Source organism: Archocentrus centrarchus, chromosome 3 (assembly GCF_007364275.1).
Source record: "Archocentrus centrarchus isolate MPI-CPG fArcCen1 chromosome 3, fArcCen1, whole genome shotgun sequence".
NCBI lineage: Eukaryota > Metazoa > Chordata > Actinopteri > Cichliformes > Cichlidae > Archocentrus > Archocentrus centrarchus.
In genome coordinates, this window is record NC_044348.1 from 7263211 (window position 1) to 7533535 (window position 270325).

General features: G+C 40.6%; 19 protein-coding genes and 1 pseudogene across 27 annotated transcripts; 11 read left to right on the forward strand and 9 right to left on the reverse strand.

Annotated features, from left to right (window-relative positions):
* Positions 1–29794: 29794 nt before the first annotated feature.
* On the reverse strand, positions 29795–32712 carry LOC115801196 (SUN domain-containing protein 5-like). Of its 2 annotated transcripts, XM_030758950.1 has the most exons (8): positions 32492–32712; positions 31919–32009; positions 31500–31776; positions 31157–31373; positions 30935–31062; positions 30646–30819; positions 30437–30526; positions 29795–30232 (listed from the first exon to the last, which is right to left on the reverse strand). In XM_030758950.1, exons 2-8 carry the CDS (start codon positions 32005–32007, stop codon positions 30110–30112), a joined length of 1098 nt encoding a protein of 365 aa, XP_030614810.1. In that variant the 5' UTR covers positions 32008–32009; positions 32492–32712; the 3' UTR covers positions 29795–30109. The 2 variants fall into 2 exon arrangements, with proteins under 2 accessions (XP_030614810.1, XP_030614803.1); XM_030758943.1 differs by lacking the exon at positions 32492–32712 and having other exon boundaries at positions 31919–32233.
* A 37307-nt stretch (positions 32713–70019) lies between these two features.
* Positions 70020–87990, reverse strand: LOC115775130 (mothers against decapentaplegic homolog 6-like). Its single transcript, XM_030722644.1, has 4 exons — positions 86450–87990; positions 84861–84914; positions 84312–84389; positions 70020–70945 (listed from the first exon to the last, which is right to left on the reverse strand). The coding sequence occupies exons 1-4, from the start codon at positions 87189–87191 to the stop codon at positions 70305–70307; spliced, it is 1515 nt and encodes a 504-aa protein (XP_030578504.1). The 5' UTR covers positions 87192–87990; the 3' UTR covers positions 70020–70304.
* Positions 87991–104260: 16270 nt separating this feature from the next.
* Positions 104261–110188, reverse strand: tmem208 (transmembrane protein 208). The gene is given in 8 exon segments (XM_030722911.1): positions 104261–104757; positions 104759–104872; positions 104973–105057; positions 106688–106793; positions 106796–106823; positions 106932–106991; positions 107613–107708; positions 109970–110188. Coding segments are annotated over 8 exon segments (519 nt in total). The 5' UTR covers positions 109976–110188; the 3' UTR covers positions 104261–104733.
* A 2092-nt stretch (positions 110189–112280) lies between these two features.
* Positions 112281–113672, forward strand: LOC115777151 (erythrocyte band 7 integral membrane protein pseudogene; annotated as a pseudogene).
* A 5914-nt stretch (positions 113673–119586) lies between these two features.
* slc39a1 (solute carrier family 39 member 1) lies at positions 119587–125625 on the forward strand. Its single transcript, XM_030724077.1, has 4 exons — positions 119587–119822; positions 121369–121499; positions 121829–122137; positions 123481–125625. The coding sequence occupies exons 1-4, from the start codon at positions 119708–119710 to the stop codon at positions 123832–123834; spliced, it is 909 nt and encodes a 302-aa protein (XP_030579937.1). The 5' UTR covers positions 119587–119707; the 3' UTR covers positions 123835–125625.
* A 12970-nt stretch (positions 125626–138595) lies between these two features.
* LOC115778188 (uncharacterized) lies at positions 138596–140428 on the forward strand. Its single transcript, XM_030726246.1, has 5 exons — positions 138596–138685; positions 139168–139258; positions 139401–139701; positions 139828–140074; positions 140412–140428. Exons 2-5 carry the CDS (start codon positions 139170–139172, stop codon positions 140426–140428), a joined length of 654 nt encoding a protein of 217 aa, XP_030582106.1. The 5' UTR covers positions 138596–138685; positions 139168–139169.
* A 29-nt stretch (positions 140429–140457) lies between these two features.
* Positions 140458–141367, forward strand: LOC115800433 (SUN domain-containing protein 3-like). The gene is made up of 3 exons (XM_030757793.1): positions 140458–140585; positions 140706–140795; positions 141000–141367. The coding sequence occupies exons 1-3, from the start codon at positions 140571–140573 to the stop codon at positions 141120–141122; spliced, it is 228 nt and encodes a 75-aa protein (XP_030613653.1). The 5' UTR covers positions 140458–140570; the 3' UTR covers positions 141123–141367.
* A 9815-nt stretch (positions 141368–151182) lies between these two features.
* LOC115778077 (uncharacterized) lies at positions 151183–153617 on the reverse strand. Its single transcript, XM_030726093.1, has 4 exons — positions 153396–153617; positions 153037–153141; positions 152420–152627; positions 151183–152277 (listed from the first exon to the last, which is right to left on the reverse strand). Exons 1-4 carry the CDS (start codon positions 153566–153568, stop codon positions 151813–151815), a joined length of 951 nt encoding a protein of 316 aa, XP_030581953.1. The 5' UTR covers positions 153569–153617; the 3' UTR covers positions 151183–151812.
* Positions 153618–153939: 322 nt separating this feature from the next.
* On the forward strand, positions 153940–157166 carry LOC115778272 (uncharacterized). Its single transcript, XM_030726330.1, has 5 exons — positions 153940–154077; positions 154545–154666; positions 155205–155348; positions 156037–156183; positions 156422–157166. Exons 2-5 carry the CDS (start codon positions 154549–154551, stop codon positions 156742–156744), a joined length of 732 nt encoding a protein of 243 aa, XP_030582190.1. The 5' UTR covers positions 153940–154077; positions 154545–154548; the 3' UTR covers positions 156745–157166.
* Positions 157167–159264: 2098 nt separating this feature from the next.
* On the forward strand, positions 159265–161335 carry LOC115777922 (serine/threonine-protein kinase pim-1-like). The gene is made up of 7 exons (XM_030725945.1): positions 159265–159439; positions 159555–159649; positions 160075–160122; positions 160284–160493; positions 160599–160779; positions 160955–161128; positions 161216–161335. Exons 1-7 carry the CDS (start codon positions 159277–159279, stop codon positions 161305–161307), a joined length of 963 nt encoding a protein of 320 aa, XP_030581805.1. The 5' UTR covers positions 159265–159276; the 3' UTR covers positions 161308–161335.
* A 7696-nt stretch (positions 161336–169031) lies between these two features.
* LOC115773864 (retinaldehyde-binding protein 1-like) lies at positions 169032–173130 on the forward strand. Its single transcript, XM_030720787.1, has 8 exons — positions 169032–169093; positions 169671–169709; positions 170130–170258; positions 170442–170646; positions 171636–171814; positions 171905–172063; positions 172161–172271; positions 172361–173130. The coding sequence occupies exons 2-8, from the start codon at positions 169701–169703 to the stop codon at positions 172505–172507; spliced, it is 939 nt and encodes a 312-aa protein (XP_030576647.1). The 5' UTR covers positions 169032–169093; positions 169671–169700; the 3' UTR covers positions 172508–173130.
* A 2274-nt stretch (positions 173131–175404) lies between these two features.
* On the reverse strand, positions 175405–194889 carry LOC115778149 (monoacylglycerol lipase ABHD2). Of its 2 annotated transcripts, none has more exons than XM_030726201.1 (11): positions 194453–194889; positions 193427–193505; positions 192591–192806; positions 189993–190168; positions 187455–187622; positions 186770–186953; positions 185009–185101; positions 184226–184327; positions 183982–184051; positions 183795–183879; positions 175405–179355 (listed from the first exon to the last, which is right to left on the reverse strand). In XM_030726201.1, the coding sequence occupies exons 3-11, from the start codon at positions 192797–192799 to the stop codon at positions 179147–179149; spliced, it is 1296 nt and encodes a 431-aa protein (XP_030582061.1). In that variant the 5' UTR covers positions 192800–192806; positions 193427–193505; positions 194453–194889; the 3' UTR covers positions 175405–179146. The 2 variants fall into 2 exon arrangements, with proteins under 2 accessions (XP_030582061.1, XP_030582062.1); XM_030726202.1 differs by lacking the exon at positions 194453–194889 and adding an exon at positions 194077–194188.
* Positions 194677–207874, forward strand: LOC115778148 (EGF-like repeat and discoidin I-like domain-containing protein 3). 4 transcript variants are annotated; one of them, XM_030726200.1, is made up of 10 exons: positions 194677–194707; positions 200403–200528; positions 200612–200743; positions 204294–204407; positions 204608–204789; positions 204871–205026; positions 205449–205593; positions 206265–206467; positions 206562–206717; positions 207207–207870. In XM_030726200.1, exons 1-10 carry the CDS (start codon positions 194692–194694, stop codon positions 207348–207350), a joined length of 1374 nt encoding a protein of 457 aa, XP_030582060.1. In that variant the 5' UTR covers positions 194677–194691; the 3' UTR covers positions 207351–207870. The 4 variants fall into 4 exon arrangements, with proteins under 4 accessions (XP_030582060.1, XP_030582059.1, XP_030582058.1 ...); XM_030726199.1 differs by lacking the exon at positions 194677–194707 and adding an exon at positions 196879–196929; XM_030726198.1 differs by lacking the exon at positions 194677–194707 and adding an exon at positions 197762–198315 and having other exon boundaries at positions 206283–206467; positions 207207–207874.
* Positions 207875–211482: 3608 nt separating this feature from the next.
* On the forward strand, positions 211483–213688 carry LOC115778150 (hyaluronan and proteoglycan link protein 3-like). The gene is made up of 5 exons (XM_030726203.1): positions 211483–211618; positions 211706–211928; positions 212020–212165; positions 212549–212851; positions 213309–213688. Exons 1-5 carry the CDS (start codon positions 211483–211485, stop codon positions 213593–213595), a joined length of 1095 nt encoding a protein of 364 aa, XP_030582063.1. The 3' UTR covers positions 213596–213688.
* Positions 213689–214606: 918 nt separating this feature from the next.
* On the reverse strand, positions 214607–217835 carry LOC115778281 (uncharacterized). The gene is made up of 4 exons (XM_030726341.1): positions 217604–217835; positions 216976–217153; positions 216691–216905; positions 214607–215797 (listed from the first exon to the last, which is right to left on the reverse strand). The coding sequence occupies exons 1-4, from the start codon at positions 217625–217627 to the stop codon at positions 215474–215476; spliced, it is 741 nt and encodes a 246-aa protein (XP_030582201.1). The 5' UTR covers positions 217628–217835; the 3' UTR covers positions 214607–215473.
* Positions 217836–222786: 4951 nt separating this feature from the next.
* On the forward strand, positions 222787–224947 carry mibp2 (muscle-specific beta 1 integrin binding protein 2). 2 transcript variants are annotated; one of them, XM_030720566.1, is made up of 8 exons: positions 222787–223042; positions 223446–223536; positions 223738–223786; positions 224058–224247; positions 224329–224400; positions 224492–224598; positions 224699–224789; positions 224880–224947. In XM_030720566.1, the coding sequence occupies exons 1-7, from the start codon at positions 223017–223019 to the stop codon at positions 224782–224784; spliced, it is 621 nt and encodes a 206-aa protein (XP_030576426.1). In that variant the 5' UTR covers positions 222787–223016; the 3' UTR covers positions 224785–224789; positions 224880–224947. The 2 variants fall into 2 exon arrangements, with proteins under 2 accessions (XP_030576426.1, XP_030576433.1); XM_030720573.1 differs by lacking the exon at positions 223738–223786.
* An 11079-nt stretch (positions 224948–236026) lies between these two features.
* bloc1s6 (biogenesis of lysosomal organelles complex-1, subunit 6, pallidin) lies at positions 236027–241327 on the reverse strand. Its single transcript, XM_030723054.1, has 6 exons — positions 241123–241327; positions 240828–240926; positions 239228–239387; positions 237650–237737; positions 237459–237545; positions 236027–237381 (listed from the first exon to the last, which is right to left on the reverse strand). The coding sequence occupies exons 2-6, from the start codon at positions 240889–240891 to the stop codon at positions 237262–237264; spliced, it is 519 nt and encodes a 172-aa protein (XP_030578914.1). The 5' UTR covers positions 240892–240926; positions 241123–241327; the 3' UTR covers positions 236027–237261.
* slc30a4 (solute carrier family 30 member 4) lies at positions 240847–252013 on the forward strand. 2 transcript variants are annotated; one of them, XM_030723046.1, is made up of 8 exons: positions 240847–240999; positions 241735–242262; positions 242722–242868; positions 245840–245993; positions 246245–246452; positions 246860–246965; positions 247084–247218; positions 250794–252013. In XM_030723046.1, the coding sequence occupies exons 2-8, from the start codon at positions 241866–241868 to the stop codon at positions 250946–250948; spliced, it is 1302 nt and encodes a 433-aa protein (XP_030578906.1). In that variant the 5' UTR covers positions 240847–240999; positions 241735–241865; the 3' UTR covers positions 250949–252013. The 2 variants fall into 2 exon arrangements, with proteins under 2 accessions (XP_030578906.1, XP_030578898.1); XM_030723038.1 differs by lacking the exon at positions 240847–240999 and adding an exon at positions 241271–241411.
* Positions 252014–256857: 4844 nt separating this feature from the next.
* On the reverse strand, positions 256858–258227 carry coxfa4l3 (cytochrome c oxidase associated subunit FA4L3). The gene is made up of 4 exons (XM_030758352.1): positions 258048–258227; positions 257875–257963; positions 257671–257731; positions 256858–257370 (listed from the first exon to the last, which is right to left on the reverse strand). Exons 1-4 carry the CDS (start codon positions 258084–258086, stop codon positions 257302–257304), a joined length of 258 nt encoding a protein of 85 aa, XP_030614212.1. The 5' UTR covers positions 258087–258227; the 3' UTR covers positions 256858–257301.
* A 203-nt stretch (positions 258228–258430) lies between these two features.
* Positions 258431–267407, reverse strand: afg2b (AFG2 AAA ATPase homolog B). 2 transcript variants are annotated; one of them, XM_030758318.1, is made up of 11 exons: positions 267271–267407; positions 266497–267115; positions 266214–266399; positions 265785–266069; positions 264038–264223; positions 263608–263766; positions 263264–263473; positions 262938–263165; positions 259046–259180; positions 258807–258932; positions 258587–258724 (listed from the first exon to the last, which is right to left on the reverse strand). In XM_030758318.1, exons 2-11 carry the CDS (start codon positions 267088–267090, stop codon positions 258587–258589), a joined length of 2247 nt encoding a protein of 748 aa, XP_030614178.1. In that variant the 5' UTR covers positions 267091–267115; positions 267271–267407. The 2 variants fall into 2 exon arrangements, with proteins under 2 accessions (XP_030614187.1, XP_030614178.1); XM_030758327.1 differs by lacking the exon at positions 267271–267407 and having other exon boundaries at positions 258431–258724; positions 266497–267090.
* Between the last annotated feature and the right edge of the window lie 2918 nt (positions 267408–270325).

The window sequence follows — 270325 nt, forward strand, 5'->3', positions numbered from 1 at the left end:
GTCTTATGCTATAAGCAGTAATGGCAAAACCAGAATGGAGGATACGGTTCTGACAGTCCCATTCAGCCTCCCCCAGCCAAGAGGCTGCCGAGCCTGGCCTCGTATTGGAGAAAATCTCGCTGAGATCCAGGACCAGGGAAGGCTCGCCCTGTCGTGGAACGGTCCAGGGAGAGGGGAGACTCAGCAGAGCAGGTGTCCAGCACGGACCCAGATCTTCTTAGATCTTCTGGAAACGCAGAAGGAACCATCTCGACCAGAACACGTTGTGGGCCGAGGACGCCACCTGGACTGGGACCTAGTCGTTTGAGGGGCCTTCACGACCTGATGACATCACATACGTGGCTCCTGGGAGCTGCTTCCCCAGTCAGTGGGAGTTCTGATGACAACAGATAGCCAGTGCCTCCTAACATTCGTGGCACGAGGCACACCGGGAACAACGCTAACTAGGGGGGGATCTGAGAGGTCCCCCAGTTCAGGAGTGCTTAATGCATCTTCAAGCAACCTAGTCTGTGAAACAAGTCAGCTAAAGAATAAAGCAGCAGAGCTTGACAGTGACACTGATTTTGTCACCAGGAAGTTGGTTACGGCCAGCAAGCCAGTGAGATGCAGAAGCTCACGGCTGAGAATTGAAAGCTCAAGATCATCAATGATTTGCTTAGAGCAATGAAGGGGGGGACGCTGATGCTGACAGTGTTATGAAATTTGTCTTTCACTGAATATGCCTTAGTCAATGCTGCAGTTGTATTTTCTATATATGTACTATATCTCAAGTGTCTTATATTTTGAGCCCATAAGTAAAGGTGCCTCTGACCTGCGTGGTGTGCCCTGCAAGTGAGGATGCATGTTGGTAAGATCAGTTTGTTTGTTTGGTGAAAGCTGGATTGAGATTTATTCTAGCATCCAGAGTTGACGAGCACACCATGTGAGTGAGAAGATTTAGGTTTGAAGCTTGCGAATAATGATATTAATAAAAACAGCTCACACAGTGTTTTAATGTTCACCTTGTTTGACAAATATTTACTCTTGTTTTGATAAAAATACTTTGTGTTGATACCAGCAGGCATCAAAGGGGGGAATGTGGTGTATTTTTATCATTTTGACATCAGTATTTACTATTTTTATATGATGTATTGTTACATATATTAATCACACACACTGGATTAATGGTCACATTATATATTATTTGTCACCTATAGTGTCCCTCACACACACTGGAACACTGCATGCTTTAGGTGAGTGGAAAGGACTGAGGTCTGCTCTGCCAGGGCCTTGGGTTTTTTTCCACTAGTAGAACTGCACTCATTCATATTTAGAGGCTCACCTTTGTACACAGTGCACTTTTGACACAGCATTGCCAGTGTGGAGGTCGAGTAGCGGGGAGTGTGTGTCTCGAAAAGGGGGGTTGAAGTCCCCCCTGAGCTACTGTAATAATGTAAGGGAGTAAATTTGTGTATTGAGATAAGACCGCCCTAAAAGTGTTTCAAGTTAGTCTTGGACAGTCTTGGAGCCATTGCATGAGGATCAAACTCATAGTGGATTGGGAGCATCCTTCTATGCCCACTGGTCCTGATAACAGCAGGGGGAGGTGTGAGTTTGGGCGATAAAAGGCAGTGGTAAAGTTGGGAGGGAGCGCACTTTTTTGCTCTTCCTCTCTCCCCTTTGCAGCGGCTCCAAGGCACTCAGTCTCAGGAGGGCTTTTTGCTTTCTTGTGCTTTGTTTAACTTTGTGCTTCAATAAATCCTGGAAACGAAACCTGCTCATCTCCAGTGAGTTTTTGTAAAGTGTGAAGTTACTGTCAAGGTGCACTGGTTTCCATTGGTCTCACCTCCGCCTGGTAAGAGGGGCAGAGGGAGAGAGCCGCACCACGACCCAACAGAGTCATTGCTAGAAAATATCCAAAATGGTGTCCCAAAAATTTAGGCTCAAATAATAATGATAGATAATAATAATAGATTGAACTTGTATTTTAAAGTATCCAAATTTGTAATTATCCACTTTAAAGTATACCTAAGAGTTTACTGTTTAAACTGTTCACTTCATCTGTGTGTGCATGTCATCACAAGTACTATGTAACCGCTAAAAACACTGGAGGTGTTATGGGCTTGTTACTAAAGGTATAAGGCAATAGTTGTTATTACAGAATATATTTTCTTTTGTCTAAGTAGGAAGATAACAGTTGTTAGCTGTAACAATAAGACTCCATTGTGTCAGGATCGTGTGGTTCCCAGTGCTTTCCAACAACCTATTTTTATCCCTGTTAGCCATTAAAAAGGTGAATGTTAAAAACACTTTAAAAAATAAATGAAATGCATCACAATATGAGAATGAATGTGTTCTATTTGTCTGTGTGATCTCTCAGCTCCTAGATGGTTAAAACAGACAGAAGTCATCCCTGTTCATCTTTTTCCACTCGGGAAACATCAGTTTCTGCTGCTGTGTTTTCACACAGGGTGGGAGATGTATATCCTCACTGACCGTCTCTATCAGCCACTGAATGTATAAACCAGTCTTTAAAAAAGATTGAACTCATTGTTCTCTCAAAACCAACTGGCAGCACCTTAAATCAAACTGACAGCTCTGAACATTCACCGTGATTCTGTTGTATATTGTGATTATTGGAAAATGGACACAAGACCTCCAAGCATGGGCACAGATTCACTCAGCAGCTGTTTAAAGTCATCATCAGAACACAGACTTCTTATGGTGCTTTGCACATTGTTTGTGCCTCATTGTCTTTGAAAAAGCAAGAGCAAACAAAACAAATGCAGCAAATGCACTTTTATCTCCAAGTTTGTCAAATCCCTGCTCATTAAATGCTCTTCTGTCAGATGCTGCCTGAGAGGACTGTGGATGTCTATTTGTCCTGTTCCAATAAACCCAAATTCCAGGAACTCCGTCTTTAGATCTGTAACAAATCCTGTCTCATGGCACTGTATACTGTAAGGTAAAAACCCTGCAGCTTTAATCTAGGACAGTACCAGTTACCTTAGCTGCAGGTACCTAGTGACTGTTGAGGCCTCAAATTAAGTGACATTATGTTGAGCATTTCTTCCCCTGTCTTGCCAACACGTTACTGTTACACCAAACTCCAACCTCACTGTGGCCTGTGGTCCATTCTGTGCAATAACAGCAAAAACACTAAAGACAAAGCTCAACAGCATGGGAAATAACATGAGCGAATGGGGCTTTAGAGAGGGGAACAGATAACATTTGTTTACATGTGTATTGTTTTAAATATGGCTACACATGACTGTCAAGGCTACTGACCTTAACAGGTGGAAACAATTTAACAAAACTCATATCAAGAAAGTTTGAGCCAATTTGTTTTTATTTATTATTTTCTATAGTCCAATTTGGGGCCAAGTTATGTAGTGTTTGGCCGAGGTTAATAAGAATAACAATAACAATAACAGTGAAAAGAATATAAAGAAAAATAACTAACTGTCAGAACGACCCCCTATGAGCAGCACTTGGCGACAGTGGAAAGGAAAAACTCCCTTTTAACAGGAAGAAACCTGCAGCAGAACCAGGCTCGGGGAGGGGCAGTCATCTGGTTGGGGTGAATAAAAAGAAACATTCAGTGCAGTTACCAGTCATCTGCCGTGACTGGTAACTATAAAGTAATTAATTGAACAAAAGTAAATAAACAAAAAAAGAAATAAGCAAATAAAGAAAATAAAGGCAGATCAAAGTCCAGGTATCTTGGCAAGTGTTTAAGGTTTGAGTTGAGCTTGAGTCTGCAGCCAGGGGTGCTGCTGAATCTGCTCTAAGGTGGCCCGCTGTTGTGGGTTTCGAGCTAAACACTGCTTCAAAAAGTTCTGGCAGTCTGATTAGAGAGAGGACAGAAAACAAAGCAAAGATCAGGAGGGAACCTGCAGCAATCTTTTGGAACTTGTAAGCAAAATGTTTATACAGTGTCAGCACCAAAACACAGAGATTCTACCAATGTCTCACCTTTGGGTAGGACTTTGTTGAAAGGTCTTTTCCTGTGAATGAAACTAGAGAAACTAGAATGCACTCCATTCAGCATTTCATATAGCAGCGTGCCCAGCTGCCAGACTGTGGTGGGGATAGCCTCATACTTTCCACGTGTGAAAAACTCAGGAGGAGCGTACGCTGAGGTTCCTGCAATGCACAGACAGAAAGGAAGGATGAGGAACAACGTCAGACTGAAATCAAAATCATCACTCTGCAGAGCAATGGCTGAATGAAGAGCAGAAGCCAGATGTCATACCAGAGAAGATGGATTGGGGCTCTTCCTGTACCCAGCAGCCACATCCAAAATCTATGATTATGGGGGGTTCCCATAATACACTGTTTCTTTTCATTCACCTTATTTACTTTGTTTATACTCCGCTCTGCATTTACTGCTTGGTTACTGTGTTATTCAAAGATTCAGATGTTAGCAGCCTGTAAGTGCTGTGCTACACCTGCAGTGCAGAAGAACATCAGTCAGCAGGTCCAGACAGTGAGATGGACTCATCTCCTCTGTTAGGGCTGGATCAGGTGACCCTGAACACCCCCACCTCCCCTAGTTACACTACTATAGGCTAAGAATAAGCAAAAACCAGCATAGTACTAGAGAGCAGGGTACCGAGGCGGCCACACGAGGCGCATCTTGAAAGAATTATGAAGATCATATTACAAAATTGATTTTATATTGCACCTGTTTATTGCACTAAATAAACAGCAAACCTATCTGAAATGAGGTATACTGTACAGTGATAGTGAACACAGTAGACCACTTCTATTTGTGGGAGCAGTGCTGGTTAAAAAGTCTATGTTCAGACTTATGTTCTCTGCCTTTGTGTTCATTATATGTGGAATAAACGTGTTTTAAACGTGCATGCACTGAATGGACAGGACACCATTTCTTTCTGTCTTGAATGGCCCTTTAAATGAATGAACATGTGGCTCTCAGCCAATGGCTGCTTAAAATCACACACACAGAAAAGGGAGAGAGAGAGACGAGCGAAGGAAATGCAGGAGTACACTGTGGACTGTTAAGCCAGCTTTTATCATCGGTCAGTGAAAGTGCTCGACAAGGACTCTTTTCCAAAACCTGAATGGTGGTGAGGTTGGTGAGTTTGAGTGAAAAACTCAACCGAAGACTGACGTTAGCCGAGTGAGCTGCTAATCCAGTGGCTAGTGCTTTCGCCTGTGCCATGCTAAGAAGCTAGCAACCCGCGAACTCAATTAGCAGAGCCTGCGTGAAGCTGTGAGCGGACGACGAGGACAGAGAGCCGACGGAGCCGGTCAGCGCTGTGTGTGAGGACTGTGCCTGCATCGTCTGCTGCGTTTCCCCTCTTCTTCCAGGCGAATCGCCTCTTCTCATCTTATTCTCCGGCCGTCCTTGACTGTGTGAGTGGTTAACTCCATCAGCAAAAGGTACCGCTTTTTATTTTGCCCTTGAGGTGAAACGGCCATTTGTTTAAGGCTACAGCGTTCCCGAGCAGCGTTCAGGCCTGCAACGATTGGACCTGAGTATCATTTTATTTTGTTTTATTGCCGGCTGTAGGTTAATTATTGGGGCCCATAGGAGATATTTAAGTTTGACGTTTTAGTTAATGTTGAATGCATTTATTGGTTCAAAAGAAACTGAACAGAATATGTAAATAATTCCTTCTATTTTACTAAGTAAATGTTCTATATGTTTTTCAATTAATGGGTGTGTTTATTGACTGTTCTGATATTATAAGTGTATTAGTCAATGCGGGTTTAAAGGGACATTTATTTAAATTTGTTAGAGAAACCCCAGGTTCTGTAAATACTTAAAAGAACTCAGGTTAGCCACCTCTCATTATAGCTGTACGCACTAGAGAAGCGCTACATAAATTGGAGGCACAGCTGGGATTTGGATTATTGTGTGGGTTTCTTGTTTTTTGTGTATTTATCTTGTGAAAAGTATTCTGTTGAAACCGTAAATGGTGAAAAGTTTTTCTCTTTAACATGGGAACTCGAGATGAGTTGGTATTAGAGTTAAAGGGTTGGTGCCAAGGGGAGTCAGTAGATGAGGCTCATGCAGTCCTGGTGCTCATGCAAGAAGATGTAACTGCAGCAGTTATTGAGGAGACTATGCAAACAGTAAAGAGTCTGGGATGTGTTCGTGTCAGAGGCCGAACATTAAGTTTACGGCAAAACAGATTTCTTGTCTTGTGTGAATGCAAGGAGGCCGTAAAGAGAGACATGGTTCCCTTTGAGGTGTTCCCCATTGATGGGGGAGGGCCGTGGTCTGTGGTCACAGTCGATGAAGGTCTTCGAGCTAGTGCACAAGGTCAGGGGTCATCTGAACCACAGCAGGATAAAGATAAGCCTGTAGATGAACAGTGCACATTATTCCCAGAGGGAGATACTGTTGCTAAGTCAACAGAAGCTATTTTGCGAGCTGTGAGCGAGATACTTGACAAGAGCAAGTCTTCAAGTGAGCATGGAAGCTATCGCCGCTTACGAACCTTTTCGGGGTTGTTGCCCACCCCGGCTGGAGAGGAGCAGTTTGACCACTGGTTGAGCCAAGCACGACTCATGGTGGAAGAGTGTGATTGCTCTCTCAAAGAGAAAAGACGGCGACTGATGGAGAGTCTTAGGGGCCCGGCGCTTGAGATTGTCCAGGCAGCACGCGCTGGCAATCCTGACGTTAGCCCTGAAACCTGCTTAGAGGCCCTTGAACATGCTTTTTGAATAGCAGAAACAGGCGAGGAGTTGTATTTTGCTTTTCGGTTGTTGCAGCAACAACCAACTGAGAGGCTCTCTGACTTCCTTAGACGTCTAGAACAGTCGTTAAACCGGGTCGTGCAGAGAGGTGGTCTTCTTCCGGGTTGTGCTGACAGAGTAAGGCTAGATCAGTTGTTGCGTGGTGCTACTGCTTCTGACCTGATGCCGATTAATCTTCGGCTTAGGGAGAGAAAAGATAAGCCACCCTCTTTTCTCCAACTGTTAAAGGAGATTCGTACAGAGGAAGAATATGAGGCCTCAAGAAAAAAGCTTCATCCTGTTGTGCAAAGTGCATATGTAAAGCAGGAAGTTGTTGACAAGCAGACTGAAATTCAGAATTTGAAGTCTGAGATGAAGGAGCTCAGGTCCTTAGTGGCTGCTGCTGTGTCTAAGCCAGTTCAAGACACACTAGCTAGCACTGATCAGACTCCCCATAATGCTGTAGCCAGTGGGGGCAGTCCTGACAGTGAGATAACTGCATTGAAAAAACTGTTAAAGCGCTTGCAGCAGAAGTTCACAAAGAATGTGTCTGAACCACAAGCAGCTGTTTCATCCGTAAAGACATCAAAGCTAGCCGCTAGCTCTCCACAGAGATCACTCAAAGTCTCAGAGGAAAATTTTTGTTATCGGTGTGGAGAAAATGGACATTTCGCAGGGAAATGTCAAAATCCGGAAAATCGGGCTAAAGTTATCAAGAGATTAATTCAAGCCCTGAAGTTGTCTAAGACCAACAAATCATCTGGTGATGCCCCTGCTAGCACAATGAACTGTTCAGTTGAGAATAGTACTGCAGACATGCCAGAAAATGTGAGCATTCCAGATGGGCTGGTGGGGCCGCCTAGCCTGGTCCCACTGAAAGTTAATGGGCAGCCCTGTACTGCTTTATTGGATAGTGGCTCCCAGGTGACAATCATTTTTGAACACTGGTACCAGAAATACTTGTCTGATATCCGCATTCAGCCAGTATCTGGTCTATCCTTGTGGGGCCTAAGTGAGTCAGGTGTTAGCTACCCATACACTGGATATGTGGTAGTCGACCTTGAGTATCCAGCTGAGGTGCTAGGAACTGTTCAGACAGTAACTGTCCTTGCCCTCATATGCCCTAGTCCAAGAGCTGATGACAATACCTCTGTTATTGTAGGTACTAATGCTAGCCATGTCAGACGCTTGGTGAACCAATGCAAGGACAATGGTGTTGATGTCACACGGGCACTGGGCCTTCGTGTTTGTGTCAGTGAAGGCCAACCTGTACTCAAAGGTGTTACTGTTCCCGTCCAGGATGATGACGAGGCTGGTCGTGTCCGATGGATGGGTCCAGGCCCTTTGACTTTACCACCACACGGTGATGCACCAGTTGTGTGCAAAGTGGAACTGAAGAAGCTGGTTCAGCAGGAAATCCTCATGATGGATTCCTCACCAGCAGTCACTCTACCTGCTGACGTGTTCATCCTTCCCATGGTAATGCCCAGTGGGGCATTAGATGCTAATAGGTTCAAAGTCCTAGTCAGAAATGAGTCTACAAGAGAGATTTCTATACCTGTGGGAACAGTGATTGGCAGTGTGTTTCACACTGATTCTGTTTCTACCATTCCACCGAAAGAGACAGCTCCCTCCAACTTTGATGTGGGCAAAATAAACTTTGGAGACTCTCCCATCTCCGAAAAATGGAAGAAACGGCTGCGTCAGAAACTAGCCCAGAAGTCTCATGTCTTCTCAATGAATGAGTGGGATGTGGGGTTAGCAAAAGGGGTGGAGCACAGAATTCGGCTGTCGGATTCCAGGCCTTTCCGTCAACGATCACGTCGATTGGCGCCAGCCGACATTGAAGATGTGAGACGACACTTACAAGAGCTGCTACAAGCAGGGATCATAAAAGAGTCAAGAAGTCCCTATGCCTCCCCGATAGTTGTTGTTCGGAAGAAAAATGGCACTGTCAGGATGTGCATAGATTACCGACTATTGAATAGCCGAACAGTACCAGATCAGTACACCACCCCATGCATTGAGGACGCACTGAATGCCTTGACAGGGAGTCAGTGGTTCTCTGTGCTTGATCTGCGTTCAGGCTACTACCAGATTGCCATGTCTGAAGAAGACAAAGAGAAGACGGCATTCATTTGTCCGTTAGGCTTTTTCCAGTTTGAGAGGATGCCACAAGGCATCACAGGAGCTCCAGCAACCTTTCAGAGGTTAATGGAGAAGGCCGTTGGAGACATGAACCTCTTGCAAGTGCTAGTGTACCTTGACGATCTGATTGTTTTCGGAAAGACTCTTGAAGAGCACGAAGAGAGACTGCTCAAGGTCATAGATCGTCTTGGGGAGGTAGGACTCAAACTTTCAGTCGACAAGTGTCAGATCTGTCTGCCCAGAGTCAAGTACCTGGGGCACATAGTGTCTGCTGATGGTGTTGCTCCAGATCCAGACAAGATAGAGGCTGTTACCACATGGCCTATGCCAACAAACCTAAAGACACTGCAATCGTTCTTAGGGTTTTGCGGCTATTACAGAAGATTCATCCAGAACTATTCTGCAATCGTTCGACCGTTGACCGAGCTCACCAAGGGTTATGCTCCTACCCAAACGGGAAAGAAGCAAGCCCCTGATGTCAACAAAGTCTACTTGAAAGAGTCAGAGCCCTTTGGAGACAGAAGGGACAAAGCATGCACAGATGCGTTCCACCAGATTATCCATTGCCTGACCCATGCACCTGTCTTGGCATTTGCCAACCCACAAAAGCCATACACTCTGCATGTTGACGCAAGCTTTAAGGGTCTTGGTGCAGTACTTTACCAAGAGTACCCTGAAGGCCTGTGGCCAGTTGCTTTTGCAAGCAGAAAGCTGAGCACAGCTGAGAGAAATTATCCCATACACCAACTGGAATTCTTGTCTCTCAAGTGGGCAGTAGTCGACAAGTTCCACGACTACTTGTATGGGGTGAGATTCACAGTACGTACCGATAACAACTCGCTTACGTACGTGTTGTCAACAGCCAGGCTTAACGCGGTATGGCATCGCTGGCTAGCTGCCCTGTCGACGTATGAGTTTGACATCCAGTATCGTCCAGGTCGACACACCATCGACGCCGACCTGTTGTCACGGAACACCCCAGATGTGGATGACAACGGTTGGGTGACTATACTGCAGTCTGGTGTCAAGACTATTTGTCAACAAGTCTGTGTACCAGCAGCTGCTCATTCGACACCTGTATATGTCACGCAGCTAGGGGCATCTGCACAGTGTGTTCCTGACCTGTATGCATATCCAATGCATATGAACTTGAAATCGCTTGAGCTCATGTCAAAGCAGAGTCTCAAGAAAGCTCAAGAAGGAGATGAAGCCATTGGACCAGCAATCCAAGCTGTCAAGCATGGACAGTGGCCTGATGAAGTGTCAAAGAATCTAGAATTATTGAGATTGAAAAGAGAAATAGGGAAGCTTTCCATGAAAGATGGATTGTTGTACCGTTACAGTAAGAAACCATCTGGAGAAATGGTCAGTCAGCTTGTCCTTCCAAGGGAGTTTCGACCGAGAGTCATGCGAGCTATGCATGATGATCTGGGACACCTTGGGCAGGAGAGAACTATTGACCTTCTCCGTAGCCGATTCTTTTGGCCAAAGATGTCAATGGACGTGGAAGAGTATATCAGGAACTGTGGAGAGTGTGTTGCTCATAAGACCCCTCCACAGAAAGCTGCTCCATTGCACCAGATTGTCAGCCATGGGCCGATGGATCTAGTGTGCATGGACTTCCTTTCCATGGAGCCTGACTCCAAGGGCATAGCTAATGTCTTGGTAGTCACAGATCATTTTACAAGGTATGCTCAGGCTTTCCCAACTAAAAGCCAGAAAGCCCAAGTAGTGGCTAAGACCCTGATGGAGAAATATTTTGTTCATTATAGGCTGCCATCAAGGATCCATTCCGATCAAGGGAGGGATTTTGAGAGCAGATTGATCCAGGAACTACTGCATCTGATGGGGATACGCAAGTCACGGACTACTCCCTATCACCCGCAAGGAGACCCGCAGCCAGAAAGGTTTAACAGAACATTGATCTCCATGCTTAGCACGCTGGGTCGTGAGAAGAAACATAGCTGGAGCCAGCATGTTCCCTACTTGGTCCATGCGTACAATAGCACAAAGTGTGACGCTACAGGGTACTCACCCTACCATCTAATGTTTGGTAGGGAGGCAAGACTTCCTGTTGATCTATGTTTTAGAACATCCCCAGATGGCATAGAGGATGCATGCCACACCGGATATGTCACTAAGCTGAAAGAAGATCTGAAACAAGCCTACAAGTTAGCCTCGGAGGCTTCAGACAAAAGGCACCAGAGAAACAAACGGTTGTATGACCAGCGAGTTACCTTTCAGTCCCTCGAGATTGGTGACAGAGTTCTGCTCCGAAATTTGGGTCTAAGAGGAAAGCATAAGCTGGAAAGTAAGTGGAATACTGAACCTTACGTTGTCACTGGAAAGCTACCGAACCTACCTGTGTTCAAGATCAAACGGGAGGATGGAAAGCCAGGGACAAAGACTATCCATAGGGACCACCTTCTACCTATTGGACAGTTTGTGAGAATGCCACTCACCAAACAGATTGAGGATCCACCTGCCAGGCCCAGGACCAGAGCATTCACTCAAAAGAAAAACCAAAGAGACCAAAGTCCAGAGACTCAAGAGTTACAGGAGTTCTCTGACTCGTCTTCTGATGTGGAGTATTTTGTCACTCACCGGGCTATGCCAAAAGACCTTGCCCGTAGAGTGTTGAATACTGCCAGGTCAGTAGACATAGATGATGAAGCTGTACCAGAAAATGATCATGAATCTGAACCAGATCATGACGCTGACTCAGAGTATGATAACAACATGAGAATTAAACCTATTGATGGGCAAGACTCAGATATAGACAATGATGATCACAACTCTGAACCCGAACCTAAGGATGAAAGGAGTAAAGGATGTGAAAGAGGAAAAGCTCCAGAACATGTCAGTGAGAATGGATTAGAGTCTGGAGAAGAATCTGTAGTTGAGGTCTGGGAAGAGAGACTGAGAACCAGAGCTGAACCCAGACCAAAAAGAACTATTAAGCCTACCATTAGACTCACCTATGATGAGCCTGGTAGATCCAGTGACAAGCCCTTGACCATAGTCCACAGGGGAATTGTTATTAAAATAGGAACACCCTAGAGGTACTAGGTGTTGTGCTTATATGACTCCTTAGTTTGGTGTCTGGTGAGGACACACAGACATTTCAAAAGGGGGAGGGTGTAACCCTGTTAAAATCTGTTCCTGTAATATATGTTGAAATAAATAAGTTCATAGTTCGTAAATGGGATTTGTTAAAATTCATTAAACAGCAAATGAGGTTTGATGTTTAAAATTGTTTAAGAAAGAAAAAGACAAAAGTTGTATATTTTATTTCTGTAACCTTTTGTAATCACATCTCAGGTCAATGGACAGGAAATGAGGTAAGGGGGAACGTGAGAGATACGTGGGAAAAAGAGCGAGAGAAAAGGGAGAGAGAGAGACGAGCGAAGGAAATGCAGGAGTACACTGTGGACTGTTAAGCCAGCTTTTATCATCGTTCAGTGAAAGTGCTCGACAAGGACTCTTTTCCAAAACCTGAATGGTGGTGAGGTCGGTGAGTTTGAGTGAAAAACTCAACCGAAGACTGACGTTAGCCGAGTGAGCTGCTAATCCAGTGGCTAGTGCTTTCGCCTGTGCCATGCTAAGAAGCTAGCAACCCGCGAACTCAATTAGCAGAGCCTGCGTGAAGCTGTGAGCGGACGACGAGGACAGAGAACCGACGGAGCCGGTCAGCGCTGTGTGTGAGGACTGTGCCTGCATCGTCTGCTGCGTTTCCCCTCTTCTTCCAGGCGAATCGCCTCTTCTCATCTTATTCTCCGGCCGTCCTTGACTGTGTGAGTGGTTAACTCCATCAGCAAAAGGTACCACTTTTTATTTTGCCTTTGAGGTGAAACGGCCATTTGTTTAAGGCTACAGCATTCCCGAGCAGCGTTCAGGCCTGCAACGATTGGACCTGAGTATCATTTTATTTTGTTTTATTGCCGGCTGTAGGTTAATTATTGGGGCCCATAGGAGATATTTAAGTTTGACGTTTTAGTTAATGTTGAATGCATTTATTGGTTCAAAAGAAACTGAACAGAATATGTAAATAATTCCTTCTATTTTACTAAGTAAATGTTCTATATATTTTTCAATTAATGGGTGTGTTTATTGACTGTTCTGATATTATAAGTGTATTAGTCAATGCGGGTTTAAAGGGACATTTATTTAAATTTGTTAGAGAAACCCCAGGTTCTGTAAATACTTAAAAGAACTCAGGTTAGCCACCTCTCATTATAGCTGTACGCACTAGAGAGGCGCTACAAGAGGAAGTCGGGCAAAACAAGCTGCTAATTTTGTGCTCCTACCTCAATTTACATTATGTATGACAATAAAGGTATTCCATTCTATTCTAGCAGTTTGTGCCATCTGTATGTAGTGATGTTCTCCCAGCATAATGGTGTTGTGTTGAGAGGAACACCTGACACACACATAACCACATACACAATCTCAGAGAGCAGTGAGCTGCGTCTATGCTCACTGACATCCTGGAAGTTCTTTCAGGAACAGGAACCTCAAGGAAAATCTCAACTTGTTCTATAAGACACCTCACAGGTAACAAATTTAAGAGTTTCCTGCAGTGAACTTCCTGTTTCTGTTTCACAGACAACAAATAAAGCTTTGACTCTGGACATGTGATAAGAACACTGTGCTTTTTATGAAACCTTCACTTCTGCTGCTGATTGGAAACACACCAAAGGCAACTGTGTGAATACTGTGTTTCACTTCATACAGATCATGTTGTGTTTGTTGTCCTCTCAGTCTGTCAGGTGGAGGTGGTGGAGGGGGCGGAGTCTGTCCACCTGCCCTTTAAAACTACAGGAAACCTGCCTGAACATGCTAAAGTGATGTGGTGGCGCGAGGAACCTGAATACATGACAGCACACTCGTATCAGAACGGCTCTGACCAACCTGAAGAACAGCACCAGTTTTACAGAGACCGAACAGAGATGAATGAAGACCTGCTGAGAACTGGAGACCTCAGTCTGACCCTGAAATACCCCACAGAGAGAGACAGTGGGAGATACATCTGTGGAGTACCAATTAATGATCACATTTCAGTGAGAGAGAAAACAATAGTCCTCACAGTCAAAGGTTGGTTTGATTGGGTTGTGTTTGTGTGTGTGTGTGTGTGTGTGTCTCTGACTGTCTTGTGTCTCCTCTGCAGGGAGAGCTCAGGTCCAGGATCAAACAGGGATCATCAGGAACAGAAGCAGCTCCACTGATCCGACTCCTCTGATGGCTGATCAATCAGTTTGATTTGTTTGTTCTTTGATTCACGCCGTGTTTCTGTACTTTTACACATAAAAACTGACTTCATCACCACACTCTGATGACGACAGAGAAATGCGTTACAGGAAGCGGTTCTTCCTTCCTGTCCTCACAGCTCAGAATCAAACTGTAACTATACTGTAACTGTAACTGCACCTACAAATGTAAATGAAGATGTTTCTGATCTCAGCTAAGAGTCCAAGCAGCATGTCCACATTTGCACAGTGTGGATTCAAACCAGCTTTGTTTCACTGCCAAACGGCTGAATCCTGACAATAAAGCTAACATGCTGTGGGGTTGAATCAGTGAGCTTCCACAGTAGACGGATATATTTTTGGAAGCACAGCTCTGTTCTGATTGTTATTTTGATGAAATCAAAATGCACTCGACTGGACCTCAAACCTTCATCCTTATACTGCCTGTGACTGTCAGAGAACTTCTGCAGAGTGTGTTTGGGTCCCTTCTCATTCACATTCATGGCTTAAAGGAGAGCCAACAGTCATCAGGGTTCCTGCACCATTGGAAACTCTCAGTTCATGCTTTGAAACACCTCAACATACAAATGAAGACCAAACAGGCTCAGAATGATGTGTTCTATATTTAACAGCCATAGCTCCAAGCTGACTGTACAGCTGTGGCAGGCAGAGCAGAGGACCCGAACGCAGGGGTCAAGAGGCGAGAGCTAAACTCAAATTTAAGCTTTATTAGCAGGAAGGCCATAAACTAGTGATTTTTTTTTTTTTTTTGTGGAAGCCGCACACGATTGGTTGTGTCTACACAGAGCAACAGGGTGGGGGGCAGAGACACACCACACAGTGAGTCCACACAGATCAAACACAGAGGGAGCATCACCTGCAACGTTTGCTCAGAGACCGGAAAGACCAAGAAGAAGTTGCACTTCACATAGAGGCTACATGCAGGAATGGTGAGGAAAAGGAATTCATTTTACACATTTTTTAACTACAATCTGAGGAGCCATTTGGGAGCCGAAAGAGCTGGTTCTCTGAAAAGAGCTGAACTTCCCATCATTAACATAAACAGAGCTGGTCAGGTGCCAGCAGCCAAAAACTAAACTCTCTGGAAACTTGAACTGAATTTAGATCTGAGCATGAGCTACAACATGAACATGAACACTGAGCTGAACATAAGGACACACTGCTGGGAAACTAATGACAACATAAACAACAACGAGGACGTGACAAAGACAAAAAGCAGACAATAAATACACCAGGGCAAATGAGGGGAGAGACAACAGGTGGGATCACAGCTGAACATAATCACATTAAAGACACAAGGGAAGTAAAACAGAAGACAACACACAGGGACAGAAGACTGTCAAAATAAAACAGGAAGCAGGACGAGGAAACAAGGACTTGTGGCTTTTGTATTTGTGTTGTGGCTTTTGTATTTGACCTGACACCTCTGGGCCACCGTAGTAACGCAATTTGATTATTAAAAATCCTCGACACAAAGTTGTTGCTTTGATGTTTCGTTTCAACTCTGCAGCTCAGGTGTCTCCGTGTAAGCGGAGCATTTCCTCCACATTAGTTCTCATCGCTGTAACAGATTTCCGTCATTTGGAAAAGAGCAAAAAAAAAAAACAAAAAGGACCCTTTAACACGAGTGGATCGCTGAGATGTTTTTCCACACCCCCACTTCTCTGTGCTATGAGTGCGCATGTTTGAATGTGCCCGTATTGTGCAGAGGATGTCAGCTGTTATTTTTTCTTTACGTCAGCTGTAGCCCCCAGAACAGACCTACTGTATAACCACAGTGTACTGGGGAAAGGGGGGGGCTGCCATTAGCACTAGCAATCTTTCGGTGCCCCCCCTCCACCTCCTTCAGTACAGAGGGGATCCGTCAGAATGTTTTTATCAACCACCTGATCAGCAACATGAAGCAAAGAGAACTTTGTAGCTGCTCCATCCACCCTGTTTGTTTCACACAGAGAAACATCTGCAGTACGGAAGTTAAAATATGCTGATGAATTGTTAAAATGAAAAATTATTTCTTATCCAATTACTTGATTAATTGATGGAGTAATCAATTGAATACTTGATTACTAAAATAATTGATAGTTGCAGCCCTACTTGTATTCAGAAAGCCATAGTCAAACATTAGTTTTCAGCACCAGTAGAGCTATGAGAGGCCTTCAAGAATAAAATAACTACAGTTCCCAGCAAGATGATGTCACTTCCTATTGTTGCATTAAAAACGTGATAGTTTATGCTCACAACATGGTGGCTGATATTCAAATGTAGGAAATGCTTTTAGCAGCTGAGGAATCTGGATTATGTTTTTGTTGTGTATGTTTTTTATGTGATTTCTGCAAACACAGTGGAAGGAAACGGCTCTCTGGGACACATTAAATGCTTGATATATAAATGTAACTTTTCTGGATTATATGCAAAAATTATCATTCTATCGATCTAATAAGGCCTGATTTAGAGTTCTTTAGAGGTCCTTTGTGCATAACTGAAAATCCTCTCTGAACCAAACCTGACATGCACCTCAAGAAATGTAACTACACGTCCAAAAAAACTGATGATGATGATACTTTATTGATCCCACAATGGGGAAATTACAGTTAACAGAACACCCATCCAAGAAGACAAACAGAACAAACATTACTGATTACTGCTTTCCAGTTACATCTTAGGCCCCATCACTCAATTAATAAGTTGGAGCGGTATTTAGCGGTTAGCATTAGCGTACTAATTAGCATTAGCGTACTAATTAGCATTAGCGTTAGCGCTGGGGTGAGAAATATTTCTTTTTTTTTTTTTTTTTTTTTTTTTTTTGCCTGTCATGTCTGGCAGATCTTGCAAACAGAACTGTGATCTGAATGCATTGTTGTGCCAAACATATTTGCTATTTCAAGATGAGCTCTATAGGTTCTCTATAGGCTCCTCTTGTTACTGTGTAATCCTTTATTTTATTTGAATTATTTTTAACATGCTATTTATCAAATTGTGCCAGAAATGACAGGCTTAAGAAATAGAAAAGAGAAGAGAAAGAAAAGAGAAAGGGAAAGAGGAAGAAGAAGAAAGGGAAAAAAAAGGAGAGAAAATAGAAAAAAGAAACAGGAAAGAGTGCAAGTAAGTAAACCAAATAGTTAGCCACTTGTTAAACTTAAGATATTGACAATATCTGCAAAATTAAAGATTGTGTGGGGAAAAAATAAATAAATAAATAAAAATAAAAGAAGAATAGTTATACAAACCAACCATTTTGTGTCATTATGTGGGTATATGTGTTTGTGTCATGAAATGTACTTACCAATGAAGGCAGAAAGCCGCAGCCCCGCCCATCAGAACCCAGAGGCAGGCAAAGAGAATCCCAGGAAGCCCAGGCCACCAGCAGCCCATCAAGACCTACGAAGACCCGCGGCCACTCATTCCAAAGACAACCGTACACCCCTCCCAGCAGACGGAGGACGGAGGTCTCAGATGGAGTCCCAGCAGCCAAGGAGCAAGGGCACCAGAGCATTCGAGGCAACGAGAAGCCAGCCCCCCCCAGCGGCCAGCCCCCCGCACGGCCGGCAGCAGGGCCCCAGGGCCCCCGGCACCCAAGGGCCGCCCGAGCCCCCACAGGGCCCCCCCCCACGCCGAAGAAGCCAACGCAGCCCCGCGCCGCAGCCCCGAGGGGAGCAGGTCACCACCCACATCAGAACATCCGGCCCCACCCAGGAACCAGGAGGTACCCACACCCCAGGGGGGCAGGGGGGGAGAGGCAACCAGCAAGGAGCGGTCAGGAGGCAAGCCACCGGCCCAGACCCAGGTCCAGCCAAACATACAACCACACGCACACCGGCAAGCACACCCATGTACACATTTATACACAAACACACTCTCCCACACACATATAAACATAGATACACCATATTCACTCGCCCACCCATACTCACGAAGACTGTGACAAATACAAAGACACACATTCATCCATAGCTACCCACTCTCTGAAGATGGGAGCGGAAACCACCCCAGGGCCAACAGTGACCCCAAGATGCCGCCAGCCCGGTCCCCAAGGAACCACCCGACCCCGAACCCGGGCGAGGCATAAGAAATCGGGGTGTGAGATGGCCCACCCCCCCCCCTCCCCCCGCCCAACTTATAAGTGTATGTGTTTATGTTGTGAATGAATGAGTTGTATAGGGTGCAGTTAAAATTGAGGGGGCAGTTGTGCCACCAGCACCAACTGCTGGACGTCAGTGCTCGCCCACACTGCCCCCCCAAAAACCCTCCATGTCTAAAATGCAAATAAAATTTGGGGACAGACAGAAATGAGGATCTGAATGGGGCCACCTCAGCGGCCGCCCCTCATCAACCTCTGTGTAACATGCCTGCCCCAAAGGTCCTATATGTATCGTGTAGTATGTGTGCATGTGTTGTGAATTATAATGTCTATAGTGCAATTAAAAAGGAGATGCAAGTGGCCGCGTGACTCTGCACGCAGCCTCTCAACCCTACACCCTACGTGTGTGTGTGTGTGTGTGTGTGTGGGTGGGGGGGTGGGGGTGGGGGGGTAACCAACAGCCAACCACCCCCACTAAGTAATGGAGCTGATCAGTGGGAACCAAAGAGAGTCAAATTCCTCCAATTGATCTTTAGATGAAGCAGACATTCTCTCTAAACTAACATAATCTATTAATAAATTTCTGTACTGAGTAATACATAGTTTATTTTTTGACTTCCAATTCATAAGGATAGTTTTCTTAGCGATGCACAAGGTGGTGAGAACTATGTGTGACATATTTGACTCCATCACTAATTCACTGATGTCACCTAAGATGCATAGTCTGGGGGAAGTTGGGACGCGACAGCTAAACCATGTGGATAGGTCTTTACATATCCTTTGCCAAAATCTCTGAACAGGTACACAAGACCACAGAGCATGTAGATAATTCTCCTCTGAATTGCTTGTACAGTGGGTGCTTATGTTTGAATGTGTAAGGCCCATTTGGAACATCCTTTGTCCAGTATAGTGTGTTCTATGGAGAATTTTATATTGTAAAAGTTGTACTTGGGGTCTTTTAGTCATTTTGAAGATATTTAAACATATTTCTGTCCATAAATTTTGATCTAGGTTAACAGAAAGATCACGCTCCCATTTTGCAATTGGGAGGGAAACTGAATCATCAGTTTTCAGTAATAATTTATACAATTTTGACAACAATTTTGGGGTATAGAGGTTAAGAAATTCTGTTACCCATGTAGGTATTTCTAGATTCAACTGATTAAGGTTAAATCTTCCCTGTAAAATGGACTTAAGTTGTTGATATTCCAGAAATCTACCGTTGCCAATTCTATATTTTGACATAAGTTCTTGGAATGTAATAAGGTTTCCATCTTGGATAATATGTTCTAAAGTATTTACACTCTTATCACGCCATAACGGAAAATTCAGCATTTTCTTTTTCTGACAAATATCTGGATTGTTCCAAATCGGTGTTAGCTTACAGGGGATAAGTGGAGATTTAGTTATTTTCAGAAATTCCCACCAAGCTGTCAGAGAAGTATTTATACTAAGGCTTTTATAGCAGTTATGATGTTTAATGCTGGAACTAATGAAAGGTAGATCTGAGATTTTTATTTTTCCACAAAACTCCTGTTCTAGATCCAGCCATGGGTTGTCTAATGAATTGGATTTGATCCACTTTGAAATATACTGCAACCTATTGCTTAAGAAATAGTAATAAAAGTTTGGTAATTCCAGACCTCCACTTTGTTTTGGCTTTTGTAAAGTTTTTAAGCTTATTCTTGATGGTTTGTTTTTCCATAAAAATTTTGAGATGTTTGAATCTAGTGACTTGAACCAAGGAATAGAGGGTTTATTAGGGATCAGTGAAAATAGATAATTAATTTTTGGTAAGACCATCATTTTAATGGCAGCAACTCTCCCCATGAGTGATATAGGTAAACTATTCCAACGTGTGAGATCATCCTCTATTGTTTTTAATAAGGGGATATGATTTAATCTTACCAAGTCTGAGAGCCTGGCGGAAAAATTTATGCCTAAATATCTAATATTTCCTGACTTTAGTGGGGCCCTAGGGGTTCTATGGAAATTACAATTCAGAGGCAAAACTGTTGATTTACTCCAATTGATAGAGTAATCGGATATAGATGAGAACTTATCTATCAGTGTGATAGTCTTCAAGAGAGAAGCTTGTGAATTCCCCAGGAAAAGTAATACATCATCAGCATAAAGGCTAATTTTATGGTTCATATTTTCAGTTTGAATCCCTTTAATATTTACATTTTGACGGATTGCTGCCGCTAGTGGCTCAATGAAAATTACAAAAAGAGAGGGAGAGAGTGGGCAGCCCTGCCTAGTGCCCCTCTGCAGACTGAAGCTTTGGGAAATGAGATCATTTGTCCTAACACGTGCATTTGGGGAGCTGTGTAGTGTTCTGATCCAGTTTATAAAGGATGAACCGAATCCAAATTTTTGTAGAACTGCTAGTAAGAATTTCCAATTTACCCGATCAAATGCCTTTTCTGCATCTAAAGACACGACTGTCGTCTCTAATTTGTTAATAGAACAATAGTCTATTATATTTATCAGTCGACGTGTATTATTGGCTGAGTGCCGAACCTTGATAAAACCTGTTTGATCTGGATGTACAATAAATGGAGTAATACTTTCTAATCTTTTGGCAAGGGCTTTGCAAATTATTTTAAGATCTACATTAATGAGAGAGATTGGCCTGTAGCTGGATGGGAGTGTGGGGTCTTTGCCTGGTTTAAGAAGCAGGCTAATGTTAGCAGAGTTTAGGGTTGGAGATAAGATGTGATCACTCTGAATCTGAGTTACCATTCTGAAAAAAATGGGAGCTAGCTCTGACCAAAATTCTTTATAAAACTCGGCTGGAAAACCGTCTGGACCTGGGGCTTTATTATTTGGGAGGTGCTGTACTGCTTCACTAAGTTCAGATAATGAAAGAGGTAAATCCAGAGCTGCAGCTTGATCGTCATCTAGTTTTGGTAGAATTATATTGTTAAGAAATTCTTCCATTTCAGTATCAGATGGGTTAATCTGTGGTGAGTATAAAGCTTCATAAAAGTCTTTAAAAGAGTTATTTATTTGTTGTGGGTCATGAGTAATGTTACCAGTTGAATCTTTAATAGAATAAATAGCTGTTTTTTCTTTATTTAGTTTTAATTGGTTGGCCAGGAATTTTCCAGATTTGTTTCCATGCTCGAAGTTTTCCAAACGCAGCCTCTGCAACATAAATTGTGTCCTTTTATCAGTTATTTCATTTAACTCCAGTTTCAGTTTCCTCAGGTTGTTAATTATATGTTCTTGTGGTGAAGCAGCATAGGCAGTTTCTAAAGATTTAATTTTCTGTTCTAATTCTAACACAAGTGTTTTTTCTTTATTTTTCATATGCGAGCAGTAAGATATTATTTTGCCCCGCATTACTGCCTTTCCTGCTTCCCAAAGAACACATGGTGATATTTCCGGAAGATCATTATTTTCTAAATATGCTGACCACTCCTTTTTGAAATAATTAATGAAATCTTGTTCTTTAAGTAATGATGTATTAAATCTCCAGTTCCTGGTTTGTGGTGTAACTTTTTTCTGTGTCAGAGAGAGAGACACCGGTGCATGATCACTGATCGTGATAGGATGAATCTGTGTGTCTGTAATGTCCATCATCATGGAGCTGCTAACTAGAAAGTAGTCTATGCGGGAGTGGGAGTGATATACTGGTGAGAAAAAACTATAATCCCTCAGAGTGGGGTGATGTGAACGCCAAGCATCACAAAGACCAAAATCCTTCATGTACTGTTTAAGAATGTCTGCAGACTGCCAGTTCCTCTGATTCACTGCTGTACTGAGCCTGTCAATGTCTGCATTAAGTACCAGGTTGAAGTCTCCTCCTATTACTAGTGTAGTGTCAGAGTGATCAGATAGTGAGGTGAAGAAAGTATGAAAGAAGGAGGGGTCATCAACATTTGGTCCATATATGCTAGCAATACATAAATCTGTATTCTGAATAGATAAATTAAGTATTATAAATCTACCTTCAGGGTCTATTGTAGTGTTGCTAATGTTAAAGTTTATCTTCCTGTTAATCAGTATAGCTACACCTCTTTGTTTGGAGTTATAGCAGGCTGAGTAAGTGTGAGGGAACTGTGGAGAGGAAAGAGTGTGCACAGATGTTTTGGACATGTGTGTCTCCTGTAAAAGAACATCTGCTTTTAAGTCTTTTAACTGATTAAAAATTTTTAGTCTTTTTTCCCTCGAACCAGCTCCGTGTACATTCCATGAGACAAATCTGAGTGTGCTCATGTTTAACCTAACTGATGGGCTGTTGTGTGCTCACTAAAGATGTGTGTGTATATGCGCTGTATGTTGGTGGGTGTGTGTGTGTATGTGTGCGTATGCTCTGTATGTTGGCGTGTTGGCGTGCTAATTGCAGAAATAAAAAAGACGTGAAAAAAGTGACCTGAGTGACATAAGACTGAAATAAGAAGAGGAGGAAAAAAGAGGAGGAGAAGAAGAAGAAACATCTTTTAAACAAAACAAACAAGTGATCACGGCACTATGCTCATTAATCGGCGTTATTGGTACTATTTAGACAGTTGAATATACATTTAGAGAACTGCAGAGAAAGTAGAAAAAGAAACAAAAAAAAAAAAAAAAAAAAACTCAGAAAAGAGCGTTAATATGGACACAGATCACCTGAACGATCAGGAGAGCCATGGCGTGGTGCTTTTGTCGCGGTAAAGCTGTCCGTTTACATACAGTTTGTCCACGGCGATGACAGCCCGGGAGCCTCCCTGCATGAGCTTCTTCCGGATGGGGAATAGAGCCTTGCGTCGCTCCAGGATCTCCTTCGGAAACTGGTCGTTGACGCTGAAGTCCGTCCCTCTCAGCTCCCGGCCGCGGCTCTTCACCAGCTCTTTTTGTTTAAAGTGTTCGAATTTGGCCACGATCGGTCTGGGTCTGCGTGCTCCGGGTCGCTTTCCTCCCAGGCGGTGGACTCTATGGAAGGCGATGGTCTTCACGGTGTCATCCGGGAGCTTCAGGTGAGTTTGGATAAACTCCTTCACTGTAGCCTCCGGGTCCTCCTCTGCCTTTTCCGGAATACCTGAAAACACAAGATTTTCTCTCATGCTGCGGGCATGAAGCTCGATAATAGATTCTTTAATTTTCTTATTTTCAGCTGAGAGCCGGGTCGTTTCCTCGGTGAGGGAATTTACCGACTCTCTGAGGACAGCGTTTTCAGCAGCCAGTGTTTCCACCTGATGCTGGCTGAACTCGACTGACTCCCGCAGGGCCTGAAACTCCTTGTGGAGGATTTCAACCAGGGCCAAGCGGGCGTCAAAGCTTGACAGCTTGTTGTCAATGGACTCCAGAATGCCCACAATATTAGTGGTGGGTGGCGATACCGCCTCTAGGGAATCTTCGGGGCGGCTTCTTTTCGTGCATGGAGTTCCCTTGCTGGTGGAGGGAGTCGACGTCTTGTCAGGTTTCCCCATAACGACTCGCTCAAAACACCCGTCAGTGTAACGCAACAGACTGTCCAGGTCCTCTTCACAGTCCTCCAGATTGCTGCAAAAAATTTAAGTTAGGCTGAAAAAACTATCTAGATTTGTTAGTTTTAAGCCTGTGTACTTTATAAATTGGCGGAAAAAAAGCTAATCACTCAAATGTTTGCAAATGGAATCACGCCGCCATTGGCGATTCTGCCGAGATTCACAAAGTCTCGCGTGACTACAGCATAGCCTCCCGAGACCGAGACAAGACCAAGACATAGCCAGCATAGGGGTGAGAAATATTTCTTGCTAGAACCCTGAAGTTACCATGGCCACCACCAATGGTAACGGCAGAGAAGTAAGTAAGTTGTTTCTCCGCCATTAGTACATTGAGCTAGTGGTGGGCAGATTGATCCTACAGTAATATTGATAATATGGATGCCAACGTTGGTATTGGTATTGATCAATATCAGTGTAATGAGATCGATACTTTGGCTTCAGTTTCTCTCCTGTATGCAGTGCTGCGTTTTCATCAAAGATGCGAGCTGACTGTCTAAGTGTCGCTCCTGTCACAGCACAGAGCACTTTGCTCCTCCCCTCCCCACAGTGTTTTGTTATACTGGCATGTGACACATAACATATTTTATTTGGGAAAAAAAAAGGATTTTGCTATGAAACATTTAAATCAAATTTAAATTTAAATTTGTAGATAATTAGTGAGTGGACATTTTTTATTAAATTTTTTATAATACTTTCTGAACGATCTACCTGGAAAAAAGTTTGCATTTGTTCTTGAGTGATGATTTTGTACACTTAATTTATGAAAAAAAAAAAATCCAGACATCAATGTATGGGGAAAATTGTTTTGTTAATATTCTATTGTTTCAGAACTTTTATTTTGATAAAGTATTTTCTACTTACATATAAACTTTGCCCAATCCTATCCTGGGTTTTAACTAATTAATGATCCAAAGGAAAAAAATGTCAAACCAGTTAAACATCATGGAAATTTTTCATAATTATTAAAAAGTATTGGTATCAGTATCGGTGATAATGGCCCTGTGTTTACTTGGCATAGGATCGATACCAAATCTTGAAGTATCGCACACAACTACATTGAGCAGCATACACGAGGAGTGATTGACAGTGCTAAGACCCTCCTCCTGGCTCTGATTGGTTGTTTTTGACTGGGAGCGGTTCAGGGAGGAGGTTATCGGTCTCATACTGTCGTGACATGGTGACAGTTTTAACAAATATGTTAAAACCAGATTTTTTATAAAAGTTACATCCTGCAGCTTTAATCTGTATAAGATTAAAGGCTTTAGTTCTTACTGTTGATGAGTGTTTGCCATTTTTTCAGTTTTACACATTTAGCTATGTGGTTTTGAAAAAGCACCCATATTTACAAAGATTGTTGGTTTAACAACAACTAGGGGTGCAGAAAAAATCGATTCGAGCTCGAATCGCGTTTCTAACATTGAACGATTCAGAATCGATTCTCATTTTTAAAAAATCGATTTTTTTTTTTTTTTGCGGGTGCGGCGGTGCCTTCTCAGCCACCGTAGTGCTAGGCAAAACAAGGAAGCAGCGTGGGCTATGTACAGGCATGCAAGCCTAGTAGGCTACAGAGGGGGGTGTAGTGTCGTGTTACGGTGTTTGTTGTTGCGCCGCTAAAGTATGGAGGATGAAGAAAAAGAAATCCAACCGCCTCCGCGGTCTTTGAAAGCAACCATTTGGAAACACTTTGGATTTTACCGGCAACCCGGCCCGGGTAAGAAAGGGCATGACATAACTCATGCGATTTGCAGAGATTGCAACGGTAAAGTATTTCGGGAATACTTCAAATCCCCGTTCTCACCTGGAAAGACATCACCCAGAGTTGTTGGTAGAATTGGATAATCCAGTGAAGACAGCGCCAACACGACCAGCTGATCAGCCCACGCTTCACCACTTTGAAAAACTGCCACACAATTGTGAACAGGCAAAGAAGATAACAAAATCCATCGCTTGTTTCATCGCAAAAGACCTTCGACCATACAGCGCAGTGGTGAGAGACAGCTTCAAATTCATGATTAATTAATGATAAAACCTTTACAATTATAAAATCTTTATAAATGTACTCTGCTTTCATGCCAGCAGACTGGAGTAGATCCTGAGATCCGAGAATTGTTTTGAATCGAGAATCGTTTTTGAATCGGAAAATAATCGTTTCTGAATCGAATCGTTTGGATTTGAAAGAATCGGAAAAAAATCGAATCGTGACCCCAAGAATCGATTCTGAATCGAATCGTGGGATACCCAAAGATTCACAGCCCTAACAACACAACTTTATGCATTGTTTATGAAAGGCAGAGAAAAGTTTAGACTATTGTGATGAACTATGAATAACTGTTTTACATTCTGTGATAAATGATGGAAGTCACCCAGGAGTATTAAATAAAGATGGTTATATTTATTTGAGCTGTGAGTGTTTTGATATCAGGATGATTTTGTAAATAGTCTGTAAATAGTCCGGCCTGTTAAGGTTCAACACACAGGCACATCATGTACATTGTATATAGTGTTATTATTAGTAGTATTAAGGTTAATATTGTTTGTTGATTTTATATATATTCTTTTCTTAATAGTGTGAATTATTATATCTTTATTTATATTTATAATAACTGCGGCTGCTGTTACACCCAAATTTCCCCTCTGTGGGACAATAAAGGCTGTTTCTTCTTCTTCTTCTTCTTCTTTTATGGGAATGTGGATCTTTCAGATCAATTTGAGAAGTGATTTTGATCATGTTTCACATTTTATTGGGTCATGTAGCGTCAGGCACTGGTCTAGGTCTTGTCTCGGTCTCGCCCTCCCTCGGCCTTGGTCTCGACTGGTCTTGGGCCCTAAAAGTCTTGGTCTTGTCTCGGTCTCGGGTTAGGTGGTCTTGACTACAACACTAGTAGAGAGCTATTAAAGAACTTTTAAAGAACAAAACATAATTGACAGCACAACAAATGACATGTGTGGTTTACTCAGTCTAAAAAATAATTAACCATAGCAGTTCAATTCTCCAGAGCATTGTCAAAAATTAGCAGAGAATAAATAAATAAATCCTGCATCTTTAATGATGGGAAAATGTTTTGGGAAATCAGATGGACAGTTTCTAGTTTTTTCTCTTTACTAGACGACTAATTCCTAGGAAGAGACTAAAGGAAAAAAGGGTCTGAACCTGCAGTGACAGGATCAGTTATTTAGCAAATAAATACTAATTGATGAAAGCAATAATGAACAATCATCTTATGTAATGTGCTTTAAACAGATATGTTCTGAGTATGTGCTTGCAGAATGATCATGATCTTGGGTCTCGTGCTTTAGTCCACTTGTTTGACATTTTGTTTGTTTGGTTTTAATTTCTAGAAAAGGAGGACGGTTTTGGAAAATATGAGTGCTTATAATAATTATCCTATAAAATGTGTTTCATATGCTTCTATATTCTTTACTAAAAAAGAGAGAGAGAGAGAGAGAGAGAGAGAGAGAGCTACTGTCTGTCTGAAACAAATGTGTGTGTGTGTGTGTGTGTGTGTGTGTGTGTGTGTGTGTGTGTGTGTGTGTGTGTGTGTGTGTGTGTGTGAGAGACCTTTTTGAAGTATAAACACAGATTACAGAACTCAGTGGCTCACAGAAAATCTTTTTTTTTTTAGAAAGTCTAGTTTGTAATGACTTATTGTGCTTTAAAATGTATTAAAATCGTGCCATTATTGTTTTTAGTTTTTGATCAATAGGTTAATAACCATAGGGGTATTAAATTGGTTTCACACCTGAACTCTGTGAAAAAGGAAGGAGTTGTTAGGGATTATTTTTTTTACTCAATGAATAAAAGGACAAATGTTTAAAAGTAAACTCCAGCAAGTTAATTAATAAACAATGGATCAACCCCATAATAAACAATTAAATAATACATTAGACAGAGAGCAAGAGATTAGAAAGTGCCTGACTAACTTCTCAGTCTCAGTGCATCTTATCTTGGAGGTTCGCCCACAGTACGTACAATTAAAACACCAGTGTCACCATGTTCTGTTATTAATCTGGACACGATTGCTCTGTATGACTAATTGAAACATCAGGAGAGAAGATGCGCTTCATGGCTTTATTGCTGATGAGAGGAATCTGGATCATGAAAAACAAGACCAAATGATGAAGGCCAACTCGCAGCACCCAGAATCTGTTTACATGTAGAGAGTGGCAGTAAAAAATGTTATGGTTAGAGAGCAACATGGGCTCAGGGAGGGAGAGAGACAGCACACACACAGGCCTGTCTCTTCCCCTGAGTCCCCCACATGCATGTGTGAAGTCTCCTGATTTTTCAATATATTAAATGTCTTACTTTTTTAATTAAAGTGTTTCAGGTGTCTTCCTTCACAATAAATTGAACACGTTAACATGGGTAACACCCCAGGGGCCGGGGGGGGGGGGGTCATTTTTGTTTGTATGTTTGTTGGTTTTGCTTTTTGTTTTCTGCTATTTTGACATCTTGTGGAGTGTGACATCGTTATTGTTGCCTTTCTGTGTAGGGTCTCTGCTGTGTGGAGTGAGGACTAATTCCTTTTCATTTCTTTAACAATGAGGAGACTCCCTCACTGTTTTTGTTGTGTTTGGAAAAAGAGTTTGTTTGTTTGTTTTCACTAACATGTATCAAAACATGTCTCTTCTCAATAAAAATTTTTGAGACAAAAATATTGTTTACAAATGTCCACTAACGTGTGCAGTAAATGTACAAAGGGAGATCCATAGCTGTAACTCAAATTGCTTCTAATAGGCAATTAGTAATTGCACTGAGCTAAGTGTGAGGAAGAAGTGTGGCATGGATGAAAATAAAACACCCACCTAAAAATATTTGATTTCATTATAATGTTCAGAGGTTTAAAATGTGTTAGTTGCTTTAGTTGTCACAATTAGACATAGTACTTGAAGAGCGGCTATTCCTCAGTTACACCACAAGAGGGAGTATCTCCAAAAAGGAGCAAGTCCAGCAGGAGTAAAGGGGCAGGGCCACTCACTGTAAAGCAGTGCGCCTAGGATGAGCCCAGAGACTGACAACTGTGTAACAATGTACTATGTCTGTATATTTGCAGGACAGCAGACTGTGGAGTAAAGGCAAACTAACAAAAACACACTGGTCTTGATTCATTTGAATTCAAGTGTGCAACATAAGGAATCCTTTTCTGACCCAATCAACTGAAATATAAACGTCAAAAGGATTTTTAAAATAATATATAAAAGAAATGAAGTGCAGACTTCAGTTGTCTTCAGCTGACCAAATAATCAGTCGATCAACTGAGGAAATGAGGCATCAATCAAGTGTACAAAAGGTGCTTGTGGACGCACTGAAAACATCTCTGCAGGTCATTTCTTTACGGACACACACACACATACAGTGACTCCTTGTTCCTTTGTTCATATTTCTTCTCTCTGAGCCGTTACTTATCATAGTAAAATATCTGTGTGTTAATGTCTAAACTCACACAGTCTCCTGGATGCATCTACACACACAGCACATTAACTTCATTAACTCCCTTTTCACTGACTTGTAATTGCCCTTTCTTTAGCCAATGAGCATGAGGTGTGAAACCACAGTTAATCCTTTTTTTTTGCAACACTGAAGTAAATTTTTCAAAAATTTCATTTTTAACCTAAAATATGTGACTGAGCCCATAAACTCAGCAGGAAAGCTGAAAGACTCTAAAAACTAATGACTTTTTTACTTTAGGATCACCACTATTCATGGGGTGACAATATAGAGAGAAGTAATTGGTCAGTAGGTGGTTGTTTAAGCCCTGCACGAACTTACTGTCTAACATAAATCTGCAGTACAAGTTACTGTGATGTCATGGTGGTACCCAGGTATGTAGTAAGTCACCTTTGTAATACTGAAAACACCTTTTAAAAACTGAAGTCACGTCACTAATCCTCAAACCCTGTTTCACAGTAAAGGCGTCATTATGCACTTTTTTGACTTCCATTTTAAATCCTGGGAATATAATGCATTTCATCTTGCTTGTTATTCAGTAGGTGAAGGACCAATAATCTGTTGCAGTTGTTACATAATTAGTAGTTTTGTATCATAATATACACTGACATTTAAGAAATTTTAACAAACACATTGTCTCTTTTTTATTATTATTATTTTATTATTATTTATTCGATATTGTGCTCATACAAGACAATTCAAAAAAAAAAAATCATCTCAAAGGATGATTGAATGAGAAAAGAAAGGAAACTCCCAACAATCTGACGATCCCCTTCGAGCAAGCATTTAGCGACAGCGGGGAGGAAAAACTCCCTTTCAACGGGAAGAAACCTCCAGCAGAACCAGACTCGGGGAGGGGCGGTTATCTGCCTCGACCGGTTGGGGGGTGAGGTGAATCAGACTGCAAACACTGAACTAGTCCAATCTGATTGATCTTCACATAATTTCTTTCTTTTCTTATTCATTTTTATATTCAATATATTCCTACATGTCTCTACAGCCTTTAAAGGTCACTGAGTGCCTTCTTTCCATGAACCCTAAAGCTATAAATACATGTATAATTGTGGTTGCCCCAGTTGCTGTGTATCTTCAGTGTCAGGTACTTCACCACATCTCTTTCATGACCCTGTGAGACAAAAAAAAATTAAATAAGCTGAGTTAGTTGGATATAAACTTTGTGCCTGTTGATAACACAACAGGACGGTAAATTTAGTAATGATTACTAACAGGAAAGCTATATTTAATAACTAATCTACGATTATTCAAATTTTTAATAAGTTGGAGAAATAAACAGTGTATGTGCATGTGGCTATTGACAGAGTGGACTCACCGCCATCTTAAATAACTGAAGTGGCCTTCCACTGGCATCATACTCAAAGGTACCCAGGTAGATTTTTGGATCCTCGATATTTTGATTTCCCTGATGACACACAAACAGATACATATCAAGTTATTTTCTAATATACTGTAATGTATGTAAAAGTTCAATAGTGTGCTGCAAAGATGTCTGCACTGTAAATTGAGAAATCTGTGACTTACAAACACTGAGAACATCCTCAGAGCACTTGATCTGGTTCCATATGGGGATATGTTCTTTGGTATGTGCCCGATTGACACATGGCTGACATATATGCTGTGGGACAGCTCGACTGACAGCTGTCCCTTTGAACCTTTAAAGGCCCAGCACTGCCCCGGACTATTTGGTGCCCATCCCTTAAAAGAAAACAAACAAATAAATCAATCAAATAGAGTTCAACAAAGACCACTGTCATCACACTGCTGTGTCATGCAAGCATATGACATATTAATTTGTGGAATAAGTTATTACCTGAAGAAGGGTTCTCGGGCTTACAGGTGGAGGCCGTTTGGCACTTACCACTGTAAACCCAAACAGGGTCAATCCTGGCACTTCTGGAGGATAGGACTCTGAAGTCTTTTCAGTTAATATCCTGGCTCCTTTAGATTAAAGACAGAGTGAGAAATGAATATCACAAAAAAAATAATTAAATAAAAAATCTTACACAACTTCCAGATTGAATTAATGTCTCACCTAGTCTCTCCAGGGCAAAATTGGCCATCGTGTCCGATAATGGATGAAGGAGCACCATTTTCTCCTTGAGTTCCTCTTGGAGCTCCTTGAGTTTCTTCATTTGCCCTCGGAGCTCCTTGAGTTCCTTCAGTTCTCCTCGGAGCTCCTTGAGTTCCTCCAGTTCCCCTCGGACCTCCTTGAGGTGTATCCACACATCTTCGGAGCTCCCAGTGAAGACCTGTAATTGAGAGAAGAATCAGTTTATGTTTATGTAAACACCTTATGATAATATTATGCTGGCATTGTCTGATTTATGTCAGAATCATTATTATTTGTTATTATAAGCTGCATCTGATTGCCATACCTTTTTCACAGTGGTGATGGAGAACCCAGTGGGGACAGCCAGAGTCAAAAAGACTCCAAAACACAAGAACAGGACGAAAGCCATCGTCCTCCATGGCCAATTTGCAGGACCAGTTTGATCGGGCTTATCTATTGCCGGATCAAGTTCTTTATACAGTGATGTATACAGTTCTGTATACGGTGGTGTATACGGTGGTGTATACCGTTCTGTACCCAGTTCTGTATCTGGTGATCCATCAAATCTGGGACGTAAATGAGATTTGCACCTTTTGAAAAACCTGAATAGAATAAAAGCAAATGAGAAAAAATGTACATTAAAAAACAAATTCATTAAAAAAATAACATATACCATGCACATATAAGCATGTCACACATGTGTGACAGCCAAACACAATTACATACATATATACTCCACCTTACCTGTACATTGTCTCCTTGTAGGAAATGACTGGTTTCCCATCACAGCCATAGTAGCCGTTTGACTGTAAACGACTGCTTCTTCTCAGCATTGCTGTAAAATAAAAGAGATGGAGAGATGTTAAGCGAGCCTCTGACACAAAGCATATCATACTTTCTAGCTTATTATGTGAGCACAAGACCATTTTCATTAGAAGCAACTCTGTACCAGTCACCCATTCCCTTTTACATGAACTCTTTTCTAACTTGGCTTCTTTTAATGAACAGAATCATTGATTTTAGCCACATTTGAAATTTGCTCTTAATTAAAGGACTTTTCTTCACTAGTCCCTTAGAAACAACCCAACATATTGCTCTGATTTGTATCATGGGTACAGATCAGCACTTTTTTCCCCTCTTTTCTGCCAATAAAGTGTGTAAAGTGTAAATGTGCAAAGGGAGATTCATAGCTGAGGTTCCTTTTAACACGTAAATAATAATAATAATTGCACTAAAAAGACCTTTTTTGACATAATTAACTGGAATGTAACTTTTGCATAATGTGCAAAAGTTTGTTTTTTACAGAGTGGTACTTACCTTTAACAAATTATTAGTTTTGTAGTGGAAGTCGTGAATCCAGGAAAATCCGTATGATTTCTCGCTGTAAACAATAAACTGAAATAGCAGCCAAGGTTCAGCGTATGGACTCCCTCCCACTTCACAACGCACAGATAAAGGCTGTCAACAAAGGACGTCATTATGACGTAGAATATTCCAACACGTGGGCGAGTGCGCGCACACGTTGCGAACAGGTGTGAACACAGGAAAGCCGCGTGCACACCGGAAACTATTTGCCCGTCGCAAAAACAAACGAACAAAAAAACTATTTGCCGTCGCGCATCGCTATCAAGGTGTCAGCTGGTCACACTGTGGCTATGCCAGGTTGCCTAGGTGACCAGCAGCTCATATGCCGATCGCCTGTATTCGTCGTTCTGTATTCATCGGCAGAGTCTTTGGTCGTTCACTTCTAGGTTAGTGTTGTTTAGTATATTAATTGAAGCAATCTCTTCACTTACGAAAATTCACTATGGTTTACTATGGCCCGCTCACACACAGCGACTCGCCAAACAGCGGCTCCGCTCCGGACTCACAGCGGATCCCCTTCAGCAAACGCGCCTTTTTTTTTTTCCAAAGTTACCGGCTGCTCACACAGAAAGCAGGGAGTGGACGGCAGCGCTTCTTTACGGTAAGAACTGTAAACTGTTCTGTTAAATGTGCTTCATTCACGGCGTTACCTGTTGAGTAAACTTGTCCGGTAGGAGATAATGAAAGTAACTGCTTTATATGTTGTTTTTATTCAGAACGTGAGATTGTGGCGGTGGAGTTAGCTTATAGCACATTAGCTACCGTCATATTAGCTAACATAGATGCAAGCCCTGAGTTTAAAAGTTCAAAAAGCCCCTCGGGGATTTATTTCACTGGGGCAGTTTAGGTCGGTGTCTCGGTAGTTTATGTTATACCGGGACGAGCACATGAATAATTTTATTGACCCTTTCCAGGACTGACAGCAGGTAAAGTTAAGCTAGCACAGCTAATCTGGGAGCATCTGTCTTAGAGAGAGAGAGAGGGAGGGGGGGTCATAAAAGTCATCTTGTGAGTGCTTTATCACACTGAGACATGTTTGATCTGTGAAGGCTGAGACCGAGGTATGATCTGCAAAAGATCCTAAATGTGTTTTTTTTTTTTTAATTTTACTTAAATTCACCAGCTCCTCATATTAACTGACCTTGAGCTCATGAATGATCAGCCTTTGCTTACTTGTTGCTGAATGCTCCTGTCTGTACACATCTCTCTCTCTCTCTCTCTCTCTATACATATATATACATATATATTTCCCAGAGTTAAAGAACAACAATGGAGCAGAATCTGGATGTTATCTGAACGGACTCTAGGACATAGAAATGTCATCAGTTTCTTTCAGGTGAATCATCTTTATTAATATTATACCTCTATGTTGTGTTGCAGCCTGCAGCTCACTGCTGAGCTTATCTCATCTCTGCACGCTGCCTAATTAAGGTGAATACAATCTGAACTTTGCTTCAGCGACTCTTTGTTCAGATGTTGTGTGAACAGGGTCTGTGTAACATCAGAAATCTATCTTAACTAGTGCACCTGTAAAATATCAATTATGCAGCACTAACACTCTGTTGTGGTGTCTCTTCTGATGTCATGTGCTCATGCAGGTGGATGTGACCATGGAGGAGCCACAAAGGAGGAGGAGCTTTGATAACAGGTCAGTTGTGAGCCACAGGGGTCGTCATCTTTTTTTAATTGTTTAAGTTTTAAAGTGTTGTTGCTCGTGTGTTAACTAATCTTAAGGAGGAGCTGTCTGTAGTGAGGGCAGTGAGTCTGTGTTACCTCGCTTGTATCTTTCTGACTTTTGACAAACAGAAATGTATTTCATGCTTGATTAAATTAAGCTTTTTAAAATTGCATTAACACTGCCCATTTTACTGTGTGATTGGCTGGAATATGGGTTGTTATATTTGTTTGTTTGCTTGTTATAAAATAACTTTTTTCAACACTAAAGCTTTTGACTGGTACTGTACAGGTGCTGGTCATGAAATTAGAATATGATGAAAAAGTTGATTTATTTCAGTAATTCCATTCAGAAAGTGAAACTTGTATATTATATTAATTCATTACACACAGACTGATATATTTCAAATGTTTATTTCTTTTAATTTTGATGATTATAACTGACAACTAATGAAAACCCCAAATTCAGTATCTCCAAAAATTAGAATATTATTTAAGACCAATACAAAAAAAGGATTTTTAGAAATGTTGGCCAACTGAAAAGTATGAACATGAAAAGTATGAGCATGTACAGCACTCAGTACTCAGTTGTAGCCTACAGAACTAGACTGAGAGAGCATTTAAAGGCCTTTGCAGGTGTTTGGAGTTAATTAGCTGATTAGAGCGTGGCACCAGGTGCCTCCAATATTGAACCTTTTCACAATATTCTAATTTTTGGAGATACTGAATTTGGGGTTTTCATTAGTTGTCAGTTATAATCATCAAAATTAAAAGAAACAAACATTTGAAATATATCAGTCTGTGTGTAATGAATGAATATACAAGTTTCACTTTTTGAATGGAGTTACTGAAATGTATTAACTTTTTCATGATATTCTAATTTTATGACCAGCACCTGTATGTGTTTAGAATGTTGCCATGTCTTATACAGTTTGTAAACACTTGGGATTTATTTGTCACATTAATTTGCAGATTAAACTCTGCATAAAGGCATTCTATTCTATTCTATTCTCTGCAGAAATTTCCCAACACTGACATTAAACTGTTGAGGGGAGCCGCCAGGAACAAGCTTAATAATGAAAGCAAGAATTTTGAAAATATTTGGTAAGTTTAAGTGTATTTAACATTTCTTTTAACAGTGAACACACACGCACATATTCACTTTGCATGCAATATTGTTGTTGTTGGGTTGGTTTTGTTTTTTTGCAATTAATAGTGAATATCTGTCCCTCTTCCTGTTCCTCTTTCTTACACACATAGAGTTGGAGTTGGACCTGCCATCCCAGGAAATGAAGACTGAATTACATTCATTAATAAAAATATAAATTATATAAAGATTTAATGATTCTCCTGTTTTTGATTACTCTTATGCTGCTTTTTTAGATGGAAGTATGAAGTATGATTTTTAGTTACATTTGCTATTGCATTAGAATTGGCCTATTCATTGTTGTATTACTGCACTATAGTTTTGTGAAACAGATTAATGGAGCTATAGATTTAATTAAGAAAACCATAGTTTCTAAAAACCATGGTAAAGTCATGGTTTGGAAAAACCATAGTAAAATAAAACTATGGTAAAAATCATAGTAAAATAAAACCATGGTTTTACTTTACTATGATTTTATCATGGTTTAACTGTAGTAAAATCATGATAAAACCATAGTAGAAAACCATGGTCTATTATGTGGTGTCTGATCTACTGTGACTTAAACTGCATCTATGTATGGGTCTTCTACTTTAGGATGAAGGCCTCGCGTTCAGGCCTGCTTTGACCTTGTCCAAAAAAGGATTGCTCAGAATGAGCATATAGTTTCCATCAGTAAATGGTACGAGAGAGTGTAACCCCTTGTTGCTCTCTCTCTCCAAAAAGGGAATGACCTTACTTACATGCAGGAAACAAGCTCAAGAATGTGGGTGCTGGCTATATAACTCTTGCCAGTCCCTTTGTCACACGAGTTTGGATCAATTGGCTGTCCTCTCCCAGATGTCTCAAGCATCTGTTTTGACATTGTCTTTTTTATAAATAAACCTTTGTGATTCATTGAGACTGTGTCGGCGAAGGATTTCTTCAAACACAACATTATGGCATCAAGATTAAGAAACAACAATTACTATGGTTACTATGGTTTTATCATGGCTTTACTATAGTTAAACCATGATAAAACCATAGTAATAAACCATGGTTCCCATGGTATCCAAAAAACCATGACAACTATGAAAAACCAGAAACCATGGTTTTACTATGGTTATTTAACCATAGTAAAACCATGGTTAGTTTTTCGATAGTTACTGGTTTGATTCCCTCCTGGAGCACACGCTGCCTTTGGGGTAGTGGAAAACAGCGTTTTGTCCAATTGAACTTGCAGAGCGACCCCGGGTAACAAGGAAGAAGAGAAAAAGACTCCCAGTTTCTGTGTAATTTACAAAAACATTAAAAATAAATGTAATTTCTCTGTTTAGAAATAGATTTTCAGTTGTTGTACAGAGAGAATTCCTTTCTCAAAATTTAAGTAACACCTGTTTATTTACACTGTCTTTCATGTAAAAATGCTCAAATTGCTTATCTGTTGATTTAGATACTTATATTTTGATTATCACTTTTTAGGACAACTCTATGACATAAATAATTTGGGGTCTACTTTAAATATATTACATTAATTAATAAATGAATCTACCAACAAGTCCTCCAATCCAAACGACAGTATCAGTCGTTTCTGCAGACCCTGAAATATGACCGATATGAGCGTTTCCAAAACGAGCGTCCCTACAGGCGGCAGGAAACAAGGCAATGTGTCGTGCTCGGGCCCTAACAATGAATTGATGCAGTATTAATATGTTCCTGCACATATCATTAAACATTTCAGGTTTTCTACACAAATGCTTCTGCTGCTTGCTTATGGGTTCAAATCCTCCAAAACAGCATCTTTAAATGGTTCACTTTCTGTCATGGTGAGGGCTAAAAGGACTCAAGGCAGAGATTCCAGGTTAGAGTTTAGTCAGTGTTTATTTACAGGGTGCAAATGAAAGGTGAAAAACAATAGGTATGTTGTTCTCTCTTGTCCAGGGAATCCACTCTCACTCCACCCTGACCCTCTCTAGTGATGGTCCACAAGTCCAGAGCTCACATCCGTTTGTCTTTTAGGAATATCTCGATTGTCCTGCTGGGCACCTGAGTGCAAAAAATCAAAGGCAAAGATTAACAAGAGACAAGTGCAAAAAAAAAAAAATACCAGGCAAGCTTGAAGGAGAGCTGTCCACACTGACTGTTGATGGCAACGATCCAGCGAAGACTAACTGTCACTGGCCAGCTTAAATAGGAGACTTGATGAGCCTGCCCAGGTGTGTCTGCTTACTCCCAAGTGAGGCAGATGATGAGGGTGGAGAGAGAGAGAGACACACACACACACACACACACACACACAGGAGGGAGGAGGGACCATGACACTTTAAACTCTTTAGGTGGAAAAACTTGTTCCATCTGTGACCTGTTCTTCTGCTTGGAAAGAAAAAAAAGAGGAATGCATGGACAGCAGAGGGCCTCTGCTCCTTTGAACCCCCTGACCAGACCAAAACAATGGAAATACATTATAGGCTCTACTGGAAGGTACTTATTTGTTGGTTCCTGCATGCCATACCTTCATATAGTCACAGGCATTTGTTCATCTTGGCTAAACTCTCACTCGTGTATGCTTTTTCATATTCATATCAATATGATAAGATGAACAGCAGCTCCAGAGACCAGAAGAGGAGGCTCCAGGTCCAGAGAGGAGGAGAAGGAGGAGCAGCTCTAGAGAGGTATATAATGCCTCAGGTTTGATTTTTCTTAACTCAGCTGCTGTATTTTGATGGTTACTTTTTCTTTGTAATTATAGTTTGGTGTTTATCTTAGCATATAGAGCACACTGAGGTGACTTTTTTTTGTAAGTTGGCGCTATATAAATAAAACAGAATTAAATAGAATAATTAGGCTCTTTAGTAAATGGAAAATCCCGCCCTTTTAAAACTGGTTTATAAGTGACAGATCACATGTTGCTGCCATTTGCTGTTAGTTCCTGAGTGATCCTGTCAGTGTTTTAATAATTTATTAGAGGTAATAAAGGAAGTCAGTGCTATGTTCTTGTGCATAAATGTTTGCTACTCTGGCTTTGGAGAACTTTATGGAAAGCTGCTGTTATGGAAAAAGTTAAAAATAAAATTACCTAGAAGCAACAAAATAGCCCTCAGAATGCACATGGCATTCATTTTCTTTAATGGAGTGATTGAGATGCAGGTACTCTCCAGGTGAAGTGGCCTGAGTCAGTCTGATGACTCCGCTCACAGCTTTGCATGATGCAGCACAGTGCAGGAAACTGCTGTTAACCACTCAGAGCTTCATCTGATAAAAACACAAGCTCATATAGAAGGAACACAAGTAACAAATCACTGTGGGAACAGACGGCCTCTTCTTTCTGTGTATTTCTAATGTGTGTTGTTGTTTCTCCAAAGTACAGTGTTCATCCCAGCTGAGAAATCTTTGCAAGAAAGAAACTGGGAACAGAGAGAACCATAAAGGTTGGTATCTCAGCACTGAATGACCTTAAGGCTTCTAATATAACTGCAAAACATCAGTTTACTCACACTGCACTCCACTACACGAGGTACCCAGTGCTACAGATAGATTTATACTTTATTGTCCCCACGGGGAAATTTGTCTTGGACATTGTACGCTAAACAATCTGCTTCCACAATTAAATACACTACAAACAATAAAAAACCATGTAAACATAACAAAATGCATCCAGAATTAGATATGCTTTGATGCAAATTTTATTGATTACATTCTTTTTTTCAGACTGTGGCTGAAAAATGAAATATTCCAACAGAGAATACATGGAAATAAAAATAAAATCCATTACTGTGTGAGAAATTAGGAAAATAAAAAAAACAGTCTTTTACAGTAAAAAAAAAAATCTATAGTAGGCCTTTACTATAAGAGTATAAGAGATAGCCACAAGTGATACACTTCTGTCTCTTCTAGTCTCTTCTTTCTTGAAGAATGGGCCACATGGCCTCATCCACATCACAGTCAATATTCTCTCGTGCAGTGCACCGAGGGAAAAATCGTCTAGCATGCCTCATCCATCCTTGACATGCCTCTGCATCTATATCTTGGGCAGCAGCACTCATTGCATTGAGCAAGGGCATCTGTTCATAGGGACGGTGATCATATACCTTCCATCTCCATGCACTAAAGAATTCCTCTATGGGATTTAAAAATGGAGAGTATGGAGGAAGGAATTGTACCATCATCCGAGAGTGATGGTACAATTCGTGTTGTGAATGAGTGGTTTGCCACTGCAAACCACTCATTCACAACACGAGAGTGGTGAAACGCCACATTGTCCCAGATAATCACGAACAGTGGCATGCCAGGCCCCAACAGGCCTCTCTCCTGGGGCAGGATCAGGATGTCATGAAGGGCATTCAGGAATGCTACGAGACGCTCGGTATTGTATGGGCCAATGGTAGAGATATGGCACAGGACGCCATCATTGGAGATGGCAGCACACATAGTTATACCTACTGGAACAGTAATAATGGCCCTATGCCCAATGAGGTTCCTTCCATGTCTCCTTACTTTACAAAGATTGAAACCGGCTTCATCGACAAAAATGAAGACATGATGTGCCCCCTCAGCTTCAAGCTCCATTATTCGCTAAAGAATGAAAAGACAAAATTACAATTACGTCAAAGTGACTCCAGTTCATTCTACAGTAACTGCATGATATGACAAGGCATAAGAGTATAGTACTGTTGTGTTTCCTTACCTCCACATATTGGCATCTGGCCTCCTTCACAGCTTCAGAGTTCCTCTGAAATGGAACTCTATAGAGCTGTTTCATGGCCATATGGTTCCTTCTGAGGACGCGGTCAATTGTGGCCTCGCTCACAGTATGGATGTTCCTAAATACTCCCTGATCAGCAATCACTGCTGCTCTGATTTCACGCAGCCTAATGTCATTATTTGCCAGAACCATGTTGACAACGTCTGCCTCCTGCTCTGCATTAAAAATTCTCCCTCTACCACCACTGACTGGTAGCCTTTCGATTCTATAAAGAATACATGAAATGTGGAAAAAATTACACGAAGTACTGTATATCACTGCAGATATTTCCGTATATACTGTATAGCAACATTACCTGTTCTCCTGTTGAAAAACTCTAACAATGGATGCAACAGTGTTTCTGTTTAGAACAGATTGGACTCTTTGTTCAGCCTGTCTAAGTGAAAGGCCATGATTTACGACATGCTCAATCACAGTTGCCCGAATTTCATCTGTAACTTGAGCCCTTCCAGCTATACCTCCACCTCGCACACGGACTCCTCTTCCTCTGACCCTGCTACCTCTTACTCTCACTCTACCTCTCATCTGCCTTAGACCTCCTCGATGATCCATGCTTGCAAAGAACAACACAGGCCTGCAGACTGATTGCAAACTGAAAAATTCTGTGAAGAAATGTCAAACAGGTGCTTTCAGTGATTTCATACTGATCATGGAGTTTCTAAGAGCTCAGAGCGTTTCTGTTCTGTAACCACAGCTAAAACAATGGAGTTTGGACTTCTTGAATGACATCTGTGTTAACTATTTTGCAAAAGGGTGGGAAAACTGTGTCAATCCAATGACAATGGGTTAACACATTTGCAAGAGGTGTCTTTTGCTCTGCTGAGATGGTGATGATGAAGACTGAGAGGCTCCCAGTTTCTTCAAACAGGTCAAAGCAATCAATAAAAACTGTAATAATAAGGTGGTGGTCCTCGCACCAGTGAACAAGAGACTGAACCACATCAAAATATGATGAGGGGTCCTTATCCTTATCCAGCAAGCTGAGAATAGCAGAATCATCTGAGAATTTAAAAACATAATTCCCAGTGCAGCTGCTGGTGCAGTCATTTGTATAAATGGTAAAGAGGACAGGAGAGAATCAGAATCAGAATCAGAAGGTTTTTATTGCCATATGGGTGAACAGGTTCACAGCATTAGGAAATTGCTGTGGTACTTCGTGCTTACAGAAAAAAAAAATAAGTATAAAAACTATAAGACAATATACAAGTATACAAATTGCAAATATACAGAGATATTAGAGCTATAACTATAACACAATATTACAAAATTACAAAATATACAGTGCAGAGATTAATTAAAAGATAAAAGAATGTAAACTATATTCCACTAATATGTACATCAGTGCAGTCAGACAGGTGCATAGACATAGGGTCATCAGCGTTTGTGGAGGGTGGTGGTAACAGTCTTAGGGTTATTGTTCATGAGTCCAACAGCAGAGGGGAAGAAACTGTTCTTATGGCGGGAGGTTCTGGTCCGTATGGACCGTAGCCTCCTGCCTGAGGGGAGAGGGTCAAAAAGTCTGTGCCCAGGGTGAGAGTGGTCGGCTGTGATCCGACCTGCACGCCCCAGTGTCCTGGAGGTGTACAGGTCCTGGAGAGATGGGAGGTTACAGCCAATCACCTTCTCAGCAGAGTGCACAACGCGCTGTAGTCTCTGTTTGTCCCTAGTGGTGGCTCCAGCGTACCACACAGTGATGGAGGAGGTAAGGATGGACTCAATGATGGCAGTATAGAACTGCACCATGGTCCTTGCTGGCAAGTTGAATTTCTTCAACTGCCGCAGGAAGTACATCCTCTGCTGGGCCTTTTTGACGACAGAGGTGATGGTGGGCTCCCACTTGAGGTCCTGGGTGATGGTAGTTCCCAGGAAGCGAAAAGAGTCCACTGTGGTGATGGGGGTGTCAGTCAGGATGATGGAGGGTAGAGGGGCTGTGTGCTTCCTAAAGTCCACTATAATCTCCACTGTCTTCTGGGCGTTCAGTACCAGGTTATTGTGGCTGCACCAGGACACCAGACGTTTGACCTCCATCCTGTAGGCCGGGTAACACAGCCTTGGGGAACCCCAGTACTGATGGACCTTGGCTCTGACAGAGTACTGTTAACTCTAACAAGCTGTGATATGTTTGTTAAAAAAGAATAAAACCATCTAATAAGAAGAGGATTAAGATTCATCTGCTGAAATTTCTTAATAAGCACATGGGGCTGTAGAGTGTTAAAAGCAGAGCTAAAATCTATAAACAAAAGACAGGCATAGGCCTTTGGATTTTCAAGATGTTTAAGGAGTGTGATGCCACTAATAGCATCATCTACCCTGTCCTTGTCTGTAGGCGAACTGGAAGGGATGAAGACCAGGATTTATCTTCGATTTCAAAAGGGACACAACGCATTTCTCTAGACACTTCATTACTACTGATGTTAATGCCACTGGCCTGTAGTCGTTACTATCAGATGGGCTCAATTTCTTGGGAACCGGAATGATAATTGAACTTTTCCAAAGAGAAGGAACAGTATGTTGATCAAGTGATTGCTGAAAGATAAGGCACCAGACCGGAGTGAGCTCCTCAGCACAGGTTTTTAAAAGAAAAGCAGAAATATCGTCTGGGCCAGTGGATTTATTTTTACTAACCCCACTAAACAGTGACTGGGTTTTGAAAAGATTAATGAACAGCCTAGAACAAGAATCAGCAAACTCAATAGACTGTAGTACTTTGTCACACTCTGAAGAGAGATTCTGTGTTTCAAACCTCATTAAAAAAGTTATTGAGCTCATTAGCTTTCTTAAGATCATCATCTGTGACACCTTCTCTTTGTGGTCATATTGACAGCTGCTTCCATAGAGTCCCATAACTTCTTCAGATCCCTCAATGAGACGTTCTTCTCCGTAATAGCTCTGTGTTTATTCCTAGCCTCCCTCAGCCTTTGGTTGAGTTCTTTTTGCATTGTCCTCAGCCCTATACAGTCCCGTTTTTTTAAAAGCAATTTTTTTGTGGTCAATACAGTTCTTAATTTCTTTACTTATGTAAGGTTTTTATTTGAACAAACTTTAACCACCTTTTGAGGAATCACGCAATCAACACAGAACTTTAGATAGTCTGTTATTGTTTCCACTGCAGAGTTAATTTCCAGTTTGTGCATAAAAAAATAACCTTTTAGAGACTCAATAGTGTCCTTCAACCACACAGATACTGTCTTGAACTGTGGTTTGCACAGTTTTGTATATAGGGATTAAATGCACTGTGTTGTGGTCAGAATTAGAAAGAGGTGGTTTTGGTTCAGCACAGTATGCATTCTTTATGGCTTTATTACAGTTACAGTTCACATGTTTGCATTATGATCAAAGAAAAGATGATCTCCACAGTCTCAGCCACACAGGTTTAATGATGAAGAGAATTCACATCAGCTGTTCATATTGTAGGAAAATTATGTAAAACATTTCCAGGGTCAAGATTCATCATCATGTTGGGATATGATGTTATATTAGGTTACATTAAGCAGCAGGTCATAACCAAACACACATGCAGAAGTCTGGAAGCACCACCAACAGCATTTTGTCTGCTAACATGATAACTTGTGTCTTTAGCTGATGTCATAGGCAGCATCATGCTGTCAAGGCTTTTTCTTTACATGTTTACATGAATATAAAGTATATAAATAGTACATATCCTGGATGGTAGCAGGAAGACAGACACTCATCTGTACTCACATCACAGTGGTCAGGGAGAAGGTGACACCAAATCTAAGTACCAACAAAATCTCAGATAGTTGCAAACTGTTGCTGATGGTCTAACTAATAAACTGCCTTTCTAGCAACAGGTGATTAGTCTTTGAGATCCACGGACAGTGAAAGGTGCACTCCGGTCTTCAGAGCACCTGAAGCAACAGGCTCAGTGAATAAGTATGTTTCTTTCTGCCAGCTCCAGGACTGAATGAACACAGTGCACACACATGATAGAGCTGGAAGACTGCGAGGAGCAAATTGCTGCATTTGATCAAAGGTGTAGTAGGTTTGATCTGAGGATTTTACATGTAACTTATTTAACCAAGAAGCTCAACACAACAGTTAGCTGTGATTGTCAGGGATGGAGGGGAGGGCCACAGCAGAAGTCTTGCCAGAAGAGAGCAGTTATGCTGATGGACATCATTCCTGAGGCGCCTAACAGAAAATGCAAATCAAAGTTACTATAAGATTAAATATGGGAAAAGTTTAGAGAATGATCAGTGAATAAGATGCACCCTTCTGCTGGTGTCACACAGTTACACATCCTCATCATCAGAACTGCTTTCTGAAGTACTCTCTTCCCTCTGCCATCTTCATCATCAAGCCCCTTCAGTGGTTCAGTATGCGTCCTGGGAGTCTGGAAGATCCTGACGTATTCCTCTCCGACACCTTCGGCTGCATCTGCAGATTAGCTTTGAGCTCAATGTTCCCACAGACCTGAATCACACAGCACAGCAGGTCAGTCAGAAGTTTTACTTTTCTAATGATAAAACTGCCACATTAATGAAGCTGGAGAAAGTCAGGATTTTGTCACATGAAGAACAGTCAAACCTTTTTCATTTTAAGCAGGCTAAGTAAACCACAATAGCCTTCTAACAGGTAATCAATAAAGACCATAAATGACTCCATCTTTTCCAAAGTTCAGTGAGCCAGAAGGATATTTTGGCTTGTTTAAAAAGCTCTTAGGACAGATACTTAAAAAATTATACTAGAACAAGTTGGCTCATCCTATCTCTGTTCCTACCTTCCTCCACAGCAGTGTCCTGCAGACTCAGCTCCATTTGCCTGACAGATGTCCAGTGTTGCCTCATTTCTTTCAGGAGATTCATGTCCTCTTTCTCAGTCCTTCTCACAGCCCTCAGGTCATCAAAACCTTTTTGGAGAGAATTCCACTAATCCTTAAATTAAAAGAACACAGGACACTTCTGCTATCAAATTATCTTTTCCGATAGAAAACTTAACTAAAACCAAAGTAAATTGTACCTTCAAAGGGCAGCTGCCACCGGAAAGCACAACTCTCAGTGAAGACGTCCACGCTGCTGCTGCTTCTACTGTGACATCGATTCATGTAGCAGAGAAGACTGCTGTTTGCTGCTCTGTTAAGGAAAAATATACATACCAACAACACACAGAGACAGACAGACACCTGTAAAAAAAAGAGTGAAAACAAAACAGGTTCTACATCATTATGATCACTGACACATTTGTGGACTGCATAAGTGCCAGTTTAGTTGCGAAGACTCTGGGCTGCTGACACACAGATGAAGGAGCTCCATCATTGTCTGGAAATCCATCAGGGAGCTCTGACCTCCTGAGCCTTAAAAAACAAATGGATGCTGTTAATGATGTATCAGGTAAGCAGATTAAACACTTATGGACACAAAATCAGCATCCACTCTGAACTCACTGGTGTGTCACAAACATGAAGCCCTGCTTGATAAACTGGAACACTATAGTAATAGAGGAGTGGTGTTGGAGTGGGTAAAGAGTTATTTGAAAAGCAGGCAACGATTTGGGAAAATAGGTGAGCATCAATCTGAGTGCCTGAATATTGTTTGTGGAGTCCCACAGGGCTCAGTATTGGGAACAAAATTGTTTCTCCTGTACATCAATGATCTATGTAAAACATCAGATACATTGCAGTTTATTTTATCTGCAGATGATACAAATATCATTTGTGGTGAAGAGAATTCACAGCAGCTTTTGGAAATTGTCACACAAGAAATGAATCAATCATCTTATTTAGAATTATTATTTTTTGTTATAGATAAAATAAATAGGAGAAGAAAGAAATTATATAAAGATGAACCTGCGTTTTTTTTAGAGATAAAATATAACATAGGTAATTAAAATAAAAGTAAAAACACTGACAGGGGGAGCCTATAGGGAATTAATAGTGAGCTCATCTTGGAAGAGCAAATATGTTTGGCATAACAGTGCATTCAGATCACAATTCTGCTTGCAAAACCTGCAAGACATAACAGGCTTTAAAAAACAGGCTTTACAGTGATAAGCACCAAACAGCCTTCACATGTAAGCCCAAGAGTCCTCTTTCAGGTAAAAACTACAGGTCTTCAGTACAAGCTCAGAGAGGTGGGGAAACAGCTCAAACTTAGGGATGTTATGACACGGCACAGGACACGTGAGATTGACTCCCCCCAAAAAACACCATTGAGGACATTTCCTTTGATCATGGTGTTCCTCTTGTGTTTTGGTAAATGACCTTCCACAAACCATTAAAATCTCTCAACTAACACTGTTTGTGTGTGTTTTAAATTAAACATCTCTTTGTAATCAGTGTTTCTCTTCACAGAGCAGGACTCGTTTTCACTCTGGCCATCCACACTAGGGTCTCCACAGCCATCATGAAAAAGGTATGGCAAACAGATGCGACTTATAATAACAGAAAATAATAATAACCTGATAATAAATCAAATGGCCACACTGCTAGCTAACTGTGATGATAGCAATCTGTTCCGGTAGCTAACGCTAACAAAGGGGTAACTAAAAGTTCATTCATTTTTATTAAAGTAAAAAAAAAAAAAACAAACCCAGCAATAACTTTGTAGAAAGACTCTTTATTAAGTTCAATCTATTTATTTGTATTAGTTTACTGCGCAGATCTGCCACATCCAATATGGCAGACACGCTGACATGTCACTGCAATGGGCCCACCTGCCCAATGCGGCATCTATGTATCTATGTTTATGTGTACAACAGTTTGAGAACAACAGGATTAGAAGTTTTAGTTCAGCATCATGTTAACTTTTTTGCTTTTATTGCAAATCAACTGTGACTTTGTAACTGTCCGGCACCCTTTTTTTTGTTTTGTTTTGGGTTTTTTTGTGTCTGGCACTGATGTTGCTGCCACTCCCTTTTTTGGGAAGGTTGCACAGAGAGGTAAATGTTGGCAGAACTTAACTTAAGCTTTTATTGCTGGAACACTGGACATACAAAACAAGATGGGGCCAGCAGCATAAACTAGGAAACTCACTTTAGCTAAGTCAGACGAGGGAGCACACAGGGTAGAAAAAAACAATGATGGCAGTGCAACAAAGGAAAAGAGAAAATGCAGACAATATATATATACACAAGATAAGAGGAAACATCTGGGGAGAAGAGGTGAACAGACTTATACTAATGAGACAAAGGAAGCAAAACTAAACATAATACACATGGAACAGGGCCCTATTCCAGCAAGCAAGATTAGCTAAAAACTCTGGGTTTGTTAACCCTAAAATGGGGAAAACTGTTCTAGAAAGGGAGCTAACTCCAACTGGGGTAACAGACTCTGTGAACCTAACCTGCTCGCTGGCAGGTTTTATCCAACAAACTCTGAGTGTCTCTGACTCCTGAACCGCCTGTCTGACACTGATTCATTTCATCATTCATAAAGTCACTGTCAGAGCATCAGAGGAGCGAATTAATTTGCTGATGTTTATGTTTTTACAGGCACTGAAAACCCAGTTAGACATAAGTTTGTTATTTTTTGTACATAACATGAGCACTTTCACAGTTGTTCACTCGTCAATCCGGTCTTTAAGTCCGATGTCATTCCCGGATCCAGATGCTCCTAAATGGACAGCAATGGCAGCCCAGTGACTGTTCACTATTACATTCGGATCAGTCAAAACAACGAGGGACACAGCATTGCAGCATATTGAAAATAGGACAGTTTGGACCCGGAAATGGAAATGGAATTCTACGTCATCAATTAGCACCCGGATAAGGATGGAGAGCAATGATGTCATGGATTTATAATGAGCACTGCTGCAGCTGTCAGACTGTGTTGGCTTGTGTATAATCGAAAGAAGTTGTATTCGCTTTTACCCTTGTGTAGCATTCATTAAACAGCAATGCTGAAGGTCACCTTCTGGCTCTCTGTGCTTAGCTTGTGTACAACATGGTATCAGAAGTGGGATAGTTAGAGGGTTACCCAATATCACAGATGATGCAAGTTGTTTTTGCATTTTTTTACTGAACCGAGTCTGTCCCAACTAAGCTAACTAAAAAAAACAAAAAAGGCTAGAGCTAACGCGAGGACGCCTGCTAGCGCAAATACGATTCCACCGCTGGCTAAGGTGAAACTCTCCGGAGACGTAGCTGCTAACTGGGATACGTTTAAGGAGGACTTCAAGGATTATTTGTTGGTGACGGGATTAAACGAGAAGGCAGCAGACATACAAGTACCAATACTAAGACGGGTCATGGGCAGCGAGCGCAGGCACATCTATAAGCACAATCTGCACTTAACTACAGAACAAGAGAGTGGCGTGACAGCCATTCTGACAGCCTGCAAAAAATTTTATATTTGAGCACTTTGTTTTTGGAAGCCTGAAGCAAGAGTATGGAGAACTGATGCTACCTGTGACTACGGTGAGCTAAAAGAGGAGCTCATAAGGGACAGGCTAGTTCTTGGAATAGCAGATGAAGGCATGCGCTGCCGACTTTTAAGGGAGAAAGACCTTACCCTTGCCTCAACTACTGATACTATTGCGAAGCTCACAGATGCACAGATGAAAGCACTAACCCATAAATCTGATGACTCAATTAATCTGGCGGAAACCAGGCAGCCTGTGCTTAGTATGCATAAGTTCAAAAAAATCATGAGCGAAAGAGAGTGAAAGGAACTTTAACTATTGCGGACACCAGCACATGCCACAGAGGGACGCATGCCCTGCAGCTGGAAAGACCTGCTGCCACTGTGGAACACCTAATCACTTTGCAAGTATGTGCCTGAAAAAAGGTCTGGACAGTCTCGCTAAAATGTTGTGAACACAGCTGGATACACAGGACAATGAAGCAGAAGCATACTTATATATGACCACAGCAGCTTCAGCAGACAGACAGCAAGGAAAGAAGTGGTTTGTGAATCTGAAAGTGAATAGTGTCAAGCAAAGGTGCCAGTTGGACTCTGGAGCTACACGCAGTGTTATATGAGCCTCACAGAAAAGATGAGAGTGGCGCCGAAGAGGAACTTGGTTCCAAGCGACACCAGGCTGAAGCTTTACTTGGGTGAGGTCATGGCTGAGGCAGTGCCTGCCACGCAACATCTCAATAGCTCTCAAAACAGCTGTGAAAGCAGAACTGGATAGACATGAGAGGGAGGGAGTCTACTGATTGGATTAGTAATATGGTGATCATTAAGAAACCTGATAAGATTCGTATCTGGGTTGACCCAAAGCCTTCCTCCAATGTAAGCTCGACAGGGAAAGCAGCTTTCTCACCACATTCTGGACTCCATGGGGCCACAAACGCTGGCTTAAACTCCTCTTTGGTCTTTCAGTGGCCCCTTAAGTCTATCAGAGGAAACAACATGAGCTACTGGCAACCCTGGGTGGGGTGGAGCCGATTGCAGATGGCATCTTGGTTGTTGACTGTGGTGACTCGAATGAAAAGGCCAACAGGGATCATGACACAAAACTCCTTGCACTCATGGAGCAGTGCAAGGAAGTCCGCTTCAGGCTTAGCCTGAAGAAGCTACAGTTTAAAGTCAAAGAGGTACACTTCCATGCCCATGTGCTGTGAGTTGAGGGCCTTAGACCAGACCCTGAGAAGGTTAGGGCAGTGCAAGCTATGCCAGCTCTGGCCTATGTGAAAGCCGTGCAGAGATTTATAGGGTTTTTCACATAGCTTTCCAAATTACTGCCATGGCACTGGCTCCCACAACATGATGCTTCGATGACAGAGATTAAGCACCTGGTGTCAGCTGCACCAGTTTTGAAATACTATGACATCAGTAAGCCAATCACAGAGCAAAGTGATGCAAGCCAAAATGGTCTAGGATGCTGCCTCCTTCAAGATGGACAACCGCTTAAATTGAAAAGGAATGCCTGTGCATAGTTTTTGCTACAGAAACTGACCACAAACCGCTCGTTGCCATCTTTAGCAAGCCCCTCCTCAGTGCTCCTAAATGACTGCAAAGCATGCTGCTCACTCTTCAGGGCTACTGCCTGAACGTGGTCTACAAAACTGGCCCAGAGATGTATTTGAGTGATACACTGAGCAGAGCCACAACACCCTCTCTCAGTTTGGACCAGCATACATACGGCTGTCCGTTTGCTCAGTAGTCCAACACACAGAGTTGGAAGCTGAACAGGTAAACCAAGCTGACTACCTTAATGTTACAAGTCAACACTTGACCCAAATCAGACAATACACAGAGACAGATGAACACCTTCAGGCCCTTAAGTCAGCAGTACTAGAGGGCTGGCCAGACCAGAGAGGAGAAACACAGATTGCTATCAGAAAATATTGGGCCTTCAGGGATGAGATTAGTGTGCAGAATGGGGTCCTAATCAAAAGTGACAGGGTCATCATTCCGAAGAAGTCCTGAAATGCTCCACCGTATCCATTGGAGCCACGTGGGAACAGAGGCCTGCTACGGGCAGGCTCGGCAGACACTTTTCTCTTCTTTAAGGACTTTGTGGGGCAATGTTCCACATGCAACGAGTATGTGCATGACCAGCAGAAAGAGACATCGATGTCTCATCCCCTTCTTAAGCAACCTTGGCAAATCTTAATCATGGATTTGTTTAATTATGCAGGGAAGGATTTTCTGCTGACGATAGACCACTACTCAGACTTCTAGGAAATAGAACACCTTACTAACCTATCCGCTGAAACGACAATCAGAAGGTGCAAGGCCCAGTTTGCCAGGTATGGACAGCCTGATTGTGTAATCACAGACTGTGGCTCACAGTTGGATTGTGCTCTTTTCCGACAGTTGGTTCAAGACTGGGGATTTGAACACATTACCTGATCCCCACGCCACCCAAAGGCAAATGGCAAGGCTGAATCAGTGGTGAAGGCAGCTAAGAACATCGGTAAATGAGCTTCACGAGCAGGTGATGACCCATGGAAAGCTATTCTGCTTTGGAGAAACACTCCTACAGTGGGCATGGATAGCAGTCCTGCACAGCGGCTCATGGCACGCAGACTTAGGACACCTCTCCCAGTGACTGATGCCCTCCTTGAACCATGTGTTGTATCAGGTGTAGCAGAAAAAATACAGTACAAAAGACAGGTTGCTAAACCTGTGGCAAAACTGCAAGAGACCTCCCAGAGCTACAGGTTGGGCAGAGTGTCAGGATGTCAGGATGAAGCCACTTCCAGATGACAGGACTGGGAGATGGTGCCGTGGCACATGCCTCCAGCAGGTGGTACCACCTTCATACCTTGTGTAGCAACTGAGCAGATTTCCAGCCAGCAGATCCCATCCCACCCGAACATTCGCCCACTCACAGCATGTCCAGCGAGAGCAGCTCATCCATTCAGGAGGCTCCACGGGAGCTCCTCATCATGCTGGTGAGCCCCTCTACAACTTGCCAGCCCCCTACAGATCATGCAAGACTGAGCCGCGCGCAGACTCCGGTACAGCCAGTGTGCCACACAAGGAGTGGCAGGCTCACCAAGCCCCCAGAGAGACTTAATTTGTGAAATCACACATACACACACTTTACATAAAAAAAAAAAAGAGACAATAAGTGATGTATATTGTCACCGCTGCAGTGTTAATATCAAATAGATATGTCCTGATGTTGAGATAATGACCAGTTACGGGTCATATTGGATGTTAGAATGGAGGAATAGTAATAGATAAGCATGCAGCATTTACCAGTTATGTTAAAAGTAGGGGTGGGACTTTAACGCGTTAATTTCGATTAATTAATTACGGGGAAATTAACGCGTTAAAATTTTTAACGCATTTTAATCGCACTTTGCACTGTGGAACGTTTCTCAGTGCACGAGTTCCCGGCATACAGATTATATCGACGCACAATGTCCAAATTAGGGGCCGCATCCTGTGAAGGACCCGGCCCATGTCTTTCGCAGCCCACGAACACCACAAAGGCCGGAAGTGAGCGGCTAGCCTTCATATCAGCTGCCGTCACCTCTGCGTAGCTCATGTCGCCTAGCAACGTGAGTGCGAAGCACAGCTGTGTAAAAGCAGCTGATTAAACGGAGAACGAACTTTTTCTCCTTTTTGTGGTTTAATTTTAAGTCTTTAATTCAAAATAAGCTGTTAAAACAAGCATAACACATTTCAACATCAAGGAATACAGCTGAGCTAATGATTAATTTCCAACTATATTAAGTGAGACATTAATGTTGAATAAAACTATCCAGTTATGATGCTGAACTTTAATTTCAGGAGTTTGCTTATCACAGGAGCACTTCCACCCTTCGTTGGTCTGTGTAGTAGACTGGTGGGAAAATGAACAAAATTTTGAAGTTTAAGCTTATGTATATTGATTCATTCATCAACTAAACTTAAATTAATATTTCTCATGTCAAATATTGAAATGCGATTAAAATGCGATTAATTTCGATTAATTAATTACAAAGCTTGTAATTAATTCGATTAATTTTTTTAATCGAGTCCCACCCCTAGTTAAAAGTAATCTCAGTACAAGTAAGTTTTTAAAGAAACTGTTAAAAGCGGAGCTGTTATGGGGTAAACTGCACCACCCTGTGGTGGCTTGTGTGTAATTGAAAGAAGACGACCTAAAACCTGAAGCCCCTGTTGTATTTGCTTTTACCCTTGTGCAGCATTCATTAAACAGCAATGCTGAAGTTCACCTTCTGGCTCTCTGTGCTTAGCTTTATGCATACAACAGACTATCAGTCACTTCCTCTGAAGTATTTACTGTAGTTACTGTAGCATCACTGTTTACATCACACTGATCTGTGCGAATCTTTAGATGCAGAACACACTGATCCATGATCGATCATTGGTTGTGTTATAAAAGGTCACTGATGGAAATATATCTGAATCTTGGATATGATGTTAATATTTGAGTGAAGATGAGGCTGAAATTATTTTAAGACATGAAAACTGTATGAATCCTGGCACATTTTCCTCTGAAAATATCAAATCTTGGGCTCTGTAACAGATCCGCAACCCGTGTCCGAGTCCATGTGCACAGCAGGAGGATCCAAACAGATCAGGATCACGGGTTCTGAGTGGATATGGTCCAGATCCAGTTCAGGCTCCAGTCATTTCCCAGCTTATCCATCCATATTGATGAAGGCTTCCTTTCCTTACTCGCCACGTGCACTAACTCAGGGTGAACATAATTGGAGTTGATTGAACTAACTCTGATCAGCTGTTCTGGAATGGGAAACTCAGAGTTTGTTGAACATGCTTCCTGGAATAGGACCCTGGGGAAATCTGTAAGAGGTTTAATGTGAACATAGGTTTATACACCAAAAATTTTGTTTTGTTTTTTGTAACATGCTTGTCTGTTGTTGAGACTGGAACATAGCATGCCTTATTACACTTGTGCCACATGATGGCAGCAAGAACTCACTAAGTGGAAAGTTAAAAGCCAGGGCCCATTGAGCAAAGCCTATATAAATGTAAAGACAACAGCCAAAGCTGTTCTGATGTCATTTTTGTGTTTAACATTAGTTTCTTAGTCATATTTTAATTTCTTCCTCATAAAAAAAAAAAAAAAACTGTACTGACAAGAAGTAAGTTTTTCTGTATCTTCCAGTGTGTCTGTGGGGGTAACACTTTCCACCACAAGCTATTTAATCTGCATAAATGTCGTGTAACAAAACAAAATATCCATTGGAGTGCAACTGGGAAAGAAGTGAAAAAAACTCTATTCAAATCATAAAAACTTTATGACATAAAAATTTTGCTGGCACAGTGGTACAATGGTCATCACTGTGGCCTGACAGCAAGGAGGCTCTGAGTTTGAATCCGCCAGCCAGCTGTGGCCCTTCTCTGTGAGGTTTGCAGGTTCTCCCTGTGCCTGCAACCTGTGATACAATGCAGACCTGTGCAGGGGGTACCCTACCTTTTGCCCCATGACAGCTAGGATAGGCTGCAGCTGTCATGGGATGGATTTTGTGTCTTAGAGTTGTCCTAAAAAGTCCATATGTGTATGTGAATCAAGATTTATTTGACAGCATTTTGACATGAAAGAGTGGACTTAAACATGGGCATTACTTATGACATTAATAAAAGCTATTCTCTGAAAATCTGTTTCTAAATAGAGAAATTACAAAGCTTACCAGGAACTTAATTTTTACAAAATAAATTTGATCTATATTTTTTAAATGCATACAATAAACTATTTTCTGTGGATACCCTAGGTGTTTATGTATATGAAAACCTTCTGTAGTGTATACAGTAGAAAACTTATTAAAGTGATGTACCAGGACGGGCCACAGGAGTGTCCCAACATACACACAAACACACACAGTCTCACACATTATACTGGCTTGCATGTTTCTTTTATTATTTTTCACTGTTTGCAGTAACTTTGCTGTTGTTGCCCAATGCGTCTCCAGCAGCGTTGCCAGCTGCTCACCATACTGCTCCCTCCTGGTCACAGCACCACTACTGCAGGAGAGGGAGGAAGCTTTCTCCAGCTTTTCCCAGCACTGCCCCCTAAACCCACTGCTCCACTTCTCCACCCCCAAACTGCAGAGACACAACCACACCCCACTGCCACAGGTGATTTTTACATTTAATTTAAATCACAAATATTTTTTAATTACTTTTCAGTTGCATGCTGAAGTGTTTTACCCCTGACCCTCACCAAATTTCTTTGCTCTACAGGATGTCATGGATGTAATGGATGCAGTGAACACAGAAGTCCATGAGCTGCTTCAGAGATGGGAAAAAGGCAGACATCAAATCACTTGATGTAAGTGTGCAGGTGTCAGGGTGTTTGGGAGTGAAACTACAAATGTGACATGCTTGAATTTTCAGTCAGAACGTGACTTTAAGGCAACATCTGTCTCTGGAAAATTTCTCAAGAAAATAAATTAAATCATTTGGATTCTTCTAGTAGAGTCGGAATGCATGCATTGTAGATGTAAAGGATAAGTGACATTTAATATCTGTCATATGCACAGTATTTCACTGTTTTTACGATGCAGTACAAACCCTGGTGCCAACATTTCTGTGATTTGAGATTTATTTAAAAAGAAAAAAACAAGTTCTCCCCGGGTTTTGAAGATGTCTCGATTTTCAGGATTTCCCAGCACATTAAAACTGAAAACATAATAGCACAATGCAGAGCAAAGAAACAGAGAGAGAGAAATCTGATTTTAATGCAGTGGCAGAGGCCAAGTGCAGCACTGCAGGGCATGTGTTGACAACTCCTTCAGTTATCTCAAGAACATCAGTAGTCGTGGTTATGTTGCCTTTAGGGTTTAGACTAGTACCTTCAACACTAGCAAACTGACAGGCCAACATAGTTTTCTCACCTCCACCTCAGTTTGATTGACAGCTTCATACAAAAAATGAGAATCCCATTAATACACTTCAGCAGTGCCGACGTGAACACAGGCACAGGGACTTTAATTTGATTGCTTGGTTTCTTGTTCAACACCCAAACTCTGCTTTTGAAAGCCTGTCTGCTGATACAGGAAAACAGAGGAATTTATCTTCTTTTGTCAATATGACGGGCAGAAAATGAGTTCTTCAGTTTCAAACATGTTTCCCTCAGACCTGCAGTCTACAAAATATTGCTTTTGTCTTGAGGGGAGAAGACATCTCAGTTCCACCCTTTTGACTTTGTTTTTAGCACCTTGCTTGAGACAAAAACTGAGAAGAAAACTGGCTGTATACCTCTGACTGGCTCAAATGGACATCAGACAATGAGGCTTTGTGGCTTTAGATAGCCGCAACAGTTCAATAAAAAGCTTTGATATGAGGAATAATGTCTGTGAAAGAAAAGAAGAAAGGGAAGGAGATGAAAGAGTCACGTCTCCACCAGTTTTGGACTGTCTAATGCAGCCCTGCACTTGTGTTCAAGTACAGTTTAGTCTTGTTCACAAATGAAGCCGACACCACAGATTGCAGATGTCATGAATACAGGCAGTTAAGAAAGATGAAAGGCTTATGGGCAGGTCCATTATTTTTTTTCAGTGTATAATTAATGATTTCTTTAAATGCTTTATTTAAAGGATGAATAGGGATATCCACTGAAGAAAATGTAAAGAGAAAAATCACTTCATCAGAGTGATCGGGATTTGCTTCAGTTTTTAAAGTACAAAAAATATAAAAATATTAAATACTTTTTTTTTGCTTCTTTTTTTTTTTAATCTGTAATATTTCTTTCTAACTCTATGAAGTCCACTTTTACTGCTTCCATAGAAATTTAGAGGGTACGTAGCAGCCAGGTGCTGCTAATTAAACGCACTTGATTAACTAATTGATTAACAGAAGTTTTGGCAGTTTGCTGATCTGGAGCATCCAAGTGTGTGTTAACAGTGCCACACTTTTTAGAGGCGTGAACTTCCACTAAATTCCCCTCAAGGTCAGACTGTGCAACACTCAGAGAAACTGCAAAAATCCCAGGAGCTACATCTCAGACTCCGCAAGCCTCAGTTAGTGTTAGTGTGTTAAGGTTCTTTTTGTTAATGTCCTGGCCAGCAACTTTAGCAAGCAGAATTATAGTCCGAATGCCCTGTTGTGCCAAACACAGAGGAGCACTATAAACTCTCTTTAGGCAGCTCTTGTTAGCCAATTATGTGTGTGTCTGTGTGTGTGTGTGTTTATCTATCAATCTGTATCAGTGTATATAGATAGTTGGAGTTGGAGTTGGTGGACCAGCTCTTCATCGTCTCGAGAATATTCAAGTGTGCGTGGGAGTTTGCCCATCCAGTCTACATGTGTTTTGTGTACGTGGAGAAGACATTCGACCATGTCCCTCAGGATATCCTGCGGGGGGTGCTGCAGGAGTATGGGGTGTTTGGCCCGTTGTTGCGGGCCATTCAGTCCCTGTACAACTGCAGCAAGAGCTTGGTCCGTATTGCCGGCAATAAGTTGGACTCATTTCCTGTGGGTGTTGGACTCTGCCAGGGCTGCCCTTTGTCACCGATTCTGATCATAATTTTCATGGACAGAATTTCTAGGTGTAGCCTTGGTGGCATCAGAATCTCATCTCTGCTTTGAGGCTGTTGGCTTCATCAGATGGTGGCTTTCAGTTCGCAGTGGAATGGTCTGCAGCCAAGTGTGAAGTGGCTGACATGAGAATCAGCACCTCCATCTCTGAGGCCATGGTCCTCAGCCAGAAAAGGCTGGCGTGCCCACTCCGGCTCAGGGATGAGTTGCTGCTCCAGGCGAGGAGTTTAAGTATCTCAGGGTCTTTTTCACAAGTGACGGGACGCGACCACTGTTGTGGTAAAGTCAGAGCTGAGCATGAAAGCGAAGCTGTTGATTTAACAGTCAATCTATGTCCCTACCCTCACCTATGGTCATGGGCTTTGGGTAGTGAATGAGATCAGAATGAGTTCGCAAATACAAGTGGTAGAAATGAGAAATGGCTGGCCTCTCACTTAGGGATAGGATGAGTAGTGCAGCCATTTGGGAGGTGCTCCTTCACATCGAAAGGAGACCGTTGACGTGGTTCAGGCATCTGACTAGGATGCCTCCTGAGCACCTGAGGTGTTCTGGGCATGTTCTAGATAGATAGATAGATAAGAGAAGAAATGCCAAAAAGGGACAAAAAAAGTAATGGTAATGACTGCCTCTTTTAAACATAAATGTCCTGATCAAGATTAATTTCCTGTATTTCTTTAACTTTTAATCTTTTTTTTTTCTCATCTTCCTTTATTTACCTTCCACAGTGTCCACTCCATTGGCTAATATGCTGGGGGTGTTAAATATTGTTATAGTAGCATGCTTACATTTTCATTTAGCTTAAATTGAGTCCATGAACAAGAAATGAGAAGAGTGGCGCTGCTAGCACATCTGCAGTCATTGAAAACTATCACCTTATATTATCAGTGTGTATTATAAGTATTTTATATTTATAACATTTATTCACATTTCATTGCATTTCTTAGCATTGTGAAATAGACAGACTTCTGGGAACTAGATGCACTGCAGCCTAATGACTGTAATGCTTCATTGTTGTCATGGTTATAAGCATGCCAAAGGCTCATTCTTCAAGCTGATTCCTGTTTAAATGCTGTTTATGCAAATTCCAAAACTTCTGACAGGACCAACCCAGTGCTGAACACGCCGCCATGCAGACTGAACTCTATCTGCATCTACATCTTCAGAACATTCATTTGTGTTTTTCGTTGTTCTTGCATCTCCAAATCAGCTGCTTTCAGCTAAAACACTCTCAGATGTTTGATGTCGGGATGGGGGGCACGGTCAACTGTGGTTAAATGATGCCTTTTAGAAATGGCAAAACTGCACTGATGCCAAGAAAACACATTTCCACATGATTTGAAATTAGCTCAATTGATCGCAAAGGGAAAACAGTGTGCGTCTGAGGCCAGAGAACAGAGAAATGACAGAGACTCCCCCAGCGAGAGGAAACTTGAGCAGGGTTGGTACCGTGCTGAAATCTACCACACTGGCATCCACCGGAGCCAAAACCTCATTGTGGAAGTTTGGAAAGCAGAGTGGAGTGACAGCATTTCCTGCATCCATTTAGAGTACCACAGTATGGAAAACATTTGAACCTCTTAAAGAAGAAAAGTCAAGTCATACAGTGGTTACACAGTGATTTTTTTTTTTTGGGGGGGGGGGTCCCTATTCTGGATAAATGCAAGTTTTGTATGTGGAATCTTTCATCTGTGAACAATAACGAATTGAAAACAGGAGTGGTTTGATATTTGATGGTGTGGTCTCGAGGCAGAATTGTTTTCTTTGTTATTCATTTGTAAAATGAATTACTCTGAATCGTCGATGAAAGTAGTCAAACATCCTCTGTGTCTCTGGAAATGTGCTGCAGCTATCGTCTGGGTGGTGTGGCTCTCCTCCAGCATAACCAGGCATGATATTGAATCGCCATATGTTGTATACTTTTTCATTGTTTTCAAAGTGCATCCCTTTCAAAAAGAACTTCCCGGTATTCAGTTTCTAACAGATTCATGCGCATATCTCAGTCATTATTGCTTAACATGTAAGAGTAAGATATGGAACACATTTAGCTTTTATGAACACTAATAAGTCTATAATTGGATTCAGCATAGCTTGTAAAATCCAGAAATCCAATATTGGTTGATTGGATTTATGTCCAGTACTTTTTTTTTTTTTTAAACAAACAGCTGAAGTGAGACAGTTAATGGCCTGCAGTAACCGGCCTCTCAGTGTATGGTGTTGAGTTATGAGGAGTTGACTGTTACAACCTTGTAGAGCCAGGAGGAGTTCTGGGTCTTGGGTGCTCATCAGGGCAGCTGTAACGTCTGGCCGGGACTAGCTTTCCTGTTATCAGCAGCTTTTGTGACTTAGAGTAACATAATGAGTTGCGGCCAGCTCAGTTAATGTTGCCTTCACCTGTCTGCACTGCTCTGCCCAGCCACCTGTAAAACACACACACACACAGATAGAGTAGAGGAAAGGCATGTCTGTAAATGACAGCAATGACAGCACTAAACACTTTCACGCTGAGCTGAAATGACTGTATATAGATGAGGTAAACAACATAAATAAAATGACCAATGGAGGTAGGGGAAACACTGTGAAAGAAGGTTATGTCACAATAGAGATCAGTAACAAGTCTACATTATTCTTCGAAAGTCTGAGTTCAGCTACTTAACAGCAGATTTATTTAAATGCATTTTTCTTGTTACACTCAGTGGTTGTGTAGGTGTAGAAAAACAACTTTTTAGTTCCGCTGTCGATGACAGACGTCAATCGGTGGAGCTGAACCGATACCGAGCCGTCTGGCATCCAGCAACTTTTTGCTAAATTTGCTACTGCTCACCCATTTATATTTGAAATCTTCTGAAACTTGGCACAAATACTCTTTGGGTATGGCACAAAAAAAAAAAAAGAAATTCAATTTTTGACTTTTTTTTTTAAATGAATTTTCTAAATTTTCCAGAAATGCTGTATGTTTGTGAATGGTTGTCTCTCTGTGTTAGCCCTGTGACAGGCTGGCATCCTGTACAGGGTGTACCCTGCCTCATGTCCTCTGACAGCTGGGATAGGGTCCATAATTGGAAGGATGGATGGATAATGTCCATTGATGTTTACCTTTTATCCCCACTCCTCCCTTATTCCTAAGCTGACTCTTTTTCAAACTCGGAATGAGTATTTAATGTGCAAAGCTCTACAAAATGCTTCAGGCAGATTTTTTTTCTTTTCAGTTTTTTAAATATTTTACACATTTTCGACATGTTGAAGATAAACAGTAAGGTGCCTTTGATAGTTTACAATAAAAATATATTAGTATAGCTACTGACAGCAGCTGAATAGGGTTGTCAGCAAATTAGTTTAAAGCCAACGTGGATTAACAGTGTTTATTTGGCTTTTGTTAAGGAGCAAGTGAGCAGTGTACTATAAGGCGCAGTGAAGAACAGGGACAGAGCCATGCATATTCAGTCATATACACTGTTGCAGTGCGTGACCACTTTGCTGCAGCTGTACAGCTGTAGGTACTGGCTCAGCCTAGTTTAGACCTAATGAGCAATAAATGTGCAAGTATTATAAAAACAAATGAGTTTTGGGTTCTTCTCTTTGTGTTTTCCGAGCACACTGGAGTAATATACACCAACCTGTGGATCAAAACTATTTTTTGAAAAAAAAAAAAAAAAAAAATCCATGACTACTTACAAAAATCATCTCCTGTGCACCTTTTCCGTCTGGTTTCCACTGCTTAGATCAGAACAAATTTTGGGAAATGGGTGAGCTGGTTAAAAAATTAAAAAAAAAAACTCTTTGGGGGATCCAAGGGGTTAAACCACAGTTGAAGCATCTCTTGGCTGTTGTTCAAGAGGCGAGCAGGTTCAGGCTGTACCGGTCGCAGCTCACAGCAGCTGAAAGAGAAGGCTGTCTCCACCCCACCACCCACCCCTGTCTCCATATAATTACTCTATGACTGACAGACACAGTGCTTAGAGTAACAAAACAAAGACCAACTGGAAAATAAACAGCACCTCAGTCATTCATTGAAAGGGTGAGCCAGAGATGAGTACACTGCAGAATTTTACACTAATAGTTTTACTGCGAACTGAAAATGAGTTACAGGAAACATGAAGACATTTAAAGGTGACAGTTATGTTAGCACTCGTTTCCATTTAATAATGATACAACACAAAGATCCAACACAACTGTTACTATTCTTTTATCACGTCATGTTCCCTTCAGTCTGTAGCTTCAGTTTGAGACTTCTCGCATTAAACTGAAAAAACTGCATGTTTGTCTGTGAGCCTGGGTTTGTTAATGTGTGATGGAGAGAAGCAGAAAAGGATTTTACAGAGATACAAAGAATGTAACGTGATATTGTGAAAACAAACCAAGAAAAAATGTGAGTGCTTCATGTCTTTATACATAACAACAACAACAAAGAACAATAGCCTGTGGGACAGTCTAGTTAAGTGAATAAAAACGTATAAGCGGCAGACTAACAGTCCATCAGGCAAGTGCATTATGGGCATTATGGTTGGACAGTAATCTTGATCAGTTTATTACTCATTCTCTTATATAAACCTTGGGCATTTTGGCCTGTGATCAGAAGCAATTAAAAGGGAAAGCAGTGGTGCATATGGATGGCCTATGGCTGCAGGTCTAATAAAGCTAATGTAGCTTGAATTCCACTAACACTTTTCTAGCTAAATTTTTTGTTTGTTTGTTTTTTCATTAGACTTTGTTCAGCCATCCATCCCTTTTCTTATCCAGCTAGCTAATTCAGGATTTCAAGCAGGGGGCTGGAGCCTATCCAGGTGAATTAGGGCAAGAGGAAGGGTAAATGGACTGGTTCTTATATAACGCTTTTCTTCTCTACTTTGAGCACTCAAAGTGCTTTATACAACATGCCTCAATCACCCATTCACACACTGTCACACACTTTCTATCTAACGTTCACACTCTGACGGTTCCATAGGGGAACAACTCAGTATCTTGCCCAAGGATACGTTGGCATGCAGACTGGAGCTGCCTGGATTCGAACCACCAACCTTCCAGCTGGTAGGTGACCTCCTGAGCTACAGCCACCCATTATCACCGATTAACCTAACATGCATATTGTTGGACTGACTGGTTGTGGAGCACCCCAACCAGCCAGTGGATTCAGAGCCACTGACTGGGGTATCAGTATTATTTGAACCAGAATTAATAATGCTCTTGCCTGACCAATATATTATTGCCAGTATATTATAATGTGGGCACCACTGCTGCCTCACAGCAAGAAGGTCCTTGGTTCAAATCCACCATCTTGCAGGGGCCTTCCTGTGTGGAGTTTGCATGTTCTCCCCGTGTTTGCATGAGTACTCCAGCTTCCTCCCACAGCTCAAAGACACACAGTTAGTGGGGTTAGGTTAACTGGTGATTCTAAATTGCCCATAGGTGTGAATGTGAGCAATGGTTGTCTGTCTGTTCATGCTAGTCCTGCGACACACTGGCGATGTGTCCAGGGTGTACCCTGCCTCTCACCCTATGAGTTAATTCACTCTATAAAGCCATAGTCTGGATTTTCTGGCACATAATTGTTGAACATTTTTCACTTCTGACGGGCCTGAATAAAGAATAAAGCCTGACACAACTTAAACAGCTGGCTCTGTCCATCATATGGACAAAGATTTGTCTCATGGAAATCTGATTTTCATGTTTATACTGGATGCTTCTTTTCAAGGGTGAAGCGAATAACAAGAAGAATGAGTAACTGACCTGAATCTGAGATCAGTTTGTACACATGTCACGCAAATGAAATAATACGTTCATTTTCACGTCTCTCAGTAACAAATTGCTGGATTGCTGAAGGTGACTCGGTGTTTCGAGCTGCAGAGTTGTTGAGGCATCTTTAAACAGCTCTGACCTTGATGTCAGTGGGTGTTTACCTTTCACTGTAAGGTGTTTGTTGAATTTGAGCGGTTTCCAGTTGCCACGCCAATATTACTTGATTATATGTGGCAAACAAACAAGAGAAAGCTGTCAGAACAACTGCTTATTTCTTGGTTTAAAGTTAGTGAGAGGCTGCTTCGGGCCTGCCTGTCATCATTCTTTGGCTGTGAGGATGAGAGTAATAAACTGTGACGTTAAATCGGCTGCAGAACAGCAAGGGGATGTCTGAGCTGTCCGCGGTTTCACACACGAGAGGGCTCTCTAACAGGGGAGGTATTGATCTGAGGGCACTCTGAGCAGCAAAGTGACGAAACACTGTCAAAAATGATGATGGTGATGATGATGATGTGATGGAGAAAGAAGATTATGGATTTTGAGGTTTGGATGTTCTGCTCCAGTTATGATTATACAGAGTAAGACTTTTGTACTCTGGGGTAATTTGGAACTGTTGCCTTTAAAAGTACACTGACATGTAGCCGTAACAAATACCGATGCAAAACACTCCTTCACATATGTTTCCTGATATTTTCAGTAGTGCTAGTACTACAACACACACTGAACCAAGTGTTCACTTTCATATTCACACACAGAGGATTAAACTGCCAAGATTACCAAAAAGAATTGCAAAATTTTAATTGATCAGCCCACAGGACAGGTTTCCACTTTGGCTCAGTCCATCATAGTGTTTCACACAGTGGTTCAACCCTTACCTGTGACACTCTGCCTCACTGGGATGCTCTTTATGTCATCAACCCTGAGGTTTTCAGCCTGAGTTTTGTATTTTGTCTTCTGTTGCTTGTTGCTCTTATTTCTGGTTGGTTTAATTATGTTTATATTCTCAGATCTTCTTAGTTTAGCTTCTTAGTGTAGCTCATGCTACAGAGATTTTAGTCCATGAGTTTTTAGTTTTATTACCTCCCCTGTATTCCTTGTATCCTGTAGTCAAGTTGCATGTTTCTTTACTTCCTGTTTTACTTTGGTGTTTTGTTCTACTTCCTCCATGTCATCTTGTTCTGATATACTTCAGCTGTGTTTCCCAGGTGTCTCCTCTCTGCCTATTACCCTTCTGTGTATCTATAGTTGCTGCCTTCACCTCAGTCTTGTTCTCTGTGCTCCAGCCTGTTACATTCCCTGGTACCTCACATACTCCTAGTTCCCTGTGCCTTAGCTATAGTTATTTTCTTTTTGGTCCCAGTTTCACATTTTCTCCTTTGAATTTTGATTTATGAATACGTTTCGGCTCACCTTCTGTTAAGCCCTGCCTGCCTGCGGTGGATGGATGGATGGAGTTGCAAATGAAACAATTATTAACTGAATTTATTGTGAAATTTTCAAACAAGTGTTTTTGTGGGGGTTATTTTTGTGTTCTTCTGCTTTTTTGACATCACGCAACTAGTCTTTTCTTTTGTTTCCCCAAAACAGTGAAAATTCTCAGTTTTAGCATTTCATATGTTTATATGCTTTTCAAGTAACGAAATAATTTTTGTATGATTTGAAAATCCACACTTTATTGGCAAAGTGTCAAAAAAGCAATAATTTTCCATGAAGACTGGACCCTGTAACTGACTTACCGTCATGTAGTAACTGTTATTGTATAAATCAGCTTTAATCCCACTGCATTGCTGAATAACAATTTCCTGCTGTGCTGGTCAGGGCTGTATTTTAGCTTTCTGTTAGCTGGTAGCTCCCAGCCTCAGGATCAGGCTCCTTCCAAAGGATCACATGATAAATCTGAGGGTGTGATGAATAATTTGATAGCAAAGACAGAAAAACACAACAGCACACAGTTGCATTAATGTCTGCCCTTTTTTCTGGAATATGTGTTTCATTTTCACTGAAATATCGGATTCTTTTGCATTATTGGATTTCAAACAGTGACCTACATAAAACCTGAAAAGCTGGGAGAAAAATGTGTGTTAGGTGTAACAACCCCCGGACATCCGATATGTGCTTTTCTTTAAGGTGAAAAGATCAGATTTTACAGTGTTGTCTGAAATCAGTGGCACTTAATAGGACCTGAAATGCTTTAAAAAACAAAAACACACAATCTGAATTTGTTTAGACCTTTCAGCACTTTTTTGTGCACATTTGTTCAGATCTGATATTCTGATATCCTGGCTAAACTGGAAACCCCCAAAGCTGGCCATTGCTTCAACATGGCAAATCAGCATATAAGCCGATTTTTTAAAATGGGTACCATACAACACTAATGTAGCAACTCATAGTTCAGTGCAACTGATTGCTTAGCTCAAGAAAGTTGCAAGTATTGAATAACTGACAGCGATATCAGAGACATTAGAAGAAAGAGTCACAACACTCAAGCAAGATAGCAAGATCGTGGTTGCCCTACCCCTGCTTCCCGAAACCCCCCCCCCCCTCCAATCAACAACCAAACCAGGAAGCATGTGTGCCAGTCATGTTGCTGCACACTGCACAGTTCAGTAGTTTTATCTGTGTGGTGACAAGTATATTTACTCAAGTATATCTGTTATTGCACTGAAGATGTAGGTGAGAGTATGTGTCATTTTTCTTGGCTTAACTGCATCCATATTGTAATTAAGTGAATTTAGCATGGCATGTTCAGTGCTCTGGGAAAGTGAGCAAGAGTGTGAATTGAGCTGTGGTCTGCATATGAACTAAGTATAAAAAGCTTTTTAGAACGTCCCTTGGAAAAAGTCAGCAAGCATTTTTACTTTTAATGAAATTTGACTGGTGATTCTACACGTGTATTTTATGTCCCAGTGACCACCATGGATCTCTCTCCATTTATTTAAATAAGGGTTTTAAAACAACAGTCCAAATAAGTGTCTGAAAGTGTTACCAAGACAGCTGCAGAGGGGTTAGGCTTGCTTCTGGAAAGACTTTAGTGATGTTGAAACTTTCTGGCTTGTGACCCTCAAAAAAAAAAAAGAAGCATTGCATCCATGTGACCGTGATGTATGCCTGCTTCACGAGATGAGAACAGTTGCTCCAGTCTGTGCACTGAAAATTATCAATTAAAAATACAAAGTATAAGGGTTTGCAGTTAAGCACCCATTTGGCCCTTTAAGCAATCACTCATCTTGCTTGTAGCAAAAACAGAGAATACCTTCCATTAATTACCCATTCCTGATGTATTCATTAACATAATTATAACATCACAGTTTGTATGGGGATAATTATACAGTGAAGGGGTGGAGCTCAAGAGCCAGTGGCAGAATTAGTCCGTTTTCCTTCAGTTCACAGTGAGGTCAGCAGTCACTGCAGCTTCGAAGACGAGAGCCAAGAAAAAAAAAAAAATCCTCTACTGCTCTCTGTATATGGGATCCTTTTCATTGTCTTCATGACTCTGAATCCGGACAAAGGAAAACAATTAGAACAGGAGACTGCGCCTGGCTGTTTTCAGATGAGAAAACCAAAAGAGAGGTGAAAGAGAAACATGGTAGGTTTTCGTACTAGTCCTGCCAGCAGCAACTCTCCCACCCCAACCCCTGCACTGAATCCTTCCATTGTATCCAAACCACAAATCCCACACTTTGCCTGGAAAAGCAGAGAGGAGCCTTGACTGAAATATACATCGGAATTTTTTAAGTGGGGGGTGCGTGTGTATAGGAATGCCCAAAAGTTTTATAAAAGCTTTTGTTCAGTTAAACAAATAACAGTTTAAAACTTTGATATTGTTACTGTGTTGTGTGCAATGATATCGATTTCAAACTTCAACACTGGAGAGATTTTTGAGAACTGTAGTGCTTCATTTTTTTTTTTCCTCGGGAGTGTTGCAACTTTGTAATCAACCCCTCTTTACTTTTCAGGCTAAAGTTAATTACAGGTTTCAGCAAGCAGCCTGAAGAGGTTCAGGGTCAAAACAGAAATGCTTCACTGCCTGAGCCGAGCAAGGTCTTGCTGCTGCCGCTTCAACAGAAACGCAGCAAAGGTTATCGTTTTTTAACGCCCTTCTGACGCATACATTACTTTTTTCATCTCACTGCTCCGGCTCTTTGACCTTTTCTCAAATACGGGTTTCCATAAATAATTGTGTTGCTGAAAGTCTCACACAGGATACCGTTACGCTATAAACACAAAACTTTTGCCTACCAGAGTCAGTGGGGGCCTTAGTGCCCTGCTGTGGTTTGTTGTGTAATCTCTCAGTTATGCATTTTATTTTCTCACCACTGGCACTGTGACGCCTTTCACAGTTTTCCATTGCTGCTGGTGCTTTCAAAGCGAGAAGATAGCTGAACACATTTTTTAAAGAGCATGTTGTGCATGTGTAATGCAAATGTATGCGTGCTTTGAGACACAACAAAACAAGCAGTTCAGTATAGTTAGAATAAGCTGAGGCACACAGGTCCACCAACATTTTGCAGGATTTACCATCTCCACAGCAAATAGAGCTGGTTCACATGTCTTTGCATGACCTAAAGCTAGTTACTTGAATAAAGGTATGTTGGATTTTGCAATCTGTACTACCACACAGCAACTGTATTTACAGTGCTCTGAGCCACCCTTCATTTATTTAGATTTTGCTAGGGAAATAGGTGCAGTGATCTACTGAAACATTTGCAAACATATATATGGAAATACAGTATTTGAGGCAGTTCGTACAAGCTTGAAAGTCAATATTTGGCGTAACCACCTTTATTCTTCAACACAGCCTGAACTCTCTGAGGCAGCTTTCTTCTCATTTCTTTAAGTAGTCTTCAGGAAAAGTTCTCCAGGCTTCTTGAAGGACATTCAAAGCTCTTCTTTGGATGTTGGCTGCCTTTTGTTCTGTTCTCTGTCAAGATGATCCCACACTGCTTCAATAATGTTGAGGTCTGGGCTCTGGGGAGGTCAATCCATGACTGATAGTGTTCCCTCGTGTGTTTTTCTGTCCAAGTATTATTTTACTACACTGACAGTGTGTTTCGGTCCTTGTCATGCTGAAAAATGAAGCTGTTACCAATCAAAAGCTTTCCAGGTGGTACTTTATGGTGGATAAAAATCTGATGTTGCACTTCTGCATTCAAAATTCCATCAGTTTTGAGAAGATCTCCAAAAACACTGGCTGAAATCCCACTCCAAACCATGACAGAGCCTCCACCATATTTTACAAATGGCTGTAGACTGTAGTACCTGCTCTCCTAACCTCCTCTGTACATAATGACGATCATTATGTACACAACACAACACTTTAAATTTTAAATTATCACTCCATAAGACCTTTTTCCACTGATTTTCAGTTGTTGTGTTATTTGGCATACCTCAGCCTTTTCCCTTTGCATCACCTTGTTGGTGCAAAAATGCTTTTTTATACCTTTTAAACATATTTGGAACTTTTCACAGATTCAAATAAAGAAATTGGAAAAAAATTGTGTTTTTGTGTAGACACACTAGTTCATTCCTTCAGTGTGTTTTTTATGCTTGAATTATTCATAGATCAGTGTTAAGTGGCTTAACAAACAATAAAACACTGATTCTAAAAATTGTCAGTTACAAGGACCGGACTGAAAATGAGTGAAAAAGCAGCCAATGTGAAAAGAAAATCTTTTAAAGACCTTCCGAAAGCTGGAGAACTATTGCTCAAGACCACTCTAAAAAAAAAAGAACAAGAAAGTCTGGCTGACTGTATGTTCGTTCATTTATTGTGGGTTGCGTTGGTGAGCAACCCTGCAGCAAATCACTTAACTTTATACAAAACAAGGTCAGTTTTCTAAAATCGAGGACTTGACTCAACTCTCAGCTCTCTAAATGTTGTCAGTATTGATAATCAACACTGGAATTTGTAAGCCTAATATTCATATGAAATAAATATTTTGAAGAGCTGCATGTCAGGTATGATTAGCTTCAGCTGCTTCATGCTTCTACTCGTGCAGCTTGAAAAACAAACCACACATCCACTTTGCATTTGTCAGATAGCAACAAATCACAGCAATAACTGGAAGAGCTGGTTGAGGTTAGCTGATAACCCATGCATCTTTGAGGCAATGGATTATAATCTATATAGAATATGCCATCTGCAGTCACATGACTGGGGTTCCACACCACTTTAGCTGAAAATAAGACATTTTTATTTATTCATTAACAGTCATTGGAGTGGGTATGTAGGGTAAAAATATCTGTTCTGCTCTGATAAAGACAGAACAAAACAGGCTCAATATCTGCCATGTAAAAATAGTCAACCAATCTTATTTGGTAGTTCCTGAATTTGACAAATTACTATTTTCTTGTGATATGTGAGGTAAAGTTATGTTAGCCAATGTGTTAGCTGGGCTACAAATATATGGTCCCTTTACTGTTCAGCTGACTCTATTATTTTCTTTATTGTGTTTGTGTGTTTACAGTATTAGTATGATCACGTTTTATATTATAATGTATGTTCAGCTTTCCCTGTGAAAATGAGAAACTGTAACTTCAAACGTGGAATGTTTCTCCTATTGTTAGCTAGGCAGTGTGTTAGAATCACTGCCAATTTATGGACAATGCAGACTTGTGAATTTGGGGTCACTTCCCAGAAACTGTAGATATAAAGCTTGTGAAAACTGAAGCCAGTGTGGAAGTCTCTTAAAAGTCCATTCTTTCTAATAGTGAGCCGGGGAGATGTCCTTGGCTGCTTAGAGAAGTCCGATTACATTAAAGTCTATGTGAAAATGACCCATTGGCTCCCTTGCTCTATGACCTCACTAAACACTTTAATGCTAGTTTCAGATATTATCTGTAAATGATGAGCCCTGTTAGTCAGAAAAGATGATAAAACAGGGTTTTCATTAGGTCTGCGCTGCCTTGTAGTTAACAGCTGACACCGTGTGAGCGTGGAGCATCCTCAGTTTGAAGGTCAGACCCACACCTCCTTCATCACATCTGGACTCAAAACGTCAAGATGGTGATGATTACTGCTGGCATGCTGACCTAGAGGCTTTAAAAAAGGACTTCATTAACAAGTGCATGGTGTTACAATGGCTATGTGCATCTTTTAGATATAGTCAATGGCACTGAAGGAAGGGCTGTGCTTGTTGAGTTCAAATACCCAGTCTTTCTCAGGAATGGGTTACTCACCTTCAATGGGTGCTATTAATGACAAGGTTATAAACCTGCATGTGCATACAAGTCAGGCTCAGGTAAAAGCACTCAAGAATGCCACAAACATTCATTTCATACAAAGACTTTATTGACAATGTGTGTGTGGGGCATACTTTTTGATGGAATTGCTAAATCATGAGAATTTTTATACTTATTTGTCAAAATGACAATGAGAATCTGTAATGCATATATAGAAACAAAAGTGCATATTCTTGTTCCTTTTTATTTTGTTCATGTACACATTACACTATACATAAATAATTGCATCGTAAAAATGACTCAAGTATTTACAAGTATAATATATTTTATATAATATATAAATTTTATATTAAATCTAGGTAGATTACAATTGTGATACTGAATCAGGATGCCTCCTGTGAGTCTATGAGTGTGTTTGTGTGTGCTATCTGTGGTTATTTAGTAGCACCTCCAGCCAGCAGGGACAGGAAGTGATGAACTGTCTGGAGTAGCAGGGCCCCCATCCTTTTGCAAAACTGATGCGAACACTGTGTGGGTCCCAGGGCCCCTCCTGACTCTCAGGCTTCACGCTGTGCTCTGCCATCCAGCTAGAGCACTCGTAATCAAAAACCTTGAGGGAGAAGCCCGGCATCACCCTCTTCACGCTTAGCCCTCGAGCACTGGGCGGGTCCAGAGTGGGTGAGTGAACAAACACTGGGTGCTGGCTGCGATTGTACACCCACACTCCGTCCGGCTCACGACTCAGAATGATGCCAAAACCAATTTTACTGCGTATCTGCTGTACACTGCTGCTGCTGCTGCTCCCTCCTCCGCCGTGCCTGTGATGTCCGTGAAGACCTAATAAGCTGTGGCTGCCCGGGTCATCACGGCGGCTGTGGTAGGCGTTGGCTTGGAGTTGGCTAAGACAGAGGCCAGTGCCCTGAGGTAGGTCATAGAAGATGCTGAGTGAAGGCTCGTGGGCTGGATAAAGGCGACCCACGCGTGTGCGCTGCTCCCAGTAAGCAACACTGCACCAGTGAGAGCGATGTCCTCCAGACGTCATGGAGCCGAGGGAGGTACCAGTGTCTGAAGGAAAAAAGAAAAGAGATGGAAGAGGTAATGACGGCAGCTTGTGTTTAACTTTTATATCAGTATGAGATGAGAGACGGTTCTTTTAAAGGCATTTTAATTGCTGAACACAAGTACACAACAGCAGAACAACAAGTGCATACATGTTGAAGTGTGTTCCACACCTCGAACGTCATCACTTGGTCTTCGTATTGCTATCTGTGACATCAGTTCTAACTCATCAGTCAACCGAATAGCAGGAAGGAGCCATCGGCCGATCTACTTCATTCTTTCAGGCACAAATGTGTTTACTCGGTCTCTTAAAAAAAAAAAAAAAAAACCTGTGTCCTATTCTTCTATTTATTGTCAATTTCTGCTAACCTTATATGTTAAAATCAAGTTTTAGGTACAACCATTGCACATCTACTCAAAATATATCAGACTACCACAACTACAGCAGTTTTAACGCTGCCACAGAAAACATGCATTCTTTGGAAGAATAAAATATTCTGCAGCAAGTGGTAGAAGGACCACGTGACAGGGAAATTTATTTTACTGCAGCTTGATGTTCAAAATTTGACCTACGGGGCACGAGATGGGTGACATTTTAAAGGAAAGCTTGTCTAAGTAAGATGTTGTGTTTAAGTACTCCAGAATTTTTATTCACCATGTCTCTGAACTCTATAGGAAGGACCATGATGGTAGAGAGTGTTATTCAAAATTCCCAGGTGCTGCAAAGGGTGTTTTTTATATGATCAAAAGGTCAAGGACTCATGCATGCTGTTATATTGTTTCCAGTTTGTCTTTCATTCAAATTAGCATTATCTAGATGCCCTAAATGCATCTCTTGCATTGCTTCTTCTCATGTGACAATATCTAAATTTAAAAAAAGATAAACGGACATCAGTGCGTTGACCATGATCTCACTCCCCTGATAAATGAATGAAAAACCTTGCCTTATACCCAATGATGACTGGTCCACAGTATATGATTTACATCATATTTATACTCATTCAGCTGCATGGAAGCATGCTCTTCCCTTTAATTTGTCACCCATCTGCAGTATTTTGAAAAAGGGGGTTAAAACTGTCAACACCGATCACCCCACTTCATCCACTGACATCCCCTCACCATCACCCTCTGCAAGCCTCCTTCAGGTCCAGAGTTAGAGGAGGTTTGGAGCAGGGTTTAGAGAGGGGTGTTTGGGGTGGAAAGCATTCAGCTCTCTGTCAACCTAGCGCGAGCCCATGAACCCTTGACCCCCCCAGCCCTCATGCTATCAGCTCACATTAACTCCCACACAGAGTGATGCCATTATTTTGCTCCAGAGACTCTATTGACACAGAGGATTTAAAGACCCGTGTGCCCGTGGCCCCATTCCTTTCATATTCCAGCAAAAACCCCCAACTTCATCCACCAGGGGCCAAAATGGCAGCAGCCCTTCTCCCATTAGAAGGCTGCTTTTTTTTTTTTTTTTTTTTTTTCTAATGTAAAACCAGGACCAAGATCCAGCAAGGTGTGTTGTGTTTGCACCGCAGCCATTTTGATTTCAGGGGTTTTGGAGGAGAAGGGTCGGTACATGTAGGAGGAGATGTGAGTGGTTGTACACAAACACAATCACACACAGCAAATGATGAGACAGGGCCTCACACATGCACACATACACACACAAATTGAGCCTTCTGATCCAAACAGTATGACTGTAACACACACACAGACACAAAATTGCACTTCTCATCTGAGGCCCACGTGTGTCATTAGTGAATTCCAGGCTGGCAACTCCTGCGGACTGCAGCTTTTACAGCTCTTCAATAAGAAAGCAGTCTGCTCGGCTAGCTAGGATCTCTCTCTTTCTCCCACTCTGTCTTTTCCCAGCTCTCTCACACACAAACACAAACGCACACTTTTACAAGCCATGCTCTTCCCTGTAATAAGGCAACACAAACATGTCTGGGGAAACACAGGGAGACTTTTATGAGCTCACGATCAACTTAATTCCCAAAGAAAACTTAAAACAAACTGGAACCTTTATGGTTTTCTTTTAAAGGCACCGCACACTTTAATTTCTATCATATAATGAATGATGCACTAAATAATATGGCTTTAAAGCCTGGCTTTTAAGCTTGCGATACATAGCTGGATGGTATATTGCAGATCTCTTCCTCCTCTCCTTACTTATATTTGATTGCCTTGTCTTAATTCATGTATGCCTTACATACAGCAGTAAATGCACCACATTTACTGCTGTATGTATAAGTGTGCTTATGCAGATTTTATTAAATTTAAGAATGACTGATATTCTGTGAAGTTCAAAACACTAAATCAAATTTTCCACCAGTGTTTGACAGCAAGGCATGTTTAATGTTTCTGGCAGAGTCCTTAGTGTCATCATGCTCAGTCTGGCTATCATCCAACTAATGGTGTAACAAGCTTGTGTGAGAACGATGAAGGAGAGTGCGGGGGGGGGGGGGGGGGTGACTTCTTCAATGGAATTTTTAAAGAGGGGTTGAAACTGGAGGTTATCAGCATGTTTATATTCAAGCAGAGGAAGTCAAAAAGCTCCGTGTGTGTGTGTGTGTGTGTGTGTGTGTGTGTGTGTGTGTGTATCTGTGGGACTTTGTTAGTGTGCATGCATGCCCGCATCTGTACGTGGGCTGGCAGCAATTACAACGTCCTGCAAGCATTTAAGCCAACCTCCATTTAACAGCCCTGTTTACCAATTAGGTAAGTAGCCTTTGTTATTTCATTTCAAAATCGCTGTCTCTTAGTGCCAGTCTCACAGAGACGCCCACTCAACTTTAGGGTTGAACAAAGGCAGAAATATACACAACAACAACCTGCAATTTTAATGTATGGAGCAAAACAAACAAACAAAAAAACGCAGTGGCAATCAAAGTTCAGGGGTCAGACGGTCAGTTTCCTGCCCGCACCTCACAGATTGTTGAACCTGGACTTCAAAGACACCGACACTCATCTTTCCTCTTTCATTTCATGTCCAAGATGGCAGCGCGCACAGACGCAGTGGCTCACGGCTCTTCCTTTCTGTGCTCTTTTTTGTACTTTTTGTATTTCATATTTGTTATACATTGTTTATTTTCTGTATATTTCTTGATTATACTAGATTATAATATTTTTATTTTTATTTTAGAGAGTTTGATTTTCTGTTGCATGGCACTGAACAGGAGTGGGCCTCCAAATCTCATTGTACATCCTGTATAATGACAATAAAGGCATTCTATTCTATTCTATTTCCTCATCTCTCTGTTTTTCCTCCTCACACAATTATGTAGATATTAAAGGAAGAGCTAGATATTTGGGGAATATGATATGAGGCTATTTCAGCAGACAAAACCTTGCATACAAACTTAGCCAGTTATTTTTACACTTCAGGTTTTTCCATATGTTAAGCAAACACACTTGTAATGCTGAGCTAAGCTAACTGGCTATAGCTTCATTTAATTCTCAGCTGCAAAACTTCCTGCTTTTTTCTTTTGCTCCAGTCTGAACAGTGGAGGCTTCCTCCTCCAAACTCTAACCTGCAGAGGAGAGGAGAGTGGAGAGGAATAAAGAGGGGAAGCAGAGGAGAAAGAGTGGGTAGACTGGGTGAAAGAGGGAGTGGGGGAAAGAGAGGGAGAGAGAACCTGCCAAGCATAACCAGCATCCAAGGAAAAAATGAGAGAGAGAGAAAGAGGCTGTGAGAAAGAGAGGGAGGGAGGGAGACCCTCGTCTTTCATCCAGTGCCAAGGATTAGATTCCCCTCCAGTTATTAGACTCTTCCACTGTGCTGAAAGAAGTGGGTGGGTTGGGAAGGGGGATGAAGAGGGAGGGAGAGGGAGTGCTAGGGGGACAGAGGGACGAGAAGGGAGGATTGAATTTAGCTGCTGACCATTGTCGGTCGCCTTTAAGATGCTTTGTTTTGATTCAACTTCCTCACATTTCCTGCCAAAGATCCTAAAAGAGCAGAAATAAAATCAAACAAAGAAAAAAAAAAAAAGAAAGAAAGAGAGAAACACCCCTCCCTGCCTACAAATGGTAGATTCTGTGTTGTTTGAGACAACTATCATTACAGGGAAACTTCAATCCAGCAAGCCACATTTAAGCTGGCGTCTCGACTATCTCTACCATCAGCAGGCTGCCTTATCGCCAGACATGGCCTTTACAGTTGAACACAGCGGGGCTCTGGCTCACAAACACACATTCCTGCACACACACACATACACACACTCCTTCCTTCTACCTTTATTTTCCATTGTGAAGTGAATCTGTGTGATGGAGCGGTGCGTAACCGGCAATGTCTCGTGTTTAATAGCACAAGGAACACAAATCTCACCAGCCGGAGACGTTCGTTGGACCTGCGGGCCAACTGAGCCAAAGGAAAGTTACAGTATGTCCCTGTAAAATTCCTAGGGAGAAGTGCTTGGAGGCAGTTTAGAAAGGAAGAGCGAAAGTAACCAGTTTCCTGCATTTCTGCTGCTACTTCAAAGCACCAAACAATTCAAGCCAAGGAATGTTTCAGGTTTTGCATACATCTTGCATCCTGGACAACTCCACTGTCATATTTATGCCATCACTGCGGTCATAAAAACACTGGAAACCCAGATTCTGGTGATATTTATTTAACACAGTCCTCCAAATTCTCAGGCTGTAAATCCAATAATAAACTTGGTGCTTGTTATTATTTAAGGGATAAAAAAGTTTTTTTTTCAGCAGAAACAGATAGAGGGGTGTTCATGTAGTCGTGTTCAGTGATATAATTTGTGAAAATAAAAGTCCACACTGGAATTGGTTTTGCAAGATGAGCTCATATGTGGTTAATTTTTAGCACTTTATTTTCCGCATGCTCTATGCTGTCCCCCTTATTGGTAAAGACATCAGCCTGTGTTACTCCTATACAGTACATGAAACTCTGCGGGCACCTAAAGAGGCACCAGCGATACACGAGGTAGCGGCTGTAGCTCAGGAGGCATTGTAAAGCTGGCCATCTACTAATCGAAAGGTTGGTGGTTCAATCCTTGGTCCAACCACCTCACCCAAGAGGCCCCCAGTCTGCATGGGCAAGGTACTGAACCCCAAGTTGCTCCAAATGAATTCAATGTTAGCTAGAAAGCACTTAGGTGTAGTGTGAATATGAATGAGGCATGTTGCATAGAGTAGAAAAGCACTATATAAGAACCAGTCCATTTACCATATGCAGGTATCATGACATTATAGACTTTAAGTGACTTAAACCAGGCTTTTTAATACACAATGCATAGCTTTATAAAGACACTGCCACTTTAAGTGCACAAATGACATAAAGGAAGATGATTAATGCCTGAATGGAAGCACAAAACTGCTCAGAGCTGCAGCAGAGCTTGGTAGTTGACAACTCTCCCCTCCCAACACATTCCTGGACAGGCCCTCTTCCTCAACACTTCCTCCCCCCCCCACTCAGCCAGTCACAGGGGTCAAGTTGACAAGTCTCTCATTGAGCCTCACGTGGTCCAACTATATGGCCTTCACTCCTCACAACATAATTACACACATTTATTGGTGTAATAGATCCATTTGTTCCACTATGAATAATGAGTTATGGAATTCCTACAAAAACTTAATTTGGGAGAATTATTGGAATGTGAAATTCCAGTGCAGATGCACACGCAGGAGTACGGACTGAAAATACAATACACAATCACGATGCATAACTCACACAGTCAGGAGGTGACATGAGCACCGCGGAGCCTGCAACGTGCAGCTACAATGCGTGCAAGAGTACATTTCCCATTTCTCGTCATTTGTTCATCAAAATCAAGCGATGAAGTTTAAATGCTGTCAAAGTGGTTTACGAAGGGGGCGGACAGGCAGCTACATGTCCCAAAACGCAGCACTGGCGACAGTTTCTTACATTTCACAGAGTCAGAGCCTGTCGACATCTGCAAAGAATCTTTAGGTTCAGCAGCATGGCAGGATTCCATTAAAAGCCAAATTGCGAGTTGGCAAAAACTCTGAGGGAACAACGGAAAGCCACAGCCAGTCCTGTAATTTAAACCTTATTTTAAATTGTGATTGCCTGACAACATGGACTGAAAAAGAGGGAGCAAGAATACGACTTGAACCAGGAAAGCAAAAAGAGAGCACAAACACTGTGGCGCACCAACAACAGAGGTGGATACTCGCATCATCTGTAAGACCAGGAGTACAAGGAAGGAAAAAAAGAGCTGGGGATAATGAAAGGGAGGGGAAAAGGTTATTGTGAACAATTAAAAACAACCTTTACTTAATAACCAGGATTGCTACAAATGATTAACGTCTTTTGAATATATGAGCTTGGAAGCCTGCTGATTCACTTTGTTTAATTTATAAATGTCTGCAAGCTGCATCTGCATGTTTGGCTGCACTGTGAGGCACATGGTGTTTAAACATATGCACAAAAGGGTATCAAAAACATAGGCAGGGGGACCTCATTTACTCTCCTATACTATAATGCATCTTCACCCAGACGGTGCTTTGTGCGTTGTACGTTGACGTGTCAAAACTAGAGCCTTGGACACCTCAATAAGTGCAGGTTTTACAGTTTTTTGATTAAATATGACCCAGGGCCAGAAGAAATGAAACATTTTACAATTTGGAAAGTACTAACGCTCTTTTTTTTTTCTATAGGGAAATAAAATGAGGGAACCTGGAGGGTTCTGTAAGCGTGACAGACATGTCAGCTATCAGCTGGTCTATGCAAAAATCATTAAATATTTTAACATTTTTATTTTACAGAAACAAATGTTAAATTTCAAAAGAAATACATCTCCATCATTTACATTTACTTAAATATGTACATGTACATGCGCATTCGATAAACTACTGGTTAATCAATATCAGTATATATTTCATTTCACCTCTCCTTTTCCAACATTTTTTTGGAAAATCAGAAATATAACTTTACTCTTATTTATTCTTTTTTGCTTTGTTTTTCTGGATCATAATCAACTCTGCTTTTCTAAGTTATTGTAAATCTGGTCAGTGCTTTGGTTTGGGCAACAAAAGATGAAGTTTATGGGAAGAACATTGACAAATTGTGCAAAATTAAAGGAAACTACAAAACCATGAAATGTTTAATAACTCTGCTGTCCAACTAAGAAAAATACACCATCCAGTATTCAGTAGTTGTCGCACATCTCAGATCTCCCAGATACTCTCTTCAATGCCTGTATTTTCTTAGGGGCAGGGCTGTAATAACAAGGTCAAGAAATCTGGCATTCAGTCCAAAATGTAAAAGAAAGTCACAAACACAAACTGAGCGAGTTGTGTGCTGCATCCTCCGCTGCACGGCCTGCTTGTAGTGAAAAGGAGCTACAGTGGAAAATATTTGAGGAAATGGCAAATGGTTAATGGGCCAGCACTTGATGTTGAATTCCATAGTCTAATGTGTCTCAGTCAGGCATAGGAGCAAGTGTTGTACGCGTGCCAGCAAACAGGCTGGAGGTTCAGGTCACCGGGAGGACCCATTCAGATGGAGACAGACAGATTCTCATTGGACATGGCAGAATGCGGGTGTTTACTTTATGTCTCTGCACTATTTATTAAGCATCTGAAAGTGATGATGACAGATTTTTGCAAATGTATCTAATTGAATCTTCTGCTTCTGTGAGCAAAGGCTTTACTTAAGAGCAGTAGGGCTTGGGTAGGTGATATCCCAAAACCTTCTGAGCTAAACGCACCATAGGAGCGCTGTCAGAACATTTAAAACTGCCTTCTTCCAAACTTTCAAGAATGTCAGCTCCACTCCGTGTTTCTTGAGTATTAACGTCGATATGTTCAAACATGTATCACATGTCACTCCCAAGAGTCAGACCCCCCCCTTTATCCCCCACTTACTCCTTTTACTCAGAGACCCTACTCCCCCTCACCTTCCCAATTTCCCAACATTCCTGGGCCGTGCCACATCAGTCAAAGGGCCAATTCATGGGGTTAATGCTGCAGCGAGTGCAGACAGGGCTTTGAGACAGGATGTTTGGCTGATACCTTGCTCTACTTAAGCAAACAAGCCCCCAAAAAATGATTACTGAGGGCAGAGAGGGACCAGTCCTCTTGTCTTACCTCATTTCATCTAGGCCATACTAATGTCCTCTAAGTATCATTGCTTTACTTGTTTCCACATGTTCAAAAGCCAGAGGCTAGTGATAAGAAGACGAACAAATGTTTGACAAACACAAGAACGTCATACGGTGAAAGATGACAAGGACATCCCAAACTCTTGGCACTGTTCTCCTACACTCTCAGTCCCATAAAATGTAAATTAATGCCATGTACAGCATACTTCATAATGTGGTGAACAACATACGCAGTGCACACTGAAATGCCAGTAAAGCGAGGCTTGAAGCAAAGCTGTTACACTCATTACACACCAGAGAGACAAGACGGCAGCTGAAACACAACTTCCATGCCAAAAATATAAAATTCGTCCGGAGGCTGCATTAATGTGTTTGCATTTTATGATGCATACTGCAAAATACAAGCAGGGATAAACTTTAATGTCGGGCCCTCGTTTTTTATTATGAGAAGCAGATATGGAAAACTTCTCACATGTGCAGGAGCTTCTTGTAGACCTAAGGGTTAACAACAAGTTTGAGTTCACCAAAAATAAAATGGTGACAATTAAGATAATTGTAAAGGATAAGAAGAAGAGAATGGATGGATGGTAATTAAAATTACTGATAAAGGTTATACAAATAACCTGTACAAATGAAATTAATGACTTCTTTTAGTTATGTGGTGTGATGACAGTTGACCACTTATGAATAAGTTAATTCTGTGATTCTGCATGACTTTAATTTGTAGCACAACACACATAAATGCAGCTCTGAACTTTTTCTAGATGTTATATTTGCAGAATGCAAATGGCCTATGCACCAGCATTTGACATTAAACAGTCTTTCAACTAAGTACAAAGTCTGCATGACTGCGCCAATCTAAGAATAGCACAGGTAAGAGCAGCAGCGCCCTCACCTTAACCAATAAGGTTAAAGAGTATTCATAGTAGTTATTGGATGCACTGCAGGAAAAATTGTAATTTAACAAAAATTTTCCTAAATTTTCCAGAGTTTTCCTGTTATTTTTAAATATGTGAAATATCAATAAAATTACAAGAAACAGACAGTGAGAGATATAATCTCCCCAGTGTGTCCTGGGTCTGTCCTGGGAGCTCCTGGTAGGACATGCCAGGAACACCTCACCCAACAGGCACCAGGGAGGCATCAAAACAGTTTACAGCCCAACCATCCTGAGCACGCTCAATCTCTTCTGATCTCGGAAGCTAAGCAGCATCGGATCTGGTTAGTATGTGATGACATTAAGGGTGGCTATATCTCAGGAGATCGAAAATGTCACCTACTAATCCAAAGTTTAATCCGTACCTGCTCCAGTCTACCAGATTAATTACTTTTTTTTAACACAAAACAGAAATTTTTCTTATTCTTCCGGTATTTTTATAGTGCCCCATCTGCTATATTTCCATTTTTTTATTAAACAGAAAATTTCAGTTTTTTAATGGTAATTTTTTTAGCAGCTGCTAGAATATTTTTTTTTTTACAGATTTTTTTAAACAGTGTGGCTGACGGTGAATTATTTCCCTTATGTGTGAAAACAGCTATACAGTCAGCACAGTAACAGTTACAGTATTGGCCCGATATTGTGACGTGTTACATCGCTAGTTTTAGCATGATGGCTAGAAACTGTGTTCGTGTGATCTGATTCCTGTTTGAATGGGAATGTCACTTTTGTTTTTGTCCAGTAAGTGGCACATCCTGACTGATGAGAGTCATCAGAGAAGCTGCAATCAGCACTTCATTTATTGCCTTTCCCCGTGTTTAAAAAGCAGGTTTGCAAGTTGTTATTCCATGAATGGAATTCTGTAACCAGTGTTGGCATTAATAGAGTTACACAATTAAATTACAACATAAATTTAACTGCAATCAGGTGCAGTTACTGTGGGGGGAAAACATGTAATTAAATTAGAGTTTACAAAGGGTTTACATATTGTGCAGGAATATCATTTTTCCTAAATAAATCCAAACAACAAGTCAGCAGATCTGTTGGGGAAAAATCTGCAAGAAGCCATCTCTATTTCTAGACATACTACATTAATTTGGGAACGTACATTTGGATTGTTTTCTTCCAAATATATTTATTGTTTGACAGTTTTGCAATAAGAGTTTTACAAGAAAAATTCTGAAATCTACCAGAACTTCTAAACAAACCACAAACAGAACTCATCAATGCAGTTTCTCACATATAAGAGCAAAAACTACAACAGTAATGCACAACCAGCAATCCCTGCAGCAAGATAGTAGATATACCAAATTTCAAGTAATTCAAATAATTCATTTAAGTTTTGATTGTTGCTTTTGACTGACCACTCATCTGCCTGTAAAACCATGCCTCTGTCCAGCCAGCTATACCAAAGCAAGTGGCCATGTCATCAGAGACTTTTAGTGCTGGAAATCAGACTTTTTTTTCACTGAAATCAGTAAAGGCTCTAATATTTCCGTGCAGATGCTGTCAGCATTGAATTCATTGAATATTAGGGTAAGGCCTAATATTAGAGGACTCACTGCATTTTTTTCTTCATCTAAGTTTGACCCATTGGCTGCAGTAAGTGGAAGGTCACCGTAATCATTAGGCCAATCAGTCTTAGGACCAAATTTCATTAACGTTTCCAAACTGCCAGCAATCCAAATACAGCCACAACATTGTGTGTGCGTGAAAAAGGCAAATTTCATTCCAAGTTCCAAGAGAAAAATGTGAGAACAATTAGAGAAAACGCAACAGACGCTTCCAAATAGAGATCACAGCAGTCCTGTTCAGTTATACATCGACTATAATGGTATAAACCCCCGCCTCCCCCAATACACACACACACACACACACACACACACACACACACACACACACACACACACACACACACACACACACACACACCACCACCACCACCTCCACAAACTGCATGATTGGTGAATGTGTGTGTGTTTGCCCTGAGTACTTACATAGAACCCCTATGTGAGTACTTTGAGACGATCTTATCACTGAGTCAGAGAGAAATTCCTCTCTGTCTCTCTCTCCTTGTCACACACACACACACACACACCCACACCCACCCACACACACACACACACAGAGCTGAACAGCACATTTTGTTGGAGTCACAAGGGGACGATCCCAGTAGATATAAGACTACTAAACCTCCAGCAGAAACGTTCTTTTTCAAAGCAGAGCTGTTTGCTGTGGTTTAAAGGGAACGTTAACTGATTGAATGATAAAAGAGCCCAGGGCAAAGGTATGTATGGCCACACCCTGCTGTTGCTTTTTTTTTTAAGCGGTGAGTACACAGCTGGTTTTTAAAGGAATGAAAAAAAGATGCTAAAATCCCAAAGCACATGTCCAATGCTTGTATTTGTCCTAAAGAAAACATTGCAAGCTTTAGATGATTTGCCAGAGGATTACCTGCACACACAAAAAAGGTTCATTTACACTCTTGAAAGATCTTCCCAACATCAAGGCTTTTTGAGAGCGACGCTCATTTTGTTACATGTTGAAGTAGGTTTCACGTTTAGCTCATTTCCTGTTATTCAACCAGCTGTAGCTCAAAACAGGAGTCTTCTAACCTGTCAGAGTTAACAACAAAGGCTACATGCAGATTTCTTGGCTGCCTCTGTTTACCCAAGTCTCACTCCTACTCATGCTCTTGGCCTCCGCTCTGGTTCTCGGCTCCAGAGTTCTGGGGTGGGGGGCAGGGGATCACAGACCACACACACACACACACACACACACACACGCACACACACACGCACGCACACAAACAGACTCAACTACACACTCGACACAGCACATGTTGTAAGAAAGCTGATATACTTCCATTCATATCAACAGGCAAACAATAGGTGGTTCTCCTTGCTCATTTCTCAGTCTAAAACTTGATGTTTGATTGACTTCTGACCATCAGTTTGGATAATCTGGGACATAGTCTACAGTCACAAGAATACTTTGCACTACTTCACAAATCAGGCAAAGTGTTTGACCTCAAAAGTGTGCAAAGACTTAGTATTTCAATTATAATTGTGGGTAATGTTTCTCAAGCCTCCGGTTGTCACAAAACTGTCCAAACATGATATCATACAGTCATTATGGTAGTCAATTTAAATCTTACAAATGTTGGGTATTTTATGGGCTGATCTGTAGGCTGAATGCAACAGGGACAGTTTATGAAATAAATTAAAGATGAAAATGAATTGCAATTAAAGCTTCTTCTTCTTCATATTTCTGGTCTGAGAGTGTTGACGTGTGCACTGGGAGGACTCCCGACCTCAGTATTTCTAAAAAGCTGGCTAAGGCTCTGCCCTTGGAAAACACGCACAACAGCTCAATAAATTACTTCTACTTTAAACATCAACTTTAACTAAAGGTCTCCAATTTATTTCTGGGCGCAACAAACCACCCAAAAAAGTCTGACTGACTCCTCAGGAAGGTCAACGATGCCATGGCTACACTAGGCAGACTTCATAGGTGTCCATTCACCTTTCAACACCGTCCACATGTGAGCTCAGTGAGGCTTGATAGAGTAGGTTTGTGGGTTTCTTCTAACGCTACAAGGACCTCTCCACCCGACCCCAGCACGTAAACAAATAAAGCTCCAGTTTCATCATCTAGAGGGGGCTGTTTCCTGTCCAAAGCAGCCCTAAGCCCCTTCTCCCCCCTTACCACACACGCACACACACACACGCACGCACACACACACACAAAGCTTTACATCGCTGCCTCATCAGAGCCTTTTGGCTCCCCCGCCCCCAAAGTGCCAGCCTCTTTCCACTGCTCAATTGCAGAGAGGAATGAAGGGATTTGAGGGAAGAAAGAGGGAAAGAGGGGGATGGGTGGTTAGAGAGGCAAAAGGGGATTGAGAGCATGCACGGGGATCTTATTGCAGCTTCGTCGCAGTGAAATATTTTGCCGTGCAGAAAGCATAGACGGGGAAAGAGAGACAGAAAGGCTACACTGCTGTGGCATCTAGATAGCGAGACCCCAGACCCCCACCGAGCCCTCCATGCCTCTCTGACAATAGTAGCTTTATGCAGTGGAGTTTGCGGTTGTCTCAGCAGCCTTTGAAAATAGGGGAAAAGCACAACATAATACAACTAGTAAATATAATTTTCCCTTTTATGTAAACATTCAGACAGGATGCTTTTCTGATGTGTTTGCAGCAGTGAGCGTGCACGCCTGTCCCAAAAACTTTTTTCCGTTTGTGCTTCCAGACTTAATTGTGGGAACTTTTCCTTCCACAGAATCCGCTTTCATTGTCATGCACTGCAGGAAAAAAAAAAAAAAAAAACAGCCAGCAGTTATTATGCAAGTTACTCACCTGTGTAGTCTCTTGGCATATTGAGAGGTGGACTGGAGAAGAGGGGTGGCGCAGTTTCAGTGTAAGACAGAGATGAGTCTGGCAAATGTAAGAAAAAGCACAAGCATACAGCAGGAGTGTGAGATCCAGGTTCTTGAAGCCTTGAAGTCACTTATCAACAAATATAACAATTCTCTCCTTTCAAAAACTCATTCTTAGCTGATTTTTAGGCTGTTGATAGGACATAAAAAAGGTTTACTTACTGGACACCTTAGATTTTTTTGAAAATCCATATAACAGTGAATAATTAACTGGTTAATCTAAAGATGTAATTGGCAGATTAATAAATATAGTCCTGTGTAAAATACAGGGCTGGTTTATGATGGCACACCGCCTCCATATCAAAAACTCTAGATGTCATCATAAGGCGAGAAGGGCCCGACAGTGTCTCTTTCAGCACAAGCAGCTTTTCAACTAAAATCTGTATTTCCAGATGGAAAATATGATAGCGATGGCAGGCTCAGTGTCATTCACTGGTTTGTTATGTGGTGGCCATTTTTCCATACTCACCCAGTGGCTTGTGTTCATCTGAATGGGACAGAGAGTATGGAGGAGGAGGCGATTCTGTAAGGACAGCAAAAAATGAGGTGAAATTAAAGGCTGCATGGTTTGAAGACTCCAGATAAAAATACTACACGGTATGCGTGGTTAGTTCATCACTGTTTTATTAATCATATGGTAAACATGCACCAAGTACACAGTTTTATGAGACGCACAATCGTGTGAGTTGTCAAGAATGTAAAACCCTTAACTTCTGTCTCACAGTGTTGGTGCTCACTTCAGGTTTTGCTATAATCAAAATTAAATTGCATTTTACTAAAAAACTAGACCCCATACTCACATATTTTCGCCTCAGGGAAGTCTTTAAAGTTACCTGCTGTTACAGCAAATGCATAACCTGAATGCAACAATTGCAGCAAATGCAACAGTGCAATTAAATTATGTTTCACCTTTTGTTATTTTCACAATAAAATGTTTATTTATGTAATTTAGGTTGGCATCAGCATACCATCTACCCTTACATCAAAGGAATAGCTTACAGTGTGAGTAATATTTGCAGAGCTCATATCTAGCATTAATTTTGAGCTCTTTAAATATGCTTAATCAACAAGTCACATCCATCAGACCCTGTATTTCACCCCAAACAGCGTATGTCTTTCTTTTTCTGTTGCATTCTGTCACAAACTCTCAGGATGACTTCTGTGTTAAAGCAGCTCAAAAAGTTGAGCAACTCTGCTTGCGCTGCTGCGGTAGTTCCTTCAGTCCAAAGTGGACATAGGTTTGTGGCTGCGGCCCCTTTAAGAGCAGAGCCAGTAATTGCCGGAGTCCTCAGTCAGTCAGATACCCAGCGAGTCAGTCTGGCGCCAGCACTATGCAAACTGTATATTATCGGCACTCCTTAACCTAAATAACAAGAGGAGGACCTCCTTGTCAGAGAAAAAAGAGCCTAAGTGCAATTTGAGAGCGACCTCCATTTGGGTGATGTGGGAAGCGGCAGAGTTTTGCGAAAACTGAAATAAGTGTGTAACGTGATTGGAATGTGGAGAGGGACCAAAGTAATGGTTGACCAAAGTAAAAACTGAGTTATGAAAAGATCATAAACCTGTAAGAGAGACGATAAAACACAAGAGGAAAGACAGGCTTGCACTGTCAGCTTGAATATAAGCGTAGCCAGTTAGACGCCTGCAAATGTAAGATGATTTCATCTGAAATAATTGGAGGAAAATAAATGCTTGACACTTTAACAATACTGACATTCTTCTTCAGCTTTAGGCCTCAGGCAGGCAATACATATTTATTGGAAACTCCCTTTACTATTATCTATTTGTTATGCTGTAGTTATATGGGCCATTAATCCTTATGTTGCATAAAGTGTAATTAAATTAATTAAACACTTTTATGAGATTAACTTTCTGCAAGGTCTTTCCCAGTGGCGCTCATGAAGATGTGTGTGGGGGCTTCAGACAGCTGAATATTGTGGTAGGTGTTAGGTGTAACTCGTTAGGTTTGATTATTTATAATGGCCTTTTCTAAGGGGTGATGTTTGATTAATGTACTCTGATTTCACCATCTCGCTCCTCCGATGTCAGTGTGCTTACCTGGCCCACATATGCGGCTGTAGTGATGAGGGTTGCAGCACACCTTTGCGCTGTCCACTGCGCTGAAGCTCTGGCAGTGGCACAGCGCTTTGAGTCGCGCTGAGAGCGGCAGGTCGCTCCAGCGGAATAGCTTACAAAGGAGATACTGTGGAGAAATGTGATGAGCACCGAGCCGCAGCTCAGTGTTCGGCACCAAGACGCACTCGCCGGGTATCCCTCCCTTGGTTTCTACAGCCTTGACCAAGGCGTCCAGAGATCTCTCCTTGAGTCTTTTCAGAAAAGCATGAGCGGCGCTCGCAAGTTCCTCCTCCAGAACCCCACGCCTCGGTACGCACTGACAAGGGCCAGCTCCGTCTTTTCTCGTGGCCCAGTAAGTGCTCCGAGGTCTGAAATCCCATTCACCAAATAAACAACACGTCACCGTCCTACTGTCGCCTTCCTGTCCTCGCCGAGAGCCTCTGTGCTCCGGGACGCACATGGCACCGCGGTCATCGTCAGGCTGCTCCTCGTCCTCTCTCTCCGCGCCTTCCGTCAGGTCTCCAGCCTCCCCCGTGAGTCCCGGACCTAGGTCAGTGTGTGTCATCGACCGCTGCTCGTGTCTGCGGAGCTTTCTTGAGTGTCTGCCCCACTCACCGCTCCATTCTCCTTCACCTCGTCTGCTTCCATCCCGCCCGTCGCTCTCGGTGACCACACGGCTTCTCCAGAGTCGCCGTACAAGACCTGGGCGTTTCGACTTGAACATACGACAACCTAGACAGTTTCGGATGAGTCCTGTCGGTCCCGTCCGATTCTCGGGAGATGCCACATCGATTTACACTCGACGCACAAGACCGGGAGTTTGTGCACGGCGCGCACAGCGTGCGCAGCCGGTGGTCACCGTCTCCAGGCTTCCTCGCAGCATTAGAAGGTAATATTCAATCATGCATTGCGTTAAACATCACTAGACATCTGAAGAGGGAGAAGGCTACATGCAGTCACTGCTCAGTGACCTGCTGTCGCCAACTCAATTAAGCCACAACTTTTGCCAGCCCTCTCGCAAAGCCTTTAACTCCCCAACACTCTGAAGGTCCCACACAAAATTCACAAATCATAGTCAGACCGCCCAAGGGCCAGTATCAGTTTACATGAACAGAAAGACCATCACAATCATAAACTCAGAAGTTTTCCAGTTTCTCTTAGAGCCTCTCCAACTCCTTCTACGTCCTGCTTTCACCTCCAAATAAATCCGTACAAAACTGAAATCCCTGCTGCTTCTGTCGCTGTGCGGGATGCAGGAACTCCGCGTCAGTGTCCCGGGATAAAGCAGAGATGATCGGCGACTCCTGTGCCAAACTCCAGTACCGATTCCGTGCTGAGAAGTTGTTTTAAAGAGAGCTGGAATTACTCCACTCTCCACTCCCCTGCAAGTCCCATCCGGACGCACACACAAGTACACACACAAACACACGCGTTCACACGTGCACACACGCTGCTACAAACACACACGCACACGCAGTTAAGTCAAGTCGGACGGAATAAAACGTGGATTATTCGACGGTAACTTTTCAAAATAAAATCCACAACGGTTACTGTCTCCTGCAGATGTCAAAAACGAGATATGCTTGTTGTGACCCGAAAACGTATATCCAGACAGAAGGCTACAAAGCACAAATATGATGATGTTTAATAAATTCCACTGCTACGAATGAGGTTTAAAAAGTGTGAGGTAAGACTATTATAGAAACACACTTTCCTGTAACCCCCCCCCCCCCCCCCAAAAAAAGATCGATGTATTTTTGTTAATTGTTTGGGGAAATTTCTTTATTTTTTCAATAAGCTTGTTTACAGCCGAAGAAAGTCATCATTGATTTAATTCATGAAACTTTTTATTACGTGTTTTTGATTGTTTGCTCTTGTGTGGACAAATAGAAATTTCAGCTTATCAGTTCGGCTGACTTGCTCTAACTGACTGGGTTTATTTTATTTTATTATTATTCTTTTAAATCTGCAAACAACTTTTGTGTCTGTAATAAATCAGTTCAATTACCTCACTGTCACTGGAAGCACTTGAAAATAAGAAAGAGGTAAAAGGAGATTTTTCCGAAACTAAACCTTAATCATAATACTTTTATTTTGAAACCGAAACCACAGAGCCCCCCCTTCTACCTCTCTCTCTCTCTCTCTCTCTCTCTCTCTCTCTCTCTCTCTCTCTCGGGGCCCCAGAGGAAAGCTCTGGAGCCATTGGTTGATTCCCGCCATCATGTGCCAGTCTAGACACTTCGGCGGCTGAGAGCCGCAGTGATTGTTGCGCAAACACGGTTTCAAGTTTCTTAACTCTTAAAGACGCAACATCCTGCTCTCCTCTGCTCAACCCTGAAAACGCGAAGCAGCACATATATATATATATATATATATATATATATATATATATATATGTGTGTGTGCTGCTTCACGTTTTCAGTGCATGCACGCATTCAAGGGTGCTGGAGATATGGGAGAGAGAGGGAGAAAGAGGGGGTAATACTAATTAATAGCAATTATTATTAACACGTTAATTAATGTGTAATTGTATTTAAAGTATATTTACATATTCATTTATTGTTCTTTACATTAAGTCAACAGTGCAGTACTTTTTAATTGTTTTACAGTAAATGCAGATGCAGCAGGTTGTCCACTAATCACACAGTTGTGGGTTCAATTCCTAGCTCCTCTTGTTTCTCATGTTGAAGTGTCCTCGAGGAAGGAACCCTAAGTTCCTCTTGATGGTCAGGATGAGTACCTGGAGTGTAAGCAAGGGGTTAGGGCATCCCCCAGTGGCGTAACACTAGTCCACTGCCCACCTCTGTGCCTCCAAACTGGTATTTTAACAACTACTAACATGTGGTGGGGGAGAGCCCACACCTTGTAACAGAAGCATTAACCCTGTATATTCATGGCATGTCCAGTTATGCGTGCTAGTCCAAGATCAGTGTCTACAGTCCAAATGAGAGACTACTGGGCTGGCAGAGGAAGTGAGAGTCAAGTTTCAATGACAGCAGGAGAGAGCTGACAAAGAGGATGCAGTGTCTGAGAGTGGCTACATTAAGGTTTAGTGAGCATCGGTTCAAAATGTGCTCCCCTGTGTAAGTCAATCAGAAGCAAATACTCAAAAAGGGAAGAAGGAAGTGATTTGGAAGAGCTTTATCCTGAGTTTAATGGTTTAGTTGTCACTGGGGTCACAACAGCCATGGAACGCAAGAGCCATAAATTATTTTTTTCTAAATTTATCGCAGATTCCAACAAATCATCACAAGCTGATGTTCTCCACTGTCCATTAGGGGTGTTGTTTTCTGTTTAGTTATAAAAAAAAAAAAGAGTGCTGTTACATCGTGAATCAGTGAAAAATGTAAAATTTGTTCCTAGAAATCAATAATCAGTTCTGCACTCTGTAAAAAACCACAGCTTTAATGTAAGGTGAGGTGAAGTAAGGACAGTCATAGGAAGCATTTTACATTTTCTTAGATGAAAAGCTGTGATTTAAATCTCTGATGAATGCAGACAGTGCAATACAAGAAATTTGTGCAATAAAACAATTATTAGAATCACCAATCACCAATTAACCTAAGCCTGTGTTAGGCTTAGGTTAATTGGTGATTCTAAATTGCCCATGGGTGTGGATGTGAGTGTGGACGGTTGTCTGTCTCCAGGCTGGCGACCTGTACAGGGTGTATTCAGCCTCTCACCCTGTGGCAGCCGGGACAGGCTCCAGCCCCCCATGTGACCCTGAAAAGGATAAGCAGAAGAGAATGGATGGATGGATGAATGCTATACAGTACACTGTGTAAATAGAATTACTTTTACTGTGTTTTTATGTTTAACATGTATACCCAGTATTTTTTTTTTTATTTTCTTCATACAGTTTTTTTTTTTTTGGTAATATTAATAATGTCATATTTTTGTATGACCTGGCACATGATTGGATATGCGGCTGCTATACGTCTTTGAAGGAAATCACAACAAAGCTGTAATAAGCACTTGACTCAATAGTTGTGGTACTGTTTAACCTGCAAGATGAAAAATCTGAAGAGAAAAGTTCACCGGGAGAAGATGGATACTGGACAAATCATTCATTTGAATCAGTTAGTGAAGAGTATTGAATCTAATCTAATTTTTACTTTATTATTATGTTTTGTTTGTAATTTTATTCCTTATTAGATTCAACAGAGTGACGACAAGCTGGGAAATGGTCTCAAAACAGGGCACCAATGAGCCCTATGACTCACCTGTGGAAAATTCTTGTTATATTTGTAAACCACTCATTAAATTTGCAAGAACAAGTTTTATCAAAACTGCTGTTAATCAAAGAAATAATCCTCATAAAACTGTCTCTGTTTCTGTTGTCAGTTACAGGCTAATTGAGTAGGGAGTCTGTTTCATCAAATAAGTTTCTTGTCTTTTTTTATTATTATTGTTATCATGACTGTTTTGTGCAAGCTGATCCTCTAAAAGAATATGTGTCAGACTATCGTCATCATTTTAGCCAAAGTGCTCTGGTTGTGTGTGTGTGTTGGCGCTGACTTGTGTTGAGAGCGTGGGAAGAGGTGGGTGGTGATGTGTTAAGGTTGGTGGGAGAGCAGACAGGGTGTCCGGGACCAAACCACCTCCCAAAATAAACGCCGTCCCTGCGTCTCTGTGTCTGTCCAGCGGCAGACCCGCGGGCTCCCCAGCTCCAGCGGCAGCAGAGTGGAGTCTGGGGCCAGGCGGCCTGTCACAGGAACAACATGTCATCAGCTTCATCGCTTCCCTAATGGCTCTACTCTAGACCAGAGGCATGGCAGACAGTGTGTTGCTCCACCAAGGCGGCAGTTTACTCTGTGTGCGCGCGCGCGCGCACACACACACACACACACACACACACACACACACACACACACACACACACACTGTGGCTGTCCACTCCCGGCCATTTACAGGCCAGCAGTGGAGAGACTAGGAGGCCCCGTTGTAAAAACATTCAGGGGTGCTGGAGATAATGTCGAGCCAGACCTCTGGACTCTGGTCTGCCCTCTTAATCAGATACCCAAAGGAAACTCTGCATATATGTAAACACCACCAAGGATTAGTACCATGGCCAGCTACAATGTTTATCTGCCTGAGGCTGATACTGATTTCAAGGAATAGTTCAGCATTTAAAAATAAAAAAGGATTTGCTTTTTTGCAAAGATTCACATCAATACCACTCTGACATGCTGTTGGATATGTCACGCCACGTTATGAGGGAGGAAAGCTGGTGATGGAATGATAACAAATTCTCATGTCATCTGATGAATCAAGTTGTCTGCCGCCGCTCTGCTGGCGCTGCTGTTTCTTAGTCATTACTGGAGACTCAAGTTGTCTTAATAAATTCACATGTGCAAAAATGAAACGACTTAAGGGATGGTTTCAGCTTTTAAGGACCCAGAAAGCCTGCGGTATGGGAAGGCATCACTGACACTGACTCTGGATGTCAAGTTTCACTTTTAAGCTTCACTTTTTACAGCTTTGCTTTTTATTTATAAAATATACATCTTGCTGTATTAATTAAAAAAAAAAAAACAAAAAAAAAACTTCATCCCAGCAGCGAAAACCATAGACTCATCAGGAAATAATGAAGCTATAAGATGCTTCTGTATTGGTTTCACCTTTTCAGACCCAGGTGCTACAGCCATCATTTTTAAATACACTCTATTGATAATCTGATAACCAGTTTGCGAGCTCTGCCATCTAGTGCATCACCATTACTGCATCGTAGCAACAGTGACCACTGGCAGTGGTTCAAAGTTACTGCTTGTGATGTTGCCCTATTAAAGAAATTAAGGTTATTTTCCACAGTCGGTACCACGATAGGCTTATTCAGTTAATTTGCTCTGTGGCAGCACATCAGTCCACCGATGTTAGCTACCTAAAGCCCCAGTCACACAGGAACCATGCAACTTCCATCAACTATCAAAAGAGTTAAGTTCACATTTTCATTTGCTAGGTCATTGGCGTTCGGGAATACACATATTTTTGCTGTTGCCGGGGTTTTGCCGACTGGTCTCTAGGCCTGTGTGTGACTTGCTGACATGAACACAGATAAGTGACACCGCCATGGATGTGCAGTTTTTTCCAGTCTTCTTAGGAGTCCACCTGAAGGATGGTTTGGTGCATTGCAGTGTGGCATTTCCTCATTAGGCAAGCTGTGATACCTTTTTTATTAGTTAACTATAATAACCTTGATGCATACTGTAGTGTAGGAATACATCACAGCAGTAACTGCAACTTCTTGACTTCCAGTAGTTTCCCACAATGTAGGTCCTATAAGAGCATGGACAAAAAAATTTCAAATTTTAGCTTTTAACTAACTTGAACAGAGGGTGTTGACTTACACGCTGCATCCACGTTTGATTGTTTTGCCTGCACATTTGCACTTTTAGTGCCTAGCACCAAAACTTTGTGAAAATTGTTAACTTTCCCAGTCACGAGAGTAGCTTGGAACAAAGAGTGGAAAAGGAACAAACGCCCAGCCTGTGTCCTTCCATAACAAAAGTAAAAATAAATAAATAACAGAAACTATAAAACTATTAAATTTGGCCTTGGTTGTGCAGGCGGATTCAACAAAGAAGAGCCAACATCAAAATTAGCAAGCTTCACCGGCACTCTCAGGTAGATTTTGCTACAGGGTACCTAGCACTAGGTTTTTCATGCTTGCAGACAGTAAGTGAGAGTGCTGACAATCTTTTCATCTAATTGCATAAAAGCACAGAACCATATTTAAAAAAAAAAATACCTCAAACATATCTTTAAGTTATAGCACGCTGGCGTTTAATCAGCTTGGCTAAGAGCTCGCTATCTGCTAACCTATCAAAAGCTCACAAATTAACAAGTTACTGCTTTCTCGTTTACGCCAAAGAAGAAATGAATTAATTATGGAGCAGGATAAAGCAAGCCCCCCCACCCCCACCCCACCTCCATTTCTGATCTTGCTGAGACTAGCCAGATCAGAAAAGGAGGCAACTGTAGAGACTTTTTTATTTAGCACTGTAAAAAGTAGGGTTTTTTTTCAACTTTTAACTAACTCTTTAAACACGTCCATCCACCCTGCAGTCTGCATGTCTTTTAGAGCCAAATCTAAACTTTGACCAGAATGCAAGTTAAAGAAACAGTAAAATAAGTCAGCTGCCCTCCTTCAGCATTCTCTGCTCACCACACACTCATCCCCTTGTGCTGGACTCCTGGCACCAGGGAGGGTGTAATCAAACCTCATCCTAAACTCTCACTCGCAGTTCAGCTCAAACACTACAGCCATCCCTTTGAAACTAAACCCAGCTACTCCTTCCATGCATTTCCATGCACTTTTTTTTTTTTTTTTTTTCAGTAGCCACATATTTATTTTTCTTCCTCTGTCCTTGCTGGTCTGACTCTCACGCTCACCACTGGGCCAGACGAGCTGCTGATTGAACTAGTTAGCTCATTAATCACTCATCTCCACTCCCACTCCATTCTGAGAAACAGAGTCCCCTAATTAATGGAAAGCACTTTATGACAGAACATGGGAGTTTCCTGGAAATTAACCATTAATCTAGACTTCCATTATATGTCTAATAGCATGAGGTGGGTGGGGGATGGATCGGTATGAAATGGTGGAAAAGGGTGATGAGTATCACAATGCCAGCTGCATAAAAAGTGTTGCAAAAACTCTATGATGTCAATGCAAGAGTGAAACAAAGCAGCCAAAATGCTGCATCACAAACCTTGTGGTCAAAGAAACAGTTCACTGTATTTGTATTCTGTAATCTTTCTATTATTGCATAGTTTTACCTTAATAAACTGAGATTGCATGCCAACACGAAGTCTCACACTGAAAACTGCAATGACATGCTGTGTGTCAAAGACCATCAGGAATTTATTTATTTTTTATCTCTGGATCAGTCATTTTTTCCCATTTAACTGAGTCACTGGAGATTGTTCAGCATAAATTATACTTGATATAATATCCTATTACACTTAAAGTGCATATGAGATTAAATAATATCCTTCCTCATCATCCAGTTAAAAAATACTCGCTGCTATACTTGCTTACATAAGTACATTTTCCTGAGAACCTGTCGTATGTCATGCACTTCATTTGTTTTTTTTGTTTTATTTGTTGCTTTACTTTGATTTCTAATACAGGCCAAAAAAAAGGCAAGACATTTAAATATAACTTAAATATAACGAGTTTGAGAAAACATACACACATAGCTGTTAAGATCTTAGAAAATCCAGCAGTAAGTATACTTTGCAGTGCTTGCGATGACACAGACCTTGTTTCTTCTGAATCAGCAGACTCTTTTTAGTTTTTTTTTTTTTAACGTGCAAAATCAAAACATCACAAACAAAATCACACATGACATTCTTATCAATCTATTATACAAGTACCAAAATCATGAGGCTAAACCTGGTCCTTGGGTCCTTAAAAGCGGGTTGGATTTTGGTGAGGCCAAAGGTTGTAGGACATGATATTTGTACATTTGTTTACTTTCACAGTATTGTAGTTTGTTTAGACTTCCATCGGAGAGAACAGTATCTAAGAAAGCGTGGAAGGAAAACTGAATGAAAACAAAGGAAAAGGAAGGGAACTCGGTGCGATGGAGACTGTCTAACTGATCCTGGTTCAGCGCAAGTCATGCAGGCAGTGGCGCCACTGCCACAGCTAATTCGTGATCACTCACAGAGGACTGTGTATTTATTTATTTCTAAGAAACGACCAAACAAAATAATAAATGGGGCTCGGAGAATTGCTGTGTTGTTATCGCAACTTAAAATCAGTCAGTGATCCTCACTGAGATCATGTTGTTCAAGTACTTAAAAACATCTATTTACAAGGTCACATCTCTGGATCATAGGCTGCAGGGTTGCTGGTACTTTTTATAAACTTATCAGAGAAACTACAGAGAGAAGCAACAGAACAGTGAGAAGAGAGGCAAAGAGAGAGACTGAAAATAGATGCAACAGAAGTCCCCATCCAGATTCTAATCATGTGTAGCTTTTGGCTGGTGCCTTAGAAAAAGGCCACCAGGCTGGCCCCGTTACAAGCTATTAAAAAAATAAAAAGTCTATCATATTTAATAATAAAGTAATTGTGAAAAAAAATGGCAGTAACATAGACTGTATATAGTAGATGGACGCCCCTAGTGGCAACATCACCATTAGTTTGCCTTGATTTTAGCATTATGGCTGTCACCATCTTGTCTTTTGGAGGCCAAAAGTATCAGCTAATGGCAGGCAGCTTGGGTAAAATATGCTTTATCCATAGACTGAAGGGATTCATGGCACAAACACACATACCTGCCAATGTGTGCAAATGAAATGCTAGAGTTTTGGCCACCAAAACCACAGCACACTTCCAAACTACTAGTACAGCTAAATGCATAGCAAGCCATATTATTTGTCATAAAACTGCATTAGAATACTGGAAATCCTGTTAAAAGGTACAGCTCAGTGACTCACATTTGCTGAGCTGAAGCCTAGCGGACAGCTAGCAGCTACAGCTGGACGTGCTCACACCCCAGCATATGGCAGGCCGTTTTAACATGAAGTCCATTTGTGTGACTGTCCATAATTACATTTGAGATATCTAAAACTGCATTTTGACTAGACAAAACTACATTTTGACTATCCAGAACAGTAATTAAGAAATCTGCAATTACATTCTGACTAGTAAGAATAATAGTTCAAGATATCTTCAATTACATTTTGACAAGTCAAAATTTCTTTCAAGATATCTCAAATGATGTCACCGGATTCATCATTTGACAGGTTACACATCCATAATTACAATTTAAGATATCACACAAACGTAATTATGACTAGTCAAAATTATGTTTTTAGATATATTAATTAAGCAATTGCGTGTAAGCCCCCTTGTGCTGTACTGAGCTGTCCAAACAATTGCCTGTGAAGAATTTCAGGTAGCTGCAATTACGCTGGCCGTGGCGGACAAAATTGTAAGAGAATGCAACAATACAGAAAGAGCTCTTCAGTATGGGATATGCGGAGAATGCGAAAATCGTGTACTTAAAGACTGCTTAAGAAATCTGCAACGAATCTCTGATTTTATGGCAGGCCATTTTAACAAACTGCCCTTGGCTGTAGCTCAGTAGGTAGAGCAGGTCACCTACTGATCGGAAGGTCAGCGGTTCGAATCCTGGCAACTCCAGGCTACATGCCAATGTATCCTTGGGCAAGATACTTAACCCTAAGTTGCTCTACCGACCGTTCTGTCGGAGTATGAATGCGTGTGAATGCTAGTTAATTAAAAAAAAGCACTTAGCTTAATTAATGATGGAAGTGCTTGTTGAATGGGAGTGCATGGGTGAATGTAAAACATGTTGTATAAGCGCTTTGAGTGCTCTGATTGAGTAGAAAAGCGCTATATAAGAACTAGTCCATTTACCATTTATAAACTTTTCACCAAACTGCTACGTGCTAAATCTGTGAACATTTTGACTAGACAGAATACTGATATCAATAATGTCATTCTGGCTAGTCAGAATATTAATTTAAGATATCTTAAATATAAAAGCCATCTAATTCAAGATATCTGTTAATTCATTGGAGATATCTTTAAAGGGAAATTTGACTAGTCAAAATTACAGTTCTAGATGTCTCTAATTTAGTTTTGGCCTAGTCATTATTTGCTTTCAGAATATCTAGAATTTAATGTGCACTAGTCAAAATTATATATCGTCTATCTAAAAGTACATTTCAAGATATCTTGATTACGGTGTCATTCAAGATATCTTTATTAGAATTATGACTAGTCAGAACAAAAAAAAACGAGATATCTCGAATTAATTTTACGACTAGTCATAATTTAATTGTAGATATCTGAAATATGTATTTCAGATAGTCAGTAATTCATTGAAGATATCTTGAATTGAAGCCTCCATTCAACTCAATGGTAAATCTGACATCATTTCTACTACTCAGAATGTAATTAGAGATATCTCAAATAGGTATTTGGTCTAGTCAAAATATAATTAGAGATATCTTAATTTACTAATACGTCTAGTCATAAATCAATTCAGATATCTGGAATCTAAGTGTGGTGAATTCGGATTTTATGTTAAATCGACCAAACCAAGCAGCCATGCAACTATGCATGTTAGCCATGCCCATCTTCAACATACAGTCTATCTTTACTTGTTTTGTTTTGTTTTGTTTGTTTTGTTTTGTTTTGTTTTGTTTTGTTTTGTTTTGTTTGTTTTGTTTTGTTTTGTTTTGTTTTGTTTTGTTTGTTTTGTTTTGTTTTGTTTTGTTTTGTTTTGTTTTGTTTTTGTTTAAAGCCACAAATGATTAGAATCTGGCTGGGCACCTCTTTTGCATTCTCTCTCTCTGCCTGTCTTCTCATGTTCTGCTGTCTCTCTCTTTAGTTTCTCTGATATAAAAATGCTTCAGAGATTTTTACAACGGGAGTCTATGGGCACTCCCTTTTGTGAACATTTGAGCAATTACAATCTTGGCTCTTTTGCTTTGGCTTCATTTTTGTTAGCCCTGGAGGTTGCTGCTCGGTTGTAAATCTTTAAAACAAAGGTGTTCACAGTGAAACACACTGGAAGTTGCTTATTTGTCTGAAAGAACGCAGACAAGTGAGTAATAATTTCAGTCCATGTTTTTACACAGTGCCAGAGTCACATCCATCAGCATTTGGCAGAAATGCTGAAAAATGTAATCAGCTCACAGACAGAGCAAACTGTTGCTTCTTGGTTCCACTTTTTTTTTTCTGGTTATATTATTAGATTTTGATCCTTTTAGTTCTGAAATTCGTTAAAATCTCAAAATGTCTAAAAATGCAGCTGACTGACTATGCATTTTACATTAGTACTGTTCTGTTATCAGCTCGTCAAGCTACCTGGACTTTTGCTAGAACACGCATCCAGGAACTATACAGCGTCACAAAACTTAATTTGGAGAGAATTTTTTTTTTAACTGTGTGCATAAAAGTTTTGACACACCCTGTATTTAGTTTATTGTACAGTGAATTATTTATGATCAATTTAGCTCCAGAGGAGAACATTCATCACAAGCCTGACATTTCTACTATTATGCTGATTTGTAGGTTTATCCTTGCATAACCTTAAATACATGTACCTACAAATGAATCACTTCATGTGAATGATGTTTCTGTAAATCAAGAATAATGTGACGCCAATTTGACAGTGAAGCATTTCATCATGAGATGGCAGTTTCATGGGGCTGCTGAGGCCAACAAGTGCAAAATACAACTTTAATGCCATCGTGTTCCTAACCTTAGCAGTGAGATAGTGAATGACGAAGGGTGAATGACCTAACCCGGCTGAACTGAGATCAGTGACTAAAACAAACCTTGAGATCATCAGGATTATTCAGTCATGATCTTTTTATTTTTGCTGCACTGACGCTTGATTTTTTTTCTTAGGAGCAGTTTGTATTTAATATCAGGGTCTTAAGGCAAGGGAAGTGTGTGATATGTCACATTTTAACTATAACTATAGCTATGGCCTTAATTATATAGGCTGTAATTTCCCCCTTACTCTAAAAGATACATTGTGATATGTGCGATCATTTAATTATATATATTATATATTATTAAAAGTATGACGCATTTCAGTATTTTACCTTCAGGCCCAGTTTTAATTATTTTTGACATGCGTCCCAGTATCATCAGACCATCAAACAAAAATACTGGCAAGCAGACTACAGCGTTATTACACTCAGTGAATTCTTTGTCAGAGTCTGGCACCTGCTCTGCCCACAGTACAACTCAACTGCCAGTAATTTGGTCCATTGATAGTAGCAGCAGGTGTAGCCCTGAGCTACTTCAAGAGGCTCAATTTTCTGATACTCCATATTTTGGATCTACAGAAGGCTTAATACGGGGGGGGGGGGGGGGGGGGGGGGGGGGGGGGGGGGGGGTGGGGGGGGGGGGGGGGTGTTTCTATGTCTACTGAAAAATCCCAGGACTTTCCAGACTTGTAAAAAGACTTTGATGTGTAAAATTAGTGGAGCTGCCTTTTAAAGTAGGCATGTGGGTCAGGCCAAAGTCAAATTTTGTGGCCTTGGGTTGAAATGTGTGGTTGGAAATATGATCCACATTGTTGCCTTCAGCCATAGCTTCACTTTACATACAGCATTTTAGTACTATTAGGATGGAAAATTGTTTTCAAAGGGAAATTATTACATACTGTTTGCTCAGAGTCACTTCATTGGGTACACCTGTTCAACTGTTTGTTAATGCAAATGCGGCACCATTTAAAAGGAAACAAAAAGGCATAATGGTATAAGATTTATTGCTGATCTGCTGGGATTTTCTCCACACAGCCCTGTCTAGGGTTTAGAGAGAAAATGTCCAGTGAGCTGCAGTTCTCTGGGTGAAAATGCCTTGTTGATACCAGAGGTCAGAGGAGAATGGCCAGACTGCTTTGAGTTGCTAGGAAGGAAACAGTACTCAAGTAACTACTCGTGACAACCAAGGTATGCAGAAGAGCATCTCTGAATGCACAACACATTGAACCTTGAAGCAGATTAGCGGCAGCAGCAGTCCACACCGGGTGCCCCTCCTCACCAAAATTGGCGAATAGACTGGAAAAAGGTCGCCTGGTCTGATGAGTCTCCATTTCCGCTGTGACAGCAGAAATCAAGATGGTACGGTCCAAATTTGGTGTAAACAACATGAAAGCATCGATCCATCCTGTCTTGTATCAACAGTTTCACACTGCTGGTGGTGTGATGGTATGGGAGGAAGTGGTCTTTCGGGCACATTTAGGCCCTTAGTATCAACTAAGCATCATTTAGACTCCACAGCCTACCTGAGTATTGCTGCTGACCATGTCCATCCCTTTAAAACTACAGTGTACCCATCTTCTGGTGGCTGCTTCCAGCAGGATAACGCACCATGTCACAAACCTCAAAACCACCTCAGACTGGTTTCTTGAACATGACAGGGAGTTCTCTGTACCGAAATGACCTCCACAGTCACCAGATTCCAGGGCAACCTTCAGGATGTGAGGGAACAGGACATTCCATCAAGGATGTGCAGGTGAGTGTATGTTACAGTACATTTTGTCAGAAGCAACTCATGATCAAATAAAGAGCATCACCAAACTCCACAAGATTTGTGGTCTCTTGAATAACTTTGATTTTAGTTGTGGCACATTATGCCGTTGTTTTTACTGATCTGTCCAGTGACTTGCAGGTGACAAACAGAAGCAGATGCCATTCTGGGAGGAGAATCAGGGAGGTGGGCATCTTTGATGAGTGTAATACTCAAGACTCGCAGAGTTGTGTTTCTCACTTTAGAGAGAACATTACACATCACACAAGAACACCTTTCCTACCAAAACCACTTCTTGGCCTAAACCAAAACCACGTCTTTACCATAACACTTAATAAAGACCTGTTTTTCTTTTTTTTTTTTTTTTTCCTTTGGGGGGGGGGGGGGGGGGGGGGGGGGGGGGGGGGGGGGGGGGGGGGGGGGGGGGGGGGGTTGCCCTAGTCACCACATCATAACTGCGTTGAAGACAGATCTATGTCCCCACGACATGATCAGTACAAGTACGCACACAACCGACACACCCACGCAGAGTCGAAGGCAGCGGGAATTCTTGGCAGCCTTTTAAGGCCATGGCGGGAGATGTTAACACTGCCTTACTGGTGACATCTTTATGCTCAAACATCATGCTTTTTAGGGAAAGAAAGCACGGCGATCATAATCTAAATGAAAATTAGTACCATAACCTAAGCTGTCCACAGTGTGCGGCTCGGTTTAGTCAAACAAGACTGAAGCAGAGCTGAGATGATGAACTTGAAGAGGAGGACTACACCCCAGTTCTGCCAAACACACTGAGAGCACTGATTCTGTTTACACAGCGGAGGCTCAGTGCTCAAGGAACACACCTGCATTGCATGTAATTGCTTATGTAAGTGATTCTCTTTCTCGACTTCAAAGGCAAGGAGAGTCGCAGTTCAAGGGTCAAAGGCTCGACTGCTGCCCAAATGCTCCCAATTTCCTGTTTCGTCTATAACACCGTGAGTCCAAAGGGATCTAAAATGTGATGCAACGTTCTGCTTAAGGCAAGGAGACAAGAAGCTCCATTTGCGTTGGCTTGTTCTTGTGTTAATCTCGTGATTTTTGTTTGTTTTTTTTAACTTTTACTTTCCCAGCAATAATGGGTTTAAACCTTTTTAAGGTTATAGCATAGAAAGTTACCACAAGAAGCCTAAGGAATGCAGCTTTAAACTCCCTTATTTCATCTTGTCAGGATAAACCCTGTTTTACTGCCACGGTAAACAAGATCCTCGCTCTCCTCCCCCTCTTTTTTCCCCTCCATCTTAAATCAGCAGCCACAATAGGGATTTTCACACACAGCAATTTGCTTTAAGACACGTGCACTGTTCTGTAGCACTATACTTCAGACTGAAAAGCAAGCTCATGTTAGAAAGAAAAGGGGAAAGTTTGAGTCTATACCAATCATATGTGCATTTTGCAGTATTTTCTGTCTGTCTCAGGTTTCTCACTGAACTCACTGCACAGCTAGCAGGAATAACATATTTTGGTACATCTTATTATAGAAGCACAACAGTCAGAAAACACAAAGTACACATGCAAGCCTTTTGGGGGGGTGGGTTATGTGCGTGTGCATGGCCCCAGGACTAAATTACACTGCAACATGCTCCCTCTCAAAGCCCACATCTGGGATTGGCCTTGACAACTGGATGCTGCGCTGCTCTAATTTTGGTTACTTTTGTTTATAACCCTATAATAGAGACAGTACAGGACCACAGGGCTGGGATGAAGGAGGACAGGACACGGGCAAAGTAAAAACAGTCATTTTCAAAAAGCCTGTGGGGACACTGACTTTTTAGGAAAAGTATAAAGTTTGTTTCTGTTTTTTTCTTCTTTTTAAAGAACTATTAATTTTATTATTAGTTTTTTTTGGTATGTAATTACGTTAATCTATAGCTGCCTGTTTCCTTATAACAGGATTCACAGCATCACACGCCTTCAAACCTGAGGACTGCAGGTTGTAGCTTTTGCGCCGAGTAAGCATGAATGGACAACAATGCGAAATCTGTAATTACGCTGGAAGCAGATCAGGGCCTGCACCGGCCCACTTGCTGTCTTCGGAGTTTCAGCATAATCACTAAATTCCTTTGCTTTGCTTTGCTTGATAGATGGTGTAGAGGAAGCTTTTAAATAAGCATTTTCTGCCACCACAGGGAAACAGGAGCCTTCACTGTAGCTGTGTAGTGTCAAATGGGTTGTAAAACGGCGCTGTTAAGTCATCAACGACCTTAATTATTTTTAAGAAGTTGATCATATGAACATGTGAATGTTTGAACTTACAGTTACGTCCCACAGCTGGGAGCCCTGAACGATGTTGCAGCTTCTTGCTTTAGAGGAAGGGAAGATACAGATTTTAAATATTCATACAAGCAAAGTTTAGAGTCACATTTGAGGTATGAAGCAAAAGCATGTCGATGTTCAGAGAACATTGGTGACCTTTTTTTTTACATGACTCAAAACTTAGCAGCCACTTTATTAAGTACACCTTGCTAGTGCTGGGGTTGGACCCCCTTTTGCCTCCAGAACTGTTAATTTTTCATGACATAAATTCAATAAGGAGATTTGTTGGCTGCACATCCATGATGAGCACCTCCCATTCCACCACATTCAAAAGCTGCTCTGTTGGACTGAGATCTGGTGACTGTATGGTGATACAAGGCAGGATGGAGACATGCTATCATGTTTATGACAATTCGGTTATCCCGGTGGGTCTTCTGCTGCTGTAGCCCATCTGCTTCAGTGTTCATGTGCTTTGCATTCAGAGACACTCTTCTGCATACCTCGGTTGTAAAGAGTAGTTATTTGAGTTACTGTTTCCTTCCTAATCAGCTCAGCACAATCTGGCCATTCTCCTCTGACATCAAACAAGGCGTTTTCACCCAGAGAACTGCAGCTCACTGGATGCTTTCCCTTTTTTTGCTGCTATGCGGGAAAATCCCGGTAGATCAGCAGTTCCTGAACTGCTGGCACTATCCCACATTTAAACTGACTTGAATCACCTTTCTTCCCCATTCTGATGCTCGGTTTTGAACATCAGCAAGTCATCTTGACCATGTCTTATTTAAATCCAGTGAACTGTTGCTATGTGATTGGCTTATGAGAGATTCACATTAACAAGATCAGTTGAACCTAAATAAGTGGCCGGTGGGTGTACATGGATTTAGAACGAGTCAAAAACATCAGATTACAGTTAGCAGCATGTTAACGCTATGCTAGTGTTGAAACAAGAATAATCAGAACAGAAAGCAACTTAAAACTAAATAGATTTTCTGTGGATGACCGGACTGTTAAGCATTTTCAGACTGCTTCACCTTTTAAAGCACATTTGCTTTTGGAAATACATTTTGTGATATTTTTTCCCTCTTTGCCGTTTCACATAATTCATCTATTAATGAGCCCTATTATCACTGATCATTACAGCTACTCTGTTTGCTCTGTCTAAACTAGGCCATGGTAATTTGATTGAATCTGACATTTCTCTAAGAGGTACATTTTAAACCTGTAAAACAAAAAGTCTGTCAGGCATCTGTTCAGCCATTAAAAAACAAACAAACAAACAAACAAAAAAAGTTTCTTCTTATGATCAGATGATTTTTTCTAAAGGATTTTTCCAATATCAAATTTAGCCTCGTCAGGAAACTGAAAATAATCTCTCAATACTTTAGTCATTTTTCAATCAAACATCACTTCTGCAAAAAAACTCCAGACAGGATGGAAGTTTTTTTTTTTTTTTTTAATTGCAAAATTGTTTACAATTTCCTATTAAAACGTACAGGCATCCAGTGGATTCTTAAGCATCTCTTGATTCTGCAATAATGTACACCATTTCTCAAACATAAATAAAAACATGCCAAAAACAAAAGCCGCAGTGGCAGATTCAACAAATTTGGACTCATCTTCTTGCTGTATGTGATGTAACGGAAATGTGACTCAGTGTAACTTAGATCTGCACAGGACAGCAAAACTCCTAATCTCTGCCTGGGGACAATACATTTGGACTGTAATATTATCTAAATAAGGAATCATTTGTTTCATAACTTAGGGAGAAAACTCAATCACAGGAGAGAAACAAACATGGAAAACAAGATTCCACAATATCAGATCTGGATTGAGTTTAATTTAATAACAAATTTCTTCCTGAATAACTTATGAATTCCTTGCCATCTCTATATTAGATTCTGCATATAAAAAAAAATACTGCTTCGCCTGGTCTGCAGCATCAGAATCGCTTCATCTGCCTGCGCCTCTTGTCTTCTCTGCTTCTTCTCGTTCACCTCCTCCGGTGCCGATGGGCTTTCAGCCATAAACCAGGGACCCAGGAAGTTTACCCACAGCAGGTAGAGGGCACGGGCTGGGGCCTGACACGCACACACATGGGAGACAAAATGAAAAGAGAACTTGGCAGACAAGCAACAGCCAGGATTGTTTTTATACAGACTGGACTACAAAAGCGCTTACCAGCAGCCACAGATACCAGAAGTAAGAGGAGATTGTGCTGAGCACTTGCACTATGGCTGTGAGCAAGATCACATCCTTCAGGTGCCTAAAGCCAGAATAAGATTAGAATTAATCATCACTGAAAAAGAACAGGAGTCTGTGCACAAAGCAAGGGACACAACGCCCTCATCAGGCCAGCTGGACCTTTGCAGCATGTCACTCCACATATTTCCAGTCTCCACTGCGCTATTTTATTAATGCAAATGTCAGAAATTATGAGGGGTAATCAAAAAGTTCTATTACTGCCCATCTAAAGGCAAAAAACATACCTGGTTTAAATTTTAAATGTGGCCATCCAATCTGTTCTGACCACTTACATGTGTGCAGTTCCTGTGACATAAAGCTGACCCATTACTTGAATTTCCTTTCAAGAAGAGAGTTCCTGACCTTCCTGACCTTGTGCGCCACCTTCAGGCTTGCACATTGGACTCTTTCTATGCTTTCTCAGAGGTTCATGGTGAAAAGAGCAGATGGGCATATGCAAGTGGTTAGAACACGACTTCAAGCATGACCACTGGAAGCTCTCTATGGGTACCTGGAGACGACAGCCTTGTAGCAGCCAAATTTAAATCTGTTGAGGCTTTTGCTTTAAATGTACCTACTTTCATATTAATCACGTGATTATAATGGTCATTTTGTACTTTCAGAAGTCCTGAAGACAAAAATGTTGTGAGAGCTCAAATGTATGTTATTCACTGGAAAAGACTAAACATCATTTTGTTTCTATGATGCATAAGCAGGACAAATAATCCACAAGGCTTCACTCGTATATCAAAGCATAAAGAGAATACACAACATTTTTATACCACCAGGCCTTCAGACTATTTATACTATGTGAAAACATAGTGTAAGACACCTGTATATAAACTTATATCTATATTTATCTATAATCTTATACTGTTGGAAAATCTGTTTATTTCCCCTCAAATGGTTCCAAATGGTTAAAAGGAAGATACATTTGTGAGTTGAGCAGCAGAGTTGAGTATGTGGGCTGTACCCATGGAAAACTTTGCCAATGCCAACCAGCTTATTATATATATTGCGAATTTTAACAACCTTTTTCATTTAAGAAACAGGGCCTCAGCAGCATGCGGAAGAACCATACACAGCCACAGCAGCCTGGCACTTCTTTCTCATGCTGGTCACACACTGGCATCCCATCCTTCAACCAGCAATCATCCAGTCCAATTCAGTTTTATTTATATAGCACCAAATCACAATAACAGTCACCTCAAGGTGCTTTATATTGTAAGGTGAAGACCCTACATAAATACAGGTGACCCCCCCATGAGCAAGCACTTGGTGACAGTGGGAAGGAAAAACTTCCAGAAACCTCCGCAGAACCAGGCTCAGGAGGGGCAGCCATCTGCTGCGACCGGCTGGGGGGTGAGGGGAGGGAGAGAGGACAAAAAGACACACAACACCAAACAAGAGTCATAGCCGAAGTAAGCTTTGGCATTAGCAGAAGATCTGGTATGAGCACAACTCACATACTCAACCCTGCTGTTCAACCCACAAATGCATCTTCCTTACAAATGTGGCACATTTAAGGGGAAATAAACAGCTTTCCAACAGTATAGATTTAATGCCGACAAACATTGTTACAACAAGAGATATCAGCCAAGCACAAATTTCCTTACTTTCTGTGCAAAGGTTATTTTGGAGAGAGGACTTACTCTGCCATTCCCTGCTCCATGTTTAGGTCTATCCTCCGTCCAGGAGACTTTCCATCCTCAGCAAACACCGGCTTGGCCATGGCAGACATGGAGCGGTAACTCCCATGTACACTGCTAACGCAAACACGAGCAGCAACTCTAACCAGAAGCAATAAGAGTTTTAAATCCAGAAACAGTGCAGTGTTACAACAAACTGATAGATGAGGATGTTCACATTTAAATAACTGTCACTGAATAAACTCACCCATGTCCAAAATGAAGATGAACTGTAGAAAATCAAGAAATTTACAGCAGCATATATCGCCTGCAGAGGAAGAGTATTTGAAAATGGGTACTGGAGAACGCATTAGTACAAAAGAGCTGTGATCAGTCAAACAAAAGATGAGCGCCCACTTGTGATAATCTATCAATATGAATACTGATTTAGTTTAAATTCACTGTACTTTTTAAATACAGACTGTTGCACAACCACAATCAAATTTCCATAAAGCTTTGAATGAAAATTATGTATTTAGAAATTATATTTAACTTTTTTTGGGGGCTTTTTCAGGGTTTATTCTTGACAGGACAGTTAGTAGAGAGAAATGCAGGGACAGCGAGAGTGGGGAGGAACACCACACATTAGCTGCCCCCCCCCCATAGCCTTTCAGCATATTGGTCAGCTGCTCAGCCCTGAGAGTTATACTGGCACCCACACTTAACCATTTTCAACTGAAACATTAAAAAGTACCTAAAATACTGTAAAACTAACAAGAAGCGATCTGTCTGCATTGATTAGCAGCACCCTGTATTAAAATCAGAGCATCCTGCAGAAAGTCCAAGGAACTGAAGTCTGAATATGTTTTGATCCACTGAGAACCAATTTCTAATCTTAAAGGCGCTTCCTTTGACTGAAACCATTCAAAAATCACACTGAGCCTCTTACATTCGCTCCGAGGATGACTCTTGTGTAGAACTTCAGAGTGGCTTCGTTCTCCTCGTAGATCTGCTTCTTTCCCTTTGTGCCAACTTTCCCTTTGGGCTGATGGGCAAAACACAGAGGGCAACATCAGTGTTACCATACTGTTCTTTAATCATATCAACAAGTAAAAGTGTTTTAATAAACACACATGCAAAAGCTTTCAGAGCCTCCTTATTGTATGGCACTTGGCTGGATATCCCAATTTCTAACATAAATATCTGAAATACAAGATCTGAAGCATTGGGAATATATGTATGTCCTCACAGATTTATTAGATCTACAGCTAATCAGAAATAATATAAAATACTAGCAGGCATTCTCAGCGAAGATGTCACCTTTGGACTGTTTACCTTTGGGCACAGGCTTCTCTTCAGCGGCGATAAAGCATCACAAGAAAATAATAAAGTGTTTTTTTTCTACTGGCCCCATCTACATTTGGATTACACTTCTTTTTCCCCTCCAAATATTTAAAGCTTTTGCAGCACCTTATAATAATGGTTATATACATTATAAGCTACATATTTGTGGGTATATACTCAGAATGATTAATTCACTTTTTCATGACATTAAATCAGATGTTACTGTGTTATAAACGACCAAAATTAGGTTTAATGAGAGTGCCCTACAGAAGGAAGAGATTAATAAGGAAGACAATCTACTGCTAAAAGGAACACAAAAGCACTTAATTCAAAGCAGTTTTCAACTTCTGAAAATACAATTAAGTTAACAAATTTAAATTCAGCTGTTTATTTTATAACCCTGAGAGCTGAAACCTTGAAAGTGCCCCTCGGAGTACGTGTCAACTCTCCCATAAACACAGCACAGCCACGTCATTTCTTCTTTGAGTCAGCTCAGCCTTCTGATGCCAGCTTTCAGTCGGCGCTGCTCCTACATCCACATGAAACCTTTTTATTGTGTTCTCGGCTGATGGTTTTTTTGACATGTTGCACATTAATTATAAGCAGGAAGGGTACAACATCAGCAATAAATGAATGATGAAGGTTTAAGCAGTTAACTGTAAACGCCTTAAGTTAAAGTCTGGGATGTAAAATATGATTTGACTACACATTTTTATGTGATTATATTAGATTGTTGCCTTTGCTCTGTTTGATTATTGTACATGTTTGTACCCTCTGCAAAAATACAGGCCTATACAAGTATAGTAAACAATGTTTAAATACCTACTTCCTCTTTAAGGGTTGCCACAGCAGATCATCTGCCTCCATCACACCCTATCTCTAATGTCCTCCTCTGTCACAACAACCCTCTGCATGTCCTCCTTCACTACCTCCATGCATCTTCTCTGAGGGCTTCCTCTTCTCCCCCTGCCTGGGAGCTCCATCTTCAACATCATTTTGTCCGTTATGTCCACTAGCACTCCTCTGGACATGTCCAAACTATCTCAGCCTTGCCTCTGTAACTTTGTCTCCAAACTGCTCAACCTGAGCTTTCTCTCAGATGTACTCATTTCTAATCCTGTCCATTCTGGTCACTCCCAATGAAAATCTTAACACCTCCAGGTTGGCCTCCTGTCTTTTTAATCAGTGCCACTGTCTCCATACACCATAGCAGGTCTCACTACCACCTTGCAAACCCTCCCTTTGACTCTTGCTGCTATCTGTCACAAATCACCCCTGACACTCATCTCCACCCACACTGACTTTAAACTCAGTCACCTTCACTACCTCTGCCCTTTGCATGTTCACATTCCCCCTGCCCTCATTCAAGCTTGTACTGTATCTATGCATATTTGTAGCATTCATGTCTCATGGCATATGCAGTCTCATACTGGGCAGTACACCAGTAAGAGGATTTTGGGTTCAAACCTCCTGGTTGGCTGGTGTCTGTCTGTGTAAAATTTACACGTTTCTCCCTGTGCCTCTTCTGCCCACAGTCCAGAGACAGACATGTTAGGGCTGTAGGTGTGTGATTGTTAGTCTCTGAGCGTTAGCCTGTAATAGACTGGCGACCTGTCCAGGGTGCACCCCATCTCTCACCCTGTGGCAGCTGGGATAGGCTAAGATAATTGATGAGAAGTGCGCAGCACAATGTCAGAGTCCAAATTCCCGTTGTGTACAATAATCTCCTCATATGTAGGAATCTCAGTTCCCTGAGAGGGTGCACAGCAACACACGTGAACAGAGCACCATGGGAGTGATTAAACGTGAGAAAGTGACAGAAATGAGATTTCCTGTGGGGGTTTTTTTATTGTTTTCCCCATCACAAAACAAACTTTCCGCTTCTTCTGCGGTATACAGCTGTGAACAAATGTGGAAGTGGATCGGCCAGCTGTGCCTGCTGCGTGTGTGCGCGCCTCTCACCGCCATTCCCGCTCCGGACCCGGTGTTGCTGCTGATCTCCGCCGCTGCGTGTTCTTGGACATCGACCTGTGAGCCGCCGCCGCCGTTTCTCCCCGTGCTGATGTTACTGCATCAAAGACGTCTCCCTACCGTCTGATTTCTTGAAACACATCAGCACTGACGGCTTGTGGGAAAAGCAACGCATCCGGCGCAGGAGTATGACATCATCAGCTCTATTTCCGTATCCGCGTTGTCCGTAGATATATACGTATGCGTGTGGGACTTGACCGTTTCGCTGGCTGAGCTGTGAATGGACAGGAAGCGACATTTCATAAAGTTGTAATTTTTTATTATTATTTAGGTTTCGGAAACTACGAAGGATTTTTTTCCCCGATCAGGAAATGAAATGAGAACAGAGGTGTAGGGCGAGAGAGATGAAGTAAGGGGGGAAAGGTGGAAACGGGAAAAACAACAAGAGCAAAATGAGGAACTTACGTCGTTTGGTGAGTGGAACTTAGCAAAGTCATATATAAGCTGACAGGGAAGATAAAGAGTGCTAAAATCTTGGTGTTTTATAGGTACTAAAAATAACTAAATAAAAGAAAACATAACAGGGACCAAAATCCTGGAAGTAAAAAGCTTAAAGAGACGGAGAAATGGGGAGAATTGTGGCAGCTTTGTCTGTTTACATTGGATATATGAGTTATGAGGTTAGGCCATATATTCCTCCACCACTGAGATGCTTTGTGTCAAAAATATGTTGCAGCTGTGTGCAAACGGAAACAAAGATGTGGCAGATGTGCAGGTGAGCACGATATGGATGTGGAGGAGCTCATCTAAAATGTTGCAGCTGTGGAGGAGAACACAGGTCAGCATATCGTGGGTGTGAAGTCAGTAAGAAGGCAGCTGAGGCAGTGAAGGTGTCCAAACAGCAGGCTGCATCTGAGCCAGAGAGCGCAGACAAAGGTAATGAATGTGGTGGAAACTGTAACAAGATGGTGATAAGGGAAGATTTTCTACTGAGCAAGAAAAAAACTCCAAAGTCAAAGTGAACTTTATTGTCAGTCAAACCATGTAATAGTACATTACACAGAAGACTAAAATTTCGTTTCTGCAAACCCCAATGTGCAATATTAAAAACAAAAATGACACACAACTAAGCATAAAAACTGAAGCATAGACTAAATATAAAACACTACTAGACATAAAATGTAAATAAATAAATATCAACAGATCACACAACATAAGACAGGCAGTGGGGATACAGTTTCTAGGCTAACGCAGTGTACCAGAATGTAGTCAGGTTGAGGTATGTTACTCGAGTGCAGTGGTAATAGTACAGGTGTACAACAATACAAAGTGCAATATGGGAAAGTGCAGACTAGCAGCATGGAGATAGATAAGATTTAGTAAACTTGTTATGTGTCTTGTACAAACATGAATTTGAATTTGGCATGTGCATAGAGTATTTTTGCAGAATTCATATTGTTTATGGGTTGAAGTGATAAACTGCTTCAGTGCAGACACACAGAAAAAATGGGCAAAAAAAATTAAGATCATGGTGGAATCAGCTGAGAAATATCTGGATATTAAGGATTAAAGCTGTGAGACAGTTCTCAGTCATGGTTTGGGTGGCTCTTCATGGTGTTAAGCTATTTTACAGTGGAATGGCAAAAAGTCTTGTAGGGAGTGGGCAAGAATGTAAAAAGTTCATCTCAGATTTATTAGGGACAACCCTCAATGTAATATGTGTTCAAGAGACATGGTTGAAACCGCAGTGGGATTTTGTGGTATCAACCAATTGTAATTAAGGTATGGACACATAATAATAGTGTGACAAATGTTGCAAAAGACTGAGTGCTGATTACTGGATGATGCAAGTGGGCCCATTTCAAGAAGGTAGTGGTGGTGTGGAGATTTTTAAGGCACCAAGTACACACTTTGGGGGAGGTACCCGTGAAGAAGAGAACATGGATCATTTGTCAGTGTGCACAGTGGATTAACTGAATAATGTTCGCGCTACGGGGGTGAAAGAAAATAATCCAAATCAGAGTTTCGTCATAGCTTCTGGTAGCTTATCAGCGCTCTCAAGCATTAGGTCTGGGAAATCATGAAGACGATATTCTTTATCACATCTTTCACATGCTTTTGGAATTCCATAATGGGGGTTAGACGTGTCATTGCTTTGGATTCCTGCACACATGGGGGTTGGAGGAATGAAAGGGTGGTCTTATTGCAAAAAAAAGTGCATTACAAGAATGAATACAGAAGTACTGTTAAGCAAAGGTGGTCAAAATATTAGAGGAGCATATGTGGAATATTTTGCAGGAATGTTGGGACACAGCTGACACATAAGACATCTACGGATCCGAGTATGTAGGTTTGAACAGAGTGCAGGGCAGTTACCCAATGGAGGGGATGTTTCTCATTTAAGAACAGGACAATACAGGATTAAACCATACGCTACACAGAATAGGCAAACACCCAGCAGATATTTGAACATGTACAGATCTGCTGTAACAGATTCGAGAGACAAGGAAGAAATCAAAGTTTTACACTGGGGAATTTCTTAGGGAACACTCAGAAAGTGCGCAGTCTAATTATCTGAATATCTTCGAATTACAAGATTGATGGAAGGAATACAGTTTTTCCTGCTATTTTCTTGTTCACACCCCAGTTCAGTAGGTGGCGGTAATGCATCTGTAAGCTGGTTTGCCAACCGCCATTAAGCTCTAAAGAAGAAGGCGTACGCGTCAAAGCGCCATATTGTTAAGAGTGCGTAGAGAGCGTTCAGGTCAACACGCTGCCGGCTTTACCTTACTGTTCACAGCTGAAACAGATTTTAGGCCTAGACGATGGCTGGCGATAACGCAGAAACCGCACTGAAAGAAGCCCGGAGACGTGAGCGTCAGGTAGCTTTGGAGAGCGCAGACTCAGACATTGGTTTGTGTGGCTGGCTGCTGGTCGGCCTCTCGCTCCTTCTCGTGCTGTGTACCCTGCCCCGTTCTATCTGGATGTGCATCAAGATAGTGAAGTGAGTACGAGAGAGCCATCATCTTTCGGCTGGGCCGCATTTTGCGAGGAGGAGCCAAAAGGACCGGGTTGTTCTTCATCGTGCCGTGCACTGACAGCTTATTAATGTGGACATGCGCACCATCACGTTTGACATCCCACCCACTCAGGAGGTTTTGACAAAAGACTCAGTGACGGTGAGCGTTGATGGCGTGGGTCCTACTACCGTGTCCAGAATGCTACTCTGGCTGTGGCAAACATCACTAACGCGGACGCAGCCACACGGCTGCTGGCCCAGACCACCCTGAGGAACGTGCTGGTACCAAGAACCTGGCCGAGATCCTGTCCGATCGTGAAGAGAATTGCGCACAGCATGCAGTCCTCTTTGGATGACGCCCACCGATGAACTGGGGGATCAAGGTGGAGAGGGTGGAGATCAAAGATGTGAAGCCTGCCCCCTTCAGCTTCAGCGAGCCATGGCGGCTGAGGCAGAGGCCAGCCGCGAGGCTCGAGCCAAGGTGATCGCAGCCGAGGGGGAGATGAACGCATCGCGGGCGCTCAAGGAGGCCTCGCTGGTGATCGCAGAGTCTCCGTCAGCCCTGCAGCTTGCGCTATAACCTTCAGACCCTAAACACCATCGCTGCAGAGAAGAACTCCACCATTATTTTCCCCGCTCCCGCTGGAGATGATGCAGGGCCTGATCAAACACTGAGCACTGCAGAAACACACACACACACACACACACCCACACACCACAACAACACAACACACCACACACACAATGCATCACCTGAACATACACATAGACCCTCTTCTCAATTAGACTTTCCTCTTTAAACGTCAGGTGGCCGAGGGGGCTTCATTTTAAAGGTAAAAATATGTTTCCTCCCATGAATTTGGCGATCTTCAAATTGTCCATGTGGGGTTGTTTATACTTTTTAGTTTTGGATTTTCCACTTGTAATGTTCCACTAAATATAATATTTTTGCAGTGAACCATGGCTAACAGGGCTGGAGTAGCGAGATTTACTACTGCAGAAGCCTCAAGGCAAACCGAGCCCTCTTTTGTAAAGCAGGGATTGAAACACATAATTACATTAGAACACTTTAGAATATCTGTCATAAATTTAAAAGAGAGAAACTGCATATAGGATGAACACAAATTAGCCATTAAAAAATCCTGTATAAAAAAGAAAAAAAATGCTGTCATAAATGACCCCCCTAGGTCATTTTGGTCACTAAGATAGCTTGGTGGCTTGAGAATTAAACCACAAGCACTAAGATGATGCTTGGTAAGTTGGTGCTTGTGGATTTTAATGCACTAAATTGAGATGGTGGCAATTTAAGCAACTGCTTTTTATCGCCTTGTTTGTTTTTGAGCCCAGCCCACTGACTTGAGCCAGCAGCACTCGCACATAGATTTTAGGCTTGTTTCTTTTTTTTCTTTTTTCTTTTTGCACCATCTTGCTGCAGGCCTGTGGTTTATTTTGATTAGTTCAGCCTTGCTTTACTTTACCCCGGATCCGTTTCTGATCTGTTTTGCTGATCATCCTGAGCTCTCCACCAGCTCCTGTCGATTCAGCGTGCTCAGTCAGCTGAGGATGGCGGTTAGAGCCAGAGGTGCCAGACAACCCAGCAAATTCTACAGCAGTTGGCTTGGTGGGCCTGCCAATAGCTGAATTCATTTATTGTGTATGAGCCTTAAAACTGAAACAGCTACAGTGCAGCAGTTTAACTCTATTTTTTTAGTTTGTGTGATCATATATACTTTTTTTTTTTTTTTTTAAATGTACTAAGTGTGAGTTTAGTGCCTGATGGATACGTGGCCTACGACTCTACACACTGCGCGCGCAAAAACACACACACACACACACACACACACACACGTCTTTCCCCATATATCTCTCAGCACTGTTACAGCTGCCAGCATCTTAGTGCTGCGGTCATTTAAAGTGTTTTGTGTTATGACTACTGCCTGTTGTTATTTATTGCCAAAACCTAACTGAATGTGTTTTGAGACCAGTGTAAAACTTATACTAACCTTAGGCGTAACATCATCATTGTTACCTTAAAACACATCCCAGGATGCACAGTATTAGACTGTGTTTAATGTTTCCTTGTATGTCATTGTGAGAATGAAGGCTTTGAACCTCGAATGCTGTGAATACAGTCAATGTGTAAACTTTATAATACTGAGCATGAAGGAGAAGGGATCAGTGTTAAGGAGCTCCATACGCAAGGATCAATCAGAGTATTTTGGTAATCGAATAATAGTGCAAACACACACAGTTTCCTTTCTGTTAAACACAGAAATACTTTTTCTCTAGTTGTCACTAATCACATAAGCTAAAACAAGTCTGAGTGACAACAGTCACTGTGACTGGTTCGCCAAGGTGATCTTGTATGTTTACTGTATACTTTCTGATTCACAGCATGTAACGGGTGGACAAAATACTGAAGGTGCTTAAAATGCCCACAGATTTGCCTCAGCATCCGGCACAATCAAAGTGGACCTGAGCAGCTACACCTCAGTACATGGCTGTCAGTTGTTCCTTTTATTTTGTCCACCCCCTCTCTGGTTTCATTGTCTGCTTAGGTGAGGCAGAGGCTGTAAATCTTAAAACCAAAAGCCTTAATGTACTGATATTTATTAATTTTACAGTCAAGTATTACTCTATGCACTTCTATATAAAGTTAGCTTCTTCTTTTTTTTTTTTTTACAGGAAGCTATCACATACGCTCTTTTCTGGGTATAACCAGAAGCCAAATACTAGCCAAACATCTTTGTATTAATGTCATACATCTGTAGTTTGTCTGTTTCTCTATTTTTTAACATTTAAAGAACAGAATTGCTAAATGTACCATGCATCTTTTAGTCTGTGTAATCATGAAGGGTTTTTTTTAAATATATATATATATATTAGTGAGATAGAGGCATGTGAAGTTTATTATAGTTTTGCTGTGGCCTCATGAGGGGCTTAGGTTTGCTGCAGAATACAAAGGCTGTTACATGATACTATACAAATTATATATACATATATGTATGTTTGTTTGTTTTGGCTGCTACCATAAAAGATGAGTATCAGATGCTGCAGAGCTCATGTCCAGTCTGAGGTACTGATGGCCAGATGAAGCTTCATGAAGCGTTGAAACTTTCCATCCAGTTGGTTCAAGGAGAGGTTCATTTCTTGAGGCTTCTTGTGCACACAAACCCCCCCCTGCTGGTCAAAACCTTTAATTGTCGTTTCAACTATTTGTGATGGTCTTTCGGCTGTTTTGCAACAGTGTCTGCATAAGAATAATCACTGCCAATAACAGACGTAAACACACCTTAATTTGATTTTGTGTGGTTCATTCATTCATCTAAATGGTTTTTGATTAATGTGTGTGTGATGGTAATACAAGTCTATCAATGTCAAAAAAACTTGTCATGATTTGAGTCAGTGTTTAATTAAATCCAACAGGGTATGAGATATTTATGTTAAAACTGTTGCAGTGTTTTCAAAAGATGGGGCAGTGATTTTGCTTATGAATACTGGGGTGTTGGTGACTTTATTCTTTTATTAAATATTTTTTCCCCTGTGCTTGGACTCAGTTTCTCTTTTTTGGGAATAACCTCTCCAGCTTTGGCGAAAACCCTTTCACATGGTAGTGAGGAGGCAGGAGTGCACAGTATCCCACAGCCAGCCTGTGCAGTCATGGCCAAATGCTTTGAGAATCACACAAGTGTTTCCACAAAGTTTGCTGCGTCAGTGTTTTAGATCTTTCTGTCAAATGTTTCTATGGTATACTGTAGTTTAATGACAAGCATTTAGCATGTTTCAAAGGCTTTTATTGACAAGTTTATGCAATAAAAGCCTTTGAATCAATGACTCAAAAGCCTTGAGTCAATATTTGCAGTGTTGGTCCTTCTTTTTCGAGACCTCAGCAATTCACTCTGGCTTGCTGTTAATCAACTTCTGGGCCAGACTGATAGCAATCCATTCTTGTAGAAGAAATGTTTGGAGTTTGTCAGAATTTGTGGGTTTGTGTTTTGTCGATCTGCCTTTTGAGGATTGACCACAAGTTCTCAATGGAATTAAGGTCCAGGGAGTTTCCTGGCCATGGATCCAAATTTTCAGTGTTTTGCTCCCTGAGCTACTTAGTAGTCACTTTGCCTCATGGCTCGATGCTCTGCCGTGCTGGAAAAGGCATTGTTCCTCACCGGTTGGACAGTTGGGAGAAGTTGCTCTCAGAGGATGTTTTGGTACCAGCTTTATTTGCTATCTGAGCTCAATCATTGTGACAGAGTGATTTCCAGCCTCGTCCCTGTCAACACTCACCTGTGTTAATGAGAGTACCAATGAAATTACAGCACGTACTTTTGTGGTAGGGCTGAAATGAAGTGGAAAATTTTTTTTTCCTTGGTATTTAGTTCATTTTCATGGAAAAGAGGAACTTTGCAATTATTTGCAATTCATCTGACCACTCTTCATAACCTTCTGGAGTATATGCAAATAGCATCATAAAAACTGAAGCAGCAAACTTTGTGGAAACCGATACTTGTGTCATTCGCAAAACTTTTGGCTATGACTGTGCAGGCTTGGACATATGCACCTCTGCACAGGTGATACCCACAGATCAAGTGTTGCTGTACCCCAGTTGCTCAGCACACAACAAACACTTCACCTTGGAATGTGCATATTATAGTAGTAACACATTTCATTATTTACAGGCATATTATGTGTAACACCTTACTGGGAGAGATCAGCTCAAAGTGTTGCCGTTTGGGGTAATCCCTCCACCTTTTAGGAGCTCCATGTAAACAAGCTCCTCTGTGTCACAGCAAACTAATGAAACTGCAACACGAACACTAATATGCACATTTTGATTTTTGTCTCGATATGCTGCATATAGACGTATATGAAGATGACAAATATTTGACTGAAGAGCAAGTCCCATCACTTGGTGGCCATCTTCAAACACATCAGGGTTTTTATTTGGGCAGTTATTTTGAAGCATTATCTAAATTAATTTTAGTTTCAATGGTCAACAGGACACAAAAACAAACAAACAAAAAAAACCATACGGACAGAATAATGTGACAGATGATTTAAAAAAAATTTTTTTTTTGTTCAAAAAGAGACGTTTGCTGAGGTTCCTCCAAACAAAAATAAGGTTTGGGGCAAAGTGAATACAACTTGAAGTTATATTACCATCTTTCTAGAAGCAATTCTCACCATTCTTAGACACCTGTAGGCTCCTATTTTGTTTTGTTTTTTTTAATATATACACTTACTGGACACTTTAGGTACACCTTGGTACTCCTGGGTTTGACCCCCTTTTGCCTTCTAAGGTGCTTTAATTCTTCATGGCACAGATTCAACAAGGTGCTTGAAACAATCCTCAGAGATTTTGGTCCATGTTGACATGATAGCATCACACAGTTGCTGCAGATTTCTCTGCACATCAATCATGAGAATCTCCTGTTCCACCACCTCCCAAAGGTGATCTATTGGATTGAAATCTGGTGACTGTGGAGACCATCTACATAGTACATTTTTACGTTCAAGAAACCGATTTGAGATAATTTGAGCTTTGTGACATGGTTTTCCTGCTGGAAGCAACCATCAGAAGATGGGTACAGCGTGGTCATAAAGGGATGGACGTGGTCAGCAACAATACTCAGGTAGGCTGTGGTGTGTAAATGATGCTCAGTTGGTACTAAAGTATAAACACTAAATACTTTAATAGGGTTATAATAATATGCAAAATTTTCTCAGAATTTAGTGTCATAGTCTAAAATGCCATTGCAACCATTTATGTCTGAACCAAAAACAACAGAAAAAGGTTTTGGTTTTGGTGAGTTTAGTTTTCATCTGTCTGCCACCATTTATACCTAAACTCTAATAATGTACTGATTGATCACTGATAGATCATTTGATTTTATGCCTCTTATGACAGTACGTTTAACTTTCATAACATACGTAACTTTTGCAATACATACATTTTCACATAAAAAGTGAGAAATCTCTTTATCGTAAGTACTAATCTATTCCTAACATTTACTAGTTAACAGCACACTCAACAATTAGAGATTTTAACAGCAAACAAATTCAAAGATAGTGATTATAAATCAGAAAAATATTCCATTACACACAGTACCCATAAATTACAGAATATAGGTGTATACATGTCATTTGTAGTAAAGGAAATGACAAAACATCCAACCTTTACAAAGTGAAGTTAGTTTATTAGAAACACACCAAACTTTTTCCATGATGTTTAAAAAACACCTTTATGGCCTATCTGGGACAGATTATGGTGTACATTACTGTATACTGGCACAAAAATGAATAAAGTGGGATTTTGTTGCCTTTTTTGAGTAATTAAAATTTTTTTACACAGGTTTTATTATTAAGCAGGTGTTGGTTTTATATTATTATTACAAAGCACTGTTATTATTATTATGTTGTTATTATTGGAAGTATGGTAGTGGTGGTGATGGCGGTAGTAGCAATAAAAACATTACTATAGAAGCATTTTATTGTAAATAAAGAGCAAAAATTTCGCGTTTCGCTTTCTTTTTCGGCACACCATTTCTGACCCTTCACGGACCCCGTAGCCTGCTCTCAGTCTCAATAACAACGTCCCGGCGGCGGAGAAACTACTTTGGCTCTGTGGGTAAACCTCGCCCCGGAGTCCTCGCCATGTGCCGGTGCTGACCTGATCTCGGTACCTCACCTGAACTGACATTTTACGCTGCACAATGGAGTACCTGTTCCAGGTGAAAATCGGCGCTCTGATCGGGCTGTTGCTCTTAACTCTCCTTTTTGGATTTATCCCTGCTCGAATCAGATGGTTCAGGGACACAAACGGGACAGGTTGGTACACATTAATATGGAAAAGGAATGGCATAAGCAGCTGTTAATAACAGCAATATGTGTGACTGCTACAGTCTCACTTTGAGAAACAGAGATTTATCCAATCTCAGCTTAACAATGAGGAACCGCTGAACAAATGAATCACATTACTCGGATTGTATTGTTTGTTTCTCAATGACACGCATGCCGAGCTAAACAGCAACGGTGACTGATTCCTGTCAGGTATTCCTGTCTGTTTTGGGATCTGCTGCCGTTTGCAGAAAAAGACGCAAACCTTAAATTGCCAGAAATTTAAATAAAGTTTGGTGCAACAGCTTCAGTTACTGGAGCTCAGTGGTTTCCCCATTGTAGCGCTCGGTGAATCACATGATCTCCTAGTCGATAATGTTGTAAGTGCTTCTAACGGTTGATTATTTTATTATCTGGGGCCGGGAAACCATAAAAGTGTTGGAGAATAAAGGGTGGGCCTCACACACACGGAGCAAAAATAACCCTGTAAATGTTTTCATTTCTACATCTTCACTGGTTATTATTTCTAATACCACAGCAGTCACTGATATCAGCCTAAAGGATTAATCTGTACAATCGAGTGACTTCAGTCACCTGATAGCTGTGAAGTCTGAAGGTTAAAGCCCTGAAGTCACATTTGTAGAACAGAAATAAAAAAAATAAAATAAAATAATAAAGCTGTTAGGGAGGTGGGTGAACTTCACTTTCTTACAAGGAAGTGAAAGTATCATGAAATGCTCTTTTGAGTCATCTTTGTTCAGAAGCCTCCAGAGGCATGGTGTGTCACATGAGGATCCAATAATTCAAAGTTTAGAAGGAAATCCCGTGATTTAAAGTTTGACATGACCCATTAAGATTTATGCCTATTGGATATCAGTGGTTTCTATTGAATCATCACATGAAGTCAGGAAGACACTGAAAATTAGCAGTGATTTGAAAGAAGAAGGAGTCAGAAGTCAGAGTCAACACAAATAATTAAGGGTGTTTATTTTAACAATTAACAAGTAATAACTAGAACTCAGAATAATCTTCAGCTTGAAGACACAGCACTTCCTGAGAGGAGAAAAGAAAAGTATAAAGAAAGTCAAACAGCCTCAAAAACAGGCCTTCCTTTTGCCCTGTTTCTGTGGCAGGTCTCATCTACAAGCACTGGAGGGCCCATGTGGCTCATTTCCAGTTAGTGACACTGGTTCTTTAAAAGCCTTCAGAGCTCAGCTACCGGGTGGCTCTTGGTTTGGTTTCCTGCACTTGACAACAGTGCATATGCCATTTCTTCACTCATGCACTCCGTGACTCTACTTATTGTTCTGGTTAAAGTCCTGTCCTTGTTTCCTTCATCTAAAATAAACAGTCTTTGTAATTGGCTTTTCTCTGTGCGTCTCCCTTTGTGTCATGGCTGTGCAGCCCAGTTTGTGACACAGAGATTTGGTCTCAGTTGGATTTCCTGGTCATATAAAGTTAAATAAACCTGTAAAAAGCTGATATATGGGTCAGTTTATGTTGAAACTTTAAGGATGTTTTGTCTCTCCGTGTGTAGAAGTTCATCGCACATTTCTGAGTTTGATCAGCTGCTTTGCCGGCGGCGTTTTCCTGGCGGCATGCCTGCTCGACATCATTCCAGATTATCTGTCAGACATCAGCGCAGAGCTGGATGCTCAGAAGGTGGAGGTATGTCAGGACACTCGTAAACTCTACACATATAAGATATTATATTTACTGTGTATTGACCTGTCAACTTATTTTTCCTCATTAATATTTATTTCGTCTGAAATGCCCCGGTTTTTCAGGGCCCAGTGTCACTTAGTCAAAGTAGTACACGAGTGTTTGCTATAGTAGAAATTTGTATTATTCCTGCTGCTGCTGCTGCTGTTTCGTACTTCTTTGATGACTGAGAAGCTCTACTGTTCTGCTGCATGTGTTAAACATCTGTTCACTACTTCTTGACTTTACCAAACAGACCCTGCTAACTGTTTACTCTCTGTGTCGGTCTCAAACAGACCCCGTTTCCCCTTCCAGAGTTCATCATGGCTGCTGGTTTCTTCACTGTTCTCATACTGGAGAAGATTGTCCAGAACTTCCGGGTGATGAGAGCGGCTCATGAGGAGAGGGCACCCCTTATACAAGACAATGGGCATGGGCATGGGCACGGGGGACCCACAACCCACGATCTGGAGGGCAGCGGCCACCACGTCCATGTGGACTTACAGGCTCACTCCTCCTTTCGTTCCTTCATGCTCTTCCTGTCTCTCTCACTCCATTCAGTGTTTGAGGGTTTAGCTATTGGCCTGCAGAGCACTGACTCGAAGGTAAGAAGACAAAGCACTTCACCTGATGTTAGATCTGATCTGTTTTTTTTTTTTTATCCACACAGACTTTTAAAGGATTGTTATGGCACGTCTCTCTTGCTTTGCCGTGTGTCCTACATGCCCTTTAGCCACATTTATTTGGGAAAGTGCTGTTCAGATGAGCTTGAAATCATATTCACAGAAAGCAAGTTTCAGTTCATAGCTTCAGAAAGCTTTGGCAGCAAAATGAGTCAGAATTGTTTCTTCTGCTCAAATGACAGCCCAAGCAGGCTTAGCAGGCTTAGCAGGCAGGCTATCAGTCAAACTGAAGGCCAAAAGAGGAAGCGTTAGGGTTAAAAACTATCTACAGCAAACCGACAGTATCTGAAAGTCATGTCCTAAAGAAATAATAAAAAATCCAGCAAAGACCTGACACAGGATCTGAGAGATGCATCTGGCCCTTCAGCTGATCCATCTACTGTTCACTGAAGTCTCATCATAAATGGTCTCAGTGGAAGGGTGGCTGTCAAGAAGCCATTTATAAGGAAGGGAAACAGGGAGAAAAGGCTGAGGTATGCCAGATTAGATCCCCGACCTCAAAATTATTGAAGCAGTGTGGGATCATACTGACAGAAGACAGAACAAAAGGCAGCCAACATCCAAAGAAGAACTTTGAATGTCCTTCAAGAAGCCTGGAGGACTATTCCTGAAGACTACTTAAAGAAATGAGAAGAAAGCTGCCTCAGAGAGTTCAGGCTGTGTTGAAGACTGAAGGTGGTCCAAACAGATATTAGTTTTCAAGCTCATTAGAATTGTACAAACTCTGTTTTTGTCTAATATACTTTATGTTTGCATGTTTCAAGTTGCTGCACCTATTTCCCAAGAAAATATAAAGAATTGAGGGGCAGCTCAAGACGTTTACACAGTACTGCATAAATATTGCACTTGAGTGGCTGGTGAATTTATGTTAGAACAAAGCCAAAAATGATGAGCTAAACATATAATAATGAAACAAATATCACACTATTGAAACATGTGGCTTGAGTTCAGTTTACTGTAAGTGCATCAGCTTGTAATTTAGTACCAGATCCTGCTGTGGTTGAACTTCTCACATTGATGCAGAAGTCAAGCCGTCAAGAGACACCAGTTTTCAGTTTGATGTTGCCCATACTGTACAGTATGCTTATTTAAAAATGGCTTTGCTGGTTTATTCCAAATCCAGGTGTCACTAATTACATACTCACTGTGTAACCCATTCAATATCTGAGCAATACTGAAAAAGCCTCTATGGTTTCTTCATTGTAAGTTACAGCAGTTAGATGAAGTTAAAAAAAACATATAATTCATATAAAATGTCTTTGTAGGTACTGGAGATCTGCATCGCTATTCTTGTTCATAAGAGCATCATCGTGTTCAGCCTGTCTGTGAAGCTGGTCCAGAGCGCGGTTCGCCCTTTGTGGGTTGCCGCTTACATCGCAGTGTTTGCCATGATGTCGCCTTTAGGCATCGCCATCGGCATCGGCGTGATGGAGGCTCAGCTAGCAGCTGGACCTCTGATCCAGGCCGTGCTGGAGGGGCTCGCTGCAGGCACGTTTGTTTACATCACTTTCCTGGAGATTCTCCCACATGAGCTGAATTCCCCTGGGAATCAGCTCCTCAAGGTGATCTTCATCCTGGTCGGCTTCACCATCATGGCAGCTTTGACGTTTTTGGGATGAAACTGACATTTCGTCCCTGTCAGCTGCTGTCACTGTATCGCGTGTATGCCACTCCCAGATGTCCAGGTCAATTTCCTAGAGAAGGACAAACTAGACAGAAGAATTTTTGCGGCTGCAAGGTTACACTTATCTCTGGACTTTTTTTTTCTCAAAGGGAGCATGACAACATTTTTGGCGTTTTTATTGCTTTCAGTACTTTTATAATTTATAATTTTATTGTGGAGGTGTCCAGCTGCTTTTTTTTTGTTGTTTTTTCTATTTTCTTTTTTAATAATTTCTGTTTTGCATTGCTGTCTTTATGTAAAGAGGTACAGAGGATCAAAACATGAAGAATCATAAACTGATAATGACATAAATGCTATAAAATACATCAAATAGTATTAAAAATAATAGTAGGCTTTAATGATAATATGGCATATCTCGACGTTTGATTTAATTTGCTTCTGTATTTACCTTTGTAGTAATTCACCTATATTCTTTTTATTTAATTTTCCATCTTTTTTTAATGTGAGTGTGTCTATACTTTCACATATTTATCCTTTCAACCTATTTACCCCCCCCCCCCCCCTCAACTGAATAATTTATTTTCTTTTATTTATGCATTGATGCTTCATTATGCATTTTCAGGGGGAGAGCTGGTTGGGGGCGTGTGCTGTGTAAAAGAGCATGTTTTTAAAAATTAGTACATTCGTAACGAAATGGAAAATTCACTGGGAATGTAAATTTTAAAAGAGGTGTTAATACAAAGGTAAAGAATTGCAGATGCAAATTAAACGTTGAATACCAGTCGAATGTTTGTCCAAACTTATGACTGGACTGTCACATTTTATAAATTCTTAATGCTTATTTGTTCTGTTTTTGATTATGTCAGTTTCGGTCCTCCATAAAGATGAAGTACTTACAGCAGCGCCGCATTTGTCGAATTTATCACTGACCTTATTTTGAAATGTGCAGGACGAACCTGCCTCGGACCTCTCGGGATGCGTACGTAACCACTGGAAACAAAGGGCAGTGTTCCCAATATATATCTTTCAGTTAATTCAGTCATGTGGGTGCCTCCAGAGCATTAATGTTTATAAATCATGTGTCACAAAATCAAATGGGAAGTTTGACTGTTGTTTTTTTTTTTTTGCCAAAATGCACTGACTGTTCTTTACTGTGGGCTCAGCTGGGTAACTGGGCTTTGTAAACTGCTGTTTAATAGGTACGTAAATTAGTATTTTCACTGATCTGGGTTTGTTAATGTTATTTCATTGCTTTTAGTAAGTGCTTACAGATTGTTTTTAATTTTAGCTTGCTGTTATTTCTCATTACTGAAACGATAGTGCATCACTACTATTTTAACGCGTTACAGGTCTAGTATACAGTACTGTGTTTCAGCCTGTTTTACACTCCAAGTAAACCACTGACTGTTTTTTTATTTTGTCTTTACAGCACTGAAGTAGCTCTTTTCTGTCATGTGATAGATTGTCCCCTCATATGGGGAAAAGGCAGGAAGCAGAAATTTGTGGCATGGTTGGCATGAAAAGGGCACTGTCATCAAAAAAAAGTGTTAATGACATGAAATTTCACATGGCTCACCCTTTTTTTTTTTTTAAATGTCACTTTTGATTACCCAACGGAACAAAAGCCACTCCTCTTCTTAATTTCACAATATCACCCATTTTGCACTATAAGCTGAACAAATCATTGGAAAACCTCGACTATCTTTTTACAAGCAAACTACATGGATATTTTGTGCCTTATGGTCGTTGTATTTATGAGAAACATGACTGTGTTTTGTTCATCTATTCAGAGTAAAAATGAACTAAAAATAAGTGGGAGTGTTGGCTCTTTCTTTGTTGTTTACAAAGGTGCTGTTCAATCATCTCACTGTCTGCTGTCACTCACACTTGATGTCATCTCACTGTCGATTGACCTAAAAATAAGACCACACTTCATTGTGCCTCAACTTCAAATCAGACACTGCAATACACCTACCAAATTTAAAGTAGGCTGGATCGATCTGACACATACAGAGTCCTTTGTTTATTACTGAGATGGGAGTTCTTAAACTCTACACACTACAATTTGCCAAGACAGCCAAGAAAGCCTTGACAACTTTCATTTAAAAGAGCACAAATGTAAATGAATAAATTACGTTTAGCACAGAATGGACCACAGGCCACAGTGAGGTTGGAGTTTGGTGTAACAGTAACGTGTTGGCAAGACAGGGGTAGAAATGCTCAACATAATGTCACTTAATTTGAGGCCTCAACAGTCACTAGGTACCTGCAGCTAAGGTAACTGGTACTGTCCTAGATTAAAGCTGCAGGGTTTTTACCTTACAGTATACAGTGCCATGAGACAGGATTTGTTAATGAATCAAACCGAACAGATCTAAAGACGGAGTTCCTGGAATTTGGGTTTATTGGAACAGGACAAATAGACATCCACAGTCCTCTCAGGCAGCATCTGACAGAAGAGCATTTAATGAGCAGGGATTTGACAAACTTGGAGATAAAAGTGCATTTGCTGCATTTGTTTTGTTTGCTCTTGCTTTTTCAAAGACAATGAGGCGCAAACAATGTGCAAAGCACCATAAGAAGTCTGTGTTCTGATGATGACTTTAAACAGCTGCTGAGTGAATCTGTGCCCATGCTTGGAGGTCTTGTGTCCATTTTCCAATAATCACAATATACAACAGAATCACGGTGAATGTTCAGAGCTGTCAGTTTGATTTAAGGTGCTGCCAGTTGGTTTTGAGAGAACAATGAGTTCAATCTTTTTTAAAGACTGGTTTATACATTCAGTGGCTGATAGAGACGGTCAGTGAGGATATACATCTCCCACCCTGTGTGAAAACACAGCAGCAGAAACTGATGTTTCCCGAGTGGAAAAAGGTGAACAGGGATGACTTCTGTCTGTTTTAACCATCTAGGAGCTGAGAGATCACACAGACAAATAGAACACATTCATTCTCATATTGTGATGCATTTCATTTATTTTTTAAAGTGTTTTTAACATTCACCTTTTTAATGGCTAACAGGGATAAAAATAGGTTGTTGGAAAGCACTGGGAACCACACGATCCTGACACAATGGAGTCTTATTGTTACAGCTAACAACTGTTATCTTCCTACTTAGACAAAAGAAAATATATTCTGTAATAACAACTATTGCCTTATACCTTTAGTAACAAGCCCATAACACCTCCAGTGTTTTTAGCGGTTACATAGTACTTGTGATGACATGCACACACAGATGAAGTGAACAGTTTAAACAGTAAACTCTTAGGTATACTTTAAAGTGGATAATTACAAATTTGGATACTTTAAAATACAAGTTCAATCTATTATTATTACCTATCATTATTATTTGAGCCTAAATTTTTGGGACACCATTTTGGATATTTTCTAGCAATGACTCTGTTGGGTCGTGGTGCGGCTCTCTCCCTCTGCCCCTCTTACCAGGCGGAGGTGAGACCAATGGAAACCAGTGCACCTTGACAGTAACTTCACACTTTACAAAAACTCACTGGAGATGAGCAGGTTTCGTTTCCAGGATTTATTGAAGCACAAAGTTAAACAAAGCACAAGAAAGCAAAAAGCCCTCCTGAGACTGAGTGCCTTGGAGCCGCTGCAAAGGGGAGAGAGGAAGAGCAAAAAAGTGCGCTCCCTCCCAACTTTACCACTGCCTTTTATCGCCCAAACTCACACCTCCCCCTGCTGTTATCAGGACCAGTGGGCATAGAAGGATGCTCCCAATCCACTATGAGTTTGATCCTCATGCAATGGCTCCAAGACTGTCCAAGACTAACTTGAAACACTTTTAGGGCGGTCTTATCTCAATACACAAATTTACTCCCTTACATTATTACAGTAGCTCAGGGGGGACTTCAACCCCCCTTTTCGAGACACACACTCCCCGCTACTCGACCTCCACACTGGCAATGCTGTGTCAAAAGTGCACTGTGTACAAAGGTGAGCCTCTAAATATGAATGAGTGCAGTTCTACTAGTGGAAAAAAACCCAAGGCCCTGGCAGAGCAGGCCTCAGTCCTTTCCACTCACCTAAAGCATGCAGTGTTCCAGTGTGTGTGAGGGACACTATAGGTGACAAATAATATATAATGTGACCATTAATCCAGTGTGTGTGATTAATATATGTAACAATACATGATATAAAAATAGTAAATACTGATGTCAAAATGATAAAAATACACCACATTCCCCCCTTTGATGCCTGCTGGTATCAACACAAAGTATTTTTATCAAAACAAGAGTAAATATTTGTCAAACAAGGTGAACATTAAAACACTGCGTGAGCTGTTTTTATTAATATCATTATTCGCAAGCTTCAAACCTAAATCTTCTCACTCACATGGTGTGCTCGTCAACTCTGGATGCTAGAATAAATCTCAATCCAGCTTTCACCAAACAAACAAACTGATCTTACCAACATGCATCCTCACTTGCAGGGCACACCACGCAGGTCAGAGGCACCTTTACTTATGGGCTCAAAATATAAGACACTTGAGATATAGTACATATATAGAAAATACAACTGCAGCATTGACTAAGGCATATTCAGTGAAAGACAAATTTCATAACACTGTCAGCATCAGCGTCCCCCCCTTCATTGCTCTAAGCAAATCATTGATGATCTTGAGCTTTCAATTCTCAGCCGTGAGCTTCTGAATCTCACTGGCTTGCTGGCCGTAACCAACTTCCTGGTGACAAAATCAGTGTCACTGTCAAGCTCTGCTGCTTTATTCTTTAGCTGACTTGTTTCACAGACTAGGTTGCTTGAAGATGCATTAAGCACTCCTGAACTGGGGGACCTCTCAGATCCCCCCCTAGTTAGCGTTGTTCCCGGTGTGCCTCGTGCCACGAATGTTAGGAGGCACTGGCTATCTGTTGTCATCAGAACTCCCACTGACTGGGGAAGCAGCTCCCAGGAGCCACGTATGTGATGTCATCAGGTCGTGAAGGCCCCTCAAACGACTAGGTCCCAGTCCAGGTGGCGTCCTCGGCCCACAACGTGTTCTGGTCGAGATGGTTCCTTCTGCGTTTCCAGAAGATCTAAGAAGATCTGGGTCCGTGCTGGACACCTGCTCTGCTGAGTCTCCCCTCTCCCTGGACCGTTCCACGACAGGGCGAGCCTTCCCTGGTCCTGGATCTCAGCGAGATTTTCTCCAATACGAGGCCAGGCTCGGCAGCCTCTTGGCTGGGGGAGGCTGAATGGGACTGTCAGAACCTTATCCTCCATTCTGGTTTTGCCATTACTGCTTATAGCATAAGACATAAGATGAATAATATCCATAACATGCAATGCTAAATCTACTTGAAGTAAAACCCTCCCTTTTCTCCCTTTCTTCTTGTTAAGTTGTTTTTATATATACACTTCTCTTCATTTTTTACGCTTTTATAGTGGGTAACAGACAGGATGGCATCTAAAGTTGTTATCTTATTTGGGGAGTCCTTGCCATCACACAGTAGTGTGTTTCATAAGGCAGAATATACTCAGTCTATTTTGCATTATCATGTACAATATTTCATGCAGTTACCCCTTGTAGTTAATCATTTTGGTTGTCATATAAGCTTTTATCTGAATTCCATTAGAATTAGGAGCTAATATTATGTCATGAGCTTCAAATTTAACATAGGTTAGAATAATACTTTGACCAAAAGCAAGCTTTATTTGCTTTACAGATGGACTACTAAAGCAGATAAGCATCCATTATATTTGTCTGATAGGAATTTCTTCTGTTCATTTAGGACAGTATCTGTCATCTGTATCCCCAAACAATTATGGGGTTCCCCAGGGTTCTCTATTGGGGTCACACTCTCTTTTCTTTATATTTGCTTCCTTTGGGTTCCACTTTTGAAAAGCACATCATTGCCTTTCATTGCTTGGCAGATGAACTACAAGTGTACTTACCTTTACAATCTGATTGCCGTGCTTCTGTGCAGACACTAGTAAACTGTCTTAGGGATGTGTAATCATGGCTGGAGATAAACTTTCTTAAACTGAATAAAAACAAAACAGAAATTATTTTATTTGGACAACCTTGGTTGGGTACGAGAGCGCTATTGATCGTTTAGCCTCCTATTATCACCCTGTTATGTGGAACCTTGGTGATTTTTGATGGTGTTTTAAAACTCAATAAACATATTAGCTTTGTTGTTAAGATGAGCTTTTCCAATTAGTGAAAAAATGAAGGCCTTTTTCCCACAACATGACTTTGAGAGAGTAATTTATGCTTTTATTACTTCTTGTTTCAAACTATTATAATTCTTTATATGTTGGATGTGATCAGGTGTTACTTTGTTATTTAAGTGAACTTTTGAAACCCTATATTCCTACCAAAGCCCTGCGGTCTACAAACCAACTGCTCCTCAGTCTGCCTAAATCGAGGCTGAAAAGCAGAGGCAACAGAGCCTTTACAGTGGTGACGTCTGATCTCTGGAGTAATTTACCCTTTCACATAAGAGTAGCCCAAATTCTCAATCATTTAAAAATTTAAAAATGTTATATTTGCTTGCATACAGATTTAATTGAGTTTAGTACCCTGGGTTTTTACTATGCTAACACAGCTTTTTCTTTTTTTCTGATTGATTCTTAGTATACATTTATTTATTGTTGGTTTAGAGACTGATCAACAGTGCATGTTTTATATAAACTATACTGCACTTAGGTCAATTGAGATTGTTTTAATATGCTATAACATACATTTTGAATTGACTTGATGCACCCAAGCATATTATCATATTTAGACAAGAAAGACCTCACTTTCTACACTATGTTACCTATATGGAACGGTATTAATACTATTATTATTGCTAATAACATAGCAAATCATCAGCCTCACTTTCTAATGTCCTCCAACAATTATCCCCCCTTGAGGCTGATGAGTGCTTGACCTTAACTTCCTACTTTGGCTCCACTGTCTGTTCTCCAGCTTCATGCTGACCCCCTCTGTATTCAGATGATTTATGTCCAGTGAAGTGTCACCCTTTAGTTCTCCTCCTCCTGGAAAGACAAAGTTAGTTCTGACCGGGCTATTCCCTCGATCACACCTTTGAGATCTCCTGGGCATTTGATTTTAAAATAATGGCCACTGCACTGGGAAGCTGTAAAGCATCAATTAACTGCAACACAGCCTCTCCATATACTACAGGATTGCCTTCAACTCTCTGAAATCCTCTCTATCTCTAAATATTAGCATTAGCATGACAAACCTCATTAACATAGGCTGAATCAATGTACAAATTAAGTCTTACCTGTAGCCAGTGTACAAGTGACTGTTAAAGCTTTTTGATCTGAGATCAGCGATGAACTCAGCAGATCAACCTTCTGAGCTTCTAGAGCAGAAAAACTCACACCTGCAGAATTAAGTTAAACAACCATGTAGCCCACATTACAGCCACACTCATCCCTAAAGCAAGAACCACCCAAAAGCAGTGTTAAATTAGCTGTAATAAATTCATTATGCACATTAATTTTCTCAGCTCCTGAATTTGTCAGTCTGTGGCACAATCATGAGGAGTTCATTTTGGAAACAGGGTTACCATTATTACATCTTTAATAGTTCAGGGGCAGATAACCGTACCTCCTACCCCGTAGTCTTATTTGAGTGATAACAAAAAATTACACATAATTGATGTGGCATACAAAGAATTACAGGATGACCTAGAGTTAAAAATCCTAGTTTCTGAAAAACAAAGTCTGCTGCCATCAAACCTTGATAGCAAGGTGAGAAGCCAGCTTTCATGTTATCCAGTTTTATATTGTAATAAGGCAGGAGCTGCTTACCTACTGGGGGATCCTGCGTAAGGGCAGCTCTTACCTAGCCCCTGCTATTAGCCACATATAAATGGAAAGGTTTCGAGTAATCTGATTACCCAATGCCAGGTCAGATTGCGTGTCCTGCTTCAGTGCATCAGATGTTGCTTCAGCTCCTGTCGACCACTGCAACTAGGGATCAGAGTTAGTTTGTCCTGCTGTCTTATTGAAGCAGCAAAGATGCAATTTTAAACACATAGTCACAAATCCACCGTCTGCTGAATCCTGCCATTCCCAAACATGTCAACATTCACCAACCGTTTGCGGTTGTCAGGTTTGAATCACAGTTTTTAACTGAGAGAGAGCAGTTAGCTTCCTCTGTCCACTAAACTGTCTTCCTAGATATTCAATGGTTTGGTAACAGAATTGCAAGAATTCTTCTCATTTTGTTCTTTTAGTGGACGACAAATCAGCTGCATGCTGTAAGACAGTACTGAGAATATGCAGATACTGCAAATCTTACACTAAAACTTGGTTGAAGATGTTAGGGCTGTTAATCACAATTATCATAGAATGTACTAAGTACTAAGCACAAATACCACTTAATATCTGGGGCACTGTTAGAAAGCAAAGATATGGATCAGGAACCACAGGTGTATCAGAATCTGCAATTGCATCAGTATGTAACTGTCTGAATTTTGGTTTTAATGTATGAGCTTTAAAAAGCACTTCAATAGCTCATCGATATTAAGCCTGATAGCTTCAGTGGCATGTGACTTAAATGAACATTGCCCAATTTAATAAGGTAATTTGACCCCAGGTTTCAGCTCAACTGTATCAGGCTGGGCAAATTTGAGCCTTCCCTCATTTCAAGGATTCAAGGATTTTTATTTGCCATTTGTGCACGGACCAAGGTCTAGACACATTGGAATTTTTTGTGCAGGGCTCTCTCGTAGTCAACCAAGTATACTGAGTTGTTTCGCTCAGTTGAGATGGAACCTGTTTCAACAACTACTCATGTTCAAATGATAATTTAATTTGATCTACACATGTTTATCTAATAACAATTCCATGCACTATTCATTCACACCTCAGTCATACTTGGTGGCGGAAAGCTAATAATGCAGTCCTGCCCTGGGGCAGTCTGACAGAAGCGTGGCTGCCAATTCGCGCCCACCGCCACTAAATACCATCCACACAACCACATTCACACTTAAGCAATGTGGGGTAAGTGTCTTGTCCATGACACAATGACAGCATGCGCTCAGACAGGGACTCAACCCAGCAACCCTCCGGTTGCGAGGTGAGCACCAACCCACTGCACCACTGCGACCCACTTTATTCACTAACACTTTCATCACTATTTTTCATTAAAATCCTAATGAACTGTTTGTCTTTAGAAATGTTCATTTATTGTGTAGTTAGATTCCCTCTAAAATAAGCTTTGTCTTTTTGAACCATCAGTGCAGTACACGAGAGTATGTCCACGAGCAACCAGCAATGAGATGCGGCCCAGCATTTGACACTTGTTACCAGTTTTTCAGTCCATCAGGTGCAGCAGCCACACCCTGTGGAGCAAAGTAGATGTAGTCATTAGTAAAAAGAAAAATGTTCTTTTATTGATCAGTTCATCAAAACAGTTCATAGTCTTTGGACTCCAGTTTCTCATCAAACAATAAATGTAGAGCAACCCGGGCTCCTCAGCCTCCTCCTTTGCGTTCGTACCCAGAGCTCCCACATTTCATCTGTCGTTCATTTAACACGGAGTCTTCAGTCACTGGCTGCAACCAAAACACCTCAGGCTGAACCCAGACACAGTCTCTGTGTCTGTTGGCACATCATCATCATTCCTCAGTTGACAGTTTGCATACAGTTCATCACTGGTGCACATGATTTTGCTTCTGAAGAACACAGAATGTCTTTTCTCATGAGACTTATTGAAATGTCAGCTCACTTGACAAATTAAAGGATACGTCAGGTTGCTCCTTTTCCTCTTCAGGCCTCTCTGGACCTCCTTATGGCCAACAGGCTGTTGGTCTAGCCCAAGAGGTCATGTGGCAATCTCTGGAGGTGACCTGTGAAGTTACCTCTAGGCAGGTTGTTCCTCTGTTGAGTAGGCTTAGTGAGTCCAAGCGGCGGTCCTGGCTGTGACAGTTCTCTCCTTCCTCCACGCCAGGTCACTCTGCCTCTCATCTGCCTCTCGTCTCTCCCACGGGTGTACAAGTCCAGACTGTCACCTTGATTAACATGCATGTGTACAACAGGCACAGCAGATTCAGTTAGAGTGTTAGGAATAGTTGGTGCAGGGAATCCACCCGTTGCCTGTGTAGTGCTGACAGCAGGAGGAGCAGGCTGGGTGTGTGAGAAGAAGCTGCAAGACTCTGGACCGTGTTAGCAGTCAGCACCGGGGCCTGAGCCTCAGTGTGCAGTTATCAGAGGTGCTGAGCCTTCTCCTTCCTCTGATTGGTCAGCTCTCTCTGTCTCTCCTCCGTTGGAATGTATTCAGCCCTTTTGCTGGACTCTCCTCCTCTGTCAGGATCTCTCCTATCTTAGAAGATCTCTGCCATCAGGATACTGCTGCCTGAAAAACTCCACCATACAGTGTGTTGCATCTCCAGATTCACATCATCAGGCAGGTTAGTCTGGAATACTCTGCTCAGCTTACTGGGATGTCTCCCAAAGAGCTTAAATGTCTCAAAGTGCAGAGGAGCTCCTGCAGCATTTTCTCCCAAGGAAATGATGACTTACTTGGTTTTTGTGTGATGTCAAACAGTCCATCAGCCAGTCTCACCATGTCCATAAACATCCACGGCTCATGGGTAGACACATCTCACCCCCTTCACGGTGGAGCACATAGACACATTGCGCTCCCCCTCCTCCCATTCAGGAGGTAAGAGTTCATGTGTGTCTGGACGTCACTTTGCCGGCTGTCCGTCCGGTTTATTATCTTCCAACCTCTGCAGCCGTCTCCCTCTCTCTCCTCTCCTGCCTCCTTTGCAGGAAGGCCATCCTCTTCCTTCTCCAGCTGTTGTTGTTGTTGTTTGGGAAGGTTGCTGTGGAGACCTGCAGCGTCATCTGTAAATCATCTCTGGACACAATGTTAGTAGAAGAGAACAGATTGCATTCTGCTTGTGTACTCTGCTCTTTGTCTTCATGGTTTTTTATTTAAAGGTCCACCTCTTGTGTGACGCCACTCACTGCAGTTTGCTCAGAGGACATGATCTCAAAAATGACCTTCAAGCACTTAAAGAATAAAGTGGAGGCATTTTCTGCCACAATGGGGCAGAGAAAGACACTTCAGGATTTTTTACCCTTTTTTCTTTGACTGTTTCACCTCCAGTTCATTACATCATTTCTGTTTACCATAAATTTTGCTTTAATCTATTTCCCCTCTATCATAACACCCAAACCACTTTCTATTAGTAAACACATTCTCATCTATATTTAACTCAGCAACATGCCATGTTAAAAGATACCAGGTGAAAGTCAGAGATGGAAATCATCATTGTGATTGTGCATATACCACACTCCTGGTTGGAGGTGGATATTACTGTTTTATTACCACGAGCATGGGGCTGTTGATCACCCCCCCCTGTTTTAGAGGGTCTCCATGGGTTCCTGCTCCACACTCGCTCTCTGCTGTGAAACAATAACTGTCTCTCTGGCTGTAAGTTCTACTCAAACAGTAATCTCTCAGCACCATCACATTTATTTAATTCATTTGTTATTTCTTTTAAATGTATTTATTTATTTACTAATTTGGTAAACTTACAGATTTACCTCTATAACTATGTTGGGACCAGGCAGATATACAGCAGAGAGGTCATTGCAACTCAATTTTCCCCCTTCTTCTAAACCCTCCGGTATTCAAAGAACGTGCTGAGGTGAAGACATCATCTGCACTGAGAACACACACACAAATATCAAAACAATATTTCCCGAGAACCAACTTACAAATTTTTCTCTTTCTAGGAACTCCTTTTGACTTCATCTTGAATTATATTTTAAATTAAAGGTTCTTGTGAGTTGTCAAAGCTTCAGGTTGATCAGCTGAGTGTCCTGCAGTCTCTCAGACCTGTTACACAGATGTGTTTCTTATAATCAGATTATAATTTGTTTCTAAAATTCTTTTATTTCCTCCAAGGCTCAGCTGTTATTTCATCCTCCCTAATCTATTCTCACCGCTCCTTTACCTCACTCACACCTACTACATTTAGATTTTCAGTTCAATCTATTTATTTTAGGCTCAGTTTGTGTCCAAGCTATATTATTATCATTACTATTTAGTTATTATTATTCATACTATTGTTGTTATTATAGCTATTTTATTTAATTCTCTCTTACCCCTTATTCGCCCAAATATTTTAACATTTATTTCCCCTTATTCTTCCAATTTTATGATTCATTCTTACCCATTCTCTTAGGCTTTTTAATTTTATTTGACTCTTTTTCTAGTTAATGTTACTTCTATTATTAGTTTTAACCAATCCAGTTATTCTATCAGAGGTTCATCACATTTAAATGGGTTATTCTTTTACTCAAATTTATTTAAACTATTCTTGTTTTCCCCTTTTGGTCTCTAATTTAACACTTCTAACCCCTCCAGATTATCTACTTTCAAACTTTTAACACTCTTCAATATTAACTTTAAACCTCAATGTTTAATTTTCCTAGTTTGCACTTATTTCTCCCAATTTTATGCAAACTTTCATACACCAATTACATAGAAAAGCAGACAAGTTCTGCTTTTAATATACACACACAAACAGATTTATGCTGCTGCAGGCTGAGGCCTTGCAGCCCGCAGCAGGTCCATCCTCACAAATCACTCCTCTACTACACTGACCACCAGTTCATGAACACATCTAGTTTGGTTTATTTAATCTACACTCAGATTATTTCCCAGTTATTTTATTGTTACCATTACATAATATTATCTATTATTCTACTACAGCTGTTTGAGATTTTATTTACTTTTCCACTATCTTCTAGTTTTCCCCAAGTATTTCCACCCTTATTTTCCCAATTTCTCCCAATTGTGTCACTTGTTCTCACTCACCTATTTTAAACTTCTAATTCTAATCTATTTCTTTTCAGCTTTTCTTTTGACCAACATCAATTTTAACATTGTTTGAATGACTTACTGGCTCCAGCAGGAGCTTTGTTTTGTTCACCAGGGTTTATACAGGAATCCTAGAGTTAAATTTACTACCTTTTTTTACTACCTCTATAATCTTTTTACTACCAGGACGAAATCGAGCAGCAGCCTTTTTTGGGGTAGCGGTGGATTCACAGCAGTAAGCCATGTAAGATGATCGCCCATCTCTCACCAAAGATAAAACTTTATCCCACTTACTTGAAGGTGTAACTGTGACCTTGTCTTGACTAAGACCTCATATACATTAATATTTCAAACATATTTCAAAAAGTGGCGCAGTAGGTAGGCGCCCGTCTTGCAGCCGGTGGGTTGCCGGTTTGAGTCCCTGTCCCTGTGTTGCGATGTGTCCTTGGGCAAGACACTTAAACCACATTGCCTAATGGTAGTGCCGGCCTCTGGCTGCATGACCACAGATGCTCGTCTCTGGATCATTTCATTGTGCGCCTTGCGCCTTAATAAAGTTAAATACAACTATTCACATTAAAATGCAGGAAAGGCCTCAGGTGTTTTTGTGTACAACTATTTGCAGAGCAATCAGGACTCACATTAAGATGCTACACAAATTATTTATGCTGCTTCAAAAAACAGTTTCTGTCCTCCACAAGACTGAGGGGCCCATCACAGGCAAAACTTGCCAGTAATGTTGTCTCTTTTACCACTTTTTCACCTGCTCCTCAGCAGCCAAATGCACCCAAATGCATCGTGTTACCGCATAATTTTCTGATTGGTTGATTTTTCCACCAATAGGAAAGGGGTTGTCGGGAATTTTTTTTTTTTTTTTTTTTAGTGAGTACTTCCTGTTAGCGAAACTCACATTTTCGCCGTTTATTTCTGCACAAAACGCTCATCGAAGGTGAGGACAATATACAGGAAAAAGCATGGCGTATATTATTGGGCATAACTCTGGTTTTACTTGGCCTATCAACGTAATTTAAAAACTGGTACATAGTTTGAAGTCTGCACTTTCAATTCATGGCAGCAGCGTCCCGATGCTACGTCATCTAAAATCGGCGATGTCATTTCGACGCGCCAGCGCGTCCGTGCACTCCAGAGGGTTCGAATGGAGGTGCAAAATCACTCCGCGCATGCGCACAGCAGATCGGACAGTGGAACCGCTCGTCAACAACGTCAGCTCAGGTCCTGCTGAGTAGTTATATTTCTATACAGATCTTATAGTTAAACGAACTTAAAACAAAAAGTCTGCATCAATGGAAAAGTCAAAATATATTGAAGGGGTGATGCGAAATTTACTACCAAGTCAAATTCTGTTTACTACCTTTTACTAGCCTTAATTTGACCTCATTTAATTTACTACCTTATACTACCCCGCAGCAACCCTGTTCACAATGAATAAATCATGGTAGTACTGGGTAGGACCATAGTACTTATAATCACCATGAGTTACCATGGCTACTGCATAAAAACCATAGTAAACCATAGTGAATTTTCGTAAGTGAAGAGATTGCTTCAATTAATATACTAAACAACACTAACCTAGAAGTGAACGACCAAAGACTCTGCCGATGAATACAGAACGACGAATACAGGCGATCGGCATATGAGCTGCTGGTCACCTAGGCAACCTGGCATAGCCACAGTGTGACCAGCTGACACCTTGATAGCGATGCGCGACGGCAAATAGTTTTTTTGTTTGTTTGTTTTTGGGACGGGCAAATAGTTTCCGGTGTGCACGCGGCTTTCCTGTGTTCACACCTGTTCACAACGTGTGCGCGCACTCGCGCACGTGTTGGAATATTCTACGTCATAATTACGTCCTTTGTTGACAGCCTTTATCTGTGCGTTGTGAAGTGGGAGGGAGTCCATACGCTGAACCTTGGCTGCTATTTCAGTTTATTGTTTACAGCGAGAAATCATACGGATTTTCCTGGATTCACGACTTCCACTACAAAACTAATAATTTGTTAAAGGTAAGTACCACTCTGTAAAAAACAAACTTTTGCACATTATGCAAAAGTTACATTCCAGTTAATTATGTCAAAAAAGGTCTTTTTAGTGCAATTATTATTATTATTTACTTGTTAAAAAGAACTTCAGCTATGAATCTCCCTTTGCACATTTACACTTACACACTTTATTGGCAGAAAAGAGGGAAAAAAAGTGCTGATCTGTACCCATGATACAAATCAGAGCAATATGTTGGGTTGTTTTCTAAGGGACTAGTGAAGAAAAGTCCTTTAATTAAGAGCAAATTTCAAATGTGGCTAAAATCAATGATTCTGTTCATTAAAAGAAGCCAAGTTAGAAAAGAGTTCATGTAAAAGGGAATGGGTGACTGGTACAGAGTTGCTTCTAATGAAAATGGTCTTGTGCTCACATAATAAGCTAGAAAGTATGATATGCTTTGTGTCAGAGGCTCGCTTAACATCTCTCCATCTCTTTTATTTTACAGCAATGCTGAGAAGAAGCAGTCGTTTACAGTCAAACGGCTACTATGGCTGTGATGGGAAACCAGTCATCTCCTACAAGGAGACAATGTACAGGTAAGGTGGAGTATATATGTATGTAATTGTGTTTTGCTGTCACACATGTGTGACATGCTTATATGTGCATGGTATATGTTATTTTTTTAATGAATTTGTTTTTTAATGTACATTTTTTCTCATTTGGTTTTATTCTATTCAGGTTTTTCAAAAGGTGCAAATCTCGTTTACATCCCAGATTTGATGGATCACCAGATACAGAACTGGGTACAGAACGGTATACACCACCGTATACACCACCGTATACACCACCGTATACACGACCGTATACAGAACTGTATACATCACTGTATAAAGAACTTGATCCGGCAATAGATAAGCCCGATCAAACTGGTCCTGCAAATTGGCCATGGAGGACGATGGCTTTCGTCCTGTTCTTTTGTTTTGGAGTCTTTTTGACTCTGGCTGTCCCCACTGGGTTCTCCATCACCACTGTGAAAAAGGTATGGCAAACAGATGCAGCCTATAATAACAAATAATAATGATTCTGACATAAATCAGACAATGCCAGCATAATATTATCATAAGGTGTTTACATAAACATAAACTGATTCTTCTCTCAATTACAGGTCTTCACTGGGAGCTCCGAAGATGTGTGGATACACCTCAAGGAGGTCCGAGGGAAACTGGAGGAACTCAAGGAGCTCCGAGGGCAACTGAAGGAACTCAAGGAGCTCCGAGGGGAACTGGAGGAACTCAAGGAGCTCCGAGGGCAAATGAAGAAACTCAAGGAGCTCCAAGAGGAACTCAAGGAGAAAATGGAGTTCCTTCATCCATTATCGGACACAATGGCCAATTTTGCCCTGGAGAGACTAGGTGAGACATTAATTCAATCTGGAAGTTGTGTAAGATTTTTTATTTAATTATTTTTTTTGTGATATTCATTTCTCACTCTGTCTTTAATCTAAAGGAGCCAGGATATTAACTGAAAAGACTTCAGAGTCCTATCCTCCAGAAGTGCCAGGATTGACCTTGTTTGGGTTTACTGTGGTAAGTGCCAAACGGCCTCCACCTGTAAGCCCGAGAACCCTTCTTCAGGTAATAACTTATTCCACAAATGAATATGTCATATGCTTGCATGACACAGCAGTGTGATGACAGTGGTCTTTGTTGAACTCTATTTGATTGATTTATTTGTTTGTTTTCTTTTAAGGGATGGGCACCAAATAGTCCGGGCCAGTGCTGGGCCTTTAAAGGTTCAAAGGGACAGCTGTCAGTCGAGCTGTCCCACAGCATATATGTCAGCCATGTGTCAATCGGGCACATACCAAAGAATATATCCCCACATGGAACCAGATCAAGTGCTCTGAGGATGTTCTCAGTGTTTGTAAGTCACAGATTTCTCAATTTTACAGTGCAGACATCTTTGCAGCACACTATTGAACTTTTACATACATTACAGTATATTAGAAAATAACTTGATATGTATCTGTTTGTGTGTCATCAGGGAAAACAAAATATCGAGGATCCAAAAATCTACCTGGGTACCTTTGAGTATGATGCCAGTGGAAGGCCACTTCAGTTATTTAAGATGGCGGTGAGTCCACTCTGTCAATAGCCACATGCACATACACTGTTTATTTCTCCAACTTATTAAAAATTAGAATAATCGTAGATTATTTCTTAAATATAGCTTTCCTGTTAGTAATCATTACTAAACTTACCGTCCTGTTGTGTTATCAACAGGCACAAAGTTTATATCCAACTAACTCAGCTTATTTAATTTTTTTTTGTCTCACAGGGTCATGAAAGAGATGTGGTGAAGTACCTGACACTGAAGATACACAGCAACTGGGGCAACCACAATTATACATGTATTTATAGCTTTAGGGTTCATGGAAAGAAGGCACTCAGTGACCTTTAAAGGCTGTAGAGACATGTAGGAATACATTGAATATAAAAATGAATAAGAAAAGAAAGAAATTATGTGAAGATCAATCAGATTGGACTAGTTCAGTGTTTGCAGTCTGATTCACCTCACCCCCCAACCGGTCGAGGCAGATAACCGCCCCTCCCCGAGTCTGGTTCTGCTGGAGGTTTCTTCCCGTTGAAAGGGAGTTTTTCCTCCCCGCTGTCGCTAAATGCTTGCTCGAAGGGGATCGTCAGATTGTTGGGGGTTTTCTTTCTTTTCTTATTCAATCATCCTTTGAGATGATTTTTTTTTTTCGAATTGTCTTGTATGAGCACAATATCGAATAAATAATAATAAAATAATAATAATAAAAAAGAGACAATGTGTTTGTTAAAATTTCTTAAATTTCAGTGTATATTATGATACAAAACTACTAATTATGTAACAACTGCAACAGATTATTGGTCCTTCACCTACTGAATAACAAGCAAGATGAAATGCATTATATTCCCAGGATTTAAAATGGAAGTCAAAAAAGTGCATAATGACGCCTTTACTGTGAAACAGGGTTTGAGGATTAGTGACGTGACTTCAGTTTTTAAAAGGTGTTTTCAGTATTACAAAGGTGACTTACTACATACCTGGGTACCACCATGACATCACAGTAACTTGTACTGCAGATTTATGTTAGACAGTAAGTTCGTGCAGGGCTTAAACAACCACCTACTGACCAATTACTTCTCTCTATATTGTCACCCCATGAATAGTGGTGATCCTAAAGTAAAAAAGTCATTAGTTTTTAGAGTCTTTCAGCTTTCCTGCTGAGTTTATGGGCTCAGTCACATATTTTAGGTTAAAAATGAAATTTTTGAAAAATTTACTTCAGTGTTGCAAAAAAAAGGATTAACTGTGGTTTCACACCTCATGCTCATTGGCTGAAGAAAGGGCAATTACAAGATATTTTACTATGATAAGTAACGGCTCAGAGAGAAGAAATATGAACAAAGGAACAAGGAGTCACTGTATGTGTGTGTGTCCCCGTAAAGAAATGACCTGCAGAGATGTTTTCAGTGCGTCCACAAGCACCTTTTGTACACTTGATTGATGCCTCATTTCCTCAGTTGATCGACTGATTATTTGGTCAGCTGAAGACAAATTTAGTCTGCACTTTATTTCTTTTATATATTATTTAAAAAATCCTTTTGACGTTTATATTTCAGTTGATTGGGTCAGAAAAGGATTCCTTATGTTGCACACTTGAATTCAAATGAATCAAGACCAGTGTGTTTTTGTTAGTTTGCCTTTACTCCACAGTCTGCTGTCCCGCAAATATACAGACATAGTACATTGTTACACAGTTGTCAGTCTCTGGGCTCATCCTAGGCGCACTGCTTTACAGTGAGTGGCCCTGCCCCTTTACTCCTGCTGGACTTGCTCCTTTTTGGAGATACTCCCTCTTGTGGTGTAACTGAGGAATAGCCGCTCTTCAAGTACTATGTCTAATTGTGACAACTAAAGCAACTAACACATTTTAAACCTCTGAACATTATAATGAAATCAAATATTTTTAGGTGGGTGGTTTATTTTCATCCATGCCACACTTCTTCCTCACACTTAGCTCAGTGCAATTACTAATTGCCTATTAGAAGCAATTTGAGTTACAGCTATGGATCTCCCTTTGTACATTTACTGCACACGTTAGTGGACATTTGTAAACAATATTTTTGTCTCAAAAATTTTTATTGAGAAGAGACATGTTTTGACACATTTTAGCGAAAACAAACAAACAAACTCTTTTTCCAAACACAACAAAAACAGTGAGGGAGTCTCCTCATTGTTAAAGAAATGAAAAGGAATTAGTCCTCACTCCACACAGCAGAGACCCTACACAGAAAGGCAACAATAACTATGTCACACTCCACAAGATGTCAAAATAGCAGAAAACAAAAAGCAAAACCAACAAACATACAAACAAAAATGACACCCCGGCCCCTGGGGTATTACCCATGTTAACGTGTTCAATTTATTGTAATTATAAAAGTAAGACATTGAATATATTGAAAAATCAGGAGACTTCACACATGCATGTGGGGGACTCAGGGGAAGAGACAGGCCTGTGTGTGTGCTGTCTCTCTCCCTCCCTGAGCCCATGTTGCTCTCTAACCATAACATTTTTTACTGCCACTCTCTACATGTAAACAGATTCTGGGTGCTGCGAGTTGGCCTTCATCATTTGGTCTTGTCCAAGCTGGTTTTTCATGATCCAGATTCCTCTCATCAGCAATAAAGCCATGAAGCGCATCTTCTCTCCTGATGTTTCAATTAGTCATACAGAGCAATCGTGTCCAGATTAATAACAGAACATGGTGACACTGGTGTTTTAATTGTACGTACTGTGGTCGAACCTCCAAGATAAGATGCACTGAGACTGAGAAGTTAGTCAGGCACTTTCTAATCTCTTGCTCTCTGTCTAATGTATTATTTAATTGTTTATTATGGGGTTGATCCATTGTTTATTAATTAACTTGCTGGAGTTTACTTTTAAACATTTGTCCTTTTATTCATTGAGTAAAAAAATAATCCCTAACAACTCCTTCCTTTTTCACAGAGTTCAGGTGTGAAACCAATTTAATACCCCTATGGTTATTAACCTATTGATCAAAAACTAAAAACAATAATGGCACGATTTTAATACATTTTAAAGCACAATAAGTCATTACAAACTAGACTTTCTAAAAAAAAAAGATTTTTCTGTGAGCCACTGAGTTCTGTAATCTGTGTTTATACTTCAACAAGGTCTCTCACACACACACACACACACACACACACACACACACACACACACACACACACACACAGTAGCTCTCTCTCTCTCTCTCTCTCTCTCTCTCTCTCTCTCTCTCTCTCTCTCTCTCTTTTTTTTTAGTAAAGAATGGAGAAGCATATGAAACACATTTTATAGGATAATTATTATAAGCACTCATATTTTCCAAAACCGTCCTCCTTTTCTAGAAATCAAAACCAAACAAAGTGTCAAACAAGTGGACTAAAGCACGAGACCCAAGATCATGATCATTCTGCAAGCACATACTCAGAACATATGTTTAAAGCACATTACATAAGATGATTGTTCATTATTGCTTTCATCAATTAGTATTTATTTGCTAAATAACTGATCCTGTCACTGCAGGTTCAGACGCTTTTTTCCTTTAGTCTCTTCCTAGGAATTAGTCGTCTAGTAAAGAGAAAAAACTAGAAACTGTCCATCTGATTTCCCAAAACATTTTCCCATCATTAAAGATGCAGGATTTATTTATTTATTCTCTGCTAATTTTTGACAATGCTCTGGAGAACTGAACTGCTATGGTTAATTATTTTTTAGACTGAGTAAACCACACATGTCATTTTGTTGTGCTGTCAATTATGTTTTGTTCTTTAAAAGTTCTTTAATAGCTCTCTAGTAAAGTTGATCAACATTCCTGATTTAATATTATAATTAACCCAATCTAAATTTAGTTTAATTTTGGCCCGAAAGACATACAGTGGCTTAAACTCTGCTGCTATCTGATTTCTAACCTTAAATTTGTTAAGAACCCCACCAGGAACTCTTAAGGCATAAAAAACCCCTTTTGGGCTGATTGTTTTATTCTTTTAATTGAGACAACAACCTGGACTAACTCAGGCACCATCCCATTCTCCTGGAAAACTGGGGACACAGTCTGTGTCTCCCACACATCGGCCCTTGAGCTACCTGTTTTCTTAAACCAGGTTCTATTATATCCGGCCTCTCAGACTGGCGTGTTCCCACACCAATAGGGCAAACCTTCAACCAGGGAGCAGTTACTGGTATCCATGAAAACTATTCCAGTTGTATAAAGTTCTGATTTTCCCTACTGTCTTTATTTTTAAAGTTGAGTCTTGAACTGCAGGCCTTTGGGGTCAATATTTAAATTTGAATACAAACTGTGGTCTGATCAGGTCTAACTATTCAACATAATTTTATTTATTAATTTTGTCCAAATGTAACACCCTAACTCAAAGACTATCAATTTAAAAGAGGAAGACCACAGCAGAGGTTCATGGATGTAGTGATGGAGGACATGCAGAGGCTGATGATATCCTGTGGCAATGCATGAAGGAAGCAGCTGAAAGAAGAAGAATTAGTATTTATATAGTTATTTATTTAATTCCTTTTTTTTGGGGGGGGGGGGGGGGGGGTACATTTGGCAGCAGATCACTGGGGCCACTTGGTGGGAGTGTTGGTCATCTGCCTAATAGCCTTCCCTAGTAAGGACAGTATGTTACAGAGGCAAGAATAAAATACCATTAGTAATAACCTGTAGGAGTACCAGTGCAACATTTTGAGTGGGTATTTTAACATTTCAAAGCTCTCTGGTCACCTCATTTTCTTTTCTTTTTAAGTAGTAGTTAAGTAGAAAAACACAGGTCTATTTTTTTTTTTTTTAAAAAAGCAATTGCCATTGTCAGAACTAGCTCACTGGAGTTCTTTTTTTCACTTTTCTAAAATAAGTAATAAATATTGCATCTGTTTGGGGAAATTTTCTGGTTTTGTGTTACTGAAAAACTCAACTCCCTGTTTAATTTTAGTTTGGAAGCAGTTTAGATTTGTACATCATCAGTTCCTAAAATCTTTATTATCTTATGGATGCACTGTAGATTAAAAAACATAAAAAGAATATCTTCTACTTTTGTCATCCACAATATTAAACCCACATGTTTAATATTGTAGATGTCCCCTTTGTGCCCCCCAAAACAGTTTTGACCTATTGGGATTTGGACGTCATTGGTAACCTCTGGGGGTGTCCTGTGGTGTCTGACAGCAGGATTTTGACAGAGGCTCCTCTGGGTCATGTAGGCTTCAGTGAGCTACTTGCTGTGTAATGGGGTGCATTGTCCTCCGCTTTTAGGGAGTGACATCTATATTGTAAGGGTCTACAAAGTAACAAAGGGTCTGCCAAAATTAATACACTTAACAAACTTAACAAATGAACTTAACTGTATCCAGAGACAAAAAAAAAACAAAAAAAAAAACATAACCACGTCTGATGTGATACATGGAGCTCTGGTTATCCCTAGATTGATAAAAAATAGTTTATAAGCCTTTATAATTGCACAGGATCAAATAATTTTTATGAATGCACAACTTCCATCCATCCATCCATTCGCTTCCGCATATCCTGTTCAGGGTCGCGGGGGGGGGGCTGGAGCCTATCCCAGCTGTCATAGGGCGAAAGGCAGGGTACACCCTGAACAGGTCGCCAGCCTGTCGCAGGGCCAACACAGAGTTACAGACAACCTTTCACACTCACATTCACGCGCTCAGTCACACCTATGGGCAATTTAGATTAGCCAATTAACCTAACCCCAGTAAGTGCATGTCTTTGGAATGTGGGAGGAAACCGGAGTACCCGGAGGAAACCCACGCAAGCACGGGGAGAACATGCAAACTCCATACAGAGAGAGGGAGAGGCCTGAGCCAAGGTGGAATCGAACCCAGGCCTTCCAGATGTTATTCTAACTGTGAGGCAGCAGTGCTAACCACTGCGCCACCATGCTGCCCTGAATGCACAACTTGTTTCAGTTATTTTGGACCAAGAGTTAGATGAGAGGGAAGATTTAGGAGATGGATAGTTTAGCTTGTGCAGACTTGGAGCAACCAGGATTTAAGAGTGTGTTCCATGCCGCGGTGCAGGCGGCGCGGGTTCGCATCCCGGCCCGTCGCCAGTTTGCCCGCATGTCTTCCCCTGCCTCTTTCCCCCATTTCCTGTCTCTCTCTACTGTGTACAAAAGCTGCTGTGGCCAAAAACGCAAAAAAAAAAAAAAAAAAAAAAGTGTATTCATTTGTCATCTTAGGTGCAAATCTTTTTAACTCTGAACAGACCCAGATGTACTGTTTTTTGAGTCTTTATTCTAAATCAGGGTGATTTATTTCAGCTTATGGGCTGCAAACAAATGTTAAAAAAATATTCCCTCCTTCATTGCAAATTTTACACTCCACAAAGCCATCAAGTGGGCCTGATTGGACAGTTATCGAGATCTACAGTTCTGTATGTTCTAAGATTTCTTCCCTCATCGTTCTACCTTTGACTCTGACGCTGAACCAGCAGGAAGCACTCAGAGAGCTCATTTTTAGTCCTGTGGACCAAGTGTCATTCGTTGTCATCCCCGATGCGCTCCGTGCTGTCCAGAAATTACACAAAAACCGTTCAGAGGATTTCTCTCAAATTTTGTAGAAACATTTTTTAGGGTCAGAGAGGAAAAGTTAAGCTTGGTGTTCTAACTGAATATCTGGGAGCCCCACAGGGCCCCGACAGGATAAAACTAGCGAATTTGCACACATTTTGCTGAATTGCAGAAAAAAACTGTTGAGCAACTTTTTTTCTAAGTTCCCACAATTATTGGTAATATTAATATCTTGAATATGAACGTAGATTGATTCAGCTTGAATCATTTTTTGTACTCTCAATGGCCCCCAAACAGCAAATATGTTTATTTTTATACAAATACATTTATTACAAGTAAACTGTATGACAATTGTTTCTGTGACCTTGTATGAACTTTCTCATGCATGTTAATATATTCTGTAATATGATTCTCTATAGGCCCACCATAACCCCCAAATGGGGGCAAATCACTGATTCTCAATTGCTGAAAAAAAAAAAAAAAAGTGCTCTTTTCGTGTCCTCTGATCTTAAAAAAAAGTTCACCACTTTATCATCTTAACAACTGTGCTGCTTGCTGTTCCTATCACTCTCCATCAGCTTACTGGAACTATGAATGTCCACAGGACTCCAGGGTCTCCGTGACCCTATTTTTAGAGAAAGTGGTCTGGTTCTTCAACAAAATTTAAAGACTTACCCCTTTGCCCATAATCTGCCTCTCCACTTCACCAAGAGCCATTAAATTCTACTGGGTAGTTTTAATCTGTCTGTAAATGTAACCTGTCTTAAAAGAACATGAGGAAAGAGCAAAAGAATGAGAAATAAACACTGATGGCTGACAGTCTTTAAAAGCATAAAGGGAACACAAAAAAGCCTGCAAGCAGATATAAATTTTAATATTAGACAAAGGCAATCAGATTAAACACAATATACATTTTTTAAAAATGTGTTAAGGTTAAAAAAGCTATCCAAACCTATGCTAAAAAGTAACTAACCCCCTTGTTAAATAATGAATTAACTGTGATAAACTTTTTTTGGAAAGCTGAGTTCAATTTCACCAGCCACACCCAGGCCTGATTACTGCCAAACCTGCTGAACCAAGAAATCACTTCATGAAATTCATTGAAATGCATGGGAATGTGTTAAACATCTGAACCTTGTTGCTATCAATGGGGGTAAAGTGGTAATCCCTCAATCTGCACAGCACTCTGCAGCTGCAATTTTCATTGATGCAACATGTAACATAATGTGTCATTGCAATTATTTTGTTCTACTTGAAACTCTGAATAAATTTGAAAATTATACATTTTAGCCAGCATGAAAGAGGTCCACAGGTCCACTTCACCATAGATGCACTCCAGAACAAAATCCACCAGACTCGGCAGAAACTCTCATCACTCTTACCTCACACCATCATAGAAAAAGTTTTTACATTTTTGGACAAAGCCCAGCTCGCACAACACATCAAAGGCAAGGAAAGACAACTCGGTAAATTTCAAACTCTGCAAACCAAGACATACCATTCATCTGTTAACAAACAGGAAGACACCATAAGCAATGGTAACCAAGAGAAGTGGGTGAAGAACCTATCAGACAGGGTCCTCACCAAACCAGAAGAAAATGTGCTAGCCAAAGGACTCAATTTTGCTATAGCCCCACAACAGCTTCCCATAGTAGACCTCATCACAGCAACAGAAACCGCTATAAGAAACAACAAACTAGCCCAACTTGAAGCAGAACAGATCAGGATGAAAGGTTCAACCACCCTCTCCAGTGCAAGACTTCCTCCATCCAACCTCACAATTCAAGAGAAGAAGGCCATCACAGCCCTAAGTAAGGATCATAACATCACCATACTGCCAGCTGACAAGGGGAGATGCACGGTTGTTCTAAATTCATCTGATCACCACAACAAAATTACTACACTCCTCAGTGACAACAATACTTATGAGGTCTTGAGACGTGATCCCACAAGCAACTACAAGAAAAAAGTCATCTGCTGCCTGCAACAACTTGAAAAGGAAAGTGCCATTGAAACCTCAGTGTGCTCATGTTTACACTAGCTTGTGAAGCGTTGTGTGTTCACTAAAGATGTGTGTGCATGCGCACTCTCGCACGTATCCTGCATGACTGTGTGTGCGCGCGCACGTGTCCTGCATGACCGTGTGTGTGTGTGTGTGTGTGTGTGTGTGTGTGTGTGTGTGTGTGTGTGTGTGTATCTTATATGACGGTGTGTGTGCTGTATGATCCGTGTGGCAAACATACTGGATGCAGAAAGAGAAGAGAAAATGTGTGTAAAGTGAGAGAGAAAATGAAACGGTGCAACCAGTTTTCATTATTACAAAGTGACAAACGTAAAAAACAAACAAAAACAACATGCTAACAAAACAACAATGCGCTATGCTGAGTGATGTACCTGTAGAAAAATGGAGTGATGAAGATTTGGAAAAAGGCGTTGTTGTGTACACAGATCACCTGTTAGATCAGTACAGCCATAGCGTGGTTTTCTGGTCACGGTAAAGCTGTCCGTTCACGTTAAGTTTATCCACCGCGATGACAGCTCGGGAGTCTCCAGATCGGGATTTTTCACGACTTTTCCAGATCGAGAACTGCTGCTGGCTAAACTCCACAGACTCACGGAGAGTCTGAAACTCCTTGTGGAGAATTTCCAGAATGGAAAGGGGAGCGTCGAAACTGGACAGTTTCTTGTCTATGGAGTCCAAAATATCCACCATATCGCTGGTATGTGGAGAAGCTGCCTCTGGGGAATCTTCAGGGCGACTGCTCTTGGTGAACGGAGCTCCTTTGTTGCCTGAGGGAGTCGGAGTCTTGTCTGGTTTCCCCATGACAACTCGCTCGAAACACTCGTCAATATATATCTGCAGACTGTCCGCGCACTCTTGCCGTCCTCCAGTGCGCTTCAGTTAGTGACTATCTAGCTAGCACTTTCTATTACAGCTCGGTAATAATGTGGTAATAAGGGGGTAATAATGGGGTAACAAGCTGGAAACAAAATGTAATAATGGGGTAATATACAGGACATTATCATCCAATTACCAAGGTAATTACCAGCTAATATCAAGTAATACTGCCGGTAACAACAGCGGTTACAATTGAGTAATATTCCACTGAAATTTATGTAAATGGATCGTAAGGCCCCCAAAACTGATGGTAATGCTGTGGAAACAGAGATATGCCCATGAGGCTAAACCCTTTAGTAATAGTAGCTTAAAAATGTGGTAAAAATATTGTATGGAGATAGCAATAAGGAAGTAATGTTTATGCATTTAACTTTTCATAATTTTTAATAAATTGTAATAAACGCAAAATTATGAAGTAATATTGGCTAATGTTTTAACATAATAGGATGGTATTACCATGTTATAAGGCTTGAATTAATTATACCTTAGGTTCTCAGCATTCTGCTTTGCTTAATAGCCTAAATATTATGCTTAATGCTTTGGCTTATTAAATGGAAATATTTATGGTAATTTCTTTGTAATAAGCAGGAATCAGGGCTGCAAAATGCAAAACCGACTGTTTCTATGCAATAACCTATTTAAGTAAACTACAACAAGTGTGAGCATTATCTGGAAATGCTCATGGTAGTTTCTGTGTATTAAGCAGGAATCAGGGCTGCAAAATGCAAAACCGACTGTTTCTATGCAATAACCTATTTAAGTAAACTACAACAAGTGTGAGCATTATCTGGAAATGCTCATGGTAGTTTCTGTGTAATAAGCAGGAATCAGGGCTGCAAAATGCAAAACCGACTGTTTCTATGTAATAACCTATTAAAGCAAACTACAAGAAGTGTGAGCATTATCTGGAAATAATGGTGGTAGGTTCTGTGTAATAAGCAAGAATCAGGCTTGTAAACTGACTGTATTTATTGCCAAGTTAATCACTGAATAAAACAAAAGTCAAGAGTTCTGATGATGAACTGGAAACACATGGAAAATGCTAAACTACCTGTTTGAAAAACATTAAGTATTAGATTTAAAAAAATAAACATGCATAAAACACTCATTAAAAGCTCGCTGGAAAATAACTGCATTGTATTTGTTTGAGGATCACAATATTAAGCATAGCTAAGAGGTCTATTTAAAATAGTTTTTGAAATTGCATAGGAGTGTAGAAGATCCTCTGTCACAGCACATTTTATATCTGGATGACAATGGAATACATATTTTAAATGTCCAATACACAAAAACAAAATGCCATCCATCTATGCATTTTTTCCAGGGGAGCTGGACCCTGTCTCAGCTGTCATTTGCGGGAGATGGGCTACACATTGGACAGGTCACCAGTCTGTCATCGGGCTAATGCCGAGACGAACTATTCACATTTACAACTAGGGTCAATTTACACAGTCAGACCTAGAGCTAATTTAGAATCACCAATTTATCTAACCCCATGCATGACTGTGGGAGGAAGCCAGAGTAGCCAGAGAGAGCCCACACAGATCTGGAGATAACATACAAACTCCATGCAAAAAGGCTCCAGCCACAGGGGTGATGTTATTGTACTGGATGTATGGCTCTTATATCCTTGAAAAGGCGACCAAGGGGTCCATTTCTGTGTTGTCTACCCAGCCAGTAGTTCCACTCAATAAAATGTAGGATCTCTCTCAGTGACTTCTCAGTCATGTTGCCTCTGAAACGGTACACCTCTTGCTTAAAGGTTCTCCAGGACCTTTCTATATGCTGGGTATGTGCTCCTGTAGCAGGGTGAACAAAAAACCTCTGGTGATTGACTTGGTAGTGTATATACCCATGTTGCCTCAGTCTGCAGTAGGAACGCCAAGAGTCACTCAAAATTGTACTTGCAGGTCTAACATATCGCTGTATAATAGGAAGTAGTCTTTCAGAATTTCGTCTGCGAACAAATTTCAACACAGGCCTCCTTCTCCGTTGATTGACTTCCAACAATCCAAAAACCCAGCCTCTCCTGCGCCAAGTAGCACCAAATCGCCCGCGTGCATACTGAAAAATTAGAAGTTTTTGGAAAGAGGACAGTGTTAAGGCATGATTTATTTGCAGTTGTCTGAACAACAATTTCATAGATACAGATGTACCTATCACCATTATTCACCAATTAATATCTTAAATAAATTCATATCTTTACCTTTCTCTTGTGACAAAACTTGCTCTCATCAATGACAACAAAACCATGTCTTCCACCTATTCTCATTTTCCCCCTCCTCTTCAGGTGCTTAACTGCTTGCACACACACCCTCCTTAGTGTCTTGGACATCTTGGACAAAGTGCGGCTGCTTCCACAGACTCCCTCTTCAATTAAGTCCACTTGCCTCAGTCTTAGCCCTTGTGCAAACCTGCAGCAATGTAGTAAACCTATATGAATAATGTTAATGTGATATTAACACAGTTTATTACTGACTTCTTAATCATGTAAAAGGTGTTACTGTTATGTCACATGTATGAAATTATTATAAAATAATAATGTGGTAGAATAGAAGGGATATTACTAAAGGTGGTTCTACACACTACTTAATCATGGGGTGTACTTAGTTAGTACTTAATTTTCATATACTGCTTCTTCATTTTTGCGTAGCTTTTATTAAATAAATAATGAAATGTTGTTGCTGCTCATTCAAGGTTGCATTTACCTAATTTTACAACAGTTTGTGTTTAATATTATGCTATGAGTCAAAATAGTTTACTACATGCAGTACATATGTACTTACTGTTTATCATGACTATATGTATGTCTGTGTAACAAACCTATGCATGAACATCATCCAAGAAGTCAAGGAGGAGCGAGAGCCTGAGAAAATAGACCCATCTCTTATGGATTTGGACATGAATCTATTATGTCTTCGACACACCCTTTGAACAAAATATGCCATTTGGTAAAACATAATGAATACATGAATTAATACATTAAATATCAATAAACAACAATAATAATATTTTAAATTTTTGTGACTGTGCTGATTAGCTGATGGTATTTTACAAAATGTCTTACTAAAGTACTTTCAAAGTACTCTCCAAATGCAAATAACTAACCTAGAAATGTGTAATTCAGGCATATGGAAGACATAGGTCAAATTTAAGAAATTTATAGGAAATCAAGAACTTACCAGCGATATCCATCTCTTGTGTTGCCACCTTTTCTCATTTTCATTTTTCTTTCACACAGAGAGCATCTCTTCTTTTTTGAGAGTAATTTCAGTTTTTGAAGCCATTTTATAAGTACAAGCTTCTTCTTATTTCCCCTTTGTGTTATGTTTAATAATTTTTCAGCGGTGTTCATGTTGAATAGACTGCAAGTCGAGTATGAATCACATACTGGCGCCAGATAGTAAAGCAGCTGTCTGGTCCGTCAGTTAATGGTCCCCCATTCACTCTGCTTCCACGGCAGTAAGAAAAGTAAATAAAAAATAATAAATAACTTCATTCTTTAAGTGCAAAAAGCAAATTTATTTGGATTTATTGTCAATTTAGATTCAGTTAAGTGGGACAATGTACCCTGTTTTCGTTACAGCCGTAGGAGTGCCTGTGCATCACTTTAAATCTTCCCCCTCCAAACTAAGCTCTGCTGGAAAGAACCGGCTGCCAGTAGGTGGCAGACTGCGGTCTGGTGGGAATATGTGCATTTTCTTTTATCTCTGGAGGAGAGAGAAAGAAGAAGTTGGCGCCAACAGCCACACTTTGCCTCCTTTTTTGGCGTACCTCACAGTTCCAAGCTGGCAAAAACCACTGGATTACAAGAGTGTCTTTGGAATAAAATCGCCATACTTTCTACTGTTGTAAGGTTGCAAGGTAAGAACATGAATTCTTAATATTACAGAAAATTATGCACATTTTTGTCTTTTTTTGATAACATGCTGTGATGTTTCGGGGTTGGCACATTTTTATTATATATATATATATATATATATATATATATATATATATATATATATATATATACATACAACAAAGGAACTAGTTTGTGTCAGTCTGAATCACTGTGTGGTTTATTTTGATCCTGATATTTGATGTTTTGAGGTTTGTCAAAAAATACTTGATATTGGACCATTGTGTATATGTGTAGACCCAGAGGGTTATTGGTTTATAGTCAGGTGTATTTCCTGTATCCTTATTTAAAAAAAAAAAAAAAAAGTTAAATTCTGCACTTTGTATTTGCTTAACTATATTACTGGCTCATTATTAACGATAGCCATTAAATATTCCAAAGTTACCAGTAAACCATTGAATGTTTCCAATACAATATTCTAACATTTCAGAGCTATGCCTTTAAGAAGAAGGTACAACACAGCCAACCAGGTACATCCATCTGTGAGTGCTGATGGCAGTGCTGGATCTGCACAGGTGGAACAACTTGACAATGTAGAGGGTAAAGGAGAAAGTAAGTATACAATCTTATCCACAAGCATTAATTGACTACACTCATGTAGGCTTTTTCAGTATGACACCTTTAATGCACCAGTATTTATAAATCACTACCCCTTAATTCTATACTCCTCTCAAACTTCCTACAGTTCACTATTAAGTCTTCAAAAATACAGGGGGAAAATACCTATCATTACTCATTTTTGTAAGCGCAAACTGTTATATATGTTAAAAAGCATTCTGTTGTAGAATTTGACTGTATTCACAAGTAAAGTTTGAAGCAAAAGTTAGTATTTATTGGCAGCCATAGACTGAAACGTAACATATATTTTAGAATCTGCTAATAACACAACAGTGAAGACACCGAAATAATTTAATTGTTGTAGAAGAAGAACATTATGGAAAAGAGAAACTCAAACAAAAAACCCAACAATGTTGCCATACATTGTATAATACAATTAAAACATCAAAATTGATTCCTTGGTTTTCATTGTATCTAAACATGTCCTTTTTCTTTTGTTTTGTGATGATATATATTTTTTTTACCATTATAGCGCCAGGAACTCCATCTACGTTGGCTCCAACTGCTACAGCAATAATTCAGCAGCTAAGAGACAAAATTACTGTCCTTGAAGATGAAAGAAATTTCCTCAGAGAACAGCTGAAAAAAGCACTGGATAACATCCCTACTACTTCAGGTGAAACACAGAAATTGTGATCTGCTTTGATTGATTGATAATTTAAAAATGCAATATGGCCTATATATATATATATATATATATATATATATATATATATATATATATATATATATATAAAAACAGAGGACACCTACAATCTAAAGCCTCATCCATTTTTTTAGAGTTTATAATCTAACCTGTTGAAGAACTTCAACTGTCAGTCATCTTCCATCAGTCCGGTCAATGAAAAAAATGGTTTGTTTTTAGAGTCGTGGCCAAAGGCTTCAGCAGTTGCAACACTAAGAAAGCAAAATTTATTTGCCAGTAACAGTTTTTGAAAAATATGAATTGCTTGCGAGTTAGCACTCTGTGTTGACCCTGCGACAGGCTAGCGACCTGTACAGGGTGTACCCTGCCTCTTGCCCTATGTCAGCTGGGAGAGGCTCCAGCCCCCCCGTGACCCTGAAAAGGATAAGCGGAAGAGAATGGATGGATGGATGGATGGACGGACGAATTGTTTGTGATAGATTTTCACTGTGTCATAGACACATTTATAAATAATTTAATATAAACATGTAAAAGTAGATGGATACAAAACTTTGTGCCATTGTCACAACTTTTGATCACAACTGTATACTCCACTTGTCTCTTTTTCACAGTACACTTTATTTTATTTTTTTATTTATTTTTTTTTTACAATTCTCAGCAAAACGACATCATTCCCCCTCAAGTTCCAGTTCCTCAGATTCATCAGCCTCAGACTCTGAGTCGTCTTCTTCACCGAGTGACGGGAAAAAGAGCAAGAAGGCCAAGAAGAAGAAGAAGAAGAAAGTGTCACAGTTTGGCAAAAGAAGTATGTTATGTAGCAGTTAACATTCTTTTTTTACATTTTTTTTTAGAAAATGTCAGATTTGCTGACACAGTCATATAGCTATGTGTCACAGTGAGTTCTGTCTTGTATGACTGCTCAGTTGTGTGATTTAACATTTTAGGTATTAAGAGTGTAAATATTGGAAACAATTCAACACATATATACTTACTTGTTCATGCCTCTGGATGTGTTGTGATTGTTTTGTTCTTGGCTTTTACAGTGAAACACCCAGAAGATGTCAAACACAGGTATATGTTTGTTCTTAAAACATTCAAGAAAACACACAGCCTGAACCGAAGTTGTGAAAAACTCAACGTGGATCGAAACACTATTGCCTACACAGCCGTCATTGCTGAAGTCCTTTTGGTAGCGGACAGCAAGGAGAAATGTAGGGTTCCACCCTTTACTGGCGGCTCACTCCTTAAGTATGCAAAAGAGGTGAAGGTTTTCCTTGATGATGAGCCAGAGTTAAGAGCAAGAATAGACAAAAAGAAAAAAGAGAGAGAGTTGTTGCCCATCTCTTACAAAATCAAAGGGAATTAGGAAGTTCTTCTTGATTTTTTCTATTTTTTTGTCACAACCTTTTGAGAAAATGTTTGCAGTTTTAACATGAATAGTTTAGTTAATGAGAAGTCTGTTTTTTCCAGCTATTTCCAGGATTGGATGATGTTTTATTAATTTCTTTGTGATAACTATTCATGTGTGATAAGTTTTTCTTTGAATATTACCCATAAGAAGTGAAACCATAGGGTTGTTTTATTGATTTACTTTGTTTTATTTTTTCGCATGTCTTTGTGTTGTTGATGTTGGTTGTTTGTTTGTATTTTCATTTTGTAAATCCTGATCTCATATCTTAGAATACAATATTTCTTTATTTACTTATGTTCAGGCATTGATCAAGTTATCATTTTTATAAGGTTGCTTCAAGTTTATCCATGTTGTGTTATACAGACATTGCTTTGTTCTTTAAGGAAAATGACAATAAAACTGCAAGTTCATGAAGGAATTTGGTCAGCATTTTTAGTTTAGTATATGTAAACAAGCAGAAATTTCTTCTTGTAATCTGATGGTTTTTGCAGTTATTGCTATAGAACCTACCACCATTATTTCCAGATAATGCTCACACTTCTTGTAGTTTGCTTTAATAGGTTATTACATAGAAACAGTCGGTTTTGCATTTTGCAGCCCTGATTCCTGCTTATTACACAGAAACTACCACCATTATTTCCAGATAATGCTCACACTTCTTGTAGTTTGCTTTAATAGGTTATTACATAGAAACAGTCGGTTTTGCATTTTGCAGCCCTGATTCCTGCTTATTACACAGAAACTACCATGAGCATTTCCAGATAATGCTCACACTTGTTGTAGTTTACTTAAATAGGTTATTGCATAGAAACAGTCAGTTTTGCATTTTGCAGCCCTGATTCCTGCTTAATACACAGAAACTACCATGAGCATTTCCAGATAATGCTCACACTTGTTGTAGTTTACTTAAATAGGTTATTGCATAGAAACAGTCAGTTTTGCATTTTGCAGCCCTGATTCCTGCTTAATACACAGAAACTACCATGAGCATTTCCAGATAATGCTCACACTTGTTGTAGTTTACTTAAATAGGTTATTGCATAGAAACAGTCGGTTTTGCATTTTGCAGCCCTGATTCCTGCTTATTACAAAGAAATTACCATAAATATTTCCATTTAATAAGCCAAAGCATTAAGCATAATATTTAGGCTATTAAGCAAAGCAGAATGCTGAGAACCTAAGGTATAATTAATTCAAGCCTTATAACATGGTAATACCATCCTATTATGTTAAAACATTAGCCAATATTACTTCATAATTTTGCGTTTATTACAATTTATTAAAAATTATGAAAAGTTAAATGCATAAACATTACTTCCTTATTGCTATCTCCATACAATATTTTTACCACATTTTTAAGCTACTATTACTAAAGGGTTTAGCCTCATGGGCATATCTCTGTTTCCACAGCATTACCATCAGTTTTGGGGGCCTTACGATCCATTTACATAAATTTCAGTGGAATATTACTCAATTGTAACCGCTGTTGTTACCGGCAGTATTACTTGATATTAGCTGGTAATTACCTTGATAATTGGATGGCAATAACCGTTAAATTTCCTCATTATTACCTTCTGTTTCCAGCTTTTTCGCTGTTGTTACTAGTGGTATTACTTGGATATTAGCTGGTAATTACCTTGGTAATTGGATGATAATGTCCTGTATATTACCCCATTATTACCTTTTGTTTCCAGCTTGTTACCCCATTATTACCCCCTTATTACCACATTATTACCGAGCTGTAATAGAAAGTGCTACCATAAATTTTATAACCTTTAAAGTTGTCTATAACTAAGCTGGCGAAAAATATTAAATTCACTAGAATATTTAACAATCAATGGCTTCCGCCCTTGCTTGATACTGCCGAGATTCGCGTTGAAGTCTCGCGTTACTACAGAATAGGCGCTAGGTGCTTATTTTTTTACTGAGGTACATCACCATGGTAACTTGTACTGGCAGTCAGTCCGTCTTTTTTTTTTTTTTTTTTAAAGTCTTTATTAACCATTCTCAGAGCATTAACATAATACAAACAAAAAAAAATAAAGGAAGAAAAAATAAACAATAAATAAATAAAAGGATAAATTAAAGTCCGTCAGTTCATCAGTCAGTCACTGACAGAATGTCACGAGGTCACAAACATGTAACAAAAACATCAAACGAGGCAGAATTCTTTGTTCTGGTTCCGGAGTCTATTAAGTACAACTGCAAACTCAGACAGAGAGACAAAAGCTTGAATCGATATTCTGAAGTTGTCGAGATTCAGGAGATACAAAAACCAAGATGTTTAAAAGGCATATCAAAGTTGATTTAAGGGGCATCGCTGAGTTGCCCGATCCTTCCATGAACTCAGCTGAAGACTGCATGGTCAGAGGACAGAAACGGAAGGTCTCGGGCGATGACGAGGGCTGTTTTAGACCAGCAAAGGAGAGGAAACTTTTTCACCACGTGCTCAATGATGAGGAGCATGTTGAGGAGGAAGATCGGTGCATGTTTTTCACTGAAATTTCAGAGAGCTCCACTGATTCAAAAGAAAAGATGTGCAAGAGGAAAGCCACAGGTGATGGAAAAGCATCACCAGCAAAGAAACTGAAGAGCCTGGACCAGGAGGAGATCAAATGCAGCGCCAAAGAATTAGAGGCTGCAAAAATCTGTAAGTAGCAAGCAACTTTGCTTCTATGTTAAGGTGAAGAATATAATTAATATTTAGGGTACAGGATAGAATAATAATAGCTGTACTAAAATAAAATCTGTGTCTGTCTGTTCAGGTGAATTTAAAGCCAAATATGTGGAGCTGCACAAGCTTGGAAAAGGAGGGTGTGGAACAGTGTTTGCCGGCTACAGGAAAGAAGATAATTTTCCAGTAAGTATTTTCAGGTATTCTCAGATATAAGAGCACATGACTGCATAGATTCTGTCCTTTCAGTGTTTTTATTTTCCATGCTAAAATGTCCACGTGTCTTGTTGCATGATTGTGAAATGGTCAGTCGAAGCTGACTCTAAAAGGGTGTCAGTCCCCACAGTCCCATGTTAAAATGTCTGACTTTACAGTGGATATAAATGTGTTTACAGCCTCGTACAAAACAAATAACTGTTTTGGTTTATCTAATTTCCACCTCTATCGCAACTGTACAGGTAGTTAATTTTTATACAATTTAAAGTTTGTTAAATTTTCATATTCTTGAGGCTGTGGCTGCTTTCAGTGAGTGAAACGAAAAATTAATATTAGTGAGGTAGAAATCTGGAGCTTTAAATGCTAACCAATGCCCTGTTTGTTGTGTCTTTTAGGTCGCTATCAAACACATTCCAGAGATGAATGTCCCCTGCAAAGTAAAGGTAAGTATGCAATGCTTAAATCTCAATCAATCAATCAATCAAATATACTTTATTGTCCCCACAGGAAAATTTGACTTGGACATCGTACAAAAAATCTATTATACATCTTTGCGCTGTGGAATGTCTTGTTCCTCATCATCCACTTTGTTGCCATTTTTCAGGCTGAGAACGGGAAGCAAATCCCCATGGAAGTGGCTGCTATGCTCAAACTTGCAGCTGGAACACCAGGATCATCAGCCACCGTGTCCTTGCTGGACTGGTTCGATTTGCCCAAGGAGCTGATCCTGGTGATGGAGAGACCTGTCCCTGCTGTGAACTTAGAGCAATACATAGAGGAATATGCATATACTATAACAGAGGAGACAGCCAAGGTAAGTTTCCTGGAAGAGCCTTATACTGTACAGCATTGAATCAAAGCACAGAGTATAACAGAAATGTTAATGCACTGACTAATCGTAATTTATCATCTTTCCCAGGTCATTCTGAAACAACTGATTGAGGCGGCAAAAGAGCTCGAGGATAAAAACATCTTTCACCGGGACCTCAAGACTGAGAACATTCTGATTGAGACCGGCTCCGATGTGCCTCGTGTTCGCCTCATTGACTTTGGAGTGAGCTGCTTTTGTAATGAACGCTCACGGTACACCGTTTTTTCTGGTAAGATATTTTGTTCCTGCTCTTCACAGATGCACCAATCTGGGCCTTTTTGTTTTTCACTCCTTAAAAATGCATATAATGCCAGCATACTGTAAGCTTTCATTCTTATATCAGAACAAGAGTTGAAATAAGGGCCAACCTAACAAAAGAAATTGTAATTGTGTATGTTTTTTAGGCACACCTGCTTACTCCCCTCCAGAGTGGATGATCCACGAGTACTATAGGCCTGGACCCACCACAGTGTGGCAGCTGGGAACGGTGTTGTATAAAACACTCCATGCAGGAGCCTTCTTTGATACACTATATGTCCTTGAAGGGAGCTTAGAAATTAGCGAGAGGCTGTCTGAAAGTAAGAAAAGTTCACACTTCAACATTCACTTTTCACTTGGATCACTGGAACTGTTGTCTTCATCTCTCTCTTCTTCTTTCATTGCAGACTGCCAGGATTTCTTGAAAATGTGTTTCAACCTGGACCCCAAAAGACGCCCGAAACTGAAGGACCTCCTGCGTCATCGATGGTTCAGATGAACTGTCTCACACACACACTCACACACAAAATGCTTTTAACAGAAAAAGATTGATGCTATTTAATTGGACTATTCTAAATTTCACTCAAATTGTGCAGTAGCAGTGAAAAGTTGAAACTTTTGACTGGTACTTTACATCAATCTTTATTTTCCGTCCTGGAACTCCTGTAACTCCCCAGCCATCCAGGGAAAGGGGGATCTCTCTTTGAATTGCCTTTCCCGAGGTTTCTTCCTATCAGTCAGGGGAGTTTTTCCTCGTCTTCAGAAAGAGCTTGGGCTGGTCAGGAGTTCCATCAAGTTATTCTACTGATTATTAATGTTATTTGATTATTAATAACCAGAAATCAGAATACTTGTTATAAACTTAAATAAAAACATTTTTTTTTAAAAATTGATCTCATTTGAGGATTCTTTTATTATTACATTTTTTTTTTAAACTCATGGTGTATTTTGAGCTATTTACTGGCTGCAAAGGGATTGACACATGTAGGAAAACAGAGAAAGTGTGAGAATTAAAACTCAGTAGCTACCGTGCATGTGGCAGGGACATGCTGGGCTGTGTAACGATTAGGAAATTATACTTGAGCAACCAGTTATTTTATTGTGAAACACAGATCACCACTGTTTTACACTGGGTCATTTTGTCAAATAATGTAACTTTGGAAATGTCAACTATCACTAAGGGGAAAGAGTACAAAAGCACCAGTCCTATGAGGAGTGATTATTTTCCAGAGTATTGTGTTCTATACTTTGTGTAGAAGAGAGAGAGGTGTTCTAAAGAAGTAGGTTATCAGATATCTGATAAACCACTCACAGCTTAAAAAAAAAGAAAAAAATGTGTGCATTAGATAAGCTTCTACAGCTTGTCAATAATTGATCTTCTGACCAGAAAGATGCTGAGAAATGAGGGAAGGGAATGATTTGATGCCTTTGTTTTAATAGTTTTCATTTCTTACATTTATAAATTTGCACCTGCATTCTTATTGCGCCCATTTCAGGGGACGAGAGCAGAAACCTTAACTACTTGTGTGGGTTTGACACACCGCAGTTGTTAGGGGAATACAGTCAACAAGAGACCAACATATCTGCCAAAAATAACCATAAATACTTTAAATGTTTGCTTAGCTGATTTTTTTAGATTATGCTAACAATTTTAGATGCAGTTACGAAGAGACCAAACAAAAACACCAAACACCAGTTAGGCATCTGCATTGTTACATCCCAGTTGAACTATTTATACTCTAAATTTCTGTTAATCCTAAATGATGTGTCACAACTGTAAGAGTTTCTATTGGTCCAAAGATAACATCAAACTAATTTATATCACTTTAATAGACACATGAATGCTTATTGGTCCCCTGGTTACATCTAAATGATTATCCTATGTCCAGGTAAAAAGATGTTACAAAGAATATGACATTCGTTTTGTTAGTTTGCATCTTTTAGCTCTGCAGAACTGCCTTCAGTCCTCCCTGTTTTGACATATTGGTGGTCAGCAAAGCCACTGTGACAAAGCTGAGTGCAACACCATCATAGATAGAAGTTTTTACCAGGATGTGTCTACACTTCTAGACAGGCTTCATTTATTTACTAGAAGCAGCACTATACAAAGAACTGACTGCAACCAGCCTGGCTGGATGAGAGCAATAATGTGGAAACAGAAATCAGCATCATCTCCATCATTCATCCTAAAATCCAGTGTTTCTATCAGAGTGAATCGAACCAGAGAAGATGGAAGATTGTTGTCGAGCAGACATGTAACCACTAATATGTCCCAAATCCAAACAAACATTGTCTTTAGTGTCTATTTCAGTGTGAAAATAACATGTGCTTAAGATTTTAGGACTTTCTGTCAGGGAAGCATTTTGACCTTTATTGCTGGTACACTGGGCAGGTACAATTTAGAAGTATTTGTCATTAAGAATTAGGTCAGAAAAAGTATTATCAATATCAGATAAAATGTCTCTATAATACAAATATTTACACCTGTAACTTGTAAAATATTCTGCCATCAAGACCCTTTTTTAACACACACACACACCCTGGTGAACTGTTAATGTGGTTAAAATTCATAACTTTTTTTGTAAAATTTCAGGCACTTAAAAGTCGACACAATTGTGTTGCTCAAATCATTTTTTTGAGTTGATGTTTAAAGTAAAATGTTACATGCATAGTTGTCCTTGGTATTTTTATTTCAATTAAAATGTAAAATCTTTATGCAAACTAAGTTTCTTCCTTGTGTTATAATGATGTCACTTTGGCCAAGTGACCAGAAGCTCTCATCCCCTCAGCACTAAAACAAACACGTTTCCTGCTGTTGTTCACAGCTGGATCTCGTAAGTCACTTTAAATTTGGCAATGTGTAGTTTTTCTTTTAAAACTTCAATAATTTGTCACACCATATCTTTTTATAGATGTAACATGTGAGGAATTGACACAGCCAGCCTCTGTGACTGTGCAGCCAGGTCAACGTCTGACCGTCAGCTGTCAGATCTCTTATTCTTTGGGCAGCTATCACACAGGTTGGATCAGACAACATCCAGGGAAAGGACCGGAGTGGATTGGAAGAGCAGCTTCTGGAAACACACCTGACTACAATTAATTTGGGAAGAATTTCACAGGTTGCTGTTCCTCTGCATTGGACTGGACCATGCTGTGACTGCCCTCTCTTCTGTTCTGTTTTGAAACTAAACAGCTGCTTTAAAAGATTTGTGAAAGCAAATAAATTCTCAAAGAGTTGTAGTTACATGCTATTTAACCCATTTCAGCAGCTCTTCATCTCAGAAGAACAATATAATATGACACTAAACCAAACATGACACCATATATTCCAAAATGTATTCTGTTGCATCAATTGTAATACTCCAGTGATCAGGCAAATCTGAACCGTCCCTTATATACACTGCTGTACGCCCAGGTTGTTCAAGCTTGTGTATGTTCTGTCTTCTTTTCTTCTTCTCTTTTAATATTGCATACTCTTCAGTCTTCACAAGCAGTTGTTAATTTGCAGGAGCAAAATACAATTGAATTGAATGACCATGACTTTTCAGGTCTGTGAAAATAAGTGCACGTCTGCTGCTGCTGTTGTTGGCAACTGGATCCTGTAAGTCAGTTTAGATTGATCGATAGTGATTTTCAAATAAGCATTATGCAACAGGTTCAAACTGGTTCTCCTTGGTTTTTGAGGAGGACTCAATTCAAATCATTGGACGCTTTCCTACGCTATATATCTGTCTGCTCAGCGTACCACCGGACAGACAGAGATGGACAGGATGGACTGTTTGACAGGCCTGTTTTTTTTTTTTAACGCTCTACTGGGCAGGTGAAGCTTTTCATGTTTATTTTTTTGTTTTTTTTTTTTTTTTTTAAGAATTATGACAGTTTATTTATTTTGACAGGTGTTGATGGTCAGACTCTGACAGAATCTGAACCAGCAGTAAAAAGACCAGGAGAATCCCACATGCTGTTTATTATTGTGCCCGACAGCCACAGTGACTGAACACGTTTGAGCAGCTGTACAAAAATCACACAGTAGTCTTCTATGGTTTGGTTTAGTTTAAGTTTATTTTGCTTGGTTTTATTACATTTTATTGTTTTTTACTGCTTTAAGGTTTCTTCTGTTTTAAGCACACTGAGTTTGCATACACTGAAATGTGCTATATAAATAAAATTGTCATTACCAAAATAACTTCTGATTTCTTTGAATGAGAAATATGAAAACATTTACTTATTTAATTTTTTTTTCTTAAAAAAAAGTATTAGGCATACTACTTCTTTGTAAAGCTATGATGTGTCACTTTTTCCATTGTGGATAGTCCTGAACCACAATTTATATAAATTTATATGCTTTTACATTTCTGTGTGCTTTTGTTGATTTAGGAATATTTATTTTTGTGTATTATTATTATTATTATTGCTAACACTAACCCTACCCTTAATAATAATAATAATAATAATAATAATAATAATAATAATAATAATAATAATAATAATAATAATAATAATAATAATATCATCATCCTTTGGGGTCTAATCACCAAATAGCTCATAATTCAAACTCCGTACTTCAGTGTGTTTCAGCTACTTGGGAATCGACCTCTGGGTATGAATAATACAGATATGAGCAGGATTTTTTTTTTTTCTTTTTCAAATTAAAATGGCCAAAACCTTTCAGGTCTCTTCATTGTCACGCAGTTATGAAAACTTCAAGTGTTGTTCAGAATCAAAAGCTGTCCTTCCTTCAAGCTTTAGCACATAAGCTGTGTTCTGTAGCTCTGCTGGTGTTGTTGTTGGACACTGTGGCATGAACAGCATATCCAAGCTGATCCCACAGGTGTTCAGAGAGGTTGAGGAGAGGCAGGCCATTCCATCCTCTCTGCTCCCGAATTCTGGAGGTAGTCTCTGGTAAAAACCATTCTGTGAGGCAGAGGATCTTCATCCTGGAGGAAAGAGTTTGGTCCCAGACTGGGAAGATATGGGATTGCCACTGGTTGCAGAATCTCATCTCAATATCTCTGCATTATTATGCCAGTCACTTGATTACGGTGTTCCCTACATTCCCTGCCTGCTAGCATCTTACCTTAAACCCTACAAGTCTCCCTTAAGAAGTACCCCTTATTGCACAATGTTGCCCACAGGCAACAGAAAGAGAAAAACTAATTTCTGAAAATGCACAATAAAAAAAAAAAAGCCATTAAACCTAATAAAATCCCTTTTATTTGTACCAATTTAAATATGATTAATAAGGAAATTATTTTTACCTTACAAAACACAACAGAAATAGTTCTGGTAAAGGTAATAATGTGACTGAACAGCTGCGGAAGAAACACAAAGCAAAACATGCAAATGATTGCACTGAGACACACATAAATGAAGCAGTGTGAGCTGCTGTGAGGGAGAAAAGGATGCAAGGTAATGGCTGTTTTAATTGCATGATTCATATACTGTAGATACATGTTTGCTAGTATCCATTTACTGTGCTGTCATATTATTGTCTCCCTAGAAATATTGCTGTTATGTTTTGTGAGTTTTCTGTGTTTTATTCAACCTATGTTGTTGAAGGTGCATTTGACCTCTCAGGGCCACCGTACCGCAGTCACAAACAGACTAAAGAAACAGGCTAAAGATAAAGTCCATGAAACAATCCCAGTCATCATTCACAAAGGGATTATTTGTAAAACTTTATTGTACATGAGATGTACAATAAAACATGAAAACAACTTTCATGAAAATTACCTTTTTTTGTTCAACCAATTCAGAATGAAAACATTGCAGTTAATTTTAAAGTGATGCAGTGTTCAACACTAGTTAGCTAAAAGGTTTTAATCCATCCGCTGGTTGGAGCCTTTCTATATGGAGATGCTGCCTGTGCCTGTGTTGGCTCTCTCCAGGTTCTTTGGCTACCCAGTGTATCACACAGCTATTACAGACAGGTCGCAAGCCTGAGATCAGTGGAGTTCACTTATCTCATCCCTGTGAGGAGAAGTCAATGCAAAATTTACAGTAAATACTCATCAATTCTTCTTAAATGACTGAGGACAACAGGAATCAAATGGTTTAATGAATTAATCTTTGAAATCTCTTAGCAGGTGTTGATGGTCTGACTCTGCCATTAAAAGACCAGGAGAGTCCCACAAATTGACCTGCACAGTCTCTGGATTCATAGTGGATTGCTTATATAGGCACTTCTAGTTCTCCTATCTATTACTCTCAGTCAGTCCAGGGTAGATTCATAATCTCCAGCGACGACTCCAACAGTAAAATCTATCTACAGATGAACAGTTTGAAGACTGAGGACACAGCAGTTTATTACTGTACTGACACACGAGAGACAGAAATAGGAATGTCATACAAAAACTACTTCCTCTATTTGGTCTCACCACTGGGAACATTTACCTATTTAAGTAGCACTTTTTAAGTGCCACATTTTGGTCTGTGCTTTTACTTTTTGCTTGTATTCATAGACAGACTCAGATAAAATCTGAACCCTTGTTAAATAATGAATTAACTGTGATAAACTGCATTTTTTTGGAAAGCTGAGTTCAATTTCACCAGCCACACTCAGGCCTGATTACTGCCAAACCTGCTGAACCAAGAAATCACTTAAACAGAACCTGTCTGACAAAGTGAAGCACGGTAAGTGTTAGAAATATGAAGAAAACTAAGGAATCAGGAAGGGGATAAATATGTCTTCACAGCAGCGTATACATCAATACTCATAAATTTTTATATGTATAGAAACTACATGGTGACGTTTTTAGCTAAATGCTGATGTCTGTATGCTCTCCTGGTTACACAAATACTAGTTTTAAAAAATACTAAGCAGTACACATGAAGTAAACTGCCATACTGTTCATTTTGACTGGATGATGGCACTAAGATGATGAAATATTAAGGTTTTTTTTTTTTTTTCATGAACTCACAAAAAAGTGAACATGAACATCTAGGTATCAAATTTCAAGATATTTTGCTCAAAACTACAAATGCCCAGTGGCATTAAAGTCACCACAAGTAGTGAGATCCATTCATTTTTCAGCTAGAATGAAAAACCTTCAAAAGAAAATCAAAACATAAGACATAAATAATAAAAGCAAACGATGGCTTCTCAGTTCCTGCAATTAACAAGTGGCAGAGAAGCCAGTTTGTCTGATGTTGTGCAGTCATGGATAAGTAATCCATAATCTGGGACCCAAAACAAATGATCCCCTCTGAGGAGGATTGCAAAGAATGTGCAAAGAGGAATGTCTAATGTGTGAGCGCTGCCTCTGAGGCCATCATCTCTCTCATGTGACATTTTCACAGGCACGCAAGTCCCAACTTTCATGTCCCAGGTGCTGGGTTAACAGTGCATGTGACAGCAGAGACAAAGTACTGTGCATATACATAACATACTGAGAGAATGTGGAAATAATCATTGTAATAACTGTAATGTAATGTTGTGGAGAGTAGAGCTCCGTGTGAACAAACCTACGTTCAGTCCAGGGTACGGTGGTCAAGATGGCAAAAAACACTTTGTTTTATTCGTGTTTTTTTTTCTGAATGAAAGTGTTTATAACAGAACAATCTGTTTTCTAAAATATTCCCATTTTTATGATTTTATGCTTATTTCAGGGGCAGCGCAGTGGTGCAGTGGTTAGCATCGTCTCCTCACAGCAGGAAAGTCCTGCGTGGGCAGGGCCTTTCTATGTGGAGCTTGTCTGCTCTTCCTGTGCCTGTGTGGGCTTCCCCGGCTTCCTCCCATAGTCCAGAGACATGTATGTTAGGTTAATTGGTGACCCTAGATTGCCCATAGGTGTGAATGTGGGTGTGAATGATTGTCTGCCTCTCTGTGTTGGCTCTGTAATAGACCCTGAACCTGTCCAGGGTGTACCCCGCCATGACAGCCCCAGCCCCCACAACCCTGAACTGGGTACGTGGAAGAAAATGGAAAGAAAATTTGGTGTTAAAAAAAAATTGCTGTAATTTTGTGAATTTTTAGATTTCTTTTTAATTTGCACGTTTTTATTTTGATGTATTAATCTGTATTTTATCCATTGTTTGTTTTGTTTTTGCATCTTAGGACCACCGTATAACCAAAATGATAAAAGTGTGCTACACGCATCTTCTCCACCATCCCAGCTCACCCTTTGCATCATGCAGATTAGCCACCTGTTTGTAATCCACTGTGTCATTTTAATCCTACTTTGAGTGACGTTTTTTGTTTTCAGTAACTCCTCCCCTCTCGGTCCTCTCTGTCCCCGCTGTCTCCCCTGCCACTCTCTGTAGGTCTCTCATCCTGTCTGCTTGAGGTAAGGTTGCTCCGCTCTGTAGCTAAATCAACCCATTTCAGATAGGGATGGGCAAATAATGGCTTAGTACTGTGTGTGTATAGGTATCATATAGTGTAGTGAATAAAAATAATTGGTTAAAATATTTTCTCTGGATGTTGAATAAAAGATATCTCGCTTTCACTTTAAATAATAAACCTATCATAGTTTAAATTAAGAGTTTTGCATATTTAGTTTCTTCTGCTGCATTTGTAATTAGGTTTGTAATTTTGCACTCTAAACACTCTCACTGAAGAGGAACTTCAGTATCTGTGTCATGATGCTTGGTTAAAAGGCTTTAAATCAACTATAACATCACTATTTGGCTTTATAACATACAGAATTAGAAATATTTGGGCAAATATATATTTTTAAAATGTTTTAATTTGAAAAATTGTTTAATTTAGGCTGCTCATTTGAAGGAATTGCTCCCTTTGGATATTCTATTATATTATATGTCATATATCATTAACTGGGAAAAAAAAAAAAAGGTCTGCACAGTCTCTTCACGGTGTAATGTGCTCATGCTCTGTTTGTGCCAATGCTTCTTTCTCCACAGTTAGTGTGGCTGCTGTGAGACGCTGCAACCATGGCTGCTGTAAGTTCAGCTTCTCTGCAACAATTCAGAGCGCCTGAGTGTCACTTTGTTTATGCCGCTTAGGTCCGTTTCTGGCCTCAGTTCAGCGGTTCAGTGCCTCGAGCCCAGACTAAAAGCATTAGCGCTTGGAGGTTTGACTGTCAGCACATGATGCTGCTTAGCATTGTTATGGTGCCAGTGGATACTGCTTCTGGGATGGGCCCTTAAGCTGTTTTTTTTTTAAGAAATGGCTTTAGAAGTCCTTTCTGTAATCACATGAAGCAGATTAACCAGACATTCACTGGCACACATGGTTTGGGCTCTGGAGGTCTGGAGGGCACACTTTTATTATTATTATTCAAAACCTACTAAAGCCTAAAACAACAAGGTAAAAGACAAACACTGCAGGAGGATTTTTAACGTAGATCTTTCATCATGCAGACTGGAACTTTTCGTATGGTATCAGAGGAGGAGCAAGCAATGAGGTCAAAGCTGGAGCATTTGACGGTGAAGGATCATGGGCCGGTGTTTGGGCCGTGCCACAAACTGCCTGGCCACACTGTGCAAAAGGTAAAATAATCGTATTATTTAATGGCAGCAAACACAGATGAGTTCTGATCAAAACATTCAAGACAAATCCAAAAAAATGTGATGCTCATATTGTCTGGATAGCTCAGTGTTTTCCCAGTTCAGACAATAATGTTGTTCTGAAAAAGAGCATATCTCATGTAGTCAGTTATTTTACCCTTCCAGGCGAAGGATGAGTTGAATGAGACAGATGAGAGACGGGCGTCATCACTGAAGGACCTGCGGGCCTTGATGAAAGAGAGGGCAGTGGATGGAGACGACCTGGCCAAGCTGATCCTCGAGCGTTTCTGGGACAAACCCGACTCTCTGCTGCTGCGCTTCCTCAGAGCTCGCAAGTTCGATGTTAACAGAGCCCATGAGCTCATGAAAGGTGAGCAGCAGAGATTTCCACCAGTTTAATACAACTTTATAGGAAGTATTTTTATTTCATTCTGTAGGGAGACATTTTGGCACCCATGCGCTTCAGTAATTGAGGGTGAGACCTCTTTTGTGCTCCTTGTTTGCATGAATCCGGTCCATCGCTGAGACAGGGAGGCATGTGTTCATTAATTGGGAGCTTTGAGATGCCTCTGAGTGAGCTGACAAAGCTCTTCTTTGTGTGTCCAAATGGGACAGCAAGTTTGCTTTACTTGTGAACTCTCCATGTTCTGCTGGGAACGTCACTGGGCCTGTGATGAATGTGCTGCTCTAGGAGACGGGGTGAGATTAAAAAGAGCAGTTTGACATTAGTATAAGACCTGCCCTGCACACACATAAATCTTTTAACCTTTTTGCAATCAGTGACCCCCAAAAATTCTGTTTCCTAATCAAAAATGGTCCAAATGATCCCCATTTACTATCCTAATATAGGCCATATAATATACCATTAAACCCTAAGCTGATTTTAACCCTAACTCAAGTGCTGCCATGAGTCTGAATGCAATCTTAGCCATATATCAAACCCCTGACCCTGAATTTCCTGCGCTACATTTACACAGCACTAACAAAACCCTTTTCTGTTCTCCCCATATCTTACCTTTGTTATTGGAATATGTGGTCCTCACAAAGACAGAACAAACACATGCACATCTATGAATATAGAAGAAGAGCTTGTTTCCTGAGAGAGGGGAATGTGAATTGTTGTGTAGGGTTAATTGCTCCAGACTGAATACATACACATGCAGATGAACTCTCTCACACACACATTTACTGTGGGTTAATTGGTGCCTTGGTATGAAGAGGCCTAGGGATGCACTGTAGCTGCACTGAGACAGTGGTGTCATTGTATGGGTGCATGAGTGACCGGCAGTGAGTGGTTTGTGCTCTGTACACAGTGGTTTTGTGGATTATTAGTGCTCAGTGAGAGCTGTGGTCCTCCAGGTTACGTGCACTTCAGGAAGGAGTATCCTGAGCTGTTTGAGAACCTGACCCCCGAGGCGGTGCGCAGCACCATCGAAGCGGGATACCCTGTGGTTCTGCCCAGCAGAGACAAGTACGGCCACGTGGTCCTGCTCTTTAACATCGACAGCTGGGACCTGGAGGAGATCACCTTTGATGAGGTAACCGTAAAGTAACCCCACACAGAGCGCAGCTGCAGCTCGTTTTTCCAAAGCACCCTGTGAAGCATCTGTCCTTTTGTGTGCAAACAGGTTTTGAGAGCATACTGTGTGATCCTGGAGAAGCTGCTTGAGAATGATGAGACCCAGATCAACGGATTTGTCCTGATTGAGAATTTCAAAGGCTTCACAATGCAGCATGCCTCGGGAATTAAGCCGGCTGAGCTCAAGAAGATGGTGGACATGCTGCAGGTCAGAACAGATTGAGAATGAAAGCTGATGTGGAGCCACAGAATTACTTTCTTTCTCCTTTTTTAAGTCTTTGGCTGTTTTGCGTCTTTTTCTGCAGGACTCGTTCCCGGCCCGTTTCAAGGCAGTTCACGTTATTCACCAGCCCTGGTACTTCACCACTACTTACAATGTGGTTAAACCCTTCATGAAGAGCAAGCTGCTGGAGAGGGTATGGATAGGGACACAGACAGCTGCTCTTTATCTGACACTTTAAGCTGAGCTACATACCTTCTAAATGCTGATTCTAACGTTCCTCAGGTCTTTGTTCATGGTGATGAACTGGACAGCTACCTCAAAGAATTCGATGCTGATATCCTGCCTTCAGACTTTGATGGAAATGCCCCGGTGGCTGACTACCAGGCCATCGCCACCAAGCTTTTCGGCTCTGAAGACACCGCTCTCTGAAGAAACAGTCCCCCATTTCAAACCCAAGAGTAGTCTCTTTCACCTGAGGTGCTTCTTATGTGATCAGATATGTGGTCTGCTTTGAAGCTAGGTTTTTACTTTTTAAAAAAAATTCAGGCAGTAAATAGAAGTAGAGAGAATAACTGATAGTAAGCACTCGTTACTTTACACTGACATGCACTGACAGTCCTCTCATGTGTCTCATGTATGAGTGGAGGAAGAATGAGGGAGCTGGTCAAGATCACGATCAGACCGAGTTGTGTTCGGTGTACTTTGCCTTATAAAATCAGTCCACTGCACACACAGCCTCGCGCCTACGACCTGCTCAACTCGTGATGCAGATTCAGTGTAGCAAAGTCTCAAAGGTGAATTTAAGATTTGTATCCAGCGGGAAACTAATAAGAGATAAGGCTGCATTAGACGATCGTTTTAGGAGAAAAGGGCCTCCTGATTCAGTGCCTTCATTAGAAACAGTTGCCTTGCTGTCTTGATGGCCTTGTTTCAACATCTGCATGCATCATGTGAAGTGTGACACTCAGATGCCTGATGTTCCAAGAAGGTGCATTCTGCAGGTTGCACTGGATTAAAAAATGTTTAATAAAATCATTTTTTGTCTTTTTTTTCATGAAGCACTATTTATAATTTTATCATAAAGCAGGTTTAAATCATTAATTCGGGATTAGTTCATGAGTATATTTAAAATAATGGAGGTTTAAATTAGAGCCTTACAGATATACCATAGGACCAATACTGCTCGGATCAGCTGATTCCAAACACAACAGGGACATTGCAGACCGCCCTCTGGTGGAGAAACTACACAAGATCAACATTCATGTAGGGCAGGGCTCTTCAACTCCAGGCCTCGAGAGCCCCTGTCCTGCAGGTTTTAGATGTGTCTCTGCTTCAACACACCTGAGTCAAATATAGAAGTCATTAGCAGGACTCTGGAAAACTTGACTGCATACTGAGGAGGTAATTCAGCCATTTGATTCAGGTGTGTTGGATCAGGGACACATCTAAAACCTGCAGGACAGGGGCTCTCGAGGCCTGGAGCTGAAGAACCCAGATGTAGGGAGTTTCTCTCATTTCCTTTACTTTTTAAATTTTCATGTATTGGCTGTTATAAATACCAATATTAACAGACTGGCAACCAGCCGGCTGATAATCAGTCGGGCTATAGTTTAAATACAGTCTCCGACTTATGTCTGTGTAGATTCTCAGTTATCCAGGTCATAGTAGTCTCTGGAGCTTGAAAAAAGGCGACTGGACTTCTTTTTGTTTCTTGAAGACGTTTCACCTCTCATCCGAAAGGCTTCTTCAGTTCTCAACCAAATGGTGGAGAGACCCAGGTATTTAAACCCCTGTGGGCGTAGTCCCCTGGAGGTGGTTATGACCCTCTATTGATCATGTGCTTGAACACATGTGCCCAGGTGTGAAGGGGGCGTGGGTCATATTTAATCAGTGGTTTCAGTTGAAACCAACTTAGGACTCCGCTCCATTGTTTCCTGTGGCCTATTGAGGTCACTGGAACAAAGGTGTGAATGGGGGTTGAGACGTCTGGGAAGGGAGCTCAGGACAGCACTGTAAGCGGGGGAAAGTTGGTGACGTAATCCACCTCCTCTGTTCAATGATGGTTGTTCACAGTGGACATAGATGGCTTCTTTCACTCCTCTTCCAAACCATCTGTTTTCCCTGTCCAAAATGTGGACATTGGCATCCTCAAAAGAGTGCCCTTTTTCCTTCAGATGCAGATGTACTGCTGAATCTTGTCCTGTCGAAGTGGCTCTTCTATGTTGTGCCATTCGTTTGTGAAGAGGCTGTTTGGTTTCACCAATGTAGAGGTCCGAGCACTCTTCACTGCACTGAACAGCATACACTACATCGCTGATCTTGTGTTTGGCGGGTTTGTCCTTGGGATGAACCAGTTTTTGTCTTAGGGTGTGACTTGGTTTGAAGTATACTGAGATGTCATGCTTGGAGAAAATTCTTCTGAGTTTCTCTGACAAGCCTGACACATATGGGATGACAATGTTGTTCCTCTTGTCCTTCCCATTCTCTGTAGTTTGTGTTTGGCCTTCATTCCTGTGCATCTTAGCTGATTTGATGAAGGCCCAGTTGGGGTAACCGCATGTTTTGAGGGCTTTCTTAATGTGTGTGTGTTCCTTATGCTTCCCTTCTGCCTTAGAGGGAACACTTTCCGCACGGTGTTGTAGGGTCCTGATCACCCCAAGTTTGTGTTCCAGAGGGTGGTGGGAGTCAAAGAGGAGATACTGGTCTGTGTGTGTGGGCTTCCGGTAAACTTCAATGTTGAGGCTTCCATCTTCCTTGATAAGCACCGCACAGTCCAGGAATGGTAACTTGTTATCTCTGGTGTCCTCCCTGGTAAAACGTATGTATTTATCCACTGAGTTAATGTGTCGGAAGTCTCCGACTTATCTTACCGCCTACAGATTTCTGTCTTGGTAAAGCAACACTCCGAGCTGTCCAAGGATTCTAAGTTTGAAATTCTCGTCAGACGTTTTGACACGATCCGCTCTTAAAGTGTACTTCATGTCTGGTCTCATATCCCTTTCAGGAACTGCACACTACTGCAGTATTAAAATGCACTGCATTTAAATTACAGCTAAGAAACAGAGACCCACAGATGCCTTTATAGTGAGCAGCATTTCCACCACCTGTTCTGCCTCTAGACCCCATTTACAAAATATTAGAAAATATAAAAAGGAATGAGCAGCCAATTAGGAATTACAGCACTTAAAATGTGTTTTGTCAAATTGAAGAAAGGGTCATATGTGTAAATCGAGGGGGGGTTAACTGACAATGATATAAACGTATTAATAAGCTTCTTCTACATCATATTTTCAAAGATCTAAATAGAAAATAAAGGAAACCATTTTTCTTTTGAGAAAATAATTTATTTTGGAACACAATATGCACATCTCCTCACATAATTAGTTCACACACACCACTGGTATTTCTTCAACAAAAAACACCCAGTGTTCAGTATCAGAGTACATATGCTGTGTGACTATGTGCGCCCCCTCTAGTTGTCCCAACACACCCCCTTAGCCTTCATTCAGCAAAACTGTAAACACAAAATTAAAGCTGTATAATGATAACTGCAGGTTAGCACACTGGGGGTTCCCATCCATTTGCCTGGTACTGATAGTCACTGATTCCACTGATTAAAAATATTTTTAGAATGAAACAATAGCGAGCAAAGTTTAGTCCAATCCAAGTTTTTGTTTTTTTTTTTTCCTGGGTTTTGTGGACATTTAAATTTGCTCGAGATATTTTAGCCATTTAGTTTCCAAGCCATTAAACATGAGCCCATAATCTTGATGTTTGAAGCACTGAGGTTAGGATAAATACAGAGGAACACAATCTGCTATCAATACAGTAAAATAACATTTCAGATCCCACATCATTGAGAAAATTATTCTAATGCATATGACATGTTTTGGTCTAATACACTTTGACACCATTTACTGCCACATTATTGTTGAAATAATAAGAGAATCCCTTTTGTTTGGTTATTGCCTTTATTTTTCATCCCTGGTCCCTCAAATATTCTAATATACACCATCTTCATAGAGATATTTTGCATTAACGTGAACAAAATTTGGTTTTTGTCAATCAGAGGTGGTGATATGACACAGTATATGCCTACTGCATGTTTACCTAACACTCACGCTCTGCTGAATTTACACAAGCAGATAACACAAATCATCATAACAATACAAAATACAAAAACAAACAAAAAATATCCCAAAATAATTAACTAGAAAAAAATACATCTAAATAATACACCCAAGCTTGCATTTTTGTGCAAAGTTGGGGAGAGGCAAAAATATTGTTTAAAAAAAAAAATGAATACAGATGGCTCTTACTGCAGAAACTGGGTTTTTGCTGGTGTCATCAATATCGAGCCAGAATATACCCAAAACACACCCGATTCCCCCCGTACACATATTTTTAAATGAGAGCTGTGGACTATGTGAACCGTGAACTATAATCGGACTGTGGGTGGATGACAGGATGTTTGCCATGAAGACTGGCAGTTGTAGTTAGGTTTCCCTGACGACAGATGGCAACAGTGACTTGTTGTTTGAGCAATGCTGGTTCAAGACCGCTCGAGGCAAAAAAAAAAAAAAAAGAAAGAAGGTGTTGGCAGGCCGGCTGAAACACCAAACACGATTATGTCACCAATCACATTAAAGACAGTTTCATTTCCAACACTGTTAGAAAATGTAATGTTTCCACTTTGAAGGCAGGCTGATGACCTCCTGCCACAGCGTGTCTCATTTTATCTTACAGTACATTAAAACAGCTTCAATGAGGCAAATGAAGAGGAAAACTGGTGCCAGACTGGTGCTTGGTGTTGGCAGATGCCCTGAGTTAAAGGAGATGAAGTTAGATTAGAACTTCCTTTTTTCACATTAGCCAAGCCAGCATTGGTGAGATTAATACCTGGATGTCATAGTATTTGCTCAGAATACTTAAAGTTTAAGGCAGTTATACCGCAGGAAACAATGGATTTCTACATATTGTAATAATGAAATTCCCCAGGAGCAAAAGAGCAACAGACTACAGCACTTTAAATAGGACTACCGATAGCCGAGCAACTATTTCTAAAGTCAAAAATAAACTTTTGTGACTGCATACATTTATTCTTAACCTATAATATTTAATTCTTATTATTTGATATCATTACTTTACATGTTTCTATTGACATTCAGTACTGTTATACCCTGATATGGCAGACTTTCTGGCGCTCAAATCAACACGTCTACTTATCAAATACTATCAACCAGGTATTACGACACACAAACCGTGGCCTAAGCAGCCTAACAAATGCACTGCTGTCAATCACTTAATTATTTCAAACCACCCATGCGTCTCATCACAGTGTTCAGTTACAGGTTTTAGATTAGATTACACATTTCTTGGCTGGACTTTTGCCTTGGAAGAAGCTTCCTTAGAGCCCTTACAACAAGGTTTGAGTTCAAATCAGGGGTTTCAAAAGTCCACAGGTCCCAGTCTTGCAGTATGATTTCAACACAAAAATGTTTGTGATCATTTTTTCAGCAGTTCGTGCTGCAACACCCTTTACTCTCAGCGCAGTCAAGAAAATGGGAAAAAGATTTTCCCAGTAAAGTCTCTGAAGTACAAATATTCCCTACTATTAAAATCCATCTTCTTTCTTGCATGCAGCATTCTCCATCTACTGTTACAATTAAACAAACATTTTACAAACAAGCGACTAAAATAAATATTGGATTCGCTTTGGTATCTTCAGCCCTCCTACTCATCAAACCTCACAGCTCAGATTACTACAAATGAAAATCTGCTTCACACTGCTGAACTTTCCCTTTGTAGCACCATGCTGGCCAATCAGGAGGCTAAAATTTTCAACATTTCAAAACCGCATCATCATCCGCTGGAAAATGCAAAATTGCACTAAGATGTTTGCACCAAACTAGGTGGGTGTGTGATCCTCAGTGCAGTGGCAGTAGGTCTGTTATGTGTGCAATAAGAGAAGGATATCAGAGTCTTAGCTGGACCTGCAGCTGATCAAAGGCAACAGAAAGAGTAAGAGGGCTCAAAGACACTGACGACAGACAACATGGGGAACATTTGAGTCATCTAACTTTCCGTTATCATCCTCGCTCCCTTCATTAATAGTCTTCATATCTGCACTTTGACAAATCAGGGAGAAAAGAGGGAAAACATTGTGGTGTGCAGGGTTTAAAGTGCTGGAATCAAAGTGACAGAATGCAACTGTGGGAATGTACATGGATCGTTGATCCCTGGTCATGTCTGCTAAGCACTGAAAACTTTCAAGTGCCAACACATGTGCAGGAGGATGTTATGAGCTGGAAACGATGCGTACCATCCTATCTTAATACTTAATATTTCTCCAGTACATCTAATACAAATGGCAACGCACTGAAAAGAGCAGACAATATTAGGGCCAAAGTACTAAGAACAAAGAATTTAAACCAGACCAACCAAAGACCACCATTATGGGTCTTTACCTCTGGGTCTACACAGGCTCACACAGACACACTCACAGGTGGCGTGAGCAACACACGCGTACACACACTAAACGGGTAGGGTTGGTTAAGACAGCAGACTAGGCTATATGGCCTTGGCGGTGATAAGCAGTGAGCTTCTCACAGGTGCAATAAATGGGCACCGACTGCAGTAGTTCTTCTCTGATGTAATACGAGGCTTCTTGTGTGCTCTTGTTTCTCACCGGATAACTCTAATGTGGCGTACTTGCTTTCCTTTAAATGACAGCTTGACTTCATCACCTGCCACATTGGGTCAATGGCTCACTTAGCCAAGCGTCATTATTGTGTAGATGTAAAGAACCAAAACGCTTCTGCTCCGACTCCTCAACGCGGAAAAGAGCACGAAGGCAGTTAGTTCGTTTTGTATGTTCACATACTGTAAGGTGACTGTGGTTATAAAGGAGGGCTGGGAAATGTGGGCTGGAACTGGTGAGCAGCACCAGAGGAGAAGGCAGAGAAAAGAGATCAGTTTAAAGTGTCTCCTCAGTGCAGTGTGGGGATAGTGGTGCTGGATAGGGTAAGAGGTGAAAAGGTAATGAACAAATGTAAGAGATACAGAGGTTTACGCTTTCTCCTCTAAGCAGGAGCCCTCACTCAGGTGGCTGCTTTGGCATGGTGGTTTCTGTTTCTCCCACTGACAAATGGCATTGGCGTAACCTACGATCACTTTGTCCATCCAGGTGAGAGGCTGGGGGAAGAGCACCGCACCCTCAAAGAAACCCAGGTGGCCTCCGTGAAGTGTCAGGGCAAAGATCACATTCGGCTTCTTTGCTGGAGGAGGACACAGCACACGGTAATTAGCACTTTGTACTCTGCACAGCGTGTAATAATCAGCATCTGAAAACCAACACTGGACACATGCCCAAAAATGGGCTTGCCAGGGATTGGTAAAGGTGTTTTTGCATACTCAAGCAGATAACAGTCTGACTATTTGTCTCATAGTTAGTAGAAAAACTGGCACTTCAGTAAATGGAAGAAAACAAAACAACCTTTCAACCTAGAGGCCATCATGAAAAATTGAACTGTATAATTATAACTTGAGACAGGTTTGCCTTGACTGACAGGACTCACAGGTTGTCACGTAGTCTTTTACTGCTTGGTTGCCACAATAGAACCAAACTATGTGGACATGCCTCTGCAATACATCAGTGTTATTAGATCAGCTTCAATGTGCTAAGGTTTAGTTCACACTTTGGTGCTCTAAACTGTCATCCAGAATGGAAAACCCCTTTTAATACTCAAAGATTCACCATTTTCCATCCCTCTCTAAGCACAGACACCTTTTAATAAAGACTGCCGTGCTGTCTGTTTTCTGTGGCATTTACTGCAGTCTGTACAAGGGAACTAAGCCAAAATATTTACATGCACATTTGTGTCCACATACTTTTGGTAAAACAACACAACTGTTAATCATTAACAAGACAGGACTGAGTCTTTAAAACTCCCCTTAAGAGATGAGACATGATGAAACGCCTGTGTTTTCTATAGCCTCTATAGCTACAAAAGGTAGCTTTGGATCCACTCACACTGATTTTATATCAATCACAATAAATGACCCTGAATATCTCTGTATCCGTCACATGTAATCAGTGCTGTGCTGCCTGATAAAATATGAAGGACTGCAACTTCCTTTATTGTTTAAGTTTGTGTTTGGCATTTGTTATTGTCTAGTTGACATGTAGTTTTTAAACATAACAGTATTAATGATGATAATAGTAAAAAATAAAGCCTGAAATTTAAAATGGGCCATCTCTCTGTTTGCAGGAGAGTGCTGCTGCAGTGGACAATCAGGTTGTGGTTTCATGAAAAGGACTGGCCTGGATCTCTTTGGTCTCCTGGCCTTATCTGGGTTACTCAGGAAGCCTGATGCAGCAGACTAGTGACTAAGATCCCACTGGGCTTTTAACACTGTGCACTATTCATGACAGCTGCTGAGCTTTCCTTGGACAACTGAGTGTTCGTCCAAAACGGAGAGCTGCCTCACGAAGAGCTGAGTGACGGGTTGGAACACAGAGGCCTGGAGAACAGCTTGTAGTTGTTTTTTTAAACTTACTGAGCCATTGCTGTAAGAAATCAGTTTCACGATCTTACTTTGTTTAATAATATTATAATGGTGCCTCTTTTCCTGGCACAGCATCAAAACCTTATCATTTGCATGCATTGCATCCGTGCAATAAAGAAGCACTGACCAGTCTTTGTTTTCTTTCCTTCACTGACATGGACAAAATTGTTGGTACCCTTCTGTTAAAGAAAGGAAAACCCACAATGATCACTGAAATAACTTGAAACTGACAAAAGTAATAATAAAGAAAAACGTACAGAAAATTAACTCATGAAAATCAGACATTGCTTCTAAATTGTAGTTCAAACAGAATTATTTTGAAAACAAACTAACGAAACTGGTCTGGACAAAAATTATGGTGCCCTTAACTTCATATTTTGTTGCACAACCTTCTTAAGCAATCACTGCAATCAAGTGATTCTGTAACTCTCAATGAGACTTCTGCACCTGTCAACAGGTATTTTGTCCCATTCCTTGTGAGCAAACTGCTCCAGCTGTCTCAGGTTTGAGGGGTGACCTCTCCAGACTGCATGTTTCAGCTCCTTCCACAGATGTTCAATAGGATTTAGATCAGGGCTCATGGAAGGACATTTCAGAATAGTACAATGTTTTAGCTTTTTGTGTTGTGGGTCATTTTTCTGTTAGGGGACAATGACCTGTAACTGAGTCAAAGCTTTCTGACAGTTTGGTCTCATTTGTCCAAAGGACGTTCTCACAGAAGCTTTGTGGCTTGTCAATATGCATTTTGGCAAATTCCAGTTTCGCTTTTTATGATTTGCTTTTAACAATGGTGTCCCTCCTCGGTCTTCCATTAAGTCCACTTTGGCTCAAACAGCAACGGATGATGCGATCTGACACTGATGTACCTCGACCTCGGAGTTCACCTCTAATTTCTTTGGTTACTATTTGTATTATTCGTCACTTGGGGTGGCTGTGACTGAGGAGGTAGAGCAGGTCTTCTACTAATCAGAGGACTGGTGGTTCGATCCCTGGCTGCTCCAGCCTGCATGCCAAAGTATCCATGGGCAAGATACTGAACCCCAAGTTGCTCCTGATGTATTCATTGGAGTATGAGTGTGTGTGCGAATGCTAGCTAGAAAGCACTTAGATGTAGAAAAAAGTGCTTATATGAATGTGAATGGGTGAGTGCAAATGAGTTGGATAAAGTGCTTTGAGTGCTTGAGTAGTGTTTTATAAAAACTAGTTCATTTCTCATCAATTTTCCTCTTGTGGCTGCGTCCAGGGAGGTTGTCTGCAGTCCTGTGGACCTTAACCTTCTGACTAAGATGTGCAGCTGTACTCACAGGAACATCAAGCTGTTTGGAGATGGTCTTTACAGCCTTTACCTTTAACATGCTTGTCAATAATTATCTCTCTCATCTCCTGAGGCAGCTCTCTGCTTAGCTTTCTGTGATCCGTGTCCAGTGTGGCACACACTGGACACGGTCACTGCTGTTTGGATACCAAACAGCAGTGACTACTTTTCACCCTTTAAATAAAAAGACTGATTACAAGCTAGAAGCCACCTGTGATGCTAATTACAGGACACACCTTAGTTTAACATGTGGGCAACTTATTTTCAGTCTTTTCTAGGGGTACCATCATTTTGGTCCAGATCAGTTTCATTAGTTTGTTTTTAAAATAATTCTCTGGAACCACAATTCAAAAGCAAAGTCTGATTTTCATGAGTTACTTTTCAGTAAATTTTTATTTATTATTAGTTTTGTCAGTTTAAAGTTATTTCAGTGACCATTTTGGGTTTTTCCTTTCTTTAATGGAAAGGCACCAGCAATTTTTGTCCATGTCAGTATGTCCTTTATGCTTTAGCAGTCTTACTTAACAGTAAGCTGAAAACCGTTATCAAACACTTCTAGTCTGAGCTAATTTCAGCACCAACACAGTAAGTGTATTTCTGTCAGTCCTTTGATGGCAGTCACGTGTCTGGGCCACTGTATCACATTTTAGGTCAAACGGACAGCTAATCCACTTTTCTGTAAGTGTTGCTCTCTGGAGACACGTAGGAAAGAGTACCATTTACTTTCAGTCAGGACTGATCCACTCAGACATGTGTGCGAGCAATTTTCCTTTTCCAGTATAGTTAAAGTAGTCAGTAAGTTAAAAAATAGCACAGGGTGAGGAGAATGGAGGCTTGACAGACACTGTGTCATGTTCAGCCAGTCAGAGTTCCCAGTATATGTTTACTTATTAAAGTTCAACCTCACTACACCGTATATTACAGGATAAAATCTCTTTTTTTTTGGTAATCAGTGAACTCCCTTTAGCCAAACAGAGAAACACTGTCTTATATTTATGTCTTACAGCTGTTGCCACACATATCAGAAAACATTAGTCACAGGCTCTGTGCCCCACCCTGTCCTGGTTGGAGTTGGAAGCCTGCTCACCAGACCTGCATGAGACTGCAGTCATGAAAATAAGTAAATAAAAATCTGGGATTCAGCTGAAGCCAGTTTTTAAAGACATAAGTCTTTTGTATGAATTCATAGAGGGTCAACTGTAAAGGTTTTCCATGATCTGTCTGCAGACATTAATTATTAAAAGGTGCTTTTTAGTATTTTTCAGAACTGTGGAAAATATAAAAAGCTGTTTTTTTAATATTCCACATAATGTGTTACTCAAAGTCAGACATGCTGTATAAAGTTCTGTAAGATAATCCTATCTCATTGTACATCCTGTATAATGACAATAAAAGGCATTCTATAATTTTACTTTTTTAAATTGAAACCAACCTTTTATTTATCTTCAGCTTTCTTTTTGAGCAGTACACTAATTTGAGCAGCACTTTTTAGCAGTGAAACACATTCTGATGTGGAGTTGCCAAAAAGGCCACAAGTTTACTCTGAACTGTGGTGAGCAATAATTTATGAGACAATTTCTTTCTGCAAAGGTCAGTTTTTACGAAAAAAATACAATTATTTACTTCTAAAACTAAGACAATTTTACAGCAGGATTTCATTTAAGGTAAGATTTCTTGGCAGCTACCGCAGCCACACAGTATGACAACAAGTTGACCCTGATCTACACGAACCATTTAATCCAAAGTGTGCTCTCTTAGACGGTAAACTGAAGGCAATGAAAAATATATATTTTTAGTGCAGCTGCTGTTGCTATGCAACATTTTGGTAATTACCTGCTAGTGTGCGCGGGATGTTAAGCAGTGTGTCATGAACCAGAGGGTCATCTGCAGAGTTCACTAACAGCAGTGGCACATTGACCTGGAAATTTAAGAATAAAATGTCATCCATCAAACAAATACACAAACAGACCAAAAAGAGAAAGACAGCATTATGTGAGAGGTATGCAAAAGCACTTCTTACATTGTGAATATAATGTACACAACTCTCTTTCTCATAGTACTCTTTGAGAGAGCGGTGGCCGTGGAATTTTCTGTTGAAACCCAAAAGAAGGAAGCGTTATTACTCAGTCCTTAACCCTTAGAGTTTGGGAGAAATGATAAGAACACCTGACATTTCAGATTCTCTGCACTGACAAAAAGGACTGACGTTACTGTAAGTAACAAGAACACAGAAGAGCTGCAGTAAACTAAACTAAAGCACACACCTCATGATGTTGTCGTCGATCTGCATGAGCGATGTCGCTGTGTAGAGACGACTCAGATCAGCATCTATCATTTTTATCGAATTTCCTCCAAACAGACTGTGCCTATAACATACATGTGAATACAATTATAAACATATATGCCAACTTTTAGCAATGAATTATTTAATACCGATAACTATCAGCTATGCAATAACCATTACCTCTATTACAAACAGTAATGAAGAGCTATTCATTGATTTGTAGTTTAGTAATCAGAATCAGTTGAAAGTTTGATTACTTTAGATGTTTATTTTTATTAGGCGATTTACTAGTTACTTATTTAGCTCATTTAGCTTTTTATTTACTTATTTTTTTTTAAGTTAATTTATTTAGCTTTATATTTGTTTTTATAAAGGCAGTGCTACAGACACCTCAGCCTATATAGGTAGTTAGGCAGGTGTAGGACCAGCATGCACTGGGGAGGGCTTATAGCTTTACCGGAGCAAGAGAGGCAGGAGGAAGGTACCGTTTCAGCTTGTTCAACCTACTCAGATCTGCAAAAATGACCATTATCAAAATGAACCCAGAGTGGCTTTGATGCATCTAAAGGTTAAGCTACAGTTTTATGTAAAAGTAAATTAGGAGGTTAGATTACTGACCCGAGCTGTGTGATGAAATCACTCTTTGGCAAACACCATAAAATTTCTCTGCCAAAATACTAAATATGTGCATTAAGCTTTTCAGTGATGGGAAACTGTAGGCACACAATCTTCACTGAAATTTGAGGAAGGGCAACAGTGATACCTGTGTGAGAGGATGATTTTCTTCATGTTGTCGGCCATGAGAAAGTTGTAGAAGCGCCTGAACTGATCCCACTGCAGGAATGTTTCCTGGGCTCTGAGAGAGAAGGAGAGGCAAACACACAGGGAGTTGGCTTTGTGCAGACTGTCTACAATCCAAACAACAGGCTGAATGTCCTGTGTAATCCACTGGACAAAGAGTCACACTGGCTGAGAGCAGCAATGGTGTCAGGCATCAATATGCAGGTCAGTGACAGGGACAAAGAAAGCAAAACAGATTCGGCAGATAACTGTTGATTAGAAATGATATTACTATAGATTATAGATTCTATTTAGACTATATTATCTAAGAAGAATATACACCGATCAGCCACAACATTAAAACATTAGGCAACAGTATAAAAGCTGCAATGCAAACCCTGGGTCCTGGTATTCATGCGGTTGATACTAGGACACGTACTTTACCACCCACCTAAACATTGTTGCAGCCCAAGCACAACCAACTCGAGGCTACGGTACTCCTTGATGGTAGTGGCCACCCCCAGCCGGACAATGCGCTGCGCCATACTGCAAAAACTTCTCAGGGATTGCTCAAGGAACCCTAACACCCCCAAACAAAAAGAGCCAAGGCGTTGACCCAGCTTCCAAATTCCCTCGATCTCAATCCAATCGACCCACCCCGCAAAGCCCAAATGATCCGAGGCCAACGTCCGGGTGCCAGACCCCACAGGACACGCCAAGGGTCCCATGTCCCGACAGGTCTGAGCTGTTGGTGGCGCGAAGGGAACCTACAGAATATTAGGCAGGTGGTTTTAATATTGTAGCTGATCACTGTACAGCTTCAGCTCTCAAGGAACACTGACAGGAGGGTCAGCTTACGTTTGGAAACAGATTTTTAAATGAAAATTAATTATAGAAAAACAAAATGGGAGAAAAAAAAAATTACTGCAAAACCAATTTCACAAAAGGCCAATCTGGACACACACCCCTCCCATGCTGTCTACACTTAAACTTTAATAGACCCGGCCTGTCAAGTCTGCCAAGAGATGCTGTCTGCATATTTTATATATATATATATATATATATATATATATATATATATATATATATATATATAATATATATTATATATATTATATATATATATATATTATATATTATATATGTATATATATATACACAAAATTTTTTAAAAAGCTTAATGTTAATGTGCTGTTTTGTTAAATGTACACAGCATTTGTGATGACACAACTCAATAGTTTCTCATTTTTTTTATAAACTAAACAAACTGATTAGAAGACAAGATACTGAAAATATCCATCAGCTGTAGGACTTCTAGATTGTGGTGTTAGTACTTCTACTTTAGCAAAGGATATGAATACAGTACAAAATTGTATATAGTAAAAATCTAGAGCAAACTGTGGTAAGTGAATGAAGTAGTGCAGAGCAGTAAGCCGCACTCAGGTTTATAACTGTTTGTCTTGTCCCTTACATTTGAAAAAAGATCCTCAAAGTGGAAGCTTTTTCTAATCTAATCCATCAACTAAGATTATTATGGTAAACGGAATAACTGAATGGCCAAATAGCTAAATGTAGTTGCTTTGTAGCGGATAACAGTGATTATATTCTGCAAGCACTCTTCATTTTGTGGAATTATTCTAAGCTTAATTTATATTTAGAAATTTGTGCGCATCAGTGCCAGTATTACAAAGCGGGTTTGACAAAACAATGCATGTAATTAAGAGAAGAGACCACAGCAACCCACCTCAGCGCGCTGTACCCCTGACAAACGCTGACGCAGCACAGCACTCGCTCCTGGTTAGTCCTGTTCTCCCCCAGGAACTTACAAACGATGTTTCCACCCAGGCTGAAGCCCACAACAATGAGCTGGGTGTTAGGATATGCCCGCTTAATGTAGCCAACCATGGCTGCAAATTCCCATGTGCACCCTGTAAAATGAAACGGTATAGTGTTATAATCAATACATATACAAAGATGCTTTACTCTGTTCAGTACATCTGGCTGACAAAGTATTAATTCAGAGTTACAGATCTGAGTCTGAGACCTTTTTAAACAGCACGTCTCATTGTGCTCATTTGATAAAGCCTTACATTCTTCCTCAATATAGCCTTTACCCTGAAATTATGTTGTACAATCAGGAAACAAAGTAAACTGTTCGTAAGTATACACATGTACCAGAGATGCTTTGAACTACTACTTTCACCATGTTTACCCCTTTTTAATGGATTTCGGTGAGGATAGCTTAAGTCTCAACCACAATTAACAATTGGATGAGGCTGAGGGGAAAGTGATGATGTAGCACTCCCGATAACACCAAATTATTTTTGGCTTTTGGTCCACAGGCATAAACTGTACATACACTGAGCGCAACACTTATATAAAACATCCAACACCAACAAAAAGTTTTTGAGATGGCTCATTGGTCTTACCATAAGTGAACATGCGTGGAGAGGTGAGCTCGATGTTGGGAAGAGCTCCCAGGTGATTCAGCACAGCACAACGATAACCATCCTTCTGTGCATAATCCACAAAGGTCCGGATGTAGTGCTTCTCACTATGGTTACCAATACCAGGGCATATCACCATGGTGATGTCATCTGGTTCAACAGGCAGATGGATCAGGGCAATATTTGCAAGTGAGAAATATGTAAGCAAAGATAAAAAGGAGAGCATGTTACTCTCCGAAACAAAAAAAATCACCATAACAAAAGGAGCAGAGCAAAGCCCAGCAGCCGATCCGATAAAGGATGAGGCTGTCATTTATAGCTTTTCCAAACAGAATGGAAATAGAAACACTACTTTTGTTGGGAACCAAATGTCATGTGAGGCTTAAGCTTTCTGAGAGGACTAACAGATCAGAATTAATTTGACTGGATCAGCATTCAGCTGAAGCCTTCATTGAAACACATCCATCTTTTAAACAGTCCCCCACACAACTGCATTACACACATCTTATGCCTGATTTAAAGAACCATAATTCAGTAAAAACAGCTTGTTTTATTAGCTGACATGCACAACCTGGCACAAATAACCAAAGTTGGCCATGATAGCTCTGGCAAATATTTTCTTTATTCTCCAAACATTTTAGGTCAAACCTTTTTTTTTTTTCCCCTAATGTAGCCTATATGCTCTATATATAAACCCTCAAGGGCAAATGTGTCTTGTGACACCCTCTATCTAATCCTGATCTTTGAATTTAATAAAGAAGAAATTTATCAGGAACAACAAAATGGGAGAAACCTCATGAAGATCAGCAGAGGAGGGATCCCTCGTCCAGGACTGACAAACACTCATTAGGTGTAGCATGAACAGACTAGACAGAAGTAGCAGCAGTAGAATTACAATGTAAAGAAACAGAATTACAATATTCAACTAAGAACTAGAATATATGAGATTTCAATGTTTTTCATGACAGTAAAGATCCAACTAGCTAAGTACAGGGACAAGAAAAAGTGTTCACCCTTGTAGCACATCATGTAAACATTCACACAGTAGAGATGGACAAATTTATGACTCAGAAGGCTGACGACACCAACAAAAACTCACTGAATTCAGGAGCTAAACTTGGATACAAATTAAACTAGACTTAAGGTTTGGGTTAACCCAAACCTCCGATGCTGCGAAATGATCTTATGAGACGCTCTGGAGCTTGAAAAAAAAAAAAGGCAACTAGACTTCTTTAAATTTCTTGAAGACGTTTTACCGCTCATCGAAAGGCTTCTTCAGTTCTCAAACCAAAAGGTGGAGAGAACCAGGTATTTAACGCTTTAAACACCAGGCGATCACCACCGAGGAGGAGGGGGGTGGATTACGCCATCAACTTTCCCCCGTCTATAATGCAGTCCTGAGCTCCCTTCCTAGATGCCTCAACCCCCATTCACACCTTTCTTGAGGTGACCTCAATGGGTCACTTGATAGAATGGGGCGAAGTCCCACATTGGTTTCACCCAAAACCACTGTTTGTGGTGACCCATGCCTTCTTTCACATCTTAGCGCATGTGATTATCCATATGAACAATAGTGGGTCACAACCACCTCCAAGGGACAACCGCACTGGGGTTTAAATACCTGGGTCTCTCCACCTTTTGGTATGAGAACTGAAGAAGCCTTTCGATGAGAGGTAAAACGTCTTCAAGAAATTTAAAGAAGTCCAGTCGCCTTTTTTTCAAGCTCTAGAGCAGGGGTGCCACTTTTTCAGCTTGCAAGCAACTAGCAAAGCTAGCGTGGTTAAATGCGCCTGAGTAGGGTGGTAACGAAACGGATGGATGATAGAAGATGGATGATAAACTACTTCTTTTAATGCCGTGCTCCAAGCTCCAGAGACGTGCGATCTACATTTTTTCCCCCAACTCCACTGGGGGTTCCGTGCGATCTACCTGCATTCCTCTTGCAATCAACCAGTAGATTGCGATCGACGTATTGGGCACCCCTGCTCTAGAGACTACTATGACCTGGATGACTGAGAACCTACACAGAGATCTTATGAGAGCTCTCCACACCTGGCATCCTAAGAATTGCTGAACTCAAGCAGTACTGTAATATGGTGCTCATCTGTAGTTGAGATGAATGTTTAATGTCCAACGCCTCTTTCCCAAGTACCTACTCGGCTCAACTCAGCAAAGCTTGATTCTTGTGAAGAAGTCGATTTTATGACTCATCTAGTGATGTCACTCCCTGGCCAATCAGTAGCATGTAGTCTGTTACCGTCACATTTTCAGCTCCACTCAGCTCGCTTGGAACTTTGGCTGAGTAGGTAGTTTTAAAAAATTAAAAAAAAAAAAAAAAAAACCTCGTACCAGGCACTACCACCTAATGGAAAACCCTAAAAACCGAATCGAGCCAAGCTAAGTAGGTACTAGTGAAAAAGCCGGCAACAGAGAACACATGCTTTCTCTTGCCCCTGTTCTGTACAAACAACTGCATAAAAATGCTGGTTAATAAAAAGCAGATTCTGTATAATGCATCACCTCCTGTCCGATGGGTCCCCAGTGGCTCGAAGAGGTCGAAGGTCGCAGTAGCTCCGTCCTGCATGGGTAAATATTTTCTGATTCCACTTGGGTGAGGTGAGCTCACCCGACCAAGTTTACCATACAGTGCTGTCTGGAGGTGACCGCTCTTACCCCACAGTAACGGAGGAATGTACCTGGAAAACACAAAAATGCATTCGTTTGTTAAATCTGATCTAGAAATATGAGCCATAAGCCTAATGTTCTCAGAACAAGGACAGAGAAAATGCCTAGAAATGATATCAACACAGTGTTATCTTAAGCACATGCCTTTTGCATTGCTGGCTTATGACAGAGACAGAACTTTCCAGCACAGAGTCTGCATAAAAAGTCCCATTTCTGTTGAAGCTGTTTAAAGATTGCTATGCATCCAATACACAACATTTCATTAGTCTGTTGCTATGTTTTGCAAAGTTATTCACAGAACAAATACTTGTATTCCAGTGACACTTCTGTAGGAGTTAACTGTAGGAGTCAAGTCTTTAGATTATGTAACATTCCTTTGAGACACTAGGCATTATCATGAATCATCATCGTATCTCCACACTGAGAGCAAAATAGTGTGAACTAACACAGTGAAACGTCTTCCAAGATACCACTGCAACTGCCTGTTCCATCAAGTATTATAGATCAAATTTTAGGTATAAACATGTAACAGTAAGAGCTGCCAGGAGGAACAGCCAAAACACCCTGCTCTTCATATACTGTTGCAGCCATTTAACGTGATTACCTCACATTAAAAAAACATAATAAAATATTATTCAATAGATTGCATTTCCATACACTGTCTTGCATCAGTGAAAATCAGGCTGGTTGAGCATTTGTTAATGACATAACCAAACATTCAAGTCGCTTTCTCTCACTCTTCTTCAGTTATATAAAAACATGTGTGGAATATCTGCTACATTTGCTGACACTAATCTCACCAGTGAGCTAAATCAGATAAACAAAACCAGCATAACTCTAAAGCACAGCTGCAGTGTGTACAGTACAGCCCTAAACACGACGATGGTCAGTGACTGCAAGGCACTCAAGGCTTCAGTTACACCAACAGTTACATAAGCCCTTTGAACTTATGTTTCCTCAACTTTTACAATGGCTCCAACAATTATTGCATTAACAGTTACAGTCTTACTTAAGAGAACTGTCAGTCAAAAACACACTACATTATCACTGAATGGCAGTAATCACCTCCAGGGTGCACTGTAGTTAAAGGATAACCACACATTTCTAGAAGGTACTCTGGCTTAATATAAGACTACACTACATGAGGATGACCTCATTGGTGTAATGTGGACAGGAAGCACACTAAAATAAACAGAAAATTTTAAACAGTGCTTAAAAAAAAAAAGTTTGAGCAATCATTTTAATAAGTCTATTTTTAACCTAAAACAGAAGTATGTACATAAGAGGTTCTGCTGCTTGATTGAAAGAGTATTTCAACTGTTGTTCTGCTAACAACAGTTGAAAACATTTGTACTTGCAGTTTGCAAATAATAATGCTAAAAACAGTCAACCATAAATGAAAACATGCAACATTTAAAACTTAACAAAACAAGCTCTACAATGTTTCGCAATATCCTGGACCAGCTGAGGCAAATCAGATTGTGACTCATGTCAAATAATAAAATAATAAAAAGTAGCGTGCTCCCTGTCATCTTGTCTGTTATCCAAAACCCTATAAAACTGACCCCAAACACGCCTGAACAAAATGCTGTGGACTCTGTTCACCTCACATCACCCCTCTTATGCTTTCACTGTGTGATTGATTCATTATGCAACACCACAGGATATCACGAGTTACAAATGTGACTTCACAACAACGAAGAACAATGTAGACATGTTCTGAGACTCTGATAGCTACAGTTTGGGACATATGTCTCCATATGCTCAGCACAACATGGCTGTTCAGGAGGGAATGATAAACTAGATACAGATGTAAACATCAGCGCAGCCTTATGATTCAATGACGCCGCAGCTGAAAGGCGAAGGGCTCAGTAACCATCAGTTATGTAAGCTGACACTCGAGGGTGCTTCGAGAGAATTGCCCTATGAAGCTGAGAGTTCCTGTTGAGTGTCAGACATGGAGAGATGCTCATTAAAGAAATGTAACTGAATCTACAACGCAAACTTCAGGGAGTGCTTTTCCAGCAAAATTCCAATAAGTTTGAGCCTTGTTCTGTTCCAGCAACCACTACTTTGCATCAGTTATTTTAAACTCAGACAAAACATTCAAATTATAGCAGACATCATAGTTACCCTGAAGGGGAGACTAGCATCATCATAAACGCAAATCCTCTTGGCCTGCAGTGAATGGAACCTTTATTCATAATGCAAGTGCAACAAACCCAGTGTACCTTTGTGATAACCCCCAAAATACAGCCTCATGTTTAATTCACGCAACAGCCAACAGGAAAGCTCTGGTACAGAAGCGTGGCACACTCAGGAACACTGACGACAGCTGGGACCGCCGCCAGACAAACCGCTACCTTCGCTGCTGCACCGTTGCCACGGCAACCTCTGAAGAGACAGACACAGAGAGCTGAGAACGAAACTCACTCTTTGGTCAGCTGAGGGCAGGACTTGAGAAGGAAGCGGTTGAGCGGCGTGTCCTGGTAGATGAGGTCTGGGGGCGCTGTGGGACTCTTGAGGTTCAAGCAGCGTACAATGATGTAAAGCACCGTGGCCACGGCCGCCAGCTTCATGCCGTCAAACATTGCCGGCATCTCAGGAGAGATGGTGTTTACGTCGGCTTCGTGGGTGCTCATGATTGTTCTGGAAAACAAAAGCAGCCAACAAATGAAGAACTGAATTAGATGTTTTGTGGGGTTCTTGGGGTTGAGATCAGATTTTAAAAAAAGAGATTATTTAAATAGTCCTCTGGTGTCCTGTCACAGCAGATCTTTGGGACTATAGACTAAAAGCAGCTCAGATAAAGCACAGTCAGATAACACAGACCTGGTTATTTAATACACTCGCAGTAATTACATTACAGGTTAAACTATGCCAATAGGAAGCCTTGCCACGTAGAAGATTGAGGTGCTGATGTTGCTTTAAATAAATCATTACATGTAGCAGACACTGATTTCTATCATTACTCCCAAAGTAATGCATCAGTACAGCATGCATTTTACCACATTTATTAACAGTCACAGCATTAACAAAATTATTGCAGGTGTGAATTTACAGATAAACAAAACAGGAACTATAAAGGGTACAGAGGAGCCACACTCTTCTATCTCAAAGAAAAAGGAAGTCCTGATTCATGACTGTGCGCAGTGCAAATGTTTGTTATGTTACCAGGCAGCCTCATCAAACTGTCATAAATGGAAAGTGTGAAATATAATGCATAGGTGAAACTGAAGAATGCAAAAAAAAAAAAAAAATCTACTTACATTTTATGTTCAAGTTCGCCTCGAATTAAAACTTGTTCCAAAGGTCCAAAAATGTGAAGTCACAGTGATGTGGTCAGACCTGAAATGCACACAAAAAACAAACACACAAAAAGATCTAAGATCTTCACTGCATAGAAACAAAACAATAAAGGTTTTCCCTAAACAGAGATAAAAGTTGGAACTAAATGACTCACAGCACTGTTCAAAAATTACACACTTTTCCTAATAATTTAGTTTTGACTGGTGTTCAGAGGTAACTACATCTCTAGCTCATTCAGTCCTCTTGAAAACATCAATGACCTCAAGAGACTTTGTGTACTTATTTTCTAGCATGTTCCTGTTGCAATAGCCATAACCAACTGTTAATATCTGACAGGTTTAAGAAAATCTGAATCTATCACCCACGAAAAGGCTTTGGCCTCAGTCTTCTATAAGTAACGTGTAAATACAAGCATCACATGTAAATAAACTGAGCACCAAAGAGACACTTCCAGAAAAAAAAACCTAGCTGGGTAACATTAGCTTCATTAAATAACCCCGCTAATACCCGCCTCACCCACTGGAAACCAGAGTAGATGTGACACATAAATATAGCTAAAGCCAAGAGATGGCGTGTTTAATTTAGCTCTTTCTTCGTTGTCACGACTCACAACAAGCACGGGCAGAAACACGGGCATTTCTGGAAGATAACAGCTGAGGTCAAACACCCTCAGCCAGGCCAACGGTCCTCCTCCCAATACTCGCTTGTCCCGATTCTGAAAATGAACACCGCGTCGCCTTTTCGGAAGAATTAGCCACCCACCCACCCAGTATTTACCGCAGTAGCTTCACATTAAAACCCTGCTTCAACCTGCTTAGTTTGTTTTTTATATATATATATATAAATGCCTTACTCCTTTAAAAAAAAGCAACGGAACATACATGTTTTTAAACGACCCGCATTTCTGCCGTTAATAATCGATTTAATGGTGCAGCATCACTTGAGGACCAACCAGACACAACAGTTCGCAGCTTCGGCGTCCTTACCGTCTTCAGCCGGGAACTATGAGTCAGCTACCTGCTCCTTCAAAGCGACGGGCCTTATTTATTTTCGCAGCTTTTCATTTGTTTGCTTGGTGTGTATCTAAAGCATGACAGCCTGATGTGCAGCTCGCCCTCTGCTTCAAGAACCGAAGATAGCTGAAGCGACGACTGCAGACCAGACATCCCACTTCCTAGAAGAATCTGTCATTTGCATGCCAGAGCCTCCATTGGATGAAACCGCGATGACGTTTAAGGCCGGTAACTTTACACGCCCCTTCAGAGCCGTAATTTTCCGTATTTCTCACATATTAGGCTAAAAAAAACGCGTTCAGTCACCATCTCTAGCTATATTTAACAGTTTTTATATGATTTTCTGTGGCTACAGATTAGTGTTCAGTGTGTCTGATATAAAGCCATTGCAGTCCCTGCTGAACGTGACGGAAACGTGAGCTGAAACCGTTATATAAAGTTTCATCTGCGCATGTCTCAGTCTTTTAGCAACATTAGCAATTAGCTGTTGTTAGTGGATAACATAATTCTGGGTTCCACATTGGTGCTCCAGTTTTGCCAGTTTTAACAACATGAATATTTGTTTTCAGTTATTTGATATTCCATAATTTAACTCTATTATATCGTGATAATTATTACAGCATTGTTGACTGTCGCACCCACCTTCGCACCGTTTATTTATTAAGTAAACAATGGGGATTGTAGACTGGACTGAACTTATTTACAGGTCACACCGTCCCCAAAGGTAAGGTCAGTGTGACAGGACAACATAACTGGAAAACATAACTTTTCCTTTACTGTCAAAGAGCCCCGTGAAAAAAAGATAAGGACGTGTTATTCTTAAAGTTCTACAACAGTTAATAGTTTTAATTCATCACTATGATCCCCCATCCCTCCAGGGTAAATTACACCTATGCTTTATGGACATAATTTCTTCTAAACGTCTCTGTAGGGGCTGACATGTAAGCACGTACAAGATCTTAGCTTCTGAGACATATGTTGTGTTACTGATCCGATCTTTGGAATGACTCTTGTTAGATGCTGCAATTGCAGCTTAATCTCCACGAGATGGAGACAGAGTGTAATCTTCTTGTAGTGTCCATGAATTCAACAGACAACGAAGCACTGAACCAGTCATTCATAGTTAAATCATAACAAAATTACAGTTAGTTATGTCTGGCTTCACAGTGGGAAAACATAATAGTATCTCTATTGTAAACTATTCCACTGACAGTTTTAATTTGAGTTTTTGTATAGACAGAAAAAGCCACTGGTTTGCATTTTTTCAGTGCCTTTTGTTGCAAGTACTTGAAAATGAATAAATTAATAGCGGTTATATATTTTCCCATAATATGGCCAGTATTTATGACCAAAGAAAGATGTTGGCTCAGATTTGGATCACTTTGAGCTCTGTAATGTGATTGCTTTGTCCTCAAACAGCCAAGTTTTCCCACGAGGATTTAATTCAAACTTGTTAAATCCCTCTGTTTTCATGTTTCTTTGGGGGCAACAAAACAGCCTGTTAATGAAGTATGATAAAATGTTCTAATTGTATGTTTACACCTAAATCTACAGTACTGTGAAGACTTGGGTCCTCCCTCATTTCTTTATATTTTGCTTTGGGAACATGGGTGAATAGGTTTCAACAGGTTTATTGAAACATGTGCAAACATACATGGAAATACAGCATATAAGACAAAAACAGAGTTTTTACAGTTCTAATGAGCTTGAATGTTAACATTTGGTATGACCACCTTTATTCTTCAACACAGAGGCAGCTTTCTTCTCATTTCTTTAAATGAGGAATAGTTCAGGAATAGTTCTCCAGGCTTCTTGAAGGACATTCAGAGCTCTTCTTTGGATGTTGGCTGCCTTTTGTTTAGTTCTCTGTCAAGACGATCTCACACTGCTTCAATAATTTTGAGGTTTGGGCTCTGGGGAGACCAATCCATGACTGACAGTGTTCTATTGTGTGTTTTTCTACACAGGTATGCTTTTACTGCATTGGTAGTGTGTTTGGGATCATTGTCAAACTGAAAAATGGGCCATTTACTTTCCAGATGGTATTGCATGGTGGGTCAAAATCTGATGGTACTTTTCTGTGTACATAATTCCATCAGTTTTGACCAAATCTCCAACATCACTGGCTGAAATGCAGTCCCAAACCATGACAGAGCCTCCACTGGGTTTTACAGATAGCTGCAGACACTCACTGTTGTACCTCTCTCCTGACCTCCTCTGTACATACAGACAACAAATTTGGATTCATCACTACATTAGACCTGTTGCCACTGATTTTCAGTCCAGTTCTTATGTAATTTAGCATACCTCAGCCTTTTCTCCCTGTTTTCCTTCCTTAAGAATGGCTTCTTGACATCCACCCTTCCACTGAGACCATTTCTGATGAGGCTTCAGTGAACAGCAGATGGGTCAGCTGAAGGGCCAGATGCATCTCTCAGGTCCCGTGTCAGGTCTTTGCTGGATTTCTTCCTATTTTTTTAAGGACATGACTTTCAGATACTGTTGAACTGCTGTAGATAATTTTTAGTCCTGCAACTTCCTTTGTCCTCCACTTGTCCAGTTTCCTCAAATTTTTATAAGGACACACCTTACACCATGCTGAGATATGACAAGTTGTCAGCTAATAGCTCTCTGGGAATCACCTTGTTGGTGCGAAAATACTGTTTTATGTCTGTCAGAAATTGGAACAAATTATATGTGTTTCTGTGACAGGCTGCTACCAACAAAAGTGCCTAAAGATACCATTTAAAGTTGGTTCTTTGCTAAGCTGTCTGTTTTGTGTAGAGACAACACTGGTTCATCCTTTGAGTTGGGTGTCTTTTTTTATGCTTGAATAATTTATAGGTCAGTGTTAAGTTGCTTAACAAACAAACAAAAAATAATTCCTCTAAAAATGGTCAAGTACCAGGACTGGCCTGAAAATGAGTGAAAAAGCAGCCAATGTCCAAAGAAAAACCTTGAAAGACCTTCAGAAAGCTGTGGAACTGTTGCTCAAGCCCACTTTAAAAAAGTAGTATAAAGTCTGGCTCCATGGAAACAAAATTTTCAAGACTTTTGTGCAGTACTGTAGGTTGATGGTGTTTGCGTTTCCACCTTGAATGGTGTTATGAAAATAACCAGCATATAATCCTTGGGGTTAATTCAAATCTCCGCCTAACCTGTCAACCTGGGCCAGAGGAGGGGGTAGTGGTGCCTTCACATGCTCTCGAAAAAACAGGTTGTCTTATGACACAAAGAGTTTGGGGTGCGTTATGATGTCGAATAAAAGGTAATTAAACTGAGTGATGACTTGCAATGGCTTTGATTTAATTTTAGATAAAAGCTGATTTATGGTGAGAAAAAGATTGAAGTGCACAATGCCTTTAATTGGTAAGATAATATTAGAATAGGTGAAGTAAATTTAAATCCAGCACAACAGCACAGAAATACTTTTAGTTTTGTTTTGTTTTTTTAATGTAGGAGTAAGTAAGTCTGAAGTCAACAGGGAGTAAGGAAAGAACTGGAGACTCCCGGGAATGAACTTCCTTCTGTCTCCGCTTCCTCCTCACTGCTCTCCGCCCACCAGATAACGTCACACGACGTTAACTCGGGTATTATCGAAAATCCCAGCTCCTTCATTTATCACCGGGCCCTCCATCAGCGTTTTAGTCGGAACTGCGATATTTCCGACTGCATTTCAAAGCCGCATTAGTTTTCAAGTTTAAAAGCAGCGCGTCGCTCCGGACAAACAAACCGCGGGACGAAGTGAGGCTAAACAAATATGAAACGTCCTGGAGATGTAATTACAGCGTATGTAGGAACATTTGCTCTTCTGGTTTGCCTGTATTCAGTCACAGGTAAGTTTCCTTTTAGACAAACGACAGGAATCAAAGCGGATTATTGCAGTAAAGCAGAACTCAAAAGTTCACTTGTTGACAGGTCTCTGCTTCTAACACTAAACTCCATTAAGGGCACTTTGGCACTGCCACTTTAAAGCGGTTTGATTGATTTTCCATGGCATTTTCTTCCCCTTTTCCCATTTGAAGTGACCTACTTTGATCGCCTTTACTTTTAGGTTTTCACATAAATCAAGGTCTATTGATGAGCGATAACGTAGGGCGAAAAGAAAAGCGCAGATGTGCAACAGTTTGAAGAGTCACATTTCAATCCAGTAGCCTACATGTCTCATTTAGTGTTCAGTTTTGTTTTTTTATATATATATGCTGTTTTTCCCCTCTGAAAGCAGTCAGTATAGACCTATGATTGGCCTAAATGTGCGCTCATTGTTGTCCTGCTAGAATAGGTGATTAAATGTGAGACAACTCTGTTATTACATGTGAGACTCTGTTATTACTAAGCTCTATTCCGTGCAGTGATTATTGTAAAAGATTTGAAACTCCTGTTTGTTTGGTGCTTCTAGAAATGTCATTACCTCACAGACACACTTCCACCCGTGTCCCCGTGGACACCTGCCTGGACTCACAAGGAGCTGGTGCAGATGGAAAGGAAATTAACACCATCTGTGCTCTTGTCTGGGGCCATCACGAACCAGCTGTCCACTCACCTAAATTTAGCTCAGCACGCAAATATTACTTTTTTTTTTGTTTTGTTTAGTGTATCCTGCTGCCATGATGATTGTATACATTCAGAGTCCCACCTGTCAGGTGTGCTGCATTTCCTGTCCCACCCATGAACTGATGCACCGTCATGCTGTGTAACTTGTTATGAATGAAAGAGCCGCATGCTTCTGTGAAACCTGGCTAATCCTGCACAGACACATTCTGCTGGCTTCATAAAGTTGTGTTAGGTCTGGTCTGAGATGTTATTTTCAGTGGCTGTGTATCAGAAATAGCTGTTTTCCAGCTCATGCAGCCTCAGACACTTTCCAGCATTTATTCACGTTGAACTCCTTGAGAATTTAACCACATAAAACTTTATAATGAATCACATTTTCCATTTTGCTATGTGCTTATTTTCTGATTTGTTTCCGTGCTGAAATGTCATTTCAGTAGCAACGCTGCCCCACCCACTTTAAACATGTTTGACAACAGTTGCCAGATGTGTTAGTGAATTATTTAGTTCTATCCAATATCATACTTCTATGCCTCATTGTTTTTGTGGTACTGTTTTTTAAAAAAAATAGACACAGGTTTTGATCTCACTGCCAACCAAAATGCCAGCAGACTGCAAGTTTGTTCCACCTGGGGCTGCTCACAGTTTGAATGGTGACTCCTGCTGATGACTCAATAGGCTGGCCAAAAAAAAACATAACAAAAAGCAAACATAGTGAGGTAAAGGTTTTGTAATTTTGACAGATCTTTTATGACTCATATGACTCCCACTGAGGTCTGCGCCATCATTTCACTCAATCCAGGCGCGATGTGTGACTCAGTGCCTCCCAGCCAAAGCTGCAACAGCTCTGTACAGGCCAGGAACTCAAACAACACAGATGTCAGATCTCTTTTTGTACTCTTTAGTTTCACCTGATAACCGCGCCCAACCATTTACCAAAATGTGCAATATAACTTAACTCTGGGAGATATAGCGCTATACTGAGTTGGGAGACCTGAGCATCTCTCAGAATGACCATTTGGACATCGCAGGATCTGCTGCCTCAGTCTTAGTGATTCTTTTCCTGTAAAGTTCCAGTGTTTCTGAAGATCTAACACTAACACGGTAGAGACAACTTTAAATGTCTTTCAGGAATAATTTAGCAACATACTGTCATTGTTTATTTTGTTTTATTCCATTTATTGTGGGATGTAAGCATTTTATTCATTAAATCTGTGGCCTGAGGCTGCAGTGTTCAGCTACTGTCCAAAGAAGATCCAAAGCAAATTAAATACACCAAAATGAGTCAAAATGCATGTGCAGCGGCTGTGTTAATAGTTGGTCGATTATTAGTAACTGCTACACTGCGCTTCTTTGACTCTCTTTCACTCAGGGGACTACTGTGAGGTAAATCACTGTTACAATGGAGCAACATGCGTGACGGGGGTAGGAGAGGATCCCTTCATCTGTATCTGTGCGGATGGCTTTGGTGGAGACACCTGTAACCTGACAGAGACAGGTAGAGCTGAAAAGGAAGATTCTGGTGGGAAAGCGTGGTGAAGCGTGGACTGAGACTAATGCCTTTCTTTTTTACATCCTCAGGACCTTGCAGTCCCAACCCGTGTAAGAACGACGGGTCCTGCGAGGTCATCGCTCCGACCAGACGAGGAGATGTTTTCAATGAGTACATCTGCAAGTGCCAGCCCGGCTTTGAGGGAGTCCACTGCCAGATCAGTAAGTTAATTCTGGCTCTGAGTCAGCAGCCTGAGCTGAACCCTTTTTATCTTGTGCACCGATAAGACTGCACGCCATATTCCCAAAGCACACCTTACTCTTTATTCAATAAACTTTAAACAATTTCTGGCCAGACATAAATTCAGTTTATCACTCAGTAACAGTTATTCAATAAAATAAATAAAATGTCTTCTAATACAAAAAAGGTCCGTTTTTGTCAGAACAGCTTAGCACAGCAAGCTCCACTTTCAGCAGATTTCTCTAGAAGTTTTAGCGCAAGGAGTTTTTTTTCATCCTGTCACATCTTCTGCAGTGAAAGGGATGTGTAGGCCTCTCAGCAGCGTCATGAAAGGGGCTCATTCAGTGGGTTCTGTGGTTATTCTGTTTGGCTAATTAGTAAAAGACCACTCCAAGTCTCTTAGCATGCAGATGCCTCTCACACAGGGTCAACACTGCATCTATTTTAACCCAGTCAGATGACTAGTGAATTCAATCACATCCTCTTAATAGAATCCCTAAGTTAGTTTGTAATTAGCATAAAAACACGGGGATTATTAGAGGAAGAAATGCATGAAAAAATGAAAAAGGTGTGAATATCATATCTAGATACCTCTGAGCAGTGGCTGACATCCTTAACTGTGAATCTGGAAGCAAAAGTGATGAAAAAGATTTAATATATAAACCTCTGATTAAAAAATCTAACTTTAACTCTCAGGGCTTGAACTTGTGACTGTGACTGAAGAGGTTTTTTCTTTTTTTTCTCTTTTTTTGTGGAGGAACAGCTCACCCTCCCAAAGCCCACACGCTGACCACCAATTGTAGTGTTTGTGCAGTCTGGTCGTCTACTCCCAAATATTTTCTAATTTTGAATCGGGCAGACTTTATGTGCTGGACTATATAGTATGCACAGTAGATACACAGAAATAACTCGCACTTTAAACAAATTATGTGGCAGAAGGTAAGGAGCCTTTCAGATGTCAACAAAGGGAAGCCAGAGCATGTGAAAATGAATTCCACTTGACAAAATGAAATGTTCAGTACATGCTGCATCTGCAGGCCAGATTTAAGGAGCAGAAAAAGCAAAAGCTGTTTCACGGTCCATCTCTCAATAAGATCACTTGTTTCTCAGTGTTATTAGCTGTGCTGTGCTCGTGCTGTTAAAGCCATACGGGCATTTGTTTCCAAGTTGTGACCAATCCTCTTAGCATTAACTGGAATAAGAATTAAACAGACCCATGTGGCATTACGTCAGCCTGTCAGCTTTAGTTCTGAAGTTTCTAGGTGTTACTAGGTGTAACAGGTGAAATAAGGCATTCGTGCTGCTTTAGTGCAGTTACACAGCTTTAAGTCTAAACTCAAAAAAGTAACAAAAGTTTTTCAACTTCACCTTTTTTTTAAAAAAAAAAAAAAGGATTTATTAGATTTTGTCGTGTGCAACATCTTCCTATGACACACGAAATCTGTTTGTCTGCACGCAAACAAAAATTGGCACACATGTGCATGTTAGGCCCTGAAAGGTTCTTATCTATATAAAATATTATGTGATGTTGCCTAGAAACCACCTACCAACTGGCTGAAATGATGCATTTGTAGCATTTATGCACCTATAACACTTTATAAAAGCATTGTATCATTGTAATTTGTAACAGTAATATCGACATATCATATCCACATTATGCAGTATAGATTATCGCCACCCTCTTCAAATAAGGGCCTGAGAAATTTTTTAACAAAAATGGTATTTTTGCCTAAATCATCAATTTTTAATATTGGTTCCATTTTTTGGCTTTTCTGAAAAAAATTACTGAAGACATTATTTTAACATGGTGATATTATGGCTATCATGTTGCCTAGCAACCACCTAACAATGTTAGCCTCATAGCATAATTGGCTAAGTCATATTTTGGCCAAATGGAGACATCTGTCTCACTCTGCTTCGCCAAGACTGTAGATTCACTCTGCATTATTACCTATTATTATCTAAAAGATGAGTTAGGCAATTATGCTATGAGGCTAATGAAATGCAGAGGTTAGCTTAGTTTACTGTATACATCATTTAACTTTTTCATGTTGGGGTTTGCTGCTTGTGGATTTTGAGTAGATGAGGGAGTGTAGCTGCATTTAGACTTCATCTGGCTGCAAACACCATCAACATGGTGCACACTGGTTTGTACTTAGATTGGTTTCCAATACAAACCAAAGACAAAGCCTGACATTATCTGACTATCATTACAAAGAAATATACATTTACCTTCAGTCCCCTTTCACCTTTTAAGGATCCAAATGCCTGATATATTGTTTGGTCCAATATTTCATAAAAATATCATTGCTCTTACCACTTGGTTTATCATCACTCTGTAAATAAAAGTATAGGTTATTTTTAAAACACTACAGAAGGTTAAAATATGCTGCTCTCTGATTGAAAATGTGGATGCATCCCAAATGCTGTAGATCAGCCATTCCCAAAGTCAAGAGTGCTGCAGACCACTTAAAAAAAAACAGACGGTCTCATGGGGCCCACTCAATCTTAAATCTTCACTGAATTAAGAAAGTGATGGATTCCCTTTAAATTTTTATTCAAAAAACATGAAGAACACAGGCTGTTGTCTATAAATTGCTAATCCTACTGAATCATATGTAAACCGTTAAGGCCAATGTGTGAGCAAACTACCATTGGGGCACTTTAATACAAGTGCAGTAAATTTAGGTCAGAGTAATGAATAATATCTCAAATTAACCACCTCCTATTACCAGTTTTAATTTACTTTTTACATAAATAAATACATTTATATAAATATGTAACTGTACATCAATCTGAATTTGTTGCCACCTGCAGTACCTTCGCGACCCACCAGGGGGCCCCAGCCCACACTTTGGGAATCACTCCTCTAGCTCGATATAAACATGCTGTGTAAGCATGCCTCCTTGTGGAGATTAGCAAGCATTACTTGAGCTGTGTTTAGTGATCACAGCCTTGCTTTGTTCCCCTGATTACTGTGGAGCAAAAGTTTTTATCTGTTAAACTGGACCTTCAGTCAAAGCAGAAACATGTACTGATACTTAACAAATTTCAGCTGAAATATCAAGTTTTTTTTTTTTTGTTTGTTTTTTTTAAAGAGCAGAGTTTGCGTATGCGGGTCCTTAGTGAACATCAGAGCTGATATTCTCATATCTTGTTGGCAAAATAAACAGTTATTGTGTAGGTTTGCCTGATGGTGACGCAACATGGATATAACTTCAAAGTATCTCCTGTGTCTGTCATTTTAGTGGAGTAAAAAAGATAAACAAAACAAAAAAATAATTATAAGCCTTTAGCTTGCAAATCCCACTTGCTCCTCCTCCTCAAATGCCTCAGGGTCATTTCTGTCATCACATTAGATTGAATAGAAACTATTTTTTTTTTTTACCAGCTCTATGATGGAGAGACAGTGAATCTATTGTCGTTGTTCACCTGCTTCGGTCCTCCACCGATTTTCTCTCAGATGTTTGAGGACAGGTGTGCACCATGTCCCTAACAATCATTGTTTATTGTCCTGCATTTCCTTTTCAGATGTGAATGATTGTGCCAACCAGCCTTGTAAAAATGGCGGGGTGTGTCGCGATCTCGATGAAGACTACTCCTGCCGGTGCCCCTCACCATATGTTGGAAAGCAGTGCCAGCTACGTATGTTCACCCCCATTAGACACACATATCTCAAATATGTACAACCTGCTGTTACTTGCTTTGCCTTAACATTTTTATAAATTTCATCAAGGACATAAAGAGTGATATGATGTCCCTACAAGTGTGGCTCACTCAAAATATGAGGAAAAGATCTGAAGAGTGTAAGGGGTAAACTTAAATCCCTCTGTCTTATACCCCAGGGTGCATTTCTCTGCTGGGGATGGAGGGAGGAGCAATCGTGGAGTCCCAGATTTCTGCTTCCTCTGTGCATTACGCCATTCTGGGTCTTCAGCGTTGGGGCCCAGAGTTGGCGCGACTCAACAACCAAGGCATCGTCAATGCCTGGACATCGGCCGCACATGACAGGAACCCCTGGATCGAGGTGAGAGGGGGAACGCTTTTGATGAGGCTGACCAGTGACAGCAGTGACGCTCACTGACTCGTGACTTTTTGTTAATGACAGATTAATATGCAGAAGAAGATGCGTCTGACGGGCATCATCACTCAGGGTGCCAGTCGCATGGGCGCAGCTGAGTACATCAAAGCCTACAAGGTGGCGAGCAGCCTTGATGGAAACTCCTACATCACTTACAAAGTGGATGGCCAGCGGAGGGATAAGGTTAGACACAAATTTGTAGTATATAGGTTCATTTCCATTGTGTTTCCATTGTAGACCTGTTAAGCTTTTCCTTATTTTCAGTGTTGGATGCCCAAATTAAACAGTCTTAAATAGTTTTGAATAAGGAAATGAGATGTAGAAGCAATCCCAATGAGCCAAAAGGACTCCATTTCAGACAGTTCTTTCAACTCTTACCTCCCCGTGATGTCACTGAGAGCAGATATTCCTAATATAGTCTTCTCAGGTATTCTCCAAGTACAGAAGACCCACCCACCTCCCATCTAAACCTTCTGTTTGTAAGAGGCAGCCAGTCAGAAAAAAGCTGGCCTGTTGCACCACGCCCCAGTGCAGGATGATTTTGAACAGTGAATCATGCAAAGCTACACTTTGCTCACCTCATTTCCTATGTTTGTGCACTGCAGGTGTTTGTGGGCAACATGGATAATGACAGCACCAAGACCAACCTTTTTGACCCTCCTATAGTGGCCCAGTACATCCGCATCATACCCGTGGTCTGCCGCAGGGCCTGCACGCTGCGCATGGAGCTGGTGGGCTGTGAACTTAACGGTAAACACAATAAAACTTGCAGCACAGACTTAACACTTACAGCAAGGTCAGAGAGTGAAAGCAGTTAAAAAAAAAAGTGACATTAATGAAAGGGCAGGTGGTGTATACATTAAGATGAAGTGGAGTTGTAGCCTCTGTAAACCCTTAACAAAAAAAAAATGCATCACTGCTTCAGCATCCTTTGTTTATCTCGCATTACCGTGTTGATGTCTTCTTGCTGTGGTCTTGCTGACAGGTGAAATGACAGCCTTTATTTCAATCTAGCCATGGTTAGACCATATAGAAGATATCCACTATGAACTCTGTGGGTACATACCTCATTATGAAACAATAAAAGAAGCCATTCCAAGCACTCGAGGTTGAAAACACATCCAGTTGTATTTCTGTCCACCTTCAGCTTTTGACTTATTTGATCTTAACAGCTAAAACATTTAAACAGGAACAGTGCTTTGTGCTACGTCGCATGCTTTCTTCTACTCTTTTTATTCCTTTCACTTGGTGGGTGTTGATTTCAATCAGTCTCATGCTTTGTGAATATTCCTCATTCTTAAAATGCTGGTTAAAGCCGATTCTTCTTTTCCTTTGGGTGTATTCATTATTCCCCCCTTTTTCTCTTTCTGTCGCTTTGGCTCCCCCTCCCTCCATCTGTCCGTCTTCTTTTTGATTCACAGTTTATTCAAACATGGCAGGTTGCTCAGAGCCTCTGGGTATGAAGTCTCGGCTCATCTCGGACGGGCAGCTTTTAGCCTCCAGCACTTACCGCACGTGGGGCATCGATACTTTTACGTGGCACCCTCAGTTTGCCCGACTGGATAAGGTGGGGAAGACAAATGCATGGTCACCTGCACACAACAACCGCTCAGAGTGGATCCAGGTGAGGGAAGCCGCAGTGGTCAAATGTCACCATTTTTAAAATTTTAGTTAGTAGCTGCAGCAGAGTCATAATACTGTCTCTGTCTCTTCACCAGGTTGATCTAGAGAAGACAAAGCGCCTCACCGGCATCATCACACAGGGTGCAAAGGACTTCGGAGTAGTGCAGTTTGTGTCAGTGTTTAAAGTTGCTTACAGCAATGATGGAGAGTCTTGGAGTACACTGAAGGACGGGAACACTGGCAACGATAAGGTCAGACCTGTGTGAATACCTGAAATGCCTTTCCCTAATACAGCATCCAGAGTTTCTTTTTTTTTTTTTAAATATATAACAAAGATAAAGATATTTATCTCAAAAGTTTGGAAATTGCTGTGCTAAACAAAATTTAATAAAATACAATATGATAAAACAATATTTTGGCTAAATAGAATAAAGAAGCTCAAATATATAAAAAGCTGAATATAATACAAACAAAATATAGAGCTAGTAGGCTGGTATTCATATGCCAGATATAATAATATTGCCTGGGTCTTCGCGTGACTGCTCTGAATGTCTGGGTGGTCACTTTGATTAATAATTCATGCCAAGTGGCTATTCAGACTTCAGTGGAAAAATGTAAGCAAACAAACAAAATATGCACACACAACACAAAAATTCCAATACATAAAATAAATAGGAATGCACCAGTTCTGGGCTAATACCACTGTTTCATTTAACACTAACCTTAACATATTTTTGCAGCTTTTCCAAGGAAACATTGACAACAACACCCATAAGAAGAATCTTTTTGAGCCTCCGTTCTACGCTCAATATGTCCGAGTCATCCCCTGGGAATGGCACGAGCGCATCACCCTGCGCATGGAGCTGCTGGGCTGCGATGATTAGAAACTCATCAGTAACCATTTATCAGCGCTCCATCCTCAGATGCTCCATCTGTCTCACCACAGCAGAGGATGCATCTTTGTTTTCTACTTCATGGAAATCAGATTTGCTGAATAGCTTGGACTTTAACACTTGTAGCACTTTGTCTAGTGACTTTTTTAAAATGTTTACATCAATAAAAATCGTTTGAAGTTGATGCGTTTGACTGTCACAGATTCCTCAATTGAGCATTTGTGCTTTAGGAGCTTTTTGTTGCACAGATTTTCTCTTAGTCTACCTAAGAGTGCAAACCCTGAGTTTTTTGTTTTTTTTTTCCTCTTTGTAATTTTAATCTGCAGAGGGCATAAAGGCATTGAATAACAAACTTCTTTATGTCTTTTTTTTTTTTTTTTTTTTTTAAACATTTGACACATTTTTCTGCTTAATTCTTAAATTTAATTTCATTATCATTTAATTATTTTTACAACAAATGTGAAATGTGTAGAAAAAGATGCCTAGAAAATGAGCATTGTTTTTGCATTTCTCTTTTTTTTTAATTCACTGTTGGTTAACATTATTAAAATGTTTAAATAAAAACAACTCTCTCCATGTATCTTTTCAACTGAGAGGCAAAAATACATTTTCTGAGACGACACACATGTTAGAGTGAATATGCTGACTGAACTGACTCCTCACTGAAGTCAAGTACATGGGGTATAAAGTGAAGGAGTAGATAAAGCGGACATTTTTTTTCTGCAACTCAGCATTTAAAAGCAGATAAAACCTAAAAAAAAAAAAAAAAGGTGCAGTTTTTGACAAGCTTGCCATCAGCTGTGTTCCTCTTTCACAAAGAACAAACTGTCCTTACCACACAAAACATGATGTGATGTCATGCTGAGCCCGTGATGTGAACTGTGACATAATGTGGGGTTAAAAAAAATCTAAGACTTTACATTTAATTTTATATGAATGTCATTTAAACACTTAGACAAAAAAAATCCATTAAACTTAATATTGTCTGTGCAATTTTATTTACTTTCTATGAGATTTTAGTAAGATTCCACTTTCATTGCAGCTTAATTTTACTCATATCCACAGGGAGCCCCTGTGCAACAACATAACTTGCAGTCTAACCACAGTCACTGGTAATATCTAATGGTAAAGTGGAAACAGTGTGGCGGTCAAACATGAATAAGTGACACCCAGTACAAAGGTGTACACACACTTGGACATGAATCACCCTTAAACTGCTTTCAAACAGCTAAATTGGCTCAAACAGGCTGTTTTATCCTGATATCTGCTCAAAAAGCAACACATCACGCCACGATTTAAAGAAACAGCTGAGAAACAAAGTCACTGACATCTATCAGTCTGGAAAAAGTTACAAAGCATTTTCTAAGGCTCACAGTGAACCACAGTGAGAGCTGTTATCCACAAATGGAGAAAACTTGGAAGAGTGGTGAAACTTCCCAGGAGTGGCCGACCGACCAAAATTACTCCAAGAGAGCATTGATGACTCATCCAGGAGGTCACAAAAGACGCCAGAACAACATCTAAAGAACTGCAGGCCGCACTTGGCTCAGTTAAGGTCAGAGTTCAGAGAGAGACTGAACCACAGCTGACTAAAAAGAACACAAAGGCTCGTCTCACATTTGCCAAAAAAAAACAAAAAAAAAAAAACATCTTGATGATCCCCAAAACTTTAAAGTAAATATTCTGTGGACTGATGAGACAAAAGATGAACTTTCTGGAAGCTTTGAGTCCTGTTAGATCTGGTGTAAAACTAACAGCATTTCATAAAAAGAACATCATAGCAGCAATCAAACGATCTGCTCGCTACCAGAAAATCCTGAAGGAGAATGCCATCACTTCATGTCCTGAAGCTCAAGCACACTTGAGTTATGCAGCGGGACAATGAAACACATCAGCAAGTTCACATCTGAATGGTTAAAAAAAACAAAACAGAATGAAGGTTTTGGAGTGGCCTAATCAACGTCTGGACTTAAATCTGATTAAGGTCATGCCAAAGCATTTCAAACAGGCCGTTTTTGCTGGAAAACCCTCCAATGTGGCTGAATTAAAACAATTCTGTAAAGAAGAGTGGGCTAAAGGCCTCATGGCCAGTTATGACACTTGATTGCAGTTCCTGCTATCAAGTGTGGCACAACCAGTTATTAGGTTTAGAGGGGAATTACTTTTTCACACAGGGCCAGGTAGGTTTGGATAGCTTTTTCCCTTAATAAATGAAAGCATTTAAAAACTGCATTTTGTATTTACTAATATTAAAATTTGTTTGATGATATGAATCATTTAACTGTGACAAATAGGCAAAAAATTAATCAGGAAGGGGGCAAATACTTTTTCACAACACTACACAAACACAGGGCCCGGTTCTACTCTGGCCTGCTCTTTACACCAGTAATTACACCATGTTAGCTTTTAAGCTCCCAATCCTGGTATGTTTGGCCCCTGGCAACATCTTTCATCTCTGTAAGATGAGGACAGTGGAGGCCAAAGCATCTCTCACACATAATACTTCTTCACTGTGTGTGGTTTGTGTTTTCTATACAATAGAAGGAGTTCCTTTGAAAGATTACAGTGCTTCTGGTAAATGCAGCTGAAACAAAGATCTGCTTTCAAAGAGTTTACGAGGGATTTTCCACCACAAACAGCTCCTCAATGATCCCATTTGGTGGTCCTTTAGAACTATATTAATGTAGTGATTGTGTAACTTGTGTTTTCTGAGTTAAAAATGACAAAAACAACCGTCTGTGTCTTAATACTTAAACAGTTTCATGCAATAGAAAGACTAAAATACAAAATCTATTAAAATCACAATCACCTCATATTTGTTTCATCAGTTTTTTATTTGACTCTCTTTTATAACTTTTGTAATTTAGTATACTGTGTGTGAATGTGTGTGTGTGTGTGTGTGTGGGGGGGGGGGGGGGGGGGGGGGGGGGGGGGGGGTCTATAGGTCTTGTATTACAAATGCCCTGCCTCCATTCAGTGCATGCAGACAGACAGACTCACAGTGCCGTTTCCAGCTGCACAGCCTGAACCGCAGTCTGACCCTGCCGCTCCTCCGCGGAAAGGTCAGGGGACTTTTCATCGTTATTGACGGGCTCTAGCTGCACCTGACTTGGAGGAAGCGAAATACTGAATTTAATATTCTGGAAATTGTTTTTTTCCCCTCCCACATCGGGTTTTTTGGCATTTTTTCCTCAAGCTCAACATCAAATCTTTCGCTGGAGGTGGGAAAATCCCGCAGCCCTTTGCGGTAGGTGAAAAAAGAAAACAGGAATGTAGGAATAATGATTGCTCATCAAATATAGTTTCCGAGCTATAAAACAGGATTATCGTTATTGGACTGGGTTTATTTTTACCGGTAAATGTTGAGAACTCTATTTTCCTGTTTCACTTCATTTGCTTGTGAGTCAGTTGGTTGTTGTTTATTCTCACCTGGCGCACAGGTAAGCCTACGCCATGTTTCTAAACTGAGTAAGGAGCTGTAGCATTTAGTAAACGTTAACACTGGCTATGAGGACATAAAGGTGAAAAAATGATGCTCCGAAGTAGCTCACCTGTAACAGCTGAGCGATTTTTTTTCAGTAGAAAACTACGTGACAAACATGAACGGTGGTCATTAAATTTAAACACTGAAACCACTTTAATTCACAGTGGCATATTGTAGAGACGCCTTTTCACTGATTAACATTAATTAGTGAGAAGAGCATTACATTAGGCGAAATTTCCTAATAATGTATCATGCTGTCCTCTACTGGTGCTGCTCTGTCACAACATCCAGTGTTCACAAAAGAAAGAAGTCAAAACTAACTTCCTCTTTTGGCTGCTCCCTTTATGGAGCTGCTTCCAGTTTCACTACCTCTGCTCCTTGCATGTTCACCTTTCCACCTGTTTCCCTGATGTAACCTCACTCCCTCCTACCACACACACACACACACACACACACACTTCACCACTGTCTTGCTGTCCTCATACATGTCCTGCACCACTTCTCTGCCATTCCTGACTTCCTCATACAGTACCACAGTTCCTCTCTGTTACTACAGCTCCACACCCTAAAACTGACTTAATGATTAATTAGCCAGCAGTCCCTCTCTTCACAGGCTTGAGGATTGCACAGACACTGTTGATGATGAGTTGTTGCTTCCAGACTGTGCTGTTATTGATAGCTCACCTGGTTCTCTCCGGCTGGGCCCTGGCTTCCCCCACAATCCAAAACAGCTTCTTCTACCATGTCTATCTCAATGAAAGCAGCAACAAAGGAAGTATGCACATTATTGCTGAGACCCTATTTCCCATAAATAAGAATGATACAGGTTAAATCTACCTTCTCACATGTATTTATCCTGCAGTTCATTTCAGTGGCATGAAACTCCATGTGGATTCTGCTCAGCCATCAGTGTTTTCGGTCAGAGGGGATAACGCCACCCTACAATGCAAGTTTTGGTACGAGCCTGAGCCGAGCTCGCCAAAGGAGGCCCGGGTCAAGTGGTCCTGGGTGTCTGCCGCTGGGGGACATGAGACCGACGTGGTGGTGGCTGCTGGCCCTCGTTTTCGAAGTTTTGGAGATTTCAGGTTAATAAAAATGACAAATTGACTGAAGATGATTACTTGATTGCCAACTGTGTGACCTTTAAACTATTAACCCATAGTGTTTGTTGGGCAGGGGTCGTGTGCAGCTCCGACGAGATTTCCCAGGAGATGCCACACTTGTGTTGAACAAACTCCAGCTGAATGATACGGGCCGCTATCGGTGCGCTGTGGTGGATGGACTGGAGGACCAAAGCACAGTGGTTCATCTAGAGTTACAAGGTGCAATATGAACGATGTACAGATACCACCGCTTTCACTCACTGAAATCACTGAGATCGCTTCACATTTACGGTCAGTGTATTGAAGATGAAAAGCTTATCTGAAATTTGTTTATTTAAACACCTTAAACGCATTTGATCGTGTTACAACAGAACTTTAACTTTAGTGTCTTCAGTAACACCTTTTAACCTTTCATTTAAAATGTAGTTCATAACAGCAGACGATTGCAAATTTAGTTCATAGGATAAAAACACTAATAGTGGTAATTTTACTTGGTAAGCAAAGTAGTAATAGTGGATGCATTAACACTAGCAGTGAAAGTTCGCCAGACTTAAAAGTCCACATACCAGGTGTTCTGATCTGTGATCAAATCCTCCACCCAGGTGTGGTCTTTCCCTACCAACACCCTCGTGGTCGATACCATCTGAGCTTCCTGGGAGCCCAGCAAGCCTGTGAGGAACAGGACTCGACACTGGCCACTTTCACACAGCTCTTCCGGTCTTGGAAAGAGGGCCTGAACTGGTGTAATGCCGGCTGGCTGGCGGATGGGACAGTCCAGTATCCGATGACCCGGCCCAGAGAGTCCTGCGGGGGAGCCCGCCTCCCCCCGGGTGTCCGGCACTACGGCAGACAGCACCTCTACCCTAATCGCTACGATGTCTTCTGCTTCTCCTCTTTGCTCCAAGGTGAGGCGAAGTGTAACGTGGTGCGAGTTCAACAAGGCGACAAAGAAGCTAAAATAATATTCAGTGTAATTTATTTCCTGATTTATACTTATGTTTTTCCTACTGTGACATCTCAGTATGTCCTCAGTGACAACATTACCTGAAAGTTTAACGTGCAAAGTTTAACCTGCGTAAGTGCAGAAGTTTTACAGTTTGTCAAGACTGCTAAGACATTTCTTGAAACCCCTTTCAAAAACAGCCACTGTCTGAATACATGATTCAACTGAATATTATAATGTAGCTATATAATAATTTTAAGAGAAATACTGGGTACACAATTGTACCATTTAAAGCAAATTGCAAACATAATAAATGCACATTGGGAAAAGTCCCAGTCAAACATTAGCAGTCTGAAACATGACAAAACAATTCTGCAACAGGGGTTCCAAATGTCATAATAAATATCTTTCATTTCAAGGGAGAGTCTACTACCTTCAATCCTCTCGCAGGATGAACCTGACCGAAGCTCAGCACGCGTGTCAGGACGACAGAGCAGAGATCGCCAAAGTTGGACAGCTGTACTCTGCGTGGAAGTTCGCAGGCCTGGACCGCTGCGATGCCGGCTGGCTGGCTGATGGAAGCGTTCGGTATCCCATCACCAGACCACGCAAAAGCTGTGGTCCGTCTGAGCCAGGGGTACGCAGCTTTGGCTTCCCACCTCCACAGCACAAGCATGGCGTCTACTGCTACAAGTTAGATACTTAAAGAATCTAGATCTCCACCCTCTGGGTCACAACATTGGAACATTCCCCCTATCACCAGCAACTTAACACTTAATACTGTGTAGACCAGCGCACCACTGTAGTCTGAAAAAAAGTTTACATGATGAACAGAAGAGGGAAAAAAAAATCTAAGCTTTTATGCTACACAATATTTTAAAATCTAGACTCTAAAGATTTGAGAGTTACTGTTGAATTTATTTCTTAACTCCACTGAAAATATTCAAATAGACTAAAACTACGACAGCAATTAGCTCCACAAGTTTTTGCACCAGATGCAACCCCCACACGGATTTGGGTCCATCCCAGGATCAAACAAGGACTCTTTCACTTGTTAGGGGAATGTGTAAACCACTACACTGTAGAGCCACAAAACATTCAAATAGAGAACAGCAGAAAGAAAAATCCCTCTTAACCTTATTCTAAGCAGCATTCAGAACTCAAAAATTAACATTACTTTTTGAAGATTTTTCCTTTAAGTTTAGACTTTAACTGAGCAGGAATATGAACTAAATAAGAAAACCTGGGGAGAAGCGATTAAACAGTCAAAGTTGCCTTTGTGTTACATCATATTCTGACTTCCCCTTTCATTCATGAAAGTAAAGCATGTACTGTGGTGTCTCACTAAAGGTGTACTTTTATCATCTGAAGCCCATGACAATCAACTCTAATTCTACAAATGGAGCTGGCTGGTTGACTTTTTTTTTTTTAAATTGATATACATCATATTATAAATGCTCTTCTTTATTATTAAAGTCCTCACACTGAAGATGCACCTTTGTCTCACTGCTCAGACAGTACCTTAAATGCCTGAACTTCAAAAATTAATATAAAGTCAGATGAATGTTTAACCCAAAAAAAAAAAAAAAAAAAAAAAAAAAAAAAAAAAAAAAAGCACAAGATGGATTAAAGTCAGTCAGTCTCTGAACTTTATTTGGGAAAATAATTCATGCTGCATTCAAGTTTAAGGAAGCAGGTGCTTGATTTAAAAAGAAAATGGTTAAAGTGTCAGAAACACAAAGCATTTGTAAGACCATCAGTCCAGCTGTTTGGAGGTACGAGTACCAAATATTGACTGCATAAATCGCTGCTTGTTCTTCATTAATCATACAGTACTGCATCTAAAAAGGTGTCAAAACAAAAAACACTGACAGTTATTCTGAGAAACACAAAAGGTAACTTGTAAATGTTCAAAGACATGAGCCATTATATAAGATCCACAAATAAAAAGACACAAATCTGTCCTGTGGTTGTAGAAATGTGGAGTATGAGAAAAGCAGCAGTGCCCACATCACTAAAATGCAGAGAGGATTGTGGCTCCTGAGCAAAGTCAAACCGTCACATCTTGTTTCTCAGTACTTGATCAACAACAGAATTATACTATTCTGCCATTTTTATAACTCAAACCAACAGCCTGTTTCACCAAATGCTCTGCAAGCATTACTTACAGGCTAACAGCAGCTCTGGGCAGCTTCATGGCTCACAAATAAAGACAAACTAACGGATAAACTTATTGCAAATGACTAACAAACTGGAGATACACTGAGCACTGAGTTCACAGACTGCACACTAATGTATGTCCGACAGTACAGCATTTACTTTAAATATGTTTTAAATAAATGGTGAGAGGAAATCAGATCATGTTGTATATTTGGTAAAACAGGCCCCAGAAAGCGTAAGGCATCTCATTTGTGGGTGATTAATAATAAACATGCACTGAAGATGCAGTGAGCATAAAGTAACAAAATACTCCAGGCTTAGTCCACCAAAAAAGAAAAACTAAACATCACTTCTTCTAGTTCTTTCAATAATAATGTGCAAAAAAAATAAAAAAAATTTAAAAAGTATGAAGGTAAACCCGTCTCTATGTAAATCCAGCTTCGAGGAGAAGTCGTTCAATTTTCATCCTGACCTCTGCTTTTTTCTGAGGAGCCAACTTTTTAAACAGTTTTGTAAGGGTCATGAAGTAATATTCATCACAGTCTTGTGGTTTTGGAGTGTCTGTCTGTACAGCTTTGTGACATTTAGAGGAGTCTGGCTTTGTATTCCTCTTCATCTTCCTCACAGTGTCACATTTATTTGACCTGGGGAAACTGTGAGCCCCGGAATGGCTGCTGCTTGCTTCGCGCCTGTTTTGGGCCTCTGAATCTGAGATGATGGCTATTGCGTTTCCGTTGTCATCCCATTCCTGTGAAGGAAAGACACTTTTTTTTTAACTCAATTAAAATCTCTTTGGTGACTTACCTTTTAGCTGGTTTGATGCTCTTTTTGACGCAACATTTGAAACTGGTTCCATCACTAACATAGAAAGAACGTGCTGAAACATTTGCAGCACAAATGGCTGCATTTAAATGTGTGCAGGGTTCAAATGTTACAATAAAGATTGTGGTAATCAGTGTGAGATTCCACCTTTAGATATGGAATGGAATTTCCATTAGTAACAAAATTCATTTCTTTATTTGAGTTTTGTTCCCAAACTACAACAGAGCTCAGGAGTTAAGTCAAATATACACATGAAACAGACTGCTGTTTCAGGTGACTGCTGCTTGTCTGATACATAAATTCAAAACCCGTGTACCATAAATGACTTGTAGTGCATGAGTTTAGTAATATTAGTAGAAAGTACCCTGGAATTTGCTGGAACCTATTCGCTGAACCTCCTCAACCCCCAGTTGTCATGAATGTTCAACATTACATTTTTGGCTACAGCTCCATAGAGACCCTTTCATTCTGGACTCTCTCCCCTTCAGAGAGGGGGCGCTGTCCCCTGTTTAGAAATTCCTTTGACGTTTCCCCTCATGATTGTAACAAATGCTGGCTTGCTTTGCTTGGACTAGCTGACCAATGAGAGGCTTTTTGGAAATGAGGCCATAAAGAGTCAGGAGTTAAAATGGGTCATTTCAGTGAAAAGAGGTCCTGCAGCAGTGTGCATTATGAAAAACTACTGTAATTTCTATTCTACTAGACCCCACACAAAACATTCAATAAAACCATGACCATGTACATTAAATATTTAGGAACACTGAGACAATGCATATCCGTTTTAACAGTCTGTGCAACATTTCACGATCAGACCCTTACCATGTGATACGAAGGAGTCCGTCTGCCAGTCTGGATTCTTTGTGTCAAATCTGCTGGTAGTTTGGAAAACTTCTGGGCTCTCCTCTGTTGTTGTTCACGGCAAAATGACAGATGATTGTGGAAAGTTCTCTTTCTTATCACTGTGGCTTTGCAGTACAAACAGTGATAATGCGCCTGACTTCTGCACCACAACCTGCACCTGTGGATGGTGTACTCTGAAACAGAAACAGATGCAATTATGAATAAATTGCTGAAACTTTTAGTTACGAAACATTAAAAACTTACTTCTAGTTTCAAAGGCTTCCCTTCGATGGCTGTCCAAATGGATCTTGAGGCTGGGGCGATCTGTGGGTTTGAAAATCTCGGGCGAACAAAACGGACAATGAAATTTTCCTGGAGAGCAGCAAGTTTTGCATTTTTGCAGAGGAGGAATAGAAGATCCCTTCTGGATGGATACATGAAACTGGAATAAATAATAAAACCATTAGTCAGAAAATCACAGATGTATCAAGAGAGGCAGCCAATTACTGGTATTGTTATCTGCTGGAGGTATGAGAGCATGGCAGCTTATTAGAAATGTGCAAATAAAAAAAATTAAACACAGCACTGAAAAATATGTGTGTCATTGTTTGACTGCAGTTGGCTGACTTACATCTTTCTAATGGTTCTCAGACCAGCTTTAGCACAACTGCTAGCATTTTGAGGGTTAAAGTTACTCCTCTGCATCTCAAACAAGGTTAAATTAAAAAAATAAAAGCAAACAATCCCACTGTCATGATTAGCCCAATTGTTAGCCAGCTAGCTAAAATATTACACACCACTTAACTGCCCAATAAAAAGCAGCCTGGCTGCTAGGATGATAAAAGGCTCACAATCACTGTTAGTTCTTGAAATAAAAACAAACAAAACTTACATTTAACTGTAGCTCACTGTCCATTTTTCTCACAAAACTACCTGAGAGGTCGTCTTCTTCTTCTTCTTTGGGGATCTCACTGCAGTTTTTCACCCTTTATATTGCTTTACTGCCTCCTGGTTCCCAACCTGATAGTTGGAGTCTCTTAATTAGTCCAGGTGCTTTTAGTAACCCTCAATATCAGTTTCTCCCTTCAGCTAAATCCACACTGAAGAAAATCTGTAAACTTGACCTTCACTAGCACCAGTCCTAGCCTATGTAAACCTGTAACCACTGCTCTATTTAAAGAGTGAGTATACTTACCAAACTTTCCAATCTTTTTTTTTTTTTTAACGCCAAGGTGAAACAAAGCATTTATTGAAATGCATCTTGTTTATTTCCTTATCATTAAAATCCTCATGCAGATGAGCCCTGTTTTTGTCTCTCTGCTCATGCTGTACCTTAAACCATAACGTAAACATGCCACCTGTCCTGACCAAATAAAAAAAATCAGATCAGTGTTAAACCTAAGAAGAAAAAAGCACAACATAGGTTAAGGTCTATGAACTTTACTAAGGAAATGAGTCATACTTCATTCAAGTTTCAGGATAAATAGCTGCTTTATCAAAAAAAAAGTCCCTCAAGTATTAGAAAATGTACGATATTAGTAAGACTTCAGTCCAGCTGTTTGAGGTATGCTTACCAAATCCAGTTCTTTTAATAATACATGTTATACAAATTAAATAAAAACTAAATCTTTGGTTTAAACCCTTCTCTATGTAAATTCAGCTCTATGACTATGTTTTGTTCTCCTTTTTATTGGTTGAAATGGAGGCTCGCCAAGAAGAAATGAGGGCCGCAACTTTTCAAACTGAAGTTTAACACAGCCAGCAGATGGCAGTCACGTGTTTTGTCTGTAATTTAGAGCAGAATAATATATGCAGCAACTACTTATATCAAAGCACAATCCTTAGGAAAAGCAAAAAAAAAAAAAAAAAAAAAACACATTTTAAATCCTTTCCAACATGCCATTCAGGCCTTGATTTCACATGATCCCCCATCTGCATCACACAGCCAGACGGGATAATGGATTTCCTGAACTCAGTGTGAATAACAGTCATGCAGAAAATCATTTTCAGAGAGGCAATTGGATTAATTGTGAAGAATGCAGGGTGGCATAATGCTGACTCCTGAAAACCTGAGATAAAATATTATGTCTGAACAGTGAGAAGAAAGAAGAGAATTCAGTGTACACTCACAGACTCCACGGTATCTCTCGGGTGTATGAGGCATTTTTATGTGGGACAGCAAAATATTTGCTTTGCCAATGATTCAGCATCTCAGGTTTAACCGGGTCCATGTTGGGAAGAACGATGACAAAATCTTCACCTAAAAAAAACAAAAAAAAAACAGTTGATTGTTTCTTGAATTTCAGTTCTTATACAGTACCAGTCAGAAGTTTGGACACACTCTCAAAACCTTTGACTGGCACTGTATATCATCAGTCTAAAAATGCAGTACTGACAGACTGAACAGCAGCATTAACAGTAAGGAAATTAATAAATATTAATAAAACATGCAAAGGTTAAATAAGAAGGTCCCAATGTAGCTATTTATTCGTGTTGATCGCCGCATAACTTAAAGAGTGTTACAATATTTTCTTGTGAGTTATATTTTTTCATCTTTTTTCCTTTAAAACAGCTTTCAGGTTGTCAATATCAGCTCCATAAAGGCTCTAAAAAGCCTTTATGGAGTGCCACCTTCTGATCACTGTTTTCGTTTTTGCACTTTAGCAACCACTTTCTCTGCCAGGAATGTGCAAACACTGCAGGGCTTTTTTTTTACGGAATGGAAAATTACATCCTGTTGTGGATCATTTTATACAAACTGGTTTGCTTGTAAAGTTTCAGATGCACACAGAGATCTAAAACCTGTCTGTCTGTTGAGTTTCTGGTGCACAGTTTAAGTTAACAATGGCTGACCAAAAAAGCAGAGCACTGTGTGTTTGGAAAGCTACTGCATCTGTATTTTATAGGAAAGACACAAACAGTGGAGTTTTACAGTCATGTGTGTAAACGCCTCTAAATAGAAACAAAATAAAAGTGGAGGATAAAATCTGATCAAGGCTGCCAAGTACACAAATGCTTGGTTTGTTGGCGTTAGAATGTATACTATTAATACTCTACCTTGCATAAGAGGTTATGCTCAGTTTCTTAGTTTCTTATTTGATTTGTTCATTTTGTTTTCACTTCATGGTGCTTTGTAATGGCTCTATAGCAATTTTGTGGCAGGCGAAAATGTCCTGTTTCCTCCGCAGCCACATGTGCTATTTGCCTTGCAGATTAGGTTACGGTAAATTATTATTAGCCAACAGTATACAGCAGTCTATTAATGCAAATGATGTGAAAAACAAAGTTTTTCACAGGACTGCATAGAGTCCTGTGAAAAACCAAATACACTCTCAGTAGCTTGTAGGACTGCTTTTAGCCGCATTAACTCGAAGTAATTGTTTTCAGTGTAACTTTATCAGTCTTTCATATCGCTGTGGAGGAATTTTGGCATGCTCTTCTTTACAGCGCTGCTTGAGTTCATTGAAGTTTGTTATCATTAGTTATGCGCACCTCTCTTAACGTCCCTCCACAGCATTTCAGTCGAGCTGAGGTCTGGGCTTTTCTTTTCCAGTCATTCTATTGTTGATTTACTGCTGCCCTTGGGATCATCGTTCTGTTGCATGGCCCAGTTTGGGTCATGCAAGCTTTAGCTGTCAGACGGATGGCCTCACATTTGACATGGTCTGCATGGTCAGCTCAATGACTGTAAGGTGCCCAGGTCCTATGGCTGCAAAACCAGCCCAAATCATCACCCGTTCACCACCATGTTTGATAGCTGGTATAGGATAGCTTTCCAAAGGACATTGTTCCAGAAGTATTGTTGCTTGTTCAGATGCAACTTTTCAAACTTAAGCCATGGCTCTTTTAGAGAGAAAATGCTATCTGCAACCCTTCCAAATAAACCAGACTTTAACATGAACTTTAACATTTAACATGCAAACCGAGGGCTGTACAGTCTGAGATGTAGTTCTTCAGTTTCTCTGAGCATTGCACAGTCTGACCTTAGGGTGAATTTGCTGTGATGTCCACTTCTGGGAAGATTGTGTTGACACAACTGAATGGTCCAGACCAGCAAAATCCCCAAAATTCTGCTTTTATAGGGATGCTCACGCTTGCTGATGGTCAGTTAATCAAGTGCAATTGATTAACAGCACCTGGCTGCTACTTACACTCCTAATTCCCATGAAGCAGTAAGGGTGTAATTAGTTTCTTTTTTATGTAATACTATCTCAGAACATAATAGAATATAAAATGATGTAATGATAATTATATGAAACTAGCAGATCAGCTGTTGGCATTTTTTTATGCTTTATGTATATTTTCAAATTTATTTTTCCATATTTTTAAGCTATAAGAAGCATTTTCATATTGTGCTACTTTTGCTTAGCAAAATGATTTTTTTTCACCATAGGCTGCAGTTGTATTTGACAGAATAGTGGACTGTAACACAGCAGTCAAACAGCCAGAAGTACAACATGTTCTTCAATATTCTTTGTCAAGTAACACCTGTTTCCAGTGCAAATCTGATTTTTATGTGACTTTCAGTGCAGCTGTTGTCTCAATAACCTTGTATCCCTTTGACCTTGAAGACAATTACCACAATACAAAGGCTTATTCTCCTTCAAGAAATTCATGAAACTCTAAGGCTCCAAACTGGGAGAATGAAGCTGCATCAAACTATGAATAGAAATCTTACAAGCTGAATTGAATTCCACACTTGGCAACTTGCTCTTCATAGTTGAGGTTCCCGAGGTTCTCGCCTGTAAACCCCAACATAGGCAATATTTTGGTGCAACCTCAGGAAACTGTGTCATGGAATTGGTTGGGAAGTTTCAAAACAAAACAGAAAAAAAAGTCAGCAGCAGGCTGGTTAAAGTAACACCACAGCAATGTCAGTGTGTAAAGAAAAAGTTATAACATTTTATTTTATATACTGTATAAGCATATTGTCTATAATGGTTAAATAAGCATCAAACTGCAAAATGCAGCTAGGTTATGAGAGAAAATCGGTAGAAGAAAGTGAAGAATAAACTGAAAGGTCATCTTCCATCAGTTACCCTATAGTCATACATCTGTTGGCCCCAGTTAGTCAAAGAACCTCTGTCTTCACCGATTAGATAAGTGAAACGCTGCCAGTGAGGCACTTTCTTTAAAGTGCTTTCTGACTTCAAGGTAATTTTATTCCTCATGTAACTCAGTGAAATGGCATAATGTGTACTAGGAATCTGTCTCCCACATCTCGAAGGTGATGATATTCGTTATACCATGGTGGTCAAAGGAAAATGCAGGAATTTGGTGGAAGTTCATATGACTTCATATGACTTGTAGCTGATATTCTATCACAGTGTTGTGCAGAAGCTGATCTAAGCTTGACCCTTTGCCATTAGTTTGCACATGTGATGCATCAAAAATATAATGCCAGATACAAAATATATGGCTTCTGTCACATATTTATTATTATTATTAATTTTTTTTCCTGTCACAGATCTCTCTAATGTAAAAATGTGTTAAAGGCGCAGTAAAATAAAAATTCATGTTTTCCTGGATCTGCAATGCTATTAATGAGCTGCCCAATATTGCAGATGTGCGGTCTTCTCGCGATTATATAACGAGACGAAACGGGACTTGCCTTGTAAAGCTCAAATACATTTAGCAGTAATGTGTATTTCTATAAAATAATGATCTGACTATTTTTTTTTTTTAAAAAATAACCTCCAAACTTGGCTGCGAGCAGTTTCATGTAGGAACTATTTATTTCCTACCGAAGTACACCTGCAGGATGATCGCTTTACTAGCGGCTCATACTCACGATAGCTGTGACATGATGTAAACATTAATATAGCTGAGTTAGAGGAGCCTGAAAGATTAAATAGCAATATAATCATTTAATAAACCAGAAGGAGTTAAACTAAGATAAAGAAAAGTACACCCTGTTTTTCTTTTTAATTTCATGGGAGGGGAAAAAAAAGGGGAAGACGGAACAGGGGGGCGGGCTGCGGTTAGACTCGCTTCTGATTGGTTCAGGAGAGAAGCGCTGAGCAAGCCAGGCACCTCGGAGTGTTTAAATAGCCAATCGTGTCGCTCTCTCCGGTATGTGTAGACGCGACAGGAACCAAAAGCCCTCTCTTGGTGGAAGACCGTGTGCGAGTGACAGCTCGTCTCCTCCGCTCTTACCTTACTCACTCAACGCAAGTACCATGGAGGAATCAAGTAGTTGACGTTTCCTGCTGCAACCTTCTCTTTTTAAGCTTTCTTCCCGTCTGATCACTGTGCTCCTGACCCGGTTTTATTGACGTTTTGAACTCTCGGCTACTCACGGAAACATGAAGTACATCATCGGAATCGGCGGGTGAGTGCTAGAAAATGAATGGCTCCGGGAGCTAAGCTAAGCTAACCAACCCTTTTAGGGCCTGTAAGGCCGTTACACGTGGGGAAGGGCGGTCATTTACATCCGCTATGGCGGGTTTGTCAGAACTGTAACGTAATGTCGGTTTTTAATCCATTTGAGGTCTGTAAACATTAAACTAACTGTCTGGTGATTTATGAATAACAGCTATCGATTGTAAGTATGTAATAGAGCAAAGTACATCATGTACCCTAGAGCTCTGATATTACACCTTAAAATCCATTAGATGAGTAATTACTCAACAAGTAGATGGAGCAGCCTTAAAAGGAAGCCTTAAAATGATTTTGAAACCCAGGCAATGTTTTGCATTATCCACACTTAATTCATTCATCTTCTTCTCATGCAGTGTGACCAATGGAGGGAAAACCACCCTCACCAACAGGCTGATCAAGAACCTGCCCAACTGTTGTGTAGTGCATCAGGATGACTTCTTCAAGGTGAGCCTACATGCACACATCTCTCTGAATTTTGGATGTAGTTAACCAAAGGGACTGCTCTGGGTAACACAAGCTGGTGGGGTGTCAATGCTTTGCCGCTTGTGTTACTGCAGTTTGACCTAGTGTGTAAAAACACTATCAGAGCCTGAGTGTAGCACTAGTGGAATGTACCTGGGTACATCTCATCAATGTATGTTTCAGCCCCAAGATCAGATTGAAGTTGATGAAGATGGCTTTAAGCAGTACGATGGTAAGCCTGGGTTTTTATGAAGGAGTGTGTGTGTGTGCGTGTGTGCGTGTGTGTGCGCGCGCGCGTGTCTGTGTGCTTTTGTGTTTGTGTGTTTCTTTAATGTGGTGTTTCATTTCTAACGTGCATGCAATGTAAACAAAAGTTGGGAGTCCAAACACATGTTTCTCACTTGCTTTTTGCAACTTTCTGCACACTTTTTTTTTTTTTTTTTTTTTTTTTTTTTTTTTTTCTTTCTCCCCCTTCTCCTTTCCTCGCCGCCTTTCCTCTTCAGTCATCTCTGCTCTGGACATGGAGGCCATGATGAGTACCATCTACGCATGGTTGGAGAACCCGGTGAAGTTTGAGAAGTCTCATGGCGTTAATAACACCCTGGATTCTGAGATCGTGCCAAAGTCTGACTGCAAGGAGGATGAGGAGACTCACATCCTTATTGTGGAGGGCTTCTTGCTTTACACCTATGGGTAAGAACTTGCACCTAACTATATGTGAGTTAAGGAATTTTTCTCACTCTTAACGACACTAATTCATCTCTGCCCGTGCAGACCTTTGATCGACGTGCTGAACCAACGCTACTTTATTTCCATCCCATATGAAGAATGCAAAAAGAGGAGGTGGTAAGTGTTCCAGTGTTGTTCTTCACAGGGGCTTTGCAGCCCAGGCTGCTGTGGTGTGATCTTCTTTAACTGGTGTTGTATCTTTCTGCAGCTCAAGGAACTATACTTGGCCAGACCCCCCCGGCCTCTTTGATGGCCACGTCTGGCCCATGTATCTGAAACACAAGAACATCATGGAGGCATCAGGTGTTGATGTTGGTAAGTTGGTTTTTTTTTTTTTTTTTTTTTAAACAAAATTTCATGCTACTTTGGTCACAAAAGTTAACCACACTGCTTAAATGTGCGTACGCTCTTACAGTGCAACTGGATGGAACCAAGTCAAGGGAGGAGCTGTTCAACTTTGTCTATGGCAACATCCTGAACAACATCCAGAACTCTCTCTAACAAAGGTATTAAAAATCATCTGATTCTACTGAAAGAGGGGAAAAAAATTCTTTACATGTAAACTCCTGTTACTGATTGATTTTTCTGTATTGCAGATCATCTGATTGGCTAAAAGGATCGTATACTCAATCTGCAAGCTGAAGACCGCCTTGCCTTAAGTTTCCACCTGGCAGCTCATTTATCCGAGTGCTATGTATTTTTTTTTTTTTTTTTTTTTTTTTTTTTTTTTTTTTTTATGTAAATGTTTAACTTTCAGCATATGATGCTGGCATGATTTTATATCTGTCGTATTTATTGCTTTGATACAGAATACACTCCAAAGAGTTGATGGATATGTTTAACAGGATGGTTGCACTCAGTTGCGTATGTCAATAAATGATCCTCCTGCCAACTACGCTGTGTACTGCTTATTTTTAGAAGACGGCACTCCCTTTCCAGCTGTTACAAAATGTAATGTGAATTATGAAGTCTATAACTAAATTATTTACAGTCGACCACTCTTTAACACTAGGAACACTGTGGGCTGCTTTGAAAGGCACATTTAGCAGCCAGCCACTATCTAGCTCCCAGGCAACAGCTGGTGTAAATGATAAAGGGGCTCACCTCGTGAGTACAGTGCATATCCACATTCATGCACATTTGGACCCTTCTTTAGAAGTGGTTCATACAGATTAAGTTATGACTTAAGCCTATTTATCAGTAAAACTTTCATGTAATTCACATCACATGAATAAATGTTTCTAAATGTAACTGTTTTCACCTAAAGTATCATCATATTGGACCAAAGTATCAAGCACAGATCATAATGTATTTTTTTACTTTTTAAAAATTTTTTTTTTTTATTGCATATCCTTCTAAAACCTTAAAATGTACAGTGCTTAACACATTTATTGGACCACCTGCCATTAAAAAAAAAAAAGAAAAAAAATGTTAGAAATCTCAAACTTGTTTAAAACTAAGCATTATATTATAAGACAAATAAACTGAATTCATGTTTTTATACCCAAATTTGAACTGGCACATTAGACTTCTCTGGGGAGTTATAAATTAAGCATAACATGCGACCACTTAAACTAAATTTTCTGGTCAGGAATTTAAGTAAATAACTGTAATTTGGCATCTTAACAATGTGCTTTACAATTTTTTTCAGCCTCTTTTTTTAAAACTAAATTTGATGGATAACTAATTGTATTTTAGCATTAAAAATATTTTGATCAAAGAGCAAATAATTTTGGTAATTACCAATAACTGTAATTAGTCTTAATTGAGGGTGGCTGTGGCATAAACCTTGCATACAGTGGTGGTCTAATACGTTTGTTGAGCACTGTATATTCTGGGTATTTTGGCCTAATCACTCTTTTATTAAAGGAGATTTTATGATCTCTGTAATTTTTTAAAGAAAATTTTTAAAAATGTTCAGTATAAGCTGAACAAAATTTTTTCTCTTTTAAAAATAGAAAAAAAAAATGATGAGAAATGATGTGAATTGTTGCCATAATGATTAAACGGGCCTATGTAAATATGCATGTGTCAGCAGAAAAGTGTACTTCTATTACAGCTGATGAAATCTAATTCAGCAGAAGAACTATCTGAGCCCTGGGCGTGTCCCCTCAGGCCCCTCTGAGCAAGCTTCATGCTGCTCTCTCTCACTCCACACGTTATGTAATGTAACTAGAGGCATTAAGTAGACCAGAGAAATATGAGAAGCCCCTTTTTTCTCTCTCTCTTTGTCAGTGTTCATGCTGTTGTCTCATCCATTACAGTTATTGTGTAAAAGATCCTCTTCAAAATGTTCTGGATTTCTTTTGGTTAGAAAAAAAAAATCATTGTATAAGAGTAACAGTTTACCCTGAACTTAAACTAACCCGCCTTTTAAAACAAACTAAATTATATTTTTAGAATCGTTTTCCTTTTAGTAGTCACAGTTTCCCCAGTGCTCAGTTTGTTACTGTGAAATGAAACAAACATCAAATGTTGATATTACACTACAAGCATGCATGCATGAAGGTCTGAGAGCATGTGGTGTATTATTCACGGGGTACAAAGCAGCTTTTATGTTTTTTTTTTTATGGTTTCAGACATCAGCAGCAGCAGCAGCAGCAGCACAGACACCCAGGGAACATTTGCCTCAGAAAAACCAAACTGGAGGTGGATTAGACTTTTACAAGCTGTGTATTGGATTTATTTATCCATTGTAATATTATGTTGTCATATTTATCTAAGTTGATCTTAAGGCTTCTTCCTCATACTGGAAGTTGTGAGTTGAGTTGAGTGCATTCAAATGTTCTGAGGGGGGCACTGATGGGTCAGAGAGAGAGAGAGAGGGGATTGGTAGATCTTATTACAATCCTACCCATCTTGGGAATTTCCTGGTTTCATGCAGGACTAACACCATAATACTTCATCCCATCCATTTACAATGAAATTCTTCAGTTTAGATGAAACTTTCTGAGGCAGGAAGTCTGACATTGTGTGCAAAGTCACAGGCAGAGATATCAGTGTTTGAATGTACTCTCTGTACTAAATGCCCTCAAATGGGTCGAGTTTTTTTTTTTTTTTAACAGTAACTCATAATATGCTTAACATTTATGCCAAGAATCTTTTTTTGAGATGACGTCAATTTCCTCAAGAAGTAGCTAACTCGTTTGAGAATGGGTGTCAGTCTGGACCTGGACGAGGGAGATAAGCAGTTACATAACTCTTGATTGCTGCAGGCAGGGACTGCCTGGGAAATAATGGGTTTTCTCAAATCTGAACTAGGGTACGGTGGCATTTGCATTTCAGTGGCTTTCCTGACTTTACGGCACAAAGTGACTGGAAAGTCAAGAACAACATAAGACCAATAAGCCATACTGGTGTAGGGTTGGCTTCAGAAGGGAAGTTGATTTATTGTTATATTATTTTTCCTTTAAGTGCAACATCTTCTCAGTTGTCTGTGAAAAATTAAAGGATAAATTTGGCCTTTGTAGGGTGACCGGATTAAAAAAAAAAAACTAAACTAAATGGGGACCAAAGATTAGGTGATTATGTCTGAAATTTTGATGTGTGGGTCTTAAACCGAATGCACACACAAACTCCCCTTCCTGGCTTTGAACCTGCCAGGACATTTGTGCTTCTCTCGATCTCGGACGCTCTCGCAAAAGCGATTCCTACTATCATAATATTTCCTTTCCTGGTAAGCACCCAGGCATACTTTACGACGCATTACACCACCAGCAGCAGCCTGAACCACTGGTTTGACATGTTGTCCATTCAAAGATGCTCTTCTGCATAACTTTGCTGTAACGAGTGGTTATTTGAGTTACTGTTGCCTTCCTGTCAGCTCAAAACAGTCTGGCCATTCTCCTCTGACCTCTGGCATCAACAAGGCATTTTCACCCAGAGAACTGCTGCTCACTGGATATTTTCTCTTCTCAGACCATCCTCTGTGAACCCTAGAGATGGTTGTGTGGGAAAATCCCAGCAGATCAGCAGTTTCTGAAATACTCAGACCAGCCCATCTGGCACCAACAACTATGCCACATTCAAAGTGACTTAAATCACCTCTTCCCCATTATGATGCTCAGTCTGAACTTTAGAAATTCATCTTGACCATGTCTACATGCCTAAATGAACTGAGTTGCTGCCATGTGATTGGTTGAACCCTAATGAAGAGACCAGTGAGTGTACATTTCTTTCAGTAAATCAGGTTCTGTGAACTCCTTGTCCTCAGATACAGTACTAATAGAATGGCTCTGTGTAGATAGAGGACATCATCGTCTGACACCCATACTGCAGTCGGACTGCAACAAACCCTGTAGTTTTTCCAAACCACACCAGCCACCACACGAAAGGTTATGAGGGTTGCAGTACTGGTTCTTGCTGGATTTTGTTTGTGCATTTGAGTGTGTAAGTTTTTGTATGGCTGCTTTTCTGTCTGGGTGTATGTGCGTCTGTGCTGCACCCATCTCTTCCTCTCCTTACTCTCCTCTCCTCATCCCAACAGCAAAGGAAGCAGCAGACGTCTGTGGTTGAGTCAAATAGAGCATATAAACAACCCTATAAATCCTCCCTTCAGACCTCTAACTTCAGGTTTGTATTATCACATCTCCACCTCACACAGGTCAGACAGGACACAGCCGTGCAACCGCTAACCATCCTGGCAGAAGAGGTGACTCTAACTCTGTGGCTGCCTGTCTCAAAACAATTTCTTTGTCTCACTTGCAGCTTTGTTGTCATATTTCCAACCAAAGAAAACAACAAGAACAGGGCACATTCATTTAATCAAATCATCCTTTCCCTTCACCACAACGTCACTCTTTAAAGCTTTATTTTCAGCCTCTGGGTTGTTTCTATATTTACCTCTTTTACTGCAGTCTTCGAGGAGCCCAAACTAACCATTTGTGCCATAAAACCTTTAGTGGCATTTGGGATTGTTGTAAGCATTTGTTGTGAAAATGTGACCAGCGTGGCAGTGAGCTGCTGCAGCGTCAGAGCTGCACCTGAGGGGCTGAGGTGAAAACATCTACTGTGGTTCACCCACTATGTCTGTGTTTACACTGAGTGGAGCTAACCTAGGGAGAAATTATACCGCACTGCAGACACAACAAGACGCTCTTTAACCCCTGCATGGCATTAGGTACTTAAACTGTGCACACTGTACTGCTGTTGCTGCAGCACAGAGGTAAGTATTTACTAAAAGCAGCAATAATCAAATAGCAAAATGTAAGAATAGTTTGTTGTAAAACTGCAGGATATTTTGTACAGTAATGCACACGTCTTAGTAAATACAGCTGAATAATATATATGCTGATGCCTTTGAGGAAAAACTTTCAATTGATTAATTGAAAACAAACCCAGTAATTTTCCTTTGGTAAGTACAAAATGTCACGGGAATGTGCATGTTTAAGTTCAAATCATTAATTTAGAGGTATTATTATTATGATGGCTAATTCAGGCATTTGGTGTTTAGACTTTGCTCGTTGTGTGTTTTCTAGCGTTTGTGTGACCAAGAACAGTGTTGAGGTTCAGCCAGCTATGATCCACAATGACCAGAGACAGTGATTAATCAGGTCCAGCCAGGGTTCACCTTCAGGGTGTTTATGGAAATGCTAAATATGGCAGAGTTCCCATAACTGTACAATGATTTCATGGGGAAATGTATTACAGTGCAGAAGTTTAGAGCATCCAGAGATTTTTTTTTTTTCTGTAGTCAAATTACGCAGGAAAAATGCCCAGCTGAAAAGCATTTCCACTGGCTGTATTTCATTTTTGTATTGTTGTAACTGAACCATTAATATGTAGAAACAAATTTAGATTTCTCCGAGAGCACCAGGTGATTTACCTTGTTTGGAATATAGAGCAATAAAGTATCATATTAAGGGCTTAAAAGTAGATCCTGTTATTCTACCTTTGCATGCTAATGTCTGTTTTGGTATTGTTCAAAAAACATTTAATAAAATCTACAGTCATGTAAAAAAAAAAAGTTTTTCTCAGGATTCTGTGCAGTGCTGTTAAAAACTAAGTGTACTCCACCAATCAGAAGCTTGTAGAACCTCCTTTAGCAGCAGTCGGCCTACAGGATGGAGGTCAAACGTCTGGTGTCCTGGTGCAGCCACAATAACCTGGTACTGAACTCCCAGAAGACAGTGGAGATTATAGTGGACTTTAGGAAGCACACAGCCCCTCTACCCTCCATCATCCTGACTGGCACCCCCATCACCATAGTGGACTCATTTCACTTCCTGGGAACTACCATCACCCAGGACCTCAAGTGGGAGCCCACCATCACCTCTGTCGTCAAAAAGGCCCAGCATAGGATGTACTTCCTGCGGCAGTTGAAGAAATTCAACTTGCCAGCAAGGACCATGGTTCAGTTCTATACTGCCATCATCGAGTCCATCCTTACCTCCTCCATCACTGTGTGGTACGCTGGAGCCACCACTAGGGACAAACAAAGACTACAGCGCATTGTGCACTCTGCTGAGAAGGTGATTGGCTGTAACCTCCCATCTCTCCAGGACCTGTACACCTCCAGGACACTGGGGCGTGCAGGTCGGATCACAGCCGGCCACTCTCACCCTGGGCACAGACTTTTTGACCCTCTCCCCTCAGGCAGGAGGCTACGGTCCATACGGACCAGAACCTCCGGCCATAAGAACAGTTTCTTCCCCTCTGCTGTTGGACTCATGAACAATAATTCTAAGACTGTTACCACCACCCTCCACAAACGCTGATGACCCTATGTTTATGCACCTGTCTGTTTGCACTGATGTATATATTACTGGACTATAGTGGACTATACATTCTTTTATCTTTTAATTATTTTCTGCACTGTATATTTTGTAATTTTGTAATATTGTGTTATAGTTATAGTTCTAATATATCTGTATATTTGTCATTTGTATACTTGTATATTGTCTTATAGTTTTTATACTTATTTGTTTTTTATGTAAGCACGAAGTACCACAGCAATTTCCTAATGCTGTGAACCTGTTCACCCATATGGCAATAAAAACCTTCTGATTCTGATTCTGATTCTAACTCCAAGTAATGGTTTTCTGTATGACTTTATCAGTCTCTCACATCGTTATTGAGGAATTTGGCCAACTTTTCTTTACAGTGTTGCTTCAGTTCATTGAGGCGTGCTATCATTAGTTATGCACACTTCTCTCAAAGTCCCAAGGCAGCATTTCAGTCTGACTTTTCTTTTTCAGCCATCCTGCTGTAGATTTGCTGGTGTGCCAAACATCTCCACTTTGGTCTCGTCTGTCCAAAGGACAGTGTTCCAGAAGCCTCGCGGTTTGTTCAGATGCAACTTTGCAAATCTAAGCTGTGCTTTTTTTTTGGAAATAAGAGGCTTTCTCGTGGTGACCCTTCCATACTTAAGCCTTTTTCTAATTTTCCTGCCATGAACTTTAACATGCTGACTGAGGCCTGTCGCTTATGGGCTTTTGCAATTTCTCTGAGCAGTGCATGATGCAAAGTTGAGATGAATTTGCTGGAATTGTGGCATTGTGTTAACACACCTGAATGCTCCAGACCAGCAAAGTGCCAAAACTTATGCTTTTATAGAGGCGCTCACACTCGCTGATGGTCAGTTAAGCAAGTGCATTTGATTTGCAGCGCCTGGCTGCTATTTAACCACTTAATTCCTTTGAAAGCAGGCGTACTTAGATTTTCACAGGACTGCACAGAGTCCTGAGAAAGCTTTTTTTTTTTTTTTTTTTTACATGACTGTAGTTTGACCTTTTCATGTTTCATATACCTAAACACAGCAAACCTCTCAGCTGGTAAAATCCCAGCAGCAAAACATGCACAGAGAGGAACAGCCGATGAATAAACACAGCGATCAACTCTTTAATTACTCTGCGCTCTGGTAGGTTGTTTATTTCTTGATGTTTTATAAACTTATCACATGTAAAATCTACATTTGCAAGCCAGTGGTGAGCCATAACTGTCATATAAATCTTGTGGACTGAGATGAAGAATATCTTCCTCTGGAATAGTTGAGTAAACTGTAGCATAGAAACAAAACACTTTATAAAATTATCACTGAGTTGTGACATTTCTCATCCAAGTATAAAGTTGAAATATGTTTGAAAATTATTGTTTTGGAAAGATGTGGTGGTTACATAGTAAACTGTTGTGCTTAACATCTGCACTGTACCATCTGTTGAGTCACAGAAACCTAATTACTAATCTTCTCCATGCCCACTTGTCCAGACTTGCGTATGCAGAGTTATATAAGACGTGGTTGAGAAAGGAAAGTAACCTCATTCACTGTCACTCTGGTTAAAAACACCACTAAGAGATATATTTTCCAGAAACATTGGTCCAGCTCCTCACATGGTACTCAGCGTGCATGAATATTACCAGGCTAACCAAATGGTAAAAGCTCAGGAAGATAACATCATGAAGCAACCGTGCACAGTGTGGGCCCAGGGACCATATCCTGTTGTGGTGGGTCCAGGAGAGGCTTCTTACTGCCAGGCTGGAGCAGACGGCAACCTCCCACTCCTCATCTGTCTGAATCACTGTTTACTTACACAGGAAGGCCGCACGCTACAGCATCGCATGCTGTTGTTCCAGTCTGTGACTCGGTTGTGGCTTTGTGAAGTGGGGGCTATGTTTTCCCTGACGGCCAAGTTTCTAAAAGCAGAGACAAGTTAAAACCAAATGCCTGCAGGCAGCAGGGCTCAGCCTCGGAAACCACTGGTCCTCTTAGCTGTCTACCTCTGAATCCTTACACGCCCACTCCTTCTGGAAGAACAGAGCCTCATTCAATCAAAGTATTAACTACTCAAGAGCAGATCTGGTTAGAGATTCACTTTGTCAAATATTATGAGGTCAAAGTAGGAAAATAAAATCACTCAGCAGGTTGGCATAGAAGTCACTTTTAGGTGGATAAAAACAACAATTAATAAATCAAACATGATGAAACACAAATGTTCAGGAAGTGCTTTATATGGATCCATTAGTTATTGGCAAAATCACTGTTACCTAAATTTAAATCATATATAATCAACAAAATTCCACAATGAGATGCACAGGAAAAAGAAAAGGTGCACCATTGAACAGAAATACTGGTAATTCCTGCTTGATTGAAAGATTATGTCCTATAAAAGTCCTCTTCTTGTTTGTGCAATTTTTTTTTTTCCTCTAGTGAGTCCCTCACATTCTTTTATAATAAATAACAATCCCAAACATAACTTCTCTCTTTTTTTTTGGTCTCCACATGACCTGTTTTCAGAAAAATGCAGAAAAACACCAGCAGTTAGTGTTGCAAAAGGCGTTCGTATAGCGAGCCACTGTATTTACAAAAAAAATGTCATACAAAACCCAAAGTCAAGGTACTGAACGTGATATTCAAACTGCGGTTTCCACTGCACTTCACTTCATCGGTCAGGAATCGGATTGCCCCTCTCCACTGAGTCTGGACCCCACTACGCCTGCCACACTGTGGTTCACCCCCGCCCAAGAAGGAATGGGCGGGGGTGTACAGAGTGATGTTGGTTTTGACTCAGTTTCCTGCTGTAGTAGTGAGTATAAATTTAGAGTTTTATGTGGAGTGGAAGGAGGCAGGACAGACTCATGGTCGTGTTGGGAGAGAGAGGAATGTAACCTACTTTTCTGTCAACAAACCCTTGTTGTGTATGCCTATTACGTGACAATGGTATATAAAATGAATGTGAACAGTGTTTGTCAGTCTAGTGTTTACCAGTTTAAGGTTTATGTGGGGACTGCTGAGGAAACCAGCAAACCAAAAGGGACAAAAGTCAGTAAACAAAAATCAACCCTGCTATTTTCCTCTATTAGAAAGTTACTCTCAGGAATCGTCACCTGCCATCCAGTGTTATCAGCCAGGATGCTGAAAAACCAGCCTGAAATGAGGCTTGTAAAATGCTAATTTACATATTTCATTTGTATGTGATGTATGAAAGAGTTTTTTTTTTTATTAAAACCGCAGATTATGCAGACATTTAAAAGAAGATTTATGGATCATTTGGTGTAGGGGTGTGTCCTACATGTGGCCCATCATCACAGAGTCAGATCTGGTTAAATTAACCTCTCTCTGCTGACACCTGGTGGACTGGGATGCTCAATACAGCTCATATAAGGCAACCAAAGTTCTCCTTTGGTTGGGGAAATGAGGTTGAGTCCTGCATAGTGAGACAATGACCCACATTTTTATTAAGATGTGCTGATCTGATGTGCAATACAACTGAAATCCAAACGTGATTAAGAGTCAGAGTAACAGCTTGAAATAACAGTTATGGGCAAAAGAAAGGACATACACAAGTGTACTGTACAAAGACTATCACATAAGACCATAAAAATAATGTTGTCTTCTATTTCAGGATATAAGGAGCTGAGGAAATTGCATTTAAGTACACCTGATTAACAACTCGTTAACTCAAATATCTAATCAGACAATCACATGGCAGCAACTCAGTGCATTTAGGCATGGAGACACGGTCAAGACAACCTGCTGAAGTCGGTAACAGTAATTCAAATAACCACTTGTTACAACCAAAGTGTGCAGAAAAACATCTCTGAATGGACAACATGTCAGAGCCTGAATGAGATGGGCTACAACAGGAGACCACACCGTGGGTCACACCTGTCAGCTAAGAACAGGAAACTGAGGCTACAGCTCACACAGCATCACCAAAATTGGACAATAGATGACTGAAGAGTCAAGTTCTGTTGCAACATTTGGTTGGTAGGTCAGAATTTAGTTTAAACAATACAAAAGCATGGATCCATCGTGCTTTGTATCAACAGTTCAGGCTGGTGGTGACAGTGTAACGGTGTGGGGGATATTTTCTTGCCACACTTTGGGCCCCTTCAGCAACAATCATACTGTTGCTGACTATGTCCATCACTTTATGAATAGTGTACCCATCTTCTAATGGCTGCTTCCAGCAGGATAATACACCATGTCACAAACCTCAGATCATTTCAAACTGGTTTCTTAAACATGACAGTGAGTTCAATGTACTTAAACGGCCTGCACAGTCATCAGACCTCAATCCAAGCTGTGGGATGTGGTCAAACAGGAGATTCACATCACAGAGGAGCAGCCAACAAATCTGCAGGAACTGTGTGATGCTGACATGTCAATATGGACCAAAATCTCTGAGGATTGTTTCCAGCGCCTTGTTGAATCTGTGCCATGAAGAATTAAAGCAGTTCTGAAGGCAAAAGGGGGTCCAACCTGGTACCAGCAAGGTGTACCTAACAAAATGACTGGTGAGTGTATTTGTCATTTACATGATTGCTGCCCAAAATATAACCTGCTTAAATATTCTTGAAATTATAATAATCTCTTTTACAAGGGCCCTGCTACTAACGTCTAACTGGGATTTCACTGCTTGTAAAAACATAAACGTCTGCAGAGGAATTCGCCCCTCTGATCGCTCTGACAGCGACTTTAGGAATTTAATCAGTGTCAGATAGGTGGTTCAGGTGCAGGAGGAGGGGAGGAGTCAAAGGAAAACTCTGGAGTTTGTTGGATAAAACCTGCCAGCAAGCAGGTTAGGTTGACAGTGTCTGTTCCCATGGTAACTGACTCAGAGTTGAAGTTAACTCTTTCTGGACCAGTTTCCCTCATTTTAGGGTTTTTTAGCTAAACCTGCTTCCTGGAATAGCCCTACCCCCCCCCATACAGACACACACACACACACACACACACACACACACACAGACCAATGAGGAGATGTTGCACTAAAACCAAGAAGAATTCAACAGTAAGACAGTGTACTATAAATCAGTCTGTTTTATTATTAATTGTACAAACACTGGGGTTCGAGGAATAACTAGTGCATAGAAGCCTCTCAAAAAGTCTAGTAAACAAATTTACAGATGCTGTGTATGGTGATGGCAAAGTTCGGTACATTTTTATCATCCATTATCATAAATGATCTATACGTCACCCGAACAATAGAAATACAGTCAGTCAAATTTAGTGTAGGACTGTTTGATGCCAAACAACACATATTAATACTTCAACAAATGACACTGAGCGCAGTGATTATCCCAGGCTGTGGTCTGATGGCTGCACGGGTATCGAGGAGTAATTTTAAATAATTCTGTCTGCAGAGAAGTGCACAAATTGGTGTGCCATCAGACAGTGATAGTGGAAAGTACCAGCATTTGATGATTTATTTAGTCCATGTCTTTGGTTTGTGGTGGTCTTGGCAATGTCATACAGGATCAATCAAACCAGAGGTTTTGCAGGTTTTAGCCCATGTACTAAGAGCTACTCAACAAGTGAAGCATTTTCCAGGTTTCATGAAGTGAACAGCTACTTTTACCCCTTCTTTCAGTATTCAGGTTCCAACTTTATTTCCTTCAGAAATGTAAGTAAAGATGGTGAGTGCTGCCATATAAATGAAGAAACAAGCCAACAGAAAATTGTAGCCCTAAAGTCAAGCAGGTTCCAGTTATTTTAGTCATTTTACAGTAAATTTAGTTACTGCCAGGAAAAAAAAATGAAAAAAAAATATATACGAATGAAAAATCAAAACAAAAAACATGTTTGAAGCACATTTTAGCTTCATACCATTTTTTATAACTGACTGAAGAAGCAGTCTCAAAATCTTACCAGGACTCTGTCTGTACCACATAAACCTGCCTGAGACAGGAATAAAGTAGGTTTAAAACAATCATGCTTCAAACGCAATCAAATTTTCAAAGAAAATCTATATCAGTGAGCTCTGCATTAACATGTAACTGTAATTTAAAGCAAATACTGGTATTAACTGTCATGGATTACGTGTATCAAGCATGTTTCAAGTTGGCGATCATATATTTCTCTACTCCCATTTGTTTTGTCAAATAAAGGTACAGCTATTGCAAAAATGATCTTATAATTTAAAACGTGTGCACTTTGGAAAAGCAGTAACGTGCCATATAATTGATATGCAATAAATAGACTAAAACATGCAAACCCCCCTGTATTGTCCGTTAATACAGCAGACGGACTCGTGGATCCTACGTTCTTTTAGCAGGTTTGGCGATAAGCTGCCTCTCTCTCTCCAGTTCCTTCTCCCGTTGCTGCTCCTTCTCCAGCGCCTCCTTTTGCTTTTGTTGCTGCAGCTTCAAAGCTCTTTTCTGAGAGGAAACAACATGCAATGCCTTCATTCATTTGCCTCCGTTCAATATTGTGCCCTCATTTTAGATAACAGTACCTTTAGTTTAGTTGTCTTTTCATGGAGCATAATCATCTCTTTCCTTATGTTCACCAGTTTATTGTGGTACACCTTTGCCTCTGTAAACTAAGGGGAAAGACCTTGATTAGAAATCATTCCTGTAGGCTTGCATAGAGAGTGCAAACAACAACAACGAATAATAATTAGATTATAATTCAGTCCAAACATACCAGGGAATTAAGGTCCAATAAGGTGTTACATTCTCTGAACTTTGTGACTTCTTGGTCCAGTGTCTCTAACAACACGAGCTGATTTTGTCTGGTTGAGACAAAAATGCAAAGCAAGACATAAAGTGCACGTGTAGTTATACAGACAGAAAACCATCCCGTTTAAATGTGTGGAGTCGCAGTGTTTTACATGTCCTCATAAATACGAGAGGGCTTTAAAACCAATGGGTGCACTGCCAGCACCAGAGGAACTGGTCAAACCAACCGTCCTGTTTGCTTAGTGTCTCTGTTTGTTGACTGTAGGTTAGTGTCTGTATATCAGGGCGTTTTAACTTTGAGCAACTCAAGGTTACAAAAGCAAGATTTGCTTAGCAGCATTTTAGTCTCTGCTCCAGACTTCACTGATTGCTTCTTAATAATGCAGTTAATTCAGTGACGACTGAGAAGAAAATCCTTCAGGTAACAAGTGGTGCCGGGCACAACAAACCCCGCCCCCGGCAGACGTTTTAGCTGCTTTGAACGTTGTCTCTGACATGTCACTCACCACACACTCAATCACAGAGATAACCCATAGTTTTCCTTGAGGTAAAGGTCAAAGGTTGCCAAGATTTGAACTTGTCCAAGATTTTTTTAATAGCTGCAGTTAATAGCTGTGGTATCAATCTGACAATCCTAGGTGGCATCGTTCTCAAGTTAATGTGTTCAGATTTTTAGAAAAACTTGACCTCTGACCCAATTATGGCAAAGATTTAGTCAGGTGATCTGGAGGTCACTGGCCGTCTTCTGTGCAGAATGAATCAGATTGGCAGACAGACATACCAAAACCAATACCCCGTTCACCCTCCGAGGGTGGGGTAATTATTCACATCCACCAAGGTGTGTAGTCACCTGACTGAATTTATAAAACTGTAACAGCACAGACCTTCCCTGTGATGGGGTTACCAGTTCCTGATCTGGAATGCCCTTTCATATTCATTTTATTGTATTCCCTTCATTTTACCAGGAAGTCCCACTGAGATCACAATCTTTTGAAAGAGAGACCTGGCCAAGACAGCAGCCACACAAACTCAAATCATCTCAAAACTACTACAAATACAACATAAAATGTTCATCACAAAAAATACACAATACCCATTACATAGCTTATCAACAACAACAACAAAAAAAAAAAAAAACATCCACAAGGCTCCTTCATGGCGGTCCCTATTATGCTTTTAAATGCACCAACAGATAGGGGCTTCCTGTAAATTATCCCATGTCCAAGGTGCATAGTAAGAGAATCATGTTTTTCCCCCCACTGCAGCAGCCTGAACAAGACCGAGCTTAAAACTATGACATAAAACAAAATCTAACTTGTTGGTGACTGAAGCTGCTTTCTGCTCCTCTCTTATTTACAAAGGGTCACCACATGACGTAGCCCCACGTTTGATTTGGCAATTTTATGTATTTATTTCTTTTTTCCACACCAGATCCCCTTCCTCATACAACCCCAAAGGGACTTTCAGGATCGAACCAGGGATCTTTCACTTGTTAGGCAAATGTGTAAACAGTCCTGAACCACTGAAACATGCAAATACTCACGTGAGCTCCTGGAGGGCTCGTTTAGAGTTCTGCAGATCTGGTAGGTAGTGAGTGAGGAATCCCTCTGTGAGCTTGTCTACTGCTTTCTTATCCACATAGACATCCTCTACAGGGGCTGAGCTCTCTGGATGCAATGATTCCTGCTGAACCAACTGTAGATCTGTGAAATATTTATGAAAAAAATCCTTGAAGGACTACAGCACAAAAGCTCTCAATAAATGACCTAAATATGTTCCGTTTGTGCGGTCTGATAACTTCACAAAGAGCATAACTAAAGCTAATGAGTGACATCCTCCAGATGTAACAGGCCACCTTTCACCTCTTTTATTCTAACTGCTGAGATTTCTTTGTCGTAAGTGATCTAGATGAGCATAAATACAGGCTGAAAGCCGTCCTGAAGACATTAAACAATATTTGTCTCATATTTTATAAACTCATGCACGTGAGTTTATAAAATATGACTTGCTTTTACATAAAAGGGCCTAAAGAAATTTATCTACAAATCAAATCATCCACATATCATGGCTGTCTGAATAATGGAGATGTTTAGTCCTTCATTATTCTTCCCTTTTAATAAAACAGTTTTATCCCTCTTTACAAATGTTAAAAGGCACTAAACCGATTTGAGTAAACGCTAAATGTAATGCAGTTATATAACTAATATAGCTCTGCTCTGACAAGTGGATAACCTGCTCCCAGCTACAGCCACCTCTGTCATTAAAGTGAATTTGACTATTGTGATTTCTACCCCATCTATGAAAACAGCTACATAATGTGTAGCTCTGGAGGAGCTTTCAAAAGTACAACACTGATGATGTCTTTGGGATTATCCTAACATGAGGCTTGAGAAACTTCTGAATAAAAATATTAGAAAGGTGTTTATAACTTGTGAGCATTTGTGTCTGTGGACTATAACTATCTGTATGTTTGCAGAGTTGGTTGTGTAGGGGTTACATCACAATATGAAACATTATCAATTAAATCTGAGTTAATTTACTGTGAAGAAAAACATGCTTTGGCTAATGTGAGAGATCTGTTTTAGTCTTTTTTTTTTTAAGGCACTTCTGTATTATTCAGTTAAGCTGAATAAATTAGAGATTTCATATATTAAATTTTGGTCCTCCAACAATGACGCTTCCTCCACTTCCACCTTCACAGTTAAGAGGAGGTACATTTTGCTCTTTCTCAATTATCTGAGTTTGTTTCTTCTTATTCACTCCTTTCAGGATTGCACATTGTGCTCTTGGTGTGATAAGTGTAGGAAAGTTCAGAGGGAGAGCTGCAAATGGCCATTTGTAGACATTTTCACAACACAAAAAATAAAGTAAAAGAGAAAGTAGCTCTCTATAATACGTCTAAGGTCGTGTAAGTGCGTTTTTCATATTGTGTAGCTCTATAATGGTGACCTACATAACCCACGCAGAAAGACTGGTAACTCCACAAACTTTTCTTGCAACATAAAACATAAGGGAAAAAAAAAAAAACCCTCTTACAAGTACATGAGGATGCCTGAGCTGTCACGTGACGGCTTGCCGCTAAAGTGAACCCCACCTGTGATGAAGTTGAGGTCCAAGCAGGAGAGATTTAAGCACACACACACCTTCACTGTGAGGAAGTTCACTCTGGGACGAAGGTCCTTCCTCTTCCATCCCTTCTACCTCCATATGCAACGACTGTGCTGACCCAGTGTTTTTCTACCCTACAGAGAGGCACAGAGACAGACAGCAGACAGTCGGGTTTTATCTAGAGGAAAACAGCTGGTGGAGCATCAGGTATGTAGGCGTTGTGGAAAACTAGCTAGCTTGCTCAGCCGCTCCATAACGAGAGCGGCATGACCGAAGAGAGCCCGACCGAGCGGCGGCTCTGTAGTCTGTAAACATCACTCAGCACCTTACCTGGTTTAAAGGGCATGTGACAGTAACTGCAGCCGTGATAAGTAAAAGTGTGTCAGCAAAAATAGAAGAAAACGGAGCGGAAATAGTTTGGATTTGTCACTGCGTCTTAAAAAACCCCATCATGTGATCTGTGTCATCACGTGACTGTGCGGGCCAACCAAACGTGCTGGTGTTACATTCACAGCAGCAGCACTCCCGTCCCGGATTGTGTTGGTTCAACCAGTTTTACCATGACAGTTTTTAGTCTGGGGGAGAAATAAGTTTGAGCAGTCTGAGAGTAAAGTCAACGGTAAGTTCCGCTCATATTTGTTCAGGCTTCCGCGTTGTAGTGTGAGTCGGAAACTGACGCGACAGGATCGCTAACCTTTACCAGCTAGCTTGTTACTGTTTAGCCAGTATTGTTTATAGGAGGGCGATTGGACTCAAAGTTCATCAGCTCCTGTGGGGATGTTTGCGACTTCAGGTCGTATCTTTAACACGTCAGCTCAGCAGTATGTTAGTCATGTGAACAGTGCTTCCGAGACCCCGCTGTGGAAACTGCTGAGCTGTGCAGACGCGGAGGGGATACTCCGTGTGTTTCTCACATCACTTTCTTCTGTTGTCCTCCTCCAGGTGCTGAGATGGAGTAGAAACGCAGTCCCACCGTCGTATACCCGCGGGAAAAGCGTGAATGATTACCTCAGAGGACGGTAGCGCACACACAGAGCTCACCTGCGTATACCTGGCCTTTATCAGTGTTAACGATGTCAGGTGGGAGCCTGTTCGGCAAGGTGCGGTCCGCCTTCAGGAGGGAGCGAAGCGACTGGGACCTGAGCGACACTGCTCCCCTTGACTTTTCGGACGAGCTGGTGGACGATGAGACGCCCAGATTCAACAAGCTTAAGGTTGTGGTGTCCGGAGAGATGTCGGACTACTCCTCCGGAGCGCCGTCCAACGGTATGGCCGTGAACACGCTGGTGGTGGCGGATGATGATGACTCCCTACTGGACTCCTCTTCCAGCCTGAGCAGCCCAGGGTTAAACATGGATCCTTGTGAAAACTGCACTAAGAAGAGGGAGAGTATCAAACACAAGAGAGTGATGAAGAGGCTCGGCATTGCAGCTTTGCTCTATGTTCTTTTCATGACCGGAGAATTTATTGGTAAGAAATGAGCTTTTGGTACTGCTGGTCAGTCAGTACCTTGCTGTCACAGCAAACATTTTAACAGACCTGTCAAAAATGGGAGGAGAACGAGCTGTCAAAGCAATGAAAGGCTTCCTAGATGTGCTTGAACAATCATATACAATCATATTACCTGCAGGGCCAGCTTGCTTAAAACAAAGACACATAAAACATGCGTTTTTAGGAAAGTGTGAGCCAATATGTCTCATTCACATGCCTCAAATTAGTATAGTTGAGCCATCCCACCCCAAATACAAGCTATGTATAATCAAGTTTATATGTGCTGTACTTTTGTTGTGCACCCACATGAGCCAGATATTTTTGTCTTCTTTGAGTGCCAGTTTTCTCTAGTAAAAACAGTGCTTTTTAATAGTGTATTAATTAGGTTAACTGGCAACCATAAGATGAATATATGTTAACATTATGTTTTGCTTTCAGGTGGTTACGTGTCCAACAGTTTAGCCATCATGACAGATGCTTTACACATTTTAGCTGATCTTGTGGGCATTATGTTTTCTATGCTGGCCCTCTATCTCACCACAAAGCTGCCGACCAAGAGGTTTACTTTCGGGCTGCATCGCCTTGGTAAGTTCAGAACCCTTCACACTTCTCGTTTTTGCTTCTTCTTTCTGTCTAATTATGTTTTGTGTGATGACAATGGATACATGTAGTTGTGATGCACATGAGTCACTTTCAGAAAAGAAAGTGTATGCTTAGCAGCACTCGAACCAGATCACGTCACAGTAATAATAATAATACCTTTCAGCATTAGAGATGCGTATCACCGAAGGTTCTGCTAGAAACTGATAAATGTCACGTTGGCGTTATGATTGTTATCTGTTATGGATGTTTTATCTTTTTGTTATGAACCGCTGTTTCTTTTATATCAGTAATATTAAAGTAAACATATAAATGTCTCCAGATGTCTCTGGATTTATCTCACAACGCTTTTGTTGAAGTTCTGCAGTCATTCGTGGAGATGGGCAACAATTAGTTGAACTCAAACACATAGTTTTGTTTATATTTTGGCACCTTTGGACAGCGGTTAGTGTGGTCACTCTGTTTGGACCCAAAGGCGCCCCTGAATCCTAGATATACATTTTCAGTTTGTATTGAGCAGGATTACTTATGGGCAGAGGAAGAAACCATTACACTGCACTCTGATTGGCTTTTTCTGCTTCTCTACTTGAAATTGTGTTAGACCTCTGAAGTGGAATATCAACTATGATGGTTCCTCCATCTTCATCTTGAGATCTGGACTCAAAGAGGGAACTTCTCTGATTATAGATTAATACTTTAAGTATTTTATTTTACATTGAGCTCATTTCTTGTTTCTTCCATCAGAAGTATTCTAAAGCTGCAATCCGTCATTATTTTCAGTATCGATATGTGTGACAGGTTTTTGGTTAATAAGCGAGGCCTAGTTAACACATTCATATCGCTTTGTGTTGTTTGACCAGCAGTCAAACACAAAAATTCATCATAACTGGTTCCGGTTGTGAAATTTTTGGTTAATGATCCAGCAGGGAACCTGACTTAAAGTCTTCATTCTCTTTTTATTTAAATGTGATATTAGCCAAGATATTTGCCATTTCCTTTATTTCTTTCTTTTTGCTTTCTTTCATGAGGAATACCTGTGTCACATATACACATATTTTTGTGATGTCATTTCCTTGGCCCTTGGCATTTTATTTGTCCAACACTTATAAACATTACAGAGAAAAGGACCATAATAATAGTAAGAACCAGGATAATACCAGCACATTTTTCAGTGATCACATTTGTTCATTCTTCTCAGACTTGAGTCTTCTTAAACAGAAGAGATGGTGAAATCTAAACAAAGCAAGACACAAGTATAAGCTGGGAAAAACTAATGCAGGGTATTAAGGAGGAACAATTTGTCAGTGGATAAACAGCAGGGTTTTTCCCTACGTAGACAAAACGGCCCACTCTGAGCCAGAAAAACCCCACGTCATATTGTCCACTTAAGTTAAACATCACAGGGTCAAGGTCCAAACAGGACTCTTGTTTGAGCCATAAATGCAAATTATATTTGATCAGGAGCAGCATACAGCATGGTAAATAAATGTTATGCCGCGTTTCCACTAGTACCTACTCAGTGTGGCTCGACTCAGCTCGGCACAGTTTGTAGGCCTTTCCATTAGTTCGTGGTACGAGGTACTTTTTTAGTACCCACTCAGCCGGGGTTCCAAGAGATCCGAGGTGATCCAAAAATGTGAGTCATGAGAGCGACTCCTTCACCAGAATCAACGGCGCCATTTTTAAAACCCGACAGCAAGAAAATGGAGGCTCACAAATCACTGGGTGGCTCGGTTGAATGCCCAGACCGACGGTTTGCAGGGGTAGTTTTGCAACAAGAGAGCCATCTGAAACGCGCACACAGCATACTTATTTAAATACTTAACAATGATAACCTTCATCTGTTAAAAAAATGGTACAGTGCTCATGGGGGGTTGTGGGCGGCCTGGGTTTCCTGGGTCTATCGCTGGCTCTGAGGGTTGCTGCTGTGGCTTCTCATCCTCTCTGAGTATGTTTCATGACAAGCACACACACAAGCAACAGAACAAGAGTGTGTGTTTGTTTTTGTTGTATACTTCTCTTTCAGGGGCTTTTTGTTTTGGGTTTTTTTTTGGGGGGGGGGCTTCACACCTGTTGGCTCCAGTGTTGTTGGGCCACTTGAAAATAAAGAAAGAAATAAAGGAAGAAAAAAATGAACAGGTGGAGCCTCCAATACAGCTCCTCTTGTTTGACAGAACAGAACGTGCAGATTTTGCTTGCTTAAGCTGCCAGACAGACGGGTTAAAAACCAAACAAACATTGTACGGGACGTACGCATTATAATGGTAGTAATGGTAGTATAATGGTAGTAGCTTGCCTCTATCTCTATCACTCTCCCATTGTTGTGGTTTGAGTCGCATACAAATTACATCAAGAGACTACTGCCTGCGTTGCTATATCAACTCTGCCGACATTGATGTGGTACTCAATTGTAATTGAAACAAATCAAGGCTGTGCCGAGACCAGTCGAGTCGAGCTGTGCTGAGTAGGTACTGCTGGAAAACAGGCATTAGATCAGGTAAACTGAAAAAGAAGAAACTCACAGGAGGAAAATGGTCTGTTGTTGACAGAGCTACTTAACTGATACATGCTAAAACTGAGTAGTAATAATATGCACAAAATAATTTCTGCTTTTTTGCCTCTTTAGGAGCTTTTTTTTTTTTTTTTTTTTTTTGCCCTCAATTTCACAGATATGCTGACGTATTGTAGATGATGACCTTATAATGTATTGAGTGTCACAGAATTGCTGTATCATGATAGTTATCTTATTGTAAGTTGCTCTGTGATTTTCATGCCTGTTTTAGACCACATCTAAAGCAAAACCATTTATAGTAATTATTAAAATTGGACAGGCAGGATTATATGATATCCTAGATTAGATTGGATCTGTCTGATACAAAATGTAAATGTGATGGGTCTTTTTCTTGCACTGGTAGATAAATATAAATCGGTTGTTACTTCCTTTCTTCCTTTCTAGAGGTGGTAGCAGCAGTCCTCAGCGTGCTGCTCATCTATATACTGACAGCCATACTGCTCTATGAGGCGGTTCAGAGGACAGTGCACCAGGACTTCAACATAGATGGTGATGTCATGCTCATCACTGCAGCTGTGGGGGTGGCTGTTAACCTCATGTAAGTAAAACCTGTTTCTATAGTGAAAACTGTAGAATAACCTCAGAGTAACAGGAAACACTGAACAGTTCAAAGTACTGTTTAAACTGCACTTAAAGTCGCTGCTGTTCAGTGTGTGATGTTTGACCACAGCTTGTAGGCAGGCTGAGGACTGCAAGTCTTTAAAAGCCTGGTGGCAGCTGGAGAAACATACACTGTGTGCAGTGTTAACGACTCACTTATCTCTTGTTTGCTTCCCTTGTCGTTTATAGAATGGGTTTCTTGTTAAACCAAGGTGGTCACCTGCACTCACACGGCCACGGTCACTCTCACGCCCCTGCTGGTGCTTCCAATTCACAGTCAGGTCAGCAGCAGAGGCCGCATGGCAGCCTCGCTGTTAGAGCTGCGTTCATCCACGCTTTGGGAGATCTCCTACAGAGTGTCGGGGTACTCATAGCTGCCTACATCGTCCGGTTCAAGGTATCATGTTTGTTTGTTTTTTTTTTTTTGGTTTTTTTTTTACAAGGTTAATTTTTTTAATGCTGCAGGAGCAGTTGTTGAAATATCAAATCTCTTGCAGTTAATATAATTGAACGTTTCTCTAATTTATCTTGCTCAGTGACAAGGTAAAAGACAGCATTGTCACTTTCGTACTTATCCAACTTGCATTTAGAACAATTAATCTCAAATAGAAACATCAATCCAGTTGGTAAACATGTGAATTTTGCCTTTTAGGCGTAGTTTTGTACCTTTACAGCGATGTAGGTCTGATGTACGATCATACAGTGTCTACCAAATGTATTTAATACAAACCATAGTAATTGGTTACAAAAAAATAATAAAATGAATAGAGTCAGTAGATCTGATGTAGCTCTCTGTCTCCACAGCCAGAGTTGAAGTTGGCAGACCCCATCTGCACGTACATCTTCTCTATTCTGGTTCTCTTCACCACAGTACGCATCATACGAGACACAGGAGTCATTGTGCTGGAGGGTAAGTCATATCTCCTGTTGCAGAGTCCCATCAGGTGCTTCTCTTTAGTCTTTAGAGTGTAGAGTGGTATGAAGCAGACTGATTTGTTTTTTTTGTTGTTTTTATGTTGCTGTGACAGGTGTTCCCAGGCACCTGGACACTCAGCGAATCAGAGAGGACCTCCTTAAGCTGGAAGATGTCCAATCAGTGGATGAGCTGAACGTCTGGGCGCTGACAGCAGACAAGACTGCAGCGCTGGTGCATCTCCAGCTCAGTGAGTAGCTACAATAACAAATGTGTATTGGGATTCAGAATGAAACCCCAACTACCAAAAGGTTGACTAATCCTAATTTCAGTATAATGTAGGTGATTTTCATTTGGCTTCATCTGGGGGATTCCTGCGTGCAGGAAAAAACCCTGTTCAACAATTCTTGTTCCTTAGAAACTTAAAAACAGAACTTCTGTTTACACAATGAGTAATTGTTGCCCATAAGTTACTTCTTTTCTGTTTGCATACAAAACAATTGTGTATTTCTCTTTAGTTGCGTACAATGTTCAATGGATATGACACTCACTGGCCACTTCACTGGCCACTTCATTAGGTACAAGTTGTCAGTACAGGGCAGTGCTTTCAGAACTGCTTTAATTCTTCATGGCGTAGATTCAACAAGGTGCTGAAAACATTCCTCAGATTTTAATCCACTGCAGATTGGACAGCTGCACATCCATGATGGGAATCTTATGTTCAACCACATTCCAAAGGTGCTTTGTTGGATTGAGATCAGATAACTGTGGAGACCACAGTGAGCTCACTGTCATGTTTGGGCTTTGACATGGCTTGTTGTCTTGCTTGAAATAGACGGGTACACTAAAGTCAGCAAGAATACTCAGGCAGGCTGTTGTGTTTAAACAATGCTAATTGATTTCAGTTAATGCTAAAATAAAGCTATATGTAGAGAGATTTATTGTATCACCATCAGCAGCCTAAACTGTTGACATAAGGCAGGGTGGATGTTGTCTTCTTGTCAGCTCAAAGCACTCTGGGCAATCTCCTCTGACCTCTGGTATGAACGAGGCTTTTTTTACCCAGAAAACTGCCAGTCACTGGATATTTTCTCTTTTTCCAGACCATTCTCTGTTTGAGATGGTTGTGTGGGAAAATCCCAGTAGATCAGCAGTCTCTGCTGATCTACTGGGCATGGTTTTATGTAGATCAGCAGTCTCTGCCATGTTCAAAGTCAGACAAATCACCTTTTTTTCCTCATTCTGATGCTCAGTTTGGACATCTTGACCGTGTCTACATGCCTAAATACTGCCAAGTGATTAGACATTTGCGTGAACCAACAATTGAACAGGTATACATAATGAAGTGGCCGGCGAATGTTTATTTGATATTTCTATACTCCTCATTTTCTGTGTGCACAAAAGTACATTACTCTGGTTTTAGTGGTAATTCAGAATTATTAAAGCTACATTTTTGTCCAGTCTGCAAAGACAGGATAGAAAATCATGAATGAGCCTCAGCTTGATGAACACTATTAAATGGAACTGCTGCACACTCTCGCTTGCTGACTTTTTTTTTTTTTTTTTTTTTTAATTCTAACATTTTGCTCCATCGGACCTTTATCAGGTAAACGGGCAACATCTCTGCATTCCCATTCATGGACACACACAGGAAATTTCTCAGTTACCCCACCATCTAGTCAGACTAATGAGATTGATGAGATACAATATGTGTGTCAGTAGTCTGCCGATAGCACTGATGAGCATAAGTAAAGTCCATATGACATCAAAACTGTCCAAATTCAGAGCAAAAATCATTTTTATAGCAAAATTATCAAAATATTACAATGTCAACCACGTTCTGTTTATACTATAAACAAAACTGAAATAAATACCAGGGTTTCATGTCTTAAAATATCAGATTATATCATTTGGCCATGCACAGAATAAATATGAATCACAATAATTATTTGGTCAGTTTATGATAACCATGTAGTGGGTTAGAGTTGGAAAAAAAAAATCTAAATTTTATAAGGAGCTCCTTTAAGTATAGTTTAAATATTTTTTTTTTTTTAAATCCACTGGCGCGGACTTCTGTTATAAGCTGGTATTCTTGGTGCAAGTTTCAGCCAGGTTAATGAGCTCATGAACTTTGCGCAGATTCTCAGAGGAAACGTGTCAGCGCTGCGGTTTGGTTCGTTCTCGGCTCGTCTTCTTTTATTTAGACCGCACTGGTTCTGATTTGGCTGTGCTTTAAATGTCAAAGAGGAACTTTTGTGTGGAGTCTTTGTCCATCTGTATCTCAGCCTCCTCTGGAATTTGTGTTGAGCCTTGATATTTGTTTTCGTAATTCTGCCACCATCAGACTTCACAGCGGGGTGGATGTTCGCTGGAAGATGTGCTGATGCTTTTTGCTGCCAAGAGTAGCATGCCTGAAAAGTTTGGAACACACAATATTTTTTTTTTTTCCTCCTTTTCATCTACTTGAGGAAAGTAGAGTCCAGTGACTCATTTTTCTTTTACCCAAATGTATCATTTTTTTTTCGACAACTGTTGTGTGTTTTAATTCAAGCTATTGCTTTACAAAGTGTAAAATACATATTTAGTAAGCCACTGTAAAATAAAAAAAAAAAAGTAGTGTATAAAGCTGGCTCTTGTTTCTGAACCTGTATTGAAGTGTGGCATACCAGTTTACTCATATGTTAAGCTGCAGACTGTACACAAGAGGGAGCTGTTCAGTCATTGTTAAAACTTTCACCGCCTACAGAAAAGTTACTTCAACAAGAGTCGCAGAAATCAGTCTGCAATGAAATGTACTGAAATTCACTTGATTTCTTTGGCAATGACTAGAATGCCAAACAAGTTTGCAGCTCAGTATTAAAAAAAAAAAAGCTTCTTCCAGCTGCTCCCTTATTCAGAAGAGGTCGCCACAGCAGGGAGGTCTGCATGTTTGAGTTTTTACTCCCTGCTGTGGCGACTCTTGTAGAGCTGTACTGATAAACTGTTTGGCAAGTTTTTCATGGGTGCAACCCACATACTAACCACTGCTGCTCAACCCACAAATGCGTTTTCATTACAAATGTGGCTCCATTTTAAGGGGAATAAACAGGCTTTCCAGACTTACTGCCAAGAAGCATTGTTACAACAAAGAAACACTTACTTTTTATGCTAAGTTTATTTATTTTTCAGCTTATGATAATCAAATTAGTTTAATGATTTCCTCCCTCTATTGTTTTCATTTGCAGCACCAGTGTTGCATTTACCTGTTAGATCTGTAAAGAATATAAAAATATTTCACCCGTTCCTCTGATAATTTCTGTGACCTGGAATAGGTGGGCCTCAGTGATCAGCTTTGAGCACAAGGAGAGTCAAATGATGGGTCAAACGCCTCCTTTTTTATGTGAGCATGCGCAGAGCCAGAAGCAGAAAGTTGATAACCACTGTTGTGATGCCCTTTATCTCTTTTAGGTTTTGTCAAGCCAGCTAATGCAAAGAAAGCCTGGCCATATAGAACTTGATTCATAGTTTACTCCTCAGACAGATGTGTTGCATTGTAGAGAGTTATTGTATTATTAAGACTTCCTGTATCAGTCCTCGTGGCTGCACAGCTGTTTGGGAAGGTGCTCCACTGCCTGTCCAGTAAGTGGTGCAGAGGGTGGTCAGGATTATCGATGATGCATCATTTCGGTGACCTCCTCTCTACCAGAGTTTCTTCAAAAGTGTCCAGTTTGCGGCAGTTGGCATCACAAGCTGTGATATCATAAACTGTCTGTATGACACACTACAAGTTGTTTTTGTTTATATTTAAATGCATTTTTTTTTTTTTTTTTTTTTTTTTGTGCACAGCACCCTCCAGTGATAACAACTGGGAGGAGGTCCAGGCGAAGGCGCGCCACCTGCTGCTTCACACCTACGGCCTCACCATGTGCACAGTGCAGATCCAGACGCACAGGCAGAGGGTGACACGCAGTTGCACAAACTGCCAGCAGCCCAGCGCTTAAAAAAGGGACATCAGCAGTTCAGTACATGGTGTCGATGGCAGAAAGTACAACATGCAGAGGGGCCTGAATGTCGCAGCGCTGCTGCAGCTTAGTGCCATAGCAGGAACCACAGCACACTGATGTAACTGGAAAAAGAGAGGCGCCAAAGGACAGCCCGAGGAATAACAACAGACCTAATTAAGGGAGATCTACAGTGTCCGGGGACCTCACGTCTTCATGCTTGCAAAGCTTTTGAAGTGGGAGTTGAATGTTTCACCTGACTAGAATGACAAAAACTTGCCCTTAATTCACCATCAAAGCCTCTTCCAAATCATGACACTTTTTATTTTCTGTTTTATAATTTGAGTTATCACGACTGATGTTTTGTTTTCAGATGTAAATTTTACCTTTTTGTTAGAACTGCGCACTATGATTTTATTACTTTAAAAAGAAGGTCAGTCAATAAAGTTTTACCTCATATCTGGCAAGATATTTGGCCACAGTGAGGACCTGTACTCCTTATGAGCAGAAAAAGTGAGCAAAAATTGCACCAATGTGTCCCTTTAAGAGACGATACAGCTCACTACATGCTTTTCATGTTGTTTAGCCAGTGTAAGTAGTAAGGCAGACTTTAAAATAATAAATAACCTTAGAGGTTCTTAAATTGATAAACTGACAACACTTAAAGTTAATTGGCATTTTTGATATCAATTATTGTAGCTCTCTTAACTAAATGTGGTGAGAAGGCAACTGACAATCAAACCTTAACATTAACTAAAGGGACATGCTTAAATGGTTAGCTTTAGCGTGGTGTTGTCCACTCTGCATACACTGCATTCCCCCCATATCATAAACTGACAGTATTATAATACAGACAGTTGTGGGAGTATTTCCAGCATATCAGAGTTGCAGTGTTTTGATGGAGGAGGTTGCAATTTGCCTGCTATGATCTTTACAGTGTTATCTCTATCACTTCTTAAGAGGCTGTGGGGGGTTTGTGTGTAAGCCTTTCCACATCTCTGATATTAATCATCAGGGGAAGTCACGATTGTTGGTTTTGTTTATAATAAAGTGTTTTAATTTTTTTTTTTTTTTTTTTCTGTCTTGTTTTTTTTGGACTAATTAAGGTCATGAGGCAAATTGGTATTCCATGAAGGGTTGGTTAGAGTTAGAGCTGCAGTTCTCTGGGTGAAAATGGCTTGTTGATGTCAGAGGTCAGAGGAGAATGGCCAGGCTGCTCCAGGCCGAATAGGAAGGAAACAGTGTCTAATAACCACTTGTTACAACAAAGGTATGTACTTGCATTTATATTAGCTAGTGTTTATATAGCCCAGTAGATTACATGTCTCATTTACCATGCATTCATACAGTGCTTTATTCTATAAACACTTTTGTCTATCTCACATCCACAACTGCTTTAGAATCACCAATTAGGAGGAAACCCACGCAGGCACAAACAGAACATGCAAAGTACACAGAATGAAGCAGCAATTTTCTGGCTGTGAGGCAGTGGTGCGAACCCACTCCGTTATCATGCCACCTGGTATGCAGAAAAGTTAGTCTTCAAGTATAACACATCAATTACATGAAGCAGATGAGCTATAACAGCATTAGACCACACCAAGTGCCATTCCTGTCAGCTAAGAACAGGAAACTGAGGCTACAGTTCACACAGCATCACCAAAACTGTACAAAAGATGATTGGAAAAATCGTTGCCTGGTCTGAAGAGTTTCAAGTTCTGTTGCAACATTAGGTTGGTAGGTCAGGATTTGCTGTAAACAGCATGAAAGCATCCTGCTTTGTATCAACAGTTCAGCTTGTTGCTGGTGGTGTAATGGTGACACTTTGAACCCCTTAGTACCAACTGAACATCAGTTAAACACAGTATACCTGAGTATTGTTGCAGTGTACCCATCTTCTGATGGTTTTCTGCAGGATAAGTGGCTATTGAGATCAATGTATCCAATGGCCTCCACAGTCACTAGATCTCAATACAATAGGACACCTTTGGGATGTGGTAGAACAGGAGATTCTCATCATGTCATCCCCATCAGCAACTGTGTGATGCTATCATCGCCTTGCTGAATCTCTGCCACGAAGAATTAAGGCAGTTGTGAAGGCAAAAGGAACGCCAACCCACTACTAACAAGGGGTGCATAATAAAGTAGCTGGTGAGTGTACTGTCACTGGTCAGCACTAGGTGGTGCACTTCTACAGACAACACTGGCAACCTGTTTACTTTGTACCACACCTCCGCCCGGTGACAGCTTGGATAGGCTCCAAACCTCCTCTGAATTGGATGAGCGGTTAAGAAATGGGTGAATGGTGAATTTCTTGTTCATGGAGTGAAACCGCCTTGATGGCGCAAGCTGGTGGCGAATAACGCTCGTTCCACAGAATGGAATTTATAGACTGAAAATAAAAATCTAGGCCATAAATAAGTGGGTGAAATTAGTGAATGAGCTCTTTAATATATATTAACAGTGTGTGTTTGTGAATAGCTATCATTAAATAGACAAACGTACTCTTAATTACTCATTAAGTAATCCAGCACATTTTAGTCACAATTTAAGTGACTTCTTTTTTTTTTTTTACACAAAGCAAAGTTAATGTTTAAAATGTAGACAGAGATTTAGCACTGACAACATTAAAAAAAAAATGTAGGAGTGCCCCGGTCTCCAGGCAACAACTTCTTTATCATAAAACCACTGAAGCAGTGAACCAAAGCCCAGGCAAAGTGTGTTTTTTCTGGCAGAGGAAGAGCCGTTAACAGTGTTTACCTGTCTGCCCTACCTTACTTTAGGGGACCATAAAATGTTGCTGTTGTCTCTCTCTGTAACTACAGCAGTTCCAGCGCGTCACACTCAAGATCACATACATACTACATATATGTTTGAAAATGTCTATTTTAGAGACAACAAGTCACAGACAGTAACTTTCTACACCCTGATGTTTACCACTGTTAGCTGAAGGGGAAATTCCATCTCTCATTTTTAATGTACCCTGCAAACAATACCTGCTTTACTTGCAGGTCACATGGTCTGTGGTGTCATGATGTGTGTGTGATAGTCACGTACACAAATTCCAACACCACGCACACTCACACTCACACACCATATCCTTCCTATTCTCTTGCTGTTCCCCTAAATAGTCTTTCAGCTGCAGTCAAAGCGATTGATAAAAGCAGGAGGTTGTGACTGTAGTATGTGACCTCTGCTCTCGCTGTAGCTCATATTTAACATGACATGCGAGTTGGTGCTTGTCCACAGTATGTGTTGTTTTCAGGATATGCACAGGATCAGAGTAGAGAAAAACAGAGGAAGGAAATGTTTAAAAAAAAAGAAAGAAATACGCCTGCTGACATGTGCATTAATAATTCAACATGTAACTGAAACCAAGAAGAAAATGAACTTCCTGAAAACGAAGCTCAGCTCAGACAGATGAGGAAACAAAGCCCATACCCCGTCTGCTTGCTTTTTTCTTTGTGTAGTGGTTAATAAGTCATGAGTCTCATCCTCAAGGTTCAGCAGGCTGTGGAGTGCAGACAGAGCGCTTGTAGGACGGACACTTTCTGAGGTTATTGCTCTTTTATGAGATGCAGTATGGGTGTTAAGAGGATTGTCTGTCATGGTGAAACACAATGGGAGCACTGAATGCCCACTCGGCCATAAACCGAGCAGATGAGTGCATTTGCAAGTTGCTTGGGTGGCGGTGATTACTTAGCAGCTGTCCTCACTGAGAGCATTCAAACAAATGCTGGCTGTATTCAACCAAAATGTGGAGATTAGGCTGTGAACAGGCAAAGTGGAATCTTAAAAATTCATTCTTGATCTTGCAAACAGCAGCTAACTCAACAATCCTAAATGTCTTTCTAGTAGTTGTTCTGGTACTTTCAAACTTAACATCTTCAGCAGCAGATGGAGTTTTTCCAGTTGCTATAGATTAAAATTGCTCAGATGACAAATGCTTTAAAAACCCCACGCACGCCTATACAATTGCAGCGCAAGCTTGGCAAACAGTTTAGTTATGAAATCACGTGATTATGATCTGAACCGAGACAACAGCTGCTTAAAGGATATCAAGGTGAAACAGTTTCACGATGAGCTGCTGTGTCACTGTTGCAAAAAGTGGAGGTGGGTCTAACAGAGTTCATAATGGCCCCGTGTGAGGCCATTCCAAAAAGCTGCTATCGTGCACGCTGGCGCGTTTTGCAGGTACGCCTGAATTGAGATCCACTGACGGTTTCTAGTTACACCTGTTCTTTTCATATCAAACTATCTGTGGGAGTACTTCTTACATTTTTTTCATGAGTACTGAGTAGAACTATGCTTCCATAATTACTGACGATGGTAATTATGAAGATGAATGATCAAAAGAAGTCCAGCATATTGCTCTTCCTCAGCATCACAATATTATTTTCAACATAATTTGGAAAAATCCGCACAGCATTAGTCAAGTTCTCAAAACATTCCAGCATGCCTGTGGCACCTATTTGTTTCCACGCTTTTTTTTTTTTAAAGGAATATTATATTATATTATGCCTGCACACCACTTTGAAGCTGGAGCTATCATATGTTTGGCTTGGCTTCAAAAGAATACCTGGAAATGAGGACACTGCTCTGTGCTCACTTAACAGGACTACCTTAGGGGTTTGTTTGCTTGACTAATGACTGCAAAAAAAATGGCACGAGGATGCTGGTAACCTCTACATTAGCATGGATATCGCTCCCTTCTTGTTCGAATTTTGCTCCAGCTTTCAAAATTCGAACAAAATTACCAGTTTTACATGATCCTAAAACACAAAGTATTTGTTGGTCAAAATTAATACAAAAAATTAATGCTTTACAATAAATGTTTATTTTTTTATTCTCTCAGATGTGTCTTTGCCTATTTGTATGTTATTTTATTTACTACCACTTAATGTGCCATAGATATGGAGATCATTAGCCTATTTTTGTGTGTCCTTTTGTTCTTGAGCATTGTTGGGTTTTGTCTGGCTATGTGACACCTGGGCAGCAGGGGAATGGAGCTGGAAGCTTGAGGATGAGGGTGGAGCGGATTATTTAAAGAAGGGACTAGGAATGGGGGGGAGGGGGGCGTGGAAAATTGCATACCTCATCAATGGGACTATGATTACATCCTCTTTTCTGTTCTTAATTTGTTGGGCACGGGGCTGCCAGCCAAAGTTAAAGTTCCTTATTTAACCAATCTGCTAGTAAGGACAACTGGCTGAGGTGAAGGGGGCTACGTGCAGGACTGTCTGTCTGAAGGGCTGTGAAGGTGCTCACTGGTGGATTTTGTTGCCTCTGGCTGCCAGCGCAGATCTGCTCACGTGACCCCGTTGCTTGCATTTCTAATTATACATTTTACTAATAGAGATATTTTTAACACCTGAGCCCTGTGTTTATTTTGGAAAATGTCCGTCATCAGTCAGGAATGCACTGCATCTCTTTGGGACCATTGTGAGGCAACTGCTCGCCCTAAATTACCGATGTTCACTGAAACAGTGTAACACTTGGTTCTGAACAGTATTGATATGCTGCCTTTTCAACTAGATATTTTTACAGGTGCAAATATTAAAATAATGAGACTGATTTCCACTTAGCTGCTTTAGCCTCGGGGTTCTGTATTGCTGGTTAAGCTTATTACTAACACCTGCGCCCTTCCTGTTTTGATGAGTCGACGCATCTGGTGTGAAACATGGTGTGATGTTGGGATGATGGCACATCATGCTGTTAATAAGAAAAATACACAACAGCCTAGATCTAGCCTTGTGTTTTTATTATGTTTCATAATGCCACATTTAACTTAATATTTCATGCATAACATGCTTTGGGAATTAGATAATGCTCAGAGGAAATACACACAGATTTATAACAGACAGCATTTTTAAATATATTAATTTGAATAAAGAACAAAAACAGCACTGTGATAGCAAAAGTTAAACATAATTTATTATCACTGTACAGTACATTACATGATTGAACATTGTCTTTTACATTGAGGCACTATTGTACATTCACATCTACAATAAGGGCATATGGACCACTGACCTTGGCAAAACCTGAATAAAATAAACTCAAGAACATATACTTCTGTAATAATACATACTGACAGAGACCTAGAGTAAGATAACAGTTATGCTTAGACTCAAAGGGTTGCCAGTTACCACATTTGGCTTATTGATGTGATGGATGTTCTTGAGAAAGGTCAGTACAGAGCAGGGTGAACCCCACCAGTTGAGCAGAAGCATTTCCGCACACTGAGTGTCAAAGCGTCCTAGTCTGTGCAGAAACGATTCTGTTAGACTAATGGGGGGTGGGGGGTGTGAGGGCACACACGTCGTCAGACTCTTAGGAGAAACCCGGCTCTTTCACTTCGTGAGGCTCTTCACTATCTCCAGCTCCTCCACGGGTTTCCACTGCTGATTGATGGTGATAAGCTGCAGCGAAATGCCAGAAAATAAAAATGAGGCTTCGCCTGACCCATTTCCTATCTGTTACACCGAATTAAAGCGGCAGGCTTCACGAGCAGCCGTACCATTACATGTGACAATTTAAACATCATTTCTCTGATGGCCCAGCTGACGACTGGCATTAATGATAAAATTCCTTCCTCAATGACTCAGCAGATTGAAGCTGCAGGAGAAGCTTCTACTTGTATTTCAGTGCTGATAAGAACCAGAAGGCTCATTAGCCTGAATGTAAACATTATTAAGTGCTTTGCAATGTTAGGACATTACCTTCTGGGGCTTTGATGGGTCCAGCCTCTCCCATGGCTCTGGGTTGCTGGTCTTATTCAAACTACAAACAGTAAATTAAAATGTATTTTTTTAAGTATTTGTACAAAACAATGTCAAAACAAAGTAATTATGAAAGTAAAACAGAAATACATATAGTTAAAAGCATATTATTTGATAAATGAGAAAGTGCTGTATAACACTCACATGACATCAGGTTTAGTAAGCAGAAAGTAGATGGAAGCAGAGGTGGCTCCTGTTGCAGCAAAAGCCATGAACCCTATCAGAGGGATGAGCTAGAGTACAAATAAACAACATTATATATAATGCCCTACACAGAATATAATTCAATCCAATAAAGTAAAATGTAAACAGCTTACTTCCTTCCTTTTTCTCAGCATTTGGAAAAATCCAGACATCTTCCCGTTTGTTTTCAAACACCCGAAGAGAAATTGTGTTTCCACTTGACAGTAGTTCTTCTGAGGCTGAGCATCCACCTGTAAAATGGAAGCGGGCCAGTCTTACAGGCAGCTGCGTGTGACAGTTCACCTGATTCTGGGACGTCCTTTTAAGCGCGACACCATGTGAGCCTGTGAGATGTAGGCGGGATGAGAGCTTGTACGAGGTGATAAGCACGTACACAGATGGAGTTTCCTGTCCTGAAATGCACCACTGGAGGTCAACACATCATCAGAAGATGATCAATACATTTTCTAAGTGTGCAGCGCCCTCCCATGGCTATGCTGCAAAAGTGAAGGTACAGGAAATGGTGGGTGGTTTAAAGCTGATCCCAAAAAGAAAGTTATTTGAAATGACTAAAAAAAAGAGAGGATGTGTCAAGTTTTAGTAACTTTTTATTTTATGTCAAACAATATGTGCCTAATAATACAATTTCTAGATCAAACAAATATTTTGTGTGTCATCTGGGAGGTGTTTCATATGTGTGGATCTGCTGTGCAGTGAGAGAGGGGCTCATTTTGCTGAGGGACCGCAGGAAATGCGTGTGTTTGATGTCTGAGGCCTCCATGTTCTCGTCTAGCAGTGCCAAAAGAGCAGCCTGGAAAAAAAAACAAAAACATTTTTAGGTATTCCACATTTTACAGGTCTAAGAAATCAGAGGCTTTGTATGTTCTTGTCACCTCTTTACAAAGATTTTCCAGGTCAGCTCCAGAGAAAAGCCCAGTCTTCGCTGCGAGATCCTCCAGACACACATCAGCACCCACAGGCATCGACTTCGCGCACACCTTCAGGATAGCAAATCGAGCCTGAGCACAGAAAGTGAGAGTAGTTAATCAAAAATACACTCACACAAGACACATGGTTGTGTCAGGTCTGACAGACAATAAATGTACACATTTTGTGGTGAGAAGTATTTCACCTGTTGGTCAGGTGGCGGGACATAAATGATGTGATCGAGCCTGCCGGGTCTGAGGAGGGCGCTATCTAAGCAGTCAGGTCTGTTTGTGGCGGCTACAACCATCACATCTTTATTGCATACTTCCTGGCAGTCCACCTGTCAAAGAGCAAGAAGCACACACAAAGTGTTGACTGACTCACCTCAAACTGATCACAGTATTTCCCCACTACTGTCCCATCACCCAAAAAAAAAAAAAAACAAACCCAAAAGAAATAAAGAGTGGAAATAAAAGACATAAATATTAAAAAAAAATGTAAAAATTTTGCATAAATGTATCCAATTTATGTGCACTCATGTACTTTGTTAATCTCTACTGCCTTTTTTGTATTATATACAGTCATGCTCTGTTTTACTGTGTGTCCGTGCCCCTCTGAACAAACGCAAAAGTCCTAAAAGCACAAGTGCAGTGAAACAGTCCAAAAAACTTGACCTCCTCCCTCCTTTTCCTGACCTCAGCAGAAAACATGGGCAACAAAAGGTGTGTAGGAGAATTACTAAAGATTTAGAAAAAAAGAGAAGCTCAGCACTTAAGACTCGACTCTTTAACAAAGTGATGACCGATGGCTGCCGTGTTGAAACTCCACAAGCTGGACTACAAAATGCACAACTTTCTTTACCCAAACATATTCTTACTGCATTGCTTTATGCAGGTCATAAATTTTCCTTTTGATTGTGATTTTGTGTGTTTTTGGAAAGATTTGGAGAGTTTGTAGAAGTCTACGTTCTTTATGCTCAACAAGAAGCAGCTCGACAGGAAGCAGTGTGAGGGTCATCGCTCGGCTGTGGGTTTAAAGGGCTGATGCTGAAAATTCAAAATGTATCAGCAGCTCATGGCATTAAATGGCCAGTTAGTTGATCATTTTCATGAGCAGCTGGATGGTGTGTCGCAATTAACTGTGGGATGGCATTATCTCCTCTTCTTATGTAAAGGATGCTCCAGTGTGTGTGATTAAAGAGGTAATAAAGGAAGCACTGAAGCTCCTCTCCTCAGAGCATGGAGAATTTAAACAGCTCTTATAGACCCTTTTACAGCCTACGTCAAAGGATGCGTGCACATTTTGGCAAAGGAAGTGAAGTGCTACTCCATTCAAATCAGTAAGAACAAGGAAAGTGCACAGCGTTTAAACGTGATTTGAAAGTGATATCAGCATCAAAATGTCTGGCTGTTGCATGTTTGGCTGTCAGAATTTCTACTCTACCAAAAGTGGACTGAAGTTGTACCCAATCCCACGGGATCACGGCTGTTTAAGAGAAAACGAAGGCGTCTGTGGTTGCAAGCTGTCAAATGTATTGATTAAAAATTGGACTGAGGACACGATCAGGACTGAGGAGAGGATGAGAAATGCTCACGTTTGAAGCGCCCATTTTATATCAGGTACAGTTATTTATCTTCCGTTGTTTATACCGGGGTGTCAGGTATCTAACGCAAACAGCAGTAGCTGGTAGGCTATTTGGCTTTTAAACTGTAGTGTGGCTTAGGGTTTAATCCCGGGATCCGGGATTCCCGGGAAATGCGATCAGAACCATTTCCCGTTTCCTGGGAAACGTTAGACGGGAAACCAGGAAAAAAGTCGCGCGCGTCAATTTGACTTTCAGAAAGAAAAGAAAGCTTCAGAATGTTAAATTTAAGGAAATATTGAGAGAAGGGTTCGTTTAATGCGAAAAGCATTACTCTTCATTTCAGGCACGTTCAGCCTCCGTTTAAGGCTTCAGCCTTCATCTCAAGCGTTTTAATAGAGGTATTACACAGTTGTACTTTTTTCCTCTTTAATTTGTTGAAATCGTAGGCAATGTGTTTACCCTAAGGTATTTTATATTATATAATTTTATATCATCATATATTGTTATATTGCATTATATAGCCTATAAAATATGCCTGCCCTGAACATTAAAGAAATATCTGTTTAACTTCGAGTGTTTCTTTTCCTCGTTTGCAGCCACTTACTAACAATCATGAATTAGGATACGGGCCTAATGTGTGAAGAAATTATCATGAAATAGATTGCTTTAACATATTTCGCTTTTAAAATGGAGTTGAGTAAAATGTATATTTTTTAGGCTATAAGGATTGGCCAGTTTTTCAAAAGACATTCACAACGAACCTACTTTAACCCTCAGACACGGTGTTATAAATTTGCTGTTGCCAGAATGGCAATGACCAAGTCGTAGTGCATTACTCAAGGCCCTGTGTTATGCCATATTATAGTGTAGTACGGTAGTTAACTTTTCAATGACTATTACAGCGTTCCACTGGTGGAGATATTGTTAAACAGATGTCCCCACGACAGCGTGGCTGAGCCTTTATCAATGCTGTGGAGATGAACCGTATTGTTTTGCACCAGCAGTTGTAAAATGATTGGTATAATTCCATGTACAATGCAGGAATATTCGAATTATATTTGTTAAGGGAGTGTTGAGGAACGATACAACACCGCATAGCTCGAGCACTCGAATGCTGAGATGTAGGTTTTATTGCGTTAATCAAGCCGACGTTACCCCCTACTGGGCATAACAGGACATAGCTGGAAAGCTACCCCTTCATTATCAGAATAGGTTAAGCCCGACACAGGCTACAGAAGGCCTAATTAAAATAAAAAAATAAATAAACTTTTTCCCGGGATTCCCGGGAAATGGCTCGTCATTTCCCGGGATTTGATTCATGTCATTTTCGGGAAAAATATTAAACCCTAGTGTGGCTGGCTATTTACAGGTGAGGCATTGCTGGACTCAGAGAGTCCTGATTTTTAAATTAATATTTAATCGCACTATAGATTACAAAACGCAGTGTCAGTCAAAAGTCTGAGCAGACTCGCATATGAATGGTTGAGCGAGTCTCAGTGTGACTGGAACAGTATATATATATATTTTTTTCAATGTAAATCAATAATATCTGCAGCCGGAAAACTCTTAACAAACTAGAAAAGCAATGTGACGAAGTACTCATGCTGCCATGCAGGTACAATCCGCTGTGAGGACGTAGTTCTCTGGCTTGTTTACAATGACCTGAGCCTCATACACAGCGGTCCTGTTTTCGTGTCTTTGACTTGGAAGAACTTCTGCCTTCAAGACACAAAACTCCGAGTCTGTGTCATGATATTTGGCGTTCGGTACACACCCGCAAACATAATTGTAAGCATCCAGTGACTTAGATGCGCTGCAACTTCTCTCCAGTGTATATGCTGGGTTTCTCCACCAAATACACGTATATATCCGCCCACGGATATTGGGCCACTTGCTAACATACCACAGGGATCGGAGTCGGTTGCTGGTGGTGAAAATAAATTTTTGCAGGTAGTTTTCCCGATCTTTCGTTGATAATCCCTTCTCGTACACTGAAACGCTATTGAACTCCACCGTACTTCTGTTTCCAAAATGCACGCGCATCGCTACCTACGTCATCATTGTTTACAAACAGTAAAAGGGTCTAAGGACAGCCACACATCTCCTGGGTCACATCACTGGCTGACAGTCTTGCCACTCAACAGCTATCTTAGTAACACGTCAGGGCAGCAACTTTGGGCCAAACACCTATCTAAATGTATTCTGATGAAAGCTGTACCAGAAAAACAGCTCACATAGGATCACCTGTCAGATCTAATCAGCACTTAAAGTTTTGTGATTTTTCCCATAAATAAGATTTTAAAACCTTTTTTAACAATTTAGCTGTTACAAAGCAAATGTGTCAATTTTTTGCCACCCAAAAATGTTAATCTGTCTAAAGCCAAATCTGCCCAAAATATCAGCGTTATTTTTTAAATTCACCTGTGTGCCACTGATGCAATAAACAAGAAATTTAAAAAAATCATACAGAAAAGCCAGCTGCACCATCAGGCATGTTTCCACGACATCTGACCTGTTCCTGTGTGCGATTCTCTTCAACTCCTTCTGCCTGGAGGATCTTCTCAGTCCCTCTCCTCTCCAGAGTCTTCAGACCAATCCCATCCATCTCATTGAGGAGCACAGAGAGAAGACGAGTCTGTACGCTGTTTGGTGTCTGACCGTTTGACCGCGAGCCAATCAATGAGTCGATCTCATCGAGGAACAGGATGCAGGGAGCGCAGGCCCGGGCCTGACGAAACAGCTGCATGTGGACAGACAAGTGCATGGGTTTGTGGATGAAACAGACAGCAAGACACGATTCTCATGGCTTGTCTATTAAAGACTATGAAGAGACTGTACCTGTGCTAAAGCCTTCTCTGAATCTCCAACATAGGGAGAGTAGAGGTCAGCACCACTGACGGACAGAAAGGCACAGTTGGAGCACGAAGCTGCAGCCTTGACAAGTGTTGTCTTTGCACATCCAGGAGGTCCGTAGAGCAGCACACCACGGGGTTGACACAGACCCAAACGAACGAAGGCCTCGGGGTACCTCATTGGCCACTCGATGCTCTTTGATGTGGAGACACAAGAAAGGACAGCGAGGGAAAATAAACTTCCAGTAATGGGTAGTTTCTTTGATTCAGAGTAAACAGCTGGCTGCTCTCTGAATATATGAATATACAATTTGAACACTAATTAGCTACCTGTCTTAGTTTGAGTTTGACGTCATCCAAGCCTCCAATTTGCTCCCAAGCCATTGGAGAGAGCTCCGTCCTGCCCATGCTGCTTCTAAGGCAGGAGGGACGCACTGACTTCAGGGCCTCATGGAAGTGCTTCATGCTCACCACCTGCTCCCCTGAACCCTGCAGACAGTGTCAATAGTCATCCACTTAGCTTTCTAGGGAATCTTTCATACATACGTTAAGAAAAAAAGAACATATGAATCTCCAAATGTGGTTCTAGTGCAGACTTTTGTCTTTATTTAACAGGCACTTTATACAGAGTTGCTCAATTTGTAGTGTTAAAATTAAAAAAAAAAAAAAAAGTGTGTCATTATGCAAAAACAGTAGATATGGCTGCATCTAAAAGTAAAAACTAGTGTTTTGGTTCTCTGCGACACGTTGCTGTCATTACCTTGGAGTTTTCCCGTAGAGCGTGCATGGCGGCCTCCCTGCACAGGGCACTGAGGTCTGCGCCGACGTAGCCTGTAGTTGTTTGCGCAAGCTCTGTCATGTTTACACCGGGACACACGGGCATCCTCTCACACAGGACAGACAAGATGGCCTTCCTCTGTTGCAAGGTGGGAGCTCCAATTATAATCTGTGAGAAAGCAAACCCCCAGAGATTCAAAGATAGCCACGCCTACCAGCAGCTTTTAAGAATCAGGTGTACTGAGACACTCAGTCATCATCATTGCTGTTTTCATACAATCTTCTTCTGTTCTGTCAGATATGTTTCAAAAGCAAAACGGTTCAGCTAAGAATCACATAGTGTATCTGTGTCACATGGGTTTTGCCTCGGCCATTTTGGAGAAAAACAGCTGATCCTGAGTTTATATGAAGTGTGAGAAAAAAAAAATGCTGGACTAATTTTTCTTAAGCCACATATCTTTAGTATATTCTTAAAATGAAAAGGCATCTTCAGACAGGTAAACCAGGAGTAAATCAACTCTGTGTGCAAAAGTCTTGAGCCACCCCTAATTTATTTTTATTTTGCTTCCAAGTAGCCAGACTATACTTTTTCACTCACTTTTTCACTTTTCAGTCCAGTCCGTGTACCTGACCTTGTTTTTCAAGCCACTAAACAGTGACCTATGAATCATTCAAGCATAAAATGACACCTCATCTAAATGATGAACCAGTGTTACATCTATTTAAACACATAACAAACAAAGAACCAATTTTAAACTGTATCTTTAGACAGTTTGTCACCAGCAGCCTGTCACAAAAACACATCATTTGTTCCCCATTTCTTTAGTTGAAGCTATGAAAAAATGTCAAAATGGAGGATAAAAGACGTGTTAGGACACAGGCCCTGAGAGATGCATTTGGCCCTTCAGTTGATCAATCTACTGCTCACTGAAGCCTCATCAGAAATGGTCTCAGTGGAAGCGTGGCTGTCAAGAAGACAAGGCTGAGGTATGCCAAGTTACACAAGAACTGGACTGAAAAATCAGTGGCAACAGATCTGATGGAGTGATGAATCCAAATGTGAAATTTCTGGTTCAAACTGTTGACAGTATGCAGGGTTCTAGCCAGAAAAATTTCACAGGCCAGCGTGATCGTACCTGGACCTCATTATTATTGAAGCAGTGGGATCATCTCGATAGAGAACGGAACAAAAGGCAACATCCAAAGAAGAGCTTTGAATGTCCTTCAAGAAGCCTGGAGAACTATTCCTGAAGACTGCTTAAAGAAATGAGAAGAAAGCTGCCTCAGAGAGTTAGAATAAAGGTGGTCACACCAGATATTGACTTTCAAGCTTATTAGGATTGTACAAACTCTGTTTTTGCCTTATATGATGTATTTCCATGTATGTTTACACATGTTTCAATTAATATCTGAGCCTATTTCCCACTTCCTATCAATATATAAAGAAATGAGGGATGACTTTGCACAGTAATGTATCTGTGTCTCTGGTAACAAAGACATTTCTTTTGTGATGCTCATTGATAAGATGAGCATCATAATTGGTAAAATCTGAAGGTACACAAATCAGTCAACTGGCATTAATAAATGTGTCAGAGAAACCTCTTTATGGCACACTCATCTACACTTCATATAGAAGATGAATTATTATCCTTCTACAGAATGATAGGGATTAAAAATACTGGATAAAAGGGACTTGATAGGGACAGGAAGCAGACACTTGATAGCCGCACCTCTCTGTCAAATCGTCCGGGCCGGCGCAGTGCTGGGTCTAAGCTGTCCGGCCGGTTGGTGGCTCCGACAATGAGGAAGCGGTCAGACCGATTCACCCCGTCCATCAGTGTGAGAAGCTGAGCGACCAGGCGGTTCTCCGGTGCCGATGAGCCGGTTCTCCTCGGACACAGAGAGTCCAGCTCATCTAAGAACAGCACACAGGGACCCTCTTCTGCTGCAGATCGAGCCCGCTCAAACACAGTCCGCAGCGTCTCCTCGCTCTCACCTGGTCGGGATCCCACCACCTGAAAAATTTAAAAAAATATCACTCAGAATTGCTAGCAATGGATTCACACACAAAACACTCAATGAAATGACAACAATATTAGATGGCATCAACATTATGACATAAACAAATGCCATTTTGTCATTATTATCATTATTTATACCTCTGGCCCTCTGACCACCACCAGGCTCGCTCCCACCTCACCCACCACTTGGCGGACCAACAGGGTCTTGCCTACACCCGGAGGCCCCACCAGAAGCACACCTCTGGGACAGGACACACCGAGAGAGCTCAGGGTGCTTGGATAGAGAAGCGGCAGCTTCAGCATCTCTCTAAGGGATGCACTCACCTAAAATATAGTAAAAAAACAAACAAACCAACAACAAACAAATAGGTGTCACTCCAGTGGTAAGCCACTCTGTTAAATGCCATCTGAGTGAATTCACCTCCTCCAGTCCCCCCAGCTGCACTGTGTGCCGGTCCTGCAGCTGACTCCTGTAATGCTGGATCGTCTGGATGCCCACTATTCCCACAGAAGTCTTCGAAGTGATGAATCCAGCGCTATCCGACTCTGGATTGATGCTTTCAATAACAACATATCTGATCTCTGTATCAAAATCCTCCAGGTTTATCACAAACCCATTATGGACACAAACACCTCTGAGCATGTCTTTTACAAGTTCATGAACAAGGCGATGCGGCGTGCGTTTCCTGAAGTCAACACTCTGGACTATCACGGTTATCCTAACACCTTTCAGTTTGAGGCAGGGCACAGGTGTTAGCTGACCGGGGTCCAGGCTCAGGTGTGAGGGGACCCGAGAGAGAAGACTGGGAGAGAAACATTTCAGGTCCATCTGCAGGAAGCCCTCTGCCAGGTCAGGCCGGGGCCAGGCAGTGCACAAGCAGCTTCCACCAGGGACAGACACCAGCAGAGGGGAGCCCAGGCGCAGACCCAGCGCCGACATCATGCCCGGACCCAGCCTGCATCTCTGGGAGCCCCGGTCTGATGGATCCACGGACAGCAGCCTCACAGACCCCATGCTCCGCCAGCAGCTACCGAAGAGACTGACAGAGGAGCATACAGCGATAGTGAAGCAATGAAGTCAGGCCGAACAGCCGAAGCAGAAACTCACAGACAGCATGCAGCTACACGCTAGCTGTTAGCTGTTATTACAGCTTCCTATTAGACAAAGGACACAAACTCTGATGTAGTTACGTACCAGAAACGGCTGAAACCTGTCAACAGCAGCTAAATAATCACAAAAAATGTGGGCGCTAATACCAGCCATGGACAGAAGATATAAACCCAGAGAAGCTGTTTACAACATCCACGTGCCACTAAAACTAGACGGTCAACCAAAACATTTTCCTGAGTGAGGCGGCGACAACCTTCCGCTTCAGCACATTGGGTGTTGCTGTGTACTGTGCAAAAGTCTTGCGCCACCCCTCATTTATTTACATTATGATGGGAAAATAAGAAATAGGTGACATGACTGATGGTGTTCCATTGTGTATTTTTTATGTCCGGGTATGTTTACCGCACTGGCAGTGTGTTTGGGATCATTTTCATGCTGACAAATGAAGCTGCTGCCAATCAGACTCATTCCAGATGGTATTGCATGGTGGATCAAAATCTGATGGTACTTTTCTGGGTTCACAGTTACATCAATTTTAACAAGATCTTCAACACTACTGTCTGAAATGTAGCCTTAAACCATGACAGAGCCTCCACTGTGTTTTACAGATGTCTGCCTCTCTCCTGACCTCTGCTGTACATATTGATGATGATTTGAACCTAAATTTTCAAATTTGGATTCATCACTCCATCAAACCTGTTGCCACTGATTTTCAGTCTTTTCTCCCTGTTTCCCTTCCTTAAGAATGGCTTACTGAGGCTTCAGTGAACAGTAGATGGAGCAGCAGATGCTATGGCAGGCCGTTTTAACATAAAATCCGATTCACCACACTTACATTCTAGATATCTGAAATTGATTTATGACTAGACGTATTAGTAAATTAAGATATCTCTAATTATGTTTTGACTAGACAAAATACCTATTTGAGATGTCTCTAATTACATTAGTCGAAATGATGTCAGATTTACCATTCATTTGTATGGCGGCTTCAATTCAAGATATCTTCAATGAATTACTGACTATCTGAAACTCACATTTCAGATATCTACAATTAAATTATGACTAGTCATAAAGTGAATTCGAGATATCTTGTTTTTTATTCTGACTAGTCATAATTCTAATTAAAGATATCTTAAATGACACCCTAATTTAAGATATCTTAAATGTATTTTTAGACAGGCGATATATAATTTTGACTAGTGCAAATTAAATTCTAGATATCTTGAAAGCAAATAATGACTAGGCAAAACTAAATTAGAGATATCTAGAACTGTAATTTTGACTAGTCAAAATGCCTTTTAAGACATCTCAAAATGAATTACAGATATCTTGAATTAGACGATTTTTCTATTTAAGATATCTTAAATTAACATTCTGACTAGTCAATGACGTTGGAGATGTCTTGAATTACGGAGCATTTTGGCGGAATGTTTATAAGGCAGTTTATTAAAACGGCCTGCCATAAAATCAGAGATTCTGTGCAGATTTCTGAAGCTCTCCGCATATCCCATACTGAAGAGCTCTTTCTGTATTGTTGCATTTTATTAAAATTTTGTCCACAACGGCCAGCGACATCGCAGCCACCTGAAATTCTACACAGGCAATTGTTTGGACAGCTCAGTACAGCACAAGGGGGCCTACACGCAATCGCTTAATTCAGATATCTAAAACATAATTTTGACTAGTCATAATTACTTTTGAGATATCTTAAATTGTAATTACGGATGTGTGACCCGTCAAATGAGATATCTTGAAAGGAATTTTGACTCGTCAAAATGTAATTGAAGATATCTTGAATTATTATTCTTACTAGTCAGAATGTAATTGCGGATATCTTAAATTACCATTCTGGATAGTCAAAATGTAGTTTTGTCTAGTCAAAATGCAGTTTTAGACATCTGAAATGTAATTACGGATAGTCAGACAAACGGATTTTATGTTAAAACGGCCTGCCATACTGATGCATCTCTCAGGTCCTGTGCCAGTTTTTTTTTTTGCTGTTTTTCCTGTTTCTTAATGACATGACTTTCAGAGACTGTTCATCTGCTGTAGATACTTTTTAGGCCTGTCACTTCTTTTATTGTTCTCCACTTGTCCAGTTTCCTCACTTTATTTTTAAATGTCACACTGCACACCATGCCAAGATATACCAAGTTTTCAGCTAATAGCTCTCTGGGAATCACCTTGTTGGTGCAAAAATACTATTTTATGTTTGTCAAACTGTTTTATCTTTGGCATTTTTCATAGATTCAAGTAAAGAAATTGGAACAAATGTTTCTGTGTCAGGGTGCTAATAACAGAGGGCCAGAAGATACAATTTAAAACTGGTTTTATGCTAAGTTTTCTGTTATGCATAGACACAAAACTGGTTTATTCCTTCAGTGCCTTTTTCATGCTTGAATGAGTCATAGGTCAGTGTTAAATGGCTTAACAAACAAACAAAAAAAAAATCCCCCTGAAAATAGTCTGGACAGAAAATGAAAAGCAGCCAATGTCCAACCACAAACTCTGAAAATCCTTCAGAAGGTCTGGAGAACTATTGCTCAAGACCAATATGAAAGAAAAATATAATAGTGACTTAGTTATCATGAAGAACTATCATTTGAAAAGTATTTAATATACTACAGGTAAGGTACTCTGTTATTGCCTGTTATTGTGTGACTCAGTGTTTATTTTGTTACTCCCTTATAATCTTATTTTTAATGTATTCTATGTCTAATGATTTTTTCTAGATACTTTTATTTCATTATGCATAATACAAGGCGCTTATTATTATTTATTAATTTATTGTTATTATTATTTAATTACATAGTCTCTCTATTACTGTACATTTCTTTTGATTTGCTGCATGTTTTATAGCGAGTTTATTCCTCAAATGACATGTAAACATGAAAAAAGATGACCATATAATGTAATACAATAATGCATTTATTGATTCCCTAATTACCACTATTATTTTAATGTTTCCATTTTTGGATATTATAAAAACACAATAAAATGAAAAAAATTAAAGAAACTAAATTTAAAATATATATCAATTTATAGCTTTTATATATAATTGCAAACTCATAGACCGATGAGAGTTTGTATTAAACACGATCACGTTTCAAGTGAGAGGGACGCAGAGGATAAATTGTTT

Bases quoted from the DNA above. Each gene is read 5' to 3' on its own strand.
- LOC115801196 (XM_030758943.1), bottom strand. From the start codon at position 32,106: ATGAAAATGGTCTTGTGCTCACATAATAAGCTAGAAAGTATGATATGC. The intron at 31,777-31,918 runs GTAAGGTGGAGT...TATTCTATTCAG, and splicing joins TACAAGGAGACAATGTACAG to GTTTTTCAAAAGGTGCAAAT. The intron at 30,233-30,436 runs GTGAGTCCACTC...TTTGTCTCACAG, and splicing joins TTCAGTTATTTAAGATGGCG to GGTCATGAAAGAGATGTGGT.
- LOC115775130 (XM_030722644.1), bottom strand. From the start codon at position 87,191: ATGTTCAAGTCGAAACGCCCAGGTCTTGTACGGCGACTCTGGAGAAGC. The intron at 84,390-84,860 runs GTGAGTATGGAA...TACATTTGCCAG, and splicing joins AGATGAACACAAGCCACTGG to ACTCATCTCTGTCTTACACT. The intron at 70,946-84,311 runs GTGAGTAACTTG...TTTTTCCTTCAG, and splicing joins TATGCCAAGAGACTACACAG to ACACTGGTACCTCCCTCGGC.
- slc39a1 (XM_030724077.1), top strand. From the start codon at position 119,708: ATGGAGTACCTGTTCCAGGTGAAAATCGGCGCTCTGATCGGGCTGTTG. The intron at 121,500-121,828 runs GTATGTCAGGAC...GGTCTCAAACAG, and splicing joins TGGATGCTCAGAAGGTGGAG to ACCCCGTTTCCCCTTCCAGA. The intron at 122,138-123,480 runs GTAAGAAGACAA...ATGTCTTTGTAG, and splicing joins TGCAGAGCACTGACTCGAAG to GTACTGGAGATCTGCATCGC.
- LOC115778188 (XM_030726246.1), top strand. From the start codon at position 139,170: ATGCTGAGAAGAAGCAGTCGTTTACAGTCAAACGGCTACTATGGCTGT. The intron at 139,259-139,400 runs GTAAGGTGGAGT...TATTCTATTCAG, and splicing joins TACAAGGAGACAATGTACAG to GTTTTTCAAAAGGTGCAAAT. The intron at 139,702-139,827 runs GTATGGCAAACA...TCTCAATTACAG, and splicing joins CCATCACCACTGTGAAAAAG to GTCTTCACTGGGAGCTCCGA.
- LOC115800433 (XM_030757793.1), top strand. The intron at 140,796-140,999 runs GTGAGTCCACTC...TTTGTCTCACAG, and splicing joins TTCAGTTATTTAAGATGGCG to GGTCATGAAAGAGATGTGGT.
- LOC115778077 (XM_030726093.1), bottom strand. From the start codon at position 153,568: ATGAACACCGCTGAAAAATTATTAAACATAACACAAAGGGGAAATAAG. The intron at 153,142-153,395 runs GTAAGTTCTTGA...TTTTGTTCAAAG, and splicing joins ACAAGAGATGGATATCGCTG to GGTGTGTCGAAGACATAATA. The intron at 152,278-152,419 runs GTAAAGATATGA...CTAATTTTTCAG, and splicing joins AGTTTTGTCACAAGAGAAAG to TATGCACGCGGGCGATTTGG.
- LOC115778272 (XM_030726330.1), top strand. From the start codon at position 154,549: ATGCCTTTAAGAAGAAGGTACAACACAGCCAACCAGGTACATCCATCT. The intron at 154,667-155,204 runs GTAAGTATACAA...TTACCATTATAG, and splicing joins TGTAGAGGGTAAAGGAGAAA to CGCCAGGAACTCCATCTACG. The intron at 156,184-156,421 runs GTATGTTATGTA...TGGCTTTTACAG, and splicing joins GTCACAGTTTGGCAAAAGAA to TGAAACACCCAGAAGATGTC.
- LOC115777922 (XM_030725945.1), top strand. From the start codon at position 159,277: ATGTTTTTCACTGAAATTTCAGAGAGCTCCACTGATTCAAAAGAAAAG. The intron at 159,650-160,074 runs GTAAGTATTTTC...TGTGTCTTTTAG, and splicing joins GGAAAGAAGATAATTTTCCA to GTCGCTATCAAACACATTCC. The intron at 160,123-160,283 runs GTAAGTATGCAA...GCCATTTTTCAG, and splicing joins ATGTCCCCTGCAAAGTAAAG to GCTGAGAACGGGAAGCAAAT.
- LOC115773864 (XM_030720787.1), top strand. The intron at 170,647-171,635 runs GTGAGCAGCAGA...GTGGTCCTCCAG, and splicing joins AGCCCATGAGCTCATGAAAG to GTTACGTGCACTTCAGGAAG. The intron at 171,815-171,904 runs GTAACCGTAAAG...GTGTGCAAACAG, and splicing joins AGGAGATCACCTTTGATGAG to GTTTTGAGAGCATACTGTGT.
- LOC115778149 (XM_030726201.1), bottom strand. From the start codon at position 192,799: ATGAGCACCCACGAAGCCGACGTAAACACCATCTCTCCTGAGATGCCG. The intron at 190,169-192,590 runs GTGAGTTTCGTT...TGTGTTTTCCAG, and splicing joins TGCCCTCAGCTGACCAAAGA to GTACATTCCTCCGTTACTGT. The intron at 184,052-184,225 runs GTGTGTGCTTTA...GGGTTTCAACAG, and splicing joins ATCGACGACAACATCATGAG to AAAATTCCACGGCCACCGCT.
- LOC115778148 (XM_030726197.1), top strand. From the start codon at position 198,240: ATGAAACGTCCTGGAGATGTAATTACAGCGTATGTAGGAACATTTGCT. The intron at 200,529-200,611 runs GTAGAGCTGAAA...TTACATCCTCAG, and splicing joins CTGTAACCTGACAGAGACAG to GACCTTGCAGTCCCAACCCG. The intron at 206,718-207,206 runs GTCAGACCTGTG...ATATTTTTGCAG, and splicing joins GGAACACTGGCAACGATAAG to CTTTTCCAAGGAAACATTGA.
- LOC115778150 (XM_030726203.1), top strand. From the start codon at position 211,483: ATGATGAGTTGTTGCTTCCAGACTGTGCTGTTATTGATAGCTCACCTG. The intron at 212,166-212,548 runs GTGCAATATGAA...TCCTCCACCCAG, and splicing joins GGTTCATCTAGAGTTACAAG to GTGTGGTCTTTCCCTACCAA. The intron at 212,852-213,308 runs GTGAGGCGAAGT...TTTCATTTCAAG, and splicing joins CTTCTCCTCTTTGCTCCAAG to GGAGAGTCTACTACCTTCAA.
- LOC115778281 (XM_030726341.1), bottom strand. From the start codon at position 217,627: ATGGACAGTGAGCTACAGTTAAAT. The intron at 217,154-217,603 runs GTAAGTTTTGTT...TATTTATTCCAG, and splicing joins ACAGTGAGCTACAGTTAAAT to TTTCATGTATCCATCCAGAA. The intron at 215,798-216,690 runs GTAAGGGTCTGA...TTTCCTTCACAG, and splicing joins GGACTCCTTCGTATCACATG to GAATGGGATGACAACGGAAA.
- mibp2 (XM_030720566.1), top strand. From the start codon at position 223,017: ATGAAGTACATCATCGGAATCGGCGG. The intron at 223,537-223,737 runs GTGAGCCTACAT...TGTATGTTTCAG, and splicing joins ATCAGGATGACTTCTTCAAG to CCCCAAGATCAGATTGAAGT. The intron at 224,401-224,491 runs GTAAGTGTTCCA...ATCTTTCTGCAG, and splicing joins GAATGCAAAAAGAGGAGGTG to CTCAAGGAACTATACTTGGC.
- bloc1s6 (XM_030723054.1), bottom strand. From the start codon at position 240,891: ATGGAGGTAGAAGGGATGGAAGAGGAAGGACCTTCGTCCCAGAGTGAA. The intron at 239,388-240,827 runs GTGTGTGTGTGC...AATATTTCACAG, and splicing joins TGAACTTCCTCACAGTGAAG to ATCTACAGTTGGTTCAGCAG. The intron at 237,546-237,649 runs GTATGTTTGGAC...CTTTCCCCTTAG, and splicing joins TATTGGACCTTAATTCCCTG to TTTACAGAGGCAAAGGTGTA.
- slc30a4 (XM_030723046.1), top strand. From the start codon at position 241,866: ATGTCAGGTGGGAGCCTGTTCGGCAAGGTGCGGTCCGCCTTCAGGAGG. The intron at 242,869-245,839 runs GTAAGTTCAGAA...CTTCCTTTCTAG, and splicing joins TTTCGGGCTGCATCGCCTTG to AGGTGGTAGCAGCAGTCCTC. The intron at 246,966-247,083 runs GTAAGTCATATC...TTGCTGTGACAG, and splicing joins AGGAGTCATTGTGCTGGAGG to GTGTTCCCAGGCACCTGGAC.
- coxfa4l3 (XM_030758352.1), bottom strand. From the start codon at position 258,086: ATGTCTGGATTTTTCCAAATGCTGAGAAAAAGGAAGGAA. The intron at 257,964-258,047 runs GTAAGCTGTTTA...TTTGTACTCTAG, and splicing joins TGCTGAGAAAAAGGAAGGAA to CTCATCCCTCTGATAGGGTT. The intron at 257,732-257,874 runs GTGAGTGTTATA...TACTGTTTGTAG, and splicing joins CTTACTAAACCTGATGTCAT to TTTGAATAAGACCAGCAACC.
- afg2b (XM_030758327.1), bottom strand. From the start codon at position 267,090: ATGGGGTCTGTGAGGCTGCTGTCCGTGGATCCATCAGACCGGGGCTCC. The intron at 264,224-265,784 runs GTGCGGCTATCA...GCTTTCTCACAG, and splicing joins CCGGACGATTTGACAGAGAG to ATTATAATTGGAGCTCCCAC. The intron at 258,725-258,806 runs GTGACAAGAACA...TTTTTTTTCCAG, and splicing joins TGGAAAATCTTTGTAAAGAG to GCTGCTCTTTTGGCACTGCT.